This window comes from Ovis canadensis, chromosome 7, assembly GCF_042477335.2.
Source record: "Ovis canadensis isolate MfBH-ARS-UI-01 breed Bighorn chromosome 7, ARS-UI_OviCan_v2, whole genome shotgun sequence".
NCBI classification, from domain to species: domain Eukaryota; kingdom Metazoa; phylum Chordata; class Mammalia; order Artiodactyla; family Bovidae; genus Ovis; species Ovis canadensis.
In genome coordinates this window covers 86,011,689-86,300,046 of record NC_091251.1, presented here as the reverse complement: position 1 = coordinate 86,300,046, position 288,358 = coordinate 86,011,689, and the positions used below count along the sequence as shown (strand labels likewise).

Here is a 288,358-nt window from a genome sequence, read left to right as displayed (position 1 = left end):
TTCTTCAAGAGTAAGTTGAACTGAAATTTCTGACTACTGCCTTAAGTTTATCCAGATTTTGAAATTAACATTTTATTTTCTGTTATGCAAACTTTCCATAAAATCCTAAATTTGAAATACTTCACTTAAAGACATTTCCATTGCAAGAGAGAAAACCCATAAATTAGTACCATAATAATTATAAAAGGGTAAAACAGCTGGAAAGAAATCCATACCTCTTTTGCTATTGGAATAGAGGTGAGGAATGTTTTTCCAGGTCTAAAGCAAATCAACAAGAAGGTGAAAAGTTCCCAGTTGGTAATAATTACCAATTCAAACTATAAAAGGCTAATATGTATTATTACCAGCTTAGAAATCTTTATTGTCAGACTTACACAGATCTTCCTGTGCATATTCAAAGGACAGTAAGATAGTGATTTCCAATATTATATACCTATTAATGTATCATTAATAACATTGTCAGGAATATTATTAACCTACATAGGCTACATTTTTCAAGGTTCTCAATATATAAATGTTTCAAGTAAGTATCCAATATAAATTCTGATGATATAAGTTGGCATTTCTTAAAAAGATTCTACTTCTGTATGTGGTATTTCAAGAACAGTATTCACAGTATTTTTATGTTATAGAGAGTGCTCCCATTAGAATTCTAATTACATTTATATTTCAAAATTTAGTAATATGTAGAACCACAGAAGAGAGGAACAATAGTTGTTTCTTCAAGAGAAAGAAGTTCCCTATTTCTTGTTGCTTTTCAAAATAGTATGAGTCTTATTTTACACCTAAATGTCAATTAAACAAAATTCACCCTAATGCTTTCAGATGAACAATTTAATTTTTAAAGAGTTGGATGTTTAAAAGAAAGACCTTTTTGATGCAAGTTTTAAAATTTACACATAAATTACTTCTATGACTTTGTAACTACATTTAAATTTTCCTTTAACAATGCTGTAGGAGGCATAACTTCCTCCTACAGTCAATATCTGGAAGAGCAAGTTTTCATGCGCTATCACTGTCAATACAGACACTCTGTTCTTGGAGCTTAAAGGCTGCTTTTTTCTAAAACGGGGATTGCAGCAAAGATTTCTAAATGGGTACAAGACATTTTAATGTAGCCATTTTAAGTGGCCATTTTGGTACATTGATTTTTTTTTTTAAGTTTATCACAACTTAAATAAAACTTATGAAGGAGGAAACAGACAGAACAGGCTCCATCTTGAAAATAGGACTCCATCTTGGGCTGGACTGTGGACCTTGAGCTATATGCCCAGTATCTATGGAAATGACATACCAACTGGAAAACCAGACCCCCAGATGGAAGAACCCCAGGGCTCATACCTAGACTCTCCATTACCTAAAAAAATACCCTAATTATCTATGTAACCAAATAGAATCATAAATTTTATTATGCTTATTGGGGTATGACCACAGGCCTATTGATAATTGTCCACTGTTAACTACCTAGGCTTAAGGCATATGAATCACGGGGTTAACTTTGATTGTATCTTTCTCTTCCTTTGTTCAGACTAGTTTCAGGGAATTTGGGGAGGTGGGTTTGGGCAGGTACACTTATGGTATATAAGATTTTCACAAAAAATCGTTGGGGTCCTTGGCTAAGAGGAGACCCTGCTTTGGGCCGGCCGGTGTAATAAACTGCACTTCACTATCTGCATTGTCCTTCTGAGTGAGTTTGTTTCCCGGAACACATGGCTACAACACTCACTTCTAGTTTCATGAAAAATTAAAATATAACAGATACAAAGAGAAGAATAGAAGTCTTCCTCTGGTCAAATAATTTCACTTCTCAGAAATAACCACTGTTGACCCTGTAGACTTTTTTTTAATGTATACAGTAGCATAAAAATCCCTTTGACAATTAAATAAAAATGAGCTCTATATATGGTTCTGTACAGTTTCTTCATTTAAAAATGTGTATGAAGGATCTACCTAATTTTAATAGCTACATATTATAGTACTCGTCTTTAAAAAGTATTTATTTATTTGGCTACAAATAATTAGTTGCAGCAGGCAGGATCTTCCATCGCAATACACATGCTCTCTAGTTGTGGTGTGCAGGCATAGTTTCTTGGTGGCATGTGCGGTCATCGTTCCCAGACCAGGGATGGAACTCATGTCCTCAGCACTGGAAGAATTCTTAACCACTGGACCACCAGGAAAAAGTCCATATTATTGTATTCTTGTAGCATAGTTTAACCAGTGTTCTATTTACAAATATAAGATATTGTTAGATTTTTAAAAATTACACGGATACAGTGACTATCCTTGTATACATATTTTAATCCTTTTATGCAAAGTATAATTGACAAAAAGTTTCCGTGAATTTTTTTATCAAACTGCCCTTCAGATAGGTTATATAAATTTATAGCACCACTAATAGTATATGCAAGCACCTGCTTCATATTCACTTTATAATGTATATACTTTTGTTCTGTTTCAATATTTTTTTATCACGAATGTGAATCACCTTTTCAAAGTTCATAATTTTTCTAAAGAAGTGAGATAATTTAAATCAGTCCTTTTCTTTTATGGCTATACTGTTTTTCTAAAACTATTGCTGAATCCACCATCTTTTATTCATTATTCTGAAATGTCATCTTTGTCATATATTAGATTCCCTTATAAATATCTCTTTCTGGATTCTTTATTCAGCTTCATTGATTTATCTGATTGCTAAGAGTTTCAAGTACTGTGGCTATAACAGTTTAAAATTCTTGTGAAACTAATCCTTTATTAGTTCTTAAAAAAATTTTTTTTCCATCTACTCTCATATTTCTAGAAGACTTTTGGGAGGCAGTCAGATCTTTTTATTGTGGTAAGCTATATATGGAATTTACCATTTTAACTAAGTGTATGGTTTTGCTGTGTATATTCACACTGTTGCGCAACCATCAACACCATTCATCCTCAGAATCTAGGCACATTTTAATAATACTTGTTCAAGTCCCAAAACATAATGCTGTTGATATTCTGGTTGTTATTATACTCATGGATAGATTCCTTTACAGAGAAACACTATTTTGACCACATTAAGTCTTTCTAACCAAGCACAATGTTTTTCCATCTCATTCACTCATTAAACACTAACTTAAACATCTATGGAGTGCCTATTACACCAGTCATTCTACTAGGCACTAGAGATACAAATATAACTACAGTACTTTATCTGTTATCATGTTGGTTGGTTGGTTGAATGACTGAGTCGTGTCTGACTCTTTCAACCCCATGGACTGTAGTCCTCCAGGCTCCTCTGTCAAGGGGGTTAAATCCAGTAGGGGAGAGACTAAGCAAACAATTACACATGTAAAATTGTGCAATTTTAAGCTTTAAGGGAGAGATACATAGTGGGTCTATATTAAGTGATTTGATCTCACCTTGGGGGTCTGGGCTGTCTTCCCTGAAGACGTGACAATCAAGCTCACTCAGATCATACTCAAATATACTCAAATCACCTTCAATATCTTCCAACTGGCTTCAGAGAAACCCAGCACATTTCTTAGCGTCAGGCAAGTGTATGCTTCTCGGTTCTTGTCTCGTCACAACAATGATTTGGAGCGATGGACATTAAAGCCCTCAGCACGTCACAGCTCTCAGGTCTTGAACAAACCATGTCATAACCTCTTAGACAAATCAGTGTTACAGCTCAATTTTATTTAAAGATAGCAGGAGAATCCATCCTCGAAGAAGAGAAGAGAGTGGAAGAGCGCAAGGCCATGCATGCGCGGGGTGGGAGTTGGGGGTGGGGGGTGGGGTTGAGAGAGAGAGAGAGAGAAAGAGTGCAGGCACACGGGGAGGGGGGAAGAGGGAGAGAGGGAGTGAGGGAGGGAGGGAGAGAGAGAGAGAGAGAGAGAGAGAGAGAGCGCGAGCGTGCACGTGTGCACTTGGCTCCTACTTTTATATGTTTTCTCCCCCCCCCCCCCCCCCCCGTCATATGCAAATTGGGCTCAGCCAGGAGTGCTGTTCTACCTGAAGTCCTCACTCCAGTCCTCGAACCTTTCTTTGACCTTCCTTTGTTCTATTTTCGCGGGCTTTTCCCTTTCTTGTCTTTTAGCCACTGCCATTTTGGACTCCTTTTCCCTATTCTACCTACCTAGCATTCCCCCCTCAAGAAATGGGAGGCCCAATTCTTTGGGAATAGGGGCCTCGAGGTCTTTCTGGCTACTTCCTGCTGAACTGTGACGAGACAAAAACCGAGGAGCATACACTCGCCTAACATTAGGTTTTCCCCGGAGTATAAAATCTCTTAAATAGTATTATATGGTATCTTCTTTTCATTTTCTTTTCTTTTTTTAAATTGGAGTGTAATTCTTTACAATGTCGTGTAAGTTTCTGCTGTATAACGAACTTACTTTCTAACTGGGTCTTTTCTGTTTATGGGAAAGCTATTGAACTTGTATATTAAATTTGTAAATAGCTGCCTTGGGATTTTCAACTGTTTTTGAGGGAACTCATTCTCTTTTTTTTGTACATTTTGCCTCAGCTAGTAAGATAGGAATGTCTGCCAAAACTTTCATTCTTTGGGAAGTTTTACATTCACCTCTGTGAACGTAAGAGTGATTTATCTATTTGGTGAGATGGTGAGAATATGACATCTGCATTGAATAGAATTAACAAGTGAAAGGTGACCCATCTCTCTTGGCTCTTGATAGTCAACGAGAAAGGCAGATCCCAGTGCACTCTGCAGCAGGACTGTTTCACATGTTTGCTTTGTTGACATAGCTCTCCTGCTATAAACAGGATGCTTGAGTTCCACACACTGTGTAACTTCACTGTGTAAAACTGTTAGGCCAAGAAAAAAACTGGATATCTTATATCTTGTATTTTCACCTATTTTAAAATGAAATTAAATACTTAATGGAAAATAAAATACTTAATGGTGTCAGCCTGAGTTTGATTAAAGAGCATTCTGTCCATGAAGTACTTATTACTTACCAGATCCAACAGTCACCAAACTTCATTGATTGCACATTCATCATAAAAAAATTTAAGTATCTATTGCTAAAGTTTACTTAATCATCCACTATTATATGTACTATTATATAATTATATGTACTTGTATATATTAATTATACATATATTGTTGTATGTACTAATATAATGTCATTTGTATTACAATATTTACATGGAATTGAAATTGCTAAAAGATGAGATTTCTAAAATAATTTTTACTTTACTTATTAATGATTCTCAAATATTTTGCTTTCAGCAATACTTATTATAATTCCATTTTTTAAAAAATCTTAGTTTTACATTTTGAATATAAAGCATCTTGAAAGTTTTATAATACTCTCAATTTATTTCACTTCTTGGTTTTAATGTCTATAATGTAACTTATATGCAGAGTACATCATGAGAAATGCTGGGCTGGAAGAAGCACAAGCTGGAATCAAGATTGCCAGGAGAAATATCAATAACCTCAGATATGCAGATACCACCACCCTTATGGCAGAAAGTGGAGAGGAACTAAAAAGCCTCTTGATGAAAGTGAAAGAGGAGAGTGAAAAAGTTGGCTTAAAACTCAATATTCAAAAAAAAAGAAAAAACAACTCAATATTCAGAAAACTAAGATCATGGCATCCAGTCCCATCACTTCATGGGAAATAGTTGGGGAAACAGTGGAAACAGTGTTAGACTTTATTTTTCTGGGCTCTAAAATCACTGCAGAAGGTGACTGCAACCATGAAATTAAGAGATGCTTACTCCTTCAAAGAAAAATTATGACCAACCTAGATAGCATATTCAAAAGCAGAGACATTACTTTGCCAACAAAGATTTGTCTAGTCAAGGCTATGGTTTTTCCAGTGGTCATGTATGGATGTGAGAGTTGGACTGTGAAGAAACCTGAGCGTTGAAGAATTGATGCTTCTGAACTGTGGTGTTGGAGAAGACTCTTGAGAGTCCCTTGGACTGCAAGGAGATCCAACCAGTCCATCCTAAAGGAGATCAATCCTGGGTGTTCACTGGAAGGACTGATGCTGAAGCTGAAACTCCAATACTTTGGCCACCTCATGCGAAGAGCTGACTTATTGGAAAAGACCCTGATGCTGGGAGGGATTGGGGGCAGGAGGAGAAGGGGACGACAGAGGATGAGATGGCTGGATAGCATCACCAACTCGATGGACATGAGTTTGAGTTAACTCCAGGAGTTGGTAATGGACAGGGAGGCTTGACCTGCTGCAGTTCATTGGGGTCACAGAGTTGGATACCACTGAGTGACTGAACTGAACTGAACTGAATTTATAAAAACTCATTTGAAAAGACCCTGATGCTGGCAAAGATTGAGGGCAGGAGGAGAAGGGGACAACAAGGAGGGACAAGGAGGAGAAGGATGAGATGGTTGTATGGCATCACCGACTCAAATGGACATAAAAGAAAAGAAAGTGAAGTCACTCAGTTGTGTCCGACTCTTTGCGACTCCATGGACTGTAGCCTACCAGGCTCCTCTGTCCACGGGATTTTCCAGGCAAGAGTACTGGAGTGGGTTGCCATTTCCTTCTCCAGGGGATCTTCCTGACCCAGGGATTGAACCCAGGTCTCCCGCATTGCGGGCAGACACTTTACCGTCTGAGCCACCAGGGAAGTTCAAACATGAGTTGGGTAAACCCTGGGTGTTGGTGATGGACAGAGACGCATGGTGTACTGCAGTCCATGGGGTCGCAAAGAGTTGGACACGACTCAGCAACTGAACTGAACTGAACTGAACGTATAAAAAACCATACCTCAAAGGTACCAAGATTTAAAAGGAAGTGGTACAAACTCAGGATTCTCATTTTTCTTACATATATCCTAATTATGGAAAGGTTTTTGTTGAAATTCCACTAGAAATATCTATCTTCCCTAATATCAGTCAGATGTTATATATTTGTATCTGACATATGGATTAAGTATCTACTGTCACTCTTCATTTGGAAAATTTTCAAACAAGTTTGACAGTTCTGTTTCCCAATATCAGCATACTTGAATTTTTACAGCAATAAAGTCAGAGACTGTTAGAAACATTGCCAAACATGTTTTCAAATTGTACTTGTTTCTGATAAGCAGTTACTTTCCCATTCATTGTTAAAAGGTCACTGTTACCTTGAAAGAACAGATAAAGTGTTCCTTTTTCCTATTCCTCAAAATATCTGCCAACATTGCATTTTACACAGAGTCAGTTGTCAGCACAGGAATGGACAGGAAATTTGAAACTTTCCTTTTAGTAAAAGGAAAATGTGAAACTCATCTTCACTTTGGCCACTCTTTTAAGGATTCTGCCACAAATATCAGTAAACCTCTCTCTGTTGTATTAAATATTTTTATGCTCATTCTACAGATAATTTAAAACTACTGTAAAGACCTTACACTGAAAATTTTATGTCTTATTTTTTATTAAAATAGATGATATCCTACAGAAGTTCAGTCTGGTGCCAACTTCCCTGTCATTTAACTTACCAACAAAGAATCCAACTATTTGATTTCACATTTGTCACTAGCACTGTAGCCAGGTTCCAGAGAATTAATTTATCCTGGTGAAATCAGTTGCTCCACTAAGAAAATCAGTTTTGTTTTCCTATGTAAAATTGTTTTTATTAGCAAAGTCATTTATTATTGAAAACATAACCTCTTTGGAATATCTTTTTTTAAATGACTCAAGAGAAATAGTTCTTCCTATATTTCATCCTTAACTCAGAATTTAACAAACACCATAAGCTGAATCAGATGAGAAACACTTTCATCCAAATTAACAGGAGCCCCCCACACTGCATAATTTAATAGTTGAATCTTCAACTTTGTACAATATTTTCTATACATATACACTTTAGTATATGTTATCTGAATAATGTATTTTAGTTTGTCTCTTTAAAAAAATTTTATTTTAGCTATTTTAACTGTTGCAGGAAAGATATATTTCTCCAGTGGTGTATGAATTAATTTCTTTTTAGTTACTGCCATTTTTATCTTGTTTTGTCTTCTACTTTTAAGTAAGAAACCTCAGAAGTAAGAAAACTTAGAAATCTAAACATTTACCACTTAGTTTAGTGCAATTGTATAAAGTGTTACATGTCACATAATTTTAAATATCATTCAAAAGATTGTTGAGATTTAACTTCATATTCTGGATGTATCGATTTTAAATACCTTGCAAATAGTGTTTTTATACCATCAGCTAATATCTCAATCCATTATAGCCACTAAGGCAAGAATCATTTGCTAGAAAAGTGGATAGAAATCTGTATTTCAAAGTATTTATTTTTGGTTGCACTGGGTATTCACAGGCTTTCTCTAGCTGTGGCAAGCAGAGGCTATTCTTCATTGCAGTGCATGGGCTTCTCATTGCAGTGGCTTCTCCTGTTAAGCACAGGCTCTGGGTGCACGGGCTTTAGTAGCTCTGGAGTGTAGGCTCAGTAGTTGAGACTCATAGGCTCTGGAGCATGAGCTCAGTAGTTGTGGTGTACAGGCTTAGTTGCTCCACAGTACATGTAATCTTCCCGGACCAGGGATTAGACACATGTCCCCTGCACTGGAAGCTGGTACAGCTGTGCCACCAAGGAAGTCCCAAATAGTCTTCCTTTGAGTTTCTAATTCTTTTGGCTGACTTGTAAGATCTCATTTAAAAAACTGTCATTTTTATCACATGTTTTGGATAAGAGGTTGTCCTGAAAGGAGGAAAAATCTAGTCCTTCCATTTGGCTATTGTTTTTGCTTTTATTATTGATCTTTTTGTCTTGTCTTCTTTGCATAACTGTTTTAACATCAAATGTTTTACTATCTCATGTCAGGTTCTCAAGAAGCAGAGTCTGAGATAAGGATTCTTGTGCCAGTGAATTTTGGAGAAACTGAGGGATGTCAGATGAAACCTATAAGGCAGTGCAGGAAATAGAAGAGCACAGGGGAAGGGGCTCGGCAAAGCTGTGGGTTTACTGAAGTTTATCCTCAATCTGATCCTACAAAAAGCTCCAGTGCATGGATGGCACCATGGAGTTGTGTGTGTCACCTCCGAGAAAGAAGGCAAGACTTTTATATCCCCTCATCACTGAGTCATTGGCTATAGGCCACCTGGAGTTAGGAGTTAGAGGTTGGTGGTAATTTCTAATCTCCCTGAGTAGGCAACTCCCATCATTTAAGAACAAGCCTGACAAGCAGAAAGGTATAGCTATGAGCTGTTAGCAGCCAAGAGTCACAATATATGAAGAATGCAATGACCAGTAAGGAGGATCTTGGCAGGGTACCAATATCCATTTTGTGAGGTTAGTTTAGCTAAAACTAGGTGTCATCATTGGTAAATCTATTACTCTGCTACTGTACAATGTGTCACAATGTCCTGAAAAGGATTAATAAACACAAGAGGGTGACAGTTGTGGAATTCCTGCTTGTGTTGGTGGATACCCACTACCTTATGTGACCATCTGACCTTCAGACTGAGTAATGATGAAAGTGACATTCCACAGATGAGTAAAAATTAACCTATTTTCAGACAAAATAGAGACAAATTCAAGTTCTAATATTTTTTTCTGAACCTCAGTAAGTCACCTTGCAAACTCTACCTTGGAGATCACTGTACCAGACTCTAATGCCCAGGCCGATAAAACAAGGACATGAGACCTATGAAACACGTGATAGAAAAATCTGGTATTCTACATCCTTTTACCTCCCCTTTCAGTGTCTTTTTTCTTATGTGTATGCCCTGTCCTACGTTTGCCTGCTGTTTTCATACTGTATGTCTACAGGCTTGCCAGAAACTCTCATTCTCAGTACAGCCTTTCTAAATAAAAAGTTTCTATAAATCAAAAAAAAAAAAAACACAATGATCCAACAAGGAAATGAGCATGAAATAGTTCACTAAAATGTAAACACGCTTATAGATATTTCATGGAAATCAAGTTTGGCAGTACCAATCAAAATGTAAAATGCATATCCTTTGACCCAACAATTGTTTCTAATTTATGCAAAAGATATACTTGTGTATGTGCATAAAGAGGCATGAACAAGGATATATGCATATGTGGATTTGCAAATATGTAAAACAGAACAACTCTTCTTACTACTCTTTCGTTTTGGAAAACATATTTTTCATAAAATATTATTTATATTACCATGTAATGTGTTTAATGATACTGTTACTTAAAATAAGTAAATATTTTACATTTTTAATTTCAAATATAGTATAGATGTCAATGAATAATGCACATACACAAAAACTTTGGCGGCCATAGATAATTGTTAAGAGTATAGAGAGGCCCTGAGACCAAAATGTTTGAGAACTGTCTAGAAGGTCTAGAACTGTCTAGAGAATGCTGTCTTCTTCATCCACCTTTTCTCTCTCCTCTCTCCTTCAGCATTATCATATTCCTTTTGGTACACAGATATCTGTATTATTCCCTCTACTTGAAGAGATGGAACTCTTTGTATTCACTACAGTACTCAGCAGTGCTTTGCATGTAACAGAAGTTCAATGAGTATTTTTCCAATAGTATTTGCTGAATTAAAAAACGAATGTTGAACAAATGGGATCTAATTAAAATTAAAAGCTTCTGCACAACAAAGGAAACTATAAGCAAGGTGAAAGGACAGCCTTCTGAATGGGAGAAAATAATAGCAAATGAAGCAACTGACAAACAACTAATCTCAAAACTATACAAGCAACTCCTGCAGCTCAATTCCAGAAAAATAAACGACCCAATCAAAAAATGGGCCAAAGAACTAAATAGACATTTCTCCAAAGAAGACATACAGATGGCTAACAAACACATGAAAAGATGCTCAACATCACTCATTATCAGAGAAATGCAAATCAAAACCACAATGAGGTACCACTTCACACCAGTCAGAATGGCAGTGATCCAAAAGTCTACAAGCAATAAATGCTGGAGAGGGTGTGGAGAAAGGAAACTCTCTTACACTGTTGGTGGGAATGCAAACTAGTACAGCCACTATGGAGAACAGTGTGGAGATTCCTTAAAAAATTGCAAATAGAACTGCCTTATGACCCAGCAATCCCACTGCTGGGCATACACACCAAGGAAACCAGAATTGAAAGAGACACATGTACCCCAGTGTTCATTGCAGTACCGTTTATAATAGCCAGGACATGGAAACAACCTAGATGTCGATCAGCAGATGAATGGATAAGAAAGCTGTGGTACATATACACAGTGGAGTATTACTCAGCCATTAAAAAGAATACATCTGAATCAGTTCTAATGAGGTGGATGAAACTGGAGCCTATTATACAGAGTGAAGTAAGCCAGAAAGAAAAACATCAATACAGTATACTAACACATATATATGGAATTTAGAAAGATGGTAATGATAACCCTGTGTGCAAGACAGCAAAAGAGACACAGATGTATAGAACGGACTTTTGGACTCTGTGGGAGAGGGAGAGGGTGGGATGATTTGGGAGAATGGCATTGATACATGTATACTATCATGTAAGAAATGAATCGCCAGTCTATGTTCGATACAGGATACAGGATGCTTGGGGCTGGTGCACGGGGATGATCCAGAGAGATGATATGGGGTGGGAGGTGGGAGGAGGGTTCAGGATTGGGAACTCATGTACACCTGTGGCTGATTCATGTCAATGTATGGTAAAACCAATACAGTATTGTAAAGCAAAATAAAGTAAAAATTAAAATAAAAAAAAAAAGAATGTTGGTCTCCCACACTTCATCTAAATCTGTTCTCCTTTTCAAATTTATCTTTATTTGACTCTGTTTTTCATTATAGGTAGCCACTGACTTCTCTTTTTCCTTTCATTACCTTCTCAGATTAAGAACTTCTCAGCAAGCTCTTCACTTCTCTTTTCACTTCAGCAAGCTCCATGCCAAGTGTGGTGACTTCTGTCAGTGACAGTGTAAAAAGAAAATAGGCCAGGAGTTCAGTCTTGCCTCTTGCTGACTTATATATCAAACTTCCTCGGGTATTGGTAGTGTTATATTATTCTTGCTCAAGAGCCTAGAGAATCTCTGTTTACCACCTCAGTTGTAAGCACCTTTGTTTGTGTTTATGCTCACAACTTTATCCCACTTACCAACCTTATCTCCAATGAATTCAGAACATACCCTCTCTCTTCAAGACAGGATTCCACATGCTCTCTCCCAATGACAGATATTTTTTGTACTGGCTAACTCACTGCCTAGCTAGATATTACTCATATTTTAACCCCAGTTTAGTTTGCATGCTGCTGCTGCTAAGTAGCTTCAGTCGTGTCCGACTCTGTGTGACCCCAGAGACGGCAGCCCCCCAGGCTCCCCCATCCCTGGGTTTCTCCAAGCAAGAACACTGGAGTGGGCTGCCATTTCCTTCTCCAATGCATGAAAGTGAAAAGTGCAAGTGATGTCGCTCAGTCGTGTCCGACTCCTAGTGACCCCGTGGACTGCAGCCTACCAGGCTGCTCCGTCCATGGGATTTGCCAGGCAAGAGTTCAGTTCAGTTCAGTTCAGTGAGTTGCTCAGTCGTGTCCGACTCTGTGACCCCATGAATCACAACATGCTAGGCCTCCCTGTCCATCACCAACTCCTGGAGTTCACTCAGACTCATGTCCATCAAGTCAGCGATGCCATCCAGCCATCTCATCCTCGGTCGTCCCCTTCTCCTCCTGCCCCCAATCCCTCCCAGCATCAGAGTCTTTTCCAGTGAGTCAACTCTTCGCATGAGGTGGCCAAAGTACTGGAGTTGCAGCTTTAGCATCATTCCTTCCAAAGAAATCCCAGGGCTGATCTCCTTCAGAATGGACTGGTTGGATCTCCTTGCAGTCCAAGGGACTCTCAAGAGTCTTCTCCAACACTACAGTTCAAAAGCATTAATTCTTCAATGCTCAGGTTTCTTCACAGTCCAACTCTTACATCCATACATGGCTACGGGAAAAACCATAGCCCTGACTAGACGGACCTTTGTTGGCAAAGTAATGTCTCTGCTTTTCAATATGTTATCTAGGTTGGTCATAACTTTCCTTCCAAGGAGTAAGCGTCTTTTAATTTCATGGCTGTAGTCACCATCTGCAGTGATTTTGGAGACCAGAAAAATAAGTCAGCCACTGTTTCCACTGTTTCCCCCTCTATTTCCCATGAACTGATGGGACCAGATGCCATGATCTTAGTTTTCTGAATGTTGAGCTTTAAGCCAACATTTTCACTCTCCTCTTTCACTTTCATCAAGAGGCTTTCTAGTTCCTCTTCACTTTCTGCCATAAGGGTGGTGTCATCTGCATATCTGAGGTGATTGATATTTCTCCCGGCAATACTGATTCCAGCTTGTGCTTCTTCCAGCCCAGCGTTTCTCATGATGTACTCTGCATATAAGTTAAATAAGCAGGGTGACAATATACAGCCTTGACGTACTCATTTTCCTATTTGGAACCAGTCTGTTGTCCCATGTCCAGTTCTAACTGTTGCTTCCTGACCTGCATACAGATTTCTCATGAGGCAGGTTAGGTGGTCTGGTATTCCCATCTCTTTCAGAATTTTCCACAGTTTATTCTGATCCACAGAGTCAAAGGCTTTGGCATAGTCAATAAAGCAGAAATAGATGTTTTTCTGGAACTCTCTTGCTTTTTCGATGATCCATCATGTTGGCAATTTGATCTCTGGTTCCTCTGCCTTTTCTAAAATCAGTTTGAACATCTGAAAGTTCATGGTTCACGTATTGCTGAAGCCTGACTTGGAGAATTTTGAGCATTACTTTACTAGCATGTGAGATGAGTGCAATTGTGTGGTAGTTTCAGCATTCTTTGGCATTGCCTTTCTTAGGGATTGGAATGAAAAATGACTTTTTCCAGTCCTGTGGCCACTGCTGAGTTTTCCAAATTTGCTGGCATATTGAGTGCAGCATTTTCACAGCATCATCTTTCAGGATTTGAAATAGCTCAACTGGAATTCCATCACCTCCACTAGCTTTGTTCATAGTGATGCTTTCTAAGGCCCACTTGACTTCACATTCCAGGATGCCTGGCTCTAGATGAGTGATCACACCATCGTGATTATCTGGGTTGTGAAGATCTTTTTTGTACAGTTCTTCTGTGTATTCTTGCCACCTCTTCTTAATATCTTCTGCTTCTGTTAGGTCCATACCATTTCTGTCCTTGATTGAGCCCATCTTTGCATGAAATATTCCCTTGGTATCTCTAATTTTCTTGAAGAGATCTTTACTCTTTCCCATTCTGTTGTTTTCCTCTATTTCTCTGCAAGAGTACTCTCCATCAAATCTGCAAATACCTTCTTTTCTTCCTATATCATCATAGCAAACATGTACCTGGTCAAGTGTCAAGCTCTGGACTAGACACTGGTGACAAAAGTCAAATTAAACACAATCCCTGTATCCAACAGGGAAGACTGACATGACCATAATAAATACTACATTCTAAGCATGTGTGTGTTGTAAAATGTGTTATATCATGTAATGCTGAACACAACCCTATTATGTGAGCTGCCTTACTTCTTACTTTCTTGTCTAAGAAATGAACCAAGTGGATGCTAAATGGATGTGTCACCTGTTCTGTCATGTATCCAGCAAGGGCTAGAGTCTTCGACTCCCAGCATTGGAGTTTTCAGTTACTATCTTATGATACTTCCTGAGTGAAACAGAATCAGAGTGTTAAGGGCAAAGTGGTTGGGGAGCAAAGAAGAAAAAAATCCTTTTTTTCTGGGAGGAATGTTTGGGTAGGAACTGTAAAAGTTAACCTGGTGTCCTTCCATATGGTCACAAAGAGCCCAAACACACAAACAAGCATCACCAAGGGCATGAAGCTATGAATGAGGCACAAACTTGGGCAAGTTGTTGCTACTTCTCTTAGATTCTCATAGAATAGGTCACTGTCTATACTTTCATTCACACATCAAACTCACTGAAGTGAGTTTATTTTTTATGCATCTGTTTCTACCATTAGTGCAGTGAGGATGAGGAAGGTATCATATTCATCTTTTTATACCCACTTGCTCACAGCAGGTGCTCAATACATGCTCTTAAAGGAGTGAGTGACTGGAGTGCAGGATGCGTAAGGCTGGGGAGAAAGGGGTGGTAAATGAAATCAGAAGGTAGGTGGAGCTTGATTTTAAAAAGCATGCTCTGGGATTTAAGGCTTATTTGTAGGTAATAGGAAGCATGGAAGCAAAGAAGGTTTTTTGTTAACAGTACATACACTTTTCCAAAGTAATACAAGTCTATAGTTTTAAAAAGACATAGTACTGCCATAAAAAAGAATGAAATAATGCCATGTGCAGCAACATGCATGGACCTAGAGATTATCATACCAAATGAAGTAAGTCAGAGAAAGATAAATACATATTACTTATGGAGTCTAAGAAAATGATACTGATGAACTTATTCACAAAATAGAAACATACATACAGACATTGAAAACAAACTTATGTTTACCAAAGGGAAAAAGAGGGGAGGGATAAATTAGGATTAACAGATATACATGATTATATATAAAATTTATCTATTAAACAGAAAGGACCGACTGTACAGCACAGAGAACTATATTTAATATCTTGTAATAACCTATATGGAAAAGAATCTGGAAAAGAATATGTGCTATAATATTTATATAGTGTATATATATAATTGAATCACTTTATTTACACCTAGAACATTGCAAATCAACTACAATTAAAAAAAAAAAGAATAGTACTAAAACAAGAAATAGTACTAAAATTCTTTTACAATTAAAAGAGTAGTTCCCCGCTCTTCTCCCAGTCCTGTTCACTAGGCAAATATCCTCAATTCTTGTTTACTCGAATTTACAGCCATATTTCTAATCAGTGTTCTTAAATGGCTATTTTAAAAATTAATTTTAGACACTGACTTCCCAGCATGGTGGATAAGGGCTCTTTCTGCCATGGTCCACTCCCTCATTATTGTGAATGCATGTTCACCCTGCATCAGTTCAGTTCAGCTGCTCAGTCATGTCCGACTCTTTGTGACCCCATGAACTGCAGCACTCCAGGCCTCCCTGTCCATCACCAACTCCCAGAGTTCACCCAAACTCACGTCCATTGAGTCGGTAATGCCATCCAACCATCGCATCCTCTGTCGTCCCCTTCTCCTCCTGCCCTCAATCCTTCCCAGCATCAGGGTCTTTTCAAATGAGTCAGATCTTCACATCAGGTGGCCAAAGTACTGGAGTCTCATAGTACTTGTCATTAGCTGAAATTACACTATATACTTCTAAAATATAAATTATACTTCTAGTGTCCTCCCACCCGAAAGTAAACTGTGTGAAGACAGGCACCTTATTTTAACACTACAACTCCAGGAGGTAAAATATACTGAGTACATAACAGGTGATCTATAATATTTGTTAAATGAATGAATCAACTCATATTAAGGAGAAACATTTTCTAAATAAAGCACATTTTTTGTAAATTCCTGGCCATATAGGTGTAGTTCTTTATATTGCTTTTGCAGAGTGGTTTCCATTTCTCACTTTTTATTCTCCAGTTTCCTAATTATGCCCAGAGGCTTCTTTGTACAGAAGAAAGGATCATAATGGCAAACATTTCATGTTATAGTCATTTACCTCTATTTCACCATCTATCTACTTAAAGATCAGACCAAACTTTGAAGTCCTTGCTTTTCCTTATCTCTTTAATGTGTGTGTATGCGCGCGCGCGCGTGTGTGTGTGTGTGTGTGTGTGTGTGTGTGTGTGTGTAGTGCATGGGCTTCTCATTGTGATGGCTTCTCTTGTTGCAGAGCGTGGGCTCTAGGGCACTCAGGTTTTGGTAGTTGAGGCACAGAGCTCAGTAGTTGCAGCTCCCAGGCTCTAGAGCACAGACTCATTAGTTGTACTCTAGACTTACTTGCTCCCTGGCATGTGGGATCTTTCTGGATCAGGGGTTGAACCTGTGTCTCCTACATTGGCAGGCGGATTCTTCACCACTGAGGCACCAGGGAAGCCCTCTCTTCCTTATCTTAGCTGATCAAATAGACAGTCAAGGCATTTACAAAGAGGGAGATTTGTTTTCTCCTGTACAGAGTACTCTCTCAGAGGTGAGGGACAAAAAACATAATTGAGGTCACTTAGTCTTGGTATTTATAACTTTGAAAGAAACCATTTTCTTCCCTTCACTGTTCATGCTGCTCTAAGTATAGTCAAATACATGTTTGGAAATATGTATTTTCTTAGTATGGAAGATTTATAGGAAAAATTAATACTTGCTACAAGCTTAAGTGGGAAGCAATTACCAAAGTCATCAGTTTTGTAGTACAACCAACAACTACCATGCTACTGTTCAGCTGCTAAATTGTGTCCAACTCTTTGCAACCCCATGGACTGCAGAATGCCAGGTTCCTCTGTTCTCCACTATCTACTGGAGTTTGCTCACAATTCATGTACTCTGAGATGGTGATGCTATCTAACCATCTCATCCTCTGCCTTCCCCTTCTCCTTTGCCTTCAATCTTTCTCAGCATCAGGGTCTTTTCCAATGAATAAGCTCTTTGAATCAGGTGGCTGCCGTATTGGAGCTTCAACATAAGTCCTTCCAATGAATCTTCAGGATTGATTTCCTTTAGGATTGACTGCTTTGATCTCTTTGCTGTCCAAAGGACTGTTAAAGAGTCTTCTCCAGCATCAGAGTTTGAAGGCATCACTTCTTTGGTACTTACCTTTCTCTATGGTCCAACTCTCACATCTGCATGACTACTGGAAAAACCATAGCTTTAACTATATGCAAAAGGAAAGATATATCCATTTGAATGCAGAGTTCCAAATAGCAAGGAGAGATAAGAAAACCTTCTTCAGTGATCAGCACAAAGAAATAGAGGAAAATAATAGAATGAGAAAGATTAGAGATCTCTTCAAGAAAATTAGGGATACCAGGGAACATTTCATGCAAAGATGGGCTTGATCAAGGACAGAAATGGTAAGGACCTAACAAAAGCAGAATATATTAAGAAGAGGTGGCAAGAATACACAGAAGAACTATACAAAAAAAGATCTTCACAATCCAGATAATCATGATGGTGTGATCACTCACCTAGAGCCAGACACCCTAGAATGTGAAGTCAAGTAAGCCTTAGGAAGCATCACTATGAACAAAGCTAGTGGAGGTGATGGAATTCCAGTTGAGCTATTTCAAATCCTAAAAGATGATGCTGTCAAAGTGCTGCATTCAATATGCCAGCAAACTGATAAAACTCAGCAGTGGCCACAGGACTGGAAAAGGTCAGTGTTCATTCCAATACCTAAGAAAGGCAATGCCAAAGAATGCTCAAACTACCACACAATTGCACTTATCTCACAGGCTAGTAAAGTAATGCTCAAAATTCTCCAAGCCAGGCTTCAGCAATACGTGAACCATGAACTTCCAGATGTTCAAGCTGGTTTTAGAAAAGGCAGAGGAACCAGAGATCAAATTGCCAACATCCGCTGGATCATCGAAAAAGCAAGAGAATTCCAGAAAAACATCTGCTGCTGCTGCTGCTGCTAAGTCACTTCAGTCATGTCTGACTCTGTGTGACCCCATAGATGGCAGCCCACCAGGCTCCCCCATCCCTGGGATTCTCCAGGCAAGAACACTGGAGTGGGTTTCCATTTCCTTCTCCAATGCATGAAAGTGAAAAGTGAAAGGGAAGTCACTCAGTCGTGTCCAACTCTTCACGACCCCATGGACTGCAGCCCACCAGACTCCTCCATACATGAGATTTTCCAGGCAAGAGTACTGGAGTGGGGTGCCATCATCTTCTCTGAGAAAAACATCTATATCTGCTTTATAGACTATGCCAAAGCCTTTGACTGTGCGGATCACAACCAACTGTGGAAAATTCTGAAAGAGATGGGAATACCAGACCACCTGACCTGCCTCTTGAGAAATCTGTATACAGGTCAGGAAGCAAGTTTGAAGTGGACATGGAACAACAGACTGGTTCCAAATCAGGAAAGCAGTACATTAAGGCTGTATATTGTCACTCTGCTTATTTAACTTATATGCAGAGTACATCATGAGAAACGCTAAGCTGGAGGAAGCACAAGCTGGAATCAAGACTGCCGGGAGAAATATCAATAACCTCAGATATGCAGATGACACCACCCTAATGGCAGAAAGTGAAGAACTAAAGAGCCTCTTGATGAAAGTGAAAGAGGAGAGTGAAAATGTTGGCTTAAAGCTCAACATTCAGAAAACTAAGATCATGACATGCGGTCCCATCACCTCATGGTAAACAGATGGGAAACAGTGGAAACAGTGGCTGACTTTATTTTTTGGGGCTCCAAAAATCACTGCAGATGGTGACTGCAGCCATGAAATTAAAAGACACTTACTCCTTGGAAGAAAACTTATGACCAACCTAGAGAGCATATTAATAAGCAGAGACATTACTTTACCAACAAAGGTCCGTCTAGTCAAAGCTATGGTTTTTCTGGTAGTCATGTATGGATGCGAGAGTTGGACTATAAAGAAAGCTGAGTGTTGAAGAATTGATGCTTTTGAACTGTGGTGTTGGAGAAGACTCTTGAGAGTCCCCTGGTCTGCAAGGAGATCCAACCAGTCCATCCTAAAGGAGATCAGTCCTGGGTGTTCATTGGAAGGACTGATGTTTAAGCTGAAACTCCAATACTTTGGCCTCCTGATGCAAAGAACTGACTCATTTGAAGATTGAGGGCAGGAGAAGGGGATGACAGAGGATGAGATGGTTGGATGGTATCACTGAGTGAATGGACATGAGTTTGAGTAAACTCCGGGAGTTGGTGATGGACAGGGAGGCCTGGCGTGCTGCAGTCCATGGGGTCGCAAAGAGTCGGATAAGACTGAGCGACTGAACTGAACTGACCGTATGGACCTTTATTGGCAAAGTGATGTGCTCTGTTTTTTAATACAGAGGTTTGTCATAGCTGTCTAGGTTTGCCATGCATAGCTTTCCCTCCAAGGAGCAAGCATCTTCTAATTTCATGGTTGCAATCACCATCTGCAGTGATTTTGGAGCCCAAGTAAATAAAGTCTGTCACTGTTTCCACTTTTCCCCTTTCTAGTTGCCATGACGTGATGGGACCGGATGCCATGGTCTTTCGTTTTTTAATGTTGAATTTTAAGCCAGCTTTTTCACTCTCCTCTTTTACTCTCACCAAGAGCTCATTAGTTCCCCTTCACCTTCTGCCATTAGAGTGGTATTGTCTGCATATCCGAGGTTGTTGATATTTCTCCCAGTAATCTTGATTCCAACGGCCTGGCATTTTGCAAAATGTACTCTGCATATAAGTTAAATAAGCAGAGTGTCAATATACAGCCTTGTTGTATACCTTTGCCAATCTTGAACTAGTCAGTTGTTCCATGTCTGGTTCTAACTGTTGCTTCTTGGCTCATATACAGGTTTCTCAGGAGACAGATAAGGTAGTTTGGTACTCCCATCTCTTTTAAGAATTTTCCAGTTTCCCAAAGAAAGGCAATGCCAAAGAATGTTCCAAGTACCGTGCAACTGTGTCATTTCACATGGTAGGAAGGTTATGCTTAAAATCCTTCACGCTAGGCTTTCACCATATGTGAACCAAGAACTTCCAGACATACAAGCTGGGTTTAGCAAAGGCAGAGAAACCAGAAATCAAATTGCTAACATTCTTTGGATCATGTAGAAAGCAAAGGACATCCAGAAAAACATCTACTTCTGCTTCATTGACTACACTAAAACCTTTGACTGTATGGATCACAATTTGGGAATTTAAGGGTGAGAAAATACTAACTAATTAGATTAATATATTCATGACTGAGACTTTATTTAATGTTCCTCTTTTAACCTTTCACTTCATTAGCCTGAGAGCAATCATCTGTAATCATTTATAATCGTCTGATTACAAACTGATGACTCTCAAGTCAAGCTTCTGACTCTCACTGTGACTCTGTATTTTATCACCATTATCACAACATATTTCTTTAAAGGAAAGAAAACTTGATTTTGCTTCAATGTGCTATTATTGCTCAGATATTAAGATGCTGGCAATCATGATGAGATCCATCTTTACAATTCTTGGCACAGCTTAGGATTTTGTGTCATCTGGTATGGAAATTTATTTATTGTAATACAATGCTTAGAAAACTAAATCCAACTTCCTACTAAATATTTTTCTAGGATAGCGATGAGAATCAAACTATATGTAAATCCAACAATGGGTAGACAATGAGTGGGGTTACCAGTGGTATCTGAGTCTGAGAACCAAAAGTTCCAGAAATCTTTCAAAAGAAAACAGATGGTGTTCATATTTCTTTTACACCTCAGATGAATAATTTTGTATTACACCATTATATAAACCAATTGGAAATCACATGAAAAAAAGAAAAATCCTAAGGATATGATATGAGCCAATGAGTCTGTATTTCACATAAGTTCATATCTTGTCTCTTTACTACTACACTCTACTCTGCCTGTAACTTTGATCTACTTCATCATTTAAACCTTGATTCCACTTCTTGGCTGTTTTTTCTCCTAGTGTTATCATTAAATTTTTTTTTCAAGGATAATTTTTAACAAGTAAAGGGCTCAGCAAACATCTTTTTTTATCATCCTTCCTAGAGTCACTCAGAGCAAGTGGTATAAATCGACCAAGTGCTGAAATTTGAACCAGTAGCTCCTGAATGCCTATACTGTGGCAAGCACTGTGGGGAGTATTTTATTTACATTGTGTTAATTTTCATAATCTCATTGAAAGGAATATATTGTCACCTGATGAATAATTTGAAGTTTACAGAGATTAAATAACTTCTTAAAAATCATACAGTTTTGGGTAATAGTCCTTATTAAAATATTTGCTTATTTTAGTTGTATTTGGTGGGGGAGTCATCATTTAGAGATACAAAGAGTCCTATTTACAAATGAAATGACTTGCTTATAAATAATCTGATAGGAGATGTGGTGGGAAAGTGGGTGAGAGCATAGATACAAGTTTAGCCATCAGTTAAGTTGGGTGATAGGGTCATATACATAATGGTTCATGATACCATTTTTTTCTACTTTTGTATAAGATGGAACTTTCCCACACTGAAGTTTTTAACAGTAAGTAGCCTGGAATGTAGAATTACAATAAAAAAGAAAGTGTAAACGTGTAGTTGGACCACAAAGGCGGCTGAGCGCTGAAGAACTGATGCTTTTAAATTGTGGTGCTGGAGGAGACTCTTGAGAGTCCCTTGGACTGCAAGGAAATCAAACCACTCAATTCTAAAAGAAATCAACCTTGAATATTCACTGGAAGAACTGATGCTGAAGCTGAAGCTCCAATACTTTGCCCAACTAATGTGAAGAGCCAACTCACCAGAAAAGACCCTGATGGTGGGAAAGATGGAGGACAGGAGGAGATGGGGGCGACAGAGGATGAGATGGTTGGATGGCATGACTGACTCAATGGACATGACTTTGAGCAAACTCTGGGAGACAGTGAAGGGTACTGCAGTTCATGGGGTCATGAAGAGTTGACAGACACAACTTAGCGAATGAACAACAACAAATCTGTAATAGTGTTCACCTTAGCAATTCAAGAACTCTTTCAGCTGTATCCTTCTAGAGCTGATCTGGAGGAAGAGCCCTGGATCAACTTTAACGTGCATGGGTAAATGGGTACTTCCATAACTTATTTAATAAAGAAGTGATGAGAATTCCCTGGAAGTCCAGTGGTTAGTACTTGGCACTTTCACTGCTGGCCCAGGTTCGATCTCTGGTTGGGAAACTAAGATCCTGCAAGCCTGGCAACACAGTCAAAGAAGAAAAAAAATTTTTTCAAAGTAATTATAAAGATTCTAAGCTGCTCCTGTTGATCCTAACCACACTTGTATAGTAAACTATGGTCCTAATTCTTACTTAAATAGAAGACCCAAGGACCAACCACTTGTCAAATACTCTAGTCTTTCTTTCTTCTCCTCTTGACTCCATTTAGTGTGCTATTTTACTATTTGTTCATTCTTTTTAACTTCAAAGAAGCAGGAAGAGAACAAACAGCTTAAACCATTCAATTCACCACTTTCGAGCAGCTTTGTGGGGAGGTCTTCTGGAGGTAGGTGGTGTTTTTGGTCAATATAATTATCAGTTGCAGTACCAGCTCTGCTTCTTCTTTAACTTTCAGCTGTCTAAAGGGGTTATAGGCAAGTCCATCTTAAAACTGAAGGAATTAAAATACTGCCACTATCTTGAAAAATTGGCATGGTGACTGGAGTAAACCAACTGGCACCTGTTACAGGATGTTCTAGCCACCACTCCACCCTGTGGCTTCAAGGGCAATGTTGTTGACACTTTCAAAAGCTCCAGAGCTGGTAGCTTGCCAGGAAGTCCTTCTCATACAAAGGCAGACATGCCTACAGGCAGGCCTTATACTGGGAAACCTCTGTGATTCAAGAGTTGGGCAACATATTCCTGGTGATAGGGAATTAAGCCAAAGGCTTCAAATGTAGGCTGTCAGGCCAACATCTCAAGGAATAGCCAAAGAGGCAGAAAGTTAGAGAAACAGGCTGGAATGGAGTTTGAAGGTAGAGCCATTCCTTTTAGACACATTTTACCAGAGAGTGGAAATGGAATTGGTTTGTATATCCTGTGTGCTTACACTAACCCTCTTCCCAAAATATAAGACACAATGTCAAACATAGTTTCTGGGAATGAGTTGCAAGCCTGAACCTCAACTCTCAAAGATCTGAAGTTCTTTATCTGTGTGCTGCCATGAAGGTATTTTGTAGATGTAATTACTGTTCATTATCAGTAGACTTTATTTATTTTTTTTTAAATTTTTTATCAGTAGACTTTAAATAAAGGTTATCCTAGATAATCTGGCCAGGCCCAGTTCCATTAGCTGAAGGGCTTTCAGAGTAGAACCGAGGTTAATAGGAAGAAATTCTGCCTGTGGATTGCAACTTCAGCGCATGCCTGAGATTTCCCGACTCCTTCTCCTGACACACTGCTCTACAGATTTCAGACTCGTCTTCTAGCCAGCCCCCATAACTGTCTAAGTCAATTCCTTGCAAAAAAAAAAAAAATCCTTAATATAGATCTCCAACTGGTTCTGTTTCTCTCATTGAGCCTTGGTACAGTGATTGAGCCTGAATATTTCCAAATAGTATTATGTGTAATTCAGACTTCATATTTTAACAATAGCAAATAAAAATATTTTTGTGTATATACAGCAGTGATAGATTTTACTTTCTTGGGTTCCAAAGTCACTGCTGATGGTGACTGCAGCCATGAAATTAAAAGATGCTTGCTCCTTGGAAGGAAAGCTATAATAAACCTAGAAAGTGTGTTAAAAAGCAGAGACACCACTTCGCCAACAAAAGTCCATACAGTCAAAGCTATGGTTTTTCCAGTAGTTAGCACAGATGTGAGAGTTGGACCATAAAGAAGGCTGAGCCCAAGAATTGATGTTTTCAAACTCTGGTGCTGGAGAATACTCTTCACAGTCACTTAGACTACAAGGAAATCAAACTAGTCAATCCTAAAGGAAATCAACCTTGAATATTCATTTGAAGGACTGATGCTGAAGCTGAAGCTCCTATACTTTGACCACCTGATACAAAGAGCCAACTCATTGGAAAAGATCCTGATGCTGGGAAAGATTGAAGGCAAAAGAAGAAGGAGGCAGCAAAGCATGAGATGGTTAGATAGTATCACCAACTCAACGGACATAAATCTGAGCAAACTCCGGGAGATAGTGGAGGACAGAGGAGGCTGGCATGCTACAATCCATGAAGCCACAAAGAGTTGGACACGACTTAGTGACTAAATAACAACAGGAGTGAGAGTATGTGTGGAGTGTATATATATGTGTGCTCTTTTGACTAGGCTTGACCTTCAGCCCCATGTCCTTCCTTGTAGTGTTCAAGAATCCTATAGCAAGAATCCTGCTAAGGCAGTTAAACCAGAATCGCCCTCTCTCAATATCTGACTGAGTGCCTCATCCTTCATTATCCTCCAGGTGATGTCCAATTATACCTACCAACTTTTAGTAAGAACTGTTGAGTAATGCAGCAATAATCCCCCTAACCCTGAAATTTCCTCAGAGTAAACTTTCACCCACTGCCCCCCTATCCCCCTGGCTATAAATTCCTGCTTTCCCTGTTGGACTCAGAATTGACTCTAATCTCGCTCCCTTTTTACAGAACCCTACAACAGTACCTACCTTGAAGAAAGTCTGCCTTACCTTCTTAAAAAGTGTCATGAATAATTTTTTTCTTTAACACTTCAGGCTTTTTTGATCATGTATTTCTCAATAATTTTTTTTACCACTCATACATATGTAAACATATACATATATGTGATTAGGTTTCAAAGTTTATCCTGCTATATCATGTTCACAATTTTTAAAAATACATATATATATATATATATATATATATATATAAAGAAAAGTGTTATAAGATTCCCACTGTCCCTACCTACTATCCAGTGAAACCACAGCCAAGGGCATGGGCTTGGCTGAATCAGCAGGGAGAGAAAACCCTGTTGAGCCTGCTTCTAGTCTAGCACGGTGAAGAGAAATGAGAGGTGCAGAATAAGTGGGAGGGCCCCTGGTGCCCCACCTCCCCTGTCCCTGCGAGGGAGCAAGGTGGGGTGCACCGCCCTTGCAGGCCACCAGTGAAATATTCTGATCATTCTTTCACTGACCGAGTGAGGCGCAGGGGTGGGGAGAGCGGAGTGTGTGGCAGTTGCAAGCCCTAACAGGCTCTCATTTCTGGTGCCAAGTGCCCCACCGGGGCCAGTGCCAGGTGGGGAGTTTGACTGAGGCCGTACACCTGCAAATGGTGTCCTAAGGCGAGCTCAGAGAGAACAGAAACCTCCCATGGAACAGAAGGGCAAAAGCTCACTTGATCTTGATTTTTAGTACAAATACAGACCGTGAAAGCGGATCCTCACGATCCTTCTGACCTTTGGGGTTTTAAGCAGGAAGTGTCAGAAAAGTTACCACAGGGATAATTGGCTTGTGGTGGCCAAATGTTCATAGTGACATTGCTTTTTGATCCTTTGATGTCGGCTCTTTCTATCATTTTGAAGCAGAATTCCCCAAGCGTTGGGGTGTTCACCCACTAATTGGGAACGTGAGCTGGAACTAGACTGTGGTGAGACAGATTAGTTTTACCCTACTAATGTGTTGTTGCCATGATAATCCTGCTCAGTAGGAGAGGAACTGCGGGTTCAGACATTCGGTGTATGTGCTTGGCTGAGGAGTAAATGGGTCAAAGCTACCATCTGTGGGATTATGACTGAATGCCTCCAAGTCAGAATCCCATCCAGGCAGAACAATATGGCAGCGCTGGGAATCCTCAGCCAGTGCCCTGCCATCCCTGCCAGCGGCCTGCCACCCATGTCCCTCTGTGCACAGCATGGCGTGCCCTGCTGCATGCTGGGACCAGGTCATGTATTAGGACCGGGTCTGGTGCAGAAAGCCTTTCATCCTAAGACAAGGGCCACAGTCAGAAAGGCAGCTGCCCTCTCGCCTGTCACCACCACAGGTTTGCGGGGAACCTGGTGCTAAACCATTGGTAGATGACCTGCTTCTGGGTTGGGGTTTCATAGGCAGCAGAGCAGCTCCCTTGCTATGATCTATTGAAAGTCAGTTCTGGACACAAGGGTTTGAAAAAAGGAAAAAAGCAAAAAACAAAAAAGATTTTTTTAAAAAGTGTTGATATTAAAAAGTAAACACAGGAACTTTCCCTGGTGGTCCAGTGGCTGGGACTCCACACTCCTGATGCAGGGGGCCCAGTCTGACCTGGTCAGGGCAATAGATCCCGTGTGCTACAACTAAAAGGCCCCTCCTGTCATGACTAAGACCCGGGGCAGCCAAATAAATAAACAAGTAAATAAATAGTTTCAAAAAGTAAACACAAGCAGGGATTGTAATATTCGTTTCCTGTATCTCAAAAGTCATCTTGCATTTCTCTCACTTTGAGGTCATTTCTTAAAACTATTTCCCAACAGATGGTGTACAAAGATGATTCTTGGGTTAAAGGGAAGTAGTGGTGACTGCTGCAATTTCTATTTTTAAATTCTCAGTTAAAAAAAAACAAAACTATTCGAGATATTTCTCTTTAAATGGAATACTTTGAGTGCTTCCGAAATACTCAAAAAGAGTGAACTTAGAACAGTTAATACAGATCAGCCAAATGGGCCCAGGATTCAGTTATTCAGTTGATTTGTCACTCTGCTGAACCATGCTAATCATAGTAGCAGTCTTCATATCTGCAATTTTTATTCTTAGTAATACAAATTTAATGAATATTCCAAATGGATCACTGATTTAAAATAGGGGGCAAAAGGAAAAATATTTTCAAAATGTTAGTTAAAGGAAAGCATTAAAACTAACAAATTTACATTTTTCTGATGGTAATTTTCATACCAATATATTTCACTGAGTACATCATATCAAATATTTAAAGGAGAAATATAGTGGTGGTTACACTCTGTTTGGCTCTTTATGTACAGAGAATTATATATTAAAAAAAAGAACACTTATGTTTCTCATGTTTCATTTACAAAGAAAACCTGAGACCTTCTGTCATCATTTACAAGAAACAAAAAATTACAAAAAACTGTAAAAGCAATTACTGCAAGCATCAGTCATAAATGCAGTTTCTGCTTGGCTTAAATCCTCTAAATTGTACTTAATTTTTTGTCCAGCAACAAGCTCTGTTTTTTCTTACACATATGAATGTTTGTATTACATATTAAATAGAAAAAAAAAGTTGTAAAGGGTCACTCAGAAAAACTTTCGGTGTTTATAGATTTTCACTTTTGCTAAACACAAAGCAATGAAATATTACTAAATGTGCTTACAGAAGTGAAAGGAGTTCATGATTCAATAAAACCAAGGAAGTGAAGTGAAGTCACTCAGTCGTGTTCGACTCTTTGTTACCGCATGGACTGTAGCCCTACCACGCTCCTCCATCCATGGGATTTTCCAGGCAAGAGTACTGGAGTAGGTTGCCATTTCCTTTCCCAGAGGATCTTCCCGACCCAGGAATTGAACCAGGGTCTCCCACATTGTAGACAGATGCTCTACCATCTGAGCCACCAGGGAAGTCCTAAAATCAAACCAGCATGTTTCCAATAAGATTGAAAACGGACTTCATAATACAACATTGAATAATATACAGTGTGTGTGTGCCTCCTGAAACTGGTCATGTTTGACATTTTAACTACAGCATTATTTTCTTATCAACACAGTAGCCAGTTCTGCTTTTATCATAACACTTGATTTACGTAAACAGACGAAACAGTATATATAACTGTCAAGTTTAAAGCATTTTTCAAATATTGTCGAGTGAACACGAACATGAAAATCAAATACCATTTTGCTGTAAAAGCAAAAAAACCAAGACTTTTACTATCCACTTTGTATGTTAATCACGAACATCTAGCAGAGGGCTTCGCTGGTGGCTCAGTGGTAAAGAATCATCCTGCAATACAGGAGACCCGGGTTCGATCCCTGGAGGAGGAGGGCACGGCAACCCACTCCAGTATTCTTGCCTGGAGAATCCCATGGATAGAGGGTTACAGTCCATAGGGTCGCAAAGAGTCAGACACGACTGAAACAACTAAGCAGCATCAGCAGAGGCACAGTAGTAAAATGTTTTAAATACTAGTATTTACCTTTACATACATGAAGACCTTCTAGTTTTCCTAAGTGTCCTTTGGCTTTAATACTGCTGATAAGCGAAAGGATAAGAAAGCACAACGGAAAACAAGAAAACCACAGTAACTATCAGAGGTTGTTAACATGGAAGAAGTAGCAACAACAATCACATTCAAAGCTATGGGACACTTGCCCCCAGGACCACAAATCCCAGGATTGCCTGGGGTGGACGCGGAGCTACGTTCAAACTGATAACTTTTTCAGCCAATGACACAGCCAAGTCAAAGACCGCGAAAAGGCCAGACTCCTCTGCGTTCCAATACTGAAGTCATTATTTAAAAGTTCTGAGTGTATATGGGTGTTTCAGGGCCCGATTCGAAGTACTAAGTATTTCTCACCCGCAGAAACTTAATGGTCAACGTACCAACTGTCTACCCGAGTCTGGCTCGGTGGCAGTTCTAGCGTCTAAACGCTGAAAGGAACTCACGTCGCCTTCTGTCAACGGAAGGACCCAGTCGCCCAAGGAAGAGGCGGAACTCGCTTTCTTCTTGCCCTTTCTTGGACACGCTGCCAGGAGACATACGTCTTCGTTACAACCAATGAGTTATTAAAACTTCCGTTAACGTAACGTACTTCCGTAACGTAAAGGGCGATGTTGCCAGTCCCTATACGGAAGCTGGGTCTACGTCTGCGCAGATGTCTAGCGTTCTTCCAATCCGGAAAGAGGCCAACTCCCAACGTTTCTCTGAGGAGGTGAGCCTCCCCGCCCCACCTCTTTCCCCGCCCCTGGGAAGTGGCCCGCCTCTCTGCTGTTGACCAATCCTCTGCGAGCTCCTTTGCACGTTTACCCAATCAGAGAGATGGAGGGTGGAGTTCCGGTCGTCGGCTAGGCTACGAGTCTGTGCTCGAGTTCGTTCTCGCACCAGTCGTGGGCTTCCTGGTCAGGTATATTTTTCAGGCTTTGGGTGGGTAACGTTCTTGGGATGGGCAGCTGTCTTGACGGTCGGCGACAGTGCCAGCTGACTCTAAAAAACCGAAGTCGCTGAGCCTGTAGCACTAGGGGCAGAAGGAAATTAGGGGAGGCGGTGAGAGGAGGGAGCCACGTGTTGGGACTTCTGGTGCAGTGATCCGAGCCCCTGGGTCATACCCGTGCTGTCACTGCTCCGCCGATCTTCTGAGGGTTCGGTTGGTGTCGCCGAAGCCGTCCTGTTTGGGTAAAAAGTAAGCGCCTGTTGGTCAAGTGTTCAAGGAGAGGTAGCTGGGACCTATTTTTCCGCTACCCGCACTCCCTCCCCTCGCATTCTTTCCTACCCACCTCCTGGGTTGGTTAATTTTCGGGATCAGAAAAGCAGATTCTCCTCTGGGAAGAGACGTCCTGGAGTATGTAGTACGAACTGTGAGACTAGCTACTCTGATAAGCACTTTACGTGTATTATGTCATTTAATCCACACAGCAACACCTAGAAGGGTAGATACTCATTTTCATGCGGAGAAACACATTACTAGTCTACGTGTTCTCTTCAGCGTCTTTCTAACCACTTGCGTGTGATATTCGGTTTCTATGCACGTAAAATTAAATTATGGTATTGCTTGTAAAATGTTGGCCTTGTTTTCTTTTCTAACTTGAAGTTATTTTAGAAGTTAATACAACATACCTAGACGTAGATCGATTGCTGTTTTCGAGGTAAAATAATCTAGTAGAAAGACATCGGAGTAGGAGCCATTTACTAACCTTTAACTGGGCAAGTCACCCTCTCACGCTGCTGCTTTTTCCACTGCAGAATTGAATTCAGTACCAGATTTGACTGCTTCCTAGAGTTGTGAGGATCAAATGAGATAATGAATATAAATTATTGATGGTAACTACATAGGACTCTCTGATTTTCAGTTTCTTTCCCGTAGAAGCTAGACTACCTTTAATATACAATATATAATATACTTAAAATATTATACACACACACAATACAGTGGATAACATGCAGCCTATTACCACTTGAGTTGAAATACCTCTTAAGCCTATGTAGCCCACTTAGCTGCTTATCCAGGGTTCAGGATCTTATTCCCTATTAATGCAGAAATGGTACTTGTCTGGTTTGTATTCTTATCTTGCACTGCTGTAGACAGCATAAAGCAAAAATAGTTCAGCTCATTTAACTGCTTTTCTGAGTTCTGATTACTTCTGGAGACTCTGAGAGGAAGTCCCATTTCTTTGCTTTTTTTCAGCTTCTAGTAGCCACTTATATTCCTTGACTTGTAGCTCCTATATTTCAAAAGCACATCTCTGAAATCTCTGGCACCCTCTGCCTTCCTCTTAATGGGCCATTTGTGTTTACAAATAGGTCCCACCTAGATCAGTCAGTTCAGTCACTCAGTCATGTCAAACTGTTTGCAACCCCATGGACTGGAGCATGCCAGGCTTCCCTGTCCATTACCAGCTCCTAGAACTTGCTCAAACTCATGTCCAGCGAATCAGTGATGCCATCCAACCATCTCATCCTCTGTCGTCCCCTTCTCCTCCCATCTTCATTGTTGCCCAGCATCAAGGTCTTTTCCAAGGAAAAAGTTCTTCACATCAAGTAGCCAAAGTATTGGAGTTTCAGCATCAGTCCTTCCAGTGAATATTCAGGACTTATTTCCTTTAGGATGGACTGATTGGATCTCCTTGTAGTCTAAGGGACTCTCAAAAGTCTTTCCAGCAACACAGTTCAAAAGCGTCAATTCCTCGGCACTCAGCTTTCTTTATAGTCCAACTCTTACATCCATACATGACTACTGGAAAAACCATAGCCTTGACTACATGGACCTTTGTTGGCAAAGTAATGTCTCTGCTTTTTAATATGCTGTCTAGGTTGGTCATAGCTTTTCTTCCAAGGAGCAAGTGTCTTTTAATTTCGTGGCTGCAGTCACCATCTGCAGTGATTTTGGAGCCCCCCAAAATAAAGTCTCTCACTGTTTCCATTGTTTCCCCATCTATTTGCCATGAAGTGATGGGACCGGATGCCATGATCTTAGTTTTTTGGATGTTGAGTTTTAAGCCAACTTTTTCACTCTCCTCTTTCACTTTCATTGAGGCTCTTTAGTTCTTTGCTTTCTGCCGTAAGGGTGGTGTCATCTGTGTATCTGAGGTTATTGATGTTTCCCCCGGCAATCTTGATGGCAGCTTATGCTTCATTCAGCCCAGCATTTCACATGATATAATCTGCATATAAGTACTACTCTGCATATAAGTTAAATAAGCAGAGTGACAATGTACAGCCTTGATGTACTTCTTTCCCAGTTTGGAACCAGTCTGTTGTTCCATGTCCAGTTCTAACTGTTGCTTCTTGACCTAGATTTCTCAAGAGGCAGGTCAGGTTGTCTCGTATTCCCATCTCTTTCAGAATTTTCCACAGTTTGTTGTGATCTACACAATCAAAGACTTTGGCATATTCAATAAAGCAGAAATAGAGGAAGGAAGTTCACGGTTCACGTACAGTTGAAACCTGGCTCGGAGAATTTTGAGCATTCCTTCACTATTATGTGAGTGCAGTTGTGTGGTAGTTTGAATATTCTTTGGCATTGCCTTTCTTTGGGATTGGAATGAAAACTGACCTTTTCCAGTCCAGACCACTGCTGAGTTTTCCAAATTTGCTGGCATATTGAGTGCAGCACTTTCACAGCATCATCTTTCAGGATTTGAAATAGCTCAACTGGAATTCCATCACCTCTACTAGCTTTGTTCGTAGTGATGCTTCTTAAGGCCCACTTGACTTTGTATTCTGTGATGTCTGGCTCTAGGTGAGTGATCACAGCATCATGGTTATCTGGGTCATGAAGATCGTTTTTGTATAGTTGTTCTGTGTGTTGCTGCCACCTCTTCTTAATATCTTCTGCTTCTGTTAGGTCCATAGCATTTTTGTCCTTTATTGTGCCCATCTTTGCATAAAATGTTCCCTTGGTATCTCTAACTTTCTTGAAGAGATCTCTAGAATTTCCTGTTCTATGGTTTTCCTCTATTTCTTTGCATTGATCACTGTGGAAGCTTTTCTTATCTCTCCTTGCTATTCTTTGGAACTCTGCATTCAAATGGGTATATCTTTCCTTTTCTCCTTTGCCTTTAGCTTCTCTTCTTTTCCCAGCTATTTGTAAGGCCTCCTCAGACAACCATTTTGCCTTTTTGCATTTCTTTTTGTTGGGAATGGTCTTGATCACTGCCTCCTGTACAATGTCACGAACCTCCATAGTTCTTCAGGTACTCTCTCAGATCTAATCCCTCGAATTTATTTGTCACTTCCACTGTATAATCGTAAGGGATTTGATTTAGCTCATACCTGAATGGTCTAGTGGTTTCCCACTTTCTTCAATTTAAGTCTGAATTTTGCAATGAGGAGTTCATGATCTGAGCCACAGTCAGCTCCTGGTCTTATTTTTGCTGACTGTATAGAGCCTCTCCATCTTTGGCTACAAAGAATATAATCAATCTGATTTCAGTATTGACCATCTGATAATGTCCATGTGCAGTGTCTTCTCTTGTGTTGTTTGAAGAGGGTGTTTGCTATGACCAGTGCATTCTCTTGGCAAAATTCTGTTAGCCTTTGCCGTGCTTCATTTTGTACTCCAAGGCCAAATTTGCCGTTATTCCAGGTATGTCTTGACTTCCTACTTTTGCATTCCAGTCCCCTATGATTAGTCAACAAAGGTCCATCTAGTCAAGGCTATGGTTTTTCCAGTGGTCATGTATGGATGTGAGAGTTAGACTGTGAAGAAAGCTGAGCACCGAAGAATTGATGCTTTTGAACTGTGGTGTTGGAGAAGACTCTTGAGGGTCCCTTGAACTGCAAGGAGATCCAACCAGTCCATTCTAAAGGGGATCAGTCCTGGGCGTTCATTGGAAGGACTGATGTTGAAGCTGAAACTCTGATACTTTGGCCACCTCATGCAGAGTTGGCTCATTGGAAAAGACCCTGATGTTGGGAGGGATTGGGGGCAGGAGGAGAAGGGGACGACAGAGGATGAGATGGCTGGATGGCATCACCAACTTGATGCACATGAGTTTGGGTGAACTCCAGGAGTTGGTGATGGACAGGGAGGCCTGGCATGCTCCGATTCATAGGGTCGCAAAGTGTCGACACAACTGAGCGACTGAACTGGACATCTCTTTGGGGTGTTAGTTCTAGAAGGTCTTGTAGGCAGATAATCCACCTAGAGAATTCAGAGTAATCTGTCAATCTCAAGATCCTTAGTTTAATTACAAAATCCCTTTAACTTGTAAGGAAACATTCATAGGTTCCAGGAATTAGAGAAAGGATGTTCTGGGGGTGCATTATTTTGCTTGCCACAAAGGGTATAAAGAAGGGTAAAGTAGGTTTTATACTAGTGCAGTGTAAAGACTAGTAGGATGAGCTGAAAGAAAAAATATTAAGTGACCTCTGGATTGCTGTGAAAAGTGCTTCAGCTTTTCTACTGTGGAATAGAAGAGGTAAATGAGTATTCCTGTGATAATGTGAATACAAAGCCTGAATTAATCCCTTAGAAAAGTGAAATTTCTTTGAATTCTAATCTGCTGTAAAAGTCAATGTGAGTTTTGCATTCAGTTTCATAATATTTGTGTTTGATACTGTTTTGAACTGTTGCCATATCATAATCTTGCTATTCTAGGGAGAATATAGTTTATTTTGTAACTTCTTATAATAGCCAGTTTACTGTAGTCATAGGTGTGTCCCCTAGTTTAAGAAGCATGACCTCAGAAGATGGAGATGTATTATAAGGAAGTCAGCAAAGACTCAGTCTCATTCTCCCTAAGGCTAGAATATGCGTGAGTCTTCATGGAGACCTGGACTGATAGTCCCTCATTATTAATACCCTCCAGTCCCCCCAGCAAGGAGACAGTAACTCTGATGACTTCAGTTTTTACTCGTATCTTCAGAAGGTAACAATCTGTTGCTCTTATGTCTGGTTGGAATTAATAATTCTCAAGAGACAGAATCTGATGAGTGTGTTACCATCCAAGTATATATATATTGAAATAAGATAATATATGAAAGAACTCAGTTCAGTTCAGTTTAGTTGCTCAGTCATGGACCTCAGGGTCTATAGCATACCAGGCTTCCCTGTCCATCACCAACACCCATTCCCTTCTTCAAGGGATCTTCCTGACCGAGGGATCGAAACTCTGTCTCCTGCATTGCAGGCATATTCGTTACCATCTGAGCCACCAGGGAAGCCCAAGTCCTTTTTAAGTTGGCTCCCTTCCTGTGCCATCATCAACTCCATAGGAAAAACCCTCACATCCTTTGCCCTGAAAATAATGCATTGCAGTACAGCCATTTATCCTTGTTCTGTTTGAGCAGGTATCCAGCCACAGTCTCTTGGACCTTTCTAGGGATGGCTCTTGTATCAACAGTTAGCAGGGTACCAGGTCAAGGTCTGAGCTACTCTCATAAAAGTAGGCATGAAGAAAAAATTCTGCAGTAGTTTTCCACAAATAACTTATTCCAAAAAGTTATTTTTCGTCTTCTTCCGTGCTTTTATTCCTTAAAATGCATGTCATGCTACTGATTACAAAATTAGTTTTAGGCTACCTTCTTCGCAAGTCCAGTGTGAGTGGTCTGCTTCCTAACTTAGGACTGTGAGGGTATAGTACACAGTCTTAGACTCTAATATATTTTTTTACACTTAAGGTACAGTTTATTGGGTATTTTCTTGGTAATTTTAACTTTTTTTTTTTTTAATCTCCCAGTAGTTTGAATTAAAAAAAAAATCCAAACCTAAGGTATTTCACTTGGGAGAAGGAAATGGCAGCCCACTCCAGTATTCTTGCCTAGAGTATCCCGTGGACAGAGGAGCCCGGTGGGCTGCTGTCCGTAGGGTCGCACAGAGTCAGAAATGAATGATGCAACTTAGCACGCATGCAACATATTTCACTTACTAAATGTTTCTCTTTGGTTCACTAGTCTTCTGTTTCTTTGCCCTATAGTAATTCATATGAAATAAATATAGAGGAATGAATATTTTTGAAACTGTCTTTGAAACTGATCTCTGGGAAGCTAACATTTAAGTGATTGAGATGAATGATAGAAGTGTTATTTTTTTTTAATCCTAGAAGATAGTATTATTGTAGAGTTACATTATTTCACATTTATGCATTTAAAATTGGATTTATTTGGCTTTATTTTATTTTTTATTTTGTGGCCATGCCACGCAGTATATGAGATCTTAGTTCCCCTGCATTAGAAGTGTAGAGTCTTAACCACTAGGTCACCAAGGAAATCCTCGCTTAGCTTTAAATGCAGATTTTTCTTGGGTTCCAAGTTTATTTTAGCTGAATTAACTAGTTCATCATTTCAGTTAGATAACTTGTACATCATACAATAATGAGATTTTTAGCAAATAGACCATAAAACTTCATTATGTTTTCTACTGTACATTTTCCAACTTTTCTTGGCTATAAAGCAACTTGAAAAGTATAAAGCTTAAAATTTTGGCAGCAAAATGTGATAAAAGAAGCACTTGGAGTCAGATCTATCTAGACCATGTTAACTGTTTAACTTCTCTGAGCTTCCGTTTACTTATTAAAATAAGGATAATAGTATTTGTCCTATTTCAGGGTTTTGAGAAGTAGATGAAATGACAAATACTGTAGTCCTTAGAAAAATGTGGTTCTTTCATAGAATAGGTTATATTAAGTATCGGTAGTGCCTTGAAAGAGTTCAAATATAACACTGATTCTATTGGGAACTCCACTAGTTCATGTGATTTTTGAAATTTTGCTGTTTCATAAGTTGACTGGACCAAAATACAATAAAAATGCTGTCTGTCAAGTCTTTTAAGTTAATATTAGTGTTAGTTAATATTTGTCTCCAAATTTCATTGTTTTGCTAACAGTAGAATTTCGTGGGAAAACTAAGAGCAACCTCTGTGCCATTATAGTTAAAATTGTTTCTCTGGTAGTAGATTAGTTTCTCATATCAGTTAATATATTTCTTTTACATGGTCCTTTGTATTGGTATATATACTGAGGTAAGTGATGGTGCCATTCTCTCTGTGGACGTTCATTCTGATCATTATTACTTCTTATTGGCTTCTTTAAAAAAGAGTGTCACTATTTCTTTTTTATTATTGTTTAATTGGAGGAAAATTGCTTTACAATGTTGTGTTGCCATACAACAATGCAATATAGCCATAACTATATATATATATCACCTCCTCCTTGAGCCTCCCTCCTGCCCACCCCCATCCCACCTCTGTAGGTCATCACTGAGCAGCAGGCTGGGCTCTCTGTATTACATAGCAGCTTCTCACCAGCTATCTTTCACATATGGTCCTCTGTGTATGTTGATGTTAACATTCTCCATTCATTCCACCCTCTCCTTCCCACACTGTGTCCACAAGTCCACTTTCTACATCTGCATCACCGTTCCTTCACTGCAAATAGGTTCATCAATACCATTTTTGTAGATTCTATGTATATGAGTTAATATACAATATTTTTTTTCTCTTTCTGACTTACTTTACTCTGTATAACAAGCTCTAGGTTCATCTACCTCACTAGAACTGACTCACATGTGTTCCTTTTTATGGCTGAATAATATTCCATTTATATATGTACCACAACTTCTTTATCCATTCACCCTTTGATGAACATCTAGTTTGCTTCCATGTCCTAGCTATTGTAAATAGTGCTGCCATGAACGTTGGGGTACATGTATGTTTTTCAATTATGATTTTCTCAGGGTGTATGCCCAGTAGTGGGATCAGTGGGTCATATGGTAGTTTGGGGCTTCTCAGGTGATGCAGTTGTTAAAGAATCCACCTTCAGTGCAGGAGACTCAAGAGACTCTTTTCCTGGGCAGGAAAGATCCCCTAGAGAAGGAAGTGAGAACCTACTCCAGTATTCTTTCCTGGAAAATTCCATGGACAGAGGGGGCTGGTGGGCTGCAGTTGATGGGGTGGCATAGCATTGGACACGACTGAGCACGTATGCACATGTGTAGTTCTGTTCCTAGTTTTTTAAGGACTCTCCATACTGTTCTGCATAGTGACTGTATCGATCTACATTCCTGCCAACAGTGCAAGAGAGTTTCCTTTTCTCCACATCTTCTCCAGCATTTATTCTTTGTAGATTTTTTGATGATGGTCATTCTGACTGGTGTGAGGTGATACCTCATTGTAGTTTTGATTTGCATTTCTCTAATAGTGATGTTGAGCATCTTTTCATGTTTTATTGGCCATCTGTATGTCTCTTTGGAGAAACGTCTGTTTAGGTCTTCTGCTCATGAAGACTCTTGAGAGTCCCTTGGACCACGAGGAGATCCAACCAGTCCATTCTAAAGGAGATCAGTCCTGGGCGTTCACTGGAAGGACTGATGCTAAAGCTGAAATTCCAATACTTTGGCCACCTCGTGCGAAGAGTCAACTCATTGGAAAAGACTCTGATGCAGGGAGGGATTGGGGGCAGGAGGAGAAGGGGACAACAGAGGATGAGATGGTTGGATGGCATCACCAACTCGATGGATATGAGTTTGAGTAAACTCTGGGAGTTGGTGATGAACAGGGAGGCCTGGCATGCTGCGATTCATGGGGTCACAAAGAGTCGGACACGACTGAGCAACTGAACTGAACTGAATAGTGATGTTGAGCATCTTTTCATGTTTTTTTGGCCATCTGTATGTCTCTTTGGAGAAATGTCTGTGTAGGTCTTCTGCTCATTTTTTGATTGGGCTGTTAATTTTTCTGATATTGAGCTGTATGAGCTGCTTATGTATTTTGGAGATTAATCCTTTGTCAGTTGTTTCACTCGCAATTATTTTCTCCCATTCTGAAGGTTGTCTTTTAATTTTGTTTATTGTTTCCTTTGCTGTGCAAATGCTTTCAAGTTTAGTTAGGTTTCATTTCTTTATTTTTTATTTCCATTATTGTAATTCAGTTCAGTTCAATCCCTCAGTTGTATCCGACTCTTTGCGACCTCATGAACCTCAGCATGCCAGGCTTCCCTGTCCATCCCCAACTCCCGGAGTTCACCCAGACCCATGTCCATTGAGTTGGTGATGCCATCCAACCTTCTCATCCTCTGTCATCCCGTTCTCCTCCTGCCCTCAGTCTTTCCCAGCATTAGGGTCTTTTCAAATGAGTCAGCGCTTTGCATCAGGTGGCCAAAGTGTTGGAGTTTCAGCTTCACCATCAGTCCCTCCAATGAACACACAGGGCTGATCTCCTTTAGGATGGACTGTTTGGATCTCCTTGCAGTCCAAGGGACTCTCAAGAGTCTTCTCCAACACCACAGTTCAAAAGCATCCATTCTTCAGCGCTCAGCTTTCTTAATAATCCATTTCTCACATCCATACATGACCACTGGAAAAACCATAGCCTTGACTAGACAGATCTTTGTTGACAAAGTAATGTCTCTGCTTTTTAATATGCTGTCTAGATTGGTCATAACTTTCCTTCCAAGGAGTAAGCATCTTTTAATTTCATGGATGCAATCACCATCTGCCGGAAGGTGATGACACCCCACTCCAGTACTCTTGCCTGGAAAATCCCATGGACGGAGGAGCCTGGTAGGCTTCAGTCCATGGGGTCGCTAAGAGTCAGACACAACTGAATGACTTCACTTTCACTTTTCATTTTCATGCATTGGAGAAGGAAATAGCAACCCACTCCAGTGTTCTTGCCTGGAGAATCCCAGGGATGGGGGAGTCTGGTGGGCTACCGTCTATGGGGTCGCACAGAGTCGGACACAACTGAAGAGACTTAGCAGCAACTGCAGCAGCAGCCATCACCATCTGCAATGATTTTGGAGCCCAGAAAAATAAAGTCAGCCACTGTTTCTCCATCTATTTGCCATGAAGAGATGGGACTGGATGTCAAGATCTTAGTTTTCTGAATGTTGAACTTTAAGCCAACTTTTTCACTCTCCTCTTTCACTTTCATCAAGAGGCTCTTTAGTTCTTCTTCACTTTCTGCCATAAGGGTGGTGTCATCTGCATAACTGAGGCTATTGATATTTCTCCTGGCAGTCTTGATTACAGCTTATGCTTCTTCCAACCCAGTGTTTCTCATGATGTACTCTGCATTTAAGTTAAATAAGCAGGGTGACGATATACAGCATTGACATACTCCTTTTCCTGTTTGGAACCAGTCTGTTGTTCCATGTCAAGTTCTAACTGTTGCTTCCTGACCTGCATACTGGTTTCCCAAGAGACAGGTCAGGTGGTCTGGTATTCCCATCTCTTTCAGAATTTTCCACAGTTGATTGTGATCCACACAGTCAAAGGCTTTGGCATAGTCAATAAAGCAGAATTATTGTAGAAGGTGAGGCAAAGAGGATCTTGCTGTGATTTATGTCAGAGTGTACTGCCTATGTTTTTCTCTAAGAGCTTTATTGTTTCTGGTTTTACATCTAAGTCTAATCCATTTTGAGTTTATTTTTGTGTATGGTGTTCGGAAGTGTTCTAGTTTCATTCTTTTACATGTAGTTGTCCAGTTTTCCTAGGACCACTTACTGAAGAGGCTATCTTTTCTCCATTGTATTTTCTTGCCTCCTTTGTCAAAGACAGGGTGCCCATAGGTGTGTGGGTTATCTCTGGGCTTTCTATCTTGTTCCATTGGTCTATATTTGGGTCTATGTTTCTGTTTTTGTCCCAATACCATACTGTCTTGATGACTATAGCTTTGTAATATAGTCTGAAGTCAGGAAGTTTGAGTCCTCCAGCCCCATTTTTCTTTCTCAAGATTGCTTTGGCTCTCTGGGGTGTTTTGTGTTTACGTACAAACTGTGAAATTGTTTGTTCTAGTTCTGTGAAAAATTCCTTTGGTAGTTTGACAAGGATTGTATTGAATCTGTAGGTTGATTTGAGTAGTATAGTCATTTTGACAATATTGATTCTTCCAGTCCAAGAACATGGTATATCTCTCCATCTGTTTGTGTCATCTTTTATTTCTTTCAACACTGTCTTATAGTTTTCTGCATACATGTCTTTTGTCTCTTTGGGTAGGTTTATTCCTAAGTATTCTTTCTGTTGCACTGGTGAATGGGATTGTTTCCTTAATTTCTCTTTCTGATTTTTCATTGTTAGTGTATAGGAATGCAAAGGATTTCTGTGTATTATATTTATATCTTGTGACTTTACTGTATTCATTGATTAGCTCTAGTTTTCTGGTGGCATCGTTAGGGTTGTTTACATATAGTATCATGTCATCTGCAAATAACACCATTTCTTAAATTTCAACAGAGCTAGTGAGGTTAAGAGCACAGATTCTTAAACCAAACTACCTAAGTTGAATACTGGCTCCAATTATAACTACTTTGTAGGCTGTTAGGAGAGTTAAATGAGTAAATATTTGTGAAGTGCTTGAAACAGTGCCTGACACACACTGTTTTTTTTAATTTACTTAGTTTAATTAGAGGCTAATTACAATATTGTAGTGGTTTTGCCATACATTGACATGAATCAGCCATGGATATACATGTGTTCCCCATCTTGAACCCCCCTCCCACGTCCCTCCCCATCCCATCCCTCAGGGTCATCCCAGTGCACCAGCCCTGAGCACCCTGTCTCATGCATTGAACCTGGACTGGCGATCTGTTTCACATATGATAATATACATGTTTCAAGGCTATTCTCTCAAATCATCCCACGCTCACCTTCTCCCACAGAGTCCAAAAGACTGTCCTATACATCTGTGTCTCTTTTGCTGTCTTGCATATAGGGTTATCGTTACCATCTTTCTAAATTCCATATATATGCATTAGTATACTATATTGGCTGACACACACTATTAAGTAAATTCCTTCCTTGAGGATTTTATTCATATATCATTCATCAAGTATTAATGTGAAATAATAGCAAGAAGAGAAGAAGCTCTAGATGATGGCTTATATTTTAAATTATATCTTGTACCTGACATTATTTTAAATCTTTCTTTAAGCCTATAAATACTTGGAAATTTGCACAGCTAGGCATCTAAAATTGGCACTGGATTTCACATCATTGATATTGCCACCATCTTTTTAAAAACTTCCTTAGTATGAAGACTTTCCACATATATATGCTTTAAATATTTTAACTGTATGTCATTTGGTTGTATGAATTCATTTTTGTTAGTGCCAGTAAGAATTATAATAGCACCAGTTTATATTAAACTATTTATTTTTAATTTGGCTACGCTGAGTCTTCATTGCAGCATACAAAATCTTTTAGTTGCAGCATGTGGGATCCAGTTCCCTGACCAGGGATCAAATCTGGGCCCCTGCATTGGGAGCACAGAGTCTTAGCCACTGGACTACCAGGGAAATCCTGAATGGCCATTTTAAAATGCTTTGTGAAATATGTTCTTTATATCATTTGAGAGGTAGTATAAGGAAGTATTTAAGACTGTGGACTCTGAAGCCAGATTTGAGTTCCAATCCCTGTTCTACATTTGTGAGCTGAGTGACCTTTGGCATGTCACCTACCCTTTCAAGCTTTACTTCCTAATTATAAAATAGGGAAAGTAAGTGTATCTACATTGTAGGGTTGTCTGGGAGGGTAAATGAGATACTCATATAAGGCATTTAGAACAGTGCCTGGATTATAGCATCGGTTCAGTCTATCCTTAGTTACTGTTATTGTCACTGATGTATAAAGAAAAATTGGGAAACACAGTAAGTAGAAATGTAAGGAAACTAAGATTCAGACCGAATCTGTGATTTACTGAGGGTCACATGCAAAAAGAAAAAAGTAAGGGCCCTCACTTCTAGTGCAGATGTTTTCCCATGAAAAGAGTGTCTCCTTTTCTACGGTTAACACCTTTTTGCTCACACATAATGACTAGGTACATCCAAGAGACATGTTCCTTCATTTTTCATTGTGTTTCCAACTCTTGGCTGCTTGTTAGAATATTTTTATCTTGGTTCTAACTCTGTCAGACTGCTTCTCTTTCTCCATGAATCCGTCAGTCCTGCGGCATGCATGACAGGCATCTGTTTTCAAGAAAGGAGAATAGATATCGAAACGGAATTTTTCATAGTTAGTTTATTTTAAAACATTTGACTTCATTAGCCTATCGTTAATTTGTATTTCATGTAGCACTGAATTATTTTTGCAGAGCTATTTTATTCTTTCTAAACTTACCCTCCCCCACCCTGCCCTGCAATTATAAAGTCGAACTGAAGTTATTTCTTAGGAACTAAGAAAGGAGCTTGAAAATCACATAAATACCCTGAGCCATTCTAAAAATAGGAAGGATGCAATTTGTGAATCATCAGTTTATTTTTTAAAATTTTGAAAGATTATAATTTGGATGTATTTTTTTGGCATCAAAAACATGTTTATATCATATGAGCAAACCAAGTAGTATTTAGTGCTCTACACTGGAATTTTGAATTTTTTTGATCCTGTAACATCTTTTGTGAAGGAAGAGTTGCATTTTGAACATTTTTGCTCCAAATTTGGGTGTGTAGGACTAGTTATTAAATTACATTCAAATCATCAGGTGTTTGTTTGCTAAATACTTTCTACATATAGGGTGTTGTTCCTAAATCCTAGCCCATTCTTCAGTTGTGCTTTCATGGTGCTTTCTAGGAGGTCAAGTGAATTGACCTCAAAACTGTGGTTATGGGTTGTTGTTGTTGTTGTTGTTGTTGTTGTTGTTGTTTAATCATTATTGATAAGATTATTACTATTTAATTTCTCTAGAAAGGGGATAGCTGCTTCTAAAGGTTGGTCTGTGTGTGTGTGTTTCCCGTCTTTGGCTATCATTGTTTTACATCTGTGGGTAGTTCCTTATCTTTGCGACCTCGTCTGCCTCTCTTGAGTGTGTTTCGTATGTGCTTGTATTTTTACTCACCTCTCATGGGAAGTAGGATTTCCTGAGGCATGCTGTAGAGTTAGTCTCCAGCTGATAAAAGATTGATATTAGAGGACTGAAAAATATAGTTCCTGTCCTTAAGAAATTTATACTTTATACTGGGGAAAGAAGCAAATATAAATATATAACACATACAACTAGGGGTAAATAACATTTTAGTATATTTAGTATGTGATTGCTAAATGAGTAACAGTTGATATTTTGGCATTCAGAGTAAGTAGAAACACTTTAGGTTGAGTTAAGAAGGATTTTGTAGTACTGGTGAACTTTTAGCTAGATCTTAAAGAATGGGTATTATCTAGGTAACTCAAAATAATGTAGGATTCTTGGGAAGAGTAGTAACTCTTTTAGCAGCTATATTGTGGAGAAAATATTTTGCCTATTAAAATGTTGTTGAGTCTCAGCTTGCTATAAAATACACTGTGTAATTCACATGTTCAAATGTCTGCAGCCCATGTGAAACAACAATAGAATGTATGTCATACTTTATGAAAGTTATTTAGTTTTATGAACTTAAGAAATGTTTGTGAAATTATATATTTGCTTTTATTTCTGATATACTGAATGTCAATATTTTTTACAAGATGAAGTTGGCATCTAAGAATAAAATGCTTACATGCTGTTTCTCCTGTGAGAAGTAAGAAATTTTCCCATTCTTGCCATCTTTGTTCAGGAGTCAGTTAGCTGTTGAATCAAGTGTTTCCTGTCGTGCTCTGTATCAGGCACGGAGGAAGTTATTATAGTTGCAGACGAGAGGTAATGGAAAACAGGAAGACAGTGGCAAGACAAACAGTGAGGAGGTGGATGTGAAGGGCGATTTTCAAGGTAGGCTTTATTAGCTGGTGGAATCTTGTCCTTGGCCTCCCTTTAGTCAAAGGTTATTCTGAGATTTTGAGTCTTGGTGACTGAGAAGACTGTGCAGTTAACAGAGATGAAGAATATATGTTTGAGTTACATTTCTCAGTATATTTAATTTCAAGTTTTAGCAGCATGTTCGCCTGATGGGCTACAGTCCACGGGGTCGCAGAGTCGGACACGACTGAGCAACTTCACTTTCACTTTCACTTTTCAGGGGTAGAGGTCTAGGCAGACATTACAAAAACAGGATTAGAATTTTGAAGAGAGATCAGCGTTGAGGATAAAAGCTAGGAATTCACATAGAGGTAGTAATTTATTATTGCCTGGGGAAGAGAGGAAAAGAACAACTAAGAAAGTCTTAGTTGTCCTGGGAACAGTTTAAATTTCTTCTGTTTAGAGACTTTGTAGTTAAGTCCTAAATGATGTTTTTTGTCATTCTCTAATTTTTGCAGCTGTTCCTTTTTTCCCCTAATAAATTACTTTAATTGGAGGCTAATTACTTTACAATATTGTGATGGGTTTTGCCATATATCAACATGAATCAGCCACAGGTGCGCATGTGTCCCCCCCATCCTGAACCCCTCTCCTGCCTCCCTTCCCACCCCATCCCTCTGGGTTCTCCCAGAACACCGACTTTGAGTACCCTGCTTCACGCATTGAACCTGCACTGGTCATCTATTTTAAATATGGTAATATACATGTTTCAATGCTATTCTCTCAAGTCATCTCCCACATAGTCCAAAAGTCTGCTCTTTACATTTGCGTCTCTTTTGCTGTCTTGCATATAGGGTCATCATTATTGTCTTTCTAAATTCCATATATATGCATTAATATACTATATTGGTATTTCCCTTTCTGACTTACTTCACTCTGTATAATAGGCTCCAGTTTCATCTACCTCTTTAGAACTGACTCAAATGCATTCTTTTTTTTATAGCTGAGTAGTATTCCATTGTGTATATGTACCACAACTTCTTATCCATTCATGTACTGATGGACATCTAGGCTGCTTCTATGTCCTAGCTATTGTAAACAGTGCTGCAGTGAACACTGGGGTTCATGTGTCTCTTTCAATTCTGCTTTCTTTGTGCACCTGTTGCTTAATGGTGCTAGTCATTGGTGCCAAGAGCAAAGTAAGCAAGTATTAAAAAAGAATTGATAGTTTAAGTCCAAGCTAAATGTTTTCATGTTTAGTAAAGTTAAAATTGACAGTACATTATTTTCAGTCCTTTTTATCCTTCACATCAGATCTATATAGTAAGTGTGGAATTTTTTTTTTTACTTAATATCCGGCTTTTGCAGGATGGTTCAAGAATTAGGCCTTTTGTTGGTTATTTCTCTGATATCAGGATCTTTCACTATGTTCAGAGAAAAGGAAATGAGTTTAGAACTTAACTACGTTCTTATCTTCCTGTGATATGGCACAGAGTGATTAAGAACACTGGTCTGTCCTATTGAATCTTTACACAAACATAAAACTATAAATATTTATGTTTAAGGGTTTTTACCAGTCTTTTGATTTCTATTTCAACAGATCCCTTTTGGCTATTCACCTAGACTTTGAAATGTAAAAGATGTCTTTATCAATTTATAAATATTTATAAAATATAGCCTTTTGAATGAGAGATATGGTGACATGATTATAAGCTCTCCAGTATCAGGAAGCCTCATTCTGGCTTAATCTTATTTTAAGTACTGATTAACAGTGGAAATTAAAAGAATGTTAAGGTGTTCTTCCTTCAATGTGTATATTCAATTTGATGTCAGTTGTCATGGTTAATCATGGGCTTCCCAGGTGCTGCTAGTGGTAAAGAACCCGCCTGCCAATGCAGGAGACGAGAGACACAGGTTCAATCCCTGGGTCTGGAAGATCCCCTGGAGGAGGGCATGGCAACCCACTCCAGTATTCTTGCCTGTAGAATCCCACAGACAGAGGAACCTGGCAGGCTATGTATGGTCCATTGGGTCACAGAGTCAGACATAACTGAAGTGTCTTAGCACAAACACATTGTTAATAGCATAGGTATGTGTGTGTGTGTATGTGTGTTTATATATGTGTGTAAAATCTAATAAGTTATTCTGCAAGTTTATCATTTGACACTTGCATTTCTTTGAAATTTTCTATGTTGACACTTACTAGTCTTATGGGCCAGCCATCATTTTGATCACTTAATATATAGTAGTTAATTTGTATCTTATAACAACCCTAATAGGTTGTCTTATAACAACCCTATTAGGTTGGAACTGTTAATCCCTGTTTAAAGAATAGAAGCTGAAACACATAGCTAGTGAAGCCAAAATTTGAACCTTGACAGTCTGGCAGTGTACTCATCCTCTTAACTGTTGTACAGTATCTATTTCTCTAAGTTTCAGTTTCCTCACCTAAAGGGCAGTAATAAAAAGATTGTTTTTTAGAGTTGCTGATTGGTAGGACTAAATAAAGCAATGCTTGTGAAGAGACTGATTCAGGATCCTAGATATCAATGATCAGTTAATACTTATTTGGCTACTTTTTTGGGGTTCGTCTGTTTCTTTTTTCTTTGTCTCCTTTAGAGTTTTTATTTTTCCTCTGCCCGTTTCTTTTAACTGGTGTTTCAGGGTTCCATTCTTGACCTGCTGTTGTATATCATTCTGTATAATTCCCCTTCAGGAGGTTCATCCACTTCCCTAGTTTTTAACTACTGCCTACTTCCTATAGGTCAGTGATCCAATTCTATACTTTCCTCCTGAGTTGTAAGCTAATGTATCCAAATGTCTGCTGTACATCCTCCTTTGCCTACCCCCACATGTCCCTCCAGCTTGACATGGATAAAACTATACAAGGTTTTAATCTAAAATGAAACTAAAGGATGGAGAAGGCAATGGCACCCCACTCCAGTACTCTTGCCTGGAAAATCCCATGGATGGAGGAGCCTGGTAGGCTGCAGTCCATGAGGTCGCAAAGAGTCGGACATGACTGAGCAACTTCCCTTTCACTTTTCACTTTCATGCATTGGAGAAGGAAATGGCAACCCACTCCAGTGTTCTTGCCTGGAGAATCCCAGGGACGGGGGAGCCTGGTGGGCTGCCATCTATGGGGTCACACAGAGTCGGACACAACTGAAGTGACTTAGCAAAGGATATGAAGTGGAGAATGTCACACTTTAGCTCTCAGAACAGCTAAACTTGAAGACTGAGAGACTGATTTTCCATAAATGCCTGATTTATAAAAGATTGAAGCTTAACCTCTGACCAATGAATTGCTCCCCATCTTTGAGCCAGTTAACTCTGCGTGGCCCCTAATTGGGCTCTCCCCTTTCACACTCTTGCCCATGAATGCAACCCATTCTTAACCTTCTTCAGTGGACTCACCTATAGCTCACTGCAGCTGTGTGTCCTGAATTACAGTATCTCCGCTGCTGCTGCTGCTAAGTCGCTTCAGTCATGTCCGACTCTGTACGACCCCATAGACGGCAGCCCACCAGGCTCCCCCGTCCCTGGGATTCTCCAGGCAAGAACACTGGAGTGAGTTGCCATTGCCTTCTCCGAATATCTCTGCTACTCCAGAATGAACTGGATTTTTGGTATCTCGTGTAGAAGGGAATGGCAATCCACTCGTGTTCTGGCCTGGAGAATTCCATGAACGGGGGAGCCTGGCAGGCTACAATCCATGGGGTCACAAAGAATCAGAGATGACTGAGCGACTAACATACACACACATTTGGTGTCTTGAGTTTGCCTCAGCTTACCTCTTTTCTTTTAGGTTGACCTTACATGGTGTCATAAGTGGGATCTGAAGGCACCAACCACTTGAACCTCTGGAATCAAGTGAGTTTCCTGTACTTGAGTCCTTTGCACTGTTAGCTTCTGTGAGCCATTCTAACTTTGGTAAGTCTCCTCAGAGCTCAAGCTGCCTTCTTTTGTTTGAGCTCTCCTATTTTATTTAGGATCTAGATAGAGACAGATTGCCCTTCTGGTAAGTACTCTTGTTTCTGATGATTGTATCTAGTCATCTGAATGTGCTAAAGGTACATTTAGTACTGAATGTACTAAAGTATTCCCCCACAACCACCGCCTTGAGGGATCCTAGCTGGTTTTATGTTAAAAAAATTTATGGTCTTTCCTCATGTGCATGTTTGACTAAATAGACCAATTTTACTAAGGATGACACAGAACTCCAGTGGCCATTATGTGGAAACTTTGATCACTGCAAACTTGTTTTCTTTGAACTAGTTAGAAGACCATGGCTACAATATTAAGCAATCTGAGTAGGATAGTTATTTTAATTGGTATCTAGAGGCTACTAAATGTTCATGATTCTAAAATTGCCTCCTTATTGTTTCTAAATTAACTGAAGCAAATAAACAACCAAAGATGGATTAAAAAAATCCCAGGTCTCTTCCTCAGGGCTAACTAAGGTCCTTTCTAACCCCACTGTTCTGCCTCCTCCATGTCTCCCTTTACCCTTCCTGAGTCTCTTCTCTGAATTTACTTTCCTTACCAAACAGAACCCATTAAGACCTTCTTTTTCAAAATTAGACCTTCTGAGGATCCTACTAAAAACTGCCCTAGATTTCCTACACCCCATGGACAAAGGGCAACATAAGGGCTGTAATAAAGGATTTCCCCTCGGTAACTGAAGATCCCAATATATTTGCTGAAGAATTCAAGGCTATAACCCAAACCCACCAACCTCATCTCTCTAATCACTGTTAATTAGTCTACTTGCTTGTTGGAGAAGGTCAAGCCCCACAGTAGATTAAAACTGCAGCTTGGGGAAACCCTGAACAATTTCTAGGGTTTAAGTTAAACCAACCATTAGTCCTTTTATATGGTTAACCTCATGACAGAGCCAAATGGCTACACAAAGCCATCCCTGGAGCCTTCCCAAAACCTGTGGACTGGAATTAAAGTCAGGCATGCATCCAAAAGCCTGCTGAATCCTTCCATGACCATTACAACAAACTCCAAACCATTTCCAAAGGAAATTCTGGACTCTATAGCTGTTGAGTCCTCTCAGGTAGCTTTTAATTCCATATGTATAAATGGCCTACATAAGGACTTATCTTTGTTTGTCAAAAGAACCTGTATCAAAGAGGAGAGAGTGTTCACCCCTGACCTTGTCAATCTAGCTAATAAATTAGCTCACACCATATAAGATGACTCCAGAAAGAAAAAAAAAAATGATAACTAAGATTTTGAATCTACAGCACCAATAGATGGAAACTCCAAAGCAAATCCATCCTACAAGAATGTGTCATTGTAGAAAACCTGACCAGGAGAAAGGATTGCTACAAATTGAACTCCAAATAGTTACAACCTCAGAACCATGGCCAAATCCAGGAAGATGGTGGGGCTTCAAGGACACACGGGGACTGTTCCTGTTCTGCCATTAAATAGACTAGGGAAAACTACTCTCCAGACCAGGGACAAATTCCTTACAGTGTTAACTGACACAGGGGCTGCTCCTGTCAGTGCTCCATCCCACTGCAATTGAACAGTCCCTTCCCTGGAGTAGTATATACGTTCAAATAGTGGGAGTCTTAAGTAAACTGCAATGTAAACTGCAATGTGTCCCTACTTCTCAGCCCATATTTTTTGGTCTGGACCTTTTGTAAGGCAAATGTCTGCTTCTTCTCAGTGATTTGAGTCCCAAACATTTATTGGGATGAGATTTTCTGGAGAAACACAATGCTGCCATTTTTTTCTATCAAAAGGTGGAAGTGAGGAAAAAAAAAAAAAAGGTGGAAGTATCTCTTGAGATTAAGTTCAACACTCAGGAAAATTCAACCCCCACTGCCATTATTTGCACTCTACAAACCAAGGCAGTCCAAACTTTGTGCTCGTCTGCTCTATTAAACCTGGAATTCCCTGATCTTTGGGTAAAATCCTTAACTGAAGGCATAATTCATAGTGCCCCTCCCATTATGATCCAGGTGGACCCTGCAAAACCTCTCCTAAGAATAAACAAATACCCCATGAATAAGGAAGCTTACAGGTCATAAGGCAAATTATAGAGGACCATAAGGCCCAGGCACTTACTATCCTTTGTACTATCCTTGTGTTAATAATACCCTTATTCTGCCTGTTAAAAAAAAAAACAAAACACCAGTGGCTGAGAATGGAGATTTGTGCAAGACCACAGGGCAATAAATAGCATTGTAATTCTCTGCCATCCCGTGTTTTCTAATCCCTGCGTGCTATTAGTATCCATCCATGCTGGAAGCACCTTTTACATTTTAATCAGTTTAGGCAGTGAGTTTTTAGTACCCCTGTTGAAAGGGATAGTCAGTGTCTCTTTGCCTTTACCTGAGAAGGACAACGGTACGTCTGGACAGTCATGCCTCAAGGCTCTAATGAGGCCTTCTTACTTCTCACAATTTTGACAGGCTAATTTAAATGACATAAAATTCTCTAGGGGCTCCACCTTACTACTACATTTGGATGAGCTTCTTTTTTGTTTGCCCTCCTAATACTTCTTGCAATTTGCTGAAAATCTCAGCCCTTAAGGGACACACAGTCTTGAAGGAGAAATTACAGTTTGTCCAAACTCAGGTCCAATCTTGAGGACATTTAATCTCAAAACAGGTGTTATACCTAGGTGCTGGTAGGCTTCAAGACTTTTTAAACTTTTCAAACCGTAAAAGCAAATGTTTCTTGGTTTTGGTTTTTTGGCCATGCCATGCAGTTTGTGGGATATCAGTTCCCCGACCAGGGGCTGAATCTGAACCTTGGCAGGGAAAGCCCAGAATCCTAACCACGAGGCCACCAGGGAACTCCCAAAAACAAATGTTAATTGTGAGGTTTTCTTGGGCTAGCTGGCCATTGGCATAATTGGATCCCAAATTTCTTTTTGTTGGTTCAGCCCCTGTATACCCTGCTAAAGAACACCAGCCTGACCCCATAGTTTGGGATGATCAAGATAGCTTGGCCTTTAAGATCTTGAAGGAAAGCTTAATAAGTCTACCTGCCCTTGGACACCTAAATTGTCAGCTACCCTTTTCCCTTTTTGTATATGAGAAAGAAGGGAATACCCTCAGATTACTTACCTAAAACCATGGGGCTATCACCAACCTCTAGGTTGCGCAGCCAACAATTAGATGCAGTGACCTGAGGATACCTCCCCCCCTCCCAGGCCTGAGAGCTATGCCTGCTTCCATTCCTTTAGCAAAGGCTACTGAAGAAATCGTTATAGGATCCTATTTAATCATCTTTGTACCTTAGCCTGTTGAGCCTCTCTTAAATTTCATGCCACCCTTAACATCTTTCAGCAAGCCATCTTACCACCTATGAAATCCTCTTACCTCCCCTTGTGTCACTCTTATTCACTCTAACAGTCTCAACCCTGCTCTCCTTCTTCCCTCTTGCAATGATGAAATTCCCCATGTCTCTTTGACTTTGATGGATCACCTCTTGACCCCTCATGATGACTTACAAGAAAGATGTAAGATGTAAGAAGAAAGAAGAAAGATGTAAGATGACTTACAAGATTCATAAGCTCTTACCCTTTGAAATAATTACAGGTCAGTCCCTGCTTCCTTTGACCTACAAATAATAAATAGGGGACATACTTCAGTTTTGCAAAGGTGTAATTAAATCCACTGAGAATAATAATGCTTTGGAAAAATCATCTTTCTGTGGCATGCTCCCAGGAGACAAAGATGTCAAATACCACATTTGCAGCCTGGTCTATTGGAAAAGGAATCTCTATAAAGTTTCCTTCCAACTTTGTTGGAAGGGCTCCTCGCAGGTGTTGCTGACTAATGCCTGTGTTACTAAGCTCCGAGGGGTGGACTCCTAAATTCGTGCGTCTCTTCTATAAAAAGTGGATCTGCAACCTAACTGATGATTCAAAAGTAAAATTTTCTAATGACTGAAGCGAATGACATCACAAATAGACAGCCTTCCTGAGATAACCAGACCAGGCCTGTTTCTTGTTGCTTAAAGTTCTAATGGTCCTTTCTCTGGATTTCTTGCTGCCCCCACATTTAGCTTTAGCACATCCTTTGGTTCTCTGCTTAGAAAAACTCCCAGATTCTACCAACCTTACTGATAGTTTGACTTGTGCCAGAGCTAATAACACTTGTGATGAACCTGAACTGGTAGCCTGGGTATTATCCTTAGAAGGATGGCAAGGTCTCTCTGGCAGAGATATAGTATTTTCCTTTGGTCCCTTTGAACTGTTACACATTCTTCCTTCTGGCAAATTGGCACCAGACATTACAACATTCCATTGGGTTGCCCCCCATCCAGAAAGGTATGCCCCTCACTCAAGTCTGGACTCTTACCCATAATCTTCCTTTGTGTTTCAAAAACATTAATGGGACTGGTAAAAACTCTGTGGTAGGATAACAAAAATTATGACGGTACTGGGGGATGGACAGCAGATGTCCTTCCATTCAATGGTAATTTGGTTGATATGAAATCTAGTAAGTGGTGGGAACGTACCTTCTCCCTGGAGATTCCCCAGAACTCCGTCAGAACCTCACCCACAACACTCCAACTCTCCCATTATTCCAAATATATAGAAATTTAAGATGTTCTTATAGCCATTTCCACCATGCTGACTATCATGAGTTATATGTAAATGACTGTTTTGGGTCATGAGAGCTCTTCTTTTATCAGAGGAAAAAAAAATACCTGGACTAAAGGGCCCACTTATGCCCTTTATTCAGAAACACTGGTTATTTCTTTCTGTGTGGAAGGAATATGCATTCCACATTCCCGCTTGAATGGAAGGGACACTGGAGTTGTTTCCCTCACTCCTGACGCCAGAGTCAGGAAAACCCTCCCCTCCACTGGAAGAACCCACTTGGGTTCTTTCTCCTCACAACTTAAAGGAGCATGTGAACCTTTTGTTCAGTTAAAGTTGTAAAGCAGTTGTGGGTTTAAAATATGTCCATAAATTCTTAGATATTCTTCCTTTCAATAGGTGGAACCTAATTGTCCTACCTGAAGTGGGCTTTAGTTAGTGACTCTCATCTATCAAGTAAAATGTGTCAAAAGTGACAGTGTGGTTTTCAGGACCAGATCGTGAAAGGCATAGTGGCTTTGTGTGTATGTATGTGTATGCTTTATCTCTGTCTCTCTCTTGGATCACATCTTCTGGGGAGTCAGTTGCCACATCTTGAGGACACTCAAGCAGTTCTGTGAAGAGGTCCATCTAATCTGGAATTTAGGCATCCTGCCAATAACCAGTAAAGAGGTGAGGAAGCATCCACAGTGAGGAAGCATTCTGGGGAAGAAAGTCCTCCAGCATCAGTCAGGCCTTCCACTGACCACAGTCTTCGCTACCATCTTGACTGTAGCTTCATGTGAGACCCTGGGTCAGAAAAACTCGTTTAAGCCCCTCTTTTACTCTCAGCAAATGTGTGAAATAATGAATGCTTATTGTTTTAATCTGCAAAGCTTTGAGTAATTCACAATGCAAAAAAATTAACACGCCATATTATCTTTGTCATAGGGGTTTAATTTTAATAAAATGTGAAAACTAAAAAATCAATGTGAAAACAAACAAAAAAACTAGGATGGATATAATTTTGGATGGATGCCCTCTAATAACCCTGTAGTAGTTAGAAAAGGATTTGAGTGTGCCTTTGGCTGTCTTTTCCCCCTTGGGTTAGAGTAATAGACTGTGAAAAACCAAGTTGAAACCTCTCCATAGTCATGGGAACTACCTTCACTGCTTCTCTTAGAGCTTTTGAATAGCAGCAAACCCAGATAGATAGCCTAGCAAAAGTAGTCTTACAAAACCACAGAGCCCTAAACCTTACTGCACAGTAGGGAGGAACCTGTGCCTTGCTCTGGGAAGAATGCTATTTTTATGTTAACAAATAGGGAAGCACAGTGCATGAACTAAAAATTATGGACAGTATCAATCTCTTCTGAAATAGGCCAAGCCCTAGGACTTAAGACATTTTCAAGCTATTAAGTATAGGTAGCTGGGGAAACTGGTTGAGAAGTCTGTTCCAGTCAGTAGCTATAATTGGACTTCTAGCCCTGGGTATAATCCTTCTAATGAAATTTCTACTGTCTTGTTTCAATAGGCAAATGCCTTTCTCTCAGATATATGTACAAAATAAAGTTCATAAGGCTTATCCTAAGGCTTAATTGACCATGAAACCAAATTGACTCCCTTAGAGAAGTGTGACTGAAATTCTCCATGTTTAAATGAGGCAAAAAATCTACTTGTCATGCCCTCTTCTGTGGGACAGAGCATCCTAGGTTGGTTCTTTGCAGCTTCAAGGGATACACAGCCCAACATCTAGCAGCATCTCAGACTAAACAAATACCCAAGGTTGATCACCAATACTTTTCTATGAAAGATCTTGCTCAAATGAGGAAAAAGTAAAAGGATTTTAATCTAAAATGGAACCAGAGGATATGAAATGGAGACCAATGCATGTGCCCTCAGAAAAGCAAAACCTAAAGACTGAGAGACTAATTTCCCATAAATACCTGACTTAGAGAATTATCAGTTCAGTTCAGTCACTCAGTCATGTCCTGACTCTGCGACCCCATGGACTGCAACACGCCAGGCTTCCCTTTCCATCACCAACTCCCAGAGTTTGCTCAAACTCATGTCCATCAAGTCTGTGATGCCATCCAACCATCTCATCCTCTGTCGTCCCCTTCTCCTCCTGCTTTCAGTCTTTCCCAGTATCAGGGTCTTTTCCAGTGAGTCAGTTCTTCATATCAGGTGGCCAAAGTATTGGAGTTTCAGCTTCAGCATCAGTTCTTCCAGTGAATATTTAGGACTGATTTCCTTTAGGATTGACTGGTTGGATCTCCTGGCAGTCCAAGGGACTCTCAAGAGTCTTCTCCAACACCACAGTTCAAAAGCATCAATTCTTCAGAGCTCAGCTTTCTTTATAGTCCAACTCTTACAACCATACATGACTACGTGAAAAACTATAGCTTTGACTAGACGGACCTTTGTTGGCAAAGTAATGTCTCTGCTTTTTAATATGCTATTTAGGTTGGTCATAGCTTTTCTTCCAAGGAGCAAGCGTCTTTTAATTTCATGGCTACAATCACCATCTGCAGTGATCTTGGAGCCCAAAATATAAAGTCTGTCACTGTTTCCATTGTTTCTGTATCTATTTGCCATGAAGTGATGGGACCGGATGCCATGATCTTAGTTTTCTGAATGTTGAGTTTTAAGCCAGTTTTTTCACTCTCCTCTTTCACCTTCATCAAGAGGCTCTTTAGTTCTTCTTTGCTTTCTGCCATTAGGATGGTGTCATCTGTATATCTGAGGTTATTGATGTTTCCCCCAGCAATCTTGATTCCAGCTTATGCTTAATCCAGCCCAGCATTTTGCATGATGTACTACTCTGCATATAAGTTAAATAAGCAGGGTGACAGTATACAGCCTTGACTTACTCCTTTTCCTATTTGGAACCAGTCTGTTGTTCCGTGTCCAATTTTAACTGCTGCTTTTAATCTGCATACACATTTCTCAGGAGGCAGGTCAGGTGGTCTAGTATTCTCATCTCTTTAAGAATTTTCCAGTGCTCACTTCAGCAGCACATATACTAAAAGAATTTTCCACAGTTTGTTGTGATCCACACAGTCAAAGGCTTTGGCATAGTCAATAAAGCAGAAATAGGTGTTTTTCTGGAACTCTCTTGCTTTTTCAGTGATCCAGCAGATGTTGGCAATTTGATCTCTGGTTCCTCTGCCTTTTCTAAAACCATCTTGAACATCTGGAAGTTCACGGTTCACATACTGTTGAAGCCTGACTTGGAGAACTTTGAGCATTCCTTTGCTAGCGTGTGAGATGAGTGCAATTGTGTGGTAGTTTGAACATTTTTTGGCATTGCCTTTCTTTGGAATTGGAATGAAAACTGACCTTTTCCAGTCCTGTGGCCACTGCTGAGTTTTCCAAATATGCTGGCATATTGAGTGCAGCACTTTCACAGCATCATCTTTTAGGATTTGAAAGAGCTCAACTGGAATTCCATCATCCCCACTAGCTTTGTTTGTAGTGATGCTTCCTAAGGCCCACTTGACTTCGCATTCTAGGATGTCTGGCTCTAGGTGAGTGATCACATCATCATGATTATCTGGGTCATGAAGATCATTTTTCTGTATTTCTTCTGTGTGTTGTTGCCACCTCTTCTTAGTATCTTCTGCTTCTGTTAGGTCCATTTCTGTCCAAAGGACCATTTCTATCCTTTATTGTGCCCATCTTTGCATGAAATGTTCCCTTGGTATCTCTAATTTTCTTGAAGAGATCTCTAGACTTTCCCATTCTATTGTTTTCCTGTATTTCTTTGCACTGATCACTAAGGAAGGCTTTCTTATCTCTCTTTGCTATTCTTTGGAACTCTGCATTCAGATGGGTATATCTTTCCTTTTCTCCTTTGCCTTTAGCTTCTCTTCTCTCAGCTATTTGTAAGGCCTCCTCAGACAACCATTTTGCCTTTTTGCATTTCTTTTCCTTGATAATGGTCTGGATCACTGCCTCCTGTAGTGTCATGAACCTCCATCCATAGTTCTTCAGGCACTCTGTCTATCAGATCTAATCCCTTGAATCTGTTTGTCACTTCCACTGTATGATCTTAAGAGATTTGAGTTAGGTCATACCTGAATGGTCTAGTGGTTTTCCCTACTTTCTTCAATATAAGTCTGAATTTTGCAATAAGGAGTTCATGATCTGAGCCACAGTCAGCTCTCAGTCTTGTTTTTGCTGACTGTATAGAGCTGTATAGAGGATTATCAGATTTACAGATTTATTGAAGCTTAACCTGTGACCTTCCCTTGTAGTTCAGTAGGTAAAGAATCTGCCTGCAGTGCAGGAGATGCGGGTTCGATCCCTGGGTTGGGAAGATCCCCTGGAGAAGGAAATGGCAACCCACTCCAGTATCCTTGCCTGGAAAATCTCAGGGACAGAGGAGCCTGATGGGCTACAGTCCATGGGGTCGCAAAGAGTCGGGCATGACTGAGCGACTAACACTTACTTACTTAACCTGTGACCAATGAGCATCCTCCCAAACTTTCTTCCCATCCTTGAGCCAGTGAACTCTCTGCATATCTCCCAGCTGGACTGTCCCCTTTTGCACACTTTGTTCATAAAAGCAACCCACCCTAAACCTTAACAGGCTTGTCTGTAATTTGCTACAGCTTGGTGTCCCGAATTGCAGTTTCTCTACTGTCCCCAAATAAACTTGATTTCTGGTAACTTGAGCTTCACTTCTTTTAGATTGACATTTTATTTTCTTAACCAATTTTCAGAAAACAAAAGTTTTAAATTTTAATTAAGTCAAGCTTTTCTTTGCTGGTTTGTGCTTTTGTATTCTAAGAATTCTTCACCTAACCCAGGGTCATAACTTCCCTACTTCTTTCCTAGAAGTTTTGTAGTTCTTGCCCTCACATTTAGGTTTATGATAATTTTAAATGGATTAATAGTCCTTGTTCAGACCTCTCCTTTATCTGATATTAATAAGCCACTGCAGTGTTGGGTTGTAAGTTAGTATGTTGTTGTTTAGTTGCTAAGTCTCGTCCAGCTCTTTTGCAACCCCATTGACTGTAGCCCACTAGGCTTCTCTGTCCATGGGATTTCCCAGGTGGCTCAGTGGTAAAGAATCTGCCTGCCAAGGTGGGACATGCAGCTTCAATCCCTAGGGTAGAAAGATCCCCTGAAGGAGGGTATGACAATCCACTCCAGTATTCTTGCCTAAAAAATGCTATGGACAGAGGAGCCTGGTGGGCTACAGTCCATGGGGTTGCAAAGAGTCAGACACGACTTAGGGACTGAGCCTGCAGTGTTGGGATGCTGGAGGGCTTTCCTCATTGTCCCTCCTCCACTCATAACTTTAGGCAGGCACTGCTGTGCTGTGCCAGATAGGGGATTTCTCACCTCACCCTTCCTCCACCAGCAGTAGACTTGTTCCTTTTTACTCAGAATGAGAATCTTGATGGAGGCCGAAGGTCATTCTCCTCCATGATGGCTTGTTTTTTCAAATTTGTACACATCTGGGTATAATCACCACTCAAAAGTCCTCTTGCTCTCTTTCTCAGTCTGGATCCCACCAAAAGATAAGCAGTATTCCAGTTGCTACCATTACAGATTTGTTTTTTCTGTTCTTAAACTTTCTATCAGTGAAATCCTGTAGCACCCTGTTGTGCCAGGCTTCTATCATTAAACAGTTCTGAGGTTCATCCACCTTGTTTCATGTACTGGTGGTTTGTGGCTTTCTGGTTTCTTTGCTGTGTATAATTCTATTATATTGATATATCAATACCACAATTTATGAGCTTCCCAGGTGGCGCAGTGATAAAGGACGTGATAAAGAACATGCCTGCGAATGCAGGAAACATAAGAGATGCAGATTTCCCTGGGTCAGGAAGATCCCCTGGAGGAGGGCATGGCAACCTGCTCCAGTATTCTTGCCTGGAGAATCCCATGGACAGAGGAGCCTGGTGGGCTACAGTCCATAGGGCCGCAAAGAGTTCGACACTACTAAAGCAACTTAGCGAGCACATAGGCTCCACAGTTTATAAAGACTATTTAAACAATTGGATGATTAATTATCTAATTAATCATCTTTTAATTATCTTAAATGCTTATAATTATCCTAAAAGTAACATGCCAACGGACTATCCGCCTTGTCCCTGAGGTCAGAAACCTAAGAGCCATCTTTGACTCTTCTCATACTCCTCTTGAAGTCTAATGAGAAAATTCTGTTGATTCCTCTTTCATAATTACAGCCACAATCCAGCCACTTCTCCCTGTTTTTCGTATCTCTTGTCCACAGTTGTGCAACAAGGCTTTTCACTGCCTCATTCTTACCCAAAGGTGTGTTCTCCAGGCTAAGCCAGCCAAGGAATCGGTCACAAACGTTTCTCACCTGCTGTCAACCTGCAGTGGCTTGCTTCCTTACCTGAGAGTAAAAGCTGAAGTCCTCACCATGGCCTGCAAAGCTCTTCTCTGACTCCAGCTACCTCTTCAACCATAATTCCTTACCGCTTTCTTTCCCTGATGCAGCTTTAGCTGCTCCAGCGCACCTGCTGTTTTTCTTTGCCCAGGAGGCTCTTGGCTCACATGGTCCAATACTTTGCTTCTGAATTTTATTCTGGTCTCGGCTCAAATGTCACTTCATGAGAGAGGCCTTGCCTCTAATGACCAAATCTAAAAGGCTCTTCCCGGGACTCCCCTCACAGTCCAGGGATTAGGACTTCACCTTCTAAGGCAAAGGGTTCAGGTTCCATCCCTGGTCAGGAAGTTAAGATCCCATGTGCCATGTGGCCAAAAAAACAAAACGTAAAGCAGAAGCAATACTGTAACAAGTTCAATAAAGACTTCAAAAATTGTCCACATCAAAAAAAAATATCTAAAATAAAAGGCACTTCCTGTCTCATGTCTTGACTTACACATTATTTTTTATAATATTTATCACTGTTTCCATTAGGACTTCCCAGGGGGCGCTAGTGGTAGAGAACCCACCTGCCAATGCAGGAGACATAAGAGATGCGGGTTCCATACCTAGGTTGTGAAGATCCCCTGGAGGAGGAAATGGCAACCCACTCCAGTATTCTTGCCTGGAAAATCCCATGGACAGGGGAGCCTGGCAGGGTATAGTCCCCAGGGTCTCACAGAGTCTCACAGAGTCGGACATGACTGAGGTGCCTTAGTATGCACGCATGGTTTCTGTTATAATCATCTATATATCTATATATATCTGTCTCTTCACCACCCTCTTTTGAGAGCAGGGACTTTGCCTGTGTTCTTTGCTAAATCCATTGGGTTTTAGGCCTGTCATGTCAGCCATTCGAGAATTATTTCTGAATTACTGAATAAGGATTTAATGATATTGCTTATCGGTTTCTAACTGTAACGGTATTCAAATGACTGATTCTTTGATGTTAACATCATTCTATTATAAGCCATGATTCTTTTTGTTCTCGCTCCTATCTTCCTTTTTTCTTTTCACAGTTATTAAAGAGAACGTTTGCTTAATTTTTAAAAGCATCTATTGAGAATTATAAAAAGAGGTAGTAAACATAGAGTACCAACTCAAGATTTGAACTCTTCCACGTTGCTACTGTCTGTTCCAAATTAAGACATCTGGTGATTGGGGAAGTTTGGTTCCTCTCTGTTTGGTTCACCAGCTGGTTGTTCTGGAAAGGCAAAAGCAATTTATTGTTCTTCTTGAAAGAAGCTGGGTGTTCATAGACTTACTATAAAGGATGGATTTGGGGTGGAAGATTTACTTGAGAAGCTGGACACCTCAAGATGTAACTGAGAAAAATGCCTGTTTTTTAAAAGATACTTTGAATGTTATATCTGGGAGCTGAAGGATAATCTCATACTGCTTGAGAGACTGTATGTGTGTCATTCCTTCCTCCCCCCTCCCCCCTTTCCCTTGGTAACAAATTCTTGCACTTTAAAAACTGTGCTCTCCCTAAGAATTTTAGTGTATTTAATGCATGTAGTACCATATGTTGCTGCAACCAGTTATCTTGAACATTCGTGTGAGTAAGAATAGCATATTCAGTCTCACTAAGCAGGATTAATTTACAAAGACATTAAGTCTCAGTCATTAATGAATGTGATATTTGAAATTACACTGAAATTGTAGCAGATGTCAGTTTAGCATACCTTCCATTAAATATGTAGCACTTCCGCCCAATTTAAAACAAATGGTTCTTTGACAACCCAAAGGGTTGGATGGGGTGAGAGTTAGGAGGGAGGTAGGTTCAAGAGGGAGGGACGTATGTATGTCTATGGCTGATTCATATTGACATGTGGCAGAAACCAGTATTGTAAAGCAATTAGCCTTCAATTAAAAATAAATTTTAAAAAAATTTAAAAAATAAAACAAATGGTTTCTTGATAAATTGTTTTAAAGCCAATTCTCTGTTAGTTTAAAACATACACACAAATTTCTCTACATTTGTTATATGAAAGTTTTCTGAGAAACATTTACCTGACATTAAGCCAGTGCTTGCTTTTTATCCCAAGATATTCTCTAGGACATATTGGTAATGCATAGGAGTGACTGTTCTGTAATGTCCAGTATAGAACTTTTTTAACTACCATCAGATTTTTCCCATTTGCCATCAACCTTGCCAGTAGCACATGTCATGAGATATCAGCAGTTACTTCTTCCAAATTCTCTGCTAACACCTCTTCCCTTAAAAAATAAGTATAGTGTATGTTTATTATATAGATAACATAGCCTACAGAGAAGGAAATGGCAACCCAATCTGGTATTCTTGCCCAGGGAATCCTGTGAACCGAGGAGCCTGGTGGGCTGCCGTCTGTGGAGTCACACAGAGTCGGACATGACTAAAGCGACTTAGCAGCAGCAGCAGCAACATAGCCTACACCTATTTCTAAAATGCTAAGTGCTTATGATAGAGATAGTATAGTATAGGAGTTCCCCACTCCAGTACTCTTGCCTGGAAAATCCCATGGACGGAGGAGCCTGGAAGGCTGCAGTCCATGGGGCCACTGAGGGTTGGACACAACTGAGCGACTTCCCTTTCACTTTTCACTTTCATGCATTGGAGAAGGAAATGGCAACCCACTCCAGTGTTCTTGCCTGGAGAATCCCAGGGACGGGGGAGCCTGGTGGGCTGCCGTCTATGGGGTCGCACAGAGTTGGACACGACTGAAGTGGCTTAGTAGTAGTAGTAGGGCTCTGGAACAAGAATACTTGAGTTCAGAAGCCAGCTTTTTCAGAACCTCCCTCCCACCTCCCACCCCATCCCACCCTCTAGGTTAGCTGCATGTTAGCTGTGCTTTTCTTATCAGTTTAATGAACATATAGTAGTTATGGGATTATATCATCATTAAAAATTTTAATAATATAGAAAAAGTACTGAAAAGGCAACATATTCCCTCCATACACACAGACATACATACACACACACACTCCAGATACTTGAAATACATTTTATGAACATTATTCCAAGACCTTTCTTGTGTATATACAGATAAGATGAACAGAAGCATGCATGAATAGGAATAATTTTATTAAATATAATATTTATATATTTTATATAATATTTATTAGTATATATTTGCTCTGAATAGTATTGCATTTAACTTGGGTTTAATTAACAAAAACATAAAATGAAAGAAATAGCTAGAATTTAGGTGTTTCTTTAATATGAGTTCCTTTGCAAATTCCCTTTGAGTTAACCCAAAGAAAAGATGAATGAGATTAAAAAGTTTCAGGTAGCATCCACATTGCTGATTAATTGATGCAGTCAGATGTAGGTTTTTCTGTGGTGATTGGCAGAATCAGACTCCTTTCATTTTATGACTCAAACATTCTTTTTCTTTGGTTGCACTGAGCCTTCTGTGTAGTGCTCGGGTTTCTCATTGCGGTGGCATCTCTTGTTGCAGAGCACAGATTCTCAGTGTGAGGGCTTCAGTAGTTGTGGCACTCAGGCTTAGTTGCTCTGTGGCTTGTGGGATCCTCCTGGACCAGGGATCGAACCCGTGATTCCTGCACTGGCAAGTGGATTCCTATCCACTGCACCACCAGGGACGCTTGACTCAACCATTCTTCAGGGCCTTGGAATCCTCTGCATCCAGCCAGCAGGTGGATGAAGAGAAGGTGAAGAAGGCATCACCTTTTGATCACCTGACCCAAATACAACCATTGCTTCACTACTACTGGCAAAAAGTCATCACAGGCTAGGGCTGAGGCAATCTTTGCTGGGGAACCTGGACTCTTTTCCCTTCTGGGATCCCGTGAATATCCTGTACCAAATCCCAGATATATCTATTCCTATGGGCTGCTTCTCATGTCTTAAACTCAGTGTGGAGACCTTGGAAATATAGTAGGCAGCCCTCCTTCACCCTTCTGTACCCTTCACATAGCCATGCTACATTTGTCAAAACCAGAATTAACACTGGTATAATACTATTAACTAAAGTACAGAATTTATCTGGATTTAACTGGTTTTCCCACTGATTTCTATTTTTGGTTAAGAATCTAATCAAGAATATCACTAATCTAATCAAGAATACCACCAATCTCTCAGACCTTCCTTCTTTTTCATGGCTTTGAAACTTGAAGAGTACTAGCCACATATTTGTAGGTTGTCCCTCAGTTGTGTTTGATGTTTTCCCAAGAATAGACTGGGGTTATGAATTTTGGGGGGCTTCCCCAGTGGCTCAGCAGTAAAGAATCTGCCTGCATGTCACTGTATGGCAAAACCACTACAACATTGTGAAGTAATTAGCCTCCAATTGAAAAAAAAATAAGAATCTGCCTGCAGTGCAGGAGCTGCAGGAGACATAAGTTCAACCCTGGGGTTGGGAAGATCCCCTGAAGGAGGGCATGGCAACCTACCCCAGTATTCTTGCCTGGAGAATCCCATAGACAGAGAAAACCAGAGGGCTACAGTCCATAGGGTTGCAGAGTCAGACACAACTGAAGTGACTTAGCACTCAGACACATGTGAAGTTTTGAGAAGAATGTCACAGAATGTCATCACATCACATCAGGGGGCAAGTGACATCAACATAATTTACCACCAGTGATGTTAACCAAAAGCAGAGAAATTACTTTGCCGACTAAGGTCCGTCTAGTCAGGGCTATGGTTTTTCCTGTGGTCATGTATGGATGTGAGAGTTGGACTGTGAAGAGGGCTGAGCATCAAAGAATTGATGCTTTTAAACTGTGGTGTTGGAGAAGACTCTTGAGAGTCCCAAGGAGACTTCAAGGAGATCCAACCAGTCCATTCTGAAGGAGATCAGCCCTGGGATTTCTTTGGAAGGAATGATGCTAAAGCTGAAGCTCCAGTACTTTGGCCACCTCATGAGAAGAGTTGACTCACTGGAAAAGACTCTGATGCTGGGAGGGATTGGGGGCAGGAGGAGAAGGGGATGACTGAGGATAAGATGGCTGGATGGCCATGAGTCTGGGTGAACTCTGGGAGATGGTGATGGACAGGGAGGCCTGGCATGCTGCGATTCATGGGGTCACAAAGAGTCGGACACGACTGAGCAACTGAACTGAACTGACTGAACTGATATTAACCTTGATTGGTTTTTTAAGGCGGTATCTTCTGGTTTTCTCTAGTTAAAGTCTCTTTTTACTCCTTCCTTACTCTGTTCTTTGGAAGCAAATAATTAAGTCCAGCCTATACTCCAGGAGAGGAGAGTCATTTATTTTTATCAATATGGATTCATGGCTATTTATTCTTTTTTATCTTATTCTTTAGATTATAACCCAGTGTTATTTTGCTGCTCAGATTGGTCTAGAGTGACCAGTGGGAGATCATAGCTCTTGCATCTTTTTTTTTTTTAATCACTTCTTTACTTTTGGGCACTATTTGTTGCTTTAGGCTCATCTTCTAGTTTCCCTGTCCGAGACCTAGATTCAGGCCATTTTTCCAAGGAGATCAAAGGGTATTTTTAATAGGATAGATATTAAGCCTCTCTAATTGGTACCTAACTTCCCTGGTGGCTCAGCGAGAGACCTGGGTTTGATCCCTGGGTTGGGAAGATTCCCTGGAGAAGGAAATGGCAACCCACTCCAGTACTCTTGCCTTGAAAACCCCATGGACGGAGGAGCTTGGTGCAGGCTACTATCCATGGGGTCGCAAAGAGTTGGGCACGACTGAGTGACTTCGCTTTCACTTAAAGAATCTTGGAGCAGTTGACTGAGAACTTGAGTTTCACTTCAGTGAAAGTATATTCTCTTCTAAAACGTATTGAAGTTCATTTGCTGTTTAGAAATGTATTTTTCATTATGAAATGAAACAATCTTAAAAAAACACTCACTTAATTTGATATGTTTGATATGGGGCTATTTTAGATCTTCAAAAATAGATTAATTTAAAAATACACAGAAACTTAGCAGATAGAGTTTTATATTAAGTTTTAAAATGTTGTATCATTTCAGTGGTTCATTTTTTGTTGTTGTTGTTGATGTCTTTAGAATCAAGGATCCTACAAGTATTACTTGGCATAGATTTTTATAGTCTTCTGACAATTCCTTTTAGTATCCTATTTTTTTCCCTTTTATTTTTGGAAAAAAACAACAAACAAACAAGTAAAAAGATAGGAAAAAAAATAAAAAGATAGGAAAGGGAGAGGATAGAATGTTCTAAAGGGAACAAATTTTCAAAATCCCTCTCTTTAAAATGAGTGAAATTTAACTTTTTAAAATATGTTTCCTAAGTCTTTCTTTTAGAAGCCTCTTACATTAAGTCAGAATAATGAACAATGAAGTCTTGGTAATAAAACCCAAGACTTTATCTCTAATTAGTTTGGGTGGTTCTGACTGCATTAACAAAAACTCTACTGCAAATTTACTTAAATAGTCAGGAAATGCTGAATCTCATAAACATGGAATAAAAGTTCTTTCCACTGGTTGGATTGGGTGCACTTTCAAATTTGTGTTTCACATGTGCACAGATTATAGTTGAGAGGGGGATACATGTGTTGAATTGGCAAAAATGTAAGATTTCTTTACCAATTACAGGTTAAAAGGAATGGCATTGCTATGATTAGGTTAATCAGAATTCAGTTCTGGGCCTGTGGTCAACCCCGAAACCATGTTGATGCCGCATGGAGAGGGAAGAGGGGTGGGTGGAGGGTTTCCCTCATACTAGTTGGCCTCTAGACTTTCCTAATTGCCCTTCAAATAAAATATGATATATAAATGACCCCTCTGCCCCTAATAATAACTTTTGAGGAGTGTAATTGTGGTGAATAACAGGTTGCATAGGGGTTCTTTTACTATGCCCTAGTCCATACAAAGTCTGTGATTAAAAATGGAACCCCCAAAAATGAAAAGTGATGGTTACTAGGTGGCAGCATTGCTTTTACTTCTCTGCTGTTTTAAGAGAAATTTCAGGAAGAATGACCGTTTTCAGTTAATTTTGCATCTTGCGGCATTTGTGCACTTACTTGGTATTATCCTTACAGCATCAAACTCATCCTAGGAGAGAATTATGGGTTTGGTTTTTGTTCAAATTACAAAAGTTTTATGTTTACAAGGAACTTGTGGTGACAAAATAGAAAAATAAAAATCTTTTTTGGGGGCAGGGGGGGCTCCAGTGAGGTTCTGTGCACATGTCTGTGTTGCTCTGTACTTAGCTAATGGAGGATTCACCTGTAACTTAATTTGGAAGAGTCAGAGGGCCCAGTAGGAAGAGTGGCAAGGTAAGAAGACATCAGGATGGGCAAGAACACTGGAAAGGCAGGCTTTTAGAATCTCCCTGTGGTGAACTCTTCCTCTCTCCTGTCCACCATATAGTTTCTGTGACTAAACCTGTCTGAATTCAGTCATAAAACATAGAAAAACGTATGTGAAATACCTGCCAAGTTCTTAGTGTGAGCTAATGAATGACTGTATCTGCAGTTCTCAACAAAATCTATACAAATCGCTTTAAAATAAAGGTCCACTCCCTCTTAAACAGGAATTCTAACTTGGTAGTTAGGGGTTGGAGAGAATGGCCAGTTTTGTGTTTTTGAGCTCCAGAGGATTCTGATGTATGTCCAGCTGGGATGGAAAAGAGTAAATTTGTCCCCTTCTAAGCTCAGAGCAGCACTTTGTCCACTCTTGATTTTCATGGTGGAAGAATAAGGCTCATGGATTTTAGCCAGTGGTTCAGTATCAGGCTTCCCTGGTAGCTCAGAGGTTAAAGTATCTGCCTGCAATGCAGGAGACCTGGGTTCAATCCCTGGGTCAGGAAGATCCCCTGGAGAAGGAAATGGCAACCCACTCCAGTATTCTTGCCTGGAGAATCCCATGGACAGAGGAGCCTGGTGGGCTACAGTCCATGGGGTCGCAAAGAGTCGGACACGACTGAGCGACTTGACTTTCACTTTCACTTACTATAGCCTTTTTCCATGTTGGTGTGTGTGTTTGCAATCATCTTGCTCCCTTTTTTTCTCCATCTGCTTATGCTGATGTGTAATTCCTCCTCTCAAAGCCTAATAGGCATATTCTTTAATTAAAGTCAACACTAATATTTTAGTACTTACACAGAAGAAGAATAGCATAGAATTGAAATGAACACAGGTTCACAGATTTTGAAGTTACAATTTGAGTTTCAGATCAGACTCTCCCTGTATTTTCTGCTTATTACCTGTGAAAGCATTGGCAAGTTACTCAGTTTTTCTGAGCTTCAGTTTCTTCTATAAAATGGTGATAAAAATGCCTATTTCATAGGGTTAAATGATTAAGATTTAAAAAAAATACTAGATGTAAGTTTCCAGCACACAGTCTAGCATTTGTTGAATACCAATTATGATTGTTTTCTTTTCTACAAGCCTCTGTCGTCCTAGCCCACCTTGCTAGTTGTTTCAGTATTATTGTCGTTACATTATTAATGTGGACTGTGTTGTTGTTAAAGACCATCTCTGAATGACTTTTCTCATTTAGCTTCTCCCTACATTTAGGACATTAGCTGAATCTCTGCATTTTACCGTCATCAGAGTTCCTTGTGGTCAATGGGCAATATTAAGTATCAGCTGTGGGGAATTTGGTTTTCTGACCCAAGTCTGATAAATTGTTTCAAAAGAAAACGAGTCCTTTATCCAACATGTAGTTTAAATACAACTGTTATTCTTTAGTAGAAAAATGTAGTAGTATTTGTTGCTTATGTTGTCAAATCTTTCAAGTATGATGAACATTCATACCAGAAAGATAGAAATGCATCCATTTCTAAACATGCTCCTCATTTCTGACTTCCTACACAATAATACATGGCCAAAGATTTTTAGTATAGTGCCTTTTGTAATCAATAGTTTCTAAATAGGTATAAAATGTGTGTTTTCTTTTAATACTTTTTTTCATCTTGTTTAAATGGGAAAGAAAGCTACTTCCTCTTCCATTATCAGCTTCCCTTGTGGCTCAGCTGGTAAAGAATACGCCTGCAATGCAGGAGACCTGGGTTCGATCCCTGGGTTGGGAAGATCCCCTAGAGAAGGGAAAGGCTACCCACTCCAGTATTCTGGCCTGAAGAATTTCATGGACTGTATAGTCCATGGGGTCGCAAAGAGTTGGACACAACTGAGCGACTTTCATTTCCATTATGGAATTATTTAGAAAAGGCAAAATGATAGGATACCAAAAGAGGAACTCCCCAGGTCATTAGGTGCCCAATATGCTACTGGAGATCAGTGGAGAAATAACTCCAGAAAGAATGAAGGGATGGAGCAAAAGCAAAAACAATACCCAGTTGTGGATGTGACTGGTGATAGAAGCAAGGTCTGATGCTGTAAAGACCAATATTGCATAGGAACCTGGAATGTCAGGTCCATGAATCAAGGCAAATTGGAAGTGGTCAAACAAGAGATGGCAAGGGTGAACGTCGACATTCTAGGAATCAGCCAACTAAAATGGACTGGAATGGGTGAATTTAACTCAGATGACCATTATATCTACTACTGCGGGCAGGAATCCCTCAGAAGAAATGGAGTAGCCATCATGGTCAACAAAAGAGTCCAAAATGCAGTACTTGGATGCAATCTCAAAAACGACAGAATGATCTCTATTTGTCTCCAAGGCAAACCATTCAATATCATAGTTATCCAAGTCTATGCCCCAACCAGTAACGCTGAAGAAACTGAAGTTGAACGGTTTTATAAAGACCTACAAGACGTTTTAGAACTAACACCCAAAAAATATGTCCTTTTCATTATAGGGGACTGGAATGCAAAAGTAGGAAGTCAAGAAACACCTGGAGTAACAGGCAAATTTGGCCTTGGAATATGGAATGAAGCAGGGCAAAGACTAACAGAGTTTTGCCAAGAAAATGCACTGGTCATAGCAAATACCCTCTTCCAACAACACAAGAGAAGACTCTATACATGGACATCACCAGATGGTCAACACTGAAATCAGATTGATTATATTCTTTGCAGCCAAAGATGGAGAAGCTCTATACAGTCAGCAAAAACAAGACCAGGGGCTGACTGTGGCTCAGATCATGAACTCCTTATTACCAAATTCAGACTCAAATTGAAGAAAGTAAGGAAAACCGCTAGACCATTCAGGTATGACCTAAATCAAATCCCTTATGATTATACAGTGGAAGTGAGAAATAGATTTAAGGGCCTAGATCTGATAGATAGAGTGCCTGATGAACTATGGAATGAGGTTCGTGACAGTGTACAGGAGACAGGGATCAAGGCCATCCCCATGGAAAAGAAATGGAAAAAGCAAAATGGCTGTCTGGGGAGGCCTTACAAATAGCTGTGAAAAGAAGAGAGGTGAAAAGCAAAGGAGAAAAGGAAAGATATAAGCATCTGAATGCAGAGTTCCAAAGAATAGCAAGAAGAGATAAGAAAGCCTTCTTCAGTAATCAATGCAAATAAATAGAGGAAAAGAACAGAATGGGAAAGACTAGAGATCTCTTCAAGAAAATTAGAGATACCAAGGGAACATTTCACACAAAGATGGGCTCTATAAAGGATGGAAATGGTGTGGACCTAACAGAAGCAGAAGATATTAAGAAGAGGTGGTAGGAATACACGGAAGAACTATACCAAAAAGATCTTCATGACCCAGATAATGATGATGATGTGATCACTAATCTAGAGCCAGACGTCTTGGAATGTGAAGTCAAGTGGGCTTTAGAAAGCATCACTACAACCAAAGCTAGTGGAGGTGATGGAATTTCAGTTGAGCTGTTTCAGATCCTGAAAGATGATGCTGTGAAAGTGCTACACTCAATATGCCAGCAAATTTGGAAAACTCAGCAGTGGCCACAAGACTGGAAAAGGTCAGTTGTCATTCCAATCCAAAGAAAGGCAATGCCAAAGAATGCTCAAACTACCACACAATTGTACTCATTTCACATGCTAGTAAAGTAATGTTCAAAATTCTCCAAGCCAGGCTTCAGCAATATGTGAACCGTGAACTCCCTGATGTTCAAGCTGGTTTTAGAAAAGGCAGAGGAACCAGAGATCAAATTGCCAACATCCGCTGGATCATGGATAAAGCAAGAGAGTTCCAGAAAAACATCTATTTCTGCTTTATTGACTATGCCAAAGCCTTTGACTGTGTGGATCACAATCAACTGTGGAAAATTCTGAAAGAGATGGGAATACCAGACCACCTAACCTGCCTCTTGAGAAATCTGTATGCAGGTCAGGAAGAAACAGTTAGAACTGGACATGGAACAATAGACTGGTTCCAAATAGGAAAAGGAGTACGTCAAGGCTGTATATTGTCACCCTGCTTATTTAACTTCTATGCAGAGTACATCATGAGAAACGCTGGACTGGAAGAAACACAAGCTGGAATCAAGATTGCCAGGAGAAATATCAATAACCTCAGATATGCAGATGACATCACCCTTATGGCAGAAAGTGAAGAGGAACTAAAAAGCCTCTTGATGAAAGTGAAAGAGGAGAGCGAAACAGTTGGCTTAAAGCTCAACATTCAGAAAATGAAGATCATGGCATCCGGTCCCATCACTTCATGGGAAATAGATGGGGAAACAGTGGAAACAGTGTCAGACTTTATTTTGGGGGGCTCCAAAATCACTGCAGATGGTGACTGCAGCCATGAAATTAAAAGATGCTTACTCCTTGGAAGGAAAGTTATGACCAATCTAGATAGTATATTCAGAAGCAGAGACATTACTTTGCCGACTAAGGTCCGTCTAGTCAAGGCTATGGTTTTTCCTGTGGTCATGTATGGATGTGAGAGTTGGACTGTGAAGAAGGCAGAGCACCAAAGAATTGATGCTTTTGAACTGTGGTGTTGGAGAAGACTCTTGCAAGTCCCTTGGACTGCAAGGAGATCCAACCAGTCCATTCTGAAGGAGATCAGTCCTGGGTGCTCATTGGAAGGAATGATGCTGAAGCTGAAACTCCAGTACTTTGGCCACCTCATGCGAAGAGTTGACTCGTTGGAAAAGACTCTGATGCTGGAAGGAATTGGGGGCAGGAGGAGAAGGGGACGACTGAGGATGAGATGTCTGGATGGCATCACGGACTCCATGGATGTGAGTCTGAGTGAACTCCGGGAGATGGTGACAGACAGGGAGGCCTGGCATGCTGCGATTCATGGGGTCGCAAAGAGTCGGACACGACTGAACGACTGAACTGAACTGAACTGAACTGAGGCTGTCCTTCAGATTTCATATTCAAACTTGGTCAATTCAAGAATAAGAGGAATGCCTAGTTGCAGTTTGATGTATTTTGAATGTACTTTATATATAGAAATAACACTTTGTTGGGTTTATTTTAATAGGAAGTAAAATAAAAGAACATTTTGATTGATAAAGATAACTTAAATCGTACTAAGGCAAAAGCCCCAGAAGAAATACTTAATGTTTAGGGATGTTGTTAACAAGTAAATCAGCTCTCTATTATCTAAGGACTGTTCCTCAGATTAGAGATTAATGAGCATTTTCTATCTAATGTGTTTCAAGATGGCTTAATGAAAACTTTTTAGCCAACACGGCTTTAGACTCTACTGAACTTCCTTTTTCTGGACTTTTCCTCCTTGTCTCATCTCAATATTGGTAAAGTACAAAGTGCAGTGTGAATTAAGAGGTGGTGGCAGTAACTGCCTTCCCTTCTCTTTTCTGTTCTGTTCTCTTTGGGCTTATCTTCATTTCTGTTCTTTTCTCCTCCCTATTCTTTGCTTCAGTATTCTTTTCTGTTCTTTTCTATTTGTGCCCTTTTTCATTTGTGTGTGTGCATTAGTATAAGAAAGGCATCCTCAGCTCTCACTAGCCTGTTGAGGTCTAAAATGCTAACTTAGCTTCCTTTTATGTATCTAACAGAAACAAATAGAGAAAATATTAAAATTACGGTTAATCTTATTTGTTCTCTTTATACATTTTTGTTAGGTTGAACCGTGTGAAGTTGTCAATATTGTTTTGATCTCCAGAAATAGATTGAACCTTATACTTCAGTTAGTAGCCTGCAGCAAAAGATTTGAAAAGGGATTTGATGAGAGCCTGAGTAGGAGAACTGGATATTCCCCAGAGATTCTGGCTTAGGTAACTAAGTAGATGAGAGTGTTGTCATGGTGCCAATACCATCGACCAACATGGAGAACATTGAAAAGCATAATTTGGTTTTATTTTTACGGAGAATGTTTCACAGAGGGGAAGCACAAATAATCAGTTTAACTTGGAGTTGTAGTGGGATTCAAGGAGAGATGGCTAGTTGACACTTGGAAAAATGGACTTGTAAATAGGTGAGCTTATTGGCATGTAGGTGGCACTTGAAAACATGAATTTCAATGAGGTGACTGAGTGAGAAGAAAAGAGAGACTATGGAGAGTGGGAAGAGGATCATGCCAAAAAAAAAAAACAAACCCTTCAGATAAGGGCATACATAGAAGTAAAAGGTTTATTTATCATTTAACAATGATTCATTAGTATGTAAAATTAAGATTAACTGTGTAACCTTGGAAGTTATACTTCAAATATGGCTCATTTGCATAGGCATATTAATGTGTTAAAACGTAAGTCAGAGGTTTTCATCTTTTCCCAAGGAGATTAAAGTAATATTTTACTATTTGTACCTGTGGACAAATGAATATAAACTCTATAATATTGAGAGCATTGTGAGATCTACCTGTCTTCTAATATCTTTCTCTTTTTTTGAAGCACTATACTGCATTTAAACAGTGTGTCAGGTGGAACACTAGTGAGATTGTTACCATCACTGCTGTCTTAAAATGTTGGTTTGCTGTAGCATTCCATCTGGGGCCCACTCTGCCTGCATCGATCCCAGAATCCTTTGGATTAAAGCCTTGCAGGGGACTGTTCCAATGCGAAACAGACTCTAGGCAACACTGTTGGGGGAGGAGTACAGCATGGCTATATTGCTTGAGGGTAGCAGTGCACAGCCATAGTGCTATAACTTACTGTTAACTTAAAAGTCGCATTCAACTTCCTTATTGTTTAAAATTCTCATCAATCTGATATTTCATATGCAGAGATCAATATGAAACAGTAGCAAAGAATTGTTTCTTTTGTAATCTTATTAACACTTTGATTATTTCAAGAATGGGTAGTTGTTTTTTATCTGGAATTTAGAAGGATTTTTTACTTGAAGTGTGTAGGCAGTATACTCTTAAAGTGAACACACGTTTTAGGACGTAGTTGAATAGCTTGTAGTAAAAAAAAAAAAATTATGTTAAATAATGTTTCTTTCACAAATATAAAGTCTTTTTATTTCCTTTTTGTGCTTTATTTAAAGTACTGCTAAAGAATGCCATTATGTTACTAATTTCCATAAGCAGAGCTCTCCCTGCAAACATACAGACATATGACGTATCATTTTAGATTTATTCTGCTTCTCCTGGAGCTCTTCAGCTCTTTATGCATGAAAGCTGAATCAATTATTCATTCATTGATTCAGCAACCATATTGATAACAAAAAAGCAAGAAAGTCAGGTAAAATCAAGTTTTTCAAAAATATTGAGTGAAAAGAGCAAATTGTAGCAAAGATACATATAAATGTGACGCCATTTTTAGAATTTCTTAATCATAGAAGTTGTATCTGTCGTTTCATTTCTTTAAATAAAAAACTGAGGCAAATGTGGCAAAATGTTAACATCTGTTAAATCTAGGTGATACAGTATTTGAGTATGTTTCCTTTTTTCTACACTTCTTTGTACATTTGAAATAGTTCATAATTAAAGCATTTTAAATTTTTTATTTAACAAAATGGGCAATATGATAGGGAGTGACTGCCGCTTTAGGTTGGTTGATCAGGGAAGTTCTCTCTGGGGAGGTAACATATTGAGACCTGAATAACAGGCAGGAGTTACTCACACAAAAAATGTATAGATAGTATTCCAGACAGAGAAGCAGCTGCTGCCGCAGTCCTGAGACAGAAGCATGACGTGTTCAAGGAGAGAAGGCCATTTAACCTATCTGGTTTTAAAACCAACAGTTATGCTCTGGAGGTAAATGGTCTTCTAGTCTCTGAATACTTAAAGGAAGCTCACCATTTTCGGACTTAGCTTATTCTTATACAGAGTTGTTCCGTGTAGGGACTTACAGACTAATTGTGATAATGACATATCACAAGCACACAGAAGCTGGCCTAAGGAGTTTCTCAGTGGTCAGGTCAGAGACAGTTTGAGCACCAGCAACTTAAGGAAGTGATCAAAGTTGTTATTATGAGCCTCTATGATGTGATGCAATAAGAAGTCCCCAGCATCAGACAATGGAGAAAGCAATGGCACCCCACTCCAGTGTTCCTGCCTGGAAAATCCATGGACGGAGGAGCCTGGTAGGCTGCAGTCCACAGGATCGCTAAGAGTCGGACACGACTGAGCGACTTCACTTTCACTTTTCACTTTCATGCATTGGAGAAGTAAATGGCAACCCACTCCAGTGTTCTTGCCTGGAGAATCCCAGGGACGGGGGAGCCTGGTGGGCTGCTGTCTATGGGGTCGCACAGAGTCAGACACGACTGAAGTGACTAAGCAGCAGCAGTAGCAGCAGCATCACATAAATTGTATCCCTGATAACAATGTTAAACTGGAATCTAATCTCAAAGAGAAGACAATTAGAAAAATCTAGAATATAGGACATTTTATGAGACAACTGGCCGGACTTTTAAAAAAATTCAGTGTTAAGAAAACAGAAGATTGGGGAGGTTCTCTGTGTCAAAGTATTTAGGAGTGAAATGATATTTTGTCTGCAGTTCACTTTCAAATAGGCCATCAAAAATGCATGTGTTTGTGTTTATAGAGATAGAAGAAAGCAAGTTGGTGATCCTCGGAGGTGAAAGACTGTGTGTATGTGTGTGGGTGTCCATTGTACTATTCTTTCAACTTTTGTAAGTTTTAAAGTATTCAAAATTTAAAGTTGGAGAAGATGCTTATTCTTTTGAACCTCAATCCAACTTTTAATATATTTTGCCTGTTTGTTTAATTGTGCTGTTTGGAGCCACTCTGATGGTTTGAATTCTCTACCATGTGGTGTTAGTGTTATTGGTAATGGTAATCCTGGTCATTTTTATGTAACATTTGTTGAATGTGCACCGTGATCTGCCAGACACATTATTTCAGTTAATCTTTCTAACCACTCTTGAGTTCATATTCATTTCTCCTTGTAAAGATGAAAAGACAGCTAAAAAGCTATCACTAAAGCAACAGGAAAAAAAAAAAAGCATTTCACCTTAAGAATGAAAATGTGAATTTGTGAGGCTGGCAAGAATATTCATTTGGTGAAACCAAGATAGAAAAACTTGGGATAAAGGCACTAGACTTTATGCATATTTTTCTGGCCTGAAAGTTGTTCTATGTACAACCTACCATTGAGAAGCAATCTAGTGTGGTGGTAAAGGTCACCGTTCCTGAAGCCAAAATGCCTGGGTTCAAATTCCAGCTCCACCATTTGCAAGCTGCTCCTGCCTGAGAAGCACATCTCTGCAATTCCTACTGGGTACCTCTATTAGTTTTTTTTTTTGTTTGTTTTGTTTTTTAATCACTGCTGTAACAAATTACTGCAAAATTGGTGGCTTGAAATGACATAAATTTTTTTTATAGCTCTGGAGGTCAGAAGTTCAAAGTGGGTCTCACTGGGCTAAAATCAAGGATCAGCAGAGTTTCACTTTCATGTGGAGGCTCTAAAGGAAGCTATTTCCTTGCCTCTTCCACTCTCTAGAGGCCACCCAATTATTGGCTTCCCTCGCCCAAATCAGTAATGTATCTCTCTGAACCTTTCTTCCATAGGAACATCTCCCATTGATTCTCATATTCTGTCTGCTTCTACTTTTAAGGGCACTGGTGATTACTTTGGGTTCACCCAGATAATCCTTAATAATCTATTTTAATATCAACTGATTAGCAACCTTAATTCCATTTACAACCTCAATTCATCTTTGCCATGTAACCTAACATATTCATAGGTTCCTGGGATGAAGGCATGAACATCGTTGAGGGACTATTTTTCTGCCAACACATCTGTGTTAGATTCTATAACTGTATAAGGTAGCTGGGGCCAGGAGAAGATGATCCCAAAGTAGAGATCCTGGCTAATGCTGAGGACCATGAGTAGGACCAATAATTAGGTTTGAGCTGAAAGGAATTACTAAGCAATGTATGTACATGTACATACATTTTTATAATCTCTTACTGGCAGTAGATTCAGTATATAAAAAGTGGTTGAATTACAAGGAAGCAGCTGAGATTTAGTTACATCATGGTAGGGGAATGATTAAAATATTAGATTTTATTTCTGTTTTCTTGTGCCAGCTCTCAGAGGGAAATGTTATTGATTTAATTACAATGTAGAGACGCTTTGGGTTTAATTTCAATTTTTGTTTTTATTACAGATTTTTGCTACCCTTGGATGCACTCCTGATATGGAGAAGATTGAAGAACAATTTGCCAACTTGAACATTGTTAAACGTTCCTCAGAAACTAAAGAGCCTACTTACCTGCTTGGCATAGACACATCAAAGACTGTACAAACAGAAAAAGGAAGCTTGGTTGCTGTTTTATGTTCTAATGGATCAATCAGAATATATGATAAAGAAAGGTTAAATGTAATACGAGAATTTAGAGGATGTCCTGGACTTAATGGAGTCAAGTTTGCAAATTCGCATGACAGTGTGTATTCCTCATGCACTGATGGCACTGTGAAGTGTTGGGATGCTCGACTGGCCAGTGGAAAGCCTGTCCAGCTGTTCAAGGGTTACCCTTCCAATATTTTTATCAGTTTTGATATCAGTTCTAATGATCATGTCATTTGTGCTGGTACAGAAAAAGTTGATGATGATGCATTGTTGGTATTTTGGGATGCCAGAATTAATTCTCAGGACTTGTCTACTACCAAAGAGCCACTTGGTGCATATTCAGAGACACATAGTGATGATATCACTCAAGTATGTTTCCATCCCAGTAATCCAAACATGGTAGTCTCAGGTTCAACTGATGGCCTGGTAAATGTATTTGATATTAGCGCAGATAATGAAGACGATGCACTGGTCACAACCTGTAACTCAGTTTCATCAGTAAGCTTTATTGGTTGGTCTGGGAAAGATTATAAACAGATTTACTGCATGACACATGATGAGGGATTTTGTTGGTGGGATCTTAATCATCTGGATACAGATGAACCAATTACATGTTTGAACATTCCAGATGTCAGAGAAGTAATTAACGTGAAAGAAGGGATTTTGGACTATTTGATTGGTGGCCTATATCATGAAAAGACAGACAAATTATTTGTTGTTGGAGGGACAAACACAGGAATCATTCACATAATGAGCTGTATGACATCAGGATTGGTCCATGTGACCAGCCTTCAAGGAGGGCATGCTGCTACAGTCCGGTCCTTCTGTTGGAATATGCAGGATGATTCTTTGCTAACTGGAGGAGAAGACGCACAGTTGTTACTTTGGAAACCTGGAGCAGTTGAGAAGACATTTACAAAGAAAGACAGCATGAAAATAGCATCCTCTGTATACCAGCGAGTTCGCGTTCACAGTAATGATTCTTATAAGAGAAGGAAAAAGCAATGATGTTACATTGGGCGTTTACTTGATAAGTTTTATAGTTGCAAATAATTATTTCTGTGTACTACCTGTGGTAGACATATAAAAGCTCATATATAAATAAAAACAAGCCAGTTAGCAAACAGTCCTGGGAAAATGCTGAGAATGGTTTAATTCAAGTCTTTGTGTATTCTAAAATTATTTTTTTAAAGCTGCCAGTTGAGTATATAATCAGTGAGTTGAAAGTAAAATTACATTCCTCATTTTAAAAACCCATCTGTTGAATTAGTAAATGTTGGGTTTGAAGAAATAGCTTTGATAAGGGTTTTTTAGAAGTAGACGGCTGGTGTGACTTTTAAAAACAGGTGGTTTGGGTTGTGTTTTTTAAGCTCAATTTTTAACTTTTTAAATCATCTTTATTATTTATAAAACCAAATAAGACTGTTTTTTCTTTATTTGAGAAGCCCCTACTTGCTTAATACATGTGGATTACACTAGCATTGTAGTTGAGTTGCAAAATCATGTTCAACTCTCTGCGACCTCATGGACTGCAGCATGCCAGCCTTCCCTGTCCTTCACTGTCTCCCAGGGTTTGCTCAAATTCATGTTCATTGAGTCAGTGATGCCATCCAACCGTCTCATCCTTTCTCATCTTCTTCTCCTTTTGCCTTCAGTCTTTCCAGCATCAGGGTCTATTCCAGTGAGTCGGCTCTTTGCATCAGGTGGCCGAAGTATTAGAACTTCAGCTTCAGCATCAGTCCTTCCAGTGACTGTTCAGGTTGATTTTCCTTAGAGTTGACTGGTTTGATCTCCCTGCAGTCCAAGGGACTCTCCAGAGTCTTCTCCAACACCACAGTTCAAAAGCGTCAGTACTTTGGCGCTCAGCCTCCTTTATGGTCCAACTGTCACATCCATACATGACTACTGGAAAAACCATAGCTTTGACTATACAGAGCTTTGTTGGCAAAGTGATATCTCTGCTTTTTAATATGCTGTCTAGATTTGTCATAGCTTTTCTTCCAAGAAGCAAGTGTCTTCTAATTTCATGGCTGCAGTTACCATCTGCAGTGATTTTGGAGCCCAAGAAAATAAAGTCTGTCACTGTTTCCACTTTTGCCCCTTCTATTTGCCTTGAAGTGATGGGACTGGATGCCATGATCTTAGTTTTTTTAATGTTGAATTTTAAGCCAGCTTTTTCACTCTCCTTTCTCCAGCCTGGCATTTCACATGATGTACTCTATATATGGGCTTCCCTTATAGTTCAGTCTGTAAGGAACCTGCCTGCAGTGCAGGAGACCTGGGTTCAATTACTGGGTTGGGAAGATCCCCTGGAGAAGGAAATGGCAACCCACTTCAGTATCCTTGCCTGGAAATCTCATGGACACAGGAGCCTGGTGGGCTGCAGTCTATGGGATAGCAATGAGTCGGGCACGACTGAGCGACTAACACTTACTTACTCTATATATAAGTTAAATAAGCAGGGTGACAATATACAGCCTCGTCTTACTCCTTTCCCAATTTTGAACCAGTCATTTGTTCCATGTAGGATTCTAGCTGTTTCTTCTTGACCTGCATACAGATTTCTCAGGAAACAAGGTGGTCTGGTATTCCCATCTCCTTAAGTGTGTGTGTGAGTCACTCAGTTGTGTCTCACATGTGTTTGAGACCCCATGGACCATAGCTTATCAGGCTCCTCTGTCCATGGAATTCTCTAGGCAAGAGTACTGGAGTGGGCACCATTCCCTTTTCCAGGGGATCTTTCCGACCCAGGGATTGAACCTGGGTCTCCCGCATTGTGGGCAGATTCCTTACTGTCTAAGCCACCAGGGAAACATTTTCCACAATTTGTTGTGATCCCCACAGTCAACAAAAAGCAGACTGGTGGCACCAGTAGTAAAGAACCCGCCTGCCAATGCAAGAGACATAGAGATGTGGATTCAACCCGTGGGTTGGGAAGATCCCCTGGAGGAGGAAATGGTAACCCACTTTGATATCTTTTCCTGGAAAATCCCATGGACGGAGGAGCCTGCCAGGCTACAGCTCATGGGGTCACAAAGAGTCGGACATGACTGAAGTGACTTAGTACCAAAGTCAAGACTTTAGTGTAGTCAATGAAGCGAAAGTTTATGCTTTTCTGGAATTCTGTTGCTTTTTCTATGATCCAGTGCATGTTGGCAATTTGATCTCTGGTTCCTCTGCCTTTTCTAAACCCAGCTTGTACATCTGGAAGTTTTTGGTTCATGTACTGCTGAGGCCTAGCTTGAAGGATTTGAGCATAACCTTACTAGCATGGGAAATGAGCACAGCTGTACAGTAGTTTGAACATTCTTTGGCATTGCCTTTCTTTGGGATTGGAATGAAAACTGACCTTTTCCAGTCTGGTGGCCACTGCTGAGCTTTCCAAATTTGCTGACATATTGAGTGCAGCACTTCAACAGCATCATCTTTTAGGTTTTTAAATAGCTCAGCTGGAATTCTATCACCTCCACTATCTTTGTTTGTAGTAATGCTTCCTTAGGCCCACTTGACTTCACACTCCAGAATGTTTGGCTCTAGATAAGTGACCACAACATTGTAGTTATCCGTGTCATTAAGACTCCTTTTGTATAGTTCTGTCTATTCTTTCCACCTCTTCTTAATCTCTTCTGCTTCTGTTAGGTCTTTACTCTTTCTGTCCTATTTATATTTAAATACACTGACATTTAAATATAAATACTCTAAATAGAATTAAACTTTTTCAGAAATAGTGATTTTCATTTTTGAGAAAAATATATTTAGTAAATTTGCAGTTATACTTTTAATACTATTTGTACTTTTGAGAAAAATATATTGAGTAAATTTGCATCAATACTTTTAATATTACTGGTTAAACAGTTGTTTCACTGATAAAAAGGAAAATATCTTATAAAATTTGTTTTGAAACTCAAAGTAAATATACAAAAATGAAAGTATTTATAATAGTGGAAAAACTTTTTATTTTCTAAAGATTCCAATATTTTGTGATAAAATTTTCTTCTAAAGTGTTTCCTCCATCCATAATTTTAAACTTGAATTTTTGTTTACTGCTAATTCTTCGTACTTCCTTTTAACTATTTCTCCAAAGCATCTTAGTTAAAAAGTTGATCCTTCTAAAGGTTTTGTACATTATCTATGAGAGTGTAGCACTGGGGGAAATTTTTTTTTATGGAACATTTGTAACTTACATTTAGATATGATCTAACTTAAGACTGAGCGGCTTCACTTATCTTCCCTGGTGGCTCAGAGGTTAAAGTGTCTCCCTCTAACGTGGGAGACCTGGGTTCGATCCCTGGGTCGGGAAGATCCCCTGGAGAAGGAAATGGTAACCCACTCCAGTATTCTTTCCTGGAGAATCCCATGGATGGAGAAGCGTGGTAGTCTACAGTCCACCGGGTTGCAAAGGGTTGGACAGGACTGAGCTGCTTCACTTACTTACTCACTTAACTTAACTCAAGTGAGACTGAACAATAAGTGAAACTGAAAGTCTCTCAGTCGTGTCCAACTCTTTGCGACCCCATGGACTCTATAGTCCATGGAATTCTCCGGGTCAGAATACTGGAGTGGGTAGCCTTTCCCTTCTCTAGAGAATCTTCCAAACCCAGGGATCATACCTGGATCTCCTGCATTGCAGGCAGATTCTTTACCAGCTGAGCCACAAGGGAAGCCCAAACAATAGGTAAGTAACTATTAAACATATTGAAAATACATGATTCTTATTTCAAGAAATTCAACTATGCTTGGTATTATCCAAACCATACACCTGAGGGCAACTTAGTAGTTTTCCTTTTTCTCTTAATCACCCACCAAGTCCTGTGCCATTCTACTTCCTAATAGAAGTAGAAACTTGTCATCTTTTTTTTGCTTTACCCCCTACCACTACTGCCTTAGATAAGACTTCCATCATTTCTCTCAAGATTATAGACTCTTATCTACTCCAGTTCATTTTCTCTACTCTTCTTGACTGAACATCAAAAACACAGGTTTGATAATGCCTCATGCGGCTTAACAGAGAAGGCAATGGCACCGCACTCCAGTACTCTTGCTTGGAATATCCCATGGACAGAGGAGCCTGGTAGGCTGCAGTCCATGGGGTCGCTAAGAGTCGGACACGACTAAGCGACTTCACTTTCACTTTTCACTTTCATGCATTGGAGAAGGAAATGGCAACCCACTCCAATGTTCTTGCCTGGAGAATCCCAGGGACGAGGGAGCCCGGTGGGCTGCCGTCTATGGGTTCACACTTAGTCGGACACTACTGAAGTGACTTAGCAGCAGCATGCTGCTTAAAATCTCTGATACATTTAGATCTTTTGATAGAGGACTATGTAAAAATGAAAAGCCATGTTTTTAACATATTTAGGATATGAGGTAATGCTGACTATGTTGTAAGTGGGAAAAAATTCAATTATTAAAATGAAATAAGAGGCTATCCCAGAACTTATCTTCAGGTTGAAAGGCCCAACAAGAGTGTCAAGTGTAATGACAATAATAAGACCGCCCAATTTTTTCAATGGTCAAAGGATCTGAATAGACATTTCTCCAAAGAAAATATACAAGTGGTCAATAAACACACACAAAAAGATGCTTAATATCATTAGTCAGTAGGGAAATGCAAATTGAAACCACAGTGAGATACCATTTCACACTCACTAGGATGGCTATAATTAAAAAAAAAAAAAGTATTGGTGAGAGTGTAGAGAAAGCTTCATACACTGCTATTAGGAATATAAAATGGTACAGCTGCAGTCTGACAACTCTTCAAACAGTTGCTATTTGATGCAACAGTTTCACTCCTAGGTATATGCTGAAGAGAATTGAAGACAAATCCACACAAAAACTTTTATATGAATATTCATAACAGTTATTCACAATAACCAAAAGTGGGAAATTCAAATGTCCATCAGTTGATGAATGGATAAAAGTACACATATGGTGGAATATTATTCATCCATGAAAAGGAAAGAAATATTCATCCATGTACTAATGTATGCTACAACTCTGATGAATCTTGAAAACACGCTAAGTAAAGATAGCCACAAAAGACTACATATGTATGATTCCATTTACATCAAATTTTCAGAATAGTCAAATCTATAAAGAGAACATATATACAGTATTTGCCTGGGGCTGGGAGGTGGGGGGAAAATGGAAGGGTTGATGGTTGATTGCTGATAGGATTTCTTTTGGGGATGATGAAAATATTCAAAAATTGATCGTGGTTATGGTTGCATAACTCTGGGCATATTAAAAACTATTAAGTTGTACACTTCAAATAAATGAATTATATGTGAAGTACATCTGAATAAAGCTGTTGCAAAAAAAAAAAAAAGATACACCAAACAAATATGAACCAAAAAGCTAGGTGGCAGTCTTAATTATTGACAAATGGAATTTACAAATGTAATTATTGACAAATGTAGCATTGATTCCAAAGTCAGATGAAAATGAAGAAAAAGGCTTGTTTTGCTTGTTATGAATATATATTCACAGTTTAAAATATTAGCTACCAAATCTAATGGTGTATTTTTTAAAAACATGACAAATAGGGCTTATCTCAGGGATGCTAGGGTGACTCAACATCAGAAAATCTATCAGAGTGATAGACAAAGAATGACATAGAAAAACACGTGTTAAGGCTTCATACCTATTTATGAAAAATCTAAACCTCAAGCTATCAATAGAATAATTTTAACTTGGTTAAAATTCACATATAAAAAATATGCACTAAATGTAATTCTTAGTGGAGAAATGTTAGATTAAAATACATTTTCTTTGAGAAATTGAGACCGGAATGCAATGAGGAAGCCTAGTGTAGTAGTACAGATTCTGGCTAATACTATAAGGAATGATTTAAAAAAAACTATAATGTGTAAGGATTGGAAGAGAAGAGGGAAAAAAACTCCTTTGCAAATAAAAAATACCTGAAAAATCCAACAGTTAGCAAACTATTCGAACTATAAAGAGGTTCAGCGAAGTTGCCAGAGGACGGTCAGTCTACAAAAATCCAAACATCATTTAACAAAAGCAAAAGTTAAAAACTATCCCAGAATTGACCAAGATTACAGGATATCTATTTGAAAGTGAAAGTGAAGGTCGTTCAGTGGTGTCTGACTCTTTGTGACCCCATGAAATTTTCCAGGCCAGAATATTGGAATGGGTAGCCTTTCCCTTCTCCAGGGGAATCTTCCCAACCCAAGGATTGAACCCAGGTCTCCCGCATCGCAGGCAGATTCTTTACCAGCTGAGCTACAAGGAAAGCCCAAGAATGCTGGGATGGGTAGCCTATCTCTTCTTCAGTGGATCTTCCTGAACCAGGAATCGAACAGGGTCTCCTGCATTGTAGGTGGATTCTTCATCAGCTACCAGGGAAGCTACTATATGGCCAGAGAACAATGCAAATAAATAGAACTCAGAGATAAAGCATGGATTGCCAACATCCACTGGATCATGGAAAAAGCAAGAGAGTTCCAGAAAAAACATCTATTTCTGCTTTATTGACTATGCCAAAGCCTTTGACTGTGTGGATCACAATCAACTGTGGAAAATTCTGAAAGAGATGGGAATACCAGACCACCTAACCTGCCTCTTGAGAAATCTGTATGCAGGTCAGGAAGAAACAGTTAGAACTGGACATGGAACAACAGACTAGTTCCAAATAGGAAAAGGAGTACGTCAAGGCTGTATGTTGTCACCCTGCTTATTTAACTTCTATGCAGAGTACATCGTGATAAACGCTGCGCTGGAAGAAACACAAGCTGGAATCAAGATTGCTGGGAGAAATATCAATCACCTCAGATATGCAGATGACACCACCCTTATGGCAGAAAGTGAAGAGGAACTAAAAAGCCTCTTGATGAAAGTGAAAGAGGAGAGCGAAACAGTTGGCTTAAAGCTCAACATTCAGAAAACGAAGATCATGGCATCTGGTCCCATCACTTCATGGGAAATAGATGGGGAAACAGTGGAAACAGTGTCAGACTTTATTTTGGGGGGGCTCCAAAATCACTGCAGATGGTGACTGCAGCCATGAAATTAAAAGACGCTTACTCCTTGGAAGAAAAGTTATGACCAATCTAGATAGTATATTCAGAAGCAGAGACATTACTTTGCCGACTAAGGTCCGTCTAGTCAAGGCTATGGTTTTTCCTGTGGTCATGTATGGATGTGAGAGTTGGACTGTGAAGAAGGCTGAGCACCGAAGAATTGATGCTTTTGAACTGTGGTGTTGGAGAAGACTCTTGCAAGTCCCTTGGACTGCAAGGAAATCCAACCAGTCCATTCTGAAGGAGATCAGCCCTGGGATTTCTTTGGAAGGAACGATGCTAAAGCTGAAACTCCAGTACTTTGGCCACCTCCTGGGAAGAGTTGACTCATTGGAATAGACTCTGATGCTGGGAGGGATTGGGGGCAGGAGCAGAAGGGGATGACAGAGGATGAGATGGCTGGATGGCATCACGGACTCCATGGACATGAGTCTGAGTGAACTCCGGGAGATGGTGATGGACAGGGAGGCCTGGTGTGCTGTGATTCATGGGGTCACAAAGAGTTGGACACGACTGAGCGACTGAACTGAACTGACTGATATGGCAACTTAATATTTTATAAAGGTGACATAATGAAAAAGGAAAGTTTTTTCATTAAGTTATTTAAAGGATACTAGCTAACTATATTTGAGAAGGAAATGACAACCCACTGTAGTACTCTTGCCTGGAAAATCCCATGGACGGAGGAGCCTGGTGGGCTACAGTCCATGGGGTCTCGAAGAGTCGGACACGACTGAGCGACTTCACTTTCACTTTTCACTTTCATGCATTGGAAAAGGAAATGGCAACCCACTCCAGTGTTCCTGCCTGGAGAATCCCAGGGATGGCGGAGCCTGGTGGTCTGCTGTCTATGGGGTCATACGGAGTGAGACACGACTGAAGTGACTTGGCAGCAGCAGCAGCTTACTATATACAGAAAAACAAAACTAGATTTCTTAAATGATAAATGTCATTCAGTTGATAAGCCTTGTCCAACTCTTGTGACCCCGTGAATTGCAGCATGCCAGGCTTACCTGTCCTTCACCATCTTTCTGAGTTTGCTCAGACTCATGTCCATTGGGTCAGTGATGCCATCCAACCATCTCATCCTCTATTGTCCCCTTCTCCACTTGCCCTCAATCTTTCCCAGAATCAGGGTCTTTTCCAGTGAGTCAGCTTTTCACATCAGGTGCCTAAGGTATTGGAGCATCAGTCCTTCCAATGAATATTCAGGGTCAATTTCCTTTAAGATTGACAGGTTTGATCTCCTTGCTCTCCAAGGGACTTTCAAGAGTCTTCTCCAACACCACAGTTTGAAAGCATCAGTTCTTTGGTATTCAGCCTTTACAGTCCAACTCTCACATCTGTGCATGACTACTGGAAAAACCATAGCTTTGAGTATATGGACTTTGCTGGCAAAGTGATGTCTCTGCTTTTTAATACACTCTTGGTTTGTCATAGCTATTCTTTCAAGGAGCAAGTGTCTTTTAATTTCATGGCTGCTGGGACTGTCTGCCTTCATTTTGAAGCCCAAGAAAATGAAATCTGGCACTGTTGCCACATTTTCCCCATCTATTTGCCATGAAGTGATAGGACCAGATGCCATGATCTTAAATGAGACTAGCTCTAATTTAGAGATGGTAAATGGCTTCTTAAACTTCAAAAGTATACAGTATAAGGCATTCTGGTCACAAAAGATCTATAGATAAATGACAGATGGAAGAAAAAATACTTGGAATCAATGAGTGGGTAAACAGACTATAGAAGGAATTCTGCAAATCAATAAGGGAAAATACCAATGGAAAAATTAGCAATAAATATATAAAGGCAAATTTCAGATGAAACCCACAAAAATTGTCAAACTTCTTGGCAGTCAGAAAAATGAAGACTTAATCACCTTTTAGAATTAAAAAACTTTTTGGACTTAATCATGTCTTTTAGAATTAAAAAAATTAGGAAATTAAATGATACCAAAATGTTGGACACGTGGGCACAGAGGAACCCTACTGCAGTGCTGATGGCAGTGTAGACACACAGATACAGCTATTCTGGAGAGCAAAAGCACTTGTTCATGTACCCTCTGACCTAGCCATTACACTCTGCGATGTGATAGCCCAAAGATATTTGCATCCAGGTTCATTGTTGGGCATTGTTTGTGCTGTCATAGAGTAGTAGGCAAATCTGGATATGCATCCCTGGGAAACAGGTAAAAATGTGATGGATGTACACCATGAAGTATTCTGCAACACTTAACAAACCACCAACTAGATCTATATACTTCAGACATATGGCTTAATCATAAAAATATAGTACCCAATGAAAATAGTAAGAAATGGAATGCATGTGTGGGAAAACCATTTATATAAATTTAAAATATACAAAAAGCAATTCCCATTTTGCAAGCACATACAGATGATTATATGTGTTAATCACCATAGGGTGGTTGCCTAGTATGGAAGGAGAAAGTAATGGAAGAGGGTTCAGAAACAGGGAGAATGAGAGAGGGAGGAGAGAAAGCAAAGACAGTCATTTTAACAGGAAAGAAAAGATCACATTGATGGGATATTACAACCCCATTTCTGCAGTTTGTGGGTCATCTGCTTGGCAGCTATATGGTGGGTGGGGTTAATGACGACCTCCTCCAAAGGGGTTACGCCACAGGCTGTGTCACCCAGGTAGCTGCAGCTTTCCTTCCAAGGACATTCCTATTCCATACCTACGCCCCTCATGACTTTCAGAGCTTCAGGCTCTGGTCCTTTCATCAGTCTCTAGCTCCATCACAACTTCATTCTTTGCAATGAAGCCCCATCCAAGCCCAGAAATGCAACTGCAACCCACACAACAAACCACACACGTGTAAGTGTTCTGTCTACTGCCCCAGACTTCCACGACCTCTGCCTCACCTTCCTGATAACAACCACACCGTGAACCAAAGACCCCTGCAACAGATAGCCATGGCTCCTGCTACCACACTGATTATATTCTTTGCAGCCAAAGATGGAGAAGCTCTATACAGTCAGCACAAACAAGACCAGCAGCTGACTGTGGCTAAGATCGTGAACTCCTTATTGCAAAATTCAGACTGAATTGAAGAAAGTGGGGAAAACCACTAGACCATTCAGGTATGACCTAAATCAAATCCCTTAAGATTGTAAGTGGAAGTGACAAATAGGTTCAAGGGATTAGATCTGATGGAGTACCTGAAGAACTGTGGACAGTTTCTTGACATTGTACAGGAGGCAGTGATCAAGACCATCCCCAAGAAAAAGAAACGCAAAAGGCAAAATGGTTGTCTGAGGAGACCTTACAAATAACTGGGAAAAGAAGAGAAGCAAAAGGCAAAGGAGAAAAGGAAAGATACACTCATCTGAATGCAGAGTTTCAAAGAATAGCGAAGAGAGATAAGAAAGCCTTCCTAAGTGATCAATGCAAAGAAACAGAGGAAAACAATAGAATGGTAAAGACTAGAGATCTCTTCAAGAAAATCAGGGAAAACAAGTGAACATTTCATGCAAAGATGGGCACAATAAAGGACAGAAGCAGTATGAACCTAACAAAAGCAGACGATATTAAGAAGAGGTGGCAACAACACACAGAAGAACTATAGAAAAACAATCTTCATGACCCAGCTAACATGATGCTGTGATCACTCACCTAGAGCCAGACATCCTGGAATGCGAAGTCAAGTGGGCCTAAGGAAGCATTGCCATGAACAAAGCTAGTGGGGGTGATGGAATTCCAGTTGAGCTATTTCAAATCCTAAAAGATGAGGCTGTGAAAGTGCTGCACTCAATATGCCAACAAATTTGGAAAACTCAGCAGTGGCCGCCAGACTGGAAAAGGTCATTTTTCATACCAATCCCAAAGAAAGGCAATGCCAAAGAATGCTCAAACTACTGCACAATTGCACTCATCTCACACACTAGCAAAGGAATGCTCAAAATTCTCCAAACCAGGCTTCAACAGTACATGAACCATGAAATTCCAGATGTTCAAGCTTTATTTAGAAAAGGCAGAGGAACCAGAAGATCAAATTGCCAACATCTGCTGGATCGTAGAAAAAGCAAGAGAATTCCAGAAAAATGTCTACTTCTGTATTGATTACACCAAAGCCTTTGTGTGATCACAACAAACTGGAAATTTCTGAAAGAGATGGGAATACCAGACCACCTGACCTGCCTCCTGAGAAATCTGTATGCAGGTCAAGAAGCAAGAATTAGAACTGGACATGGAACAACAGACTGGTTCCAAATAGGGAAAGGAGTACGTCAGGGCTGTATATTGTCACCCTGCTTATTTAACTCACATGCAGAGTATATCATGTGAAATGCCAGGCTAGATGAAGCACAAGCTGGAATCAAGATTGCTGGGAGAAATATCAATAACCTCAGATATGCAGATGACACAACCCTAATGGCAGAAAGTGAAGAGGAACTAAAGAGCCTCTTGATGAAAATGAAAGAGGAGAGTGAAAAAGCTGGCTTAAAACTCAACACTAATATACCAAGATCATGGCATCCGGTCCCATTTCTTCATGGCAAATAAATGAGGAAACAATGGAAACAGTGACAGATTTTATTTTGGGGGGCTACAAAATCACTGCAGATGGTGACTGCAGCCACAAAATTAAAAGACACTTGCTCCTTGGAAGAAATACTATGACCAACCTAGATAGAATGTTAAAAACTAGAGACATTACTTTACCAACAAAGGTCCGTCTAGTCAAAGCTATCATTTGTCCAGTAGTCATGTATGGATGTGAGAGCTGAACTATAAAGAAAGCTGAGCACTGAAGAATTGATGGTTTTGAACTGTGGTGTTGGAGAAGACTCTTGAGAGTCTCTTGGACTGCAAGGAAATCAAGCAAATCAATCCTAAAGGAAATCAGTCCTGAATATTCTTTGGAAGGACTGATGCTTAAGCTGAAACTCCAATAATTTGGCCACCTGTTGTAAAGAGCTGACTCACTGGAAAAGACCCTGATGCTAGGAAAAATTGAAGACAGGAGGAGAAGGGGACACAGAGGATGAGATGGTTAGATGGCATCACCGACTCGATGGGCATGAGTTTGAGCAAGCCCTGGGAGGTGGTGATGGATAGGGAAGCCCGCATGCTGCAGTCCATAGGGTCGCAAAGAGTCAGACACGACTGAGCAACTGAACTGAACTGAACAGGCCCATTGGAGGGTTTGAGAACTAATTATAGGCACATGGAAAACTATGCAATTAAAAGAGGTGGGGGGTGATTTTTAACTCTAAGGGGGAAAATTGTATGAGAAAAGAAATGGAAATATAGTATACTGTTTGACCCAGTGGTGAATAATATTTATGAAGTCATCATGGAAGTACAATATTGATCTAATCAAAAGTTGTAAAACTATGTTAACAGCAGGGAAGGGAAGTGGAAGGGGTGTGCAAATGCTTAGCTTCCTTTTCCACAGTAAAAATTTGGCATTCTTTCTATGGAAAAATCAAGAAAATAGCAAGGTAAGCATATTATCAATATTTAGAAGTATGTAAGTAAATCATCTGCCAAACCAGTTAAAAGTTGAAAGTGATCCCCTCTAGAGAAGAAAAGTAGAAGAGAAAGGAAAAGAGATTTCTGTTTTTATAGTTGATTTTTGTTATATGTGGGCTTCCTTGATAGCTCATTTAGTACAGAAGCCACCCGGAATGGGGGAGACTGGGTTTGATACCTGGTTTGGGAAGATCCCCTGGAGAAGGGAAAAGCTACTCACTCCTGGAGAATCCCGTGGACTGTGTAGTACATGGGGTTGCAAAGAGTTGGACATGACTGAGCAACTTTCACTCACACCTTGTGGTAGAATATCAGGATAGTTTTGGCTGCAAATAACAGCTCAATTCAAATTAACCAAATGAGGAACATACTACCTGGCATAAGTTCAGAAGTAAAGCATTGCCAGGGTTGCTAGCAAGAATGCAAATTCTTTCCATTTTTCTGCTCTGCCAGTTTTCATCTTGTCAGGTTCAAGTTCACAAGATGACTACAATCAGCCAATAAGAACATCCATACTCAACAATGTTTAATGGGAGAGCAGCTTCTGATACTTTTTACTTTGCTTCTGATACTTGATACTTGGCTTTTGATACTTTTTATTAATTAATGTTTACATATATTTACTGAGAAGCCTTGTAGCAAGTGTCATTGGCTGAAATTTCATGTGTGCCCAAACCAAAAACAATCACTAGCAAGAGGAATGCCATCACCACCGACTGGCCCAGTCGTGATTCATTGCCTTTAGGGCTGAAGATAGCACATGCTCCTCGGAAGCACATGGGTTCAGAGAAGGGTGTGAAAAAGTAGGTTGGGGTTGATGAATAGTTGTTCTTCAACAGAAAGACTACTTCAATTCTGTGTATGTGTTATTTCAAAACAATTTTCATTTTATCACTGAGTCAATATTTGTGAGGGAAGGATTAACTTGCATGGTTTAATCAACATGCATTAAATGCAAATTATTACATCTTTATTGGACTATTGTTTAGAGGGGAGGTAGATATTCAAAAATTAAAAGAAAAACTACTACGTATAAAACAGACAATGTCCAACTACATAGCACAGGGAACTATATTCAGTACTTTCTAATAAACCATAATGGGAAAGATTGTGAAAAAGAATATGTATGTAAAACAGTCATTTTCCTGTACACCATAAACTGACAAAACACTGTAAATCAACTACGTGTGTGTGCTTGCTAAGTCGCTTCAGTTGTATCCAACTCTTTCTGACCCTATGAATAGTAGCCTGCCAGGCTTCTGTGTACATGGGATTCTCCGGGCAAGAGTGCTGAAGTGGGTTGCCATGCCCTCCTCTGGGGATCTTCTCGAGCCAGGGATTGAGCCCTCATCCCTTATGTCTCCTGCTTTGGCAAGTGGATTCTTTAATACTAGTACCACCTGGGGAGCCCATAATACTTAAGTAAAATAAAATTTTAAAGAGAAACTGAAAAATGTGTCAGATGAGTTTTGTGGTCTTTTTGGCAAAGTTTACAACACTGATTGCTTCTGATGTTGGTAATATTATTTGAATTAATTTATTATTCAATTTACTGACTCATTAGTAAATACATCTCTCAGATCCACAAACTAACTCTCAGCTATCTAGCTTTGAGATTACTCATCTTATGTCTTCTGCACTTTAGTGCTGCCTGGGTTTTGTGCTTTTCACTAGCCATTACCTTTTTGATCATGTGACATGTCAGAATTAAAATCATACAACTTTGCATCCTCATCACCTTTCATTCCTCCCACTTTTACACTTGTGCATCAGCCAAAAGAAACTGCTTGAAATCCCTGAATGCACCATGAAAATAATGTAACCACACTTTGCATCAGTTTTGTTATATGAAAAATGAAGGTCAGTTCAGTCGCTCAGTCATGTCCAACTCTTTGCAACCCTATGAACCGCAGCACACCAGGCCTCCCTGTCCATCACCAACTCCCGGAGTCCACCCAAACCCATGTCCATTGAGTCAGTGATGCCATCCAACCATCTCATCCTCTGTCGTCCCCTTCTCCTCCTGCCCTCAATCTTTCCCAGCATCAGGGTCTTTTCAAATGAGTCAGCTCTTCGCATCAGGTGGCCTAAGTATTGGAGTTTCAGCTTCAACATCAGTCCTTCCAATGAACACCCAAGACTGATCTCCTTTAGGATGCACTGGTTGGATCTCCTTGCAGTCCAAGGGACTCTCAAGAGTCTTCTCCAACACCACAGTTCAAAAGCGTCAATTCTTTAGCGCTCAGCTTTCTTTCTAGTCCAACTCTCACATCCATACATGACCACTGGAAAAACCATAGCCTTGACTAGATGGACCTTTGTTGACAAAGTAATGTCTCTGCTTTTGAATATGCTGTCTAGGTTGGTCATAACTTTCCTTCCAGTGTGATAAAAACTTAATTGTCTCCCATTATCTGTTCTCCCTTTCCATAGTATGGAACCCCTACATTTTAGGATGGGGATGTAATGTCCAGAATAAAGATTGTATTTTCCAGAGTATTCCTTAACTGTTTGAGGTTCTAAGATTTCGTTGAGGGACTTCCCTGGTGGTTCAGTGGCTGTGACTCCCAGTGCAGGGGGCCCACGTTCAATCCCTTGTCAGCGCCCTAGATCTCACACGCCACAACTAAGAGTTTGCATGCTACAACAAAGATCAAAGATCTCATGTGCTGCAACTAAGACCAAAGCAGCCAAATAAATAAGAAAGAAAAATAAATATATTAAAAAAAAAACAAACACTAGTTTGGGTTGGGAGTTCCCTGGTGGGCTGGTGGTTAAGATTCCAGGCTTTCACTACTGTGGTCCAGGTTCAATCCCTGGTGAGGGAACTGAGATCCCACAAGCCATGTGTGGCATGGCCAGAAAAAAAGACTAAATTGGGTTAATGAAACATATGTAGAATTTCCACAAAATGACAGTTGAGTTCCTTTGCTCCCTTCTGCCATCTGGAATGTGGTGTGATGGCTGGAGCTCTAGCCAACATCTTGGACCAGGAGGATGAAGGCCTAGAGTAGTTGGCTAAAAGAAACCTGGGACCCTGAGATTTTATGGAGAAAGGACCTATTAAACTATCATATAAGCCACTGTTATTTTAGGTCTCTGTTATAAGCAGTGGAACCTGATAACGCTGTATAAACTTCTCAAGATTGTTCAAAACATTACATGAACTGACATATGTCAAAGCTTTTAAGGCAGTGTCTGAGAATAGAGTGAGTGCAAACTAATATTTATAATGTTATAGACTGCAAGGAGATCAAACCAGTCAATCTTAAAGGAAAGCAACCCTGAATATTCACTGAAAGGACTGATGCTGAAGCTGAAGCTCCAGTACTTTGGCCACCGGATGTGAAGAGCTGACTCACTGGAAAACACCCTGATGCTGAGGAAGACTGACGGCAAGAGAAGATGTGGGCAACAGAGGGTGAGATGATTAGATAGCATCACCAACTCAATGGATATGAATCTGAGGAAACTCCCAGAAATAGTGGAGGACAGAGGAGTTTGGCGTGCTGCAGTCCATGGGGTTATAGAGTCTAAGGGGACTGAGTGACTGAACAACAGTAAAACTATTTCCATGATATGGTAAGGTTGTTCTACCTGCCTGGGGGTTTATTTGGCAAACTTGTATTTGTTCTTAAGCCCCAGATCAATCATTTCTCCTCTCTGAAACTTTCTGATCCCCACCTGGGGAGGTAATCATTCCTTTGCTTTATACCGGTTCTTAATCTTTTTTTTCTCAATACTTTTATAGCAGGTTGACATTTCAGTTTACACATTTGTCTCCGTACTAAATCACTTTTTCTCATTCAAAACAAAACAGAAACAATTGGAATCCTCTCTCAATAAACATAAAAATCTCATGGCTCATGTGGATTCCAATACTGCCCCTAAACTTATTATTGCCCCTAAAGCTTTCCTGGTGGCTCAGACATTAAAGAATCTGCCTGCAATTCAGCAGACCTGGGTTTGATCCCTGGGTTGGGAAGATCCCCCAGAGAAGGGAACGGCTACCCACTCCAGTATTCTTGCTTGGAGAATTCCATGGACAGAGGAGCCTGGCAGGCCCCAGGCCAAGGGGTCGAAAAGACTCAGACACGACTGAGAGACTTTCAATTGCACTTTCAAATTTATTACGGTATTACTATGCTAATCCTGCAAACCCCTCCCCACTCCCTGCCGCTGCTGCCTAAAGACCCTGATGCACCACTCTTAGAGGAGACACACCCCTCCTCCCCTCTCCTGGCTGACTCACCTGATGAGTTAAGATGAATGCCTATTGAACTGGACACTGTGGCAGATGATGCTGGAGGAAGAGATTTGGTCTCGTCCTTATAGGGCTTGCACTGTGCTAGATGAGCCAGGGTCTCTAATAAAAATAATAAATGTACAGAGTGAACAAGTAGGCGGGAGGAGAGTGTGATTCATTCTTTTCTCAGGCACAGGTTAAGAAAAGATGATGCCTGGACTGTGTTTGGAAAGAAAAATAGTTTACCCGATAGACTGGAGATCGGGGAGAGAACAGCAAGGAAGATAAATCAGGCAGAAGGAATAACATGTGCACAGGCGCAGAGGCATAAAATTCATGGTTAATTTTAGTCATGAGCATTGGACTAGGGGCTTTCTGAGATTCTATGCAAATGCATTCACAAAATATTTCAAGGGGTGAGCTACCTCTGCAGATGGTTCATCACACCTTCTGTCTTGATTTTTCACTGCTTTAGTCTGAGGGTTGTGTTTCCCTGAGCCTCTTTTCTGGACTCAATAACATGATATAATAGCTGAAATTGTTCATTTCTCTTCTGGAGAAATATCCCTTGATATTTTCTGGAGAAAATCAGGGCCTCACTGTTGATTCACCCTGCAATTGTGCATATTCAGAAGCTCTTCATTCTAAGGCTCATGCTCTTCTCTGACATTCAGAGCATTTGCAAGATTATTTCGTAGAAACTTAGCGGTTAGTGCTTAGCTTTCCTTTTCTAGTTAATAGCAGGTTGGTTAGTTTTCTACCCTCTGTCTTTAGTCCCTAGCTTAGGGACAATGCCCTGCTCATTTAGCCTTAGTCATTCTGTGTTTGTTTTTTTAATTCCTATAGCCTCCTCATTGATTAAACTAGACTGTATTTATAAAGTTCCTCTCTGTGCTTAGATTTCTCTTCTCTTGGCAGGAACAAAGGCTACATATTTCCTTGCTGCTGCTGCTGCTGCTAAGTCGCTTCAGTCGTGTGCAACTCTGTGCGACCCCATAGACGGTAGCCCACCAGGCTCCTCCGTCCCTGGGATTCTCCAGGCAAGAATACTGGAGTGGGTTGCCATTTCCCTCTCCAATGCATGCATGCTAAGTCACTTCAGTCGCATCTGACTCTGTGCGACCCCATAGACGGCAGCCCACCAGGCTCCCCTGTCCTTAGGATTCTCTAGGCAAGAACAGTGGAGTGGGTTGCCGTTTCCTTCAGGGCTTTGCAAATAATGTAGTTTGGCTCAGGTGTTGAATGAGCTCCTAAAAGGAGGTTTAACCCAGTATTCTCTCCTTGGAGACCTTCAGTGGCTATGAGTCTCACAGTGCACTGGACCTGGCATGATTTTACTGTCACCTGGCTGGATAGAGCTGCCACACTCCACCTGGCAACTCCTTTTAAATTTGGATTGAGTTTTGTGAGCCCTGAAGGCTATTTTGGATCCAAGCACCAACTGTAAGCGCCTGCCAGTACGGGGCTCTCTCTGTTTCCTTTGTAGTTTGCTCACACACCTCAGCTGTTACATATAGATTACAGTTTACATTTCTAACTGTACTATTAACTGCCGCTACCATTTGTATTGGCCAAAGCCAAAGAACTGAATTATTAAGAAGTGAGTCTTGGGATTTCCCTGGCAGTCTGGTGGTTAAGACTCCGAGCTTCCACTGCAGGGGGCACGAGTTTGATCCCTGATTGGCGAACTATGATCCCACCTGCTGAGCAGAGTGGACAAATAAAAGAAAAAGAAAAAAAAGGGGTGCGTTTTGTGAATGCTCTCTCCTCTTCACCAAGCCTGCTCACTTGGCATGGAGTCTTTGATAAGTTGCAACTTTGAGTGCTGTGTCCTTGGCATCATCAGGACCACACATATGTAGCCAACAATAGATCTTTAGCTCCTCCTAGATTCGGAGTACTTATTCCCTGCAGCAGTGTGGTCCCTTTGCTTCTCTTTCCTGCCACACCTGTTTTGATACAATCAACCACTTGCTCTAGGATCTAGGTCTGATCCCCGACCCTTCAGAGAGACCTATGCTCTCTGAAGCAGTTTTAGGAAGAATCCTCCAGGCAACTTTGTGCAATAGCAACCATTAATCCCAAGAGGAAACAGAGGACACAGGAGAAAACAGAGATTCGCAGAAGTAAAGTTACTTTTGGTTCCAAGATTAAGAACGGGAAGTAGCTGGCTTCTGTTCTGACCTGCTGACATTCTCAGGATTGTAGGTAGGAGGCTGTAATGTGATCTATGTGGTTAACAGTGTGGACTCAGATGTCAGATTGCCTGGGGTTAAGTCCTGGCTGTATTAGTTGTTGCTTCTGTGGTTTGAGGGACAAGTCACATAATCTCTCTGTGTCTTGGCTTCCTCATCTGAAAAAAAAAAAAAATGGAGCAATTAATAGCCTTTACTTTTTCGGTTGTTCTAAAATTTAATGAGTTGATACAATTGAAGCATGTAGCAGAGTGCTTGGGACATGAAAAGTCCTTGATAAATGTTAGTTGTCATCATCATCATTGTCATCAGTGGAACTGAGTTTGTCAGGTAGTAGAAGTCAGATAAAATGAGGCCCACGACCGTTCATCACTGATCACACAAATTTGTTGCTTCCATGGTGTTTTTCAGTGTTCACAGAACTTTCACATTTATTATCCTGTGTGATTCCATCACTCTATTGGCTGGTGTAGTCAGTTATGCCATCTTCATTTTATGGAGATATTCAACTGTACTTAGTGAGAGTTATGTGCCAGGCACTGTTATGTTCTGTAAACTCAAAGATAGAAAGATAGCATGGTTCCTGCTCTAGGTCAGTAAGAGCTATCTTTGGGAGTGGGTTTTGAGAGGCCTTTTCTGTTTCTACACTTTGTTTAAATTTATATGATAAAAATATATTAACTTTATGGTCAGAAAAGTACAAGGTGTGGCATAGGGGATGTGTCTAATGGGGAGACAGGGGTGCAAATTACTGATTATAGTATAATTGTCACAGCAGAGGTGCAGATAAGGGTCAATGGACATGTAGGAGTTTCAGGAGGAAAGTCAGAGGAGTGGCATTTAACCAGGGACAGGAACTTTAGGAAGTTTGCAAGTAAATGAAGAGAGGAAGGTATTCAAGCAGAGGAAGCATGAATGACTGTATTATAGCTTCAGAAAATTATGAACCATTCAGTGTTGCTTGACACAAAGTGAACAGCAAATGATATAAATGGCAGTGTGGAGCTTCCCAGGTTGCTCAGTGGTAAAGAATCTGCCTGCCAAGCAGGAGACGCAGATTGGATCCCTGTGTTGGGAAGGTCCCCTGGAAGAGGAAATAGCAACTCACTCTAGTATTCTTACCTAGGAAATTCCATGGACAGAGAAGCCTGGTGGGCTGTAGTTCATGGGGTCACAAAGAGTCAGACACGACTTAGTGACTAAATAGCAGCAGCAGCAACAGTTGGCAGTGTAGACAAGGGGGCGATTATATTCTAAAAGGCTAAAATTGTCAAACCAATACCAATATCAGAACTTCAGTCTTTTGACCCAAGTTTAGCATATTTTCCATTAAACCATGCTGACCCTTCTACAGAGCAGTTTATCAAAGGTCCCACTCTTTATTGATTTGCTAGTGTGAATTTAAATTCTGAACTAAGAGAATGGGAAAAAATTTCATATAGTCACTAAACAACTTAACTCTGTCTTTCCTCTCTTTGGGGAGATGTGCCTATTAGAAGATAATTTTCTCTTGAATTCCATCTCTTCATTTGACAATGAGAAGAGCTATGAAATTTGGAAAAGAGCTAGTTCATTCATTCTTCAGATATGCACAGAGCATAGATTCTACCAAGCAATTTGTTCTAGTGCAGATATCCTTTATAAATTCACATAATTTTTAAAGTCTAAATTTAATTTTCTTTGATACAGTGTAATCCCACTTCTCCTTTCATAAGATATATAAAGTCCAAAGATGTATGGACAGCAGCCTTTCACAGTAAAAGCTTGCTTTCTCCATGTGACAATAACTACCCTCAGTGTGTTTAACACTCTTTGCTTCTACACCCCTGTCCCCAACAGAGGGCATCAGTCAGCCTAATGCACAGCAAACTGGTCATCACGGATTCTTCCATTTGGGGTGACAATGCTTTTGCTTCTGATGCTCTCTACCCAGGGCTCCTGCTGTCTGGCAGAAGAGAAGGGAAAATACACTATTACCTACACTGCACTACACTATTAGCGCCCTCTCTCGGCTTTTCCTACCTAAAGCACTATCCTGTCAATTTGGCAGGACTTTATTAGTATTCCAAGGGCTTCCCTGTTTGCTCAGATGGTAAAGAATCTCCCTACAATGTAGGAGATCCGGGTTTGATCCCTGGATCAGAAAGATCCGCTGGAGAAGGGAATGACTACCCACTCCAGTATTCTTGCCTGGAGAATTCCATGGACAGAGGAGCCTGGTGGGCTATAGTCTGTAGGGTTGCAAAGAGTAGGACATAGCGGCTAACACTTTCACTAATTTTATTAGACTACCAAGGGTTTTCTGAGCTCCCCAAATCCTCGTCATTAATATGATCCTATGTTACCAGCAGAGATTTAGTCTGAATTCATCCTAGGGATGTTATCATCGTTCTGGCAAAATTCACGTCATTGAGTGTTTCTTTGCCATCTGTGTTCTACTTCCTGCTTGTTGGAACAAGAAGTGCTAAACTATTCTTTCTCATCAGTGACAACACCCACTTCTGGGGTTAAGTTCAATCTTTTAAACTATAACCAGAAGCATGGTCTTTTACTCATATACTCATTCATTTATCCATTTTTTGCCTGTTTATTCAATGCCAGCCACTGGCAGCCTTAAGTAACTACTTGAGGCACAGTGCTGGACAAAACAGAAAGATCCTTCCGTCATGAATCTTCTGACCTAGTGACCCTGATGGGGGGTGGTATTAAAAGTGAAGAACAGATTATTAATTGAGAATGGGAGGAAATGGAAGCATTTACACTTGCCATCATTGTAACTGATGCATTTTAAGTAAAAAGTTTAAACACACTTTAATTGTTATAGAGGAGCATGGATTGTTATTTTCAATTTTATTAGAGGGAAGGCAATATACTGTCTCTTAACATATTGCAGGAGAGTCCATGAGAATGGGGCTATTTGTTTAAAAGATAACTTGTTCCTTAAAACACTAAATATGGTCCATATGATCCAGCAATCCCACTTCTGGGTATATGCTGTTGTTCAGTTGCCCAGTTGTGTCTGACTCTTTGTGACCCCATGGACTGTAGCATGCCAGGCCTCCCTGTTCCTTCAGTTCAGTTCAGTCGCTCAGTCGTGTCCGACTCTTTGTGACCCCATGAATCACAGCACGCCAGGCCTCCCTGTCCATCACCAACTCCAGGAGTTCACTCAGATTCATGTCCATCGAGTCAGTGATGCCATCCAGCCATCTCATTCTCTGTCGTCCCCTTCTCCTTCTGCCCCCAGTCCCTCCCAGCATCAGAGTTTTTCCCAATGAGTCAACCCTTTGCATGAGGTGGCCAAAGTACTGGAGTTTCAGCTTTAGCATCATTCCTTCCAAAGAAATCGCAGGGCTGATCTCCTTCAGAATGGACTTCTTGGACCTCCTTGCAGTCCAAGGGACTCTCAAGAGTCTTCTCCAACACCACAGTTCAAAAGCATCAATTCTTCAGTGCTCTGCCTTCTTCACAGTCCAACTCTCACATGCATACATGGCCACAGGAAAAACCATAGCCTTGACTAGACGGATCTTAGTCAGCAAAGTAATGTCTCTGCTTTTGAATATGCTATCTAGGTCGGTCATAACTTTTCTTCCAAGGAGTAAGCGTCTTTTAATTTCATGGCTGCAGTCACCATCTGCAGTGATACCATTTCCCAAAGTTTGCCCAAGTTCATGTCCATTGCATTGCAGATGCCATCCAGCCATCTCATCCTCTGATGCCCTCTTCTCCTGCTGTCTTCAGTCTTTCCCAGCATCAGGGACTTTTCCGATAAGTCAGCCCCTCGCCTTAGATGACCAAAATACTGAAGTTTCAGTTTCAGTATCAGTCCTTCCAACAAGTATTTAGGGTTGATTTCCCTTAAAATTGACTGGTGTGATCTCCTTTTTGTCCAAGAGACTCTCAGGCATCTTCTCCAGTACCACAGTTCAAAGGCATCAATTCTTCAGTGCTCTGCCTTGTTTATAGTTCAGCTCTGACAGCTGTGCATGACCACTGGGAAGACCAGAGTCTTCTTGACTACATGGACCTTTGTCAGCAGAGTTATGTCTCTGCTTTTCAACACACTGTGGGGTTTGTCATAGCTTTCCTGCCAAGACAAACACCTTCTGATTTCATGGCTACAGTCACCATCCGCAGTGATTTTAGAGCCAGAGAAGAGGAAATCTGTCACTGCTTCCACCTTTCCCCCTTCTATTTGCCATGAATAATGTGGCCATCTCACACGCTAGTAAAGTAATGCTCAAAATTCTCCAAGCCAGGCTTCAGCAAAATGTGAACCATGAACTTCCAGATGTTCAAGCTGCTTTTAGAAAAGGCAGAGGAACCAGAGATCAAATTGCCAGCATCCACTAGATCATGGAAAAAAGCAAGAGAGTTCCAGAAAAACATCTATTTCTGCTTTATTGACTATACCAAAGCCTTTGACTGTGTGGATCACAATCAACTGTGGAAAATTCTGAAAGAGATGGGAATACCAGACCACCTGACCTGCCTCTTGAGAAACCTATGTGCAGGTCAGGAAGCAACAGTGAGAACTGGACATGGAACAACAGACTAGTTCCAAACAGGAAAAGAAGTATGTCAGGGCTGTATATTGTCACCCTGCTTATTTAACTTCTATGCAGAGTACATCATGAGAAACGCTGGACTGGAAGAAACACAGCTAGAATCAAGATTGCCAGGAGAAATATCAGTAACCTCAGATATGCAGATGACACCACCCTTATGGCAGAAAGTGAAGAGGAACTAAAGAGACTCTTGATGAAAGTGAAAGAGGAGAGTGAAAAAGTTGACTTAAAGCTCAACATTCAGAAAACTAAGATCATGGCATCTGGTCCCATCACTTCATGGGAAATAGATGGGGAAACAGTGGAAACAGTGTCAGACTTTATTTTTTTGAGCTCCAAAATCACTGTAGATGGTGATTGCAGCCATGAAATTAAAAAGACACTTACTCCTGGGAAGGAAATTTATGACCAACCTAGACAGCATATTAAAAAGCAGAGACATTACTTTGCCAATAAAGGTCCATCTAGTCAAGGCTATGGTTTTTCCTGTGGTCATGTATGGATGTGAGAGTTGGACTGTGAAGAAAGCTGAGCGTTGAAGAATTGATGCTTTTGAACTGTGATGTTGGACTGCAAGGAGATCCAACCAGTCCATCCTAAAGGAGATCAGTCCTGGACGTTCTTTGGAAGGACTGATGCTAAAGCTGAAACTCTAGTACTTTGGCCACCTCATGTGAAGAGTTGGCTCATTGGAAAAGACTCTGATGCTTGGAGGGATTGGGGGCAGGAGGAGAAGGGGACGACTGAGGATGAGATGGTTGGATGGCATCACTGACTCAATGGACATGAATCTGAGTGAACTCCTGGAGTTGGTGATGGACAGGGAGGCCTGGCATGCTGCAGTTCATGGGGTCACAGAGAGTCGGACACAACTGAGCGACTGAAATCAACTGAACTGAACTGAATGGGGTCGGATGCCACGATCTTAGTTTTTTTAATATTTAGTTTTAAGTCAGCTCTTACATTCTCCTCCTTCACTGTCATCAAGAGGCTGTTAAGTTCCTTGCTTTCTGCCATTAAAGTGGTATCATCTGCATATCTGAGGCTGTTGATGTTTCTCCCACCTTATCTTGATTCTAGCTTGTAACTCACTCATACTGGCATTTCTCACAATGGCCTCAGCATATAGAATAAAAAAACGGTGACAGCAGACAGCCCTGTTGTACACCTTTCTCAATCTTGAACCAATCAGTTGTTCCATACAGGATTCTAACTGTTGCTTCTTTACCCACATACAGGTTTCTCAGGAGACAGGTAAGATGGTCTGGTATTCCCATCTCTTTAAGAATTTTCCAGTTTGTTGTGATCCACACAAAGGCTTTACTATAGTAAATGAAGCAGAAGTAGATATTTTTTGGAATTCCCTAGCTTTCTCTATCAGAGAAGGCAATGGCAACCCACTCCAGTACTCTTGCCTGGAAAATCCCATGGATGGAGAAGCCTGGAAGGCTGCAGTCCATGAGTTTGCTGAGGGTCAGACACGACTGAGCGACTTCACTTTCACTTTTCACTTTCCTGCATTGGAGAAGGAAATGGCAACCCACTCCAGTGTTCTTGCCTGGAGAATCCCAGGGACGGGGGAGCCTGGTGGGCTGCCATCTATGGGGTCGCACAGATTCGGACACAACTGAAGTGACTTAGCAGTAGGAGTAGCTTTCTCTATGATCCAGTGACTGTTGGCAGTTTGATCTCTGGTTGCTGTTCCTCTCTAAACCCAGCTTGGACATCTAGAAGTTCTTGGTTCTTATAATGCTGAAGCCTAGCATGCAAGATTTTAAGCATTGCCTTAGTAGCATGGGAGATGAGTGCAATTGTCTGATAGTTAGCACATTCTTTAGTACTACCCTTCTAGGGAATTGGTAGTACTAAGCTCCCAGTCCTGTGGCCACTGCTGGATCTTCCAGATCTGCTGACATATTGAATGCAACATCTAGATGGCAGCATCCTTTAGGGTTTTGAATAGTTCTACTGGCATTCCATCACATCCGCTAGCTTTATTAACAGCAGTCCTTCCTAAGGCCCACTTGATTTCACTCTGCAGAATCTGGCTCTGGTGGCTGACCACACCATCATAGTAATCTGGTTAATTAAGATCTTTTTTGCGCAGTTCTTTTGTACAATTCTTCCATGTATTCTCTCCATCTCTTCTTGATCTCTTCAGCATCTACTAGGTCTCTACCATTTATGTCCTTTATTGTGCGCATCTTTGGGTAAAATGTTCCCTTGATATCACCCATTTTCCTGAAGAGATCTCTAGTCTTTTCCCTTCTGTTGTTTTCTTCTAGTTTTATACACTGTTCATTGAAGAAGGCCTTCTTGTCTCTCTATGCTGTTCTTTGGAAATCTGCATTTAGTTGGATATACCTCTCTCTTTCTCCCTTGCTTTTTGCTTCTCTTCTTTCTTTAGCTATATGTAAGCCTCCTCAGAGGGAAGGGCTTCCCTGATAGCTCAGTTGGTAAAGAATCTGCCTGTAATGCAGGAGACCCTGGTTTGATTCCTATGTCGGGAAGATCCACTGGAGAAGGGAAAGGCTACCCACTCCAGTATTGTGGCCTGGAGAATTCCATGGACTGTATGGTCCATGGGATTGCAAAGAGTCGGAGACGACTGAGCGACTTTCCCTTTTAGAGAACCACTTTGCCTTCTTTTCTTTTTCTTCAGGATGGTTTTATTTGCTGCCTTCTGTAAATTATTACAAACTTCCATCCGTAGTTCTTCAGGCATGCTGCTTACAAGTTCTAACCCCTTGGATCTATTCATTACTTCAACTGCAAATTCATAGGGGATTTGAATTATGTCATACCTGGCTGGTCTAGTGGTTTTCCCTGCTTTCTTTAGTTTAAGCCCATATTTTGCTATGAGATGCTGATGATCAGAGCCACAGTCAGCTTTAGGTCATGTTTTTGCTGACTGTATAAAGCTTCTCCATCTTTAGCTATAAGAATGTAATCAATTGAATTTCAGTATTAACCATTTGGTGATGCTCATGTGTGAATTTGTCTCTGGTGTTGTTGAAAAAGGGTATTTGCTATGACCAGTACATTCTCTTGGCAGAATCAGTTAGCCTTTGTCCTGCTTCATTTTGTTCTCTCAGGCCAAACTTGCCTGTTACTCCAGGTATCTCTTGACTTCCTATGTTTGCATTCCAATCCCCAATGATGAATAGAACATCTTTTTTTGGTGTTAGTTCTAGGAGGTCTTCTAGATCTTCATAGAACTGATCAACTTCAGCTTCTTCAGCATCAGTGGTAGGGGCATAGACTTGAATTACTGTGATATTGAACAGTTTGCCTTGGAAATGAACCGAGATCATTCTGTTATTTTTGAGGTTGCATCCAAGTACTTCATTTCAGACTCTTTTGTTGATTATGATGGTTACTCCATTTCTTCCATGGGATTCTTGCCCAGAGTAGTAGATACAGTCATCTAAATTAAATTTGCCCATTCCTGTCCATTTTAGTTTATTGATTCCTAAGATGTTGAAGTTTATTCTTATCATCTCCTGCTTGATCATGTCCAGTTTACCTTGATTCATAGACCTAACATTCTAGGTTCCTATGCAATACTGTTCTTTGCAGCATCAGATTTTACTTTGATCACCAGACACATTCACAACTGAGCATCATTTCCGCTTTGGCCCAGCTGCTTCTTTCTTTCTGGGGCTGTTAGGAGTTCTCCTCTGCTCTTCCCAAGTAGCATATTGGACACCTTGAGACCTGAGAACTCATTTTTCAGTGTCATATCTTTTTGTCCTTTTATACAGTTCATGAGATTCTCATGGCAAGTATACTGGGGTGGTTTGCCATTCCCTCCTTCAGTGGATCACATTTTGTCAGAACTCTCTGCTATGAGCCATCCATCTTGGGTGGCCCTATACGACATGGCTTATAGCTTCATCAAGTTATGCAAGCCCCTGCTCCATGACAAGGCAGTGATCCATGAAGGAGATATATTCCAGAAGAATCAGAAGCAGGATCTTGAAGAGATATTGGCACCTCTGTTTGTCACAGCATTATGCAGTCGCCAAGAGGTGGAAGCAGTCCACCATTCAGCTGTAGACCGATGAATGAATAAAGGAAATATGATATAAACATACAGTGGGACTTCCCTGGTGGTCCAGTGGCTGAGAATCTGCCTGCTGATGCGGAGATCACGGGTTCGATCCTTGGTCTGGGAAGACTCCACATACTTTGGGACAACTAAGCCTGGGGCACCACAACCACCGAGTCAGGGCACCCTCGAACCTGTGCTCTACAACAAGGGAAGCCACTGAAATAAGAAGCCCATGTGCCACAGCAGAGTAGCCCTGCTTTCTGAAACTGGAGAAAGCCCTCACATAGCAATGAAGACCCAGCGCAGCCAAAATTAAGGAAATAAATAAATAAAAATTTAAAAAAGATCCTGCTTCTATCCTCCAAATACATTAAAGAAAATACCATACAATGGGATATTATTCAGCCTTAAGAAAGACGGAAATCCCATCATATGCTACAACATGGACAAACTTTGAGGATATTATATTGAGTGAAATAAGCCAGTCAGAAAAGGACAAATACTGTATGATTTCTCTTATATGAAACATCTAGAACAGTCAAAGTCATGGAAACAGAAAGTAAAATGGTGGTTGCCAGGGACTCAGGGGAAGGAGAAATGAGTTGTTTGATGGCTAAAGAATTTCAGTTTTACAAGATAAAAAAATTTTAGAGATCCATTACAGAATAATGTGATCATGGTTAATATATTGAACTGTACACTTAAAAATAGTTGAGGGAAAGCTTTGTATTATGTCAGTTTTTTGCCACAATTAAAAATTTACAGAGGTAATTTTTAAAAGTTAACATGGTTACCATGGAAACAACTATGGGTGTGATAGAAGGAGTGGTGAGTTGGGGTCAGTTAGAAGACTGAAGTTATAAACCGAGCCTTGCCAGTTCCGAGCTGTGTGACTATGACCTTGGACTTGCATTTAACCTCTAAGCCACAGTGTCCTCCCTGATCAAATGGAAATCATGTCACTACTTCGAAGAGTTTTGCAGGTAATCATCTTACAATTTTTAAAATTGCACTATTTAATTTTTAGTGTTTATAAAAAGGTGAGTTTTTCCAAAAAAACTCAAAGAAAAAAAAAGTTCTGTGGGGGTTAAGTGATATAGTGAGATGATGTCTGTGCAAGCTGGCAGACCTAAAGCACTGTTAGTTGGTATGAGATGGGTTTCTCTATTATCTGGCTTCCCCACTGTGGCATCTGGCCATACCTGGACTTGGAAGGATGTTGAGGCACTGTGTGAGATAACTGAGCATCTCTTTTCCATTTGTCCTGCTATTTTCTTCAATTCCAGGTTACAGATTTTAAGAATAGAGTGCCTAAAAAAAAAAAAAAAAAAAAGAATAGAGTGCCTAACCTGGTTGCTGATTCTGTTACCCGCAACCATTTTTTTTCCCTGGCTGCACCAGGAAAAATCTTTGTTCCCCAATCAGGGATTGAACCTCCACTCTCTGCAGAGGAAACACAGAGTCTTAACCACTGGAACACCAGGGAAGTCACTCAGCAACGGTTCTTCTGACTTCTCTCCAGGCAAGTTCTACTTGCCTCCCTTTTCTTATTTTAGTTAATCTAGTCATCGAGTTGGAGAGATTAAATACAAGCATGAGGAAATAGAATTGCAATGCAAGATAGTGGGATAACTACTAAGACTCTTAGAGTACTGGGACCCCTTCTTTGGGGAATGGAAGGAAGGGTTGGCCTTTCTGATGGGAGGAAACCTCTTCGAGCAAAGTTGGGAGATAAAAATAGATGAGAAAAGTTTAAGGGACAAAGAGCATACAAGTCTGCTTGAATTAATGAGCTTGAATGATGAGAAAGAGGTATAGATAATGGGAGGGACTTCAGTAGAAGCTGAGGGTACTGGATTTTATGCAGTGAAGAGTTTAGTCATTTCAGTTTGAGAGTGGAAGTTTGACCTATTTAGTGTGGGTTTTAGATTAAAATGATTCTTGGACCTAATGCAATTACAATAAAATCTCGATAAGCTATTTAGGAGAGCTATAACATGATTCCGAAATTCAACTATGCAAGTCATCAGGTGAGAATAAGGAAGAAAAAGACTTAAAAGTCTAATGAAAATGGACTTGTCATGACAATAAATGATGGTGGGAAAATTGGTTATTTATAACAAATCAATTTAGGTTCTTATTTAGGTTCTTTATACCATATGCCAAAATTAATTCAAGCTCAATTAAAGGATATAGTATAAGAGAGGAATAAAAATTAGAAGGTAATGTTGATAAATGTCTACTTTCTGAATGAGAAAGGATATTTTTGGACATCAGAATCTCCTGTATACTGCTGGTGAGATTGTAGATTGGTACACACATTTAGGAAAGCAGTATGCCCCTATCTGGTTGAAGTTGAAGAGGACATACCCTTTGACCTGATGCCTCTTCCAGATATGCACACTGGAGAAACCACAGTACACAAGGAGATGTGCCCAGGAATGTTCACAGCGCCTCTGTTCAAGAAATAAAATGCTGGGAAACAATCCAAACATCACAAAATAAGAGGATGAATAAATGGCAGAACATGTGTAAGTAGAATGCTATATAGCAGGGAAAGTGAATGATCCAAAGCATCTCTATCAACATGGTTAATATCATGTTGAGTGGATAATTACGTCATAGAAGATAAAGTACAGTATAATACCAATTATATGCAATCCTAAAATATGAAAACTAAAGAGCCTCTTGATGAAAGTGAAAGAGGAGAGTGAAAAAGCTGGTTTAAAACTCAACATTCAAAAAACGAAGATCATGGCATCTGGTCCCATCACTTCATAGCAAATAGATGGGGAAACAATGGAAACAGTCACAGACTGTATTTTCCGGGGCTCCAAAATCACTACAGATAGTGACTGCAGCCATGAAATTAAAAGATGGTTGCTCCTTGGAAGAAAAGCTATGACCAACCTAGACAGCAGAGACGTTACTTTGCCAACAAAAGTCCGTCTAGTCTATGGTTTTTCCAGTAGTCATGTATGGATGTGAGAGTTGTACCATAAAAAAGCTGAGTGCTGAAGAATTGATGCTTTTGAACTTGGTATTGGATAAGGCTCTCAAGAGTCTCTTGGACTTCAAGGAGATCAATCTTAAATCAATCCTAAAGGAAATCAGTCTTGAATAGTCATTGGAAGGACTGATGCTGAAGCTGAAGCGCCAATACTTTGGCCACCTGATGTGAAGAACTGACTCTTTGGAAAAGACTCTTATGCTGGGAAAAATTGAAGGCAGGAGGAAAAGGGGACGACAGAGGTTGAGATGGTTGGATAGCATCACTGACTCGATGGACATGAGTTTGAGCAAGCTCCTGGAGTTGGTGATGGACAGGGAAGCCTGGTGTGCTGCAGTCCATGGGGTCTCAAAGAGTTGGACACATCTGAGTGACTGAACAGAATCGAAAATATGAAAAAAGTACTATGTGATGTTTAGGGACATGTACTTAAATATGACATCATGAGAATAAAAGCCTCCCAGACTCAGGGTCATGGTAACCTTTGAAAAGAAAGGACATGTTGGGAGACCATTACATAAAAGACTTCCACTGTAATTTTTTTTTTTTTTTGACCAAGTCATGAGGCATGTAGGATTTCAGTTCCTTGACCAGGAATTGAAACTGGACCCTCAGCAGTGAAAGCTTGGAGTCCTAACAACTGGACCACTGTTTAAGGGAATTCCCTAAAATGTTTTGTTAAATAAAATGTAAGATGATGCCTATTCTTTATAAAAATTAAAATAATATCTCAATATATAATTTAAGCTTTATCATCTTCCTCTGAGCCATGCCCTCAAATATTCACTGTTAATAGTTCCAGGTATATTTTTCCAGATCTTTTCTAGATATCTATATACCTATCTATACATCAGGTTTCTCCTAATATAAATGGGGGACTACCTTATCTAAAAAATTTTATGATTCTTGCTTTTTTCACTTACTGCCATAGACACCTTACCATATGAGTGCATATACATCTCCCTTATATTTAACAGCTACATAGTATTCCATAGTGCTTCCCTGGTGGCTCAGAGGTTAAAGCGTCTGCCTGCAATACGGGAGACCTGAGTTCAATCTCTGGGTCAGGAAGATCCCCTGGAGAAGGAAATGGCAACCCACTCCAGTGTTCTTGCCTAGAGAATTCCAGTATGAATGTACCATAATTTATTTTACTATCCCTCAACTGATACATATTTAAGTTGTTTATATTTTTTTTGTCATTAAAATTATTCAATGAGTATCCCTGGTAAACCTTAGGAGTGTTTTTGTTTGAATTATTTCCAGAGGGAGGAATTTTTAAGGCAAAGACTTTCCAAGAATTTATGCTTAGCAATGAAAGAAATCCCAAAGGAAACCTGGTATATTCCTGTATGTAAATCAATATATAAAAAATTCATATAAGTAGATCATAAAAGCATTAAAACTGTAATAGAAAAATAAGCAATGAACACTAACAAACCATTTGCAGGAAAATAAATATAAATGACTACTAAATATGGAAAATATTTTAACTATTCTAGCTCTATAATTAAAGAGATGAAAGTTGTAATTAGTTTCAAATTTGGGACCTATCAACTTAGACAAGATGAGAAAGGGAGTAATAGTTTTGGCAATGTAGCAGAACTTAATCAAGGACTTAACAAATACTCTTCTCCCCAGACCATTAATTCCACTATTATAAATTTAATTTGAGGAAAGAAAATCAAAGATGTCATAAGCAGATAGTCATTGCATGTATCCTGGGGTAACGGCTCCTTTTCTTTTTTTCTTTCTCAGCACACATGGAGACAACAGAAAGCCTCATCGCTCATTTTGTGCAACAATCCTCTGATGTCCTGGCCACAGCTGACAGGACCAGCCGTGGGGAGGACCTAGGTTGGACCAGAGTCCCCTCCCCAGGGAGTCTAGCCTAACTTCTGGATACTGTCTTAAATGGAGACTGAAAGCGTGAGAGCTTGATCTGCCTTTTTGCACCATGTAGCCTGGTCTTCAAAGAAGTGCCTCTTTAATGAGAGAAAAAAATAGAGTACAATCACTGCAAGGGACAGAGACAAAAAAAGACCTCAGGCTTTCCAGTCCTGCTGCTAGTCCCTGTCTGCTGAGGCTCTGTGTTCCCGCCCAGAATTTTAATAACAATTCATCCCTTTTCACACCAGCTAAATCCCTGATAAGGCTCCTGCTGCTCTTTTATTGTTATTATTTATTTTTATTGCAGTATACACTTTGCTGTACAGTAAAGTGAATCAGTTATACGTGTACATATATCCACTCTTGTATTTTAAAAAGATTTATTGTTTGATTTTATTTTTTTGACTGTGGTGGGTCTTGGTTGCCGCATGTGGGCTTTCTCTAACTGGCAGAAAAACGGAGACTAGCTGTGATGCATGGGCTTAGTTGCTCCGCTGCATGTGGCTTCCTCCCAGACCAGGGATTGAATTGGTGTCCCTTGCATTGCAAGGCGAATTCTTAACCAGACCACCATGGAAGCCCATATCCACTTTCCTTTAGATTTCCCTCCCATTTAGGTCATCACAGAGCATTGAACAGAGTTCCCTATGTTATGTAGTAGCACATACACATCAATCTTAATCTCCCAGTTCATCCCACCTTCCAGGCCCCTGCTGCTCTGACTCAAGAGAGAGAACCTAGATTCTACCTTGTTCTGCAATATCCCAGCACACAGACAGTGAAGGGGAATGAGCATCCTAATTCCTAACTCTGAAGGTGGACTGGGGAAGAGGATAAGGAATGGAAGGAAGAATTCAACATCAGTTGAGCACTTATTAATAAAATGAAAATAATTTATGTGACTCATTTGGATATTTCCTGGCTATAGTAAAGAATACTTTAAACGAACAAGCAAACAAATAAGATGCCGAGCCAGGAATGGATGAGAGCTCTGAGTGTCACAATGTTTAGCTTATATACCACGCCCTCTTTTTCCTTTATTATTATTATTTTTCCATTTCCTAGTCACAAGGTTTTACACTGGACTCAGATGGTAAAGAATCTGCCTCCAATGAAGGAGACCTGGGTTTGGTCCCTGGGTCGGGAAGATCCCCTGAAGAAGGAAATGGCACCCACTCCAGTATTCTTGCCTGGGAAATCCCATGGAGAGTGCAGCCTGTCCATGGTGGACCACAGTCCATGGGGTTGCAGACAATCCAACAAGATTGAGTGAGTAAAACTTCCCTTTTCACTTCACTGGGCTCCCATAATAATTAACTCTTGATCATAACTTCCTGTAATACACTAGAGTAATATTACTTACTATATCTTATTCATATTTGAATTCCCTTTGAGCACAGAGTAGTTACTTAAATATTTGGAATGAACGCACAAAGGAATGATTAAGTAAAATGATAGAAATTTGGTTAGGAATATTCTCTGATATTAAGTGTTTGAAAGGCTTATTGAAATGTACTGACTTTGATGATGATAATGATTTCTCTTGAAGCTAAGCATTTGCTCCCATCTGCCTCCAAAGCCAGTGACTTTTAGTTAATTTTAACTTTTCCTCTCTAAAGGTCAACACAGCTGGAATTTTATATTTTGAATGAGTCTCTTCCAATGCTTGTTCTTCAAAAATACTTTTTCATAAATAGTTTGTTCCAGTTGCCAACTGATTTGTTAAGCGGGTCACTAACCATCCAAATCTGAGAATATAAGCTTTACTGACTTTGAAACCCATCAGACAGAACGTTTTCAAATATTAGAGGTGGTTGCTGCCATTGTCCCTATTTCAAAGCTCTTTAAGACTAAGGTCTCCAAAGCAGATCTCTTCAATAAGAAGGTTGATTTGGAGCCACACTGCAACCTAACTCCACCAGCAAAGTGCGCTTCTCACCAAAGACAGAATGGAGCTTCTTTGTTGTTTTGGAAAAAGGCTTGACTATCAAGGGAAATGAGTGAGAAAGTTTTCATGTTTTTTATATATTCTATAAAGCACTATATACAAACCAGATTGTATAGACCATTTCCCAGGGGAGACAGGCAGTAAAACAATGAATTTCAGTGCCTGTCTTCTAGTCTTAATTCCTGCCCAAATTCTGCCACTTACTAGTTGCATGATTTTTGAAAATAAACGTTTCTGTGCCTTAATTTCTGTATCTGTAGAATAGGATAAAAGTACTTGCATTAACAAGTTATTTTAAGAATTAAGAGAATACATGTAAATTGTCTGCTCTGATTCCTCGCTTATAGAGTGGGAGTTCACATTGATGATGATGATGGAAGACTTGATCCATTGTTTATACCATTTCTTTCTATATGACACTGTATAGGATATTTAATCTCTGTGTCTTATTAGTCTTTCCTTCTGTAAGATGGAGAAAATAGTAGCCTTGTATTCAATTACTTGGCCATATCATTAGCGAACAAGGATTTAAAAATAGAGGTAACTTGGTACAGTGTGAAAAGGCCTGGCCCCTGGAAGAACTGGATACAAATTGCGGTTCTACTAGTTACTAGCTATGTGGAACTGGACAACTTCCCCATCTCATCTTTCTTATTTATAAAATGAAAATAATATACATCTACAGAGATAGGATTCAAATTAACTAGTGCACAGAAAAGTGAGCTAAATTGCTATGCATGTTTGCAGTTATTATTACCAGTATCATACAAGATTGAGTATATTGTCCTTATTGTTGTTTGTTTTGATAACAGTGTTTTCAGATTTAAGTTCTCACCCTGTTAGTTGTCTTGTCCATAGATAACATTTTAGCAGTGATTAGGGCTTCCCTGGTGGCTCAGAGGTTAAAGAGTCTGCCTGCAATGCAGGAGACCTGGGTTCAATCCCTGGGTCGGGAAGATTCCCCTGGAGAAGGAAATGGCAACCCACTCCAGTATTCTTGCCTGAAGAATCCCATGGATGGAGGAATCTGATGGGCTACAATCCACGGGGCTGCAAAGAGTCGGACACGACTGAGCGACTTCACTTTCACTATTCACTTTTACCTCCTGTTCATAGGTTTTACCCAATTTTATTGATATCTCTTAAGCAATGCTTGCTCTCTATGATAGGTAAGAATCCTGGATGCAATATTCAAACATAGGCTACACTTCCTAAAATATGGCCTGGTGTCTTCAGTGATACAGTAAAAAATAACCTACTGAAAAGCAGCAGTTTGCTAAGAATAAAGCTTATTTTCGTGTTTGGTAGGTCACTGCATTTTCTCATGTAGGTGTATTCTAAGGAAACTTAACTCTATAGGTGTAATTCTTAAAGATATCTGCTTTGAATTTTAAAAATAAAACCCAACAAATAAATTTCACTTGGTAAATTACATTATGAAAGAGTTTCTGGGAAGTTCACTTTAAATAATTTTCTCTCATGCATTGGATCAGAGTTCACCTAAAGATTTCATCCCGTAGAAAACCCCAGATTCAGGGCCTAAGGAGTAAATTGAGGCTTGGAGAGGTTAAATAACTTGGCCTTGCATTATTAGTCAGGATTCTTTTGGGTGTAAGTTATAGAAATTCAATATCAAAGTAGCTTAAACAAAAGATAGACTTCACTGAATCATACAACAGAAATTAGTTGCTGACATAGCTGAATTTAGCAGCTCCAATCAGGTGGTTAAAACTCAGCATTTGCCAATGTCTTCCCCACAGTATTGGCTCCCTCCAGGATGGAGGAGAGGAAGGGAGATGGTCAGAAGTAGCTCCAACTTACATAATTTCTATGGTTTATGATCCAAAAGAAAAAGAGGCATTACTTTCAGTTTTCACAGAGTAAATCTTGCGGAAGATCCAAGTGATCCCCTTGGGTTGTGTACCCATCTCTCATGGTTAACAGTTCCACCAAGACCACATGAAGTGAGGAGTGTAGTTCTCAAAGGAAAAGTGGGCATGGATGGGAAGCCAATATCCACCACACCAAGGCTGGGCCATTACTAGAAACAGGCCTAGGACCTCAGTCTTAGTGCTGTTCTGAAGGTTACAAGGAGAAAGAGAAATAGGTAAGCTTAAAGCAAAATAGCAGAGAAGGCAATGGCACCCCACTCCAGTACTCTTGCCTGGAAAATCCCATGGATGGAGGAGCCTGGTGGGCTACAGTCCATGGGGTCGCTAAGAGTCGGACATGACTGAGCCACTTCACTTTCACTTTTATGCATTGGCGAAAGAAGTGGCAACCCACTCCAGTGTTCTTGCCTGGAGAATCCCAGGGACGGGGGAGCCTGGTAGGCTGCCGTCTGTGGGGTCGCACAGAGTCAAACATGACTGAAGCGGCTTAGCAGCAGCAGCAGCAGCAGCAGAGCAAAATAGTCTGCACCTCTTTTAAAGGTATATAAATTAGAAATGAACATAAAGCTCTGAAATGATGTTAAATGAAATGATCATTTTTTATTACTTTCAAAAGTATGCAGATATTGTACAATGCAAATCCCTGTTATTGCTAATGAATGCTGCCAAATGTACATGATAATTTAGTGTGGAAATGGTTGAAAAGCATGTGGCTCATTTCCTTGTTCCTTGTTTTCTTTTTATCCCAGAAGGGTATTTCAGAATATAATTTTAGCGGGAAAAAAAGACAAAAATTAAAGGAAAATTTCCAAATGGATAAGAAGTATTGAAATGTGAAGACAGTGGATGATTACGGTAATAACTAGTTTCTATTGAACAGTTAACATGTGTCAGGCACTATAGTAAGTGCACACACGAATGGATGCTAAGTCACCTTAGTTGTGGTCTCACTCTTTGCTGTCCTGTGGACTATAGCCTGCCAGGCTTCTCTGTCCCTGGAATTCTCCAGGTAAGAATACTGTAGTGGGTTGCCATGCCCCTCTCCAGAGGATCTTCCCAACCCAGGGATCGAATCCATGACTCTTAAGTGTCCTGCGTTGGCAGCCGGGTTCTTTATAATAGTGACTCCAGGGAAGCCCATAGTAAGTGCATCGTTGTTGTTCAGTCCCTCAGTCATGTCTGACTCTTTAAGACCCTGTAGACTGTAGCACCCCAGGCTTCCCTGTCCTTTACCATCCCCAAGTTTGCTCAAACTCATGTCCACTGAGTCAGTAATGCCATCCAACCATCTCATCCTCTGTTGCCCCCTTCTTCTTTCAATCTTTTCCAGCATCAGGGTCTTTTCCAATGAGTCAGCTCTTTGCACCTGGTGGCCAAAGTATTGGAGCTTCAGCTTCAGCATCAGACCTTCCAATGAATATTTAGGGTTAATTTTCTTTAGGATTGACTGGTCTGATCTCCTTGCAGTCCAAGGGACTTTCAAGAGTTTTCTCCAACACCACAGTTTGAAAGCATCAATTCTTTGGCACTCAACCTTCTTTATGGTCCAACTCTCACATCCATACACGAATGACTACTGGAAAAATCATAGCTTTGACTATATGGATATTTGTTGGCAAAGTGATGTCTCTGTTTTTTTAACACACTGTCTAGGTTTGTCATAGATTTTCTTCCAAGGAGCAAGCGTCTTTTAATTTCAAGGCTATAGTCACCATCTACAGTGATTTTGGAGCCCAAGAAAATAAAGTCTCTCAATGTTTCCATTGTTTCTCCATCTATTTGCCATGAAGTGATGGGACCAGATGCCATGATCTTTGTTTTTAGAAAAGTGAACATGAAAATCACTCAGTCGTGTCCAGCTCTTTGCAACCCCATGGACTATACAGTCCGTGGAATTCTCCAGGCCAGAATACTGGAGTAGGTAGCCTTTCCCATCTCCAGGGAATCTTCCCAACCCAGGAATGGAACCCAAGTTTCCTGCATTGCAGGCGGATTCTTTACCAACTGAGCCACAAGGAAACCCATCCTGAGCTTTAAGCCAGCTTTTTCACTCTCCTCTTTCACCTTCATCAAGAGGCTCCTTAGTTTCTCTTTGCTTTCTGCCATTAGGGTAGAGTCATTTGCATATCTGTTATTGATATTACTCCTGGCAATCTTGATTCCAGCTTGTGTTTCATCCTGCCCAGCATTTTGCATGATATACTTTGCATATAAGTTAAAAGAGCAGGGTGACAATATACAGCCTGATGTACTCCTTTCCCAATTTTGAACCAGTCTGTTGTTCCATGTCTGGTTCTAACTGTTGCTTCTTGACCTGCATACAGGTTTCTCAGTAGGCAGGTAAGGTGGTCTGGTATTCCCTTCTCATGAAGAATTTTCCACACTTTGTTGTGATCTACACAGTCAGGTGCTTTAGTGTAGTCAATGAAGCAGAAGTAGATGGTTTTCTGGAATTTTCTTGCTTTTTTTATGATCCGGTAGATGTTAGCAATTTGATCTCTCGTTCCTCTGCCTTTTTTAAATCCAGCTTGAACATCTGGAAGTTCTCGGTTCATGTACTGTTGAAGCCTAACTTGGAGGATTTTGAGCATGATCTTGCTAGCATGTGAAATGAGTGCAATTGTGTGGTAGTTTGAATATTCTTTGGCATTACCCTTCTTTGGGGTTGGAATGAAAACTGACCTTTTCCAGTCCTGTGGCCACTGCTGAGTTTTCCAAATTTGCTGGCATATTGAGTGCAGCACTTTAACCTTTGAAATAGCTCAGCTGGAATTCCATCACCTCCACTAGCTTTGTTCCTAGTGATGCTTCCTAACGCCAACTTAACTTCACATTCCAGGATGTCTGGCTCTAGGTGAGTGATCACACCATCATGGTTATCTGGGTCGTTGAAATCTCTTTGGCATAACTTTATTTAAATCTGATGACTATCCTGAGTTAGGAAGTATTCTGTTCATTTACAGGCCAGGAAACCCAAGCTGTGAAGAGTGAGAAATCTGGCCCAATTGCTGGCTCTTGGCACTGGAATTCTGCCTTGAGTATAGTATCTGATTCCAGAGTCTGTGTTCTCATCATTATGATTATAATTAGTTACAACTTTAGTCCATTTTTTTTTGTGGCTTCCTCTGTAGCTCAAATGGTAAAGAAACTGCCTGCCATGCAAGAGACATGGGATTGATGCCTGGGTAGGGAAGATCCCCTGGGGAAGGGAATGGCAACCCACTCCAGTATTCTGCCTGGAGAATTCCATGGACAGAGGAGGCTGGCAGGCTATACAGTCCATGGGGTTGCAAAGAATCAGAGGCAACTGAGCAGGGACACACATTAGTCCATTTAATTGTATATAAGTTGACTATTTTACCAGCAAAATTGCATTAATTTGTCTTTTAGCCTATGTGAAAGAAAATGCACTTGAAGCATAGGCTTTCTCGTTCCCTGTTTTTTCCCCCTTTTTTGTTAAATTTCTTTCCCCATCAGCAACATAGGGTCCCTCTTCCTGTTTGATGCATTAGTGACCAAGGACCTCTCACAGCTAGGGATGGAACTGGAACAGCTAAATGTTTTAAATCTCAAGCTATAATTATACACATTAATCACATGAAAAGCCATGTATAACCTATGACTTTTGAGGTATATCTGAAAATGCAACTGCACTGTTTAAATTGTGACCCAAGAAAATGTCACTGCTGAGGGTGTTTCCTGTGGAGGTAAATGTTGTTGAAACAAATATAGCACCAAATTTTCTTGTCTATGTAGCTGTGTATATAATCCTTTTATTGCTTTCCTAAGACAGCAGCTCTTGTCTCAGGCTTTTCCACTATTCTTCCCTTTTAGCTCACAACCAGCTTCATGTACCCTCTACCCCCACTCACAAATTGGGCTCGTGTACCTCTGATGGTACTTATGCTAAGATGACACCTCTGATGGTGTCATCTTATCAGCATAAGTCTTTGTCTCCTGTGGTAGTAGTTTAGTCATTCAGTCGTGTCTGATTCTTTGGGACCCATAGACTGTAGCCCTCCAGGTTCCTCTGTCCATGGGATTCTCCCAGCAAGAATACTGGAGTGGGTTGCCATTTCCTTCTCCAGGGGGTCCTCCTGACACAGGGATCGAACCTGAGGACACGTGTTTCCTGCAATTGGCAGTAGGGTTCTTTACCGCTGAGCCACCATGGAAGCCCTTTCCTCCTATACTTGTTGATAATTGTTTTGATGATAACTTCTGCTTATTATCTTAACCCTTCTTTAGTTCACTAGTCAGTCTGGTGAACTTCTTTAGTTCACCAGAAGATGACAGTCTACATCTTCCAGTCTCATCACATGGTCAGCTCACTAGTAGATTCATGATAAGCTCAGCCTTGGTCTGGGAACTGAATGCTTTCATCTGATACAATGAACAGTGTTTTGTCACTTGATGATGGCTTCCCAGACAATTATAATGTATTTCTTTGTTGTTGTTTTTATATTTTTGTGTAAATGTCTCCAAACCTTTTTGATCATTCATTTCCGTCAGCATATTTTGGGGGAGCAATTATTAACCACATATATGTATATTTATTTATAAAGTATATACATATGCTACCAGCATTAGCTAATAACTCAATTATACTATATGTTCGGGATGAAGTTCACTGTTAATGACAGTGGATATAAATCCACATTCAGAATCTTCTTGATGAGTTTGGTATTTTTTCAAGCCAAAATTTGGTTGAATTTATTATATTAATTTTGAAATGTAGCTCCCAAAAAACTTGATACTATAAGATGTGTCAGTTCTGCCATTTGCTTGTTTTCCTGTGGTATCACTGCAAAGAACCCTGTAAAGCAACTTGGATATTTTCTATGGATTAGTTAGGAAATGACAACCCACTCCAGTGTTCTTGCCTGGGAAATCCCATGGACAGAGGCAGGCTACAGTCTTTGGGGTCACAACGAGTCAGACACGACTCAGCAGCTGAGCTCAATCATGAGTTTCATTAAACCTAGGTAATATATTCAGTAACTTCTCTTAACTGAACCGAGCAAACCGCAATAAATCATTACATGTTGACAGAGATCGACTGAGTGAGACTACCACTGCCAACCCCTGAAAATGGGTAACTCCCACCTTTCCTTGAGGACATCTGTGCTGTTCTAGGTCAAGAGATCATTCCATGGACTGGGTGCAGGATCACTCATTATATATATAAAATATGTAGAATATTAGTTTTTCTTTTTTGATTAGAACTAGGCATAAGGAGGGAGAAGGCAATGGCACCCCACTCCAGTACTCTTGCCTGGAAAATCCCATGGACAGAGGAACCTGGTAGGCTGCAGTCCACGGGGTCACGAAGAGTTGGACACGACTGAGCGACTTCCCTTTCACTTTTCATTTTCATGCATTGGAGAAGGAAATGGCAACCCACTCCAGTGTTCTTGCCTGGAGAATCCCAGGGATGGCGGAGCCTGGTGGGCCGCTGTCCATGGGGTCGCACAGAGTCGGACACGACTGAAGCGACTTGGCAGCAGGCATAAAAGATGTCCCCACACTTTTTACTCCTGCAGCCCAAATGGACTGGGTTGACTTTAAATATAGTCACAACCTAAAAGTTGAGAGTCATATTTTATTTGGTGGGAATTTTTAGGACTTTAAGCCCGGGGAAACAGCATCTCAAGTGACCCTGAGAGAACTGCTCTGAGGGTGGGGGGGAGGAGTCAGGTTATATAGAAGTTTCCAACAATGAGCAGGTGGTTTAAACATCAAAAGATTATTGTTAATTAAGGAAAACCAGATAGCTCATGAGTTTGAGCAAACTCTGGGAGTTGGTAATGTACACAGAGGCCTGGTGTGCTGCAGTCCATGGGGTGGCAAAGAGTTGGACACGACTGAGCAACTGAACTGAACTGAGGATATCTCAAGTTAAGGAATTTAGTGCTTTTCTATATATAGGAAGATGCAAGAGTCTGGGTTCACTGAAATCACTTCTTTCATTTACATCTCAGTTATCTGGGGCCAGTATCCTGCATTTTTTGCATCTCCCCCCTCCCCCATCTGTTCCGCCCCCACCCCCCCCAGCTCCTCAGTGCTCATCTAGGGAATGACTGCAGCCTGAGGGCTTCCTGGGGGTGGCTTCGAAATTCACATTTGGAGAGCCAAAATAGCTGATGGTTGTGACTCCACGGTTTATTGATATGGCAGGAAATACTCCATTTCTCAACTGCTTTGTACTCTCCTGGAACATACATACCCCTTGGATGCCTGGACCTCCTTTAGAAACTATCAGTTCAAGGAACAATCTCACATAGGCAAGGATTTTTCCATTTAAAAAAACCTACTCATTTCAGTTACTCAGCCATTTTATAGAAAGTGAAAGAGTTTTGAAATGAATTGTCTTTATAGAGATCCATAATTTGCAAGCAAAATCCCCACTCTACAAAATGTGAAATATTCTAAGCAACAGCTGTGAGCATTTCAAACAAGCACTACTCTTTGACAGTTCAATTGTTGCCAAGGGAAACTGAGTTGGTTTAAAAATCTTCCCTGGTTTAAATTCTGCATTTACCCTAAATCAGAAATTGAGCAAAGAAGTACTGCATGGCTGGGACACTGAATTTTTCATGAAGACTGGTATGGGAAATTTAGATGTGGAAATGCAAGTTTCTTGAAGGTGGGAGGGAGACTGGTATTCTAGCCAGTTTCATAATGCTCAGGGGAGATGGAACTTTTCAGAGCAAACACAGACACTATAGTGGCCAATCATCTGGAGCCAGTGGGGGAAACCCGCTTCCATCTAAGAGCACCAACTTTTTCGGCTTCCTATATTTTTAATGACAAATTTTTTTTTTCATTCAAGACTCATTTTTGGGGATATGCATAGAAATTTGCAACACTTGAGTGTTAAACAACACAAACAAGAGAAATAAAAGCATTTCTTTTTCCTGCTGTTAGTTGTATGCATGGGACAGTTTTACTTACATGGAAAACATGATATAATGCCAAGTGGAAAAGTTCAAAGTCTACAGAAAGGAATACACAATCAATTTTAAAGAAGAAAATGCTGGAGGGAAGTACACCAAAATGCTAACGGTAGTTGTCTCTGGGTTGAATGATTATAAATGCTTGCTTTTTTTTTTTCATTATCCAAGTTTTGAACATTTGGTACCTTGGCATTTGTACTTAATTTTTTTTTTTTCATCCTCTCAAAAGACAAATGTAGCATGCACTCGAACAGAGCAACGGTTCAAGAATATTCTCTGGTAATGCACCACTTCGGCTGTTCACTCAGTCGTGTCCGACTCTTTGCGACCCCATGGACTTCACCACTTGGCTTAGGGCTCACTAAGAATACAACCATGTCTCTAAATATTTAATCACTTGTTCTAGCTAGAGTTAAGTGAAGCCTTCGCCACAAACTCTTTCGGATCCAACTTGCCAATTAAAAGCTCCCAAACTCCCACGGTTTGGAGCTGGGCTTCCCTGAGCTCTGTGCAGCGGGTTAGCCCAAGCGGCTGTTCTCAGTAAATGATCTCGGGGCTTAGAGACAGCGTTCCCACCTGCGCCCGCCACACCGACCTGGCCCCAACCAGGCTTGCAGCAGCTCCAGGGAGCTGACATTCAAAATAGAGGTTCAGGAAAAAGGAGACGAGGACAAGAGAGAACTCGAAGCGATATCCAACCCTTGGCCGGGTCCCAGGGGTTCGGATTTCGGTGCCAGGCCTCCCACAAGGTGGAGCGGAGAGCGACTGCTGGGGGTTTACGGCCGCGAGCCGCGAAGGGCCCATTTACAGGAGCAGCGGCGCTCGTTCCCGTCGCGAGGGTCAGTCTCACGGCTGAAAGGGGAGGAATCGAGGGCCGGGGATTACCCGACCCTTGCCCTCGGAATCCTCAAGTTGCAGACGACCGCCGCCCAGAGGTTCCGCACTGCACAGAAACCCTTCGTATTTATGTCCGCTGCACACCTCCCGAGCTTTAGCAGCTCCAGTTAGGCCTATTCGCTGCAGCAGCTCTTTTCATCGGCCTACCCCACGGTTTGGCGGAAGCGGCAGCAGCGCGGCCTGAGAACGCGGCTGCATCCGGGTTCTTCTCGCCGTAGTCCAATCCTCGGTCTCCTCTCTTCCCACCCTCCTGTTTCCCCGCCCACCCCCCCCGCCGCCAATCCGCGATCGGCTCTCAGCCGAACATGCTGACAGGGGAGTGAAGGCGCACGCCGACCAATGAAGCTTTGCTTCCCGTTTGAAGTTTCCAGTGAGTGGGCGCCGGAGGCGGGCGCTGCTGGCGAGAAGGTTCGGTTGCGCGTGTGCCATGGACTCAGCCGCCCGGTGATATTGACAATAGGAGAGAGAAAGGGGCATTGACGGGGACCCACCGCGGGTATCAAACTGAGGCTCTGGCAGCAGCGGCTCCAGCCCCAGCGACTCCTCCTCTTTCTCCTTCCTTCTCCTGCTGCTGCTGCGGCTTCAGTCTTCCTCCCTCCCTTCCCCCCTCCCCTCGTCGTCGCTTCTGCCGCCGGGTCCGAGGCAACGAGCAGAGGCGCCGCCCGCCGGGAATGTGAGCGAGGAGCCACCGGCGGAGCCGCAACGGGGTCGGTGCCGATTTGATGGGACGGGCCCGCGGGGGAGGATCGTGAGGCCCCTGCCGCCGCGGGAGCGCTGAGGTTCAGGTCCGGCTGTGAGGCCTAGAGGCGCCGCCGCCGCGGAACCGGAGGGACGCCGCGCCGGACAGCCGTCGCCCCGGGCTCCCTGCCGCTGTCCGGACCTCCCCCTGCACATCCCTGTCCCGCCACCCGCCCCCGCTGCGGCCCTCTCTCCAGTCTCCCGCCCCTCCGAAACCACAGATCATCTTTGGATTCTTCTCCAGAAGCTTCAAGGTAACTTCGTCCCTCCAGCCTCGCGGCTTGTCCGCTTCCTTTCCTCCTTGCTTGCCTCTTCCCCGTCCTCCTGGAGAACCCGCAGGGCACCGGCCTCGGGAAAGGCCTGGCCCGAGCTGGCGAGGGGTGCGGTGGGATGAGGCGCGGGAGAGGGAGCGTCGGTCCCACTTGTCTGATTTACCTGCAATTGCTTCTGATGTTGTCTCTCGTTCTGTTTGCCCCCTCCCCCCCTTTTTCTCCACCTTCCGGCACTGGAGGCGTATTCTTGTCCCCCTTTATCCACTGATGGAGGCGGAGGGGGGAGGAAAGGGGGATTGGTGTAGTGAGAAGGATTCTGTAGCAGCTTAGCTTCTCCAGGGCTTCGGGTAGTGGGGGGATGGGGTGGGTGGGAGCAAAGGGAGTGTGTGAGCATCCCTACAGACCAACCCCTTGTCTGTCTTTCTTCTCCACCCCAGCACCCTCTTTGGATTATCCTGAGCCGTGGAAATGCCCTGTGCCTGCTGCTCAGAGGATGATAAAGCTTGGGCGCTCTAGTTCGGGGCGAAACCTGTTTCCCCGGGCTTTGCACCGACCCGCTGCAAAACACGTTCAGTTCTGCAGCGCTTTAGGGTTGAGATCCTTGACGTTTATCCTGGGCCGCGGGCATAAGGGTCAAGTGATTAAAAAAAAAAAAAATTTTTTTTTTTTTTGCTACCAGTAACTTATCTCTATGAGACGTGAAGAATAAAGGGGAGACAAAACGAGTGATGGAGGAACAGGATTTACGGAAATTTTGTGTTGTGAGGGTTACATGTAATCTAAATAACTCATACCAGATTGGAAAAGAAAGCTGCCCCTAAATTTGCAACATACAAATGTGATGTGGAGCTTCTTGTAGATGCACTCATTATGAATTTTTAAGTGATCTTCTGCAGTCATTCATGCTTGGCAATTATCTATCACATTGTATTTGAGGCTAAATTAGGTAGATTGCTAAAAAACTTTTTTTTAAAAAGAGCCAAACGGACTTCAGCATCCCAAACCTCAGCACTATAAGGTCTTGTTTGTTCTTGATTTTTGTTTTTGTTATTTTTGCTCTGTCAGAATTCTGCTAATCCAGGTAACTTTTTATTCTCACACGTTCAGAAAGAAACTCCCTTACTCTTTTATTTAGAGGTTAAAAACCACTCATGTTATGTAGGGATGCCAGGTGAGTGATTGCATTTCAGCATTTCCACTATGTGCCTTATTTCTATTAAAGACTGCCATTTATTTTACATGGGGCATGGTGGAGCTTCTGTGCCATGGAAATGAGGGCATCTGTTTAAATTGGTGAATGAAACTGAGCTTAATGCTTGTTACTTTTAGGAAATAGCCTTCATTTTATATAATTTGAGAAGGTTAAAGAAAATCTCAAGGAACTGTTCTGTTCCATTAGTTTGATGGAATGAAAATTAATATTTGATGATGAACTTCAAGGGAACTCAACTTTGTTGTCTAAGTAGGCTGTGAATTTAGGTTCTTAGGTCAATTTTGGTGCATGATTTCATCATAGTTTTTAAGCTTTAGTAACATCAGATGGCTTCTTTCAAAAAGACTTCTTTGAAATGATTTTAATTATGCCCTTTATGTGTTCTGTTTAAAGTAATCTAGCCTGTCTTCATTGGTGGTATGGTGTCGTTTATCTTAGCTAGGACATTGCATTAAAAAGTCATGCCTTGTTAGTTCAGAAATTGTAAATTTCACCTTGCTGTGATCCATTGGTATAGATTCTTGAAGTACCATAAGGATTTCAACTCCAGAGCCCATTCATAATATTAAATATCTTGGGAAAATGTATCGATGGAAGTTTTCCAGTTGCAGAATAGCTCCAAAATTAATTTAGGATCTCAAGATGAGAAGAGCTGTGCAGTTAAAAAATGAGTACATGGCTTAGAGTTTTTTCAGGTATAAATGAACATCTTTACCGCATATTGTAGAAGCAGCACAAGGCATTAGCATTACAATATTGTTTATATAGTACTTATATTCTATTTTCCACCAAGTTTTTCTGTTTTCCCATTGAATATAGAACTGTTAATTGATTTTGCTTTTTTCCCCCCATATTCTCATTTAAAAAAAAAGTGTGTGGGAGTTTTAGAATTTGTGTAACTCACTTGTTTGCTTCCACCTTGGGGGTATGTGGATGATTCTTCTTTCTCTTCAGTAGGGATATGTCCTCAGCACCAACTACTCCTCCATCAGTGGATAAAGTAGACGGATTTTCTCGGAAGTCCGTCAGAAAAGCCAGACAGAAGAGGTCGCAAAGTTCCTCACAGTTTAGGTCTCAAGGCAAGCCTATTGAGTTAACACCTCTGCCGCTGCTAAAAGGTAAGGCTCATGACCAGGTGATGGATTCCTTTTCAATTGATCTTTTTATATCTGTATATAATTTTCTTTTTGTAAGTTCCATATTTGTTAAAATTCTTTGTTGCAAGTTGAAGGAATGGGAGACTTTTCAGACGTGTTTTAGACAAGTTACTGGTCTGTGACCAGGTATACCCACTCCCCCTTTTAGAGGGCTCAGTTGAACCTAAATAGCCATGGACAGATGAAAAAAAACTTATTATCAGGAGTATCTCTAACACTGATAAATAGAAAAACTAAACGCCACAGAAACTTTAAGGTGTCTGGGTCTGTGTTTTTCTTTTTTTCTTCTGTTGAGATTTAGATGTATACATTGTATGCAATGACACCTATAAATTGTACAATCTTAATCACAGGAAGTAGTAGAGGATATGGTACCATTAACTTATATATAGAAAATGATACTTGAAATAATTCTTTTTTTCAAATTGAGAAAAAATGGTCAGTAATTGATTACCCGCATTCTTGTTTTCAGATAGTACAAACAGGAAATGGATTTGATGATCATTCTTGTTTGTGGAATTAATTATGGATAAGTTCTTATGAGAACTGTTTTTTTTCTAAATTAGACTTTATTCTCAAAGGAAATTTAAAAACTTGGTTTCCTTTAAGCTCAAAGGAAATAAAAAACTTGGTTGCTAGTTAGTGCACATTTATTTCTATAATGATTTGTGAAATTGTTACAAAGGTATTATAAGAAAGGTATCATAAGAAAAGCTGGAAAAAAAAAAAAAAGCTGGAGTGGGACTAGAAAATGTAGCGGAGGATATTTCAAGCTTCTGTTTTTCCCATAGGAATTTATGCTTATGTTTTTCCCAGTGTAAACTTGAAGTTGGTGGACATGAAATGAATATTGATTACTGTAGAGATGATATATCTATAGTTAATGAAGATGAGCTCATATGAGTTTGGTGGAGAGAATTTTTGACTAAAGATTTTGCTGGTAAACATGAGAATAGTCTTTATAAGACTTTGAAAGAAAAATGAAAGAAAAACTTGCTAGGGATAAAAGTAGCCATGCTTGAACTACAAAGTTGGGAGGTATATTTGGGTTCTTTACTAATTTATTTACTCTGAAATGGACAGGTGATAACTACTATCATCTCTGTCTTGCAAAGAACTTTATTCTGAGGAAGCAGTTTAAACTTTCTTAGAACAGATTTCAACTTTGTTGTATTAATTTCTTGGGGTCCATGGTAAACATTTAAATTGGAATTTAACTGACCACTCAGAGCCATGATGTTGGGTCTTGTGAGTAGTGACAGAGGCATGCATGAGGCAGATTTGGCTCATGTTTCAACACTTTGTTGTTTCTTACCTTATTTTAAAAAATGTGGTAAAATATATATAACATAATGTTGGTCATCTTACCTGTTTTTAAGTATGCATTAGGCATGGCATTTACCTTTGCGTTGTGAAGGCATCCATCCCCATCTCTCATCTCCAGGACTTTTTCATCTTTCCCCAACTGAAATCCTGTGTCCATTAAATAAATACTGCCTCCCCATTACCTCTGCCCCTAACCTCTTTGCAGCCCTCATTCTACTTTCTGTCTGTGAATCTGAATACTTTAGGTATCTTGTGTAAGTGGAATCCTACAATATTTGTCTCTCTTGTGGTTGGCGTATCTCGCTTAGTGTAATGTCCTGAAGATTCATCCATGTTGTAGCATGTGTCAGAAGTTCTTTCCTTTTAAGGCTGATTAATATTCCATCACACATACACACACACACACTCACTCATGCACACAAAACTTACGTTTTTCCACCTTTTGGTTATTGAGAATAATGCTGCTATGAACATGGGTGTATAAATATCTGTTTGAGTCCCTGTTTTCACTTCTTTTGGGTATATACCCAGAAGTGGAACTACTAGGTCATATGTTTAATTTTTTGAGTAATTGCCATGCTGTTTTCCACAGCAGCTGCACCATTTTACATTCCTACCAGCAGTGCCCAAGGCTTCTTCCAATTTCTACACATTCTCACACTTACTCTTTTCTTTTTTTGATAATAGCAGTCATAATGTGCATAAAGTGGTAGTTATTGTGGTTTTTATTTCCCTAATGATTAGTGACACTGAGCATCTTTTCATGTGTTTATTGGCTATTTGTATTTCTTTTTCTCATGTGTTAAACGTAGTCCAATAGTACTGAAAAATTTCCAAGATTTCTACTCTCCAAAAATGTGATTTTTGTGAACTTATGTATTTTCCCAGCATAGGAGCATTGGAGAGCAACAAGATCATATAATACTAGATACACCTGCAAGCTTAATTCCAGACAGACTAAAAGTGATTCTTGTGTAATAAGCACGTTTTGGGAAGATATTTAGGAAGCATTCCGTAAGATAGATTTCCACAGCTGTAGAATAACAAAGAAGTAACAGTCATTTACAGATTTTAGAAATGTGTGTATGTTCTTGGTGATTATAGTGAATGTAGAGAGTTTGTTGAATGACATTTGTTGTTCTTACAATGGATTAACTTTTGTTTGTGTGGCTTCTTACAACTTTAGGAAGTGGTTTATGAACATAATGAAAATGTAAGATGAATTTCTTTTCTTTTTTTACCATTTCCTTAGGAAAAACCAGAATAAATTATATATGCATGCCAAAGGCTAGCTACTGATTTAATTTTCTATAGAATTGTTTTGACTGACTTGGAAGGCTTGAGTTAATTTTATTTGGGGGTGTAATATAAAGTACAGTTGAATTTTGGGGGTTGCTTTAAAGAATAAAGTAAAAACATGTCTTTAAGGTCTTTAATTTTAGGGGAATTTGAAAATGGAAATTGTATAAACATCGTAATTATGAAACATTTTTAACATAATTTTTGAAAGCTCAAAAATTAGGTATTCATTAATGATCACTTATTTTGTGTGTTTGCCCTATAAAAACGTTTATTATAGACATCATAGTATTTGAGTGACTTGGCTCAGACGGTAAAGCGTCTGTCTACAATGCGGGAGACCCGGGTTCGATCCCTGGGTTGGGAAGATCCCCTGGAGAAGGAAATGGCAATCCACTCCAGGACTATTGCCTGGAAAATCCCATGGACAGAGGAGCCTGGTAGGCTGCAGTCCATGGGGTCGCAGAGAGTTGGACACAACTGAGCGACTTCACTTCACTTCATAAGTAACACTACCATTATTGCCTAGCATTTTAAAAGTCTCTTTATTTGCAGAACTGTAAAAAAGTGAAAGGAAACTTTCATCTCTTTTGCTCTTTTTCCAGTAGGTGGGGTTTTGAAATTTGTGTCAGTGATTTTATTTTCTGCAGAAAGCAGCACCAGCATGTAATTGTCTGTGTTAATATATTAGAGTGACCTGGCTTTTCCTGCAATTGTGAAATTGCAGGATAGACCTTGACATATAGACATCTGAATTTTCTCCATGAAGTACTTCTGAAAGTATTTTCAGAAGGTTCTAAAGTTTTTAAGCTTGAAGGACTTTTCCTCATTTTCCTGGTAAGGGAAATTCAGTAGCGGTTGAGTGCCTTATGAGCCTCATAAGAAAGTAAAGACTTTGATGCTTTCTGGGTACCTGCACAGCAGGACATGATGCAGACTTTGACAGGTACCTAGGACGAGATAAACACTTAGGCAGATACACACACACCCATGAATAATAATTGCAATAATAACTACTAGGAGTTATTATCTGGTTAAGTGGTTTATGTTCTCCACCCACTCCTTATTTCCTTCTCTTTTTAACTTTAAACGATTATATAAATTTAGATTCGAGGGAAATGTTTTTGAAAACTACCACCTTTTTGAAAATGTGATTATAATGAAAGTGGCATCATTGTTGCTAGGCTTACAATTCATCATACATGTCTGAGGCATTTTGCTTATAGTTTGAACAGTTGGTATCAAACATTCCAAAAACTTTGATGCCTGGAGGTGCTATTCAGCAGAAAGAAACTCTTTGCCTCTTGATATTGAAACCTTTAGATGGGTAACATTTCTGTGACACTCATTCTCTGATTTTTTTTTTTTAACTTTAGGCTTATGATTCAGCATACATTTTTATTTTATAGGGTGACAGTTTGTAAGGACTTAAATAATTTCAAGTTAAAATTAGTTTTTGTGCTTTTGAAATTGTTAGATGGGCTAATTCCTCTCTTTCATTTGTATCTGGTTTGTGTAGTATATAGGAAAATGCAGATAGAATTCCCAGTTTTTATAATGGTCTAGGGCTCTAAACTGTATTTATGATGAGAATGATTGCCTAAGAAATAGGGTCCTTGATTTTAGTGTTCACCTTCCTCTGTGGAGGTTATGCTACAATGTTGCATGGGAGGAGGTACATAGGCTTTGTTTCCTGCAGGAGTTCTAGCTAACTTCTAGCTTTGTTGCCCAGGGCAAGTGAGTTAATTTCAGAAAGCTTGGTTTCCATATCTATCAAATGGGAATGACAATAAAAATCAAGAGATATGGCAATACCACATCCAATACATTACTAACTATTGTCACTTAACTGAGATTTCAGAAGTTAGATATGAATAATGTGAAATTATTATTTGACCTTTTATATTTTCATAGCAAAAAGTTGAAACTGGAAATGTCTCTGAAAATTAGGAAACAAGAGCATAGTTTTGTGGTCATGAACCTCTTTCAATCCCCAAATGTGAAGAAACAGTGTGCAAATATGTTGACTTTAGTAGACTAGTTATTTTAAATATCTTTATCTGAAGATTTTTTTACCTTCTGCATTGGTATCCTGCCACATATTTGAGTGTAATGCTTTTTTATTTTTTAACTTACTAGTGTTTTGAGTAGATAGTAGAGTTATATGGTTCAAATTTTGAAAAATACAAAAGGATATGTAATGAAAAATCTTCCTTCCAAGTTGGTTTTCCTAATTAGTTCCCCTTCCCAGAAACAGGCAGCCATAATATACTTGTATTGTAGGCATAGGCTTTTTTAAACCCTTGATTTAATTTGAAATGCACTGAACAGACTGAAATTATATGCACATTTTATATGCATATGTCCATTTTTTTAAAATGGGAGGATTGTATAGCATTTTTCAAATTCTTGAAGGGGTATTGGAATCAAAAAAGGTTAAGAACCATTGATCTAGTGATCTAGTTTGTACCTTAGATTAGTGATGTATATTCTTTATTTTCTTTTCCATTATGATTTATTACAAGATATTAAATATAATTCCCTGTAGGGCCTTGTTATTTCCTTGTTTTATAGTAGTTTAAATCTGCTAACCCCAAACTCCTCTAATTTATTACCCCCCTCCCTTTTCCCCCTTTGGTAACCATGAGTTTTTCTTCTATGTCTGTGAGTCTGTTTTATAATTTGTGATTGATATATATTCCTTAGGCAACTAAATTGTAGTGTATGTGTATGTTATGTGTGAATGGTTTTAAAAAAATAATCATAAGCTTTGCTTTTGAACCAGAGAACATCTGTAAGTTAATAGGTGTTATGTTCAGCTTTGCAGCCTTTGAAGCAATGTGGTAATATTTTTCTTTGGGAGAAGAAATTATAAGATTTTGCACAAAACCAAATCTCAAATTACACTGTTACCATGTGTGAAAGATTACAGTAGTTGTAGTGAAGAGGTATTTCATTCACTTTTAGGTGGGAATTTATCTATCTTTCTTTATACATATATGTATTAATCTCTCTCTCTGTATATATATGCATATATGTATATCTGTATATCTATATATAGCTAACTATGTCTATATCTATCCTAATAGTCTGTTTCTGTAGAATAGAGAAAATTCCTGTACAGAGTCTTACGTGGGCCAATATAAATTGAGAGTAAGCATTCCTGATTTGTGAATGATTTAAAAGTAGAGTGGCAGCTTGCATTCATATTCATCCCATCTGACTATGATAATTACTGCTTAATTCTTAACCTAGGGTTCATGGATTTCTGTTTGGGGATAGGGTGTATGTGTTATAGACGGGCTTCAAGGTTCTAAGAACCTCCTAAAATTTTATGTAAAGTTTCTGTGTATGTGCATTTTTTTTTTTTTTTGAGGACAGAGTTCATTGCTTTCATCAGATTCTCAAAAGATTCAGTAATCATTACTGCTCTTTCCCCAGAGGTAAGAGCTTCTGGCTTACACTAAAAGATTGGGAAATTGTTATTATTATTACTGTTTTTCCTGTGTATCAGATTAGCTTTGTGTGTGCACAGATGCATTGGATACTTATCAGTAAATATTGTAAGCTTTAAACAGAATTCATCATAAAGTGGCTCTCTCCAGGATATAACCCATCCAAGAAATAAAAATAAATTAAATTGTGAAATAAAACCTCTCATAAGGTGAGGTGGTCCTTTTCTACTTAGAACTTTCTTCTCTTTGTATCATTCTTCAAATTTCAGCTCAAATGGAACCTTCTTACGGACCATCCTGCATCACTTTAAAAAATAATCTTTGACATTTATATCATTTTATTGTTTTTTAGCATCATATTTATAACCTGAAATTATTTTATCTTTGTTCACTTGTATGTTATCTGTTTCTCATCCCCCATTAGAATGTAATCTTTAGTGTGAATACCTTGTTTCGCTTATCTCTAGGGCCTAGATCAGTTTGCCTCATACATAGTTGGTATTCAGTAAGCATTTGTTAGCAAATGAATGAACATTGTTAGATCACAACATTGAGATTATTAGTAATAGCAGTATAGACATTTGTTTTTCCTTTCTAAATATTAAAATTCTTTGCCTGAAATCCAGGCCATGCAGATTTTAACTAGTAATTTACACAAAATAGTAAACTTGTTTAATGAAGATTTTTCAGTTTTAAAGGATCAAATTGCTAAGTGTTCTCTTAAAATGCTGAGAATGGGTTTATGTTCTGTGTAATTCTGCGTGTTTCAGGTTAAAAACAGAAGTGGTATCTTGTGGAGAGAGAATAGAGTGGATTATATGTAAGGTAGACTAAGAGTCATTCCTTTTACTTAGGGGATTCATCACTTTGATTTTGCACAAGTTAAGATATTAAGTACAATGAAATTTCTTTTTTCTGCTGGAGTTTGGGGACTGAATTGTGAGCTGATCAGATCATCAGATGTTCTTTCTTAATATAGTTTGAGAGAATATCTGATTTATAATGGACTTTCAGAGCAGTGTTTTATGGTCAAATTTTCTCATCTTTAAAACTTTCATTTTATAATAATGTTAACTCTTAATATTAATTAGATTTTGTAGTACTTGAAAAAGAACAGTAAAGTTTCCCCATATTCCATAAAGGCTAACTAAAGTAATTCTTTGATTTGTTTGCCAATGACATTCTCTTTTACCACTTAAAAATACTTTTCTACTTTTGGTATTGTAACATTTTATTTAAAAACCCAGGGATCTTATTTTTATTTTATAGTACAATTATGCATAAAGAACTTTTGCATATGTTAACTGTATATTATTATTGTTACCTAATATATAAAAGTATATACCTAACATATGTTACTTGAGGGAGGCAGTTACCCTCCCTGAGGTAAGAATGGTCTCTGGGGTCACACACACGTAGGTTTGAATTCCAGGTCCTTCACGGCCATGTGACTTCTGAGCATTGGCTTTATATCTTCAAAACTGGGAGTGTATTAGAACCCACCTAAGAGAGTCAGATTAAGTACCATCAGGCAGGTAAAACATTTTGCTCAGTGCTGGGGACATTGTAGGAATTGAAGAGTATTAACTATCACAATTATGGTAAGAACTGCGTAGTGGAAAATGCTTACCAGTGTATTCAGTTGATTTTTTATTTAATTCATTACATGGATTATTTCCACTTAGGTAGAAAGATATGGAGTGAGTGGAGCTATGAGAATTAGACTTTAAAAGCAAAAGAGGGAACTGGTTCTTGTGGAACAATCTCAGCATTATTGTTGTCAGTTTGAAACCAACTTCTCATTTCAGGAGTAAAGAAGATGGCTAATGTGATTATTTTCAAGGGAAATTCCATTTGTGGAGAGTTACCCAGGAGAAACTATTGTTAGGTAAACTAATTTTGGAAGCTGTCTAGTAGGACAGGATTTACAAACTTTTTTTGTGATCGCTTACTCCTGTCAGTAAAAATAACATGTATTTCTGTTTATATATTATATATATATATATACATGTGCTATTATGTAAATATATAATGCATGTTAAGAACATACACAGACATAGAAAATTAAAAAGGATGATTCTGAAAAATATAATGTGTAGATGTTCTTAATACTTCATTTTTTAACCTCCTTTTCCCTTGCCCACCCTCCCAGCACATTCACTGGCCTTGGTATCTCTTTATTTTGATGTTTTGCTTTAAAGAGAGAACCTTCTTTTTAGGTTTTGAGCCTTGTTAAATTTATAGCATTTTGTTTTGAGCCAGAAAGAGTTGACACTGAAGCCAGATGTGGAGAGTTGAATGTGAACACTTCTTTCTTTATCTTCTTGAGGTTTTTGAGTTTATTGCACCTTAAAGAAACAAAATCTAAATGGACGATTTTGCCAGTTTGAATATTGTAGATGGTTTCTTGTTGAGGGCTCTTTGCTGTTGATGGGTAGGTTTCACAGGGCTTGTGAATTTAACCCTCGTGAAATTCCAGGCAGTATTTTGTGTCTCTGTGCAGATTGACATTTTTCTGGGCATAGGGTTTAGAGTGTTCATCAGATTCTCAAAAGGAGTTTCTCCCAAAGGCTAGCTAGCAACCATTGCCTTGGGTAGTGGGTGTCCATTTGCTTAGAGCAGAGAGAGAATTTGTCATATGACCCCTTTCTATAGAAGGGAGATCTCATGTCAAGAGATTTCTCCTGCCTGTGTCTTCTGATTTTTAATTCTTTTTGGTATCAAACAGAATTTTAAAAGATGTTTGAAGGTAGAAGTTGCTACGTGACTCCAGTGTGGTTGGTTGGAAAATTTTTGATCAGTGTCTTTTGAAAAATTAAGATGAATGAATGTAACTACCATTGGTGAAATTGAGAGTGCCTGTAAAACAGCATTTTCTCTGGAACAGTTTTAGACCAGGAAGAAGTTGGGTGGAGAAGCTCAGGTTATCTTTGCTGGTGAAGAAATAATTTAGTAACTAGTGAAGCAGAAGAGAAGCACTCTCTCTTGGTTCTGCCCTATGTCGGGCGACGTACCACATGGTGTTGCATTGATGCTTCGCAGCAACACAAAGAGCATGGGATGTTTGCCTTTGGCAGAGGGTAGAGAGAGCCCGAGTTGGGGCCCCAAGCCCATCTGGTTTCAAAGCCAAGGCCTTCTCCATTATATGCATTAGTGATAGATGAACACAGGTGGGCCCTGGACCTAACAACTTTTTTGCTCATGCTATGCTAAGATGACTTCCTAAGTGAATCATCTTACTGCCTCTTGTAAGAACCCTGAAAATTGTGAGGAGATGAGCTGATGAGAAAGAGAAGCAGAGAATAGAAGAGCAGGGAGCCGCCAGGCTGGGAGGAGCACTGCGGTGATGGAGAAGAGTCGAGGAGTTAGTAGCAGGCCTCCCAGACTCAGCTCCTTGGAAATGCCAAGGCAGTGCCGCTGAGAGGCAGACAGAAAGGGTAGTTGGTACCTCACGGTGGCAGGGAGAGGGAAGATGCCTCCCTGGACCCCTGTTGTCACTGTCACCGTGAAGTCCAGATAGTTAGAGTTTGATAAACAGGTAGCACTCTTGCCATGGTGGGTTTTTTTTTTCTTTTTTCTTTTTTCTTTTTCTGGCTGCACAGTGGCATGTGGGATCTTAGTTTCCTGACTAGGGATTGAACCTGCACCCACTACAGTGGAAGGGTGGAGTCTTAACCTCTGGACTACCAGGGAAGTCCCTGGCAGTGTTTTTTTTTTTTTTACCCATTCATCTTCCCATCTTTGGGAACTAGCATATTGTAGGAAAGGGTCTTGGGTTCAAGCCTCGGGTGATAATTCTAGCTTTGTGAATTGAGATCAGGTATTTAACCTCCTTGGAGCTTCAGTTTCCACTTTTGTAAAGGGGGACTCGTACATCCCAAGGTGGTTGTGAGGAAGGAGTTCGTGTGGGTAAACTGCTAATGTGTGGTTGGTGGCTTAATAAATAGTCCTTCGCTTGCTTTCTGTTTGCCATTGATCTTTCTTTGAGTCACTCCTGTGGGCCTGCATCATGTTTCAGAGTACACAGTGTTGTGAGGGAGGAGATCTGGCAAAATTCCATCCATTTATGTAGGCACCATGAGAGACTTTTTGTCTTTTTTAACAATTTTATTTATTTTTAATTGGAGGGTAATTACTGAACAATGTATCGGTTTCTGGCATGCATCAGTGTGAATCAGCCATAGACACACACATATCCTCCCTTTTGAACCTCCCTCCCACCCCATCCCACTTCTCTAGGTTGTCACAGCCCACTGGGTTGACCTCCCTGCTCCATACAGCAAATTCCCACTGGCTATCTATTTTACATAAGGTAGTATATATGTTTCAATGCTGCTCTTTCAATTTGTCCCCCCTGCCCCGCTAGCTGTATCCACAAGTCAAAAGACTTTTATCTTAAGGTGAGGTTACATCTTAATATAATTAATTTGTGGTTACCAGTGTCTGGAACGTGGTTCAAAGTAAAACATTAAAGCATGAAAAAGAACTTGGAGAAAATTGGGACTTGCTACCATTTCAGGAAAAGTGCTATCTTCTGACAGGAAAGATACAGGCTTTGAAATTAGCCTTTCACTGAAACATGCCCAGAAGACCCCCTCCATTGAGGGGTTGCACCTTAACCATACCTTATAAGGGTATACAGTGAGGGTTCAGCATGGTTCCAGGCTCCCAAGGAGCTCTCAGTGTATTCTTACATTAGCAGTTTGGAAATCACGGCCAGACTGTACCTTCCACATTGTAAAATTGTAACACTTTTTTTGAATGAGCATTTTGAAATTTAAGGACATTTGTAGCAAAAATGATGCTTCTTTTAAGGGTCAGAAGGCTGTTTCAACCTTTTGACTCATCAAGTTAAGTTTTCAGAAAGTTATAGTGATGAATCAGAAGGACTGGTGTTTTACCTTAATTTGTGAGCAAAAGTCAAAATGACTTGAAAGCACATTGATAAAAGGGACTTTCTAAAAGTAAAAGGAAGTTTCAGTACTCTCCGTTCCACCTTGTCTTCCATGCATCCATTAATGTTTGCCTCTTCAGCTACATCTACATGTGATAGAACCAACTGTTAGTTTTAATGGTACCTAGTGATTTAGTCGGAGAAGGCAATGGCACCCCACTCCAGTACTCTTGCCTGGAAAATCCCATGGACGGAGGAGCCTGGTGGGCTGCAATCCATGGGGTCGCTAAGAGTCGGGCACGACTTAGTGACTTCCCTTTCACTTTTCACTTTCATGAATTGGGGAAGAAAATGGCAAGCCACTCCAGTATTCTTGCCTGGAGAATCCCAGGGACGGGGGAGCCTGGTGGGCTGCCGTCTATGGGGTCGCACAGAATCAGACACTGCTGAAGCGACTTAGCAGCAGCAGCAGCAGTGATTTAGTAATGGCAACCCACTCCAGTATTCTTGCCTGGAGAATTCCATGGACTGTAGCCTACCAGGCTCCAGGCTACTGTTCATGGGATCGCAGAGTCAGACACAACTGAGCTACTTCACTTCACTTCAGTGATTTAGAAGGGCTTTCCTGGTGACTCAGAGGTAAAGAATCTGCTTGCAGTGTAGGAAATGTGGGTTCGATCCCTGGTTGGGGAAGATCCCTGGACAAGGAAATGGCAACTTACTCTAGGGCTTCCCTCATAGCTCAGTTGGTAAAGAATCCACCTGCAATGCAGGAGACCCTGGTTCGATTCCTGGGTTGGGAAGATCCTCTGGAGAAGGGATAGGCTACCCACTCCAGTATTGTTGGGTTACCCTTGTGGCTTAGTGGGTAAAGAATCTGCCTGCAATATAGGAGACCTGAGTTCCATCCCTGGGTTGGGAAGATCCCTGGAGAAGGGAAAGGCTACTCACTCCAGTATTCTGGCCTGGAGAATTCCACGGACTGTATAGTCCATGGGGTTGCAAAGAGTTGGACGTGACTGAGTGATTTTTCACTTCACTAGTGTTCTTGCCTGGGAAATTCCATGGACAGAGGAGCCTGGTGGGCTACGGTCCCTGGGGTCCCAAAGAGTCGAATATGACTTAGGGACTCAAAACAACAGCAGCAACAACAGTGATTTAGAAATAAAATACATCTCACTTTAAGAAAGGATTCACTGGTGGCTCAGTTGGTAAAGAGTCTGCCTTCACGGTGAGAGACCCAGGTTTGACCCCTGGGTCAGTATGATCCACTGGAGAAGGAAATGGCAACCTACTCTAGTACTCTTGCCTGGAAAATCCCATGGATGAAGGAGCCTGGCAGGCTACAGTCCATGGGGTCACAAAGAGTCGGACATGACTGAGCAACTTCTCTTTCCTTTTCTTTGCTATGCTAAGTCACTTCAGTCGTGTCTGACTCTGTGTGACCCCATAGACGGCAGCCCACCAGGCTCCCCCGTCCCTGGGATTCTCCAGGCAAGAACACTGGAGTGGCTTGCCATTTTCCTTCTCCAGTGCATGAAAGTGAAAAGTGAAAGGGAAGTCGCTCAGTCGTGTCCGACCCTTAGCATGGACTGCAGCCTACCAGGCTCCTCCATCCACGGGATTTTCCAGGCAAGAGTACTGGAGTGGGGTGCCATTGCCTTCTCCTCCTTTTCTTTAAGAGAGCTTAAAGATGTTTTAATCAATAACAGTTAAGATGAAGTTCTAAAACTCAGTCACTTCAGTCTGGGATGTGACTGGATCTTGGAGGTCTGTCTATAACTTTTCAGGTATGAGGAATCTTGACGTAACCTTTGGCTGTTGAGAAAAGCTTGTGCTTTACTACCTAAACTTAGTTATTTCTTAAAGATTTGAATAGAGCTATATTTTATTGTGTTTAGACTTATAAGTTAACATTGTAAAAGGCATTACAATGGAATGCCTAACGGTGGAATTTTAGGCATTTCTGGTGTAGTGGTATGTTCTAGAAATGGTGTATACTTTAAATACCCTTGGCTTATGAGTGGTAAGTCCTGTACTCATGCATTACAATGGAATGCCTAACGGTGGAATTTTAGGCATTTCTGGTGTAGTGGTATGTTCTAGAAATGGTGTATACTTTAAATACCCTTGGCTTATGAGTGGTAAGTCCTGTACTCATGCTCTTGAATTTCGGTGAGATCTGAATGAAATAAATTGTGTGCAGGTATTTTTCAATGTGTATATGAAGCAAATACCTATGAAAAGAGTCTGCATTTGACCTGGCTAAATCAGTCACATCCAAGGGACTTAAATTCTCATTTTTGAAGTTGTTTTGTGGGCTGTTTAATTCATTTCGTTCATTTATTCCTTCATTCATTCATCAGATTTCTACTTTGTGGTGTGATGTACTAGGCACTGTCTTGGGAACATGGTGATGAGCAAAACAAGAAGACTGATGAGGTGATTCTTCTCAAAAGGCTATTGTAGCTGGAGGTCAGAGACTGATGGAGCTCTTCAGGTTGTTGGGCCAAATAATTCAGGCTAGGTTAAAGTTTGGCCTTGATCCTGAGGGTATTTGTTGTCTGTTGTTCTGTAGTTCTGTGACCCCATGGACAATAGCCCGCCAGGCTCCTCTGTTCATGGGATTTCCCAGGACATTTCCTTCTCCAGGGGATCTTCCCAATCCAGGGTGTTTCCTGCAATGGCAGGCAGGTTCTTTACTATTTAGCCCCTGGGGAAGCCCAGGGGTATTTGTACATAGCTGTAAATATACAATGATAGAATATATACATCACCTGTAAATAAACCTCCTACTCAGTCAGTCATGAGGAGTATTTTCCCCTCACGTTTATATATTCCCTTAAAAAAAAAAGCATTTATTTGTTTGGCTGCATTGGGTCTTGGTTGTGTCATATGGGGTCTTTTGTTGCAGCCCACGGACTCTCTAGCTGTGGTGCTCGAGCTCTGGAGCGCACTGATTCAGTAGTTGGGGCTTGTGGGCTTAGTTGCCTTGCAGCATGTGGGGATCTTCCCGGGCCAGGGTTCAAACCCGTGTCCCCTGAACTGGCAGGCACTGGGCCACTAGGGAAGTTCTTCGTGTTTAAATATTCTTGTGTTATGCTTTAACTTTTTTTTTGTTACATGTGATGATTAATAGCATTGTAATTATTTTGAGGTAGTCTTATAATTGGAGTTGGAATTTTATAAAGTTCTTTTTCTTGCCATGGTAACATCATGCTTGTCATTTTCTGACACTGAGGTTTCTTTGAAAACAAATCACTTAATCATTACTTGCTTTTTAAAAATTTTTACCAGTTTACTTTCAGACTATAAACATGAAATGTACAAAACGGAAAAAAGTCCTTTTAAAACTAAATAAAGTCCACTTGTAGGTCCAACCACATGCTCTATAGATGGCACTGTGTTATTAAAGTGCGTGGTTTTAAGTTTTCATGTTTTAATTCACTCTTTTATGAACTGCTGCTTGGAATAGTGGGGGACATGATACAGTAGATTTAATTCATTAATAGAAGAAGGTTTAGAAAGATTAGAGCTAGATGTACTGTCAACACCGCTTGAAGCTCATTAAATGAGAATGTAAGCAACAGTGAGCCACAGTTAGGCAAAGCAGTTAACACTGGTAAGCATTATGGTTACTGTGAAGATTGGGAAAAACAAATAATGGAAAGTATTTTAAATTTGACAGGTTGAATGAAGTTAAAAATTGAATCCACCTCTTTTTCACTTGCTAATTTTAGATTTTCCCAAGCTATTATGATTTAAATTATTGGGTGTTATCTGTGCTGCGTTCTGTGGGTGGTGAAAATTGAGTGGAGTGAGTGCTTTTCAGCACCAGTGCTTGAAGCAAAACTGGATTTGTGATGGTTTGTGATGTCTCAGCCTCACTTGTGGGAGTGTACAACAGAATAAATAAAAGAACTGTAGAGTTTGGAGATTTTGACAGTCAGAACTTGAAGGACCACTCTTGTGCATCAGTGGTTAATGAATTTCAAAATGATTTTAGAATCAATGTACACTCCTCTAAGTGCAAATCTATATTTAATGTTAGCATGCTCTTGGTGAAATTATATTTCTTTGCAGTTTTACTTACTGGAATATTTTCTTTTAGTTGTTAAAATAACACTTCACCTTTGTATATTTCCTGGCTAGAAAGACACCCCCTTTTTATTCTGTACTATCTCTTAAGGGAATAATTTCTTCACATCAGAGCATCGTAGTTAATAATTGATACTCCTTTCTCCATAAATACAAGGATAATTGTGTAGTTATTTGCCCTGCTTGGTGAGATAGTTGTAATGTTTTGCTTGACTCATGTGGAAAAGATGAGAGATCAAGAACTTCTCCACAGGATGGTTTTGAGTGTTGAAGGAGTTAATTTAGCTAATGCTCTGAGTAGGGCCCAGCTCATGCCGAGTATTATATAAATGTTAGCTAGCTTTGTCATTGTTGTTATTATCATTTATTTATAAATAGTACTGAATTGTATCTTAAGGCTTGGGTTTCAATTGAATCCTGTAAAGATGATCTATTTTTGTATACCATGTTTAGGAAGTGGGTGTTTTGTTTTTTGAAATCTGTTTAGTCTATACATAGACAAAATTGTTTAAGCAAAACAGTGTATTAGTAAATGTATTACATTTACTAATGAACTTTAAAGAACATTTAAAATGAGTTTTTGAGTGAAGAAATATTTGGAAGCTGTAAAAAAAAAAAAAGGATTACTGAACCCAAGGACTAGTCTAGCCAAGAGTGAGCTGCACTGCATTATGATGGATGCTGAAGCGTTGTGCTCACCTGGCTTCCCCAGCTGGTGTGCTCGGTGCTCGGAGGGGAGGGAGGCTTGGGGAGTTGCATATGTGTGATGACACTGAACACTGTCATGTGAAACATCAGGAGGGATCGGAGGTGGTTGCTAAATGGAGTTAAGACGTTGGTGGATGCTACCTGGACAGATAGGAAATAGTTATCAACCTAACATCTTTCATTTCGTGGGAACATTAGAAAATTGTAAAAAACCAAAGCAACCCCCCAAAATCTAAAGAATTTGCTAGGAGTTTTGCAAAAGTATCTTTGGAGTAGGTAGTTTAGAGTATGAATTTCAGGTGTGTTAGAAATTTTCCTTCATCTGTGAGTTTTTACCTAAAGCTGTTTTATGAACTGAGATTATGGATTTGTTATGTGTGTATAATTTTGATTAGCAGGGAACTTGTATCTAGTCTTTCTTCAGGCCTAAACCTAGAAAGTTTTTTTTCCCTTTTTCTTTCCCATGGGAAGTTATGGTTATTACAGTGTTCAGACCACTCTTTTCTCATGAGATGGTAAAGAATCTGCTTGCCACGCAGGAGACCTGGGCTCGATCCCTGAGTGGGGAAGATCCCCTGGAGAAGGAAATGGCTACCTACTTCAGGATTCTTGCCTGGAGAATTCCAGACAGAGGAGCCTGGCGGGCTACAATGGGGTCACAGTCAGACTTGACTGAGAGACTAACAGAAGCCTGGAAGGTTTTTTCCCTTTTTCTTTCCTATGGGAAGCTATGGTTATTACAATGTCCTGACCACTCGTTTCTCATACATGTCTCATGATGAAGAGTTTTCCCATTGATATGTCTTCAGTTTCTGTTGAGAAATAATGAATTCAAATAAGTGACTGTGAATTGAAAATGTTCATGAAAACAGCATGTATGTGCATTGAAGTAGGTATATAATGAGGAAAACCAAGGCCCTAAGAAATTACTGGCAGTTCAAAGTTCAGTAAGTGGAGTCAGATTGGAATGCATTCAGAAAAGAACTCTCTCTTCCTAGTGACCTTTCTCCTTGAACTGATAGATGCTGATGATTCTGTTCTACCTTGATTTTTTACTGTTTATCTTAAATACTTAAAGTAAAGACTCAAACTTGGAGAAATGAAAGCTTCAGTCAAGGCAAGGCACTTTAGGTGTATACTATACTGTTTGACTTCAGCTTTGTTGAAGCAAGAGACAGTTCCTAGACTTTTTTCCCCGCCATCTGTTTAGAAAAAAATTTTTAAGACACATTTTTGACATTTATTTTTCCAACTCGGTTTCTCTTGCTTAGGTTTTTTTTTTTTTTGTCTTTCAGGTGAGTTTACTTCAGGCCATATAGAACTAGCTGTGACTGGGTCATAAATACAGAGGTAGCATGGGAAGCTAAGGAGACTGATGATCAAGACACAAAGATGTTGCATAGCCAGCAAGGTAGGGTTATGGGAAGAGGCTAGGTTTGTGAGCCAGCCAGCCTGAAGTCTTGGAATTCCAGCCAGTTTTCCTTGCAAACTGGGTGACTCTGGGCACATAACCTTCTCAGAGCCTCAGTTCAGTTCAGTTCAGTCACTCAGTCATGTCCGACTGTGCGACCTCATGAATCGCAGCACGCCAGGCCTCCCTGTCCATCACCATCTCCTGGAGTTCACTCAAACTCATATCCATCGAGTCGGTGATGCCATCCAGCCATCTCATCCTCTGTCATCCCCTTCTTCTCCTGCCCCTAATCCTTCCCAGCATCAGGGTCTTTTCCAATGAGTCAACTCTTCACATGGGGTGGCCAAAGTATTGGAATTTCAGCCTCAGCATCAGTCCTTCCAATGAACACCCAGGACTTATCTCCTTTAGGATGGACTGGTTGGATCTCCTTGCAGTCCAAGGGACTCTCAAGAGTCTTCTCCAACACCACAGTTCAAAAGCATCAATTCTTCGGTGCTCAGCTTTCTTTATAGTCCAACTCTCATATCCATACATGACCACTGGAGAAACCATAGCCTTGACTAGACTCAGAGCCTCAGTGTACTCATGTGTAAAGTGTTGATAATATCTGCCTTGCAGGATTAGTTTGAGCGGCCATGTCTACGATATGTCTCGACCAGTACCTCACGTGTGGCAGACACTTGCTTATTGACTCTCGTCATGGTATTTCCGTCTTTGGGTCAGGGACCATGTCCATTTGTGATTGTATTCCCACTGTCTAGGATAGTGCCCCTTCACATTGTCCCTGTTGATTGAGTACCTGTTGAGTTGAAGCCATCCTTCAGATAGGAAAGGAATTCTTTATGTATGTAAAGGAGTGCTGACTCATTCCTTTTTCTTTTCTGATTTATTTCTTAAATATTCTTTTAAACAAATGTACGTATATATTTTAAATGAGACTTTTATGTAACATAGTTGTTTAATAAACTGAACATTGCTTTAAAGACAGATGTTTATGACAATGCTTGCCCTGGTTAGGTGAAAAGGTGCGGCTTTGGATAGAGCGCAGTCTCTGAAAGGATTATCTAAAGTTGCCAAGTGCTTTGAAAGGCTTCCTCTTCTGGTTTTATCTTCAGTCTCTTCAGCTGTGATTTAGAGCTGTCTGTGTCTGGTGTGTTGGAGACATAGCGTGAGAGCTTATAGAGTGAATGAATATGTTGATGGTTCAGATATCAGAATTTTGTGGGATCTTCATTGGGCACTATTTATTTAATCATCTTTGCAAAGCGGAGAGAGTATGCAAACATTAAATGACTTTTAGTACCTTCTTGACAATAAAACCGCCTCAGTTTCCTGTCACATCTTAAGTGTAGACCAGACAGACTTGCTGGTTCACAGCAGTTGCTGCTGACACTAACCCGGCACTTTACTGCTCTCCTTAAAATTCACCATAGAGACGTTTCCACTGGGTTAGCACCTAGGGCCTGAAAAGCATCACATTTGTATAGTCTCCTTTGGGTGGATATGTGGGGGCTGTATGAGTGAAAGAGGGAGCTGCAGGAGAGAGTGTGTGTGTTCTCTTTCCTCTTGTGTTGGCCCACTTTTCTTGTAGGTATTTATGTCATCTCAGATGCACTGGTTCTGGCTCATTTGTGATTAATGAGAAGAAGTGCTGTAAGAGTTACTACTCTGCTCCTCTGTGTAGTTTCTCTTTTCTCTTTAATGGACTGTTTTTCTTCACCCAGTCTGTCGTTTGTTTGGTGTGTGTTCAGGAAATCTAAAAAGCTTATTTTAATTCTAGCCTTAAGCTAACATAATTAAAAAGGAAAAGTTTCTGTTGGTTATTGCAGGAAGCCCTCCCTACTTGTGCTCCCCGCCTCCCACGCCCTACCATCCGTATATTTTTTAATAACTCAGGAAGAAGTGAATTTTAGGTTTTCCATGTTTCTGTCCCTTCATTAGTGAGTATAATTAAGAGGTGAAAGGATTTGATGTGGGTTGCTAAATTTTTGAGTAACATGAGAAGCACACTGAGTGGTTCATATTTTTGAAAATCTGTACAGTATTTGGGAACAGTTTCTTTTACTAGAAACTTTATTTTCTGGGCTGTTCATTTTTCTGTGCATACTTTGATAAGACTCAGGGTGTCTGTCCTTGTTCTTTATACTTGAAAGGAGATGCACTGTATATTCTGAATAGACCAGCCTGTGACCCTGGGAGGCCTTTCTTTGGTGAGTGTAGCTTCAGAAACAGAGGTAATCAGAATTTGTCCCCAGGAATTTCCTTTCTTCCCGGAGACACATTTCCAAACGTCAAATATAAACTAAGCCCATAAACTTTGGCAAGTGCTTTCCTTTAACCATCCAAACAGTTTCTGTTTCAGTTCCAAAAAAGGTAATTTGCCCCCTCCCATTAAATCCTTAGGTTTTCAGATTAAAAAAAAAAAATTTTGTGAGGCAGAGTGGATTGTTAACAGTGATTATCTTTGGGGAAATAAGAGGGTTTCACTTTCTACCTTGACATTTTCAAACTAGTGAAAGTAAGCAAGTGGGAATAAAATGATCCATTTAACATTGGTGATCGTTAGATTAAGCCTTTATATAGTTAGTTGAAACATGAGAAAACATGTGTAAGGGTTTATCCATATAGCGTAAATGCTTCTACTGAAAGCAGTTAACAGTCGAAGTGTTATTTGTATGTATGTATGTCTGTCCTTCTATCCTTCCACCTTCTATCTACCCATCTGTCTGTATCAGTCAAGAAAGAGTGATCTCAAGTTGTGATCTCTTTAATATAATTGGTTTCTTTTCTATAAGGAAAGAGTTTTAATTATTCATCTGTCTAGACAACCTTGAAAAAGTATCATTTTTAATGTTTAGAAGGGAGGTAAAGTACTTTGTAATTTTCAGAAATGGTGTGTAGGACATTGCAAAGAAAAAGTCTGTTGGTGTGAAATCTTTTATTCTCACGGTTTTCTGAGATGCTTATCTTGGTGATTTTATTTCACAAAGAACTCAGCTCCCTGAGTCTCATAACACCACACTTTAATGAGCTACACAGTAATTTGTGACTTGTGCTCTCTCCTTTTTAATCAGCTTATCACTCATCAACATCATACCCATTTTGTATCAATTTACTTTACAGTTGAAACTTTCGTGTAATGCCATTAGAGAAACCAGGAGAGCATAGTGGTTTGCTTTCAGTTTGGGGGATCAAAAGGTATTCAGTTAGCTTTTGCTGTTTAACAAATGATTCCAAAACTTGGTGGCTTAAAACAGCCATTTAGTTAGCTCACCATTCTTTGGTTTGGCAGCTGGGGTCGGGTTCAGCTACATGATGGTCCTGGCCTCTGTTGGGCTCACTCTTGCACCTGCAGTCAGCTGATATCTGATTGTTGGCTGACCATTGACTGGCTGTGGCTGCAGGGGTGTCTGGGCTGTGTGGACTCTCACCATGTAGCAGGTTAGCCTGGTTTTCTTTATGTGGTGGATTGTGGGGTGCTGTGAAGCAGTGAGAGAGGGTAATCATTAATGCTTCAGTACTTTTCAAATCTCTTACATTATTTTTGCTGTTATCTTATTGGTCAAAGCAAGTTACAAGCAAGCTGAAATCCTAAGGGTGGAGAAAGACTCCACCCCTTTGTGGGAGGAGCTCTAACGTTGTATTGCAGTGTCATGAATACAAGGAGGAGAAGAATTTGTGGCATTTTTGCAGTCTGTGAAAGATAATCGGAGGACTTCAGGTCTTGGTTGTGGAATCTACCACCACTTCTGGCCCTACCTCCGAGTCCAGACCACAATCACCTTTTGTCTCCTAAGAGGTCCCCTGCTTCCACTTTTGCCCCTATATTCTGCACAACAGCCAGAGCAGACTTTTCGAAATAAGAGTCAAATCATGTTTAAAACCTATTCACTTCTTATCTCTTTCAGAACAAAATTTAAACTCCCTACTGTGGCTGTAAGACTGCACGACGTAGCCCTTTCTCTGACCTCTTCTTACCTCACTCTTCTCACTCACCCTGTCCAGCTCCACTGCCCTTCTGGCTGTTTCTCAGATACACTAAACTTGTTCCTGTCTCGGGCTTTATCTTTGCTCTTTCTCTGCCAGATATTCTGCACGGCTCCTCTCTTCACTTCTGTTGGATCTCTGTTTACATCCTCTTTGCAGAGAGGCCTTCACTGATATCCCCACATAAACTAGCATTCTTTCCTACCAATCTCCAGCTGGCATTATTTTACTCCCCAGCTCTTATCATCACCTGACGTGTGTTTATTTCCTCTCTCCTCCAGGTAGAATGTAAACTCCTTGAGGGCCAAGATTGAGTGTTTATTCCCAATGACTGGAACAGTGCCTGGAGCAGGGTGTATGCTCCCCGAGCCTCAGTGGAATGACCATTAGGTGATATTCATCACTGGGCCTTGTTGATGGCCGTTCACTAGACCTAGTGTCATCTGTGCCCCGTTGTTTCTGGGCTGGAAGCAGCCTCTCTCCTCCCCTTGCCTGATGCTCAACTGGACCAGTGTAATGATACTTAATGAAGTAGTCATTCAGTTTCCCTTAAAAAATTTCAAACAATCTAAATATAATGATTTTTGGATCATTTTTCTTTATAAATACCTGTATGGACTCAGGAAGGTAATCATTCTGTGTTATCCTGATGGTTTGTGTAAATACATAAATATTCATTCATTCTTTTTTTTTTTTTTGGCAGAAGGTGGCAAACAGCAAACTCTCTAGGCTAAACGGGGAAGTTCAGCTGTTGTGGTGTTAATACCTTTTTTTCCCCCAAAGATAATTGTCAGAGTTATTTGTCAGAAACTTCAGAGGACCTCACAGAGAATGACAGTACTTCCTGAGAATTGTTAATGACAAGAAAAATGCTCCTACTTAAGTGACAGAACAAATAAAGAAATAGCAGTTCCATACTTTTGTTTGTTTTTTCAAATACAAGTAATACATTGAAATAATATAAACTATCATTTGCTGGTGGGATGAATGACTACCTTCTTTATATGTTCATATTGTCTAAAGAAAGTACTACTTCTGCAAACAGTACATTTAAACCTGGGAAATAAAATGGCAAAAAATCAACAACACGATATTTTTATTAAGAAAATCAAGCAGGAGAATGAAATAGAGCCCATAAGTTCTTCTCAAGAGACATAACAGATCTTGAAGACTGCCAGGATGCCCAGAATGAGAAAGAAGTCTAGGTTAATTCCGAAGTCCCAAGCTGGGAGGGATACAAAACAAGAAAGAAGTTTGGGGAGAGTTGTATTCTGTTTTGGACCTAAGGAGTTTGAGGAACCTGTAAAGTCCAGTAGAAATGCATAGAGAGCCGTGTGTGTGCGCTCAGCCGTGTCCCACTCTTTGTGACCCCATGGCCTGGCCTCCCCGGTCCATGGGATTTCCCAGGCAAGAATGTTGGGGTGGGTTGCCACTTCCTTGTCCAGGTAATCCCTTCTTCTTGCACGCTGGGAATTCCTTCCACCCCCAACCCCCCTTCTGTTAGGACTGTGTACCAAATTCAGGTCCTACTGAGCCACACTTCCCCTGCACTTTAGCTGACCCGGGCATAGGGTTGCTGTCCTTCGAGTGTAATTTGTCTCAAATGGCTTTCCTGTAGCCGCCTCTAGGCTTTGAATCTGAGTTCAGTTAGTCCACAGGAGTTTACCATCTGCAGGTATTTGTTTGTAACATAGAGTCAAACCTCTAATTTGGAATAATGAGATGGGACGGGGCTGAGTAGGAGGAAGGGCATCTGGCTTAGTGAAACCTCTGAATTACAGAATACTTAAAAATAAAGACAATTATATGATTCTTAAATTATAGTGCGTATGATACACTAATATATAACTGAGACATAATGGGCTGTGCGAGCAGCCATAATGGAAATATTTACCATTCACAACAGGGCTACAGAAAAAGCTAAGACTGGTAAGCAGCAAAGTCTTTGTGAGAGTTATTTGACTCAGAATTTGAAGGCTGACCTAAAGAACCTGAGCACTCATAAATTTCCTGAAAGCTTTGATTTGAAAATATCATTGATTTTTATATAGAGTGTTCTTAATTTATGAAGACCTGAAAGGGTGCAGGTATGGACTGACTTGTATTTGATTGTAATCACAATCTTCAGTGGGAATGTGGAAGAGGAAAAGTTGAGACAGGAGGTTTCACTGCTTCACCTTCCTTCTTTCTGGCCATTCAGGTAGTCCTCTGTGGAAACATCTTCTCCCATCCTAGAAGGTGGGTGGGTATATATTAATTTCTGTTGCCCCAAAGCTGTTTGAGTTAGGAAGCTGGCAAACAAAACAAGATGGGGTTTTAAATAATTTAGTGAAAAGAGAGTGCTCATAATGGCAGCAGGGACTGGGGACCTTTTCTTCACTGTGGCTTCTTACGATGGAATGGCCAGGATGAAGAACATGCACTTTGGAGACAGGCTACAGTTTTAGTCTAGTTTTTGCCATTTACTGTTGGAGTGATCTTGGGCTTCCCAGGTGGCGCTAGTGGTAAAGAACCCGCCTGCCAATGCAGGAGACCTAAGAGACGTGCGTTCAGTCCCTGGGTCAGAAAGATTTCCTGGAGGAGGGCATGGCAACCCACTGCAGTACTCTTGCCCAGAGAATCCCCACGGACAGAGGAGCCTGATGAGCTACAGCCCATAGGGTCTCACAGAGTCGGACACAGCTGAAGCGACTTAGCACACACGCACACATTGGAGTGACCTTAAGTTATTAAGATCACTAATCTTAATAATCTACATCTCAGTTTCCTTTGCAATAAAAAGGAGGGTGCACATAGAAATTGTATTTTAGACTTGTTGTAAGGAATAAATGAAGTTAATATATGCAAAAGACTTAATACTAGAAAAGGCACATAATATATACTCATCAAGTACTAGCTAATTTATAGAGAAGGCATACTTTCTCAAGTATCTAGACAAGTGATGGTATCAGAAGGGTTCAGAAATGGGCAGCAGGCTATAGTCTTTTGTAACGTTTAGGGCCCTATGAAAATATTGAATATGTGCAGTTAGTCTGTGAGAGGGACAGGGTGAGGGGCGACAGGGAGAGGGCGGGAGGGGGCGTGGTCACAGCATTCACAAGGCCTGTGGCCGGGGTGGGTAGCCAGTGGTTTAGCAAGGAATGGGCAGGGCCTTTGATGTGTGCAAAGTGGCTCTGAAGAGAGAAGAACACGCGCATGATAGTGGGGACAGAGCTACAGAGCAGGAGGAGGACACTGGTGTGTGAGCGGTGTGTAGGGGACAGGGGTGGGAAGGCAGGGAGTGCAGTAAGGACTTGCAGGCTTCAATCTGGCAGTTGCATTGGATTCGAAAGACACTTAGGAGCCACTCAAGCAAGGCCTCTACTAGGAGGGATGGTACAAAGTAAGGCTCTCCTATTGGCATGAGACCAATGGTGTAAGGATCATGCTTGAGTGTGTCCACTCAGGTACCTAGCCATAAGAGAATTACCCTTGCCACAATCCTGCAATTTCTTTGAAGTTTTGTTTTTTACTTTAAAAATTCAGAGATTTTTGCGTTGCGTAGGATCTTCGCTTCTTTTACTTCTCAAAATGGGTGTTTTTAGTAAAGTTTATGGTTCCAGGGAGATGTGCCATGTTTATCCTATGGCTTCTGGAAGACACTCACACTGCCCTCCTTGGATCAATCCAGGAGCAAGGTAATTAACAAATAGGGCATTTGGAATGTGAGGACCAAGGGGCTTTAGGAGGGCTTCACCCTCAGCAGGCAGGCCTTCGTTACTCTTCTTCCAGACCTTGTAGGCCCCAAATTCTTTTCTTGGGATCTTTGAAAGTTCATTGACCATGCTCTAGTGCTTACTGCTTCCCCATCTTTTTTCCCTCTTCCCTTGGCTTAAAATATCCAACCTCTTATTGCTTTTTTCAAGCACCTTTTTTGAGGTATAATTTATGTATTATACAATTCTCCCATTTACAGTGTTCAGTTCAGTGTTTAGTACATTCACAGAGTTGTGCAACCATTGCCACCCTCTAATTTTGGAAATTTTTATTCCTCCTGAAAGAATCTGTGCCTATTACCAGTTACTCATTCTCCTTGCCCCCACCCCTGCCACCCCTAATTCTTGGCAACCGTAATCCATTTTCTGTGCATAGGTTTGCTTTTTCTATTCATGTAAGTGGAATCATACATTATGTGGTCCTTTGTGACTGACTTCTTTCACTTAGCAGGTTTCCAAAGTTCATGATGTTGTGACATGTATCATTGCTTCATTCCTTTCTATGGTCAATCATGTTCCATTGTAACACATTTTACTTATCCACTTGTCACTTGATGAACATTTGAGTTGTTCCCATTTTTTGACTTTTATGGATAATGTTATGTTTTTGTGAGGACATGTTCTCAAGTTTTCTTGGGTAAATACTTTAGGTGTAGTAGTAATTCTGTGTTTAACTTTCGAGGAGTCGCCAAACTTCTTCACAGGGGTGTGCCATTTTGCATTTCTGTTAGTGATGTATAAGGGATCTGATTTTTCTATATCCATGCCAACACTTGTTACTCTTTGTCTTTTTGATTAGGGCCATCCTGTTGGGTGTGATAGGCATTTTTCTGATGGCTTGTGATGTTGAGCATCTTTTCATGTGCTTTTTGGTCATTAGTATATCTTCTTTGGAGACATTTTTGTTCAAATCGTTTGCCTATTTTTGTTTCTTTGGTTATTGAGTTGTGAGACTTGCTGTAATATTCTGAGCACAAGTTTCTTATCAAATATTTTTTCCTGTACTGTGGGTTGTCTTTCACTTTTTTGATGGTGTCCTTTGAAGCAGAAAAGTTTTTTATCTTGATGAAGTCCCACTTATTTGTTTTTCTCTTTCACTGCTTGTGCTTTTCTTCCTGCTTTATAATCCCAAGCTTGTTGGGATAGGAACAAGAGAACCTGGGTTTTAGTCCATTTTACCAGTAATGAACTGGTTGACATTGGGCAAGTCACTGTCTGTTTGCTCTGCTTACAACTGTCTGTCCTCCACAAGAGATCTTTTTCTAAAAACTCCACGGTGATCATGTAACCTCCCTCTTCACAAATGTCTGTTTATTATTGTCCATAAAGGATAAAGTCTAAATATTTAAGACATTTATTTAAAGTTGGTCCTCTATTCTTTAGCACACATCTTTCTGGATATGCTGAATACCTCATCAGTGTTTAAATCTATGCTGAATATTCTCACCTGCATCTCTTTTTTTTTTTGTTTATTTTTTTAATTTTAAAATCTTTAATTCTTACATGCGTTCCCAAACATCTCACCTGCATCTCAATCTGTCATACCCTTTTCCTGCTTCATAACTCTGTGTGCTTTTTTCTTGACTGAGAAATCTTTCTCCATCCCATATTCCTCTTTATTTAGTAAACTCCCTACTTTAGTCTTTCAAGATCTACGGCAAATATTCAGTGTTGTGCCCATGCAGTGCCTGGTACACAGTACATACGTAGTAAATAATTGTTGAATAAATAAATGAATGAAACATTACCTTTTCTTGAACGCCTTACCAGACTTTATTCAAAATTGTAATTTCTTCTTTCAGACTTCTAGAGCATATACTTTTTTATGTCTGATATTCCCACAGTTTTGTACTTTGTGATACTTTTCTGTCCCACCCAGTGATCCCTTGGGAAGCAGGGGCTATGTCCTCTATGCTCCCAGCTGAGTTTCTGCCAAGTGCAGCAGGATGGCTTAAGGTGGTCAGTAAATGTTGCTGTGAAGGGACGAGTTTCTCTGGGGAACTCTGTAAAGTGTAAGAGGGTATATAGACTGTTGATTCTCAGCTTTTATGAACCAGGTTACAGAATGATTGTAAAGCTGGTGTAAAAGGATGTGAGGAGTTAAATTCTCAGCCAAAAATACTCCTCCAGACTTTGACAGAGACTGTTTGGAGACACGCCAGCTCCATGGACCCAGCCTCCCTTGCCTAGTCTTTTGAATGTGGGGGAGGAGTTGGGGGAGTGAGTGAGAAGAATACTTGAGTAGATAGGTGGTTATTATTAGGGTTCTCTAATCCCCACCCTTTATGTGGATTTCCTCAATTCTAAAGAAGTTACTACTTCTTAGATAATTAAAGAAGAGTTTAATTATCTTTTTAACCTTAGGGGGGTATAAAGCTGCTTTTGGCTTCTTTAGAAACTTCCTTGGGAGTAACCAGATTATGTGATCCTGCTAATGCTATAATAAGATCTCTTCTAGTTCTGAGATTTCGTGGTTCAAGACTTTGTCTTGAAATATTTCTAGATTAGTCCTCGGTGATCTCTGTCTTCTTATCCTAAGTCATGCAAGACATATTTATGTGTACTGCACCCGGTCATTCATTCATTCAGTAGACCTTCTCCTGGGAACGTGCTAGATGCTGGAGTGACCAAGATGACTAAAACAGCATCTGTTTAACTGCATTTATTGAGCATATGTTTTATACTATGTCCTGGGGATGATGTATGAATAATACAGGCAAAGCTCTTACATTGCACCGGTTGTTGTTGCTTTTCATGGGTGTTGGTTTGCTCTCCCTAATTAGGTGGTAAGCTGTGTGTTTTGTATTTCATTCCCTCAGTCATCTTAATACGCTGAATAAATAGTTTGCAAGAATTACCTGATTGACTTCTTGGATAGGGTTCTTTTGATTGATTGCCAAGAAAAATTCTACTTGCCAAGAAAACACATGAGCTGTTTGGATAAATCAGAACTTTGAAGTTTATAATCTATACAATGTGTCCAGGTCTTACAAGTAGTAAGGTAGGTAATGTGATAGGAATAATCTATACCTGCAGTTGAGTTTTATTTGGAAGAAAAAATTGGAAATAACTTAAACTCCTGGGCTTTTTACCCAGATTTCATTTCCTAGTAAGGAACTTGTATTCAAAGTGTGGACTCAGGATCCTGGTATGTGACTTTGGTATTGCATGCTAAATCAGAACTTCAAAGAGTTTTTCTGTTTTGTTTTGCTTTTAAAAACAGGGCAATGCCCTTCTTAGTAAAGTAGAATCTTTTTGTTTGCTTGTTTGAGTTGTATTGGGGTTTTCCCAATATTTTTTCCTTGCATTCTGCTTTTAATAAGGGCTTTCAGAACCCTCATGCAGTTCTCACCGGTTCATTATTTAATACCTAAGAGGACAGAGACTATGACTGTATCATTTGCAAATACTTTCTCCAATCTGTAGGTCATCTTTTTGATTTGTTGATGGTTTCCTTTGCTTTGCAAAACCTTTTAAGTTTAACAAGGTCTCATTTGTTTATTTCGGCTTTTGTTTCCTTTGTCTTAGGAGACTGATCCAAAAAGGTATTACTATGTTTTATGTCAAAGAGTATTCTTCCTATGTTTTCTTCTAGTTTTATGAATTCTAGTCTTACATTTTAGATGTTTAATCTGTTCTGAGTTTATTTTTGTATCTGGTATGAGAAAATATTCTAATTTCAATATTTTACATGTAGCTGTTCAGTTTTCCCAGCACTACTTATTACCCTGTTGCGTAATCTTGCCTTCTTTGTTGTATATTGACCATAAATGAGTGGGTTTATTTCTGGGCTGTCTATTGTGTTCCCTTGATCTATATGTGTGTTTCTGTGCCAGTATCATACTGTTTTGATTACTGTAACTTTGTATAGTATAGTCTGAAGTCAAGTAATGTGATACCTTCAGCTCTGTTCTTTCTCAGGATTGCTTGGCTATTCAGGGTCTTTTGTACTTTCACACTACTTTTGCATTTTAATCTTCCTACCAACTTTGTATGTGGTTGATTTACTACAATTACTGTGTTTTTGCCATTACCAGTGAGCTTTTTCCTTTTGTACCTTTCATGTTTCTAGTTCTGGCCTTTTCGTTTTTGCTTAGAGACGTCCCTTTAACATTTCTTGTAAAGCTGGTTTGGTGGTGCTGAACTCTTTCAGCTTTTGCTTATCTGTAAAACTTTTGATCTCTCCTTGAAATCTGAATGAAATTTCTTGGTTGTAAATTTTTCCCTTTCAGCATTTTGCATATATCATGCCACTCCCTCTGACCTGCAAAATTTCTGCTGAGTAGTCAGCTGATAGCCTTTGGGAGTTCCCTTGTATGTAACTTGTTGCTTTTCCCTTGCTGCTTTTTATTATTCTCTTTATCTTTAATTTTTGCTTTTTTAATTACAGTGTATCTTGGTGTGGTCTTCTTTGGATTGATCCATTTTGGAGCATTCTGTCTGTTTTCTTTCCAGGTTAGGGAAGTTTTCAGGTATTGTGTCTTCAAATAAGGATATATTTTCAGTTCCTTTCTCTCTTCTCCTTCTGGGACCCCTGTAATGTGAGTGTTGGTACCCTTGATGTTGTCTCAGAGGTCTCTTAAACTGTTCTCATTTCTTTTTATTCTCTTCTGTCATTGTTCAGCTTCAGTGAGTTCCACTATTCTTATCTTCCTTCCAGCTTGCTGGTTCATTTCTCTGTATCATTTAATCTACTGTTGATTCTTTCTAGTTTTTTTTTTTAAGAAAAATTCATTTATTATATTCTTCATCTATTTTTGGTTCTTCTTTATATTTATATTTAACTATTATTAAAATTTTTTATTGTTAATATTTCTAACTATTTGTTAAAAACTTCTCACTCTGTTCATCCATTCTTCTCCAGGGTTCTTTGATTATCTTTACCATCATTGCCTTGAACTCTCTACTGTGTAGATTGCCTGTCTCCACTTTTTAATTAGTTCTTTGGGGGGTTTATCTTATTTCTTCATGTGCAACATGTTTCTCTGTCACCTCATTTTGTCTGATATGCTGTTTTTATTTCTATGTATCTGATAGGTTGATTATGTTTCCTGACCTTGGAGAAGTGGTAAGAGATGTCCTGTGCATGTCAGCAACTCATTTCCCTCTGGTTACCAGGGCTGTTTGCTTTAGGAGTATCCCCTGTGTAGGCTGCATGGGTCCTTCTTTTGTGGTGGGCTGACTGCTGTGGGCAATCTGGTAGGCATGACTGGCCCCCCAGCCTGGTTGGTTGCCAGGCCTTACCTTATGTGGAGCCTTGATGGCCATTGGTTGGTGGGTGGGACCAGGTCACAAGGTAGCTTGCTATGGAACCCCAGGGGTTCCTACAACTAGTGTGGGCTCACTGGAAGGCAGAGCTGGGTTCTGGGGTGAGGGGTTATAGGATCAGGGTTCCTGAATCCAGTGTTGGCCTGCTGGTGGGTGGGCCAGTTCCTGTCATGGCTGACTGCAGGTTTCTGGGTGTTTAATGCTAGTGCTCGCCTTGTGGTGAGTATGCAGGATCCTGGGGTGATAGGCTGAGGAGTTTAAGATATTTCAGAGCTAGTGTTTGCCCGCTGGTAGGTGGGTCCAGGTTCCAAGATCCTCTGGCTGCAGGGCCCTAAGGGTCCTGAAGCTGATGTTAGCTGGTATTAACCCACTAGTGGCTGTGGCCACTGGCTGATGGACCCAAGGTTTGCCAGAGCTGGTGTTGGCCTAGTGGTGGGCAAGATCAGGGCTTTGGGGGTCCTAGGGTTTTTGCCAGCCTGCTGGCATGTTGAATGGGTCCTGGTAAGGCAGGCTGTGGGGCTGTGGTGGTCTTGGGCTTGTGCCTGCCCACTGATAAGTGAAGTTGGTCCCTGGTCTAATGCTGGCCTTCTGGTAGGCTGAGCCAGCTCCCGGAGTCTCTGACTATAAGACCTGGCGGTTGCAGAATTGGTGTGTTACTGATGGATGGGGCTGAGGCCCAGTGGGGTTTGAGGCTGATGCCTGGTCCACTGGTATATGAGCTGGGTCCTGGGCCCTCTGGTGAACAGGGCCCATGTTCAGAGCTGTGGTTTCAGGGGGATTTAAGGCAGCCTGCCTACTGGTGGGCGGGGCTGCATCCCTGCCCATCCAATTGCTTGGCTCAGTACTGGTGCAGACAGCCTGGTAGGCGGGCTAGGTCCCCAGTGCTACTATGCTAGAGGGAGGATTCCAAATGTTGCTGGCCAGCACCAGTGTCCACACAGGAGAATGAGCTAAGTGATGACTGCCGCCAGTGTCTTATGTCCCCAGGGGGACTCCAGTTGCCTCCTGTGTCTCTGGGAGGTTCTCCAAGATCAACAGGTGGGTTTGACCCAGTCTGCTTTCACATTACTGCCTCTACCTTGGGTTCAGAGTGTGTGAGGTTTTTGTTTGTGCTCTTTAAAAGTGGAGTCCCTGTTTCCCATTGCTCTCTGGGTCCCAGGAAAGTAAGCCCTGCTGGTATTCAAAGCCAAACATTCTGGAGGCTTGTCTTCCTGGTGCAGGATCCCTGAGGCTGGGGAGCCTGATGTGGGAACTCAGACCTGTTGCTTCATGTGGAGAACCTCTGGAATTGTAACTATCCTCCTGCTTGTGTGTTGCCCACTCAGGGGTATGGGTTCTGACTAGATGGGTTTTGACTATACTGCAGCTCTGCCCCCCTTCTTACTTGCCCTGTCAGTTGTAGATGATCTCTTCTGCTAGATTCTGGTCTTTCTCATCATAGTTGCTCTGTAAATAGTTGTAATTTTGGTGTGCCTGTGAGAGGAGGTGAAATCAGGATCTTCCTACTCTGCCATCTTGCCCAAGCTCCTTGAGTATGTAATTCTTGATATGTGGTATGTATTGGTCATTGGACCGTTCCCATATACTGGACTGCCTTACCTGCATACTCTTTAGGGCTCACACATAGAGCTTTGCAGATTTTACACTCGCTGCATAATGTACAGTGTTTTAGTGCAAAAAATAGCCCATTTCTCTTATTAATATTTTTAGTTCCTTGAAAGTAGGAATAATATTAGATTTTTATGTTCTCCATAGTACCTAGTTAACTGTTTATGTTCAGCCTATTTCTTCTGATATTTTTATCAATTTCATACAGCAAAAATATGGTGGTACTGTTTTATCTTTTATTTAGGAAATAATTGTAATAACAAATGATTTAGGATTAGTCACAGTCTTAAATTTGATGAATGTTCTTTTTTAGTTTTTAGAGTTCTTTTGCCACCATTGCTTCATTTTCATTATAATTTAATATGTGATGAGTAATGTTTTAATAGCCATTAAAAGTAAAGAACTATTGATTGAATGTTGTCTTATGAAATATACAGTTGCTAAAGATTATTTTTACGTAATGATTCCAGTTAGAAGCCTTAGGCTAAGTTTTTCCAAATCTACCCCTCCACCACCTTCCAGATATACAGATTATTCCTATGTGAATAGTTGAATGTGTTTTTTGGTCTTCTTCTGAAAAATAAAAAAGAAGAACAAAAATGGCAACTTTTTCAGTTAGATAAATCACACATATATCATTATAGAAAATACAGATGAACATTATAGAAGGACATAAAAATAATCACCTCTACTCTCAGCTCCAGAGATGGTTACCATATCAACATTTTGTTGTTATGTTCTTCAAGCTTTTGGTTGGGTGGGTGACTATTTATATGGGCTCATGGTCTTACAAATCATTCTGAATTAATTTTTAAATTGATCCCCCATTTTTGGGGGTAAGGGCTAATTCTATCCTATCCACAACTATAAGTAATTTATGTTAATTTGCCTTTTTTTCAAGTCACATCAAGAAATTGACTTAGCCAACTAGTAGTATGTCTCTTGGTTAGTTCAGTGCTTGTTGAGCAACAAGACTGAAATACAAAGAATATAAAGCAGTGCTACTGGAATATTTGGTCATTGTCTTCTGCTTCAAAAGACTACCCGTTTTGGGAACCCCTGACTTTTTTTTTTTTAATATTGGAAGTTGAGCCAGAACATTTTGCTTGTAGTTTGAGGAAAAAGAGTGTTTGTGCTCAGCTTCTCTGCATCTTGGAGGATCATGGTTTATGACTTACTGTGTACATTTCTCCAGTTCCCTTCTTACCCTCCCATCTTCCTGGCAGAAGAAATCCAGGTTAACTGCTGACTGATGCCAGGACAAAGATTTCTTATGTTCATAGAAGGAGTCCGGGGTAGTGGAGGAGAACAGGCTTTGGAGGTTTGCCGGTTTTGCCCTGTGCATGACCCTTAGCAAGAGCATAACCCTTTTGAGTCACAGTTAACTCATCTATTGGAGTCTGCTTCAGTGGTCATCTCTTCTGTTGTCCTGGCTCTCTTTCCTTACGTCACGTTTCATTTGGTCTTCATGGCATGTGAGAGAGTGAGGAAGATGAGGATTATTATCATTATTATTTAGGTAAGGGAAGTTATAGGTGTTAGGAGGCAGGCCCTCTTGCCTCTAGCTGTGGTACCCTCTACTTTATGATGTGTTGATGTTTCCATTAAAAACAAAAAGAACAAAAAACAAAACAGAACTTAAAATAATTTTAGATTTAAAGTAGCAAAAGTAGAGAATTCAAATTGCTTTCCCTAATACTAGCAATTTATATAACCATCATCTCCATTTCTTTCTACTGAATATGGTTCAGTTTTGAATAAATATTTCACCACCATCTTTTCATTTTATTTTATTTATTTTGGCTGTGCTGGGTCTTTGTTGCTGTGCATGGGCTTTCTTTAGTTGTGGAGAGTGGGACATGGGGTTCCTACTGTGATCGCTTCTCTTGTTGTGGAGCAAAGGCTCTAGGGTGATTGGCTTAGTAGCTGTGGCTTTTGGGCCCTAGAGCTCAGGTTCAGTAGTTGTGGAGCCTCAGGAGCTTAATTGCCCTACAGCATGTGTAAAATCTTCTGGACCAGGAATCAAACCTGTGTTCCCTGCATTGGCAGGTGGATTCCTATCAGTTGCTCCACCGGGGAAGTCTCATCTTTTTCTTTTTTTGAAACAGCGTTATTTAGATAAACAGTTTATTGAGATAAACCTGAGGTTCCGAAACTGCAGATTCAACCAATTGTGGTTTGAAAATATCCAGGAAAAAGAAAAAATTCTAGAAAGCTCCAAAAAGCAAAACTTGAATTTACATGCTGGCAACTGTTTACATAGCATTTACATTGTATTTACAACTATTCATATAGCCATTTACGTTTTATTATAAGTGATCTAGAGATGATTTAAAGTATAAGGGAGGAGGTGCATAGGTTATATGCAAATGCTATGCCATTTTGTATAAGGAATTTGAGCACACATGGATTTTGGTAGGTAGATGGGGTTTGTGTCCAAAAACCAATTCCCTGAGGGTACCGTGGGTTGACTGTGATATGCATACCATATAGTTTACCCATACAATTCACTAGTATTAAGTGTAGTCACAGATTTGTGTAATTATCACCAACAGTCTAATTTTAGAACATTTTTATCACCTCAAAAATAACCCTAAACCCATTAGCAGGCACTTTCCTTTCTTCTTTCTACCCCTTTCCCCAAGCCGCGGGCAGCTGCGAATCTACTTTCTGTCTCTTGTAGATTTGTCTAGATATTCTGGACATTTCATGTACATTTTCTACCATCTTTGTATCTTGTTAGCATTTTCTATACAGATTCCAGAGCTTCACTTCCTGAATTTAAGTCCCTTACTAGAACCTAACCGTGAACTGGTCATTTAATTTCTCAGCCTTGATTTTTTAGTTTGTAAAATAAAAGATAATTATAGTACATACATACGGGGTTTTAAGAATTAAATGAGTTAATGTGTGGAAGGTACTTAAAATTGTACCTGTCCCCAATAAATACTGTATAAATTTTAGCTGTTGTTATTGTGGTATCTGTCATATTTCTAATTAATTCATTTTGCAGTCTTCTGTATTAGTATTTATTGTTTATGTGCTGTTAACAACTTATGTTAAAGTGTATAAAAGTCATTCAGGTCAGTTTTAACTCCAGAGTTTAGAATTTAGTTGTAAACTATTTCCTGTCACAAAGACTTAGTTGGTTAAAAAAAAACAAAAACAAAAACAAACAACTCCCCCAAACGTAAAAAACCTGCAACATTTTGCAGTGTAATTATGCATCTTCATTTGGCACCTTGATGTGTTTATTTGAATGGGAGATGATGCACCCATCTGATTTTAAAGTAAAGTAAATCTTGGGTATTGGTTTCTGAAAACCAAGTTGGACTTCATTAAAGGAAGTTTGTTTCTAGGAAAGTTGTGTTTGAAATTGATTTTTTGGACAGAGTTATTTTTCATAGACTTCCAAAATCCAAGAGGAGATATGTTCGTATAAGAAAAATTCACAGTGCCCAAAAAGCATATCCACCACCACCACCACCACCACCACTTCCATAGATGGGTAAACTCTGAGGCTCAGTTGAAATGATCTGTAGGATAGTAAAATGAAGCGTGAGAAACGTCTGTTTAAAGTAGTTATCTTTGTCAAAATAATTGTCAACATAAATGCAAATCACATCTAGATTAGGACATTCAAGAGGGATTATGAAATACCAGATAAGACACTAGAGATGCTAGGCTAGGAACCAGAAGTTCTGGGGCTACCACTTGGTATATCAGTCAGTTGAATGACCTGGAACATGCCACTTAATGTTCTTTGGGTTTTTTTCATTTGTAAAATGAGACAGTGGGTCCCGAATAGATGGTCTCTTGGGGCTTATCCAAAAGGAAAATTCTTTGGTTTATTTCTCATTAGTAACAGACAAGATGCTAGCAAACAATGATCAATTTCCTGTGCACTATAAGGGAAGGATAGGGCAGAGAAATGACTAAATGTGTGTTGTTACTGCTGTTTCTCCATTCTTGTAATTGCTGCCACCTTTCTTCTAGTTTCATGGTGAAGTGGCTATTTTATGATTTGTATTTATGCATTTCTGCAGTGTGTTTGTCTCTCTTACTTGCAGCTCTGACTTGTGATACCTTCAAAGTCTTGTTAAGATTTTAGTTACAGATGGTCTGGCTGAGCAGCATAGCTCAGGACTAAAATTAACCTTCTCTCAGTGGTGGAAACGGAAGCTGGCATGTCCCCTGTTCTAGAGTGTCCTGAGGCCTTTCTATGAGTAATTGCATTTCTTAAAAATTGCCTATGAAGAAAACGCTTGTATGTAAATGATTTTTGTGACTAATTTTTAATTTAAATTCGGATTGCAATTTTAGAGGGCAATAGCGTATTCATGCCTGACATACAATAAACTGTCACTTCAGATTCCAAATACTTAAAGAGCTATACTGTTTGTACCTAGGCAGTTTTGTGTTTCCTATTCTCTGCCAATGGTTCACCAAATGTGACCTTCAAAAGATGAGGGATATGTAGTAATCGTAAGGGGTTCAGTCATCTATGCAAACCCCTAAGCTACAGACTAAATAAATAGGCCTTGGGTAATAAATGTATTGTACTAGTATTTTTCAGATGTTTATAGGTGCTTGTGATTAATAAAGAATGGATTTATTTAAAAATACATATTGAATTCAGAAAAACTTTGTCCTTGTATTTTCCTGAATGATAAAATTACTAGCATGTAAAGATCCCCAAACACTGTAAAGCCTTGTAAAAATTCATATATGTGAAGCTTGGAAAAACCATGTCAAGAAGGTAGTGAAATGCTTAGATGAACCATCTGATAATACATATTTGTTTATAAATATGTGTATTAAACAGTTTCTGTCTTAAGTAAAACAACTTAAGCAAGTTTTGCCTTTTCACTTAATAAAACCTGCAGTATTTGTCTCTCTAGTGGATTTAAAGCATTGAGTCTCAAGACAAAATGACTAACATTCAAAAAAGCTCTCAAGACTTGATTGATACTAACTAAAAAAGCCATCTAACTCATAAGGAAAAAATACTAACTTCTTTTCTAAGATGATTATTTTGTTGACCGAATGATATTGTACTTAAAATAAGACATAAGCCATAGAAACTGAATTCAGTTATTGCCCAAAGTTCACCAAATGTATTGTTTTCTAAGTGAGTAAGGAAATGAGATTTATTGATATTTGTGACGAAGGAAATATTGAACAATACCAGGTGGTACCATTAAACCAAGTGTGTTTTGGCCATGAAAGAAGCAGTGTTTTTTGACAGGTTGCAGTGATCGAGTTACCTTTCCAGTTTCTGGGTGAACTTTGTGCTGTTTCCTGTGTTTATACCCACCCGGTTCCTTACCTCGTACACTGTTAGTTACTTTTGGAGAATGAAGGAGTGTGGTTTATCTACAGATGGTGCTTTACCTTGATGGTGTCAAGAAAGAAGAGGATTGTATGTAGCCTTTTGATGTAGACCCAGGTTTTATGAAATCCCATGGATCCAGTCTTCAGATCCAGTATTCTAATTGAATAAAGACCTTCAAGGTTCTTTATTATATTGTTCTTTCAGTGGAAAGGAAATAGTATCATGCTCACATCTATGCATCTCTGTATAAAGTAATTTAGAAGTGATAATCATATCATCATCGTCAGAGTCACTAAGACGTGTCCAACTCTTACGACCAATGGCTCCTCTGTGCCTGGGATTCTCCAGGCAAGAATACTGGAATGGGTTGCCGTTTCCTTCTCCAGCGGGATCTTCCTGAATTGAATCTGGGTCTCCTGCATTGCAGGTGGCTTCTTTATTGACTGAGCTATGGATATACTGTATTTGAGATAAATGCCCTAATAAAGGTTAAACTATTGTGAAAAAATGGGAAAGCTTAAACAGGAGGGAATACAGTTTATTTTTACAACTTAGAATGTTCCGTTTAAAAGCAGTTAAACTGGTTAGAGCTGAGGCTAGAGGGTGGTGTGCTAAGATGGTTTAAAGGCCATAGCTATTATGGTTCATGCTTGACATTTTGTTTTGAAAAGTGTCTGCTCGTTTATTTTAGAACCAAAAAAATATTTTTTGGAGAAGTACCTTTCCCACTGTGCACCCAGATAAAATAGTTTGTTACTCTAAATCTAGAATTGAGGTTTTAATTTTTATTTATTATCAGTTCTGTCAGTCCTTCAGATGTTTGATTATTCATTGAAGATTTAAGTAGAAGAGGAAAAGCCACATCAATAAGTATGGATCATTTAGATCAATAACTTGAAAAGTAAAATTAGAATAAAATTTAAATTTATATAAGATCAGAGTCTGCTAAATTAAACAATAGAACATTTATTAACATTTCATAAAAATTAAAATATTGTGCTAAATTAAAATACTTCTCTCTATGTTCTTAGTTATCAACTGACTATAATTCAAGAGGGCATCTTGGTGAGATTTCTTACCTCTGAAGTTGACTTGGCAAAGTGAATTAAGCCTTATGTGACTGCTTTGAAGGCTCAGCAATGTCAACATTATGTGGTCAACGAACTGCACTCTGATACATCCCAGTGTGTGATACAGAATTATCCACAAAGCTTGATTTATCAAAAAAGTGACATACAGAAAAAACAGTTTTCAATAAGCCTTAAATTTGAAAAATGAAGATAGCCCAAGTCTAACTTTAAGTCTGTGTCTTGAAAATTATTAGTGGCTTAAAAGAGCACATACTTGTCGAAAAAATCAAAACAAATTTGTGTATATTCTTTCAGACTTTTTTCTGTCTGTATCTACACACACACACACACGCACACACACACACACACACACACACACGAAGCCATACTTTCTCTCTGACTATGTATATTTCTTTGTCCATTTATTTCCCACTTAAAGTTTGTCTTCTTAAGAAAAATGGCTATACAGTCTTCCAAGGTGTGAATATACACTAATTTATTTAAAACTATTTCCTTATTGACATTTGAAGCATTTCCAATTTGTTGTTGATGTAAACAGTGCTGTGGGAACTGCTTTATGCAACCCTCTCCCTGTGTAGAGGTGAGTATACCTGTAGGGTAGATTCCTAGAGGTGGAATTTTGAGTAAAAAATAAAGTTTGGTAGATGCTGCCAAATTGCTTTACAACTTGCAGTCTACATTCCTAGAGGATACCTGTTTTCCAACAGTCCCTGGATGTTAGTCCTGTTATTTTTTGCTAACTATATGGGTTGTGTGTATGTGCGCATGCTAAATCACTTCAGTTGTGAAGTACCTCTTTACGACCCTATGGACTGTAGCCCGCCAGGCTCCTCTGTCCATGAGATTCTCCAGGCAAGAATACAGGGTGGGTTGCCATGCCTTCTTCCAGACAGTCTTCCCAACCTACTTATTGAATCTTTGTTTCCTGCATCTTCTGCATTGCAGGTGGATTCTTTACCACTGAGCCACCAGGGAAGCATAAACTATATGGGTCACAAAGTGGTATCTTCAGTTCAGTTCAGTCGCTTAGTCGTGTCGGACTCTTTGTGACCCCACGAATCGCAGCATGCCAGGCCTCCCTGTCCGTCACCAACTCCCAGAGTTCACTCAAACTCATGTTCGTTGAGTCAGTGATGCCATCCAACCATCTCATCCTCTGTTGTCCCCTTCTCCTCCTGCCCCCAATCTCTCCCAGCATCAGAGTCTTTTCCAATGAGTCAACTCTTCACATGAGGTGGCCAAAGTACTGGAGTTTCAGCTTTAGCATCATTCCTTCCAATGAACACCCAGGATTGATCTCCTTTAGAATGTACTGGTTGGATCTCCTTGCAGTCCAAGGGACTCGCAAGAGTCTTCTCCAACACCACACTTCAAAAGCATCAATTCTTTGGTGCCAAGCTTTCTTCACAGTCCAACTGTCACATCCATACATGACCACTGGAAAAACCATAGCCTTGACTAGATGGACCTTTGTTGGCCAAAGTAATGTCTCTGCTTTTCAATATGCTATCTAGGTTGGTCATAACTTTTCTTCCAAGGAGTAAGCATCTTTTAATTTCATGGTTGCACTCACCATCCGCAGTGATTTTGGAGCCCAAATAAATAAAGTCTGACACTGTTTCCACTGTTTCCCCATCTGTTTCCCACGAAGTGATGGGACCAGATGCCATGATCTTTGTTTTCTGAATGTTGAGCTTTAAGCCAACTTTTTCACTCTCCACTTTCACTTTCATCAAGAGGCTTTTTAGGTCTTCTTCACTTTCTGCCATAAGGGTGGTGTCACCTGCATATCTGAGGTTATTGATATTTCTCCTGGCAATCTTGATTCCAGCTTGTGCATCTTCCAGTCCAGCGTTTCTCATGATGTACTCTGCTTATAAATTAAATAAGCAGGGTGACAATATACAGCCTTGACGTACTCCTTTTCCTATTTGGAACCAGTCTGTTGTCCCATGTCCAGTTCTAACTGTTTCTTCCTGACCTGCATATAGGTTTCTCAAGAGGAAGGTCAGGTGGTCTGGTATTCCCATCTCTTTCAGAATTTTCCACAGTTGATTGTGATCCACACAGTCAAAGGCTTTGGCATAGTCAATAAAGCAGAAATAGATGTTTTTCTGGAACTCTCTTGCTTTTTCCATGATCCAGCGGATGTTGGCAATTTGATCTCTGGTTCTTCTGCCTTTTCTAAAACCAGCTTGAACATCTAGAAGTTCACGGTTCACGTATTGCTGAAGCCTGGCTTGGAGAATTTTGAGCATTACTTTACTAGCGTGTGAGATGAGTACAATTGTGTGGTAGTTTGAGCATTCTTTGGCATTGCCTTTCTTTGGGATTAGAATGAAAACTGACCTTTTCCAGTTCTGTGGTATCTTATTTTTATTTAAAACCATATTAAGACAGTAACCATCTGAGTTTAGGAGTTAGAACATCATGTCTTCTGAATAATCATTGTTGGTTAATCTAATAAAAATGTTTACCAATTAAAGTAGTTACTAAGACAGGAAGCTTTAGTTCCACTATAGTTGAAGAATCTTGTGTCTGAAGCTTGGCTGGTTCCGATGCCTAGTGTACTTCATTAAATTGTGACCCTCCATGTTTGTCCATGTCAGAGAGTTTCTCAGAAGTACTTCTTACCAGGTGTGCAAGACCAGCAGTTTGAGTACAACTTGCCACCCTACCTACACACGGGGAAAGTTGCCTCTGATTTGGTGCAACTTTTCAGGTGCTTTTGCTCTCTACCAGTGATTCTTGACTGGGGACTTTTTTTGTCTCCCAAGGGACCTTTGACAATGTCTGGAGACCTTTTTGATTGTCACAGCTCGTGATGTGGGTATGTGGGAAGGAGGTCACTGCTGACATCCAGGGGGTGGAGAGTCCACAGATCCTGCTAAATATCCTACAATTCACAGAACATTGCCCACAGTAAGGAATTTTCTGGCCCTAAACACCAGTAGTGTGAAATTGAGAAACCCAGCTCTATTCAAAGAAGTTAGGGTGTTTAGCCTTAACAGCTATTTGATTTTTTTTAAAACTGTACCCCCATTTCTTGCTGCTTCATTCAGAGTCTGTCTTTAATGTATCAGAATTTTTTACTTGGAGTGGCTGATGGGCGGATGACCATCTGGTTAGCCCTTAGCCACCTTTGGGGACTTTGTTGTTAGAATGTCTAGCTTCGTCATGTTTTGCTCAGAGGTAGAGACAGGCAGAATTAGGCACAACTTGGCCAAGTAAAGCCTGGTATAAAGAGTCGACTTCTAAGTTCCATTGAGGAGACTCTGGTAGTTTCTGTCTTGGAATTGGCTGTTTTTATTTTGCCGTGATTTTCCACTTAAATGGATAAGTAAAAGACCCCCCCCCACCACCCCCCCGCAACAAACAAAAAAGCAAAACCCAATCAAACAAAAATCCCCCCATAAACAAGAACAAAACACCTGAGAAGGAGAGAACCTAAAGTAATCATCTTTAGTTCACATTTCAAGTTTGTACTTGACTTGGGTTAGCGTAAAAGAAAACGAACTGGTGTGACTGTCCGGTGTGCATTTCCAGTGAAGAGGCTGGGAGAGTCCAAAAGAATGTTTTGAGTCATCAGATCCTTTTAAAATGCCAGATTCTTTCTCTGGGGTTAATTTAAACCTGTTGTGACCCTTTAAAAATTTTCACAAGAGGCCTCAGAGTCATAATAACGTGGAATACTGCTTGTGTAGTAGAAGTTTCTAAAGGGCACCTTTATATTTGGCCACATTTTTTACATGATTAACCATCATGTAAGAGAAAAACAGATAGGAATTTTGGAGTCCTTAACAGGAAAGAACAGTTGCTTAGGGTAGAGCCTCTCATGGCAACACTGTCCTTTGAATAAAAAGAAAGCTCTCTGATTGAAAAATAAGATATTTTCTTCTTTCTTATTTTTCCGTGACAATTTAGGTTTAAGCTAAGTGTATGGAGTGTCTGTGAAGGTGTAACAGTTCAGTGTGCTGTTTACTTAAGGTTGCCTGCACTTCTTGTTCAGAGGTAGTAAGCTGTAAGTCAGGTTATTGAAGAACAGAGAATGACTGGGTTTCTTTTATGATCACAGAGTAGAATGGTTGTGGGCTATTGCAGGTCCAAGGTTTTCCTCTTTGCTTTTTGTTTTAGCAATTTGTCTCCTTTGTTTCTTGTGTTAGTTTAGTGCTTCCCAGTAAAAATAGGATGCAGACCTCAACGTGAGTCACATACATAATTGAAAATTTTCTGGTAACTAGATTTTTGAAAAAGGAAAAAGAAACAGATAAAATTAATTTTGATTTCAACTCAAGGTATCTAAAATATCATCTTAATACCTATATGATATAAAATGAATTATTTCTGTTTTTCATACTCAGTCTTTGAAATCTCATGTGTTTTTTTACACATTTATAGTACACCTCACTTAGAACACCTGATATTTCAAATGCTTGATAGCTACATGTGGGCTACTGTATTGGACTGCACAGTTGTTTTTTGTTTTTGTTTTTTTACTGAAGTATGATTGACGAATAGAAATTATATGTATAATTAAAGTGTACAATGTGCCATTCTAATACTTAAGCATTGGGAAATTACCAGTCAGGCAGTTAACATATCCATTACCGCACATAGTTACTGGTGTGTGTGTGTGTGTGTGTGTGTGTGTGTATGTGTGTGAGAGAGAGAGAGAGAGAGAGAGAGAGAGATGAGAATACTTGTATAAAATAAATTATTTGTTACAGACAACAGTGAGTTTGAGACAACTCAGCTCTACTCATGTTGTGTGTTGGTCTCATAGGGGCTACATGGCACAAATACAATTAAATCTAATTCCAAGAGGGCAGATATTATTGAATCCTGTAATCTACTTAAGTGCAGTAAGAGAGTTACAAGCAAGGGACCCCTGCACTTCAAAGGCAGGGAAAGATGACATCAGGTTGAGCAAATCACCAGGAAAGGTTCATGACCTTTGAAAATGACATTTGAGAGGGACATCTAAGGATGGATGGGGATAGAGCCTGGAGGGGTATGGGACCAAAACGAGGCGAGTGAAGACTTGCTTGAGGTCTTTTAGCTGGAACACAGGTAACAGTTTGGGGCTTAGAGTTTATACAGGAGAGAGGAAGGCAGGAAAGCAGAGATAGGATAGGAAAGAAAATGAAAGGGGAAGGAAATGGTAGAGCATAGTGGATCTCATGATTTTTAGTTTCAAATTCTGATATATCCCAAATGATGGTGTTGGTAAGCAGTTTGTGATGAGAATTTAGTATATTTGCACAAATAAACTAAATGTGTAATTTAGTATACATTTCAAGGGGTTTCCCAGGTGGCACTAGTGGTAAACAACCTGCCTGCCAATGTAGGAGACTTAAGATCTGTGGGTTCTATCCCTGGGTTGGGAAGATCCCCTAGAGTTAGGGCGTGGCAACCAACTCTAGTATTCTTGCCTGGAGAATCTCATGAACAGAGGACCCTGGCAGGCTGCAGTCCATAGGGTTACGAAGAGTCGAACACGACTGAAGCAGCTTAACATGCACACATGCATACATCTCAAGATAAGAATGTTGCCATATATAGATAATAGATCTTTTTGTATGAGAGAGAGGTAGAGAGAAGAAAGAGAGACTTACTACCGAGAAGTGTGTGTCTTTTGGTATTTGTTAGAGAACCTATTGTTTGTGCAAATGTTTTCACTTATAAGCATCATGGAAGAAAAATTGCTTCCTGGTGAAAATGTTTAAAGTGTGTGTATGTGTGTGTTTATGAAAGAGAGAGTGGAAGACCCAGAAGTGAGGAGAGCACAAGGGGGAGAAAGGTGAGGAGGAGAGGGGAAAAGTGAGAAGGGGAGTTGGAGAGAATAGGTAATACCAAAGTGTGACGAGGACATAGTTTTTAGAGGAAGTGCCTTTGGGAGGCTTCTCTACTACAAATGTTTCTCAGTATTTACACAACCATAGTTTCTTCACAAGTTGTTGTTCAATTGTTCTCATTTGACTCGTTGCGACCCCATGGATGGCAGCATGCCAGGCTTCCTTGTCCTTAATACTATCTCCTGGAGTTTGCTCAAATTCAAGTCCACTGAGTCAGTGATGCTATCTAACCCTCTCTCATCTTCTGCCACCCCATTTACCTTTTTTGCCTTCAGTCTTTCCTAGCATCAGGGTATTTTCCTGATGTAAGCCAGCTTTTCACATCAGGTGGCTAAAGTATTGGAGCTTCAACTTCAGCATTAGTCCTTCCATTGAATTTCAGGGTTGATGTCCTTTAGGATTGACTGGTTTGATCTTGCAGTCCAAGGGACTCTCCAGAGCCTTCTCCTACACCACAACTCAAAGCATCAGTTCATTGGCGCTCAGCCTCCTTTATGGTTCAGCTCCCACATCTGTACATGACTACTGGAAAAACCATAGCTTTGACTATATGGACATTTGTCGGCAAACTGATGTCTGCTTTTTAATACACTATCTAAGTTTGCCATAACTTTCCTTCCAAGGAGTAAGCCGTCTTTTAATTTCTTTGTTTCAGTCACTGTCTACAGTGATTTTGGATCCCAGGAAAATAAAATCTGTTACTTTCTTACTTTTCCTGTTTCTAGTTGCCACGAAGTGATGGGACAGTATGCCATGTTCTTAGTATTTTTCATGTTGAGTTTCAGGCCAGCTTTTTTTTTTTTTTTTCATTCTCCTCTTTCACCCTCATCAAGAAGCTCTTTAGTTTCTCTTCACTTTCTGCCACAAGGGTGGTATCATCTGCATATATGCATCACAAGTTATATATCACTAATAATAGAAACACCTGTAGATTTTTTCCCCTGCTTTTTAAAAAAGTAAGAAAAACATGGAAAGAGCACTCACATTTCATAGTCATCTTGTTGAACTAGGTATATAAAAAAAAATGTTTTTACTTGAATACCGTAGCAGTAGCTCTCTTCTGCGAGGCAGAAAGATTTAAGCCAAAATCTTACAAAAGGAGCTGATGCTTTCTTTGGACGGAACATTTACTTTTATGAAAGCAAAGCAGGTGAAAAGGCTGTTCAAAGAAATGAATGGTTGAGTTTGGATATAATAATGGCTTTAGGAGAAAAATTATTTTGTCCTTTCTTTTAAAGTGCTGAAAAGTTTTATTTTTAAAATAAGAAATGTGGTTACATTGTCCCCTCCTACAGGACTGTTTTCAGGGGTGCTCCCACTGAGAAAGATGAGGCAGCTCTTTGCTGCCTTGGTCTCCTGCAAATTTAAAATAGTTTGTTGGCTTATCTATTTTTATTATGAATTATTGAAATCTTAGGCTATAAAAATTCAACTTGGTGGTGCCCTGGTAGTATTTTTAAACTTCCTGTATCTTTGACTAGTTTGAGAACACTGTGAAGGACCCAGCAAATATACTTGACCTAGTTAGAACCTTGTTGTGTCTGGCTTTCCTGATCTTTTGAGTAGATTCTGAATACTTTTCTTTGGTTTGAATTATAACATTGTTTCTTGTGGTTCTGGAAACTATCGATAATAGCCTCCTTCTTGTAGTTGCCTCATTCTTAAGAAGTTCCTTTTTTGCTTTTGAGTAATTGTGTTTGACACTGTGCACTTAGGACAGATAAAAAAATATATTAGTAGTTGTGTTGTTGCAGGCTGCTTCTTTCTGAAAAAGGGAATGGTTAGAAGATTTCGGTGCTCTCTTTATAATTGATATACTTATGTATGTATATATTATGTGTATGAGAGAGAGAGCAGAAGAGAGAGAGGGAGGGGCAGGGAGGAGAGAGAAAAAGATTGATAGTATCTATTCTGATACCTTCAGCTGCACCTTCCAGACTTTTCAGTTTATATTTCCAGGCTAGAATTTTTTCTAATCCAGATCTGTGTTTCTCACTACTCCATGGTCCCTTTCACAGGTCCCTTACATTGAGCGTGCCCCAAATCTCCTCTTCTGAATGTCCCCATTTTAGGGGGTGGTGCCTTCATCTCCAGTGTGGCCTCCACTGCGTCTCTTTGGGTCCTGTGTCTTTCTGCTTCTAGCTGCTCAGTAGATGTTTTGAGTTTGTCCTGTCCTCTCGTTTCCCCATCACTGCCTCTGCTTTTTCATTTCTTTCCTGGCCCCACACGAAGCTGCCTTTCAGAGCTGCCTGTGTGAGCTTTCTGTAGCACAGCTCCGTGGTAGAAAGCACCCCCTCGAAGGTGGAACCCCCTTGCTCTGACCCCTGCCTGCCTTTCTCACAGCTGCCTCCTTCCCCATCACGTCAGCCGTGGCTTCATCCTGGGAGGCTGCCGGCTCCTGGCTCTCCTCTTCTGGTCACGGCACATGCTGGTCTCTGGGCATTGAGAGCCCATTGTCATCTCGTGCCTCTGGCCAACTTCTCTTGATCTCTCAAAAATTGGTTCAGATGTTCCTTCCTCTGGGAGGCAGAATTAAGGGCTGCCTCCTCCTTCCCACTGAGCCTTGATCAGATCTCATATAGTATGTGTTATCACATTGATGTCATAATTAGGTAAATGTCTGTCTAGGCCACAAGTCTGTGAGCTCATCCTACTTAAAATTGTAACCCTGCTGCCTTTCCTGTTGCTCTTTCCTTGCTTTCTTTTTCTTTTTCCTGTTGCACTTATCCCCCTTTAAAATACTAGCTAATTTTCATGTTTATAATGGTATCTGTGCTAGAACATAAACCCCATCAGGGCAGGAATCTTCATCTTGTTTGTTCCCTACTGTATCATCACTGCCTAGAGCAGTGTCCAATGCACAGGAAGTACTCAAGAAATATGTGTTGAAGGAAATAGGCCAGGGTCCAGCTCACAGCAGGCATTGGATAAGTTAAACTGTTGATGAATAGTGTATTCTGTTAGACTTGCCAGAAGGTATATGCCTGTGCCTTTGTGTGGTACAAAGAAGTAAATATAATTAAATACCTTTCAGGATTTTTATGTGTTCAAATAGTTGTTTTATTTTGTAAATGGCTGACTTACTCTGTTAGTTTCTTTGTCCTTGTCGATGAGAGATATTTTGTGCCAGCATATATTTACCCCTCTTTCTTATATAAGCCAAAACTCAACAACTAAACAACTAAGAAAATATTTCACCAAAACTCATGCTTTGAGAATACCATCTATATGGCATCCAGGATCACACATGCCTGATGGCAGCAGTTTTCAAGTATTTTTGCTCTATAAACCTGACAGAATTTTGTAGAACATTGAATTTTTGAATTGATTCTGACAAGTTTATCTTGTATGTTTAGACAATTGCATAGCGTGTAATTTCTAGGATGTTGTAAATAGTGACATTTAGAGAATGTCAGAAAGAGAAGTTGGATGATGCGTATATGGGGATTTATTATACTGTTTTCCTTTTAAGTATATTTTAATACAAAACACAAAGTAAAACAAGACAAAGCAAAAATTCTCTGTGGAAAGTGTTTTCACATGTGTATTCTGGTTTTAGCCCATTATTCTTTGATGCTACTAATATTATTAGTCTTAGTGCTATTAACGAATTAAGGCATTCTCTTAGGTTGAACCAAGTGAAATTGCCTATATTTCATATAGACCTAGGATAAATTTTGACATATTAAAAAATTAGTTTTATTTAATTCAGACTAACAATATTTGATAATATGCCTTGGTTTTCTCTTCACATGTTTCATTTTTCTAGTTGGAAAATTTCATTTTACTAGCTTGATGGCTCAGGGAGAATTTTTTCCAGGCTTTTTAATCCTTATAGACAGTATTTTTAGTTACGATTTGTCAAAAGGGTTTTTAATTTGATGTCAGTTTGGTGCTAGGTGTTATTTAGATTGACATGTAACCGTGTCTTACTCTGTTGTATCAAAGACTACATTTTGTTCAGCTCTTGATTCCGAAGTGTAGGCAAACAAACGGGTCAGTTCATTTAGCGAGGTGTTGAGTGAATAGAAGAGACCGTTTGGGGCCAGACAGCTGGAGCTGTCACCTGAATAGTACTTGACAAGTAGACTTTAGAGGGAAATTAATCTTCTAAAGAGCTCAGAGTGTGTATGTCTCTGTGTGTTTTTGTCTTTGTTGTGAAGTATGGGAATAACAGACTGGAGACAGATACTGTTCTTAATGTTTTCTTTAGCCAGAAGGAGATTAGGATCTAGAGAAGATAAGTGATTTAGTCTGCTCTTACGCCAAATCAGGGATAGAGTCAAGTTCTCATGGATTCTCATACCCTAGACTGATTGTACTCAGAGTGTGCTTGTTGCCTTAGCCAGCTTGGCTGTTGTCACCCAAGAGATTCCTGGCCCTCTAGTTAAATGTGTTACTTACATATTTTTTAACTTAACGTAGGGTAAATATTAAGCATTTAATGCAATTTTTTTTTTTTGCCTAGGTAGGTATCATATGGCATAAATTATAGCAAAACTCTGGCTTTTGTGATATATAGCACTAGCCTCTGAATTTTCTTTTTAGAGAGCTTAGTAGAGGGCTTTGCCCATGGTACAATTTGCTTTAGTACTTCAGTCTCACTGTAGAGAATCTCAGACATACGATTATTTTGTGGTATCTCACAAAAGAATAATTATGCTCAGAATCTATCTTGAGTTTATAGTAAAGTAGTGAATTTACTCTTCATTATAGTAAATTTTTGTGTTTTGGTTGGGAAGAAAAGTTACTATGCTTTAGAATTGCTAGACCATATGATTTTACTGTTGCTTGAGTTTTGTAAGGTGAGTTCCTTGGTGAACTTTTGAATGTATGTTTCAAGTTCTACGTTTCACGTAGGTTCCATGTTTGTATTTTCCAAAGCAATAGTTGGAAGTTCAGTTCAGTTCAGTCGCTCAGTCGTGTCCGACTGTCTGTGACCCCATGAATCGCAGCACGCCAGGCCTCCCTGTCCATCATCACCATCTCCCGGAGTTCACTCAAACTCATGTCCATCGAGTCGGTGATGCCATCCAGCCATCTCATCCTCTGTCATCCCCTTCTCCTCCTGCCCCCAATCCCTCCCAGCATCAGGGTCTTTTCCAATGAGTCAACTCTTCACATGAGGTGGCCAAAGTACTGGAGTTTCAGCCTCAGCATCAGTCCTTCCAATGAACATCCAGGACTGATGTCCTTTAGGATGGACTGGTTGGATCTCCTTGCAGTCCAAGGGACTCTCAAGAGTCTTCTCCAACACCACAGTTCAAAAGCATCAATTCTTTGGCACTCAGCTTTCTTCACAGTCCAACTCTTACATCCATACATGACCACAGGAAAAACCATAGCCTTCCTTGACTAGATGGACCTTTGTTGGCAAAGTAGTGTCTCTGCTTTTGAATATGCTATCTAGGTTGGTCATAAGTTTTCTTCCAAGGAGTAAGCGTCTTTTAATTTCATGGCTGCAGTCACCATCCGCAGTGATTTTGGAGCCCCCCAAAATAAAGTCTGACACTGTTTCCACTGTTTCCTCATCTATTTCCCATGAAGTGATGGGACCAGATGCCATGATCTTTGTTTTCTGAATGTTGAGCTTTAAGCCAGCTTTTTCAGTCTCCTCTTTCACTTTCATCAAGAGGCTTTTTAGTTTCTCTTCACTTTCTGCCATAAGGGTGGTGTCATCTGCATATCTGAGGTTATTGATATTTCTCCCGGCAATCTTGATTCGAGCTTGTGCATCTTCCAGCCCAGTGTTTCTCATGATGTATTCTTCATATAAGTTAAATAAGCAGGGTGACAATATACAGCCTTGGCGTACTCCTTTTCTTATTTGGAACCAGGCTGTTGTTCCATGTCCAGTTCTAACTGTTGCTTCCTGACCTGTATATAGGTTTCTCAAGAGGCAGGTCAGGTGGTCTGGTAATCCCATCTCTTTCAGAATTTTCCACAGTTGATTGTGATCCACACAGTCAAAGGCTTTGGCACAGTCAGTAAAGCAGAAATCGATGTTTTTCTGGAACTCTCTTACTTTTTTGATGATCCAGTTAGAATCCAGTTGGAAGTTAGGGTCTGGCTAATATTTAATTTTTCTTGATGGTATTTGACACACATATGTATAAAACTCAGATACTATTTAGTTAATATACTTCCTTTTACTTTTATTGAAAAATATAATTCACATAAGAATGAAACTATCCTAGAAGATCTAAGATGGTGGTTTTCTGATTTTTTTTTTTGCCACCTCCAGTAAAAGGTTCGTTTGCGTTCTGGCTGCAATATATGGGCCTCTCCATAAATGGAACAGGGTACATGTAACCAGTATAAAAGTTAAATGAAATAGAACTTATATTTCATATGTTGGATGCACTTGTTTATATTGTTGTTTCTATTCTGCTTCATTTACAAATATGTGCTGCTGCAGTTCCCTAAGTTGAGATTGAGGAAACAATGAAATGGTATGTATGGTTATTGTACATGTGGTATTAAGTGCCTTCTAGATGGAATTTTGAAGAACTGTGTTGAGTATCAATTCCTCTGTTGATTATTTGTGTAATCTTTCCTCCCTGCCTCCAGCATTTAATGGCTACTCTGTGCCAGGCTGTACCCACTGTCTAAGGCAGATGCAGTCCTTGTTGCCTAGAAGGTTGTATTCATAATAGTAACTGTGATAACTGTCACCTACCGAGCCACTTGGAAGGAGATTGGCCTAACACTAAAACCACTGTCTCCCACTAACTGAGCGCCTATTACTTGCTAATGTACATTCTGTTTTCTTTATTTCTTATCAGCTTGCTAGGAGAGTGGTATAATTCTCCCATTGGATGAGGAAAGTGAGGCAACACTTAGTCAGTGAGGGAACTTGGATTGTACTCTTAAGTATGACATTTCTTTATGTTCCTGCTTTCCACTGACCATCTGGCTTTTTTAGACTTAACCCCTTTAGGTTTCAATTTCCTTACTCTTAAAAAAAGGTTGGATGTTGGATATTAAGTTGCTGAAGACCAGAAGTTGCCGTTTATGTGTTTTGCAAGTTGAAAACAATGGTCTCAGTGTTCAGTTTTACAGGGTAGGTGTCCACATCAGTGGTATTCAAATCTTTATTCATTTTTCCTTCTTTTGTTTTATTAGTAGTATTGACAGATGATCAAGTAATAAGCCAGATATTAAATTAAATTGAGCTCTGTCTTTTTTTGTTGTTATTATTTCCACCTTTGAGATGGGAAAACAGCCTCTAGAGTGTTTGAAGGATCTCAAAGCTAAATCATATTGATTCATTTACCCATGTTTTGCATAAGAGCAATATCACTTGGGATTCATTGTTTCTCTTATGTAAATTTTTGGATTTTTAACTCTAGTATACATGTTAATAAGTGCTTTTTTTTTTTTATTTCTGTAGGAGTCAGTAGTGGATAGTGACTTAACCTTTAGCTAACCTATACTTACGTTTTCTTTGAAAGAGCCTGCCTTAAAATGGGGATTTATTTGGCAGTTAGTTTTTACAGATAATGTATCTAACTTCTCATTCCCTCGTTTTCCTAATTCCTTCTTCTCCCCTTCCCATTTCCTTTTAGTATTATTGCATTAAAAAAATAAATGAATCAATAAAATAATAGAAGATGACATTTGTTACAAAGAGATAAAACTCTGGACAGTTATCACTGAACTTGGCCTTTCTTTCTGAAAGCTTTGACTTGTTTCTTCCTGAGGTTTTGCTTATGGATCTGTTACCTTCTCTCTTCTCAGTTTCCTCTTGTTTTCCATATTCTTTTCTCATGTTTTTATTTTAAGAGTTTATTTGATTGTTAGGATGACTGAGTAATACTGGTAACAATTACTAGCATCTATGGAGTATTTAACATGTGTCAGGCATTGTTCTGAGCACTTTACTTAAATTAGCCCATTTTACTCACACATGATGAAGAGAGAGCAGAGGCTGTGGTGCTGGGTTCTTCCTAACTGCCAGTGTGACCTTGGACAAAATGCGTAGTCTCTATTGATCTTAGTTTCTCCTTTTGTAAAGGGGGGTGTATGTATGAGTATGAGTGAAAGTCGCTCAATCGTGTCTGACTCTTTGCGACCCCATGGACTATACAGTCCACGGAATTCTCCAGGCCAGAATACTGGGTAGCCGTTCCCTTCTCCAGGGGACTTTCCAACCCAGGGATTGAACCGAGGTCTCCGGCATTGCAGGTGGATTCTTTGCCTGATGAGCCACTAGGGAAGCCCAAGAATACTAGGGAGGTCATTTCTGTAAACCACAGAGAACATTATCTGGTATGTTGTTGTTGTTGTTGTTATCATTAAAGCAGATTGACAGTTCCTAGAATATATCAAGTGTTCAGTAAATGGTAGTTATTCATATTATTTAATATTGTTTTATTGCATATTTGCTTTTAGGTGGTGTATTGAGTTTGGCTGAGGCAGAGGTGAAATAGTAGTTTAAATGCTATCTTAATTTCTAGGTGAAATTTCTTTTTCTTATGAAATGATGCAGACGCTGGATCATGCCTGTGATCCAGATATGTAGTAGATATTGTGGACTTCATAAAGGATACTCCAGAGAACAGCCTGTTGAATTAAATGGGAAGTGGGGAGAAGAGATACTGGTGAAGTGGCATTTCAGGTTACAAATCTAGGGCTGTTTGAATCACAGTGTATTTCCATGCCCTGTGCTCTCTTATTTTCCTAGAGAGAGAATGTGAATAGCAAAGCATGGGGCCCTGAAAAGGGAAGCAAGAAGGCATCTCAGTGGAGAACAGAGAGAAGAAGAGGAGCATTAAGGACAAAGTTCTGGCACATTCTGATTTCGCCTGGGGCCTTTCTTGATCCTTTAGTTGTGCTCTGATATGGTGGCCAGTACATACATGGTGCTATGGAATGCTTGAAGTGAGGCTGATACAAATTGAGATGCTCTGGAAGTATAAAAATACACTGAATTTTGAAGACTTAGATATGAAAAAAGAATGCAAAAGATCTCAATATTTTTACACTGATTATGTGGTGAATGATATTTAGAAAATTTGGGTTAAAATGTCTTATTAAAATTAAAAGAAAGATTTGATACTTGTTAATAAGCATCTTAAAGTGAAGAGGTGTTGGATTTTTTATTTGTTCGTTTGTTTTTTGGTGTGTGTAAGTCACAAAACAAACTCTAATACTTTACATTCTAAATGGTTCACCTTGTTCTTCAATTTTCAGCTATTACTTAGTTAAGTTTGTGTTAAATATATGATCTTATCCATGAATGTCATGAATGAGTAATTTATAGATTACTTTGAAGGGAAGGGAAGGGAAAGTTGCTGAGTCGTGCCGACTCTTTGCGACCCCGTTGACTGTAGCCTACCAGGCTTCTCAGCCCATGGGATTTTCCAGGCAAGAGTACTGGAGTGGGTTGCCATTTCCTTCTCCAGGGGATCTTTCCAACCCAGGGATCGAACCCAGGTCTCCCGCATTGTAGGCAGACACTTTACCCACTAAGCCACCTTATGACTGCTAATTATTAATGGGTTTGAAATCAGTAGAACTTCTAAGAAAGGATGGAAACACAGTGACCACCAACAGTCTTACAGTGATTTCTGTGTGCTCATTAGGAAAAATAATAGCATAATGAATGAACTGTCAGAATTGGCTTTCTGGTTGTACATCAGTGTAGTTGGGCATCTAATGCCTCAGAACTAATCATCAAAGCTTGGTTATTACTTGGGCGAATAGCTGAGTCTGTTGAGAAGTCACAGTATGTTATGTGATATTTGAACCAATTTTGGCAGAGATTTGAAACCCCTTAATTAAAGACTATATTACTGTAAACTTTGGTGGAGGGAGAAGTGGACCTTTTGAAACCTGTAAGACATGGATTTGAATGTGGTCCTTATTAACTCTTATGTGTGTAATTTTGAGCAAATTGTGCGTCTTTGGTTGCAAAATTAGTATCAAACTTAGCCTAGCTCATAGTGTTGTTAGGATCACTAAGTGAAGTATTGTATTTTAGAGATGCCTTAAAATGCTTCTGAGTACTATACAAATATACATTAATGTCAGTCCTCCTTTCAAATGCAAAGGCATTGTTTGAAAGTATTCTGACTCTAGCTTGTGTTTATGGTTTTAATTTTTTGTTTAGGTTCATCAGTGGCAAGTATAAGCTTTAAGTATCATGATCTTCTATTTTTTTTGACCACTGATTGAAATGAAGGATGTATGAATTTGTGTCTGGCTATGTAGGCATAAGTAATGATAGCAGTGCTGTTTATAACACTATAGTTAAGCGTTTGTCAGAGTTTCCACTGTAAACTTTCCATTAGATTTTTTTTTTTTCTTCATTTTAGCTTGGCTTTCCTGTGGGGTGAAATTATAGAGGCCTGAGTGTTTTGGTTGGAAACTTTTTTTCTCTTTAAAATAGGGAGTGAATGCATGCTATTAAAAACTTTTCCTGTACTTTGTTTTATTGTAAAGGTTTTAAAATACATTATGTATTTTTCTTTCTATAATAATTAAAAATGTATTAGATATTTTCACTCTATATTCATAAGTAGTTTTTTTGTTGTTGTAGTTTTTCCACTTAAAATGATCACTGTCTTCATTGTATTATCCCAGTTAAAAGGATGTAAATTGTTTTTATAAATTAATGATAAGGTCTAAGAACGATGTCTTGAACACCTGGATCCTTACTCCAAATTAAGAAAAACTAAACTACTTACAATTTTAAAATTTCCTTGACCTTCATCAGTAAAATATTCATTGATTTTTGTCTTTTTTTTTTTTTTAGTTTTTTTATTTATTTGGTTGTGCTCAGGTTTAGTTATGGCTTGTGGGATCTAGTTCCCTGACCAGGGATAAAACCTGGGCCCTCTATATTGGGAGCGCAGAGTTGTAACCACTGAACCTCCAGGGAAAGTCATGGTTTTTGTTTCAAATTTAAGTAGAGTGCAATGTATTAGGGGAACAGGCCAAGACTTAGAATGCCCATTATATTCATAGTCCCTCTCTTAATGGATGTCATGTAGAACCTCGTGGTCTGGTCTCAAGACCATGCAATGAATAGGCAGGCCTTTGATTCAGGCAGGAAGGAATCCAACCCAGAGGCTCTACCCAACAGATTAGAGTGATGTGTTATACCAAAGTCAGAATCCCTAAGTTTGAACTTGGCACAGAGCAACTGAAGGCAGGAATAGAGGCTGAAAACATGCCTGTGGCTGATCATGTTGATGTATGGCAGAAACCAACACAGTATCGTAAAGCAGATATCTCTCAATTAAACATAAATAAATTGAAAAAAAGTTATGTTAATGGTGGGGCCTCAGGGTAGGATTCCATAAATTCTTGGTGTTGTGTGGTCCTGCCTTTACTGTCGCTTTATTGAAATTACTCATCAAGGCCACCTCCAGATCTTGATGGACACATGTCTGTCAGCAGCATCTGCTGCTTGTCCCCATTCTCCTTGGGGAAACATACTTTCCTTTGGCTTTTGTGACACTCTGGACATTTTCTTCCTAACTCTGGCTATTTTTTCTCATTATCTTTGCTGCTTCTTCCTTCTGTCCTATACTTACATGTGTTGGATTTTTCAGGCTTCTCTACTCACCATAGGTGGTCTCATTTATTTGATTGGCTTTAAGAACATTTATGTGCTGTTTGCTTCCATGTTTCTATCTCCAGCTCTGACCTTACTTCAGATTTTGGTCTTGTATGTCCAGTTACTGACTGGACATCTTCAGGTTATATGTCTCCTAAACACCTTTACCTTAACACATCCCACCCAACTATTTCTTCCCTTTTTTACTTGACAACTCGTCCATTCGCCCAGCTGTTCAAAGTAGACAACCAGTACTCACCATTGATTCCTGTTTCTCACTTTCAGGTTGCCTTCATACCCTCCCCAAAGAGCAGCTGCCACCAGCAAGTGCTTTCGATGCTGCACCCAGTATATATCTCGAAGTCCACTTGTCTCCAGTCATTCTGGTGACTCCACGGCAGTAGCCTTTTATATACCGGTGGTCTGACTGGTTTCCCAGCTTCTCTTGCCCCCTTTCTATTCATTCAGCTCATAGTGCCCAGAAAAGTCTTTTTAAAAATAGAAATTGTATGCTATGTCTCTCCCTCAGGGCTTTAACATTGCCATGGGTTTTCACTGCATCTGGAATTAAAAACAAAGTCCTAACCTTCACCTTTTGCTCTTCGCTCTTCACCTTGGCTTTTTTCATGCAGTTTTCCTGACATTACTAATTAAAATGTAATGTTAAAATCAGTAGCATGTGGGTTAAACCTGCTGAGTTCCTAAGAACTTGAATGGACTTGACTTTTTTTCCTCTTTCATCTTGTCTCTTTTTCCTCTTGTTTCTTCTCTTAATTTGATAAAAACCAAATTAAAAGCAAATTACAACCAGCCCTGTCCCAGTTCCCAAGTGTTTGAGTTCATTACATATCTCTCAGACCTCTTTGGGAACTTGTTTTGTTTCATTAGCATCAGGAGAATTTCTTTAAGGCTATAGGAGAAGTGTTTTCCACTTGTGTGTCTGTCATAAACTGTTGGCATTGGATGTGGCTTAGAAGTTCTGCTTATTGTTATTGGTGACACTTCATCTTCTTGGTTCTCAGCTCCCATACTGAGCTTTGTGCCTTGTCATTGAGTTTTCTTTATCTTGTTTCTAGCCACTTTATGTGGAGAAGGCAGTGGCAACCCACTCCAGTACTCTTGCCTGGAAAATCCCATGGACGGAGGAGCCTGGTAGGCTGCAGTCCATGGGGTGGCGAAGAGTCGGGCAGTACTGAGTGACTTCACTTTCACTTTTCACTTTCATGCATTGGAGAAGGAAATGGCAACCCACTCCAGTGTTCTTGCCTGGAGAATCCCAGGGACAGGGGAGCCTGGTGGGCTGCTGTCTATGGGGTCGGACACGACTGAAGTGACTTAGCAGCAGCAGCAGCAGCCACTTTATGGTTCCGTTTTTAACCTTCTGTGCTTAGTTCATCCCTTACTGTGTCATTGAGCTTATTTATTTCTCTGGCTTTCACTTTTATGGGAAAACTCTGGAATCTCCATTCTCTAGCTTAGCCTCATGTTTCCAGTACCATCATGAATTTCTTCTTCCTTGCATGCCCTGGAGTTAATCTCATACTCCATTGTCCCCAACAATGACATACATGAGCTTCTTTATAAATTAACCTCTCTAATGATTCTGTTTTTACCACCAGTATCATCATTTTCTCAACCTGGAGACATTAGTAATCTTTGACTATCTTTCCTTTGCGTTACACGTAGTACGACAAAAAAATCCTTTTGACCCCTTTGTTCCTGTCTTTTGAATGTATCTCAGACTTTCCTCCATTCCTCAGTTGCCATCAGCATAGTATTGGCTGTCATAGCTCTTCATGTTCGGTTTTGGTGACAGTGTTTTTGGTAACCTTCCTTCACACCTCTCTGAAACACTTACTGTGTTTGCCTCTGCTTAACAGATCTCTGTTGTCACCTGCATGAAACTCAGATTACTGTGCATTTTTCAAGGCCAGTTGAGGCCTGGTCTGTTTTAATTCTTCACTCTGGTTTCCTACTCTTCCCAGTCAGCTATGTCCGCTATCCAGTCAGTTGTACATTGTTGTTGGTGGTCAGTCGCTCTGTCCTGTCTGACCCTGCAACCCCATGGACTGCAGCATGTCAGGCTTCCCTAACCTTTATTGACTCTGAGTTTGCTCAAACTCATATCCATTGAGTTGGTGATGCATGCCATTCAACCGTCTTCTCCTCTGTCTCCTCCTTCTCCTTTTATACCTTCAGTCTTTCCCAGAGTTAGGGTCTTTTCCAGTGAGTAGGCTCTTTGCATCTGGTGGCCCAAGCATTGGTGCTTCAGCTTCAGCATCAGTCCTTCCAGTGAATATTCAGGGTTGATTTCCTTTAGGATTGACTGGTTTGATCTCCTTGCTATCTAAGGGTCTCTCAAGACTCTTCTCCAGCACCACAGTTCAAAAACATAAATTCTTCAGTGCTTAGCCTTCTTTATGGTCCAACTCTCACATCTGTACATGACTACTGGAAAAGCCATAGTTTTGGCTATATGGACCTTTGTCAGCAAAGTGATATCTTTGCTTTTTAATATGCTGTCTAAGTTTGCCATAGCTTTTCTTTCAGGGAGCAAGCATCTTTTAATTTCATGACTGCAGTCACTGTCTGCAGTTATTTTGGAGCCGAAGAAAATAAAGTCTGTCACTTTTTCCATTTTTTCCCCCATTTATTTGCCATAAAGTACTGGGACCGGATGCTCTGATCTTCATTTTTTGAATGTTGAGTTTTAAGTCAGCTTTTTCACCCTCCTCTTTAACCTTCATCAAGAGGCCCTTTAGTTCCTCTTCACTTTCTGCCTGTAGAGTTGTGTCGTCTGCATAGCTAAGTTTATTCATACTTCTGGCATTCTTGATTCCAGCTTGAGCTTCATCCAGCCCAGCATTTTGCATGATGTACTCTGCGTATAAGTTAAATAAGCAAGGTGGCAGGTAGGGTAGTCTGGTATTCCCATCTCTTTAAGAATTTTCCACAGTCATGAACATCTTATATTTCCCATATAATGTGCTCGATCTTAACCACTATATTCTTCTTGCCTAAAATGTCTTCTTCCCCTTCCTTTGTTTTTTCCTCGTCCCATTCATGGTTCCCTTAAGTTCCATTGCCCTCAATCTGCCAGATGTCTTCTTGACCTTAGGCCCTGCCAGTGATAACAAAGGATTGAACACTCAAATTTGACTCATCTTATCAAAACATATGAAGGATCAACAAATGTCAGGTGTTCTAGAACAAAATGCAACAGCTAAACCTCTGTGCCCTTACATTTCCTTGAAAAGTAAATTAAATCCAAACAGAAAGAATGTTGAAATCTTAAAGGTAAAGCAGCTCAGGTGCAAAGGAGGATGTTGGAAGGCCAGAGAACACTTGTAGTAATCATTTGAGAGACTTAACATCAACATAAAGGGGTCCTTTAAATGTTAATAGAAATAACAGTCCAGCTAGAGAATCTGTATAACTCCTGGTACTTGCATTTTGTTTGGTCCAAGTAGAGGTAGATCACTGAACTTGTGCCTTTATTAGACATTATATTAAAGAATCTATTAAGAGGATTAATCTTTTCAGTTTGTCCCTCTAGTGCCATGGTCACCAACCTTTTTGGCACCAGGGATCAATTTTGTGGAAGACTATTTTTTGATGGATTAAGGGAGTTGGTAGGGTCGGGGGATGATTTCAGTATGATTCAAGTGTATATTTTTGTGGACTTTAAAAAATATTTATTTATTTGGCTGCCCCAGGTCTTAGTTGCAGCATTCAGGATTGTCGATCTTCATTGTGACATGCCAGATCTTTAGTTGTGGCATGTGAGACCTAGTTCCCAGATGAGGGATTGAACCCCAGGCCCCTGGATTGGAAGTGTGAAGTCTTAGCCACTAGACCACCAGGGACGTTCCTATTGTGCACTTTATTTCTATTACTATTTTATCAGCTCCACCTTAGATCCTCAGGCATTAGATCCCAGAGGTTGGGGACCCCTGCTTTAGTTTATATTTTAGGTATGAGATGAAAAAACAAAAGTGGTTATTGATAAGCCAACTCATATTACTCTCTGGCAGAGGTGATAGAGTGTATAGGTGCCAGATTGTTTGAGTCTAAGGCTCAGTAGGGCTCCTTTCCAGCTGTGTGACCAACAGCAAATTACTAAATCTCTCTGAGACTAAATTTCCTGTATGTAAAATGAGGATAAAAATGCCTCCTGCACAATATTATCAGTTCAGTTCAGTCGCTCAGTTGTGTCCGACTCGTTGAGACCCCATGAATCGCAGCACGCCAGGCCTCCTTGTCCATCACCAACTCTCGGAGTTCATTCAGATTCATGTCCATCAAGTCAGTGATGCCATCCAGCCATCTCATCCTCTGTCGGCCCCTTCTCCTGCCCCCAATCCCTCCCAGCATCAGAGTCTTTTCCAAAGAGTCAACTCTTCACATGAGGTGGCCAAAGTACTGGAGTTTCAGCTTTAGTGTCATTCCTTCCAAAGAAATCCCAGGGCTGATCTCCTTCAGAATGGACTGGTTGATCTCCTTGCAGTCCAAGGGACTCTCAAGAGTCTTCTCCAACACCACAGTTCAAAAGCATCAATTCTTCGGTGCTCAGCCTTCTTCACAGTCCAACTCTCACATCCATACATGACCACAGGAAAAACCATAGCCTTGACTAGACAGACCTTAGTCGGCAAAGTAATGTCTCTGCTTTTGAATATGCTATCTAGGTTGGTCATAAGTTTTCTTCCAAGGAGTAAGCGTCTTTTAATTTCATGGCTGCAGTCACCATCTGCAGTGATTTTGGAGCCCCCCAAAATAAAGTCTGACACTGTTTCCGCTGTTTCCTCATCTATTTCCCATGAAGTGATGGGACCGGATGCCATCATCTTTGTTTTCTGAATGTTGAGCTTTAAGCCAACTTTTTCAGTCTCCTCTTTCACTTTCATCAAGAGGCTTTTTAGTTTCTCTTCACTTTCTGCCATAAGGGTGGTGTCATCTGCATATCTGAGGTGATTGATATTTCTCCTGGCAATCTTGATTCCAGCTTGTGCATCTTCCAGCCCAGCGTTTCTCATGATGTACTCTGCATAGAAGTTAAATAAGCAGGGTGACAATATACAGCCTTGACGTACTCCTTTTCCTATTTGGAACCAGTCTGTTGTCCCATGTCCAGTTCTAACTGTTGCTTCCTGACCTGCATACAGATTTCTCAAGAGGAAGGTTAGGTGGTCTGGTATTCCCATCTCTTTCAGAATTTTCCATATTTTATTGTGATCCACACAGTCAAAGGCTTTGGCATAGTCAGTAAAGCAGAAATAGATGTTTTTCTGGAACTCTCTTGCTTTTTCCATGATCCAGCGGATGATGGCAATTTGATCTCTGTTTCCTCTGCCGTACATGTAAACTGCTTAGAGTAGTTACTGTCTCAGAGTAAGTGCTTACTAAGTTTTTACTATTATTATATATATATGATATGGCTGGGAAATGGTGACTCATTGAATATTTTCAGAAAGAAGTATTTATTGTGAAACAGGAAATGGCTCTTGAGAGTGTCTTTTTTTTTTCATACCTGACCTGTCCTTGGTGACTCTTGTTTATTTTGCTTTATTCATTCATGAACAAGTATTTTTTGACATTGTTTATAGTGTTACAGATCCTAAAAGGGCAGATTGTCTCTAGGAGATTATGGTATTTTCAATAGAAGATGGATTCTGAAAAATACTCTAATGAGGGGTGTGAATGAGGTTCTTCTGGCCCATCTGGATCTGTGAACCAGCTATACAGATAAAGCATCTGGTTTCATCGGAAGCTGGAAACATACACATTTTAGCATGTGCTTTCTATTCCCACAGAGAATCTGGTGCATATTTTCCCAGTTTACGTAATATGAGAGTTTCTGAACTCTGGATGAATGTCATTCAAAACTCTGCTGAGCTTGCTGCATGTTAAACCCTTTCAAAGAGACATTATCCTTTGCTTTCAGTGCTTGGTAACTCTTAAGACTTTGGACTTCAGGAGGAGCAATGGCTTAGGAGCAATGACTCAAGCTATTGCCTGGTTAACTTTCCGTCCTAAAGGAGATTAGTCCTGGGGGTTCATTGGCGGGGCTGATGTCAAAGCTGAAACTCCAATACTGATGCGGAGAGCTGATTCATTTGAAAAGACCCTGATGCTGGGAAAGATTGAGGGCAGGAGCGGAAGGGGACGACAGAGGATGAGATGGTTGAATGGCATCAATGACACAATGGACATGGGTTTGGGTGGACTCCGGGAGCTGTTGATGGACAGAGAGGCCTGGCGTACTGCAGTACATGGGGTCGCAAAGAGTCGGACACGACTGAGCAACTGAAATGAATGATATAAACAAACAATGTGGTTTGTTTGAACTTCAGAATAGATATTTCATCTTTCTAAGACTGGGGCACAGGTGAGAGAAGGGAGAATTGGGTGAAGGCAGTCAAAAGATACACACTTAAAATTACAAGCTAAGTAAGTACTAGGAATATAATATACACATGATAAATATAATGAACACTATATGTGTTATGGGCTTCCCTGGTGGCTCAGACAGTCAAGAATCTGCCTGCAATATAGGAGACCCGGTTTTAATCCCTGGGTTGGGAAGCAGGGATTGGTTACCCACTCCAGTATTCTTGCCTGGAGAATTCCACAGACAAAGGAGCCTGGTGGGCAGCAGTCCATGGGGTTGCAGAGTTGGATGTGACTGAGTGACTAACACACATGTTACATGTGAAAATTGTCAAGAGAGTCAATCCAAAGAGTTCTTGTTACAAGAAGGGAAAATATTTTTCTTTCATTAACTTTGTACCTGTGTGAGATGATGAATGTTCACTAAACTTATTGTGATAATCACTTCATGATGTATATAAATTAAATCATTACGCTGTATACCTTTAGTTCAGTTCAGTTGCTCAGTTGTGTCCAGCGTTTTGTGTCCCCGTGGACTGTAGAGTGCCAGGCTTCCCTGTCCATCACCACTTCCTGGAGCTTGCTGAGACTCATGTCCATCATGTCAGTGATGCCACTCAATGACTGTATACCTTAGACATGTCCAATTATATATAAGTAAAACTGGAAGAAAAGAAACATATTTTCTTTTTTTATCAAGATGTGCTTTTTTTTTTTCCCTGCCTAAGATCTATTGATAAGACTTGCCTTATGATGATGTGAGTGGTGTAGATATAACTGGGGAGGAGGGGGCTCCAAGTATCTTGCCCGTTTTGTTTGAAATGTCCATTGTTAAAATTAGATGGTCAAGTGAGGCCCTTTTGTTATTATTTATGAAATCTTTGCAGTAGCATAAATATGTTTCTTTATGGGTGTAAACCTGTTAGTCCTTCAGCATTCAGGGTAATCACCATATTTTTCAGAGGATAAGGCAGATGTTTGCGGGTGTGGAAAGGTCATGAGTGCACGGTGTGATTATGTGAAAATCCTGTCTGCCTCAGAGGTTGGAGATGGACTATAAAAGAGGAAGTAGAGGAATCTGTTCTCCACATTCCTGCTGCCACATGTAACTGTTCAAACTAGTGTCAAAGAAAGATTCCATTTTAATGTAAAATTTTCATACCTTTGGTTCTGTACAATGAAACTGTTTTTACATCATGGTTATTGGCCTATATTAATGAAACTGAATAGCTTGCAGCCTCAGTTTTCTTGTCTGTAAAATGGGATTATTAACGTCTGCCTTTCAGGATTTTTGCAAGATTTCAAGAGAGAACTCATGGAAGGACCCTGGCTGGAATATTTTAGGCCCTCGCTGAATGCTTTTTACTTTTCTGTCTCTTAGCCCGTGAAATTTAGGTACCTAATTGCATTGTTCTTACGTTTTTTGCTCTTATTTACATATGTTAATTTTTCTTCCCACCAGGCTGAATTTCTTTGAGGACAAGCATCTTTTCTTTTTTATTCTCTGTAGTTTATGTTCCTATAGTATCTTGTACCTTTTCTTCATTGTGCAACCTGTTTTATATTTATTTACATGACTGTTTAGTTAGATTTTCTTCCTTTTTGGTCCGTAAGCTTCTTGAAGAGTAGAATCTTGTTTGATCGTCCTCAGAAATGTGTACTTAAGGCCTGAACTAGTGCTTGGCATATAAAAAGTGTTCTGTAAATATTTGTGGAATGAATGAATGAATGATTGATTATTAAATTAAACATACTAGATTCTAAGCCAGTTCTGTTCTGGGAAGGCTGAAACTACCTATCATATTCCTTCCAGACTTAGCCTGAAGCCTTGTAGGAGGCTATAAAAAGTTTGCAGAATTTTAACTAACACCTTAGACCTTTAAATAACAGAGTATGTGGAAAAGAAAAAAGGTTTACAAGGTACTTTGAAGTGGTTTGGTACTCAATGTTATTTTTGTGGGAGGTCAGTAATGTTTGTTATAAATATGTTATTGTATCTTTAAGTATAAATTACTGTTATTGCTTCTAGCTAATATTTATAAGTATTAACATCTGTGAGTACTAATGTTATTTTAAAATTCAGGCTTGAAGGACAACACTGTGCAACATTGTTTATTTTTCTTTCCTTTGCGAACCTGATTGTTTGGGAATGTGTGAGAACTGGGTGTGTGCGGGTCTGGGCAGTGCTCCTCCAGATGGTTGTATTTCTCATAATTTCTTGATTTTCTGTCCCTGATGCTCTGTTAGGCTCTCATACATTCAATCGAATGCTGACTGTCTTCACCCTCCAGGATTGTGACACACTGCTGAAACATGTCCTGACAGCTGAATCATTTCACATATTGAATTGAGTCAGCGTCTTCACCTTTCTTCTAATCAAATTGCAATTTTATTTTGAAGTAATCTCACTGGATATTAGTAGATCAAAAGCTCAATATTATATTCTACAAATATGGCTTGCACAATTAGACACACAGACACACACACACACATGCAGAAGGGGAGGGAAGGAATCCTCCATGTATCATCAATTTATGTTTTTCATTTGTTAGGTATATTTTAAAAAGCTGATATTTTGGGACATTTTTCATGTGTCAGGCATTGTGTGAAACATTTTATGTATTATCTCATGAAATGCTTGAGCTCTCACTGTGACAAAACTACTATTCTTAGATTCATTTTGCAAAGGATTTTAAGGTTCAGCAGTGATTTTTAGGTTTAGTGATTTTAAGGTTCAGCAGTGTAGCAGCTAAAGTTTATTGAACACCTAAAGTGTTCCAGACATTGTTCTGTGTGTTTTTATTTTTATGCACTCACTTAATCCTTAAGTCAATCATATGAGGTAGTTAGTTACTACTCTTAAGCTAGTGGAGGTGATGGAATTCCAGCTGAGCCATTTCTAATCATAAAAGATGATGCCCTTAAAGTGCTGCACTCAATATGCCAGCAAATTTGGAAAACTCAGCAGTGGCTGCAGGACTGGAAAAGGTCAGTTTTCATTCCAATCTCAAAGACGGGCAATGCCAAAGAATGTTTGGCACAATTGCACTCATTTCACATGCCAGCAAGGTTATGCTCAAAATTCTCCAAGCTAGGCTTCAGTAGTACGTGAACTGAGAAATTCCAGATGTTCAATCTGGATTTAGAAAAGGCAGAGGAATCAGAGATCAAATTGCCAACATCTGTTGGATCATAGAAAAAGCAACAGAATTTCAGAAAAGCATCTACTTGTGCTTCATTGACTATGATAAAGCTTTTGACTGTGTGGATCACAACAAACTGTGGAAAATTCTTAAAGAGATGGGAATACCAGATGGAAACACTGTACCTGCCTCCTGAGAAAGCTGTGTGCAGGTTGAGAAATAACAGAACCGAACATGGAACCGTGGACTGATTTAAAATTGGGAAAGGAGTACATCAAGGCTGTATATTGTTAGCCTGCTCATTTAACTTCTGTGCAGATAATCTAGCATCAAAATTGCCAGGAGAAATATTAACAACTTCAGATATACAGATAATACTACCCTAGTGACAGAAAGCAAAGAGGAACTAAAGAGCCTCTTGATGAAGGTGAAAGAAGAGAGTGAAAAAGCTGGCTTGAAATGCAGCATTCAGAAAACAAAGATCATGGCATCTGGTCCCATTCAGTTCCATTCAGTTTAGTCGCTCAGTCATGTCTGACTCTTTGCGACCCCATGAATCGCAGCACACCAGGCCTCCCTGTCCATCACCATCTCCCGGAGTTCACTCAAACTCACGTCCATCGAGTCGGTGATGCCATCCAACCATCTCATCCTCTGTTGTCCCCTTTTCCTTCTGCCCCCAATCCCTCCCAGCATCAGAGTCCCATTACTTCATGGCAAATAGAGGGGTAAACAATGGAAACAGTGATGGACTTTATTTTCTTGGGCTCAAAAATCACTGCGGCCGGTGACTGCAGCCATAAAATTAAAAGACGCCTGCTTCTTGGAATAAAAGCTATGACAAACCTTGACAGTGTATTAAAAAACAGAGACATCACTTTGCCAAGAAAGGTCTTTCTAGAAATGCTATGGTTTTTTCTCAGTAGTCATGTATGGATATGAGAGTGGGACCATGAGGAAGGCTGAGCACTGAGGAATTGATGCTTTCGAGCTGTGGTGCTGGAGCAGACTTCTTTTTTTTTTTTTTTTTTGGAGCAGACTTCTTGAGAGTCCCTTGGAGAGCAAGGATATGAAACCATTCAATCCTAAGGAAATCAACCCTGAATATTCATTGGAAAGACTGAGGCTGAAGCTGAAGCACCAATACTTTGGCCACCTGGTGCGAAGAACCAACTCATTTGAAAAGACCCTGATGCTAAGAAAGATTGAAGGCAGGAGGAGAAGGGGACAGCAGAGGATAAGATGGTTAGATGGAATCATCAACTCAACGGACATGAGTTTGAGCAACCTACGGGAGATGGTGAAGGCCGGGGAAGCCTGGAGTGCTGCAGTCCATGGGGTTGCAGAGTCAGACACAACTTAGCACCTGAACAATAACTACTCTTAAGGGATTTCCCTAGTGGCTCAGTGGTAAAGAATCCACCTGCCAAAGCAGGAGATGCAGTAGATGTTGATTCGATCTCTGGATAGGAAAGATCTGGAGAAGGAAATGGCAACCTGCTCCAGTATTTTTGCCTGGGGAATCCCATGGACAGAGGAGTCTGGTGGGCTACATGCTGTGGGTTTGCAAAAGAGTTGGACATGACTTAGTGACTAAACAATAACAACTATTATGCCCGCATTACTGAGGGAGTCGATAGACTGAGTCTCACCTCTGATTCTCTGGCTAGGAAGTGGCAAGGACAGGCTTGGAATCCAGCAGTCTGATTTTGTAGCCCATTGCCTTAACTGTCACCCAAACTGACAAACTGGCAAACTGCTCCAAACTGACAAGTGGCAAACAGTGGAGTCTGCTTAGAGCCCAGACCCCTGACTTCAGAGCGTGGAACCTGCAGCATAATCTCAGCCATCTGGTATATTGAATGTAGAAAGTTTCCACTTGTGCTGAAGGAAATCAGCATAATGTGAAATTGTAAACATCTATGTAATGTTCCTTCAGAATTACAACTGACAGACTTTTGAGATAGTAGACTTTAAGTGTCCAGTTTAGTGATATCACTCTTATTAACGCCAGATCTTATGTCTCACATTTGGTCTGCCTCCTTAAGTGGAAAATACAATTATAGAATATGTGTCCTAAAAGTCGTTTTTAGTATGACTGAAGAGAAAATATTTGTACTACCCAGTGACATTAGCTAAGCCCTAGAGTACTGCATTGGTTGTAGAATGCTGAATTATATTTAGATTCATTAAAAACACGTGCTTAGAGTTTCATCATTAGCATGCTTATCTTTAGGTTTCAGTGACTCTTGCTACCTTTGGTGACAGATTTTTGTGGCCAGGAAGTCAGTAGCAAAGAAGGGAGTTATGTTGTAAATATCCTCGTTCTAGTTGGTATATCTTACTGTTCAGTGTTTTAAAATGTTTCTCTGCTCTGAAGCTGTTAAGCTTTCCAGAGTCATTCTGTGTCTTTATAAAATCTTTTAATACACTGTTTTCTAAGTTTCCATTTTGGAATCATGCACTCACAGTTGTGTTTATGCATACATATGTACATGATACATGAATACATACATGTAAATTCCTGTTCATTGTTTTATACTTGACTACTGTTTTTATACATAATAGGAAATAAGGTTTCAAAATTGACTTCATTTTTCTCAGTATGGTGTTTCAAATTTGAATTTTGGGTTTCCTCAAACCTTATATATACATATATATGGGCTTTACATTTATCTTTAATTTCTATTCATTAAGTAATATCCTTTGTATGAAGTATAGGCACATTCCACAGTTAGTGAGGTGTACTACATGCCATTGCTGGATTTTATTGTCCAGATTATGACTTTAATTATACATATACACTCTTTGTTACTCTTGGGATTAGAGGTCATTTCACTGTACTCTCAGTCCTGTGTCACTCTCAGGAGCTTAAGGTCTCATATTTAAAACTCCCAGCTGAGGTTCAGAAATAGCATCTCTAAGCTGGCATTGCAACACTGGATTGATTCTTTTTTCGTATTTTAAATCTTTTTTTTTTTTTTTTTTTTTTAAGTTTAATGATGTCTTTGGTGTCAGCTGTAAATTGTGAAATAGAGGAAATGGTGGTTAAATAGCAGACATGGGCTTAATTGATATTAATGTGATGTCTATCTATTTAATTTGTTTTTAACTTCATATCATACCATTAAAATAGCTGAGGTTCATCTCATTCTGAACTGATTCCCACTGATGTTAATCCTCAAAACAAATGGAAAGTAGATAGGCCATTTTTTAATCCCTTGTAGAAGTAATCCCTAGGGAAGAGGTGGGGGGTGGTGGTGCTCAATTAACTGAATACTTGAAGTAATGCATTTTTTTTTCTTTTGGTGGGGGAGGGCCAGCTGAAGGGTAAGTGCTTGTTGAAAAAAGCTATAATCCCATTAATTTCTTACTTTATAATCATGGAATAAGTGAAAATAGTCTTTTAGAAGATTTTTGTTGCTCATATATTTGAACCTGGCTGAAATTTGGGCATCAACAGTGCTGACTCTTGGACATATCCCGGAAATTTGTTCTATTAGTTACTTTTTATCAGAGTATGATTTTCATGATTTACTCCTTAAAATCCAAATATAGAAAAGACAAATTATTGTTTTCTTAGGGTTTTAAAGAGACAGCCTTTATTTAATTGAAGTTTGATATTATTAGAATAAAATTTCAAAAATTAATGTTTCTGAAAGCACTTCAGAATGTATTTTGTATATGTTTTTAAAATATTAATGAAGATGAGCCAAAAAAGCAAATGTAAGCCCTTCTGTACAGAAAATAGTTTTAATAGGATTTTAAATGTTGAATTTATTCGATACTGTATGCTGTAGATACAATGTTTGTGAAGTAAATGGTAACTTTTTGAAAGTGCTTTTGGAAGGGACTGAACAGCCTACAGGACACTTAATTCATTTACTCCTCTCTCCACCCTATGCAATACATTTTACAGATAAGGAGACTAATGCTCAGAAAGTAAGTGGCTTGTCCAGTGTCTTTTATAAACTATAAAAGTGTGATTCCACTTCAGAACTGGAAGCCTTGTGTGCATGCTCAGTTGTGTCTGACTCTTTGTGACCCCATGGACTGTGGCCCGCCAGGCTCCTCTGTCCATGGGATTCTCCAGGCAGGGATACTGGAGTGGGTTGCCATTTCCTACTCCAGGGACTGGAGTCAAGGCCAAAGTCCTTACTGTGTTTTTCAAGGCCCGACCTGATCTCCTGCAGCCCGTCATCCCTTACTCTTCTGACCCATCACCCCACTTTCCACTCAGGCTCCAGCCTTGTTTGCCTCTTTGCTGATTGATACTCAGATTCACCTGCACTCCCTGCTTCCATGGTCCCCTGGGTTTATTATCCCTCTGCTTAGGCACTTGCCCCTCAGATACTCTCTGATTACCTCATCTTCAAGTATTTGCTCAAAATCCGTCTTCCAGGTGGCTCAGACGGTAAATAATCTGCCTGCAATGTGCAAGACCTGGGTTCAATACCAGGGTTGGAAAGATCTCCTGGAGGAGGGCATGGCAGCCCACTGTAGTATTCTTGCCTGGAGAATCCCATGGACAGAGGAGTCTCAGTTAAGTTGCACAGTCATGTCCAACTCTTTGTGACCTCATGGCCTGCAGCATGCCAGGCTTCCCTGTCCATCGGAAAAATCTCCCTGTCCTTTGGAGAGTCCAAACTCCGGGAGCTTGCTCAAACTGATGTCCGTTGAGTCAGTGATGCTATCCAACTGTCTCATCCCCTGTGTCTCCTTCTCCTGCCTTCAATGTTTCCCAGCATCAGGGTCTTTTCCAATGAATCAGTTCTTCGCATCAGGTGGCCAAAGTATTGGAGCTTCACATCAGTCCTTGCAAGGAATATTCAGGATTGATTTCCTTTAGGATTGAATGGTTTGATCTCCTTGCCGTCCAAGGGACTCTCAAGTGTTCTCCAACAGTTCAAAAGCATCAGTTCTTCAGTGCTCAGCTTTCTTTATGGTCCAGCTCTCACATCCATACATGACTACTGGAAAAAACCACGCCTGGTGGGCTACAATCCATGGGGTAGCAAAGAGTTGGACATGACTGAGAAACTAAGCACAGCAGACAGCATCTTCCAGATAAACATTCCACTTAAAATCATACCGTCCAACCCAACAGGCCTCATCCCCCTTGTCCTACATATTCTGCCTGTCTCCAGCATATACCATACAATGTGTTTATTATTTTTAGTTGCAGTTATTTTGTCTCCTCCTTCTAGTATGTAAAGCTCTGTGAGAGAAGGGATTTTTGTCACTTTTCCTCCTTGTGATATCCCTGCAGTGTTTGGACCTCAATGAGTGTTCAGTGACTATTTGGAGAATGAATGCAAAGCCTGTGACATTTGCACCAGATCTCCCACTTTTCATTTATTAATGATATACTTGATAAGATTACTAGATTTATGTTTGCTATGAAGGGCATTCCAAATAATACTACTTCATTAGTTTCATGCATTCATCTTCATTTTGAATATTTTTTTTTGTTGTATTTTCCTCTCATCTGTGAAGATGAACCATTCTGTTTGATTTTAAAAGTCAGCCAGATTTTTTTTTTTTTTTGAAGAAAGTGTTAGAAAGTGAAACATAATCATTTTGGATAGTAATAGGGGCAGATGGTTCAAAGAACTTAGGTCTTTGTCAATTAAGCTGCACTTTTTTTAAAAAATTCATAAATACTGTGTCATTAAAAACCAACCTAGTTTTAAAATTTTATTTATTTCTAGTTTTCTTGAGATATAATTGATGTATAACATTGTGTAAGTTTAATGTGTACGGTATGTTGATTTTTCTACACTTATATTTTGCAAAGTGATTACCACTGTGGAGTTAGCTAACACCTCATCTGGTCACATAATTACCATTTCTTTTTTGTGGTGAGAACATTTAAGATCTGTTCTTTTAGCAACTTTTAAGTATATAATATATCCTTATTTAGTGTTACACCATGCTGTACTTCAGATCCCCAAAACCTGTTTATCTTATAACTAGAAGTTAATACTTTTTGACCATCATCTCTCCATTTCCTCCACCCCTTCACCTCTGGTAACCACCATTCGTTTCTGTTTCTTTGAGTTTGACTTTGTTAGATTTCACATATAAGTGGTAACCTCCAATATGTCTTTTTCTGTCTGACTTATTATACTTGTTCCATTTTAGTTTTAAAATTTGCATTTTGTGACTTTTGGTATTATTAAAATATTAGGAAATAATTTATTCTATTAAATATATTAAACTTTCCCCTCTTCAGTATAATTTTTTTCTAGAGGAATAAAGCTGTAGTTTACCTTTGGAAAGTAGAGGAAAATAAGATTCGGTTGATAAAGTCAACCTGCATTTATTATGTACCTATCATGTTCCAGAAACTTCTTTTGGGGGGCATTAAAAGAGGAACAAGACACATGATTCATTGGCTTGGGGAAAAAAAAGCGGTCCTAATGTAATGTGGCAAGTCCTTGAATGGAGTTATATATATAAAGTTTTATGGGGGATTTTTATGTTATGGGATTTCAGGACTTCATGGCTGCTATAAAGTGAGATACTCCTATACTCATGCAGGGTGTATGATTATCTTCTCAGCGTTTACAACCATCTAAATACAACTGAAATTAGTACTGTCATTACAGCTGAGACTGTTATCCATGCTACTAGAGAAATGTTGGAGCAAAGAAGTGATGTGGCCCAGAGGTTCCCAAACGCGGACGATCAGTGGAAGAGTTGTTGCTGGTACTGGGCAAAATGAAAAAACAAGTAGAGGGGAAAGCAGATTGAGAGAGAATACATGACTCTGTGTGTGTGTGTGTGTGTGTGTGTGTGTGTGTGTGTGCGCGTGTGCGTGCTAGCACATGTGCAGATGTGAATGCATGTGTGTACGTATGTGTGGAAAATTGCCACCCTCCTTTTTGAGGAAGGATTATTTTTGATTCTAAGTTTGAGCTTTCTCTTCTTTTTTTATCCTTAAAGGTCCTTTCATTTTAGGAAATTATAGTGGAAATAAGTGATATCTAGTTATTATTTTAGTGTCTTTTCCTGAAATAAAAGAAAGTCAGCCTCTTCTTTTTAATAATTTTACTGGTAAAATCTTCAGAGGGAGCCACTGTCAGGGATACTTTAGAACATTCTATAATTCTTGCAGCTCTTCTTTCATTTTTTTGGCATAGCCCAGCATGCTTCAGGAATTCTTTTTATTGAAAAGGCCTTGGTTCCTATTTTCCTAGTCTCATCTCTGCAAATGGTAATGGACTGATAGTAGAGAGACTGTGTTAGTCAGAGGCTGTGGTGCCTTCTACCCTGTGAGTAAGTTTGGAGACAGAAACATAGTCTACATCCGTAACTAGGAATTTTTAAATGTTTTATTTTTCTTGTCCTGACAAGTTACAGTGCGTTAGAAGGTCAAGCATGAGGGAGAACTGTGAAAAATTGGGAACATTTATTAGAAGTTTTATATGTGTGGGTGCACGTGTGTGTTTCCCATTTATTCTGATTAGAACACAGTGTTGAAACAATATGGTAGCCCTGGATCCTGTGGTTTTGGTGCTGAGGCCATTTTTCTGCATTAGTGGAGACCTTTGGGTATTGCTTATAAACTAGCATGTATATTTGTCAGCTTTGGGGAAAGGATAACTGGAGAGATCCATGAAAGAGTAATAACAAATGTTGATTGTCCAAATTTGGAAGAATAATTAATTTATTATTATTTAAAACTTATCCACCTACCATTGTTCGCTTATGTTAAAGTTTTAAAATGTGTAAATACCTGTAGAAAAGTGTATCAGATTTTCCTTTACTTTTAGATACTTTTCTTAAACCAACAAGCAGTCATGATAGTTCACCCATTGCTCCAGTGGTGGTGGTGGTGGTGGTGGTGGTGGTGGTGGTGGTGGTGGTGGTGGTGGTGGTGGTGGTGAATTGCTTTTCTTTATCCCAGTCATCGTCATTGCTATTGGTGTGTGCACTGGATTAAGACTATCTAGGTTTGGATACTAGCTACAGCTCTTAGTAGTGGGTGATGTTGGGCAGATGACTTAGCTGTCTAGGCTCTATTTTTTGTTTTTTGTTTTCCATCTGAAAAACTGGGATATTAATAGTGGCCATTCATAAGATATTCTAGGGATTAAATAGGATAATGTGTGTCAAGAGCTTAGTACAGTGCTTTGCAGTAGTAAATGTTCCTTATCATTGTCATCATTCTTTTAACCTTAAAGTATCAGTACTGGTCTTAACTGCCTTTCAGTTTGTTGTTTAATACTTAACACCTTGGTCATCTTTTGATACTATTTTTTTATTGGTGTAGTAGTTCTTTGTTTTTGAAGCTAAAAAAAGGTGTGTGCTAATAATCAGCAAAGTGTTTTTCGACCTTCCTAATAGATTGTGAAGAGTTATGAAAGCAGCCAACTCTACATTCACGTATTTATAGCCAGGGGCAAGAAGGAATACTTGCACTGTTGTAGGTGTTGCCAGGGACCTTTGGTTAAAAACCAAAAGTTTTTACTGTTAGCTTTAAATAAACTGAGGGCAAATTTCAAAGGTGAAGGAGATGAAAGAAGGATTTTAAAGTGATTACTTTAAAAACCGTGGTCTTCAGCTGTGGTCACACATTGAAATCACATGAGACACTTTTATAACATATAAATACCTTGTAGTGGAAGCATCATCAACAATAAACGTTTTTGGAGCCCCTACTTGGAACACAGTAATAAAGTAATTGGGATGGTCAGATACTTAATACTTATTTTAGCTCACATCAGTTTCTTATTTGCTTATTTATATGGAACTGTCTTGTGACACCAACATGGTATGCTTGGGTTCAGTTTATAGGACATGAAGCCTATTTTTATTATTTGGTTCATTATAAGGATTTATAGTGGTCTTATTTTGGTGAAATATTGTTGGCTATATCTGATTTTTTTTTTCAAGTATCAAAAGCAGTTCCTAATAGAAGCATAGTTCCATGAATAAAATAGGATTCGTTTTAGGTTTGTTTTTGAAGTAGGTATGACAAAAGTGGGGACTTCCCTGGTGGCTCAGTAGTAAAGAATCTGCTTGCAGTGCAGGAGACCTGGGTTTGATCCCTGGGTTGGGAAGAAACCTGGAGAAGGAAGTGGCTACCCACTCCAGTATTCTTGTCTGGAAGATCCCACGGACAGAGGAACCTGGCAGGCGACAGCTTATGCAGTCGCAGAGGGTTGGACATGACTGAGAGACTAACAGTTACTTTAGGTATTTTACCACATCTGCCAACAAACCGCACTTCAGTCTTCAACGCTCAGGCAAGCTCTTCTCAGTGCTGTGAGACTAGTTTTCTGTAAATATATTCTCATATACCCATACAGATACAATGCTGTGACTTTGTTGAAGTTTTGAATGGTCACGTGTAAGGGACTGATAGCGTACTTGGATGGGGATGTATTTGCCTTAGGGAAAGTTCTAAAGGAGGAGATGGAGGGATCAGAGACCTCATTGACATGCTGAGTACTTCCTGTTTTTTTGTTGTTGTTTTTCGAGTTGGGGAAATAGATGTAAAAGGGCTAAAGGAGTAATAGCTTAGGGTGTTTTCAGGTGAAAGCATTGTTAATTTAGAATTTTTTTCCCCAGATCTTTTGAATGGACATAACTGGTTATAAATATTATTCATTAGGAGCTCAAACAATGTTACTGCTTAACTTCCAATACAAACATGACCATTTTATGGAAATATTTATCTACATACATTTACACAGCTTATGTGTAAATGCATTATCAGCCCACATCTCTTATTTTATTTTATTTTCTAAAAACCAATCTGCTTTCTTCCTGTGATATTGTGGCTAATGAATTTAATGATGTGGGCTTTATTTACTCAGTTGGCATATTTATTTGCAAGTTGCAGTGATTTTCAACAGTTTCGTTTAACTGGCGTCCTGGAGTACCAAACCCAAAGGACATTGAGCTCGTGTTTCATTTCTTCTGCCTTTGCTGCTTTTTTCTTTGCAGAGTCCAGAATTGAGTCAGTCCCTCAGAGAAGATGGGCTGATATTGGGTCCATAATTCTGTGTCCCAGACTTTAGAAGGGGTGGAATAATGGAAGCTCTTGATTAGGGAGGAAAGAGTGTTCTTCCATTTATAAACAAACAATAAACATCCATCCCTTGAAATCATAATGAGGGTGAGTAGTGTGTGTGTGTGAGTGTGTGTGTGTGCATGGGTGTATTACATGTATAACTAAGTGTGTGTGACACCCGTTGACTATTCTTTAGATATAAGGAGAATCTTTGGCTCTTAATCTGAACTTACATCCTTTCTCTGCTGTTGAATTCTGTGCCTGTTTTCCCAATACTTTGGGGCTTGTAAATTTTAAAATTCTTTGGGTATGAACACCTTGGAGGTGAGAGTAATCATTTCGACTTACTAATGAAAATTGATAGGATGCTGAGAGATGGTGATAGAAAAAAGCATGTGTGAGAAAAAGACTTAATGCTGAAAAGGAAAGACAGGGACACTGAAGTTAGAAATGCAAGTGTCAAGATCGACCATTTAACTGGTCATTATCTTCTTGGGTGAGGAACATATTCTGGAAATCAGCTTAAATTCTACAAGTTGTTCCAGTATAATGGAATCTGACCTTATGAAATCTTATCAAGCTAAGATCATTAGATCAGTTGACTCTTCCCTTCAAACAAATACCAACATTGGATGGATGGGTTGTTGTGCTAATGACCTTCATGGTATTATATAACTGCTTACTGATTCTTCATTATTTATGGTTATGATTTTATGGAATCCCTCTCCTGGGGGTAGGGACGGTCTGTGCAGGACAGAGGTTTCCACTGGAAGAGAGACGACACAAGCATCCACTGCCTGATGTGCTTTGGGACTCTGCAATGACCCTTAGTTTTTCTAGTTTACATTTATTTTGAAATGTCTATAATTTTTTTTTTCTTCATCTAAGTTACTGAATGTTTCGATTTGGGAGGTGGGTAGTTTTGAGTTGTTAAAATCTAGTGTTACTGCATGTGGCCAAAATGTACTGCTTGTCTGATTTCTTCTTTTTGTCATTTATGAGGTTTTCTTTATGGCCTAGTACCTGATCCTTTTTTTACACATTTCTTTAGAAAAGAATATTTGTATCTGCGTCTGGGACTGGTTCTGTAGACATTAAACTTACATCACTGGAACCGTCTGCACGACTCGGTGTTTCATCTCGGATCCTGGCCAGTCCCACCGTTTCACACTCTACTCTTATATCCCGCTGGAACTAGGGAGGATGAGGGCAGGGGGGTAGGAGCAGCACAGCCATGTGGGGCAGTCTGAGTGCCGAACGAAGAGTCCTGTGCTTGGACCGTTGTGAGTTAGGGCATCCTTCAGCACAAATGAAAACACAGTTTTTAAATATTGTTATAATGGGATTGGTTCTTTGAGGACACCATTCCCCTTTTTTCTTTGTCTTGACTCTCCTTTTTTTCTTCAGTCTTGGTTATTTAAGTTCTTAAATTTAGAGGAAAGAGATTATTTTAGAGGAATTTAGTCTGTGATAAAGGATAAACATAGCTTGTTGCTGTATGTGTTAATTTCTGGGAAATGGGCTAGAGGGGTTCAGCGTCATAGTTTATATTGAGGGCATGTTGGAAATTGATTGGTTGTTTTCTTTCTGTGTTCTTCCTCTTTTCTCTTTGTGCATACCCTCTCTGTGGAATATGCTATTATTCCAGCATTTCATTGAGTTTGATTGTTGCACAGAGTGAAGAGTTCAGGCTCTGGAGTCAGTCAGCTTGAGTTTGAATCCTTTCTCCACTGCTTATTAGCTCTAAGACTCTGCGGAGGTCACTGAATCTCATTGTGTCTTGGTTTTCTCATCTATTAAGTGGGAAATAGTACCTATTGCATAGGGTTGTTGTTGGGACTAAGTGAGATATAAAATATGTAAAATGCTTAGAATATTACCCGGTACTTGTATCCAATAGTGGTCAATAAATGTGAGCTATTATCATTATTGGGCAGCTCTGAATAGCCTGCTTCACATTTGTCTTTGACATTATAGCAATTTGGATTAAAAGAGAATAAATTTCAGTTGTTTAAAATTAAGAAAGAGGACTAAATGTTAACTGCCTGTATTTTTATAAATAGCCAAATGTGAATTATTTGAGTATCATTGCACTGACCACAAAGAATAATCATTGTTAAATGATGATTTGCTTTTTGGAGGAAAAACTGTCATTTATACATGCTTTTATAATTCATATGTGCTGAGTTAAGGAGTTCTCCTTGTACATGGCCTGGTTTTTAAGCTTTATCAAAATTATTGTATCAAAAATAGGATTCATTAAAATTTGTCCTGAAGACTTTAATACATTAGTAAGCCTTTTCTTGTTCTCTGTGCAGCGTCAAAACTCCTCTTCCACTTTGAGGTGTGGGATCTGATTTAGAACTTAGAAGACTTCAGTAATTAACCATGATGGTATTGTTCATTTAATTAGCCATTGGTTAAGGATATAGAGTCATGTTGATAAGCAGCCTTGTTTAGTTTTTGTTTGTTTATATAAACACCTGAAGGAGATAGCAATTAAAGAGAATGCTTAGTTTGTCTAATTTAGTCCTTATAAAGCTTAGATATTTTGAAAGTGATTAAGTTTAAGGGAATAGAATAAGACATCTCATGGCTTAATTAAAATTCTTTGACGTGGCTTCCCTGGTGGCGCAGAGGTTAAAGCGTCTGCCTGCAACATGGGAGACATGGGTTCGATCCCTGGGTTGGGAAGATCCCCTGGAGAAGGAAATGGCAACCCACTCCAGTATTCTTGCCTGAAGAATCCCATGGATGGAGGAGCTCGGTGGGCTACAGTCCATGGGTCGCAAAGAGTCGGACACGACTGAGTGACTTCACTTTCACTAAGTCAATATGTTAGACTTTTGGGGGGACTTTGGGGAGTGGTGGTGAGAGGGGCAACTGGTTGAGAATACTTTCTAAATATGTAACTTGTTTTTGCTGAGAATAGCAGTGGTGCTGTATACCTTTAAAAATGATCGGCTATTTCTTGTTTCCTTACATCTGGTAGAGAAATGTGATACTTCCAGATACCGTTACGCTTCACCTAAAGTTGACATCAGTTTTGGGGGCAATGATCCATGAGGTCCCGGGTACATGGGCTGGCACTTGGGTTGTGGGTTGTGAGGAGGAGAGGAGGCATGGGAGGAGGGACCAAGTGGATCCTGCGACTAGCAGTCTAGCCCTGTCCACCCTCTGCTGGGGCTGCTGGTGACTGTGTAAGATGGGTGCTGTTAGTCTTCGCATTTACCTCCAGGAATCAGGTGGCCTGTGCTGCGAGGCCGTTGTAGTGCATTTCCTGGGAGATTGGCAACTGAGGATGGTTGCAAGTGACTGGACAAACATTGTTCGAGTCCTTCTTGAATCGCACAGAGGAAAGATGGGAGTGTGGTTAGAGACTCGGGTCCTGTGCCTAGCTTCACAACTCTTCATTGTGGAACCGCCATGATTGTCTCTAATTTTCTTTGTGAAAAATGGAGAATAATAATAATGATGCCACCTGCTTACCTCAGAGTATTCTGAAGATTATGATTTAATCGCCTTGGATGAAGGCAGCAGAAGTTCTCTTGTCATAATATCATTGCCTTTCCAGAGAAGCTCCAGTTTGCTGGAATAAAGTAGTGGGAAGTAGATAGAAGTGGGATGAACTATTTACTATTAGTTGGTGTCTTTCAAGTCCAACTCTGGGTCAGGTTTCCATTCTAGCTGGGGAATTTAGTATAAAATTTCTGCATATTTTTTAGTGACACCAAACCAAATGTCTGACCTGCTGTTTGTAGGAAAAGAACAGATGTTTAAACACATTAATGAACATGTTAGTGGTTTTCATCCCTGTAAGAGAAGAAGGTGGGTCAAGAGGGAGAGCCTAGGAGAGCCTAGGTTTAGGTAGAGTTTGCTTGCATTGTCCTATTACGGATGTGCCCTTTTTGAGAGAGTCTGTATTGCTTCATTCTGTTGATCTTTTGAGTGTCTTTGACAAGAAAGCTTCACAGATACCAAGCCAAAACAAAACAAAAAATATAAACACTCAACAACAGTTGCCTTAAATACCAAGGATGTCAGCGTGAAATTAAAGTGAATCAACTGACATTTCTGCTTTGAAATTTTTTTAGTAAAATTAATTTAAACCAACAGTGAAAACGTCTGTGTCTACCTTATAATGGAACGTTTGACCTTTTTCAGTGTTTTTGGCTTAAGAGTGTAGACATTGGGATGTTTTTGGTTAAAATCTGCTTCCCCTCTCTAAGGGCTCTGGGATCTTGGTTGGTCTCTGGTGGCGGAATAGCAAACGCTGCCCATTGTGTTGGAACCTGCAGGTTCTGAAGACAAGGTCTCTGCAGTAGTGGATGTGGTGTCTCCTCCTGTCCATGTGTAACTGTTTTAAAAGAACACTGTTGTCATGCAAATTCTTATTTTTTTGAGCTTGCTTTTGAAGTTAACTTTCACAGAGAATTCCTGTTACCTAGAAATTGATGACAGACTTACACCATTTCCTTTTTTTTTCTTAGACGTTCCATCCTCAGAGCAGCCTGAACTGTTCCTAAAGAAACTTCAGCAGTGCTGTGTCATTTTTGACTTCATGGACACGCTATCTGATCTTAAAATGAAAGAATACAAGCGCTCCACTCTTAATGAACTGGTGGACTACATTACAATAAGCAGAGGCTGTTTGACAGAGCAGACTTACCCTGAAGTAGTTAGAATGGTGAGTTTCTTTTTTTCGCCGCGGACACATGTAAGCACCTTCCATAAGGACGCACAGGTGTATTTACTGCAGAGTCAGGTCACAGGAGGTCACCTCCACAAATGAGAGCCAACCTCCTGAGAGCTAAGCACAAGTAGTCGGCACAATACTAGAATCTGAAGAGCATGATTTCATGAGAATGAAATCCAGAACTTTTCACCTACAACAGTATTGGAGGAATCATTGACTTCAAAATACGAAACCAAGATTGCCAGAGTGTTACTGGATTTCTGGCATTGGGAAAAGAAAAGACACAGGAGAATCAGCAAAAGTTTTAGATCTGTGTTCGAAAAATATACAAGCCTGTTGGATGCCTTGATTTCCCCCCACCCCCCGCCATTCATTGTGGTATATTAGAAATGGCTTTAAACTTAATGAAATTGTGTTAGAACCTAGATAAAGCCTCTCTTGGCTTTATAAACTAATCATTCACTTTATAATCTTACAGTCAGGAGTGATGTCTTTCATTATTTTTGAACAGCTTCTTGTACTTTGTGTGGTCGTTAAAGAGTTATGAGAAGAAACATTATTAGTATAAGAAATTATGTTCTTATTGTATCAATAATTATATTAGATTTTCAAAAGCTGAGCCAAAATACAGTCTGCTGTTAGATTTTTGTGAGAGGGTTGCCTTTCTTGGCCTCCTAGAACATCTTGGGTCTAGAGAGCATAAGCTATTTGGAGGTGGTGGCGCTGGTCTACTAACTCCTGAAATTATGCTGAAGAGATCTAAGGGGGTTGGTGCATCATTGGGAAGCCCACTGGGGATCTGGCTCACCCTCTGTGTACTGCTGAAAATGTACTTAGTCTTTTTGTGTAACTTGTATCACTCATATTCAACAAATGCAGAAATGAAACATCTGAGATGGAGTAGTTTTGGTTAAAAATGAGTAGTTTTCAGATTCGGGAAGGGACCTGAATTATCACAGCTTGAGAAACTATGACACATATATGAAGGTCATTTCAAAACAGTGTCCAGTATAGTCCTCAGATTCATATTGGAATGTCTATTGCATTTATTTATTTACAGGAATGTAAAACAGTGTTTTGTACATTAACTGTTTACATGTTTACATTGTGGCTCTTGAGCAGTGGTTCTCAACCAGGGGTGATTTTCCCTGCCAGGGCACCTTGGCATTGGAGACATTTTTGGGAGCTGCAATCAGGGTTGGGAGGGGGGTGCTACCAGCATCTAAGGGGTAGAGGCCAAGAATGCTGTTAAACCTCCTAAAATGCACAGGACAGCCCCCGTAACAAAGAATTATCTGGCCTCAAATGTCAGTAATGCCACTGGTGAGAAACCTTGGCTCTAGAGTTGACCTGTTCTCCAGCCCTCTTACCCTGATACTAGGATGTTCTTTAGTCCACCTGCTTCTTCAGAGCATAGTCCCTTGGTTTTAACCTACCTGTGTTCTCAGCCAACAGAGTTATCCACTGTTTATAACGTTCTTCTGCATCTTTCCATGGCTAGTCTGTGAATACTGAAGCATATCCAAGCCTATATGTATAAATATTATCTTTTGTAAACACACAAATGGTAGCATACTATACACACTCTCTGTATCTTGCTTTCTTCGCTTACGTAAGTACATCAGTACATACCAACCTGCCTCATTCATTGTTATAGCTGCATTTCATTGTGTGGATGTGCCATAATGTTTTTAACCATAACTGCATGAATATCTTTGTACGCATATCAGTTTGCCCTTGTGTGAGAACATCTATGTATTTGTGGATTTGTTCTCTAATAGCCTGACTTTTCCCCTCTTCCTGGACTTTTGTGAACTCCCTGGCCCCCTGCCTCTGATACTGGTTCCCCACGCTTGCTTTCAAGAGCTGGCTTAAAGTGCTACCACTGGTTCCTGAAAAGTCCAGTGTTTTCTCCGTCCTTCAGTTCTACTACTTCTTGACAACCCAGCCTTTAGAATTTGTTCATTGGCTGCTCTTTAATCCTTTCAAACATTTATTTGATTTTTCTATTTAGATTATAAGTACTTGTAGGGGTCCCTGGCCTCTGGACCACAGACTGGTACCTCCTGTCAGGTCAGCGGCAGCATTAGATTAGAAGTAAAGTGCACAATAAATGTAATGTAATTGAATCATCTTGAAACAATCCCCCCCCGCCCTCTAGTCCATGGAAAAATAGTTTTCCGTGAAACTGGTCCCTGGCCATAAAGACTAGGGACTGCTGAGTACTCCTAAGCAGGAACTATGTCAGGAACATCCCTGTGACCTCTGTAATATCCTAGTCCAGGCCTACCTGGAGATTGTTGAATGAGTGAATGAAAGTGTATTCCCACTTAAAATATGGGCATTTCACGCTCTCAAATTATGATGAAGATACTGGATTTATTGGGTTATATCCAGTTTTAAACCCAGTATGTGGCATAATTAAAAAATTCATTCATTCCTGTGAATCATCTTGGTCCTAAAGCAGCTTGAGTCTCAAAGGAGAGACCATTTTCTCTTCTCTTTTACCATCCATCTGTGCCGCGCCACCCGCCCCCGCCACCACCACAACCCTCAAACCTCAACAAAAAAATGTAAAAAAACAAAAAAATGACTCCTGTCATTTGCTTCTGACTGTATACCTTAAAATGTACTTAAGTCCTGTTTTAGGAAGTATTGAATCTGTAGCATGCCTGCTATTCTAGGGCGTTAGATAATTGACTTTCTAGATGATAGTTGAGGGTTCTTGGAGGTGTAATTTATTTTTCACATCTTGTGATTTGTGAAATTGCTGCTAATTTTACATGATTCTTAGTCTGGGATTTACAGAGAAGGAAGTAGTATGGTAGAGTAGAAAGAGAAAGGGCTTTGAAACCACACAAACTTGAGTTCAAATGCCAGCTCTTGGCTCACTTACTTGCTCCATCACCTTGGACCAAGCCCTCCATCTCTAATGTCCTCGGTTTACATGAGGTGCCAAGAGATGGGTAGGATGGAGGGAAGAGTGGCCACAGTCCCTCCCACCCTGCTCCATAAATAGTCCACTAAGGAAAATTGTTACGCTTTGTTTGTACATCAAGGTTCTTACCACCTCAGATACACATACAATCTAGTAAACAGGGATTTACCTCTATAAGAAGGGTTGGAACTAAGTCCCTCCTTATCTTCTATTCCCTTCCATTTTGCCACCTGTGAGCCCCTTGTATGTAGAAATCCTGGTGCTGTTACTGCTTATTTTCGTCATCTGTATTTTACCTACCTTTTGGTTATTTTGTGAGGATTGGAGATGACATATGTGAAGCTCTTGGTATAATCCCTAAAGGGCTTCCCCAGTGGCTCAATGGTAAAGAATCCACGTCCACTGTAGGAGACGGGGTTTCATCCCTGGATTGGAAAGATCCCTGGAGAAGGACATGGCAACCCACTCCAGTATTTGTGCCTGGGAAATCCCATGGACACAGGAGCCTGGTGGGCTGCAGTCCATGGGGTTGCAAAGAGTCAAACATGACTTACTGACTGAACAACAGTAGTCCCTAACACATGGCCAGCGTTTAGTCAGTAATACTATTACTATACTTGGATGGTTTCATTATTAGGCACTTGACTTGATAAGCATTGGAGGAGCCCAGAGTTCCTGTTTGCTCTCTTGGCTAGATGTGCTCTATCCCACTGCCTCTGGTCCTCAGATTCTCTCATTCCAATCCTGCCTGTTGAATAGTCACTGTCCCCACCTGTTCCTCTTTCTTATTACTGTAAAATGAAATTGCTTCAGAAGGATTAATGAGAGAAATGGTGGTACTTTTAATGAAACATCAGTGAAGTTGATAGCTGGGTTTTACAAACGAGTGTGACTGATGACTTAAGATAGCATGTTCTGTTGTCAGCATTATCACCAAAGCCTGATGGGACTGTTCTGAGAGCTGCTATTCCTGTTAGGGTAAGAAAAGAGTGGCAGATGCAAGTAATCTAGGAGTTGGGGAACCCATTTCTAACATTTAAATAAAGTCTAAAGACTGTTAGAATTAAGAAAGAAAAATGACTCTTTATGTGTAAACAAAATAAAACAATGTAGCATGTAACTTGAGTAGCCCCAGATAAAGTAGAAGCCACTGTCCTCATTTCTTATCTTCCACTTAACTACTGTGAGACTTGGGTAAGCTCCTCTAAGCCCCATTTCTCCCCTTGTAAATGAAGGGAGTTGGTGGTGGTCTCTCATGTCCATCCAGCTCCAAAAACTACCAACACATTTTAAGAAATTTAGAATGGATCCTGCCATCCTTAAAGTTTACCGAATATTGTGCAAAGTAGTTGCTTCTAGTCTGTCAGTGGTTTCGTCCATGTTTTTCTTTCTCATGGGGTCATATCTGATGAAAAACGAGAACCAGGACTGTTAGTTCCTTAGGCTTTGGCACATATTGCCTTGTATCATGTCAAGTGTCAGGCTTCTGTTCTTGAGGCAGTGTTTTTACCACATTTATGCTCATGTTTTTTTTCTGGTTCTGTTGCCATGCATCCATTTGAGAAATTTCTTAGCATTTCTAGCTCTCTCAAAGGGTCGGACATGACTTGCCCACTGAACAATAAGTAATCTTGGGTTAATTTTTTTATCCAGACTTAAACTCTGTCTTTTATACTCTTTATATTCATACATCTTCCTTTTCAAAACCATCTCTGGGAAATAGTTCAAATATGAGAGGAAATCTTATGGGTGAAGGCATTGTTTTAATTAGCCCCAGGTAATATTTGTTGAGTGGTTTAGAGCCACACCTTCACATTTTAATGATTAAAAAAGGACAGGGCCTTGCTCTGTAAAAGTCTGGTAGAAAGGGCACCCATGTGAGCAAATAATATGTCATCCATTTTTAATAGAAGTTTGTAGAAGGCAACAAAGGAGCAGAGAGAAAGGGGGAAGGTAGGAAGGTCAGGGATGGCTTTACAAAGTGAGGAAAGCCCAACTATCAAAAACAGTGAAACATATTTTCCAGTGGTTGAAATAATGTTGAAATGAGAAAGAGAATTACATGATACAAAGGCATTCCCAAACCACATGATATAGTCAGAGGAACACAAGCAGTGCTGTGTTGTTGTAGCGTTGTGTGTGTGGGTGGGGCGGGGGGGTGGCTGGGGAGTGAGAAGAGGTGAATGGTGGTAGTTGAAGATGTAGGTATGGACCAGAAGGACCTGAAAGAACCTCTGGTTTATCTATAGACAGTAGGTAACCATTGAAAAGTTATGAACAGGGGAGTGATACGGTCAGTTTTGTATTCTGGTGGCAGTGGGCCAGGTGGATTGGAGAGAAGGCAGAGAAGAATTGATTAGGGGCTTATTGTATTAGAGAAGTTTTAGAGGTCCTGAACCAAGGACAGGGAGGAGGTAGAGAAGGGGAGGAAAGTTCAGTTCAGTTGCTCAGTCGTCTCCAACTCTTTGCGATCCCATGGATTGCAGCAGGCCAGACCTCCCTGTCTATCACCAATTCCCGGAGTTTCCTCAAGCTCATGTCCATTGAGTCAGTGATGTCATTCAACCATCTCATCCTCTGTTCCCTTCTCCTTCCGTCTTCAATCTTTCCCAGCATCATGGTCTTTTCAAATGAGTCAGTTCTTTGCATCAGGTGGCCAAAGTACTGGAGTTTCAGCTTCAGCATCAGTCCTTCCGGTGAATATTCAAGACTGATTTCCTTTAGGATGGACTGGTTTGATCCCCTTGCAGTCTAAGGGACTCTTAAGAGTCTTCTCCAACACCACAGTTCAAAAGCATCAATTCTTTGGCGCTCAGCTTTCTTTATAGTCCATCTCTCACATCCATACATAACTACTGGAAAAACCATAGCCTTAACTAGACGGACCTTTGTTGACAAAGTAATGCTTTTTAATATGCTGTATAGGTTGGTCATAACTTTTCTTCCAAGGAGCAAGTGTCTTTTAATTTCAAGGCTGCAGTCACCATCCGCAGTGATTTTGGAGCCCCCCAAAAATAGTCTGTCAGTGTTTCCACTGTTTCCCCATCTATTTGCCATTAAGTGATGGGACCAGATGCCATGATCTTCGTTTTCTGAATGTTGAGCTTTAAGCCAACTTTTTCACTCTTCTCTTTCACTTTCATCAAGCAGGGGAGGCAAGGATGGCATTTAAAAGTCATAATGGTCCAGTGGTTAATAATCTGCCTTCCAGTGCTGAAGACATGGGTTTGGTCCCTGGTTGGGGAACTGATCTCGCATGCTGCAGGGCAGCTAAGCCCATGCAGTGCAACTAGCGCGCCAGCGTGCTGCAACTATAGAAGCCCACCCACTGCTGCAGCGACCGAGCCCGTGTGCTGTAGAACCTGTTCTCCACAATAGAAGTCCATGTGCTTCAGTGAAGCCCCAGTGCAGGTGCACACCACCCTCATTACGAGATAAAACTGAAGCCACTTAGCGTTTACATTGATGTTTAGAGAGAGAGAAGGGAATCTCGGATAGCTTTGGAAAACAGGTAGTCTATGGAGCTGCTATTTGAGAAAGGTACAGCAGGATTAGCAGCAGGTTTTGGATGGAAGCTGAGTTGAGTTTTGATATATTATCTTTGAGGTTATAGGAGTCATTGATGGGAAGGTTAGAGATGGTTATTCATAATTATCAGCTTGAGCGCAGGGCAGGGGAGAAAAAGAACAATGCTGGGACCCCAGGTGATAGCAGAGAATCATTGTGCTTCGGTGCAGTGGTTCAGGGGGAGCTAGTGGGTTGTATGTGAAGTGTCAGGAAGTTGAAGTGATGGCTGTGGATAATGATTGCACGCACAGTAGTGGGATCTTGGGTGTACTATCCTCATTAGAGTAAAAATCCTATCCCTTCTTTCCTGAGTGAAGGATGTTTTATCTCATTGGTCATTTATTGTTATTATTTTTGTATTTTCTCTATATATCTTGGCTTTTCTTGATTTTAGAGTCTGCTCCACTTCTGCTTCATTTTGGTTAAATATCTGTCTCAAATTATAGAATACATGGTTTGCCAAAGTGAGTGTAATTTTAAGATAAAATACAACATTTTCTTCTTCTACTTGAGTCCTTTATATTGTTTCTTGTCCACACATTCGGTTTGTTTTGCCCACTCTGAAATTACGCCGTTACTTCGTTATCGAAGTGCCCTATCTTTTCTTTGGCCCTGTTGGGTCTTCGTTGCTGTGGGTTTTCTCTGGTTGTGACCAGCAGGGCCCGCTCTTGTCGTGGTGCCTGGGCACCTCCTTGCGGGAGCGTCTCTTGCTGGAGAGCATGGGCTCCGGGTTGCACAGGCTTCCGCTGCAGCACGTGGCCTCGTAGCTGTGACTCCTGGGCTTTAGAGCCCTGTAGGTCAGGAGCTGTGGCTCATGGCTTAGTTGCTCTGCAGCACGTGGTATCTCCTTGGACCAGGGATTGAACTGTGTCCCCTGCCCTGGCAGGTGGATTCTTAACTACTGGACCACCAGAAAAGTCCCTATTTTTATCTTTTATATGTTCTATGATTTAACTGGAAATCACCGCTCTGGTTAGCCTCTTAATAGACTAAAACAGTTTTGTGGAAAAATAATGAAGTCCGCAATTTAAAGACCTGAGGGTCTCCCTACATGGACTCTTATGGGTGCTTTGTTAAGTTCACTGCATCCTCTCTAGGCTGAACCGTGGGAGATTTCTTTTCATAAAATACCAGCCATCTAAAAGTAGCCTTGGGAATGATAACTACCAGAGGGAGCATGAAATTTCCATTTTTCATCTTCCTGCATCTTCAGATGCTCTACATCCTGGCTGGATTTGTCTTGGAGGTGACCGTTTAGACCCAGAGGAGATAAGATCTGTAGGTGTGAGCCATTGGGTGTGGTGGGATAGGGGAGGTGGGGTTGCTTGCTGCTGCTAAGTTGCTTCAGTCCTGTCTGACTCTGTGCGACCCCATAGACGGCAGCCCACCATGATTAGAAATATAAATAATGGAGGAGAATTGAGTAACATCTGGGAAAGGCACTTAGGAAGTGATGAATTTACTGGGAAATTTTTAAGGATAGGATAAGTCTAAAAGACAGGACCTAGTAAATTAGAAGGTAAATAATTCATTGGTACTTTGAATATACAGTGGTGGTGGTTTAGTCACTAAGTCATGTCCGACTCTTTGCGACCCCATGGACTGTAGCCCTCCAGCTGTTCTGTGCGTGGAATTCCCCAGGCAAGAATGCTGGAGTGGGTTGCCGTTTCCTTCTCCATGAATATACAGTAGGTGCAGACAAATAACTGTTGATACCACTTATCACGAGGTACCTAGAATAGTCAAATTCATAGAGTCAGAAAGTAGAAGCCAGGGGGCCTGGGGGGTGGTGTGGGAATGGGGAAGGGGGATGGGCAGTTAGTGTTTAATGGGGTCAGAGTTTCAGTTGAGGAATGTGAAAAACTCCGGAGATGGATGATGGTGAGACTTGTGCAACATTGTGAATGTACTAGTGCCACTGAAGTGTTAAATATGGTTAAAATAGTTTGTTTTATATTATGTGTAATATAATATACCTTGTGGACTTTCACCACAATTAAACATTTTAAAGAAAGAATTTCTTGTTATTTTGTAAAGACTGTAAGGTTATGATGATGAAGATTGCCAGAAGATATTTTTAGAATGAGATCAGGAAGAAATCACTGCTCAAGGTTAGGAGTAGATTGTTACCATTTGTAATGTATCAGAGGGTAGAGAAACTGGCAGGCAGGCACTCTGTCCTGTTATTAAGCTATCACTCAGTGCTGCATCTGTTAATGCTCATTTAATAGTGTTGTTTAGCATGTTTGTGTGTCCATTGAATATTTTCGTGGGTGTCAGTGGACCTCTTGATGTTGAGCACAGAATTTTGTGTGTTTTGCCTGTTTTTGTGGGAGAAGATCTGTAGTTTTTGGTTAAATTTTGAGACATAGTCTGACTCCAGAATGGTTTAAGCTCAATTTTCACATGTGTAGTGTTCTGCTAGGTGCTGCTCTCTAAAATATAGGATGAGATTAGAGGGGAGCAGGGTCTCCTATTTATGGCGGTAACTAAAGATGAAGATGAAATTGTTAGAATGATTTCACCAGTGAAACCATCTGGGCCTAGAGTTTTCTCCATGGGAAGGTTTCTGGCAGTGAATTCATTGTTTTAAAAAAATATATTGTATTGAAGTATAGTTGATTTATAATGTTCTGTTAATTTCTACTGATAGTAATTATATGTATCTCTCTATATATACATCAATTATGAATAGATGAATATATATACACACATTATTTTCATATTCTTTTCCATGATGGTTTATCATACCTTGTTGCTTATCCATTCTATATAAGTTTGTATCTGCCAGTCCCAAACTCCTAATCCATCCTTCCCCCACCCCTTCAAGTTTTAAAATACATATGTGACCTATTCAGGGTTTTTTTTGTTTTCTCTTGTGTCAGTTTTTGTTGGTTTTTATAATGGTTTCACAATTAAGAATTGTGTTTAAATTACTTAATCCTTAGTGGTTCTTCATAAAGATGTGTACTAATGAAAGATGACCAGCACCTGTACAACTTCCAGTGTTAGCAGCATAATTGTCTGCTGCAAATACTGTGAGTAAATTAAGTCTTCACAACAACCCTGTTGTATTATATGTTATATTATTATTACGTGTTATTTTATAGATTATGTAAAGGAAGTAGAGAGAGGTTAAGAAACTTTCCTGAAGCTTCTCATCTGGGTAACTGTCAGGACTGAGAATTGAACCCAGTCTGGCTACAGAGCTCATCCTCTTGACTGCTGTGCTGTAATACTCTCCTGGGATCAGTCTTTCTAATAGGAATGGAGACTAAAATCTCTAAACTTGGACTCTTGCCTCAGTACTGTGTCATTTTCCTTGAACCCCTCTACTTAAGTAATAAGCTTTGATGCTTTCCCTGGAACCTTTTCCTTGCTTGTTATTTTACCAAATAATAAGCTCTGGGGTTAAATGTTCATTTTTTGCGTAAGGAACATTCCTTTTTACTCCCTCTCCACCCCCCACCCCAAACCTCACTACCCTGTGTAATAACTACGTTGCCTTTGTTATTCTCAAATTAATTTTTTTCCCCTGCTCGACCACTGCCTCCCAGTAGACAAGTGATCATTGGGAGTGAGGAGGGGCTCAGGAGGAAAGCTTTGTAGTTCCGAACTCTCCTCTGTTCCACCCAAACCACAGTCCTTGAGATGGTCATATCCCCTAAGTTCATGTGCTGCCTGCATGGCAGTCCTCCCCCTCTCTCCTCATTAGAAACAAGAGGGCCATATCCGCAACCAAGGGATCCTGAAATTGCTTGGTTAGCCTGGATTTAGAGCTAGGAAGTTAGATATTTAAATGTCCTTTCATCTCTATGGCTCCTAATCCTTGGAAGTATTTACGATTACTTATAATTGTACAGCCTGCCTATTTGTGGTCCTTCCTGGGTCAGTGATATAGACGGAATAACCTGGGCTACTTACTTAGCTGTGTGATCTTAGCTGAATCTTCATCCTAAGATCGTTACGCACTGTAACTTTATAAAGTTATTGTGATGTGACTATTGTTATCATTTATGGTACTACTTTTGCCACCTCTGTTAGACTTACTTTTTTCTTTGAATGGATTAATCAGTTTTTTGGTTACAATGAAGTCTTGCTAGCATGAAAGCTCTTTGTGTCATTAAGGTGGCTTTTCACATCTTTGACTATTGATTTTAAACTTTAATTCTCTCTGGGAAATCTTATTTTCAAGTCTGTTTTTTGGGATGGGGTATAGCCCTGTAAATCTGCAAGTGCCCATGTCTATATAATTATATTAGTTTGTCCAAAACGTTTGCTTGAATTTTTCCATAACGTCATAGGAAAAACCTGAACAAACTTTTTGGCCAACACAATATATACATATGTATGTACTGTCCTTAGTTCACCTATATAACATTTTTTTCTGATATTACTTGCATAGTAATATCCACACTGTATTAATAATTTACCACTTCTCTTCTGCAAACATTGTCTCTTAACATATCTGATAGGGATTTCAATGGGTTTAGTTTAATTTAAACATTCTGAGGAGCAGGTTTTAACTCAGGAAGCAGTGAGCTACTCATGATTGCTGTTTGCTTCATTTACAAGCTGTAGTCCCTCTGGCTTAACTGCTTCACAGATTGTTGAGAGTTTTCAATATACTTAAAATGGTTTGACAGCTGTGACTTGTCTAGCGCTGAACTATCCAATACTATGATTTCACTGAGATGAGAATACTCCTCTTCTGTCTCCTCCCTCCTTGCCCCCAGGCTGGCAGCAGAGTCTGCAGGATAAGTTACAGTACAGCATACAAGTTTTGATTTCTCTTTTATCCCACCTTGTAATTTAACCTAGAAACTGAAAATATGGTTAGTTGTGTAAGCAATACTTCTGGAAAAACTTGCCAAGAAAATGGATGACAAAATGATTGGAAAGTCCTGCTGGTCATATATTTAAGTGGGTCCTTACCTCTAGCAGAGCAGCTCAATCGATGTTAGTGTCTATGGCCCAGACTTCTCTTTACTGAAGGAGGACAGAAATGAGAGAGAGGGATTTATTGGTTGATTCTCTAAGGGAAAAGCTGATTACACCGTAGCAGTGCATTATTAGCAGGAAAAAGTGGAGAAAATGAGTGTCTTCCATGTGGAATTCTGAGAGACAGTGATGCTTGAGGCAAGAATTTGGCAAGAAAACAATGAGCAGGTCCTTTCCAAGAGGTAGCTGGCCTCTGACCAATAGTAAAAGCCAAACTTGATCTGTAGATGAAAACAAGAAATATCCTATCTAGTGACTTCTGCAGAGAAAGTTGCCTCTGAAAAGTGAGGGGAAGATAAGGGACGTTATTCTATGTGGTTACAGTGATGAATAGAGAAGTGGTGGGGGTTAGCCCGCCAGTGGAGGAGGAACTAAGGGAAAGAGCAGAGCCTGAGGCAGAATTCAGGGAAGAGCAATGCCAGGAGAGGCGGGCAGGGGTGACACAGAGAAGAGAGGATGGTTCTGAGTAGAAATAGGACTGGGCATAACTATCTGGTAAGTTGGAGAGCAAGTTTATTTTTTCATAAAATGGACAAGCAAGGTATTTTGGAGAGTATATTTCCTGGCCCTCCAGAAATGTAGGTTACAAACAGAGTAGGGGTGCTGGGCAGTTGCTTACATGAGCATACCATGGATTTTTCCCTTCCTGAAGAAGTTAAGCCTTTTATGAGAATAGGGTAGAACATGCTGGAATAACCCCAGCCTCTTTCTTTTGTGGGACTTTTGGATTTTTCTCTGAGAAGTTAGAAAAATTTAGACAGTAAGGTAAGGTGCTAGAAAATGGAGTTTTGTATTGTCAGGAACAACGCGGGGTGTCTCATGCCCTATTCTGGAAAGCAAGCGTAGTAATTTGAAGGATAAAATAATTGGAAGGCAGTGGTCTCTAAGAGCACATTTTATTTTATTTTATTTTATTTTTTAATTTTAAAATCTTTAATTCTTACATGCGTTCCCAAACATGAACCCCCCTCCCACCTCCCTCCCCATAACATCTCTGTGAGTCATCCCCATGCACCAGCCCCAAGCATGCTGTATCTTGCGTCAGACATAGACTGGCGATTCAATTCTTACATGATAGTATACATGATAGAATGCCATTCTCCCAAATCATCCCACCGTCTCCCTCTCCCTCTGAGTCCAAAAGTCCGTTATACACAGCTGTGTCTTTTTTCCTGTCTTGCATACAGGGTCGTCATTGCCATCTTTCTAAATTCCATATATATGTGTTAGTATACTGTATTGGTGTTTTTCTTTCTGGCTTACTTCACTCTGTATAATCGGCTCCAGTTTCATCCATCTCATCAGAACTGATTCAAATGAATTCTTTTTAATGGCTGAGTAATACTCCATTGTGTGTATGTACCACAGCTTTCTTATCCATTCATCTGCTGATGGACATCTAGGTTGTTTCCATGTCCTGGCTATTATAAACAGTGCTGCGATGAACATTGGGGTACATGTGTCTCTTTCCATTCTGGTTTCCTCGGTGTGTATGCCCAGCAGTGGGATTGCTGGGTCATAAGGTAGTTCTGTTTGCAATTTTTTAAGGAATCTCCACACTGTTCTCCATAGTGGCTGTACTAGTTTGCATTCCCACCAACAGTGTAGGAGGGTTCCCTTTTCTCCACACCCTCTCCAGCATTTATTGCTTGCAGATTTTTGGATCGCAGCCATTCTGACTGGTGTGAAGTGGTACCTCATTGTGGTTTTGATTTGCATTTCTCTGATAATGAGTGATGTTGAGCATCTTTTCATGTGTTTGTTAGCCATCCGTATGTCTTCTTCGGAGAAATGTCTATTTAGTTCTTTGGCCCATTTTTTGATTGGGTCGTTTATTTTTAAAAATATGGAACGCTTCACGAATTTGTGTGTCATCCTTGCGCAGGGGCCATGCTAATCTTCTCTGTATCGTTCCAGTTTTAGTATATGTGCTGCCGAAGAGAGCACTAAGAGCACATTTTAAATGGAAGCTAAAAGGGTTGGTAGACAGTGCCCCTAGAACCCTCTCTTGTTTTTCTTCTGAGGAACGTACACACACGCTTTTGCCTCCCACTCTGAGACGCGGCTGGCACGCCTCTGTGTGGCTGGTGAGGGGGGCTGCCTGGCTGGAGTGGCGTATCTTACTCAGTTTATTATGGAGAGTAGTATCTGGTAAAGAGTGATGTTCATCTCTGGTCAGAGGTGGGTCAGGTGTGTTTTTGTTTTCACTGCTCACCCTCTAGCTCAGGGCTTTATTTTACTAATGAAGGGTCACAGAGACAAGAGAATTACACACAGACATAGAGTAAGGGGCAGTGACAGTTTGGGCAATTTCCTGTTTATCTTCAGTAATTTTATGTAAGAACACATACTCAGTAGCCAGAAATGCCCCCTTAGGAGCCTCCAGTATTTTGTGTGTTTTTTTAATTCAAAATTCAAGAGGTTTAATTATTCCTTTAGCACTGGCTGATTTTGAAAGTAAATCGCTGAAAGCAGATGTTAAAAGACTATATGTGTTCTAAAAAAAGCGCCGTGTTGTTATTGTTTTATCAACTTGGGCACTGTGATTCTTGCTGGAATCACTTAACTTAGCAGTTTTAATAACTTTCTGGGGTGTTAGGACCTGCAGTCCGTGCATAATGAAACGTAGTGAAAACCTGGTGTCACAGGGCGAGCCTGAGTGTGGGGTGTGAGCGTTCGACTGCCAACAGCAAGACAGCCTGCTCTGTATTTATACACAGCAAGCACCATGACTATTGCAGTGTTTACACCTCTATTTTTGGATTCCAAGATTTAATATCAACAATCTTCACTTTTGGATTCACTGCTACATTTCCAATTTTGGAGACTGGTGCAATATAGTTGTCTCTCTGTGGGAAATATTTCCCTGTGATGGTTCGTGTGGGGATAATAGACTCTAGAGAGAATAAATTTGACATTATTGTCAGCATGTCAGCAGGTAAAAAGTTGCCTCTTTGAGCAAAGTCTAGTCTTGAAATAGAAGCCTAATGGGAGTGGAGGGTGCATGGTTGGAATTTGTGGGAAACGAGATGGAGCCGCAGGGATGGCTCTAGATTACAGAGGTCTTGGCAGGCTAAGTAGAGGGGAGTAGGCTTAATCTCATGGATAGCAAGCAGGAAGTTGCTAAGGTTTTTGAATAGGAGGTGAAATGTAAATGATATACTAATTTTTCTCTCTCCTACCCCACAAGGAGAGCTTCCTGCCAGCTCCTTTGTGTGGCTTCTCGGTGGGCCGATTCAGCCCACGATGGCCAATGGCAGAGGACTGTTGTCCCAGTCCTGTCCGATGGTGGCAAACGAAGAGGAACTAGAGAAGAGCATGTAAAGAAACTCCCCATCTTCCCTATTTTTTTTCTGTGTTCATCAAAGAAAGTTCAGAAACCAGAGGGAAAAATGATCTATAGTTCATTATTTAAATTCAGTCATTGCCCACATTTTGGCCGGTTTCCTCCTATCAGTTTTTTTTAAAATGAGATTTTCCCCTTAAGTTAAAAAAATTTTTTTAAGATATGTGGAATATAATTTTAAGAATAGAGCTTAGGCAGTGAATGTTCAGTGAATTTAACAATTCTATTTACTCAGTAACCATAACCCCAAATCTAGAACATTGCTGTCACTAAGGAAAATTTCCTGTTTCCTCTCATGTTTTCCCTTGTTAAATTTTTTTCTAATCTTACTATATATATAATTTCTATTAAAATTTTTCTTTAGAATTATGATGCAAGCATGCTTTCATGTAGTTAAATATCTTTTAAAAACATCAGTCTAATGTCTGCCTCATACTCCATCTTGTAGATATACCATTGTTTACTTAGCTGTTTTCCCATGTGGAAGACATTTAAACTGCTTGCACATTTCCACTGTGAGAAGTAACACCACCATTAACTCCAAGAGACATTATGAAGGAATAACTAAAATGACTTCTCGATAAGTTGCATAAAGGCAGATAACGAAGAGGAAGAGTTAAAGACAATTCTCAAGAGTTAGAATGAGGAAGGTGAAAGGAGAATTCTCTTTTATGGGGAAGTGGAGGATGTGATTGGTTTTGACTGGAGTGAATTTGAGATCTACTGAGAACTGCTTTGTATACAGTTGGAAATAATGGAGTTAAGGATATCCTAGTGCCTTGGAAACAGAAATCAAAGAGAAAAGGTGACAGAAAACTGAGACGGGAACTTCCTGCTGAGGATTCAGCTTTGCTCCACCTTGAGATTTAGTGATGATCTCTCTTTTGAGATGTGTGTACTTGTTCCTTGGGTGAAATTGATGACTTTGAGCCATTCATTGACTTCTCTATTTAATATTCCAAGACCCAGAATGTGCTTTGCTTTCTGTTCTGCTTCACGCTGAGACCTTTTACTGCGATTGGTGCTAATTCTGAGAAAGCAAACTTGATGTGGGGGATCTCTCACTTTTCTTTGGCTGAGGTCAGAGCAGGTGCCATTTAATATTCTTGACCTTCTACTGGATTCTTTCCCACTAATGGAGGGTTGATGTATTAGCCTAAGGAAATTGCTTGAATTTGCAGAAGTTATTGAAGAATGGAAGAAATAATTTTGTAGGAAATGATGGCTAACTTTTGAGTAAATAGCAGGGATTGAACACATGCACATATGCAGAGTACATCATGAGAAACACTGGGCTGGAAGAAGCACAAGCTGGAATCAAGATTGCCGGGAGAAATATCAATAACCTCAGATATGCAGATGACACCACCCTTATGGCAGAAAGTGAAGAGGAACTAAAGAGCCCCTTGATGAAAGTGAAAGAGGAGAGTGAAAAAGGGGGCTTAAAGCTCAACATTCAGAAACTAAGATCATGGCATCTGGTCCCATCACTTCATGGCAAATAGATGGGGAAACAGTGGAAACAGTGTCAGACTTTATTTTTTTGGGCTCCAAAATCACTGCAGATGGTGACTGCAGCCATGAAATTAAAAGACGCTTACTCCTTGGAAGAAAAGTTATGACCAACCTAGATAGCATATTAAAAAGCAGAGACATTACTTTGCTGACTAAGGTCCGTCTAGTCAAGGCTATGGTTTTTCCTGTGGTCATGTATGGATGTGAGAGTTGGACTGTGAAGAATGCTGAGCACCGAAGAATTGATGCTTTTGAACTGTGGTGTTGGAGAAGACTCTTGAGAGTTCCTTGGACTGCAGGAGATCTAACCAGTCCATTCTAAAGGAGGTCAATCCTGGGTGTTCTTTGGAAGGACTGATGCAGAAGCTGAAACTCCAACACTTCGGCCACCTCATGCGAAGAGTTGACTCATTGGAAAAGACCCTGATGCTGGGAAGGATTGTGGGCAGGAGGAGAAGGGGATGACAGAGGATGAGATGGCTGGATAGCATCACCAACTCGATGGACATGAGTTTGAGTGAAGTCTGGGAGTTGGTGATGAACAGGGAGGCCTGGTGTGCTGCAATTAATGGGGTCTCAAAGAGTCAGACACGACTGAACTGAACACATGTCTACTTCCTTTATCTCTGAAACCACACAGAAATTACTAAAAGGAAATAAAACACACAGGATAAAAGTGAAACGGAGAGATCTCAGAATCAACATTTTGGAAACCATAAAGCAGATGACCTGGTGATCACTACCAAGGCTGATTAGAGAAGGCTGAATTCTGGTCCATAGCAACGATAGTTTGGAAATTGCCAGCTCACACTGCATTAACTCCAGAAGGTGCAGAAAGGTACTTTTCAAAGTAAGGGTGCTTGCGGTGAAAACAGACTTGGTGGACAGTCTGTGTTAGATATAGCTGGAACTGCTTCTCCCAAACCAGGCAGCCAGATGACTGCTCCTCCCAACCTGCAGCAGAAGACTCTGGAGAGGCTAAACTGGAAGGAATCTGAACTCAGGGGCATTGGTTCCGAGCAGCAGTACCTTTCTGAAAGCAGGGAAGTGTGAGTGAAAAGATCCTTAACCCTCTTCCCCACTCAGCTCCCAGTTCCTTTATGCCATTATTCTGGAGGTGGATGCTTCTTCTCTGGACACTTAGATAAGCCCGAGAGAAAAGATCCAAAGGCACCAATAAAAGGAGCGTTCCTGGGCGGGTGACAGGATGGCTGTGGTAAGGAAGTAGCCCAGCCAGTCTCACTGTGGGGGAAGAAGCCCACTGCCCAGTGCCATCCTCTCATACAGGTCTCCCATTTTAATATGACTGGGTGCGATGCTGAGTAAGAGCACCAATTTTGTGGGTTTAAATCCTCTCTTCAGGTTAGTTTTCCAAGATTTTGAACTTTATGTAAATGTACATGGAGGGGTTCAGCTCAGATGTCTTCCTCTTTCCCTTGCAACCCCGACCCTCCAAGTCTCTTTTCCTGCCACTGGTCTTCGCAGTCTTCTGATGAGCGTAGGTCAGGCAGAGTACAGCAAAAGAGCAATGGCCTGTCCTTCACACACTTTCTCCCTTTTGTCTCCTTGTAGCTAAGTGTTGATGTTATTCTTCAAAACTGCACCTGGTACTTGTATTTGATCTGTGTTCAAGTTCTGTTGACTGTCTGTCCTTGATCTCTCATGGACAGATTCCTTTCTTCCTATACAATTGTCAGTGCTCTGATTCTTCTAGAAACCGATCGTCTAAAGGGGTCAAATTATTTTCAGAAAAATCCAGTTCTATCTGTTGATCACAACAGTTATCAGCTACTGCCACCACCACCAGCAGCAGTAATAACATCAGTGAAAACAGGTTGTTTTTTTTTCCCCTAGTCTGTGTAATCTGAATAGTGTGTGTACCTAGTAGATTTTGAAAGGAAAACTTGATTAAGGAAATATTGATATAAGTAAAAATGTTGGTATCATTGTGAGTTAGGAAAATGCCTAAGATTTCTATTACTCTAATCTTTTGAATTTGGCTATGTATTTAAAAACTCTAATTGGGCAATATAAGTGTTTAAGCTTCCTTTTGTTGTTTGTTTGTTTTGTTATTTGTTACTCTCCTTCTTCAACTGATTGCTAAGCTGCTTTAAAAATTTTTTTTATCATTTAAAAATGTTCTTTCTGCCTCATTTCATAAATCAGTTTTAATAAAATAGCTGCTATGTCCTAGAAAGCCCTATTAATACAGATTTAAAATATGATGGTGAATGGGTAACAATAGTTAGGTTGTAATCGTTGACTTTAGAAATCTTTTAAATCCTCTTAGATTTCTGGATCTTGTGAAACAAACTGCACAACTGTCTTACGGGCATATTTCTTAGTCACATGGAAACAATGCTCTCTGTCTTGGTTCTGGTTTGGTGAATGTGTTCTGAAAGGTATAGAGCTTTGTCCACAAAGATAATTTTCTGATAAAAATGTGAACAACCTTACTGGAGTAGCTTGATACACCTATGTATCACAGTATTTCAGTCCTTATTGTGTTGCTAAGACCTGTGCTTGTGATCTGCGTGGAGGTGGTTTTGGTTCAAGGAATCATATTCTAGTGAGCATGTCTGGAATGATAAATTGGGGAAATGCTTGTCTGAAACTTCTAATTTCATTGACACTTACCATATTTAATATATTAGAAAATAAAATGACACCTGTAGTGGATGGCTCATAATCTAAGAAGTTGTTATACTGATTTAATTAAATTTCTCCTCTTTAGAATTAGTGCTAAGGACTTGTCTTTATGTTAGAATAAGATTTTAATGATTCCATGAGTTAGATGTAAGTTTTAAATAGCCTTGTCCATTCATGTAGACAGTGAGGTTTAAAAAGAAAATTTGTACCTAGTCTGAAGTAGAGACTACAGGAGATTTATTTTAAAAGACATAGTTTGCCTTTCAAAACATTGATTGAAGGGATTGCCAATGAATTAAATTAAGTGCTAATTGAAAGTTTAAAATGTTGCCATTTGTTTCCTAATCAGAGCATCAGTTAAAAAGATAGTTTATCTTCTGCAGTTTCCTTGAGCATAATTACAAAGGCTTTGGGATTTCCCCCTTTGTTTTTATTTATCTGTAATTAAAAGGGGCTGAGAGTCAGGTTTGGAAGGTTCTTTATAATTGGGATCACTAAGAATTCTTAAATTTGGTGTTACCAAAAGTAACTTGACATTATATATGTATATGTTGTTACTTTCATGTTACAAAAATTATATAACATAGCAAGGTGTACCTAAGCAAATTTTGTTAGAATTTCATTTCTTACAGTTTGAATGTTTAATACAAATTCTAGTATGTTTGGAAATCAGTCTTCTCTGTTCAAATGTCTGATTTATAGATTTTAAAGTAAGTTTTATTTCAGTTTACATTTATATTTTGGATGTGATTATTTTTAAAAATTGCATCTATGGCAGATGTTGATGAACTACTATGAATTTTCTTTCGAAATTTAGTTTTAGTATATCTATTTAGATACATCTTTTGGGCTACCACAGAATACTATGAGAATAATGCATGATGACCTAGTTTCAACATTGAGTTTCCTGGGTCCTGCCTCTGCTTATAAATACTCGATTAAACCATTTGTTTCTTTTTAATACATGATAGATTATGGAATGATAAATGAAGAACTGGATGAAAACCTCAGGGATATTATTGAAATTGTTACTTACATGAGGTCTTGATACAAATTTTGCTAGAGGAGTGCCAGAGGAGTAATGGCGTTTTGAATTTTGCTTGAATGTTCTCTGCTTAACATCATTCATATAGCTCTTTTTTATTAGAAAACTTACTTCTTAGATGTAATCCCAAGAAAATTTATTTTATAGTTATGATGTCATTTTTTGTATTTATAGCTAGTATTGCATAAGTATTTGAAACTACAGTTTCACAGATGAAAGGGGGAGAAACCTTTCTGATGTTAATTAGCTTACCTGCTTTTATCGAAGAAAGATGACACTTAATCATCTAGAAAGTATTATTTTAAAGCACAGGGAAGATAATTTAAGTTACCTTGTTATACTGTGGTAGAACTGTCCCTGATCACATTACATGCCTGGTTTTCCCAGGCCTTAAATATTAATAGTGCTAACAAATATATAACCAAAGGAAATAAAAAGTATTCCTTTAATACCTTTAAAAAGTACTTTTTAATATTCGTTCAAGTTAAATAGGTGTTTGTTTTTTTTTAAGCAGTACTCAACTGTATTATCCTTACCTTCTGTTTTGTTCATTATTAATACTGGGAGATATTTAGTGAGTAGTTACTAGGTGCGTCCACATTCTGTTCTTTTATGCTAGGCTAGTTATTTTCCTTAAGCAATAACAATAGCAAGATGTCAACAAAAACCATGGTGTAAAGTTAGTAGTTTCTATGGAGAGAAAGAGATTGAGGATATTGAGTTTTCCTGCAGTAATTTAATAAATTATTTAAAATGCTAGTAGTTGTATTTTAATATTGCAGGTTAAAATGAAATAAGTTGTTTAATCAAAAACTGATGAAAATATGCCTAAACACTTATTTTGCTAGATGGGCTATGTACTTAGAAACATTTTAGTCTTCTCTTTCACATTTGGTCAAGACTTCTAACTTTTTTTCTTTATACCAAAGTTAACAGCAATCAGCAAGAAACCAAAGAACTGAAAAAATAAGAGAGCAGCCAGTCCCTCCAAGCAAGCTGCTGTCGGGTCCTAGGCCTTGCCTGGCATCTCCCGCTTTCATCCTCTTCCCCAGTGTGTTACAGTGCCAGTTTTGAGTTGCTACTGAGTTGTAACTGGTAGAGATTCTTAATTAACAGTATTATTTTAAGGTTGTTGGATTTAGGAAATAAAAACACAGGGCACCTACTTCAATTTGAATTTCAGATAAACAGTGAATAACCTTTTTTAGTCCCCATGTAGTGTGTGGGATATATTTGACCAAAAAACTGTTTATGTGAAACTCAGACTTAACTGGTAACCTATATTTTATCTGGAAACCCTATTTGTTTCCATTTTTTCTATATTAGGTTCTAGGCATTCGGAAATTAGGGATTCCCAGGTGGCTCAGTGGTAAAGAATCTGCCTGCAAAGCAGGAGACCCCGGTTCAATCCCTGGGTCAGGAAGATGCTCTGGTGAAGGGAATGTCAACCCACTCCAGCATTCTTGCCTGGAGAATGCCATGGACAGAGGAGCCTGGTGGGCTGTAGTCCATAGGGTCATAATGAATTGGACACCACTGAGCGACTTACCACACACATGCCCATGCTTTCAGAAATGAGTAAAGAGCCCTAGAGGGACTCAGAAGCTAACTGAGCAAGGTGAGAAGGGATGTGAGGAGCAGGAACACCAGAGAGGAAATTCACAGTCATCCAGGTGTTTGATGATGGGGCTGTGAACCGGACATCAGGGATTCAGGGCTTGCTTTATTTCTGTGTTAGTGCCGGGTAAGGGCATCAGCTTGAGTCTGAATGCTCTGTGAAAAAGAGTGTCCGTGCATGTCATTGAGGGCCACTGGCAGACCAGAAACCTAAGAAGGGGGTGATGGGAAAACAGAGTAATAAAAGTGGTAAACAAACAAAAACTGGTGAGGGGAATTAGGGAAGAAAGAGAGAGATATAAAGAAGGCAGGTCCATACATGGTCGTCAGGGGTGATGGTAGAGGTGAGATGTCAAACAAAGAACCCCAAGAACCCTCTGACAGATCATGGCACTTTTACCTTGGAAAACTCGCAAACTCTTAGGACCTCACTTTTCTGATTTCTTACAGTGGAACTGGATTTTTTTGTTGCTGTTATGTTGCTCAGTCATGTCCGACTATTTGAGAACCTATGGACTACAGCACGCCTGGCTTCTGTGTCCTTCACCTTCTCCTGGAATTTGCTCAGACTCATGTCCATTGAGTCGGGGATGCTATCCAGTCTTTCATCCTCTGCTGCCCTCTTCTTCTTTTGCTTTCAATCATTCCCAGCATCAGGGTCTTTTCCAGTGAGTCGGCTCTTTGTATCAGATAGCCAAAGTATTGGAGCTTCAGCTTCAGCATCAGTCTTTCCAATGAAGATTCAGGGCTGATTTCCTTTAGTACTGACTGGTTTGATCTCCTTGCAGTTCATGGGACTCTCAGAGGTCTTTTCCAACACCATGGTTTGAAGGCATCAATTCTTCTAAGCTCAGCCTTCTTGATGGTCCAGCTCTCACATCTGTTTATGACTACTGGAAAAGCTGTACCTTCTTTTACTATACAGACCTTTGCTGGCCAAGTGATGTCTCTGCTTTTTTAATTCACTGTCTAGGTTTGCCATTGCTTTCCTTCCAAGGAGCAATCATCTTTTAATTTCGTGGCGGTAGTTACTATCCTCAGTGATTTTGGAACCCAAGAAAATAAAATCTGTCACTGCTTGTACTTTCCCCCCATCTGTTAGCCATGAAGTAATGAGACTGGATGCCATGATCTTAGTTTTTCTAATGTTGAGTTTTGAACGAGCGTTCTCACTCTCCTCTTTTCACCTTCATCAAGAGGCTCCTTAATTCCTCTTTACTTTTTGCTCTTTGAGTAGTATCATCTGCACATCTGAGGTTATTGATATTTCTCCTGACATTTCACATGATGTACTCAGTGTGTTAAGTTAAATAAACAAAGTGACAATATACAGCTTTGTTGTGTTCCTTTCCCCATTTTGAACCACTTATCTGTTCCATGTAAGTTTCTAAGTGTTGCTTCTTGACCTGCATACAGGTTTCTCAAGAGACAGATGAGATGGTCTTGTATTCCCATCTTTTTAAGAATTTTCCACAGTTTGTTGTGATCCACACAGTCAAAGGCTTTAGCATAGTCAATGAAGCAGAAGTAGATGTTTTTCTGGAATTCCCTTGCTTTCTCTGTGAACCAGCAAATGTTGGCAATTTGATCTCTGGTTTCTCTCCCTTTTCTAAACCCAGCTTGTACATCTAGAAGTTCTCGGTTCATGTATTGCTGAAGCCTAGCTTGAAGAATTCTGAATCTAACTTTGCTAGCATGAGAAATGAGTGCAATTGTCTGGTAGTTTGAACATTCTTTGGCACTACCCTTCTTTGGAATTGGAATGAAAACTGCCCTTTCCAGTACTGTGGCCACTGGTGAGTTTCTAAATTTGTTCTGTGTTGAGTGCAGCACTTTAACAGCATCATTTTTTAGGACTTTAAATAGCTCAGCTGGAATTCTGTTACCTTACTAGTCTCTAACAAGATCTGATTCTAAAAGCATCTCAGTGGAATCACCTACCCTAGGTTTTCTGTCTTTGAGGAGAAGTTTTAACATCCGGATTTAATGCCTGTTTCTCTCATTCCCAGCTTTGCTTTCTGTCCTTATCACTGCTTTCTAGAGACCAGGCCAGTGCCTTCAAGCCTTTAGTTTGGTCCAACTTTCAGTGTTTATTTTAATATTGTTGAAATGAAAATGAATTAGACTTACCTCAAAAACACTTGTTTCTTAATTTTTTTGTTACATTGACCCCAGTATAGATTAAAATAAAATAGAGATAGTATACTTTAAAAACTTTTGTTCATTTCTGGTAATTCATTATGAAAGAAATAAAACAGAAGGCTTAGGGCTAGAACCTCATACATTTAAATGTATTAATAGTGACAGTTTGTGACTTTATAAATACCTGGATGCATTTTAATCTAGCTACATAGATGCTTTAACAACCTAGATGTCCATCAGCAGATGAATAGATAAGAAAGCTGTGGTACATATACACAATGGAGTATTACTCAGCCGTAAAAAAGAATTCATTTGAATCCGTTCTGATGAGATGGATGAAACTGGAGCCGATTATACAGAGTGAAGTAAGCCAGAAAGAAAAACACCAATACAGTATACTAACACATATATATGGAATTTAGAAAGATGGCAGTGACAACCCTGTATGCAAGACAGGAAAAAAGACACAGATGTGTATAACGGACTTTTGGACTCAGAGGGAGAGGGAGAGGGTGGGATGATTTGGGAGAATGGCATTCTAACATGTATACTATCGTGTAAGAATTGAATCGCCAGTCTATGTCTGACGCAGGATACAGCATGTTTGGGGCTGGTGCATGGGGATGACCCAGAGAGATGTTATGGGGAGGGAGGTGGGAGGGGGGTTCACGTTTGGGAACGCATGTAAGAATTAAAGATTTTAAAATTAAAAATAAATAAATAAATAAAAATTAAAAATTAAAAAAAATTTAAAAAAAAAGAAAAATTTCTTTGCAGTAAGGAGTGATGCTGGTGGCTAGTTGTGGTCACGATACATTTGCATAAGCATGCAACCGCTAGTTCAGTTCAGTCGCTCAGTTGTGTCCGACTCTGTGACCCCCATGGGCCTGCAGCACGCCAGGCCTCCCTGTTGGTCACCAATTCTTGGAGTTTACTCAGACTCATGTCCATTGAGTCAGTGATGCCATCCAACCATCTCATCCTCTGTCGTTCCCTTCTGCTCCCCTCTTTAATCTTTCCCAGCATCAGGGTCTTTTCAAATGACTCAGCTCTTCACATCAGGTGGCCAAAGTATTGGAGTTTCAGCTTCAACATCAGTTCTTCCAATGAACATTCAGGACTGATTTTCTTTAGGATGGAGTGGTTTGATCTCCTTGCAGTCCAAGGGACTCTCAAGAATCTTCTCCAACACCACAGTTCAAAAGCATCAATTCTTTGGCACTCATCTTTCTTTATGGTCCAACTCTCACATCCATACATGACTACTGAAAAAACCATAGTTTTGACTAGACAGACCTTTGTTGGCCAAGTAATGTCTCTCCTTTTTAATATGCTGTCTAGGTTGGTCATAACTTTTCTTCCAAGGAGCAAGTGTCTTTTAATTTCAAGGCTGCAGTCACCATCTGCAGTGATTTTGGAGCCGCCCCCCCCCCCCACCCCCCGCACCATAAAGTCTGTCACTGTTTCCACTGTTTCCCCATCTATTTGCCATGAAGTGATGGGACCAGATGCCATGATCTTAGTTTTCTGAATGTTTAGTCCTCTTTCACTTTCATCAAGAGGCTCTTTAGTTCTTTGCTTTCTGCCATAAGGGTGGTGTCATCTGCATATCTGAGGTTATTAATATTTCTCCTGGCAGTCTCAATTCCAGTTTTTGCTTCACCTAGCCAGCGTTTCTCTTGATGTACTCTGCATATAAGTTAAATAAGCAGGGTGACAGTATACAGCCTTGACATATCGCTTTCTTGATTTGGAACCAGTCTGTTGTTCCATGTCCGGTTTTAACTGTTGCTTCCTGACCTGCATACATGTTTCTCAAGAGGCAGGTCAAATGGTCTGGTATTCCCATCTCTTGAAGAATTTTCCAGTTTGTTGTGATCCACACAGTCAAAGGCTTTGGCATAGTCAATAAAACAGAGGTAGATGGTTTTTTGGAACTCTCTTGCTTTTTCGATTATCCAGTGGGTGTTGGCAATTTGATCTCTGATTCCTCTGCCTTTTCTAAAACCAGCTTGAACACCTGGAAGTTCATAGTTCATGTCCTATTGAAGCCTGGCTTGGAGAATTTTGAGCATTACTTTACTAGCGTGTGAGATGAGTGCAATTGTGTGGCAGTTTGAGCATTCTTTGGCATTGCCTTTCTTTGGGATTGGGATGAAAACTGACCTTTTCCAGTCCTGTGGCCACTGCTGAGTTTTCCAAATTTGCTGGCATATTGAGTGCAGCACTTTCACAGCATCATCTTTCAGGATTTGAAATAGCTCAACTGGAATTCTATCACCTCTGCTAGCTTTGTTCATAGTGATGCTTCCTAAGGCCCAGTTGACTTTGCATTCCAGGATGTCTGGCACTAGGTGAGTGATCATACCATCATGATTATCTGGGTCATGAAGATCTTTTTTGTACAGTTCTTCTGTGTATTCTTGCCACCTCTTCTTAATATCTTCTGCTTCTGTTCAGTTCAGTTCAGTCACTCAGTCATGCCTAACTCTTTGTGGGCCTACGAACCACAGCACACCAGGCCTCCCTGTCCATCACCAACTCCCAGAGTTCACCCAAACTCATGTCCATTGAGTCAGTGATGCCATCCAACCATCTCATCCTCTGTCGTCTCCTTCTCCTCCTGTCCTCAATCTTTCCCAGCATCAGGGTCTTTTCAAATGAGTCAGCTCTTCGCATCAGGTGGCCAAAGTAATTGGAGTTTCAGCTTCAACATCCATCCTTCCAGTGAACACTCAGGACTGATCTTTAGGATGGACTGGTTGGATCTCCTTGCAGTCCAAGGGATTCCCAAGAGTCTTCTCCAACACCACAGTTCAAAAGCATCAATTCTTCGGTGCTCAGCTTTCTTTATAGTCCAACTCTCACATCCATACATGACTACTGGAAAACCCATAGCCTTGACTAGACGGACCTTTGTTGACAAAGCTCCTGTTAGGTACCTATTTAATTGTTACCTACTTAATAATCCTTTTAAAACCTGGCGTGTAAATCAGAAGTTACTGCCATGATAAAGGAAGATTTAATGGAAGCATATTTATTATTTTGAACAGTGGTTTTTAACCATTTTAGAGTCTGAAAGTCTTTTGGAAATATGATGAAGGCAACTGGGTCTTTTCCCAAGTTGGACTCACACATACGCAGTGCTGGCTAAGACTTCAGGAATTTAGAGAACTGTCCTCCTCACTTTCATCCAAGGATGGCCTAGTTTTAAACTCATGATTTTGCAGCTCAGCTGTATAGATCACCTGGTCTATTCATTCAGTCCTTCAGCCATTCATTCATGAGGTAGATCCTAGACATTGTGAGAGGCTCTGATTTTTAACTCTCCTGACAATCATAATCTTTTTCAAATTCAAGAGCTTGTTTTTATCTTGAAATTAAAGGCATAATGCACATACCACATATCTCTAACTTGGTCTTTTTATGCATTTAGAACTTACTTGGTGTATCCCAAGAGGATGAACAGCAGCTACTGAGTTTCATCCATATTCCTCTTGCTTTAATACAGCTTTTCTTAACTTCCTTTTAGTTATTGTGCTGTGTGATCAGTCGTTTCCGACTCTTTTTGACCCCATGGACTGTAGCCTGCCAGGCTCCTTTGTCCACAAGATTCTCCAGGCAAGAATACTGGAGTGGGTTGCCATTCCTCCTCCAGGCAATCTTCCTGGTCCAGAAATGGAACCTATGTCTCTTGTACCTCCTGCATTGGCAGACAGATTCTTTATTATTAGCACCGTCTGAGTTATCCGTATCTGCTCTTATCTGTATAGTTATAGTTGACAGCATTATAGCTCAGTTGGTAAAGAATCCACCTGTAATGCAGGAGATCCCGGTTCAATTCCTAGGTTGGGAAGATCCGCTGGAGAAGAGGTAGGCTACCCACTCCAGTATTTTGGGGCTTCCCTTGTGGCTCAGTGGGTAAAGAATTCTCCTGCAGTGCAGGAGACTTGGGTTCCATCCCTGGGTTGGGAAAATCCTCTGGAGCAGGGCAAGGCTACCCACTCCAGTATTCTGGTCTGGGGAATTCCATGGACTGTATGGTCTATTCGGTTGCAAAGAATAGGACACGACTGAGCAGCTTTCACTTTCATTATGGTCACATCATCTTTCCCCCTAAGTCTGTATTTCTGACTTCTCTTTGTGCTTCAATATAGTGATTATCTTTAATCTTGTGCAGTGTTCTACTGAATTGACGTGCTTCGCTAATGTTGGACTTAAAGGTTATTTCCAGTTTTACACTTTTTGGAGAATGTTGCAAATGACTACTTTAAATAGTTTTTTCAGTCTTGTCTTAGATTAGTTTCTTAGGATAGATTCTCAAGGATGGGGACAGTGGTTCATTCAGTCATGACATTTTTATTAAGCAACTATGATGTGCCAGGCAGAGTGAAAGGCTGACTTGATTTGCTTTGACATTCTTTCTATTTGTTCTAGACAGCTACTTAATTAGTTGAGTTGGCTATTAATTGTCCAGCCCAATAGATCCTTGCTTCCTCATTACTCATGGTGAATGTTTAGGAGTACTAAGTAAAGCATTGTAAGGAAGGCAGATCTAAAGAAGTGGCATTGTGTGGCTAAGTGACATGTACATGCCTTTAGAACTCTTTGCTGGTTGGATTGCTTACACCATTCAGCATTGTTTTGATGTGACAATAATTGAGAGATGAAGCTTTGACCAAAAGAGAGGCTTAGAACACTGTGCAAAGCTAAACATCTTAGGTTAAATAGCCTAGGCTTATTTAAATCACTCAAAAATTTAAATTGAAATTTGACTAAAGCAAAAACATACAGTTGTATTATATATCCAAAACTTTATTTTGTGAACATTTATTGGAAGACTCATATGTGCCAAGAAAACAAATGTGAATATGACGTTGCATATTCCTAATTAGTGGGAAGAGACAAATATGTAAACAGATATTTGCTGCAGCCCAATATTTCCTCACTGTGAAAGAGTTTGAATGTCAAAGAATACAGAGGAACAGAAGTTTCTGTGTCTTTTTACCCAGGGTTGGTTTTTTTTTTTTTTTTTTTTTTACTACAGAAAGTGTGTTTCTTTTCTCTCTCTTTTCTTTCTTTTTACAAATTAATTATTATTGGAATATAGTTGTCCTTCCTTCTGTGTTTTACTTTTGCATCTTGTGGGAAGGAAAATAAAACTTGTTACAGAGTACAATAAATATGAATGACGTAGCTGAGAGGAAACTCAGCTTCTGCAATAAACGGGTAGTTGAATGAAGATTCGAAAGCAAGTAACTAAAAGATTTTTGCTCTTTTGATTACACAGTATGACTGGCTGGTTGAAGAGAAATCATTGATTGCTGATTATCTGAAAAGTCACTGGTTTCTTTGTAAACATAATTTCTAATAATCATTAGAAGGGACGAAAGTAAAGTAACTGTGTGTGCTATACATGCTGTAGTTAGTCACTGCAAAAATATTCTAGAATGATAATTTTATTTTTCATTCATTTAAGCTAAAGAAGAGCAAAAGAATTGGTCTACCCACTTTTTTAGAACACTGGGGTGGAGCCTGACAGCTTGGGTTCAGTCATAACTGCTGGTTACTAACGATAACCTCAGCTTTCAACACCTGTGCTTCTATTTCCTCAATGGCAAATTGAGGGTAATGATATTACGCACTTTATAGGGCTTCTGAATCCAGTAGATTCTGCTCTAGAGGAGGATCTTGGTCCTCCTTAAGCAGCATTTGCTGTTTGGTCATCTTTTTTTCCTTAAGACACTCTTTTCTCCTAGCTCTTAAGATCCTCAAACTCAAATCTTTTTTTTCTCCTACTTCCCACTCCTTTCCATTTGTCTTTCTTGTCTCCCTCACACCCATGTCTGGTTTCTAAATGTTGGATATCTGAGGGTCCTTTCCCTTCTTTCTATTTATTCCTTTCAAGAAGATCCCTTAATCCCATGGTTTCAAATATCTTTACTTGCTGATGAGTCTGTATAGATCTCCAGTCCTGACCTGTCTGCCTCTGAGGTTACAGGTTCATGTGTCTGGTTGGCTCCTGGATATTGCTCTTTTAACATATTTCTAACTGGATCTCTGGATGTCCCCACTAAAGCCAGCAAACAAAGGAAACATTTCCCTTTCCCAGTCGTTTTCATCTTGGATAAATGACCTTACATCTATGACTCATTCTCTAGTCTTCCCTTTCGTTTACCCCATACTTCCAAGCCAGCAGTAAATACGACCTCCAGAATATATTTGAATCAGTCTATTTCTGTCTTCTCTGCTAGCCATCGTCATGTCTTGCCTCTTTCATAGGCTTCTAACTTGCCCCCTTCCTGTCTGTTCTATACGTAGCTGCCAGAGGGATTGTTTTAAAAGTGAAAATTGAACTGTATCCTTTTTCTGTTTAAGATCCACTAATGGCTTCCCATCGCACTTAGAGTAAAATCAAGTCTTTCTATAGCTTACACATCTGAGTTCAGTAACCGTATCTAGAAGAAAGAAGAAAGAAAGTTGTTCAGTCGTGTCCGACTCTTTGTGACCCCATGGACTGTAGCCTACCAGGCTCTTCCGTCCATGGGATTCTCCAGGCAAGAATACTGGAGTGGGTTGCTATTTCCTTCTCCAATGCATGCATGCATGTTAAGTCACTTCAGTCATGACCGACTCTGTGCAACCCCACGGACAGCAGCCCACCAGCCTCCTCCGTCCACAGGATTCTCCAGGCAAGAATACTGGAGTGGGCTGCCATTTCCTTCTCCAGGGGATCTTCCAGACCCAGGGATGGAACTCAGGTCTCCCGCATTGTAGGCAGACACTTTACCATCTGAGCCACCAGGGAAGTCCAACCATATCTAGAAAATAGGGATAATTGTAACTTGAAACTAGAGTATAAACTCCTGAGGGCACAGATTTTTATCTACTTCATTCACTTCTATTGTCCCATTGCCCAGAACAGTGTGTGTTCGTAATGAGCACTTAACAGTTATTTGTTGAATGAGTAAACACATTCAGATTATGTGAGCCTTTCTTTTTCCCTCTTTCGGAACAACATATTATAGTCTAGTATTTTCTATATTATATAGAAAGTTCAGCAAAGGCTTCTGGTACAATATCTACCCATCCCTGCTTTGTTTCTTTTGTGTTTGTTTGTTTGTTGGCCCTAAGGCTCCAAGATGTTAGTTGCCCAAACAACTATTGTACCCTTATGCTCTGTAGTGAAAGCTCAGAGTCCAAACAGTTGGACCACCAGTGAATTCCCTCCCCACCCCTGTTTTATTTTTTAAATCTGAGGATGCATTTGAGTCATTAGGAGAGGATAGATAAGTAATAAAACAAGAAATAGAAATTGGAAGGAACCCTGGGAAGGTCACTGCAAAATAGTAGCAGCAGCATTTAAAAAAAAATAAACATTTTACCATAGAAATCTTGGATTATGTGCAGAAATAGTAGAATAGTATAATGAATTCCTATCTCTTCATGGCCCACTTTCAACAGTTGTCAACTCATGGCCATTCTTTGAGCCTCCAGGATTTAATTTGGAAATTTCCTATGGTAAAGGAGTACCTGGTTTATAGAAGTTTATATCACAGATACCTTACCCTGGTCATTGTTACTATTTTACAAACCAGCTGAGAGCAGATTAGATATGATTGTAAGGACTCTAGGTTCTGAAACATTTTTTCCGATTTGCTTTCTGTAAATGCCTGAAATTTACCATTAGTGTGACTGTAAACCCACAAATTGTGAATAAGCCTGAGAAGGGAAATACGTGAAGCCCATTAGCAGTTATTTGTATTTTAGTGTAAGTTGATTAATGAGAAGCTTGCTTGACTGGAAAGTAAATGAAGCACAAGCTTTGATGGAAGGCATAAAATCACAAGGGCCTGGGGTGGAGATGGCATTGTAAGCACTAGGAATACTGTTCAAGAGGGTGGAAGGTACTGCTCTATTTCCCAGCTTTTCTTGGAGCTGGTCCTGGCCTCAAAGCTGGGTCTCCTTCCAGTTTGGTGGTGTTCTTGTCATCTGGGTTCCTTTTGGCTGGCCGCAAAGACCTTGTGTAAGGCTGCCAAGGAGGTGATTCCATTCCAGCTAACTCTGCTACTTGTTTATTTTTAGGTATCTTGCAATATATTCAGAACTCTTCCTCCTAGTGACAGCAATGAATTTGATCCAGAAGAAGATGAACCTACCCTTGAGGCATCGTGGCCACACTTACAGGTACTTTGAGCTAACATTTGTTCTAAAAGAAAGATCCATTAATCCATGAGCTCATTAGCATGGGAATTCCTTGACAGCCTTTATTCACCAAGAAATCAGATTAAGAGTACATTACTGGAAAGCTGGAGAATGCTTTTTATGTTTCTTACTCTTGATAATTGGATGCCAAAAGAATAAAATAATAAGTATTATAATGCTTTAGGGTGGCCCCTCCTGGGTTGCACACTCAGCCAGCAGTTTTTATTAGTGTTTGTGATCTTCCCGCTGGAGCCTCAAACAAGAACAGAACTATTTCACGTTAATATTAGTTAGATGTGATTAGGTCACAGAGTACATACCTCATTTTCAGCAGTTAGGTACCCTGGGGACTTTGAATGCCTGTCTTCATGATAACCATGAATGCGTTTCTTTAGCCTGGAAGGACAAAAACAAATTGCATTAGCTGTTTCACGGTGTCGTAAGGAGGAGCAATAGCTGAGAAAAAGCTTGTGTGAAGGCCAATTTTGCTCTGTTGCACTGAGAAGGCCATGTTTTCCAGTTGCCCTCATGTGCCAGGACAGATGAGGACCATCCCTGCATCTTCTTTCCCAGCATTAAGCCCATTTATACTGTGTTGAGTTATCCACACCAGCCCTTCACCATCCTCCTTCCCTGGCTGCCTTCTTTCAAGACCAGACTTTCTCAAATGAATAAAATGAGGAAATGTGAGTACAGTGAACCTTAAGGCCAGTTTTTCCATTCAGTTAGGTTGTTCTCCAAGGTTGGGTAACAGCTAGTAAGGAGGGAGGGAATGATGGAGAAGAAATATGACCTTGTACATTTTAACCCGAGGCAGAAGCCACTGTGTCTTTGTAGCAGTGTGCTTATGGTTACTGGTTGACTTTCTGAAGGGCAGGAAACTGTAGCAGGGAGAGAAGGCCTAGAGATATTCTAAGGGTTTATTTTTTATCCCTGCTTCAGGATTTTTGACATGCATTTGCAGCTTTCCCTGTCCTGCTTTGGCAGCTCAAGGTTGCTGCAGATATATATGTAATGCTCTTTCGCCTAGTTATATGGAGAGCTTTCAGGGCTGTGTTTTCTCAGCTCTCACCTAGGCATGTCATATATATATATTCCTGCTATGATTGCCAAGTGGAGTAAATTAGTTAAGACCCTATAGTTGATTTAATCATCTTAGATGCTTGATTTTTTTTTTTTTCTTAAGGTACCAGACATACTTTCTGCAGTCTAAGAAATTTGGGAGACTATTTGTGCTTTTTGTGGTGGATCCCAGATTGTGACCCCCCCAAAAAAAGCAATAACTCTTTTGAATGGATGAGTGTTTTGTCATGTCTTATTCTTCATGCTTGGCATTAGGTCACAGAGGTGCAATATCGTCTGGAAGAAATTTAAAAAACAAATTAAACAAAAAGAGATAATTTTCTCAGAAAAGTCCCTCATCGTGTAGTAGAAAAGACAAGGAGGGAAATGCCTTCAGAGCTTCAACTTTTGTCTAGTCTACATTCTGCAGAAGAGACAGTAGACCATTTTTACCATTTGCAAGAGCTTTTGAATACTCTAAATTATGATCGCCATAGATATAAATTTCCCCTAAAGTATGATAAAGTTTAACTCAGTATTTCAGTTAATCCTTCCTAAGCTTAATGACTCTATAAAACGTGGGACTAAATTAATTTCTAAAGCTATTAAGCTGAATTCCACCACCACAAATGTCAAGCTTACACTGTGTCATTAGTACAGCAGCATTAACCATTAGTTCATCGGAAACTCTTAAAACCAAAGCAACAGTGAAGACTGATGCTGAAATCTGTGTCCTTGGAGAGCTAAAGTAGCAAACTGTGTTCCAGAACAGTCTGGTTTCATCTCTGTTGACACGTGTTTCAGCCTGTAGTCCTCTCAGCCCTTCTTTAGCTCAGGGGGAAACATGACTTAGACTGGATCAGGTTCCCCGAAGGCTCAGTCATAAAGAATCTGCCTGCTAATGCTGGAGACTTGGGTTCAATCCCTGGATTAGGAAGATCCCCTGGAGAAGGAAATGGCAGCCCACTCCAGTATTCTTGCCTGGGAAATCCCAGGGACAGAGGAACCTGATGGGCTATAATCCAAAGGACCGTAGAGAGTCAGACACAACTGAGCACACACAAACACACAAACTTACATGAGAAAAGATTCTAAAAAAGAGTGAATGTATGTATATGTATATCTGTATATGTAACATATATATGTTATATATGTAACATCTGTATCATCTTGCTATACACCTCAAACTAACACAACATGGTAAATAAATTATACCCCAATAAAATTTAAAAAAGAAAAAGAAACCTCTTAAAATTCACAAAGCAACCTTCATTCATAGCAAAGGTCAAGTCAGTAGGCACTCTTGCCTTCACTCTCTTTGGCTTTCTGGATGCCTTTGTACTGGTTCCTGACTTGTCTCATGAATTCTGTTTTCTTTGTGCATTCTGACTCCATGAATCAGTCACACTGAAAGACCCTAGATGGATGTTTCAGAAATCTCCCTTTCTGTCCATAATGGGTCTCTCTGGTTGCAGTGATCCATCACTGCTATTCAACATCTTATTTTATGATTGATCAGACAACTGATTTTTCCTAACCCAAACTGCATGTTCTTCAACCTTTTCACTTTTTCGGAACTCCAGCATTTGCAGTGTGCTGCTGCTTCTGGACCACATTTTACAAGGAAACACAGTGAAGTTGCTCAGTTGTGTCCAACTCTTTGCAATCCCTTGGACTGTAGCCTACCAGGCACCTCCATCCATGGAATTTTCCAGGCAAGAGTACTGGAGTGGGTTCCCATTTTCTTCTCCAGAGGATCTTCCTGACCCAGGGATCGAACCCAGGTCTCACACATTGCAGGCAGACGCTTTACCGTCTGAGCCACCAGGGAAGCAAAACACAGGAAGTTCAGTTCAGTTCAGTCGCTCAGTCGTGTCCGACTCTTTGCGACCCCATGAATTGCAGCACGCCAGGCCTCCCTGTCCATCACCAACTCTTGGAGTTCACTCAGAACAGTGTTTATTACCAAATCTCTGACAATAGTAGAAAGTGAAAGTGAAGTCACTCAGTCATGTCCGACTCTTTGCGACACGTGGACTGTAGCCCACCAAGCTCCTCCATCCATGGGATTCTCCAGGCAAGAATACTGGAGTGGGTTGCCATTTCCTTCTCCAAGGGATCTTCCCAACCCAGGGATCGAACCCAAGTCTCCCACATTGCAGGCAGATGCTTTAACCTCTGCACCACCAGTAAAATCACACTGTGGTTGCTGGGTGGTTGGCTGTGTTCATTGCTTTCACTAATTGTCTGCTCCAGCACACTTGGATTTTAATTTTGGCTTATACAGTATTACTCATAACAAATTATGAATCTTTGAGGATATTTAAAAATAAGAAAAAATGTTAAATCTACCCTATATGTTTTGTTTGATGTTTTCAACAGTATCTTTTAAAAGATACCAATAACAATTGGTATCTGGCATCCCATGGTTACCATGGTTATTCTTTGCATATTTTTTGAAATTTGGTCTATATTTCTAGTAGAATATGATTTTGTAGGACTTCCATTTACAATTAAGGGGTTATTTGTAATGTTTTACACTTGAGACTGAAAATCTGGAATACTTAAGGGTAAAGCATCTGCCTGTAATGCAGGAGACCTGGGTTTGATCCCTGGGTCTGGAAGATCCCCTGGAGAAGGAAATGGCAACCCACTCCAGTACTCTTGCCTGGAAAATCCCATGGAGAGAGAAGCCTGGTAGACTACAGTCCATGGAATCGCAAAGAATCGGGCACGACTGAACGACTTCACTTTCTACATTCCTTGGAGAATTCACTTACGTGACCTTGAAAAGTAATTTATTCTCCCCAGTCCCTAGTCTTTTCCTTTAGAAACTCAAGGAAGATTTTTGATTCTGAGGTAAAATTGGTAAAAAAAAGAGCATTTATGCTTATTAATAAATGTGTCTGAAGTATTTCTGCCAAACTTTTTTAAACCATAGCTGCTTTCAGGAAGGGAGAGGACACTTTGCCAATCCCACCAGAAAGCCCTGCCAGCCCACAAGTCAGGCCTGGAAGATGGAAATCTCTCCATTCTGTGGGAGTCAAAAGAGAGATGAAACCCTCTTTCATGAGTTATTTGAATAATGCCGATGTAAAACTATAGGTAAAACTATAAGTTGAAAGATTAGTATATTGAAGAAAAGAACAGTTCTTCCAGGGCATGTTTGAACTTGGGCATTAGTATGACTAGAAGTACGACTTGGCAGTGTTCAGATCACAGGGAGGAAGTTTTTCTGAATCTAGACTTTCAGAGAACAAAACAGAATTTAATAGAAAATTAAAATGCTAATGTACATGTAAAATGTAAAGTGCTGATGTAAGTGTTACGTTAGAGTCTAAAGTCACAAGATCCCTATGTGACACATTTAGTTTAGTGGTATCTGCAGACCATTAGGGGGATCCTTGAGATAAGATTTTCAGTGGCCTGCAAAGTCAAAATTAGTTTTATAATAATACTGCTTTATTCTCTCTTTTTACTGTGTTGGCATTTGCCCTAATATTTGTAAAAGCGATGGTGGTTTCCTTACTAGCACAAATCAAATGTCAAACTGACTTAGTAGTTGCCTTCTCTACTGCCATGCACTTAGAATTTTAAAAAATCCAATTTCAATTAAGAATGTCCTTGAAGAGCAGCAAAAATTATCAATTTTATTAAATCTGGACCTTTGAGTACACATTAAAAATAACATTCTTCATGGTGAAATGGAAAGTATGCATAAAGCCTGCTGAATCAAGCATTTGTGTGATTGTCTGAGCTGCAAGTTAAAGTAACTATTCATAAAGTATCATTTTTACCTGAAAGAATACTTGACAAACTGTGGTTGTTCCGACTTGGGTATTTAGTAAATGTTTTCTGTGAAACAAACAAAGAAAACAATTGTTTTCCCACTGGTAAAATTAGAGCATTCAAGCAAAATTTAGAATTAGAATTTTGGAAAGCTTGTGTCTGTCCTTTGGAAAATTTGTATCTGTCCTTTGTTTGTCACCTTGAGCTTTATAGCTCCCCAAAGCTTAAAGACTTAAAAAAAAATTGAAGATATTAAGGAATGTTAATTCCTTGGAGATATTAATGGAGATATTAAGGACTTTTATTGATACTGTGTAATAAAATGTGTCAACATTTGCAGTAACTCAGTGAACTAATGTTTTCCAGTTGACCAATGAATGATGTTAAGTAACCATGCATGGGTAAATATTATCCAAAGTGCAAGATAGATGATTGGAATTTAGTGTAACAGTGTGAAAAATTCGTTGATATGGTTTCAGATTCTTAAATGCAGCTTTAAGAAATGACTGTCATTCTGGTATAGTATCAAAGAGTATCCACAATTATGTAAAACAAAAAACTGAAAGTACTCTCTTTTTCACAGCAGTAGGTTTGTGTATAGCTCGATTTTCTTGATATACTTTAACCAAAGCAACATATTCTAACAGCTTGAAGATAGAGGCAGATAAGAATCTGTCTTCTAATATATCATTAAAGAGATTTATAAAAACAAAAAACAATATTCCTTTTCATAGTAACTTTTTTGAAAAGTAAAGTTTTTACAGAAATATATTAGTTATGTTAACATGTGATGTGTTTTATTCTGAATAATAAATATATTAAAATATAAATTTATAATTATAATACATTTATAAAATAAAAAGATTAAAATTTCTGTGTTTATTTCTACTTCTATCTCATGTAAACAAAAGCGTTTTAGAGTCTTCAGTCATTTTTCATTATAAAAGGGTGAGACTAAAAAGTTTGAGAATCCTGTTTTAAGCAGTAATGACAGTAGTAGTATGTGTTAGCCACTGTGCAGGGGCTTTATGTATATATTATCACATTTAATCTTAAGGATTATCATTTGCATTGTGCAGTTGAAACAACAGACTAGGGTTACACAGTAAGGAGTAGAGCTAGGTTTTCAACCCAGTATCTGTCTCTTGAAAGTTCTGGTTTTAACATACTGTGGTATATGTGCTACACCAGGATTTAATGTATACTTTAACATAGGTTTATTTTGTAAAGCGTGTGAACAGTGATCCCACACTGTTTATCGGAAGTTATTTGAGGTTGACTCTGTGGATGAGAATATTCTTAACTCTTTGTGAATGAGAATATTCTTCTTTTTTTTCCTCTGAGGCATTTTATTTGCATGTATTACATCCCTAGAAAAAGAATCCAAGGATTTTCCCTCCTGTATGTTTTCGTCTTGCTTCTTCATGGTCCACGATGCCAGCTGAGGTTGTCAGTACAATGAAACCAAACTGACGGGATGCGGGCAGGTTATTCTGCCATTTTTCTAGATCTTTGAGTTGTACATCAAATCTGGGGCTGATCACTCCACACTTATTTAGCCTGCCTGTGAGGTTCACAACAATTTTCCCAGCCCTGTGATCATCAATGATTTCAAATTCGCCAATGTAACCATGCTTCATCATCACTGTTAGAAACCTGACGATGACTTTGGGGCACGGCCTAATAAGGACCTGGCGTTTGCCTCTCTTCTCGGCATTATTGATACTCTTGAGAGCATCAGCCAGGACATTCATGCGCACCATTATGGCGGCACGGAAAGATGGCGGAAAGCGAGAATATTCTTAACTCTTTGCAGATGAGAACATCCTGACACGCTCTTATATATTGTTGTTGCTAGAGGAGCTTAAATTTCCATAAACTTTCTGAAAAGAAATTGGTCATGAAATATTTTCTCATGAAATAATTTAACAAGTGCACACTGATATGTGTTATATAAGGTACATTATGGTGTAATTTAATAGAGTAGTAATTTAAGAACTATTTACATGTTTAAGCAGAGGGTATTGGTTAAAGTAATTATGAATAATGGAATTATTTATTATAAATTATCTATAGCGGACTATGTTTCTGGCTACTAAGAATGGTGGCGTAGATATTGTTGGCACACACTGACCACAGTATATTGTTTAAATGGTAAAAATAGTTTGAAAACTATATTTTATATACGTGTGTATACATACATACATATATTTATAGTACATTGATATGTTATAGAGCTATAAGGAAATCGGTAGTTTTATACATTAAAATGTTAACAGTGGTTAACTCTAAATGATGAGATTTGGGGGGGGGGTTTATTTGCTTTCTTAGGCTGTGTTTCAGATTATAAATTTAAAAAGCTAAAAATCATAGCAGCAACTGTGAGCTGCAAGAAAGGCTAGCACTGCTAGTTGATTGATATTAAAACACACTAAACCCCTGTCAGTTTTAGTATTAGAGCTTTTTATGGTTTTTAATACTGTTCTCAGTGAATTATAGTCTGAAATTAACAATAATCCATTTCTTGCAGCTTGTATATGAGTTTTTCATACGGTTTTTGGAAAGCCAAGAATTCCAACCCAGCATTGCCAAAAAATACATAGATCAGAAATTTGTATTACAGGTAAGTATATTCTTGTCATTGTATGTATTTGTTTTTCAGTTGATAACACTTTATCTCATTTGCTGTAGATGTTTGTTAAAAAATCTTACGGTGACAGTTATATCAACCCATAAACAAATATATATACATAAATTTGTTATTGCCCATTAAAAGTAACAGGTACCTCTTTAATTTATTGTACTGGAAATTACATTTTAAACAATAAGAAATGCTAATGCCTAAATCCCTGCAATTTTCTTTCTTAAAATGTAATTATAAAGGAATTTCACTTATATAACTCTAGTTTGTGACTCTTTATATAATTTGAAAACTTCTATTTGCATAAGGATTTTAAACTATTTCATGCATCTGTTAAAACTGAGTAGGCATGGTCTAGAGCATAAGTAAGCTTTAATAAGTAATCAAAGTCAGGGTACTAGTAAGCTTTCATAGCTAGGAAGTAGTACAGGTTAACACTTCAGATTCCCTTGAAGAGATTAACTGTCACCTATCTGTTTGGAACTTCCTACATATTTTTCTTGAATGTCATTTTACATTTTATAATTATGGATCATATCTGTTTACTCCAGACCTGAAGTACGTTCATGGTGCTCTTGTTGACAGTCATCTGTAAAAATGGATACTTGAGCCAACTGGTGTATGGATTATTGTAGCTTGCTTCTCTCTAAGTGATTAATGAGATACCTTATGTAGAAAAAAATAAGTATCTCGTAATGAGTCAATATTGGAGAAAGCAATGGCAACCCACTCCAGTACTCTTGCCTGGAAAATCCCATGGGCGGAGGAGCCTGGTAGGCTACAGTCTATGAGGTCAAGAAGAGTCGGACACGACTGAGTGACTTCACTTTCACTTTTCACTTTCCTGCATTGGAGAAGGAAATGGCAACCCACTCCAGTGTTCTTGCCTGGAGAATCCCAGGGACAGGGAGCCTGGTGGGCTGCTGTCTGTGGGGTCGCACAGAGTCGGACATGACTGAAGCGACTTAGCAGCGGCAGCAGCAGCAGCAGCAGTGAGTCAATATGCAGAACTTCAAATATAAAACATTCCTTTGGCAGGAAATTGATCTTCTGTGTCTTACTGGATAAAGGTTGATGACTCAAGTAATGACCTCATTCCCCTTTCTTAAATTAACACCTTTAGAATTCTGGACATATGAGGCTGAGCAGTTTTGGAAAAGTGAGATTTGATATTTGTTGTTCAGTCGTGTCCAACTCTCTCACCCCATGGACTCCAGCATGCCAGGCTTCCCTCTCCTTCACCATCTCCCAGAGCCCGCTCAATCTCATGTCCATTAAGTTGGTGATGCCATCCAACCATTTTGTCCTCTGTCACCTCCTTCTCCTCCTGCCTTCAGTCTTTCCCAGCATTTGATATTTAGAGAGGTAGATAACTAAGTAGATTGATGGTTCACTGGGCAATAGGTAGATTGGTCCAGGTCCTTATCCCAAAGAGGTAAAATGCATTTCAGGCAGAACAAAAAACAAAACGTAACAGATCTGTGTTTGTATTGGAAAGTCCTTGCATTTCTACAGCACTGTATAGTTGTCAGAGCACCTTTATATGCATTATTTAATTTGATATATATAATAATCTAAAGCAGATATGGCTACGTTTTATGCCCATTTTGTAGATACATAAATCTGAGGTCTAAAAAAGGCAACCAGATTTCCCACACATATGTTCTATTCAGGTTTCTGTCTCTTACACCATGATGCCTCCCTGTGAGTCCCTTCACTATAACTTGGAATGACTTCAAGGCACGAGTAGCCCCCATCTCTCAACACTGACGAAATGACAAGGTTCTCTTATATTTATGGTGAATTAAAGTGCCCAAGAGGATCAGATAATTATTCAGCAGTAGACACTGTGTTTAGTTGACATGGAAACAGTAAATTCTGCAATCTTACTATGAAAGTCAGTGCTTTACTTACATGGAAAACACGCAGGGCCCAGTCAGTGTGCTCTCCGTGGTCGATGATACTGATGATAATAAAGCTCCTAAAATTAAAACATCAGAAAAACCCAGACTTGGAAGGGACATTTTGGTTTGTCTCTTCTAGTTCTTTATCCATTGAATCAGTTTCCTTTGAGACCCTGATGAGGGGTAACCTCTGCCTGCTCTTTTTCAGTGAGGAAGGGCCACATACTTAGGCAGGTTCTTCCCTTTTTGTTAGAAAGTTGTTTTTTATGTTGAATCTCCCTATACCTCATATGCCTTTGGCCTTATTTTAGAGTCCCTTAGTGTATCACTAGCCCAGGCATAACCTTTGAGGTCCTAGAACACAGCTTTTGTATTTACCCCTCACCACTTTTTCTCTAAAGCAGCAGTTACAACTCAGATGCTTGTAGGCTTCAGACAATAGGAGGCAGACCAGCTGTTACTGAAGGGAGCTTTGACTATACCTCTTTCATCAGTTCTTGCTAAATAATGTTTTTTTCCAAGAGAAATTGTTTTCTCCCCGATTTGTTTTTTTGGTGAAATTTTCTGATAGCTTTAAAATCCTATTCAGAGTGAATTAAAGCCATCTGCCTCGTGGATCTAGCCTTCCAGCTGTCAGTGTGCGTTCTCTGCTCTAGACTGAGTCCTTAGTATCTGGCTCATTTGTTAGTTTTTGAAGTCTTCGACATGTGTCCATTTGTCTTTAAGGATGACATCTATATCTGAACACAGAGCTCTGAGCTCGGTCAGTCCAATGGAACTTAGAGTCGGGGTCTGCATTCCTTGTCTGGATGCTAGGGTTCTTAAAGGAGTCCTCTCATTAGCTCTTCTTGCTGTTCTATGACACTGTTAATTTAGGTTGATAAGCTTATGGTCTTAACTGACTTTTTTTTTTTTTAACTTTTTTTATATTGGGATATAGCCAATTAACAACATTGTGATAGTTCAGGTGGACAGTGAAGGGACTCAGTCATACATATACATGTATCCATTCTCCCCAAACTCCCCTCCCATCCAGGCAGCCACATACCATTGAGCAGAGAGTTCCATGTGTTATACAGTAGGTCCTTGTTGGTTATCCATTTTAAATATAGCAGTGTCCAAACTCCTTAACTATCCCTTTTCCCTGTCATTCTCCCTGCCGCCCCCACCACAGCCATAATTGACTGACTTCCAATTTAGTTTCATGCATTTTGTCATAAGCCCATTTTCATTTTCCCTGGTTCTTGTTCGTTTTGCAGTTAGCTTTTCTATCTTGATATAGGATCTGACATATATTCCTAGGGAATATCTTATCTCCCCAGCCTTCTGAAGTCTTTCTGGGTCTTGATTCTGTCATCAACCGTTTTCACTCTGCCTTCCATCTGTATCACATTTGTGACTTTCTAAATATGCTAGCTATTGGCTTCATTAAAGCCACTGATTAAAATTGTTAAACTAGGCAGGATGGAGGATAGAAGCCTGTGGCGTGCCTTTAGCAACTTCCCTTTATTTTAGCACAGATTCATTAATCAGCAGTCTTTGAATTCCATCCTTGAGCCAGTTAGAAATCGACAGTAGAATTTCCTCCTCCTCTGATTCCAAATTTTTGTTTATAAAGAGAGCCAGAGAGAGATTTCATCCGATGCAATGGTAAAAGCCAGGACTTCATGTTTACAGGATTCCCCTCCTCTGTGGGCCTTGGAACTTTATCATAAAAAGGAAAGCTGGAATTCTCTGGCGGTCCAGTGTTTGGGACTCCTGAGCTCTCATTGCTGAGGGCCCGGGTTTGATCCCTGATCAAATGTCACCACTGAGTGGTATTTGAATGTAGTCATGTGACTCAAACCATTGCATCATGTTAGAGAAGAGCTGTCGTTCTATCAGCTTCCATCTTCCATATTACCCTGTTCATTCATGTTGGTAACCTGTACAATTGGCCTCCCGTTCCTTTTCCTTCCCTAAGTTTGCCCAGCACCTTCTCGGAGAAGGGACTCAACCGTCTACCTGCTTCTGACATTCCTTCCTTGGACCTTTGGCCCCAACCTGGGACCTTCTGGCAATGGTGAGCCTTTTGGAGTTTGAGACATTCTTGCTGAGATTCTGTCCTGTTATCCCCTGTCCCACCCTCCTTCCCTCTTCCTCTGACCACCAAGCCTTAACCGTTCTTGAACTGGCAGGTCCTTTGTACGTCTGTGCTCTGTTGTCAGCTTATTCATTTTGCACACCCTCGCTTTTCTCTACCCCACGGACTTGCATGGTGCAGCCTGGTTCTAGTGTGTTTCTCTTGTGACATGGGAATTTTTTCCCTTTTGCAAATCAGAATGACACTTACCTTATTCCTTTTCTTTGAGCAGATATCTGATTCTCTGTGAATTCTCATAGATCTCAGAGAGTTTTGGTGATCTTAATGCAGAACTTTTTTATTCAGTTAAACATAATTTATTCTAGTTACAAGATTTATACTTTTGGTAGTAGCTAGCTAGATTCTTTACAGTCTGATTCCTCCATCCCCTAAAGCAAAATAAGAATTGGGCTATTTTAGCATGATGTAATGGAAAGAAAGCTAGAAAGCTCTGGATTTGAACCCTGACTCTCCTGTGTATCTACTTATATTTTAGGAGTTGAGAATATGACTTTGGCATAAGAAGAAACTGTATTCAAACCCTGGCTTTTCTGCCTACTTGCAATGTAACTTTCAGCAAGTTAATATACTTGCTACCAAGCATGGATTTCCTCATTCATGACATAGGGATAATGGAATAAGTGAGATACTGTTCGGTAAAATAGAATATACCCCAAATTGACAGCTGTTAGATTTTCTTAATTGTATTGGCACTACAGATACGAACACAGGCTCCTTACCTTCAATCTTAAATAGGTACTGAAAACTTGGGCAGATTATTGACTGTTCTGAGCCTGCGTTTTCTTCAGTAAAGTGACAATAACAGTCGTCTGTCTTATAGCAAGTTAAAACAAAGTAGTAGGCTGCTATGATGCTAAAATAATGTGACTTACATAAATGTCTGCTAGTATCATATAGGAGGCCTAATATTTGCTCATTAAGTATGAATTCTTCTTTTCACATCCTCATTATATTACCTGTTCACATTGGCAGAATATTTTATTTTTCTTGATTCTAATATTAGTTTTATAGTTTCCACCTTTTGAAATAATTTAAAAACTTATGAGAAACTTATAATAAAAATTTACAAAGAAGCCTTGTATAAATGCAGAAATGTAACATTCCAAGGTGGGAAGGCTTGCCATCAAAAAAATGTCCATAGAATCTACAGATTAGTCTGCACATTTAGTGCACTTCTAATTAAAATTTCAGTGTGTGTGTGTGTGTGTGTACACACACACTTCAGTAGTGTCTGATTCTGTGTGACCCTATGGACTGTAGCCTACCAGGCTTGTCTGTCCATGGGATTCTCCAGGCAAGAATACTGCAGTGGGTTACCATGCCGTCCTCCAAGGGATCTTCCCAACCCAGAGTTCAAACCCACATCTCTTATGCATTCTGCATTGGTAGGTGGGTTCTTTACCACTAGCACCACCTGGGGAGCCCCAAATTTCAGTAGTTTCTTTACTTGAAAATTTCAGAGTTCATGAAATAAAACACTTTTGAAAAAGGAAATTAATGATACTTTATTAGACATTAAAAATACTATGCTACTGCTACTGCTAACTCGCTTCAGTCGTGTCCAACTCTGTGCGACCCCATAGATGACAGCCCACCAGGCTCCGCCGTCCCTGGAATTCTCCAGGCAAGAACACTGGAGTGGGTTGCCATTTCCTTCTCCAATGCAGGAAAGTGAAAAGTGAAAGTGAAGTCGCTCAGTCGTGTCTGACTTTTTGTGACCCCATAGACTGTAGCCTACCAGGCTTTTCCATCCATAGGATTTTCCAGGCAAGAGTACTGGAGTGGGATGCCATCACCTTCTCCGAAAACATACTATAAAGGTATATTAATTATAAAAGTATGGTATGGGTACAGGAGACTAGAATATAATAGAGATTTGGGTAGAAAAGACTTTTTCTTGTTAGGGCTTCGCTGGTGGCGCAGATGGTAAAGAATCCACCTGCAATGTGGGAGACTTGGGTTCGATCCCTGAGTTGGGAAGATCCCCTGTATGCCGTAAAACTCATAAAAATGCACAAATGAATAGATAGGTACCTGCTACTGCTAAGTTGCTTCAGTTGTGTCCGACTCTGAGCAACCCCATAGATGGCAGCCCACCAGGCTCCTCTGTCCCTGGGATTCTCCAGGCAAGAATGCTGGAGTGGGCTGCCATTTCCTTCTCCAATGCATGAAAGTGAAAAGTGAAAGGGAAGTCGCTCAGTCGTGTCCGACTCTTTGCGACCCCATGGACTTCCGCCTACCAGGCTCCTCCATCCATGGGATTTTCCAGGCGAGAGTACTGGAGTGGGGTGCCATGAAGAGGAGATCTGATGGTATTCTCTTGATGCAGATTGTGACTGAGCAGTTCCATGAGAAATAGATATGTACACAAAGGAAAATATACAGGGATAGTGAATGCATCACTGTTAATGATTATTAGAAAATTGGAAACAGTTTGAAAGTTCCTCAGTAGGGGGTCAGTTGAATAAACTGTGGACATTCATTTAACAAAATATAGATCACTGAGTAAAAAGAATGAGATAGAGTTACACAGGATCTGGTTTTAAGTGGAATATGCACAGTGTGGAACAGTAAAATATTGTGAACCTGAGTCTGTTATTTTAGAGAAAAGATGATTTGTCTATGCAATAAAAAGTGTGAAAGGAGAGACAGTACATTTTTGTTAATTATCTCTTAGGGTGTCAGATTATGTATGATGATGTTTAGTTTTTAATTTTGGTATTTCTCTATTTTTTCATTTTTAAGTATGAACATGTATGTTGTAATTAATAAGAAGAGTCAAAATATTTCCATTGCAACTACATTCTCATTTTGTTGCCTTGCATTTTTCATAAATGTCAGCTGATTCTGTGTATTAACTTTCCTAAGGCTACTTTTATAAGACTGGGCCATTCTTTTACACTTAACATTTTTTATGTGTCCATCCTTTTATCTTCTGTGTATGTCCTTTTAAAGTCTGAATTTCAGTGGAAAGCTTCCTGTGTTTCCTCAAAAGCCTCTTTCAGTAACTCTTTTTTAATTGATAATTCCTCAGCAGGAAGCAAAATAGATTAGTGGCTAACTATGAAGAGGCTTGGATGCAGGCTCTGCCATTTTCTAGTGTCTGACCTTGGGCAAATTATATAACCGCTCTGTGCCTCAGTTTCCTCCCCTGGAAAGTAGATCCAAAATATCCATAAGATAGCAATTAAAAGGTTGTTGTGTAGATTTAAAAAGTATATTCATGTGTAAGTATGGGGAACAATTTCTGAGCACTGTAACTATACAGTAAACGTTACACTGCTGCTGTCACTACTGTTTTGTTAGGATCACCTCTTGTTTTGAGAAGTTTCTTTGTGATTATTTTCTAGAACAGCCTCAGTCCCCAGAGTTATATATTAGTTTGTGATGTCTTACCTAGCATGTTACCAGTTTTTTGAGATTTAACTTTCACCAATCTGAAAAATCAAAAAGCCCTCTGGACTCTACTTGTGTGATTCTTCTTTGGCTGTTGGTTTGTTTGGTTGGTTTTTTTTTAAGATGTTTAATATGGTCTCTTGTCCTTGAATTCTTATCATTTCCACTTCACCAGCTGATTTCTTCCAGTCAGTGTTAGAAGTAACTGGTGCCAGGAACGTGTACTTTTTAGTATGTGAGAACCAGGGAAAGCACATTCAAATCTTCATAGAGGCCAGACAAGTGATATAGAATGTAGTAGTCTGGGTTTGACAGAGAGGAGTTGATGGAAACAGTGGTGACCCCGAGAGCTTGGACCCTGCTGCCAGTCCGCTCTGGTCAACTGCTGGCTAATTGCTAAGTGGGCCAAGTATTGCTAGATTCTTTTGGTTTTTTTTTTAGGAAAACCTGGAAGTCTAGTTTTTTTATGGGCCAGTCAGAAGTATCTGTGACTTGTACCTTTGAAGGATCTGCTGTTTTTTTATTTCAGAATGGACTTGTTGTTCAGTTGCTAAGTTGTGTCCAACTCTTTGTGACCCTGTGGACTGCTGCATGCCAGGCTTTCCTTTCACTACTTCCCCGAGTTTGCTTAGACTGACGTCCATTGCATCAGTGATGCCATCCCACCGCCTCATTCTCTGTTGCCCCCTTCTCCTCATACCATCAATCTTTCCCAGCATCAAGGTCTTTTCTAATGAGTCAGCTCTTCACATCTGGTAGCCAGAGTGTTGGAGCTTCAGCTTCAGCACCAGTCCTTCCAGTGAATATTCAGGGTTGCTTTCCTTTAGGACTGACTGGTTTGATCTTCTTGCTGTTCAAGGGACTCTCAAGAGTCTTCTCCAGTACCATAACTCGAAAGCATCCATTCTTTTGGCACTCAATCTGCTTTGTGGTTCAATTCTCACACCTATAAATGGCTACTAGAAAAACCACAGCTTTGACTCTGTGCATCTTTGTCGACAAAGTGATGTTTCTGTTTTTAAATACGCTGTCAAGGCTTGTCACAGGTTTTCTTCCAAGAAGCAAGTATCTTAATTTCATGACTGCAGTGACTGTCCACAGTGATTTTGCAGTCCAAGAAAATAAAATCTGCTACTGTTTCCATTTTTTCCTCATCTGTTTGCCATAAAGTGATAGGACAGTATGCCATGATCTTAGGTTTTTTTCATGTTGTTTTAAACCAGCTTTTTCACTCTCCTCTTTCACCTTCCTTTAGAGTGGCTCTTAGTTCCTCTTTGCTTTCTGCCATTAGAATAGTATCATCTGCATATCTGAGGTTGTTGATATCTCTCCTGGCAGTCTTGAGTCCAGCTTGTGATTCATCAAGCCTTATATTTTGCATTATGTACTCTGTATAGAGGTTAAATAAACAGTGACAATATATAGCCTTGACGTACTCAGAATGACATATCAACTAGCTTAAATTTCATACTAATTTTTGTTAAATCTAGGTTTACATAACCTTTAGCATTTGTTATGTACTTAATCTAAATCTTTACATAAGGAAGCTGTCAGAGACTTCAAAGATAGTCGATTGATTACATGGTGCACTTGTTTCCAGGGTAATGTTGATTTTTGACTTAGGCAACTTTTTAAGCTATAAGTGTGTGGGCTTGCCTAGACTTATGAAACAACCTTGTCTCTTCCCAATAAAGATAAATTTTGCCTGCGTTAGTTGGGCAAATGGTTCGTTTATGACACTTCGCACCCCCAAGACCAAAAATGAATCACCAAACCTTGAATTATTTCACTGGGTGGGTTATTGTGGCAGGAATTGAGTAGTGAATTTCTAAAGACTGCTTTCAACCACTCTGCAAGTCTGAAAAGTAGTCAGTGGTTGCTAAGAGACATACTATTCAGGTATCTCCATAAACATATGTACTTTTGGAGATGGCTGGCTAATAACTTGTTCCTCACATGTGCAGTTATATTTAGCTGAAAGGTGCTGTAATTTTCATGCAAATTATGCAAATCTCCCAGCCTGTCCTTGATAGTGACCTTTTGTTATTGTGTTTTAAAAACTGAAGACAAATTGGATGCAACATAAAACCAACTTGTGAAAAAATTTTAGATTCTAACATGAAATAAAATTCACAAATCTTGAATCTCAGCCCTAATACAAAGAACTATTTTCTAAACAAGTTCCTTGAGTGTATAAAAATGTTTACATTTATCTCTCAGAGTCTTTAGCAAATAAAACTTGAGAGTTTATTTCTACCAGAAATTTTATCAGATAGCCCTTACCAATGAACAGTAAATTACCGTATCTCATCTGTCCAACCTGTAACTCAGAAACCTAAAAAAAGGGTTTTACTGTTCTGACTCCTGCATCCAAAGCCAGCTTGGTGGGGATGCAGCTCGTGCTGGGGCAGAGGGCCCTGTGCTTAGAAGGCACTTGTTCATGGTTTAATGCTTTGCTGTTCTTGTCTTGAAATTCTTAACACTTTTTGAGCAAGGAGTAAGGCATTTTCATTTTGCCCTGGGCCCACAAATTATGTAGCTAGTCCCTGCCTGTATCCCACTAAGTGCATCATTATGTGGCATAACCACTCTTTCTTGAGATGCCCACCAGATTGATTGTCTTAAAATTTTAAATCGCGGGGTTTTCTTGAGTCAGGATAAACGCTTGAGGGAGAAAGAATGGGCTTCTCTACTTTGTAGGAAAAGTGCTGAAATGAGGAAAATAAAAGCAAGTGACTCGATGGAGTTGTTCATGTTTGTATGACTTGTATCTTTGAAATTTTTGTACTGAGTTACAAAGTTCCTGAAGTCAGAATTGCTATAAGCTTATAATGTAAGCTTATGCTCACTGTACTTGCACACTGACTGCCCCATAGTTAGTCCACTTCATATGTTGGTCCTCTTGAGTTATGATACATGGGAGTCAGGCTGCCGCTGGCTCTTGTTTCTTGGTTCTTGGCTCTTTTCTCCAGGTGCATTTTTACTTGATCGAGGTGAAGGTATTAGGAAATAGTATTTTTTCATGTAGCAGAATTTGTTGTTCAGTCACTCAGTCATGTCGGACTCCTTGCGACCCCATGGACTGCAGCACAGCAGGCTTCCCTGTCCTTTACTGTCTCCTGGAGCTTGCTCAAACTCATGTCCATTGAGTCAGTGATGCCATCCAACCATCTCATCCTCTATCTTCCCCTTCTCCTCCTGCCTTCAATCTTTCCCAGCATCAGGGTCTTTCCTAATGAATCGGCTCTTTGCATCAGGTGGCCAAAGTATTAGAGTTTCAGCTTCAACATCAGTCCTTCTAATGAATATTCAGGCTTGATTTTCTTTAGGATTGATTGGCTCGATCTCCTTGTAGTTCAAAGGACTCTCCTTGGAGTCCATCACAACAGCTCAAAAGCATCGGTTTTTCTGCGTTCAGCCTTCTTTATGGTCCAACTCTCACATCTCTACATGACTACTGGAAAAACCATAGCTTTGACTATACAGACATTTGTTGGCGGAGTAATGTCTCTGCTTTTTAATATGCTGTTTAGGTTTGTCATAGCTTTTCTTCCAAATAACAACGTAGCAGAATAGCTTAAGTAAAGCCTAACATGTAGAGATCTGATTTTAGTTAGGTTTGAAACATTTAGAATACTAATTTCATTGATTATACTCTTCCTTTACATGAAATAGAGCTGGGCAGTTGCTTCTTTATTGCAGAAGAGGAAAATGGCTTTTTGTTTCAAGTCTTTTTCTCACACATTTTATAAAGAAAAATAGTAACTCCTGCCTGATCCTTCCCCAACCCAAAGTCTCATTCCCTGGAAGTAACCACATTCAAGTAGCTGTTTCCTCGTATGTACCTCAGTACTTCTAAATAGCGTTCTTAATGTTGTTTCTTGATTGTTTAAAATCTGTTCCTACTATAAGCTATTACATGTCTGCCTCTATATCTCCCTCCTGTCCATCTTTCCAGTACAGTCAGAAAATTTAATTAAATCAAATTGTAGTATTTTACAGTCAAACAACAGGACTGTGTACATGTTGTTCAGAGCAGAGGCACACAGTATGCCATAATGACGTTTGTTTTCTTGTAGGGTTTTTTTAACCCCCTAGAATTAGTGATTTTTCACTTGCCTGCTTCCTTTTGTAGTGGTCACCAGTTCACCCGTCAGTTCTGTGAGAGTGTCACACAGCTCTTAATCTGGCCCACACTGGTATCTAGTCTTTTGTCTTTGTGTTTTCCTTGGAGGCCGCCTTCCCGGAGCCCAAGTCATCCTGCTCTAGGTGGCACTTTTGGCTGTGTCCACCGAGGCCATCCTGGGGCTTCCCTTTGCCCCTTTCTGACTGTGTCTTTACTTGCTTCATTTCCATTCATTTTGGTGGCTACATCCTCTAGGTGCTTCCGAGGAAAGCATGGATGGGATGTACATTTTTCGATACCCACTTCTCTGAAAATGTCTTTATTCTGCCCACATAACTTGATTGACATTTTGATCTGCTGGTTTTCTTATCTTCTTTCTTCTGTATACTCTATCATTTGGTTATACTTTCAAGCTAGATTTGCTCACTTTAATGCGCCAGACCTGTGAATTTCTAAGCGTGCTATTTTATCTCCTGAATATTCATCTGTAATAGCATTCTGTTTTTGTTTCAAAGATCTAGTGGATTTGTTTATTTTGAGGATGTTGCAGATTCTTTTATTTTCAGTTTTTTCCACTCTTGCGCTGTTTCCTCTGGATTCTTTATGATTTTTGGGGGGGGGGGTTCTGTATCTTTTATGTTAGAGTCTTTGGTGATCTTAGACTATATTCGTAGTTGTTGTTTAGCTGCTAAGTCGTGTCCAACTCTTTTGTGACCTTGTGGACTGTGGCCCACCAGGCTCCTCTGTCCATAGGATTTCCCAGGAAAGAATACTGGACTGGGTTGTCATTTCCTTCTGCAGGGGATCTTCCCAACCCAGAGATCAGAGCTGCGTCTCCTGCGTTGGGAGGCAGGTTCTTTATGACTGAACCACCAGGGAAGCCCTATATTCATAGTTAACACGTTAGTTTTTAAAAAAAGACCTCTTAGAATCTGTATCTCTGTGTGTGTGTGCATGTGTACACACAGGCGTAAGTAGAAAACACTTGGCAACTTGGGCAGAGGCCATGCCATTTAATTGAGAAACCTTCAGGTAAGAAACCTTCAGATATTAGTATATCTGTAGCTATTTCCTCTTGGGACTGTCCATTTCCCCCATAAGGAACTTACTATCTTCCTGCCTCAGTCAGAACTGAGAGCCTAGTCAGGGAAGGGCCTGGCAAAGATAACGCTCTTCAGCATGCAGAATTTTATTAAATCCCATTGTTTTTAATAAGTGTTTTACTTCAGCCTATATCTGATGTCCTTAAGGCTAGACTTGCTCATTTATTCTCTCCAGGCCTTGACTGTAAATCTTCAGTAAACTGCAGGGGACAGAGGATCTGGGAGATCTTGTTACACTTCCTCCAAACTTTCAATCAGTTCTCCTGTTTCTAGCTCCTCACAACCTTGCCATCAAATATATCTGGTGCCTTCAGTTCTTATGCCTTTTAAGGGTTCTCTGGTGTGAACTGGCTTGCTTCTTGTTGGCTTCCCTCCCTGCTGGCAGAATGGAAAAACACTTAGCAGAGTGGAGAAAGAGGAAATCTAAGATAGTTACCTCTTGCCATCCACTTTCCATCCTTGAGAGATGTGCAGATTTGTCTGATCTGCTCCCCACTCCTCTCTGCCCCATGGATTTCTTGCATTTTTATTCCTTTGCTCTCATTTCAGGGAGTGTTTAAGAAGGCAGAGGTTCAACCCCTCTAGTCTAACTGACAGACCCTACCTTTTGCAATTTGTCCTGTACGTTTCACTGTAGATTTATGATGAGGTTCAAAGGAGTTTGTTGGGCTAAGTCACTGGGCACTGGTTTTGTAAAGTGGGAGACAGCATGTTGACAGGTCTGTCTTTGCTCTGTAATCACCTTGGAAACTCTCCAGCTTCATTTCTTTGCAAACAAGTTGCCTGTTACATGTAGAGAGCACAGTCTACCTAGGCATTTACAGATACTGGATTATATTTTTCATAGCTTTTTTATGTGGGGAGTATTTGGAAGTTATATATGACTGTGCACAGAAATATTACTTGGTTTGGGAAATTAAACCTCATCCCACTCCCTTCTTTTTGGGCCTACACACGATTCTACCTTTTCTTTTGCCTCCTATATCATGAAATCATTGAGTGTGTTCTGTAGCGCTGCAGAAAAGTAGTTTGTATATTACAATTCATCTTTCTCAAAGAACATAGTATGTATATATATTATTTGTGCCATTAAGACTGGCTCAGGTTACGTGCCTGGTAATACATTTTCTTTGAGGGCCTAATGAAAACGCATTGAAGTGAAGTGAAGTCACTCAGTCGTGTCTGACTCTTTGCGACCCTGTGGACTGTAGCCCACCAGGCTCCTCCATCCATGGGATTCTCCAGGCAAGAATACTGGAGTGGGGCGCCATTTCCTTCTCCAGGGGATCTTCCCGACCCAGGGATTGAACCCAGGTCTCCTGCATTGCAGGCAGATGCTTTAACCTCTGAGCCACCAGGGAAGCCAATGAAAACGCATTAGTTAAGTAATTTTTGTTTAGTTATTATGTGTTCATCAAACTCTTAAGATTAACAGTACATAAGCATGGTTGATTCAAGTTTTGCTAGCATTACACCCCCTCAAACCTTCTTCTGTGTTAGTTACAAATTACTCATTAAGCCTTTTTGCAACACTTAAAAATAGAAACCAAATTAAAAAATAGAACTCAAAGGTTAATTATTTCTGTTAACACGGAATGGAATGGGTCAGTTAGAAATCTGTCATTTTCTGCAGGTAGAGGTAAGAAATAACGAACCCATGGGACCTTTTTTGCCCATAGGGCTCACATCTTTCTTTTACTGTTTCCTGTGGAAATGTGTAGTTGACTTTCTCATTGCTTTCCTGTGGGCTCCAGGTTTGTTCGTGTGTGTGTGTGTGTTTGCGCGCGCGCGCGTGCACGTGTGCATGCACCCAGCAAAGGAGATGGTCATGGTCCCTGGTATATACAGAGATTGGTTGATTGACTGGCTGGTTGATTGTATGACTAAGTAAGCAGAGAGATGGCAGGTATTTTAACCACATCTTCTATTTGGATAGGCTGCAGGCGAAGGTATGTACTGTTGAATCTGCCATGAACACTTTCTTCACCTCTGGCTCCGAAGTTTTACATGGATGTCACTTCGTGTAGAAGTCTTACCTGATCACTCCACTTCTCTCAAATAGAGTAGATGTTGCTGCTGTGTATTTATCTAGTATCCTGAGTCACTTGCCATGTATTCCTCATTACACTAGGTTCTGTAAAAGCAGTGTCTGTATTGCTCATCATTTTGTCCTTGACACTGTGCCCAGTGGCTGGCGACATGCTCATTTGAAATATTCAATTTTTGAATGGATGGACAGATGACATTGTACAGTCAAAAATTTTGTCTGTCTCACTGCTCAGTGTTGAAGACTGTTCTTCAGTTTGTGGTTTTTTGCCCTGTAATGCTCTTTTGTTCAGACAATAGTAGATTATTTGATTACTGCCCACCAAGTTCTTCTGCTGTCAATCCCAGCCTCAGTCTTTAATCACCTGAAATCATGTTTAAGTGTGTCTTGACAGCTTTTTTTTTTGGTAACTGGGTAGTCTGCATTCATTTGTATGGTATCTATACGCTCATGAAATGTTTTGCTATAAAGTTAACATTAGAACTATGAGTTCTGTTTTATTGCAATGATAATGAAGGTATGAGGAATTAAAATTCAAACCAGTCTCCAAGTTTGTTCTTCAGGTAGAGGAACCTTCCTATTATCATTAAAAAAAAAAAAAAAGCAGTCTTACTGAAATATGACTCATATACTGTAAAATTCAGCCTTTTAAAGTTTATAATTTAATGTTCAATATATTCTACAGAGTTTAATCATCACTGTCATATAATTGCAGAACACTTTCTATCATTTCAAAAACAAATGCCATACTCATTAGTGGTCACTCTCAAATACTTTCTGTCTCTACGGATTTGCCTATTCTGGATATTTCAGTGAAATCATACACTATGTGGGCTTTTTGTGTCTGGCTTGTTTTGCTTGGCATGATATCTGAGAGGTGTGTCCATGTGGTGACGTATTTCAGTACGTTATCCCTTTTCATGCCTACATAATGTTCCGCTGTAGCACACTTTGTAGCAGTTGATGGGTATTTGGGTTACTTTACTTTTTGGCTGTCGTGAATGATGCTGCAGTGGACATTCATGTGCAGGTTTTTGTGTTGGCATATGTTTTCAATTCTGATAAGATGTGATCTTATCAGCATTCAGTTATTGTCTTTAGATTATAAATGATTGGAAGCTTGAAAAATGTTATTCATGTATAACATACATACGGAAATCATAAATGTTCACACCAGTGAGTATTTATAAAGTGAACATACCCATGTAGTAAGATCCAGGATCTCAGAAGAGAGTGTTGCCAGTGTTTTGGGGAACTTTTTGATGTTTGCTTTGGTTTAGGGTATCTCAGTTTACTTGTATGCTCTGGGAGAGCTGAAAGCCTAGCTGTATCTTTGAAACATAAGCTCAGTGAATGGCTTATGCCACAAAAGTGTGGTGATTGAAATAATGGACTCTAGGGTCCCGACTGCTTGGGTTCAAATTTTAGTTCTACCACTTCTCATCTTTGTGCCCCAATTTCCTCTTCTTTAAAATGGGAATAAGACCACCTCATAAAGAGTATTAATATAAGTAGGTTGTTTCAAAAATTGCCTGCTGATCATGCTAAGTGCTATATGTGTGTTACCTAATATTATAATTACTGTTCTGATTATTGTTCTTTTTGTGCATCTCTTCTCTATAGAGTATGAGCCCCTTGTCTGACTTACTTATCCCTGCATTCCTAGAGAATAGCACTGTGCTTGTCACGTAATAGATTTTTAATAATGTTTTGAAGAAGGAAGGAAGAGATTTTAAATAACAAGTGGCAGAATTTCTAAATCCTTTGCTGAAACCACTTTGACAGCTACACTATTTTTTATTTACAACAGCTTTTGGAGCTGTTTGACAGCGAAGACCCTCGGGAACGGGACTACTTAAAAACAGTCTTACACAGAATTTATGGCAAGTTTCTTGGTCTTAGAGCATTTATCCGAAAACAGATTAACAATATTTTTCTAAGGTAAGTGGAGGGAGGAGAAGCAAAGGTGATGGTTTTATAGAAGTATTAAGTAAACCTCAAATATTTGAACATAGCATACTTTTTCTTTTTTTCCTTCTCTTTCCTCTCCTCTTCTCCCCTTCCCTCCCCTTTTCTTTCCTCTCTCTTTTTAGGTTTGTTTATGAAACAGAACACTTCAATGGTGTAGCTGAACTGCTGGAAATATTAGGAAGGTAAGCACATTTTTAGCTCATTGCTAATCTCAGGTGAGTATTGTTGTGATGGTTAGGGTCAGATGGCACAGGGAGCCGCTGCCCCAGATCTTACTGTATGTACATCAGGTCTCAATTGTGCTTATAGCATGTTTCCCAACTGACTCTACAAAACCTAGTTTTGTGTTCCCCTTCTTTCATAATTATGCATTGCTGATTATTTTGGAATGACAGAAAGAGCCAACAGTTGAATCATTATTCATCTAATCACCGTCAGACCAGTTACTCAAACATCTTTTTCTTGTCAGTTTCGTTTCTCTGCCATAATTTTTGAAAGCAGGTTTATGAGAAACTAGAGGGACATCCCTGGTGGCACAGTGGGTAAGAATCTGCCTGCCAGTGAAGGAGACATAGGTTTGATCTGGCCTAGGAAGATTTCACGTGGTATGAGCAACTAAAGCCTGTGGGCCACAACTCCTGAGCCCACGCTGTAGAGCCCACAGGCTGCAACTGCTGAGCCCCCATGCCACAAGTGCTGAAGCCTGCACACCCTAGAGCCTGTGTTCCGCAACAGGAGAAGCTGCCACAAAGAGAAGCCCAGGCACTGCCACCAAGAGCAGCCCCCGCTTACTGCGACTGGAGAAATCCCACACTCAGCAAGGGAGACCCAGCACAGCCAAAAACAAATAAACACATTATTTTAGAAAAATTAGAAAGATTGCCGTTTTCAAAGGGTCCATGTACCAGGTGTATTTCTTGAATGGCTGCTGCCTGGAGTAGTGAAATGAATTGGGGAGAGACAGCTGTTGTTGGGTTTCCGCACACAAGGGAGTCTAATGTAGCTGGACAATGTGACTACTTAGTCTCTCCTCCTAATATGAGGAGAGAGAGAAGGTGGAGTCACTTGGTTCCCTTTAGGACTTCCCATGGGTGGGCTTTATACCCTGGGGTATTCTTCGCATGAGCAGATTTCAGGGATAGAAAGAAACGCTGTCTGGAAATGGAAAGGGTCATCAGTTAACCAGGTCAGCGATTATTTGGGGAAGGATAAGGGGGAAGGAAAAATAAAGAGTTTTGATACAAAAGCTTTTGGGAACTATGTATCTAAGTGTAAGAGCTCAAGAGCCTTTGCTGGGAGATCAGAAGCAAATTTCTTTCTTTTAAATTCTCTTTCTACTTAAAGATATTCTTTCAAGCAACTGAGAGGACTTGAATGCCACTGGGGTGGGTTTTGGTTTGTTCTGGATCAAACATAAACTGATTTGGATATAGCCTGATCTCATAAGAACAGCATCTCAATTTAGCTTGTGGTAATAACATCACGAATTCCTGTCTCTTTTCTTCTTCCCAGTATTATCAATGGCTTTGCTTTACCTCTTAAGGCAGAACACAAACAGTTCCTGGTGAAAGTGTTGATCCCTTTACACACCGTCAGGAGTTTATCACTCTTTCATGCCCAGGTAGGATTTTGTACAACTACTTTTGGAAGCAAAATAAAGTTTGTAAACCCAGTGTTTTGTTGTTCTTGTTATTTACTCAATTTAAACAAATAAAAGGCTTGTGAAAGCTAAAAACATTCCCCAAAGCAAATAAAATGTGTATATATTTGCCTGTGTGTAGGAGAATCATGGGAATTATTGGGAATTATTTCTTAAGTGGAAACAGCAGTTGCTTAATCATCTCATTTTACAGAGAGAACTTAGATAGTTGCCCAAGTTCATAATCATATATTCAGTGGGTTGCATGTGATAAACATGTAGATGGGCTTTTCAGATTTAGACATTTGGAGGTATGTAATCATTCTGGAATATTCTCAAATCTTTTAGCCCATCCTCATCTTGCATTAGTCTGTCCTTGCCCCTTTTACCCCCTCTTCTAGGTCATTCACCGTTTTTTTCTCACCTCCATACAAATAACACTCTCACAAGAAAACAAATCAATCAGTATTTTCACTTTAGCCTCCATTACTTTAAAAGCATACCCTGCCTAGTCCCCCTCATTCTAATTTCCCTGCTAACACTGCCTTGCATGGTAAGCATGTCACTAGGAGGTAGATACATGATATCATGGCATTTTAGTTTTAGCATTTCAAACCTCTGACATGCCCCCTCCCTGTAATGGGAATGTTTTGAGTTTTCATAAAAATGTAACACATCTTTCACAGTAGTGTTCCTCTTTAAATGTGAAATAGTGTGTTTTGAGGAAAAATTAGCCCATATGCTTCTAATTTAGAACACCATCAAAATGTTGTTTCACAAGAGTGAATTTCTTGTCCAAGAATCTTTCCGAGCCCCTTTGCTGATCTTGCCTTGAGTTTTTGAAATATGATAACACACTTCATGATCATTAAAAAAAAATTCTTATCTTGGTGAGTTAGCATCAGATGTAGAACTCTTCGTGTTTATTCAGGGTTCTATCCATGGCAGGTACAACCTTTTAAATCTTTCCCTGAAACTATTTCAACTTGCATGTGCCATTTCAGGTGGTCAGCAATGTTTTCAGTTAAGTGCCTGCTTCTCATATAGGACGTTTCTGGAACCACAGTAAAATCCCATATTGTTAATGTTCCAGCAAAGAGAAAAGAAACCCATGAGATGTAGCTCAAACTCTATGTAGATGAGATACTTTCAGAATATACTGGATGTGGTATTTCACCTCTGCTTTTCATTAACTGACTACTTCATGTCCCAACATTCTTTTTAAAAAATTTCCCTGCTGCCTTATTAGTGTCAATCTTTGGCTTGAAAAAGTAGCTTCTTATTTTCCTTTATATGTATTTTATTTTTTAAATGAATTGAATGTGAAGTTATTAAAACCAGACTCTGGAAGCTTTTTAGGGCTTTTTAATAATACATCTTTGAGCCCTGAGCATATAGAATTTTTAATTTTGTCTTGTCTTTGCTTGTTTTTCCAGCTGGCATATTGTATAGTACAATTTCTGGAGAAAGATCCTTCACTCACAGAACCAGTAAGTATTTTTTCTGCAATTTTGAAAAACTTCAGAAAAACCACTTTTCATGGAGTATATAAGAAAAATGAAGTGCAATTTGTTTTTTTCCTTTTCATTTTAGGTTATTAGGGGATTAATGAAATTTTGGCCCAAAACATGTAGTCAAAAAGAGGTAAGTGTTCAGTGTCAGTGTGTTAATAGCTTACTAGAGCACTGAGATAATAGGCATCTGTAAAGAGGCATTATCTTAGCTAATCCTCACGGTAACTCAGAATAAGGCAGGACTGTAAATATTCTCGTTTTACTAGTTACGAAATTGATGTTTAGGGGTTAAGTAGCCTTCCTGGGTACGCTGAGCTTAGGTGATTAGGCCAGAGCTCTCCCCCCCGATTCCTGCACCCTGGGCTTTTATCCTGGTCTGCTCACTGATGTCCGCTTCCTAGTGACCACCTACAGAGGATGGAGGTTTTGCTGTCACTGTTGATGGATGCTGTAGCAACCTGCCCAGATACCCACTTTAAAGCATCATGTGGGTGAGATCTTACTATGCACAATCTTAAAATATATCGCAGACCTTTAGTTTCAGCTGTTCACAAGTGGCCCTGGAAATCTCTGATTTATAATCATTTGTACTTTTGCCAAGACCTCACTGGGCATGTGCAGTGTGAGGTTGTGGCGGAAGCAAGTCTCTTTGCGAAGTGAGCCTAGCCGAGCACCAGATCTATACCACCTTTTCTGAAAGGTTAGAAACCATGTGGAAAACGGCCCGGAAACAAAGGTCAGCAGTTGGTTTCTATTTGGAGAGTGTTTTAGAAGAAATTCAGAATGTTTCTTAACAAATGGTAAGGCTCGACTATATTTCACTTTTTGATGGAAACACCCTCCTTCTCAAATCAGCTTCAGTTCGCCAGAGCCCTCCTTTACACATTTTCGGAAACTCTTCTAATTTCTTAATACCTGTTAAGTAAAATTAAACTAGCCATTGCTACCCAGATGCATCTTAAGATACGAAAAGGTCATTTTTCATATTTTAATTGCATACTTAATATTTTTCTAGGCAGTCATTTCTTCATATCTAAATAGGAAAATGGTTTTTATTTCTCTGTCAGTTTTCCATTATATTTAAAACAAGTAACTGTACTATTGATTTGGCTCCATTTTGTGATCTAAAAGCTCTGGTTTTGGAAGCACAGGGTACTGAGGCAACGAGATTCGTTGTGCTCAATAGCGAGTGAGTGTGTACGTATGTACAGGTAAGCGTGGAGAATGGGTCAGTGTGTGCTGAGGAGTTTAACGTGGCATCTGTCTGTGACTAAATCTGCTCACTGGTGTGTCTCTGACTTCGTATGTTCTGTGAACCGGTGTCTCCTAGAGGAGCACCTAGCTCATAGCACGGGGCTGTAAATGTTTGGCAAATATCTGCCTGTGCCGCGGTGGACTTTGTCCATCATGCAAGAGGGCCACTCGCCCACCGTTTTAAAAATATGGAGGAGGGGAGGCAGGCCCCACCGGGACAGTCCCGTTCCCAGGCGGGCCCTGCTGCAGTTGTGTAAGTACCCCCTGCTTTATGTAATAGATGTAGCACGTAGAGTATTTTTTCCAAAGTAAATAGAATCACATCTTCAGTGCTCTAGGAAATTTGTTCTTAACAAGTACCCTCCGGTGAATTTCTTACGAAATAAACATCTAACATAAGTTAAATTCTGATTTGTTCATGTTCAATTTTATGCATAAATTTTCACTGTATGAAAACCATGCAAAACTCTCGTTTTCCTCATTGTCCATATAGATTTTTTAATCAAGCACCTGACACTTGGTGTTTTGCATGTTACTTCTAGGTCATGTTCCTTGGGGAGCTGGAAGAAATACTGGATGTGATTGAACCTTCGCAATTTGTTAAAATCCAAGAACCTTTGTTTAAACAAATCGCCAAGTGTGTGTCTAGCCCCCATTTTCAGGTTAGTTAAAAAGAGGGCACAAGCCAGAGTGGCTTGTACAACATGTATTATTTTGGTCAAGTTTTATTTCTGTTGGAAGAAATGTAATGGGTACTAGCTACCTAATGTTGTCATCCGCTCTTTTTTCACACGATAATCACACTTTTGATAATCACCACCTTCATCTTGAACTCTTGCTACACGACATCCACTGTGGCGGTGCATTTCGTCTAGTAACTTGAATTCTCATGGCCACTCTGCAGGCAGGGCACTGTGGTTTTTACAGATGTCAACGCTGGCCTTCAGAGTGGCACAAGAACTTGTCTCATATAAAATGGCTGGATAAGAGGTGGACAGGTAGGGCTCCTATGGTGTGTAAGAGAGAATGGTGAATAAAGCTTAAGAGAGAAAAAGAATGCTGATCTTCTTTACTGTGTTAGATGTTTCACATACATTACTCGTGAACTTGAGATTATCCTATGAGACTCCCCCGCTCCACTTTCTAGATGAGAAAAAGGAAGTTCAGAAAATGATCTGTTGAAGTTCCTAAGAGGGAGTGAGGAGTCACATGGCATAGCTTCTTGTGAAAGCCTGTGACCTTCCTGTGGCACCAGTCTGCCTCCTTGTGGCCACTATGAGAGATTACAGGGAAGGTGAGCCTGGGCAACCCTTTTCTCCACTGGGGCCATTTAAGTTGTGCTGTGGAACCCACACTGGAGAGAAGGTGGTGGTCCAGGGTGAAATGCATTAGGGTTTCTAATTTGGCTGTCTCATCAAAGGTCCAGATCACAGACCTAGAGAATTGACTGTTTATATACTGCCTTTTGATTGGAAGAGATTGTTCAGATTGCAGTTGGCAGCGCAAAGCCCCATCGCTAGCATGATGGGCTTGATGGTAGGCTTCCCTCTGAGCTGTTATTATCTTGCATAGTTAGAGACACTGGCTGCTGCTGTTCTAATTTTTGACCTAAAGACATCATTAGTATATCAAGTCAGTAATCTAATGAGAACCTTGCAGTTGTACCACAGAGCCAAGGGGAAAAAAAAAAAAAGAAACCGTTCTATGAACCATCACATTCAGATGACATGACACATGTCTGGATTTCTTTGAAAATGCAGGACCCTCTGTAGATGTTTTACGTATTACACATGGCCCGTGGTACTCAAAAACTTGGATTGTTTACCTTATTTTTCAGTTTTCATTATGTGTTTGGGTAGTGGAGGGCAAAGAGCCAGAGTCTCTTTCCAAATGAGCGGTATCAGGAAGACTTAGACTCAAGTGATGCTCAGAAGCATCAAAGGGAGACAGAGTGTCTTAATCCACTGGGTCTGTGTCTTGTACTTAACAAAATACCGCAGACTGGGTGGCTTATAAACAACAGAAAACTTTTCTCAGGGTCCCAGGGGCTGGCAGTCTGAGATCAGCGTGGCAGCATGTTTGGGTGAGGGCTCTCTTTTGGGTCACAGACTTCTTGTTGTATCCTCACGTAGTAGAAGGGGCTAGGGAGCTCTTGGGGGTCTCTCTGAAAAGGTGCTAATTCCATCATCTTTGGCGGTTAGGATCTCAATGTAGGAGGTTTGGAGGACACAAACATTTAGACCACAGCAGACTTCCATAGCACTTCCCAGGTGGCGCTAGTGGTAAAGAATCTACCTGTCAATGCAGGAGATGCAAGAGACATGGGTTTGATCCCTGGGTTGCGAAGATCCCTCTGGAGATGGGTATAGCAACCCACTCCAGTACTTTTGCCTAGAAAATCCTGTGGACAGAGGAGCCTGGCAGGCTACAGTCCATGGGGTCACAAAGAGTTGGACATGACTTGAGCACACATATGTCTGTGTGGCTTAAACGATAGGAATTGCTTTCTCATAGTTCTGTAGGCTGGAAGTCTGAGATCAGAGTGCCAGCATGGTCTGCTGCTGGGAGGGTTCTTTCTGGCTTGTACATCTTCTCACTGTGTCTTTGCATGGCCTTTCCTTGCTGCATGCTTGAGGAAAGAAGCAAATCTCTCGCTTCCTCTTCATACAAGGTCACCAAGCCTATCTGATTAGGACCTTACCTGTATGACCTCATTTAACCTTAATTACCTCCTATCTCCAGATGCACTCACACTGGAGGTTAGGGCTTCAGCAAATGAATTTTGTGCAGGGGGTGGGAACAGATTTATTAAATGTATTTAAATGAAGCATAATTTCTTAATCGGTGTAAATGAAAGAAGCAACTCTTCCTTTCTCCATATAACTGCTCTTAGAGTTTTTAGTGTTTTTTTGGGTTTTGTTTTTTTCTTTTGAGACTTTGGTTTACTTGAATTATTATTGTTATCTTAGATTGCTTTTTAGATTTTTTAGGTTTTCTTTGAAGCATTCCTTTGAATTCAGAGAGTCAGTTGGTAAATGTGGCAGTCAGAAAAAAGAGATCTGAGATAGCAAGTGCATGTACATACAGCCCTAAGTCCAACTGAGTGCCTTCCTCCTGGCTTACCCAGGTCAAAGGAGGGGACCAGAAATGAACTCTGGAAGGAGTCTGGGCACTAGACTCATGTCTCAGTTTATCACTGACAAGCAGTGTGACTGTAGCCAGGTTCCCCATCTCTCTGAACCCCAGTGCCCTCGTTTGTACAGTGGTACCCACTCCTCGGATGGTGGTAAGGATGACACATTCTGCCTGCAGGCTGGGCACAGTCTCTGGCCAAAGGAGGTGTTTAGCAAATGTGCCTGCTCTGCAGGGATGGGCAGCTGCACTTTCTACAGCAGCTATTGACTGAAGGCCAGCTACATGCTGGGCCCTGTGGTTGATCTGAAGTGTGTGGGATGAAAGAGGTGAGCCAGGAAGGGAATTAAAGTGATGGGGAAATAGCATGGCATTTAGAAGCAGGGTGAAGGTGTCTGATGCTTGTGAGCTATGTAGGGAAAATGTGGAATCAGGAGAATAAATGTGTTAAAAGGAGAATAAAAATAAGCAGGTAGCAGATCTTCTTTTTCTTTCCCAAATTGATTAACCAGTTTGGAACTTTGTGAAAGATTTTAAACCCACAAAAATGTAAAGTGTGATTAATACTTAATTTTATACTTGTTTGAATGATACTAAAATAGTCTTAATACTTTTTTTTGAAGAGGTTATAATTTTGTTTTATCTGTGTCTTTTTCTCTCTGTTGACATTTTCTTTTTCCTTTTCTCAAAGGTGGCAGAAAGGGCACTCTATTATTGGAATAATGAATACATCATGAGTTTGATAGAAGAAAACTCTAACGTCATCCTTCCCATCATGTTTTCCAGTCTTTATAGGATTTCAAAAGAACATTGGAATCCGTAGGTTTTCACAGTTTCCCTCTCCCCCTCGTTCCTCCTCCCTCCCTCCTCCCCTCCTTCTCTTCCTTCCTTCCTTCCTCTCCGCTCTCTCCCCACCTCCCTCTCTCCTTCCGTCTTTCCCTGTCCTCTCCTTTGGCCTCTCTCCCTCCTTCCGTCTCTTCTGCTTGATAAAATATCTTGTATGCATGCTGTGTGTCAGATGTTGTCCGTGCTGCTGAAGATTCGCGTGTGAAAAGGTAAAATGTCTACCTTTTAGAAATTCACTGACTGGTTGGGGAGACCCAACAAGGAAACAGATTTTTTATAAAACAGTGTTTTAAGTGTTGTTATGTTCACTTATCTGTTTATTTGAGGGCATCTCAACCTGTCTTTGAATATTGCTAAGATCTTCTGGGGATGCTCTGGATCAAGTAGAGAGATTTGTATTATATTGATGGGGGTGATGATGCTCATACTGAATCTTAAAAGAATTGGGCAAGTGGATGGGATGGGGGTTAGTCCATTCAGATAGTGGATTTACCCGTCACCTAAAAAGGCACAAAAGGTAAGAAGCACCTGTCATGTTCTGAGGCCTGTGAATTTGGGAGGGCTGAAGCACATGGTCATTTGAGAAGTTTGCTGGAAGACTGGGTCAAAAAGTAGAGTAGTGCCCACGTGAGTCTTCAAGTAAATAATAAGGAAACACTAGAGAGCTGTAGGAAGGAAAGTGGTCTGAATTGATTTGCATTTTAGCAAGATCCATTTTTTGTAGACCAACTCAGTCATTATATATGTTTTGTAGAGGGAAAAAACATTTTTGAATGTTTTTTATCATCTAGTTTTATGGAAGTTAAAGCATTCTGTATTTGAATGACTTTACATGTTTCTCTATCACATAGAAAACTGAATGTGGCATTAAAAATGAAATATAATTCAGTATTTCCATAGTATGTTTGTCTATGAGTTTTGCATACAACTGTAAAATATCATATTTCTCACTTTTCACATTTGTCAAATTTGTGACTAAAGCTTATAAAAATATAAGAGCTGGCAAACAGTTAAATCTTATTATGTAAGTAGCCTCTTGAGAGCCTAGAGTGGTTCTAGCACGTGTCCTTAACCGCTCAGCAGACTGTATTTGCCTTTTCTCCATCACAGCTCCCTCACTGTCATATCTGAGAAGGTCTTTCTTTTCAACAAGAGACAGCTGAAGTTTCTCTTTTAATGAACACAGGGCAGAAGCAATACAGTAAATCCACTTATAAATGTTTTAGAAACTTCAAACCCAAGGAATGCCTTTTTCAGTGGTGTTGGAAAACACGCAAAATGGAAGAAATGTTGTATAGTTTTGCACAGGGAAGTGTTATTTAGATTCTAGTCTGAAGATACTCAGCTTGTCATGGCAGAGTCCTCACATTGCCAAGAGCTTATTCTTAGACTTGATAAGCATGGGCAGCCATTTGGCTCTTGAGCTGTTTAGTGTTCCATCCGGTGATAGCAGCCATCACCAGCTAGCCAGTTACCTTCAGCCTGTGCATTGAGTCAGCAAGAGGACTGATGCAAATCACTACTAGAAATGTAACTCATATTAAGCTGCCCAACTTACAGGGGGGGCTTGGTATCATCTTTGAATATGAATTATAGATATATAAAATTGTTACCATAGAAACAGCCTTTGATTTTGATGAATTATGTATTTTATCACTTTAGAAATAAAATTCTATGTAAATTCAGGTCTCAAAGGTTGGTCCTGCCACAAGTGTTCATTTTTAGGGTGAAGTTGCTTTATACTTGCCTTTTTATTCATTGAAATTAACAAGTGCCCATAGGCAAGTCTATTCTGGGTACCAGTGATTAGAAGGGCAAAATTAGATTTTCGTTTTCTAATCCTGCCAACCCCTCAGAAAGATCTCTTGTCTAAAGAATGTAGCTCTCTTCATGTGGAAATGAATTGTAGGTCATTTCTAGTTGTTCCAACTAAAAAAGGGATGGCGACTAGGCAGTGTGAGCAGCTCACTCAGGTAAAGGTTGTACCTCCATTTTCTTCGGGCAGCAACCCGTTACATAGGGCTGACCGATGCGTTCCTTTCTCTCTCTGCTTCCAGGGCTATTGTGGCGTTAGTGTACAATGTGTTGAAGGCGTTTATGGAAATGAACAGCACCATGTTTGATGAGCTGACAGCCACATACAAGTCAGATCGTCAGCGGTAACTTTTTAAAGCTTTTTTTGTCAGCTCTGCATAAAACTATTGAGTTCTTTCTTTGCTCTTTGCTGAATTTGCCTCTTTGTACCTGAAATCCTAAGCAGCACAATTTTATTTATTTCCATATTCATTTTCGCATATGCATTAGCTGTGTCTTTATTAGTGTGCCACTGGGTAACAAAGTGTCATTTTGGTAAAGGCTGCTTTCCTCCTTTCCTTCCCTAATGTTTCTCTTCTGTGTCCAGGTTAGAAGCCTGCCTCATAACTGGTATTTCAGGCCCACATAAGGGGATCATCAGGTTGATAGCCATCTGGATTCACTCCCATTCTGAACTAGAATGGGGCTGATTTGTCCTTCACTCCAGCAGCTTCCCTGGTGACTCAGAGGTTAAAGTGTCTGCCTGGAATGCGGGAGACCCGGGTTCAATCCCTGGGTCGAGAAGATCCCCTGGAGAAGGAAATGGCAACCCTCTCCAGTACTCTTGCCTGGAGAATCCCATGGAGGGAGGAGCCTGGTGGGCTGTAGCCCATGGGGTCGCAAAGAGTCGGACACGACTGAGCGACAAACTGCTAACTACTACCAGGAGCAAGAGAGATGGGGCATGGGTTTTTCTTTAGCTCTTTGACCTAGAACTTAACTTTCTATACTAGAACTCAGCACATTCCCGTGATTTAGAGGGCAGTGCAAAGAACAAGGAGATAAAGAGTATTATGCAAATCTTGATACATTTAAGGTCAAAAGGGAGCAGAAACCAGTTGAACTTATTATAGTAAATGCTTCTGGTTTCATGGGTCTTTCTTGATTTCATTTACGTGATTCTTCAATTTTGTTATTTCTCGTTCAGTATATTCACCTTTCCAAAAGATGTGTCTTAGTCTGTGTGGACTGCTATACCACATTATAGGTATCTTGTGGGTAGCTTCCAAACAACACAAATGTTCTGGAATCCAGAAACCCAAGAGCATGGCGCCACCATAGTTGGATGAAGGCCCTCTTTCTGATTCAGATCTGGTACCTTCTCACTGTGTCTTCGCAAGGTGGATGGGGCAAGGGATCTCTGTGGGGTCTCTTTTAAAAGAGCACTAATCCCATTCATGAGGGCTCCACCCTCATGACCTAATCACCCCAAAGGCCCCACCTACTAATACCATCACCTCTGGGGTTTAGGATGTCAACATGTGAATTTGGGGGGCACACAAATATTCAGACCCTGACTTGATGTACTTGGAGAGGTTGAGGAAAGGCTGGAGAGCTAGTTGAACCGCTGGGTTGACTTTTCTCATCCAGAAGAAAATGTCAGCTTTGTGTATATTATAAAACCATAGACTTTCAAGGATCCCAGTGTTCATACTCAGGACCTGGCTAAACCTCCTGAGAAAAACTGTCTGTGGTTCCCTTGCTCCTTTTCCTGACTTTTAATATGTTACTTGGATTTTAGATAAAAGTAGCAATGAAGGGAAAGGTTTGGTGGCAGGGGACAGAGGATCATCATAGTGATTAAAAAATTACCAGAGCAACTTTATGGAATATGAAAAGTATTTAATAATAGAGAGAAGAGACTTGAGTTTTTTTCTAATACCACGTTGAGGTAAAAATCAGTTATTGGATATATTGTACCAGACTTAACTGTTAATTTACTATATTTGTACTTGTTTCAAATCATTACATTTATAATAACCCTCCATGTTTCAAACTTAAAATCTTTAAAAAATGTTATTTAAGTGAAGGAAATACAGGGCAAATTTTCATACTGTGATGTACCAGTAAGGAGTGCATTATACATAATATCCTTCTTTTTATAGTAACTAAAAACCCATTTTTATTTTCCTAGTTGAATAAGAATTAAATCTGTAGAAATCCATTAAGACTACTGAAGACCTATTTCTAAAATATTCAAATCATTTGAATTAATTTCATTCATTTTTATTGAATTTCAAAACTGTTTTATGATCATTTATCATTTTAACTAAATAGGTCAGACTCTTGGAAAAGATAATTAAGTGCAAATAAATACTATGAAGCTGACTATGACAGTCTGGTGTTTTAAAGTGATTTATAGTTAGTGGACTTTCTTTATGACAGAAGGATTATTCAAAAACTAGTATTTTGTCTAATGAGCAATACAAGAGTATACTTAGTAGATGGATATACTAGTTTTTCCGTGGATATAGGAAGAGAAAAAGAGACTAAAGAGATTTATTTGGTATTGTCCGACAAGAGCTTCTCTCGTGGCTCAGATGGTAAAGAATCTGCCTGCAATGTGGGAGACCTGGGTTCGATCCTTGGGTTGGGAGGAGTCCCCTGGCGGAGGGAATGGCAACCCACTCCAGTATTCCTAGCTGGAGAATCCCCATGGACAGAGGAGCCTGGTGGGCTACAGTGAGTGCATGGGTCACAAAGAGTCCCAAGGAGAAATGAAAGGATTTATTTCTAGAAGGCAAGAAGTTAGTAACTGTTGCAGTTCAGATCAACATTTTCTAAAGTAGTACAAATCTGAAAATGGTGGGTGGAATAAGTAACTAATACTGACGGATACATGTGTCAACATTAGTGCTCTGTGAAATTGTAACAGGGAGTTTGACATTATCCCTAGTATGACAGCGTAGTGAAGTTTTAAACTGCCACCTACAGGGAGAGAGAAAAGTGGGAAAGAATAGGGGTGACAGAAGCTATATCGGAAATATTTAGGGTTTTTGAAGATAAAGCTGTCAGTATAAAAGATGTATGATAACTCACCAAAAAGTTTACCTAGAAGAAAAGCCCCGTAGGGTAGACTGCATTGATTGCTATACAACTCTTGATCAAAGACTGGTGAAATGCCTCAGTAACAAGATTATGAATGTTTAATCATGTCCGCTCTTCATTTAAACTGCAAATTAGGGCAATAAGAACCTAACATATATTGAAGCTGTTTTTTAGTTGAATAAAGTCTCTAAAGCCCTTGCTTACTATCTTCCTCCTCTCCCAAGTAAAAAGATCAATATGCATTGAAACTCAGCAGGATCAGCAGAATTTACTTTCGAACCAGTATTCTATGATAACATTTATTTAGACCTAATGTTGGGCTTCCCTGGGAGTCCATTGTTTAAGAATCTGCCTTGCAGTGCAAGGGAAACCTGTTTGATCCCTGGTCCGGGAAGAGCCCACATCCTGCAGAGCAACTACGCCCGTGTGCCATAGCTGCTGAGCCAGCCCTCTAGAGCCCGAATCACAGTGATTGAACCCACACACTGAATCTGCTGAAGCCCAGGTGCCTGGAGCCTGTGCTCTGCAACAGGAGAAGCCACTGCGCTGGGAAGCCTGTCCCACCACAACCAAGAGCGGCCCCCGCTCACCACGGCCAGAGAAAAGCCTGCGCGGCAGCGAGGGCCCAGCGCAGCCGATAATAAATAGACAATGAATCTTTAGACAGACCTGCTGTTAATCCCCAGATTGTACTGAGAAACCAAAAGTGATAATTTACCAAACAGCTTTGCTTTGCAGTTAGATAGATATCTAGGATCCATAATGGTTGGAGAATTATTGCCCTATAAATAAAACTTTTCAGGGTCAAAGTTACCAAGTAGGTAATTGTTTGAAAAACTGTTATGCCTACTAAAATTCATATTGTATCAAGTGTATTTGAGCCAGTTAAAACTAGTTGCAGTGAACGGCTTAAATTGCCAAAATACTAATTATAAAATGATGGAATGGGGATGTAAAAGTCTTTAGATATTTCTAGAGGTATTTTGGTGGGGGGGATGAAGATTACTTTCTGTTGCTGTAGATAATCAGTACAACTTAAAAAAATTGGTAATGACTTTAAAAATATAAGGCAGTGGAATTATATATACATTTCACTTATGTGGATTTCCTTCCCTGAATAAATATACTGTACTACAGTGAAGTACAAAAGTCTTGCTAAGTGAAGTCAAATTCTTCCCAAGTGAAGTAGAGCCACTGTTTTTAGGAATTATCTGAATTTATGGATTCACAAATATTATCAGGTGTGCAGTTTACTGGTTCATCACAACATGAAGAAACTAGGGACAGTGTAGTGAGTTATTTTTAATAAATATGAATTTATAGTGTACCCATGTATTCCTGGGTTGCATACTTACTACTTCATTGATATTAAAGTTAACATCTTTTCTTTTATAAAAGTATGGTAATCTAAAAATGTCCTTGGCAAAATAAAATTCATTTACCCTATTTTGAACATCTAGGTTTTGGGAAAATTTTAACCAAACAGTGAAATCTGAAGTCTGTAAGTCACAAATTGATATTGAGCCAAATTCGAAGGCTTGGAACATTAAAAATTTAATAACTGATAATACTAACAAAGTTCTGTTGAGAATTAAAACTGAAATTATAGAAGAAGGATGTTTAATTTTATATATAGGTATAAAATTCATAATTTGGTTTCTGTGGTTTGATATATTTAGAACAAGTTCTGCTAAAGACTTTACATACATATAATGTAGAAAAAATGGACTGTCATTAAAGAGGAAGTATGTTTTCTTGACTTACTACATTCTCTATATCAGTGTCATCTCTAGCAACCCATTTGAGAAACTATTCAGAGAGAAAAAAAAATCAGATTTGAACTAGACCCAAAGTAAACATGCCATTGGATTTAGGGTAACAGATACTTATAAATGTTGGTCATTTTTTTTTCTTGGTATTTTGAAGTTAATCTTCCTTATTAAGCTAAGTGTAAAGGAATATTAATGTGAAATGTGATCTTAAAATATTCTTGTCATTTCCTACTCTATGTTGTTTCTACATAAGTGTCAAGGAAAAAAAAAAAGAGCAGAAAACCCAAAAGATGAAACACCTACAAGTTTAATACCAGAGTTTTCAGAGATATTTAAAAGACTGGGTTAAAGTATGTCCAAGGGGCAGTTATAGTTGGATAATCTTTTTAAACTTTCTCAGTTGTTTACCTTATATTCTATTTTTTTTTCCCCTAGTGAGAAAAAGAAAGAAAAGGAACGTGAAGAATTGTGGAAAAAACTGGAGGATCTGGAGTTAAAGAGAGGTCTTAGACGTGATGGGATAATTCCAACTTAACGAAAATAACGACAACAACATTACTAACCTGTGGAGTCACACATTTATGTAGTAGAAGATGGAGCAACAGTTTTCTGTATTGTGCAACTTTACAGTAGATTTCACATTTGTTTCATTATTACAACAGCACTGTATATACCTGTCTCTAAGTAAAGGAAAAAAAAAATAAGGACTTCAATCCAAAGTTTGGACAGTAGATGGACTTCTCAGAACTTGGCAAACGTAATTATTGTTCTAACCCTCTTTTTTAAAAAAAAAAAAGCAGTCTTCAGAGGTCTGTTGATGAAATTGCTATATTAAAATTCCATTATTGGGAGTTCCTTATTTATCATTAGCAGAGAGTATGAAACAATTTTCAAATGTGAACAATCTTAAATTTAGCTTGTCTTTCTGCTAAGCTGTTAAATGTATTTATAGTAAAGGAAGGAAAAAAAAAAAGACTGTCATTTCCTTATAAGTTTGTATAACATCCTCCTCTGGATAACTTGACTGTAATTTGACATCTTTTCCTTTTGCACATCTTCATGAGTTGAATGTGGAATGGGGCTATGAATTATAAAGGTCCCGTGTTAAAAGGTTTGTTTACTGGAATGAACATCTTTCCAGTAACCAGGTAGTCCTGGTACTCCTTTAGTTTTAAAATTAGGAGTAAAAGAGAACAGGTGATAAACATAGTAGGGAAGGGAATTTTGGATTCATGCCTGAGTTTATGGTGAATCCAGATCAATGTCTTGAATCCTTTGAAAACAGGCGCTGGGACAAGCTAGGGTTCAGTACCTGACCAGTATTAGTTATGTACATCATTGAACACACAAACCAGAGATGTTTTAAAAATGTCAGGAGACATCCTTTCGGACCATTTGGAAATAAAGACAAACACTGAACAGTGCAGCCATGAAATTGATTGCCAGGATTGTGAATCTAATTGGGAATAGAGTTGAGCAAACAGCTTGGACTGTTTGGAGTTGTTGCCTTACTTTTTAATATGTATTTATAAAGTATTCCAGCAAAAAGAGGATGTAGCCTCTGGGGGAAACAAACAAACATATTACAGTGTTTTTTTGTAGATTCTCGTTCTGTATCCCATCACAGCGCCAGCCCTGTTTTTAGCCAGAAAGGATTCAGGATAAACATTATTATGCATTCTGAATTGGATGCGTATTCCTAACTACTGTATTTGTTACCAAAAGTGGTTCTACAAATGCTACTGAAAAAATCTGGAAATTCCTAATGTCCTGAGTGTTAATAATAAAGTTTAAAAATGCTTTTATATCAAAGGTGCATTGTGACCAAATTGTTTAAGAAAACAAAAAAAAAAACACAAAATCTAGGGCTGTATTATAGATATATCTTACTGGCTCTCTGCTTTGTATTTGAAAGAGGAATCTTACATCTTGGGGAGTGAAAATGCTGGTAAAACTTGTGTACACTGTGTACGTAACCTAATGCAGTTGCATTATCATGTACTGAAAGATATGTGTTTTGGGATTTATTTCCAGGATGCTTTTGCTTGTTATGGACATGGCAGCAGTGAGTTGATAATCCTAAACCATCCCTTCCAGCAGTATTCGTGATATGGAGCTGATTCTGCGTTCATGTGTTGAATTGTGATAGTTACAAACAGGAACATATGAACTGTTGTTGCTCTTAATAGAAATATGGTATCAATATGGGCTTGTATATTTTATTCCTTCCATTTAAAATATAAGATAGAATATGCAGTTTATTCTTTATAAGAAAAAAGGAAAAAAAAAGAAGCCGCTGACCTTTCTCCCCTATCAAGTGTTTCAGGATTATCAGGTCACAGTTTGTGCATAAAAAGTCAGCCAATTATGGACATTGTCATCTCAATACCTTTGTAAAACAAAAACAAAACTTGGCATTGTTAATTCTGAAAAAGAAACAGCAGTAAAAGAGTCATATGCAATATCAAACACAACATGGTTTAGTGGAATTAATAGATTTTCTTTTTTTTTTTAAGAACTTTAATGGGGATTCAATGTAAAGCTGGCAGAGGCTGCCAAAGATGAAAGAATTTACTTTAAAAGTGCTGGAGCAAAGGTGCAAGTTCAAATGCTAAAGATAAAAATAAATTTGTAACAAACCATCTCCTTCAGCCCTTTTGATTTTAGCCCATGAGTTTTGACTTTGTTTTATATTTAATTTTGACAATATGAACTTTTGTTTGCTATCAAGGTCACAGGTTTATGAACTATATCTCTGCCCGTTAGAATGAAACGCAGTCATTTGAAATGAGAAAGACCAGGATTCTTTATTGCACCTTACCCTGTCCTCAGAGTTAAGGTGAAAGCTGTACCGATACCCTTGATGTCAATTTCGTATGTTGAGCATTCCAAACTGAGAAGAATAAAGCCAAATTTTAGACATATTTAAAGAAGCTATTATAGATATATGTCTAAAATTCATTGGGCAACTTCTGAGAAGAAACACTGTCTTTTCTATTTTAACCAGAAGTGACAATGTGACATCTGTCATGTTGTATCCAGTGACGCAGAGTAACTGAGGTAACCTGACTGTTGCACTATGTGACATATTTAAGGACGTACTTGCTGCATTTGCAGCAGCCCTCTCTCTTTGTCCTTTCCCACATTTCTGCTGTTGCTGCAACTCGAGTTAATTGTGACAAATGCATCTCTGTGTTATATTTTGTTTGCTTCCTAATTTCCAGAACTATATATAAATATATTTTTAAAATAGCAAATATTGTAGTTAGCGAGTGATGATCACTCCAACCTTATCCCTACCATATTGGTTTCAGGGGTAGGATTAAGAGTGTCTTTGGAAGAAAAACAAAAAATGAAAACAAAACCCTGTGGTTTAGAAGGATGCTGAGGCCTTAGGCTGTGGGCCTAGAACAACCATGTGAGTGAACTGACCCATCTCATACTTTGAATCAAGCATGCATTCCTTTTCTCGTTGTGCAAGTGTCCCCAGTTTTCCCTCAGTGTTTAGTTTTCGTCCTTTGAAATTTTATTATATTTTGCTCTCCCTAACATGTTTTTTATAAAATAAAATAAAAAATAAAAAAAGTGAGATATAAGTACTACCCTCAATGCCTCTGGATACTCGCAAGCAGGGTTATACTCCTTCATCTTGGGCTCACTTGCCTAAATGGAAGGGTTTAATTTATTTTGTACCTCCTTCTATGCGTGGGACAGTCCAGGGTGCGGAGCCAGGAATTGCTTATAATTGCACCTGCTATACTTAAATGTATAGCCCTAGGCTCAATCACACTATGGAAAGAAAAAAAAAAGTATATTTAGAGCTTTAAAAGCTTTTTTATTTTTTTGTCGGGACTGGGGGGTGGTGGGTGGGAAAGGGAAGATGTATGGATGTTATTGGCATTTTTAAGTGTTCAGAGGTGGGTTTTTTCCCCCCCCTTTCTGTTTTTTTTTTTTTTTTTCCCTTCAATTGGATGCACTGACCTGGCCCAAGAAATAAAGAGATTCTCTCTTTTGATGCTATTACCGATGTTATGACAAATGACAGTCACCTAGAACCAAAAAGGTGGCACCAGACATGATCAGTGATATTTTATTTGCACATCAATATTTTTATTTTTATATTCTGGCTCAGCTGCTTCTCTGAGTGGAGTTAAGGAATGAGCCACAAAGAATTTTTGTAGTAGCTATATTGGGAACGCATTTTGTATTTCTCAGTGTTTAATTTTGAAACTCGAAAAGGATGGTGCATCTTGAGAGAAAGCTGAGCAAATCTTAATCTAGCAGAATGTTAATTTGTGCTGCTTATTGTGCACGACTGCAGCAGTAGCATCTCTCTTGGAAATAAACATCCCAGATTATGACGTCTATGAATATAGGTTTCCTTTTCTACTCTTTCCCTTCCCTCCCCCGTCTTTCCTTCTTTCCCTTCTCTTTTCTTTACGTTTTTGGAAATCACTTATTGTATATAAGTTGTAATCCAGACCTCATGTATCAATGGGGAACTTTCAAATATAAATATTACCAATACATTTTCTGGTTGTTGTCTGATTTTTGATTGAGGTATAATGAGAATGACATGTCCATTGCTTTTGGTTTGAGGATTTCGCTTTAGCTTCATACATCTTTTGGTATTTTAGTATTTCATTGTTTTAGCAGGAGAGGGCAGCAAAAGTTCATTTTCCCTGTTAGAAATGCTGTGGTTCATGACTGGTTTTAAATTTAGTTGTGTGTGTGTTTTTTTAAACAGCATCTGTTTGTGGGTAGAGGTAAAAAAATGAAACATTTTTGATATGAAAATTTGCATATGAAAATTATAGACTGATTCAACCAGACAGTGAAGACTTCTGATCCACATGAAAGTTAAAAGGCCACAAAAGAATCTTCTGGCACTAGCTAAAATATGCTACTTCCTGTTCAAACACAACAAAATGCAAGCTGAATCTTAACACTTGGAGTTTAAAATGTCTTTCGTTGGAAATGATTTACTTTCTTCAGAGTGGTAACAGAAACAAAAATGAAGGTACTCCCAAAGGAAAATGTAACCTTCCCCTTTGACAGATGTGTGAGAGGTCCTGTACTGTGGGTGCGTCCTAATAAAGAAGCAGTGAAGAGTTCTCAGGCGCCTGGCTATGTGTGTTTGTTCATCTGTTTCTGACCTCTGTGACCTTCCTGAACCATACAAATAGTAGATTTGATCAATATAAATGTGAGACAGGTTGGTATGTTCAGGCTTTCAACTTGAGAAAATAGGTTTGTAATTAGGGTGGGCTTCAGGGTCTATTACTGGATATGCAAATACCCCAAAACTTGGTGGCAAAATCGAAGTTGTTTATTTTGTTCACAAATGTACGATGTGGACGGGACTTGGCAAGAATTCTTGTCTTTGCTATTCAAGTGTCAGCTTGGGTTTATCAAGGGGGACAGGAGCGCTCCCTTCCAACATGGCTCACTGGCATGGCTGGCCAGTTGGTGCTGGTTGTTGACTTGGGGTTCAGCCAGAGACCTCAGTTCTTCTTGACACAGACCTCCGTATGGGGGTGCCTTCCTTTACTTCCTCGAAGTATGAAAACTAGGAATGAGCGTTTTAATCGACAGGAGGTGGATACTGCCAATTCTTTAAAACCTGGGCCCAGAAACTGTCACAGCATGATTTCTGTCATGTTCTGTTGCTCAGTGACAAAGTCTGCTCAGATACAAGTGCAGTGGATGGGGGCCCTATCGCTATGTGATGAGAGGAATGTCATCTGTAGCCAGCCATGGGATACTTTCCTTGTAAAGCATTTGATTTAGGTGTGGTTTACTCTCTGGCTAATTAGACTTGGAACCATGTAGAGGTAACTAGTTAATGTTTCATGTTCAGTTAAACTAAGTTGGGAGGGGGAAAAAAAATTCTTGTACGTTCAGTAGTTTTGTGTTTCAAAGCATGACAATTTTACATCTGAAGATCACCTTGGTAAGTCACTTACCAAGAAGAAACTTGTAACAAACAATTTCAGGGTTCATAGAAATATGAGTTGATTTCCATGGAATATCTAACCTTTTCTATAACATTGCTTTCTGTCTTATAATGAAGCAAAACAAATGTATAATCCAGATTTTGTTTGTTTTAGCCGAGACTATGGAAAAGTATGGAATAGTTGACCAAGACTATGGGATTAGGGGAATTTAAATTTGCTTGTTTCTGATTATGATACATGTTCATTGTATATTCTTGAGAAGGAAGATTTTTAAGAAACAAATTGAATACCTATATGCTACTCCTCATACCAAAAAGACCATTAAAAGTCATGTACATTCATTGATTGACTGGACCAATGTTAGTGGATTACCTCTGTCCAGAGTTTTGCCCATCCTCCGTTTTCCCATTTTCTACATCTTTATTGTCTCATTTAATTTTGTTCACAGTCTGAATTACACGATTTGCGTCAGATTTTGCTGCTACCAGATGATATGGGGCCTCAGAACCAGTTGGATATCAGTCACGGCCCGCTTTGTCCTCCCTGAAGCTCTTCAGGCAGGGTGTCTTCAGCCAGTGTCACCCAAGATGACCAGGGACTTGGAAGACAGAGGCCCCTGGGATCATTTGGCTTCTGACATTTATCAGCGGTGTGACTTTGGGAAAACTGAGCTAAGCCTCAAATTCATTTATAAAGTACTTATTTTTCAGTGTTGTTATATTCTATTAGGCAGTATATGTAAAATAGCATAAAGTGTGACACATGGTAACCTGAAAAATATTATGTTTGATGAATACTTTATTAAACCCAAAAGTTAAACCCACAGCAGAAGAATGGAAGTAATATAGATTATTAAGCAGAAATAAAGTAGAGAATAGAAAAACAACAGAGAAAAATGAAACAAAAAGTTGGTACTTTGAAAAAACCAGCAAAATTAACAAACCTTTAACCAGATGGACTGAATAAAAGAAGACTCAAATTACTAAAAATCAGAAATGAAAGTGGAGATATCTTTGCTGATTCTATAGAAATAAAACACAAGAGCACTGTGAACATTTGTTTGCAAAAAAAAAAAAGAGTTGGGTAGTCTAGATGAAATGATTCAATCACCATGAAATAGAAAATCTGAATAGACATAATTAGTGAGAGGATTGCATTGGTAATCAAAAATCTCCCAATAAAGATCTTGGCCCAGGTGGCTTCACTAATGAATTCTACCAAACATTTAAAGAAGAATTAATACCAATGCCTCTCAAATGTTTTCGAGAAAGCAAAGAGGAGGGAACACTTCCTAACCCATTTCTATCAGGTCAGTATAACCCTGATACCAAAAACAGATGCTATAAGAAAGTAAAACTAAAGACCAATATCCCTTATAGACATCGATACAAAAATATCCAGCAAAGTGCTAGCAAACAGATTCAGCAGCATATTAAAAGCATTATTCTCCATAACTAGATGGGATTTATTCCTGGAATGCAAGGATGGTTCAACATACAAAAATGAGTCAATGTAATGTACCACATCATCAAAATGAAGGGAAAAAAACCCAACATAGTCATCTCAACTTATGCAGAAAAAGCATTTGAGAAAATTCAACACCCTTTCATGATAAACACTCAACAAAATAGAAGGCAATTACCTCAACGTTGTAAAAGCCACATGTGAAAAATCTATAACATTGTATTCAATGGTGAAAGACTGAAAGCTTTTCATCTAAGATCAGGAAGAAGGTGAGGATACCTGCTTTTTCACTACTTATATTCAACATAGTGCTGGAAGTTCTATCAGAGCAATTAGACAAGGAAAAGAAAAAGCATCCAAATTGGAAATAAGTAAATTTGTTTGCAGGTGGTATGATGTTACATGTAGAAAACTAAAGACTCCACAAAAAGTTGCAACTAATAAAATAGCAGAATACGAAGTCAACACACCAAAATCAGTTTCATCTCTATACAATGAACAAACTGAAAAGGAAATTACAAAAACAATTCCATATACTATTAACATCAAAAATAATAAAATCCTTAGTAATTAATGGTGAAAGACTTGTACAATGAAAACTACAAAACATTGCTGAAAGAAATTAAGACATAAATGGGAACATATTCCATGTTTATTGATTGGATTACTTATTATTGGCAAAATGTCCATGCTGCTGCAGTGATCTACAGATAGAATGTAATCGTTATCAAAATCCCAATTGATTGATTGATAAAAGGATTTTTTGCAGAAATTAAAAATCCATTCTAAAATTTATATGGACTCTCAAGGGAGCATGAATTGTCAAAACGGTTTTTAAAAAAGAACAAAACTGGAGGACACATTTTCTGATTTTAAAACTTCCTATAAAGTTACATTAATCAAAACAGTGTGGTGGTTTTGGCATAAAGCTATACAGGCCAATGGGATAAAATAGAGAACCCAGGAGAAACTCATATATGTTTAAAAGATTGTTGACAAGGTTGCCAAGACCATTTGATGAAGAAAGGAAAGTGTTTTCAAAGAACAGTGCTGTGAAAACTGGATATCCACACTTTGAAGAATGAAGTTGGGTCCTTATCTAACACTATGTACAAAAATAACCTCAAACTGAATCAAGGACCTAAATGTAAGACCCAAAATAATAACTCTTGGAAAGAAACATAGGACAAAAGTTTCATTGTACAACATTGTACAATATTTGACATGACTTCTTGGACATAACATCAAAAGGTACAGGTAACAAAAAATAGGTGAATTAGATTTCATGAAATTTTAAAAATTGGTGCATCCTAAGATACTATCCACAGAGTAAAAAGGCAACTCATGAATGGGAGAAAATATTTGCATATTATATATCTGTAAAAGGTTTAACATCAAGAATATATGGAGAACTTTAAAAAACTCAATGACAAAAAACTTAAACAGCCCAATTCAAAAATGGGCAAGGATTTAAATAGATATTTCTCCAAAGAAGATAATAACTGGCCAACAAGCACATAAAAAGATACTCAGCATTGCTAATCATTAGGAAACTGCAAATCAAAACTTCAGTGAGGTATACCTCCTCATACCGACAAGGATGGCTGCTATCGGAAAACCAGAAAACAAGAGGCTGGCAAGGATGTGGAGAAACTGGGTCATTTGTGCACTATTGATGGGAATGTAAAATGATACAGCTGCTTTGGAAACAGTATGGAAGTTCCTCAAAATATTAAAAATAAAAATATCATATGATCTGACAATTGCCCTTCTGAGTATATACCCCAAAGAAATGAAAGCAGGGCTTCAAAGAGTTATTTTTACACCCAACATTATTCACAATAGCTGAAATGTGGAAGCAACGCAAGTGTCCACCAGCAGATGGGTGGATGAGCAAAATGTGGCATATACATGGAATATTAAAGTGAAGTCGCTCAGTCGTGTCCGACTCTTTGCGACCCCGTGGACTGTAGCCCACCAGGCTCCTCCGTCCATGGGATTCTCCAGGCAAGAATACTGGAGTGGGTTGCCATTTCCTTCTCCAGGGGATCTTCCTGACCCAGGGATCGAACCCAGGCCTCCTGCATTACAGGCAGACGTTTTAACCTCTGAGCTATCAGGGAAGCCCCACATGGAATATTATTCAGCCTCAAAAAGGAAGGAAATTCTGAAAGATGATACATCATGGATGAACCTTGAGAACATTATAGTAAATGAAAATAAGCTGGTCACACAAAGGCAAACAGTATTTGATTCCACTTAAATGATGTACTTAGATGAGTCAAAACCATAAAGACAGAAAGTGTAATGGTTGTTGCCAGTGGCTGAGAGGAGGAAAGAATGGGGGTTATCTTCTAATAAGTATAGAGTTCCAGCATTAAAAGATGAAAAGAGTTAAGAGGATGGGTGGTGGTAATGGTTGCACACTAAAGTGTACAAATGACCTGTACATGTAAAAATGATCAAAACGGTAAATTTAATTTTATGTGCATTTTACCTCAATAATAAAAAATGCTACTAAACCATTTTCCACAGTGGATAGGACATTTCACACTCTTAACAACAAGGTATGAGAATTCCAGTTGCACCACATTTTTGCCAACATGTAGCGGTGTCACTTTAAATAGTTTTAGCCATTCTGGTGAATGCATATAAAGATATTTTATTGAGGTTCTCGTTTGTATCCTCCTGATGACTAGTTATATTAAACACCTTTTTCATGTGTTTTTGGCAATTTGTATATCTTCTTTTGTGAAGTGTCTGTTCAAATTTTTGCCCATTTTGTTTTATTGTCTTATTGACCTTTTTATTATTGAATTGTAGGGTATCTTTATGTTTATAATAATTCTTTGTCAGATATATGTTTTGTGAATATTTTCTCCATACCTAATGAGGAAAAGATGTAAATATCGATGAGATATAATTTAACTTTTTTTCTTTTATGATTACTGTTTCTTATGTCCTATGAAATCTTTCTCTCTTGCTACTTCCTTTCCTCCCTCCCTGCCAGTCCAAATTATACTCTTTTATATATCCCCTATGAAAGCTTTATAATTTTTGTTTTTATGTTTAGGCTCATGATTCATCTTGGATTATTTTTTTGTGCCCATCTCTGGCTATTTTCAAAATTTCCTTTATCTTTTGTTTTCTGTTTGCTTCTGATGTGCCTCATGTTTTGCTTCATATTTATCATGCTTGGAGATCACTGAGCTGCTTAAATCTCTCCATATTTACCTATTACCAGATTTGGTAAATATTCTGATCGTTATTTTTCAGATTTTTTTCTGTTCTGTTCTCTTTCTTCTGGAACACTAATTACAGGTACTTAAATCTTTGTTATAGTATCATATATCACAGGTACTGTTCATTTTTTATTAATAAATTATCTTTTTATTGAGATATAATTCACATAAATTTAATCATTTTATTTACTTTTTAAAATTGGCCATTTAAAAATATACTATTCACTGACATTTTGTACATTAAAGATATTGTACAGCTTTCTTTTCTATATCATTCCAAATATTTTCACCATCCCAAAGAAAACCCCATAATCTGAGGTAACCACTTCCCATTCCTCCCTCCCAACAGCTGTTAACCACAAATTAGCCTTCAGTCTTTATGCATTTGCCTATTCTGGGTATTTCGCATAAATAGAGTCATATAATGTGTAACCTTTTTGTCTGGCTTCTCTCACTTGGCATATTCCTTTTGAAGTTCATGTTGTATATATCAGTACTTCTTTCCTTTTTATTGCTGCATATTTCATTGTATGATAGACCACATTTTATTTATTATCAATTTATTGATATTTAGGTTGTTTTCACCTTTTGGCTATTGTGAATAGTACTGTGATGAGTGATCATTATGAGTTTTTGTTTAAATACACGTTTTCAGTCCTTTCAGTGAATAAGGTTGGAGTGAAATTTCTGGGTCATATGGTAATGCTATGATTAATTTTCTGAGGAACTGTCAGACTTTTTTTCTACAATAGCTGCACTAATTTACACTCCTTGAGCAATGCATGGGGGTTCTGATTTCTTTACCTCATTGCTAATGCTAGTTGTTTTCTGTTGATTTTATCTATAGTCATCCTAGTGGATGTTCTATTCATTTAAAAAAATATATCTTTTTTCAATGCTTTTTAAATTGATAATACATTGATCTTCCTCAAGTTCTTTTTCCTCTGTCATCTCTATTAACTGTTATGCTCATGTAACAAATATTTTTATTTTAGATACTATATTTTTTAGTTTTAGAATTTTCTCATGGTTCATTTTCTGGAGTCTAGTCCTTTGTTGAGATGTCTGTCTTTTCATTCACTGTATGTTTTCCTTAATATCATTGTGTATCATTATCATAGCTATCATAAGATTCTTTTTGCAAATTCCAGTATCTGGAACTTGTCTCTCTTAATGGTCTTTTTCTTGAGAATTTGTCACATTTTTCTGGTCCTTAGTATGTTGAGTAAATTTGAATTTTTTCTTGGATACTTTAAATTTTATGTTATGGGAACTCTGGATTATGTAATATTTCTCTGAAGAGTATTAATTA

The 288,358-nt window shown here is 39.7% G+C and overlaps 3 protein-coding genes, 2 long non-coding RNA genes and 1 other non-coding gene across 13 annotated transcripts; 2 read left to right on the top strand and 4 right to left on the bottom strand.

Moving 5' to 3' along the window:
• Positions 1-27,134: 27,134 nt before the first annotated feature.
• Positions 27,135-28,731, bottom strand: LOC138443812 (uncharacterized). Its single transcript, XR_011258310.1, has 2 exons — positions 28,552-28,731; positions 27,135-27,983 (listed from the first exon to the last, which is right to left on the bottom strand). It is a non-coding gene; the product is annotated as an uncharacterized lncRNA (long non-coding RNA).
• A 482-nt stretch (positions 28,732-29,213) lies between these two features.
• Positions 29,214-77,751, top strand: WDR89 (WD repeat domain 89). Of its 7 annotated transcripts, none has more exons than XM_069596800.1 (3): positions 29,214-29,479; positions 47,961-48,085; positions 76,443-77,751. In XM_069596800.1, the coding sequence occupies exon 3, from the start codon at positions 76,473-76,475 to the stop codon at positions 77,631-77,633; it is 1,161 nt and encodes a 386-aa protein (XP_069452901.1). In that variant the 5' UTR covers positions 29,214-29,479; positions 47,961-48,085; positions 76,443-76,472; the 3' UTR covers positions 77,634-77,751. The 7 variants fall into 7 exon arrangements, with proteins under 7 accessions (XP_069452901.1, XP_069452907.1, XP_069452902.1 ...); XM_069596801.2 differs by having other exon boundaries at positions 29,400-29,479; positions 47,961-48,025; XM_069596802.1 differs by having other exon boundaries at positions 29,436-29,755.
• Positions 77,752-94,415: 16,664 nt separating this feature from the next.
• LOC138931579 (uncharacterized) lies at positions 94,416-122,070 on the bottom strand. The gene is made up of 4 exons (XR_011446623.1): positions 121,970-122,070; positions 106,432-106,540; positions 96,594-96,762; positions 94,416-94,529 (listed from the first exon to the last, which is right to left on the bottom strand). It is a non-coding gene; the product is annotated as an uncharacterized lncRNA (long non-coding RNA).
• A 55-nt stretch (positions 122,071-122,125) lies between these two features.
• On the top strand, positions 122,126-279,027 carry PPP2R5E (protein phosphatase 2 regulatory subunit B'epsilon). Of its 2 annotated transcripts, none has more exons than XM_069596788.1 (14): positions 122,126-122,814; positions 125,000-125,163; positions 204,912-205,108; positions 237,023-237,124; positions 244,524-244,616; positions 261,164-261,294; positions 261,447-261,506; positions 262,837-262,945; positions 264,400-264,453; positions 264,557-264,607; positions 266,274-266,393; positions 269,555-269,682; positions 271,767-271,868; positions 276,819-279,027. In XM_069596788.1, exons 2-14 carry the CDS (start codon positions 125,007-125,009, stop codon positions 276,916-276,918), a joined length of 1,404 nt encoding a protein of 467 aa, XP_069452889.1. In that variant the 5' UTR covers positions 122,126-122,814; positions 125,000-125,006; the 3' UTR covers positions 276,919-279,027. The 2 variants fall into 2 exon arrangements, with proteins under 2 accessions (XP_069452889.1, XP_069452890.1); XM_069596789.1 differs by having other exon boundaries at positions 122,128-122,814; positions 125,003-125,163.
• On the bottom strand, positions 218,464-218,570 carry LOC138444516 (U6 spliceosomal RNA). Its single transcript, XR_011258533.1, has one exon. It is a non-coding gene; the product is annotated as a U6 spliceosomal RNA (small nuclear RNA).
• On the bottom strand, positions 243,325-243,774 carry LOC138443810 (small ribosomal subunit protein uS8-like). The gene has a single exon (XM_069596811.1). The coding sequence runs from the start codon at positions 243,754-243,756 to the stop codon at positions 243,364-243,366; it is 393 nt and encodes a 130-aa protein (XP_069452912.1). The 5' UTR covers positions 243,757-243,774; the 3' UTR covers positions 243,325-243,363.
• Positions 279,028-288,358: the final 9,331 nt, after the last annotated feature.

What these genes read in the sequence shown, in the direction of transcription:
- PPP2R5E (XM_069596788.1), top strand. Translation starts at nt 125,007, where the DNA reads ATGTCCTCAGCACCAACTACTCCTCCATCAGTGGATAAAGTAGACGGA. An exon ending in TATCACTCTTTCATGCCCAG is followed by an intron (nt 262,946 to 264,399) that starts GTAGGATTTTGT and finishes TTGTTTTTCCAG; the next exon opens with CTGGCATATTGTATAGTACA. An exon ending in ATCCTTCACTCACAGAACCA is followed by an intron (nt 264,454 to 264,556) that starts GTAAGTATTTTT and finishes TTTTCATTTTAG; the next exon opens with GTTATTAGGGGATTAATGAA.
- LOC138443810 (XM_069596811.1), bottom strand. Translation starts at nt 243,756, where the DNA reads ATGGTGCGCATGAATGTCCTGGCTGATGCTCTCAAGAGTATCAATAAT.
- WDR89 (XM_069596800.1), top strand. Translation starts at nt 76,473, where the DNA reads ATGGAGAAGATTGAAGAACAATTTGCCAACTTGAACATTGTTAAACGT.